Genomic DNA, 288358 nt, shown 5'->3' on the forward strand with positions numbered 1-288358 from the left:
ATCAGACAGAGTAGAGAGAATGAAACTGTTCCCGTTAGTGGAGGGATCGAGAAGCAGACGACACAGATTTAAAGTGATGGGAAAAATAAGCTACGCGTGGTTAGGATCTGGAATGCACCGCCTGTGAGTAGGTTGGAAGCAGATTCAATAGCGGCCTTCAAAAGAAAATTGGATAATTATCTGAAACAGGGGAGTGGGGTTATATGAGTTGGTCTTGCTGAGAGCTGGCACAGACATGACAGGCTGAATGGCCTCTTTCTGTGCTGGAACCATTCTATGAGACTAAGGTTTCAGTAACTGGCAACCAAAAGCTGCACAAGAGTTAAACACATAATCCAGGCTGACATTCCAATGCTGTACTGAGGGAGTGTTGCACAATTTGGTGGTGCTGTGTTTTGGATGAGATGTTAAACCACAAGCCCATCTGGCCTCTCAGTTGGATGTAAATGACCCCATGTCACTATTTCAAAGAAGAGTTCTCCCAGGTCCTGGTCAATACTCATCTCTCAATCTATTTAGCAAAAAAAGTCCCCAGAATTTCTGGTCATAAACGCATCGCTGTTTGTGGGACCTTGATATGTGTGAATAAGCTGCAGCATATCCCACATTACAACGGTAATTGCACTTCAAAAGTACTTCATGGGCTATAAAACACTTTGTGATGTCCTTTGGTCATCATAGGTGCTACATAAATGCAAGGTTGTTCTTTCTTTCTGCTTTAATTCTTATTTACTTTATCTCTCAGTCGGACTTACCTCCTTCAAATGACCAAAGCAAGTCAATGACTCACTGGGGTTATTTTAGCTCCGTTCAATGGGTGATATTGAATTAGTCTCTCATTATGCACCATGCCTGTTGTTCCTTTATATTGAAGACAATGAAAGGGCTAATTGGTCAGCAAATAGATTATCATTTGCCCAAAGTTGAAATTAATTTTTCATGCAAGGATTTATGGCACGGGCCAGCGATTTTCTACACTGGGGTCCAGTATATCAACAGGCTGGGATTTTATTTTTTTAAATTATTGATCTTATGGTTTTAGCTCACAGATTTGCAAACATATTGATTGGGTAACGAGACATTATTATCACACCAGGAAGTCTGCAGGCAGTTTAAACTCCAGGACTGGTCCATCATAACAAACTGGTTGATTGCATTTAGCGCAGTGCCAATTTTCTAATGCATTTGGAAAAGAAAATATGCAAAACTAAGTGAAAGGGAACAAGCTTGTAGCACCAGGACTCCTCAGCAATGAAACAAAGACATCTGCGTCACCAGTTCCCTCATCCCCCAACCACATTCTAAGCATGGAAAAGTAAAAAAAAAGTATTGCATTTATGTAGTGCCTTTCATAAACTCAAGATGCTCCAAAGTGCTTTATGGCCAACAAAGCACTTTTAAGTGTAGTCACTGTTATACTGCAAGAAATGTCAATTTGCTCATGGCAAGATCAAACAAACAGCAACGTGATAATGACCAGATAATCTGATTTTTGATGACGCTGAATGAGGGATAAATACTGAACAGAATACCAGGAATAATCCCCCTGCTTTTCATCAAACACCTTCAACTGAGAGGGCAGACAATGCTGTGTTTTTATGGTGATATAAAGGCACCAATCACTCATAAAGGATTGGGTAAACACATTGTGAGTTCATTTATTTAGACTAGGCACATGAGAACAGTCATACAAGCTTGAAGACATCAGCAGCAGAGCTGTGTGCCATGTGCCTTGCTCCAGGCCAAAGTGAAACTGAGACTGGATCGCATGACACACTTCCCTTCTAGGGATGGCATGCTGATATCCCTTAGCGGCATATCACAACATCCCCCTTTCTTTTTAAAGATACTCTCCCCCTCCCAAAGAAATATAACTATTTATAATACATGTTCACGTTTAGTTACCATAGGGTTGGTGAATCTATGAGTCTCTAAAGTGTAGAGGGAATCTGCTAGTGATTCCAGATCTTGTGATGGTAACCTTGTCTGGAAGTTTCTTTAATTGCTCTCAGTGATCTGTGGGATTGTCACTTTTGGACGCTGTTCCTGGTTGCATTTGTGATCTAGTCCTTGATGCAATAGGACTATATAGTGGTTGAGGAGCTAGACTGGATCTGATTTGTCTGTGGTTGCTCCTCATTGTTGGGCCTTTGTATGTAACGACTTCATAGAACCTTGGTTCTGAACAAATCCTTATCACCTCCGCTGCTTGTCATGTATCTTCTGTGGGATCCTAGATGTGAACTTGTTGTCCCAACTGTAAACTTGACAATTCAGTACCTGCATTTTTATCATGCATGTTGGTCATCTTCTCTTGAAGTTTTAAAAGTTGCTTTCTAGCTTCTGGAAGAGTAGAATTGGTAAGAGTAAATAGATTGGTTCACACTGGTCTGCCGAACATGAGCTTGACTGGTGATGGAATAGTTGCATTTAAAGGTGTTGCTCTCAGATGTAACAGTGCAATGTGTAGATATTGCTTGGTCTGTCTACATTTGAGAATTAGGAATTTCACCATGTAAATCATTCATTCAGCTGGGCTGTTAGACCTAGGGTAATGAGAAGAAGTACTGTGATTGATATTCCACTTCTCACACATATCCTGAAATGGCTTACCAATAAATTTCACACCGTTATCCGTAATGATCACTCTAGGCACACCAGATAAATTGAAAATAACACTTAGAGTGTTTACGACAGTTGTGCTTGATGAATTGTGCAATTGTCGAATAATGGGGTACTTGGTAAAGTTGACAATAACGATGAAGTCAGTGTCATGGACATTAAGGAGGTCGGAAGCCACATTGGACCAAGGATGGGTAGGATCTTCATGTGAGATCGGTGGTTCTTTGTGCTGACTTGGCATATGCTCTTGACATGCCTCTTACTTCTTGACGACGACTTCGATGTCATTGTTCATACCCGGCCAATAGACTGTCTCTCTTGGGAGTCTTATCATCCGATCTATGCCCATGTGTGAGTGATGAAGTTGTTGAAGAAAATCAGGTCACAAAGATTCCGGTATGATGAGCTGCCTGCCTTTAAAAATGACTGGGAGATGCTTAGCTCATCCTGATAAGGCCAAAATGGTCTCACGTGTCTGTGGACATGTTGAATTGAATCAGTCCACTCTTCAATGATGGTTTTTCACAGTTTCTGTAGTGTGGAATCTTTCGCCATTTCTTCTTGTAGCTGCCGGCATTTGCATTGCACAAAATGTACCAGATCAGTTTGGAGAACATTTTCAAATTCAATATCAGTGAAGTCAACTTGTAGATCCAAGGGTATATATTTTGTTTTCGCTGGGTTAGGCAATCTGCTAAGTGTATCCGATGTGACCATCACATACCTGGCTTGTACCTAATCTCACAGTCGTAACCTTGAATCTTTATCAAGAGACATTGCAATCTTGGCGGTGCATTGGTATGTTGCCAAATTATCTCCAGTGGCTTGTGATTGGTTTCCACCACAAATCTTTTGCCAGATAGATAGATATGAAAATGGACGATTCCAAACACTAAAGCTAATGTTTCCTGCTCGATCTAGGAGTAATTGGATAAATTTACGGACAGAAATTTTGAAGCAAATGCAACTGGTTTGCCTTTTTGTGGTATGAATGCTCCCAGACCTTTCTATGAGGCATCTATCTCCAGGGTAGCTGTCTCTCTAGGTTCATAAAATTGCAATGTGGACGTTTCCAACAATAATTGTTTCAGAGCCTCGAAGCGGTATTGGAGATCTTGGTGCTACAGGAAAGGCACATCCTTTCTCAACAATTCCCTTAGCGATGAAGATTTCTGAGCAAAATTGGGAATGCCAGGAGGCAGGGGATTAAAGAGACCTAGGCACCTTTGAAGATCGTCCTTATCTTGAGGAATTGGCATGGCTTTAACATCCTCAGTTTTACTTGGATTGGCACATAAACCATCACTGGAATAAACGGAACCAAAGAAATTGTTCTGCTTCACGTTGATGTCACATTTCAGACTACTGAACACCAATCCTTCATCATGTGTCACTTACATTAACAAGTGCAGATTACGGTCATGTTCCTGCTTTGCTCCTCTCGTATCAGCAATGTAATTGGTGATATTGATACATCCTGGCGCAATGCATGTAATGCAGCCCATGTGAGCTTGAAAGAGATCCTGGTTAACATATAGCCCGAAAGGAAGTCATTGAAAGCAGTATCGTCCGAACGTGGTGCGAAATGTAAAGACTCTTGGGATTTCTCCGCGAGATGTACTGACCCGTAGCCACACTTGGCACCAAGTGATTGGAGAAGCACTTTGCACCTGCAAATCTCAGATTAAACTTTTCTAATGTGGGTATTTTGTAAGGACAACGTTTTAAGGCTGTGTTTAAATGTTGTGGATTGGGGCAGAGGGTGAAATTTTCCGTGCCCGCTGGTGTCGGGCACGTTTGCTGGCGTGAGCGGATGATATGGCGAGAAGGCCGAAATTCGATTTCACCACGTCGTGAAACCAGTTTGCGATCGCCCGCTCAGCCCGTCGATGGTGGGCTGTGTTTCCTGCCGTTGGACATCGGGAACCTCATTGTAATACATCAGGTTATCATTATAGGGCCAGCCCGTCAGACTCATCCCCCTCTGCTGGATCGCCCGCCCACGATGGCGTGATTGCACAACAGCAAATAAAAGCCGCGCACTTGGTGGGCTGCACCTTGGGGAAACTCGGAGGTGAGTGCACAGTAACGTTGCAGAGCGCTTGCAAGGGACGCCTGTTGGACTTCAAAGTTGAGGCGCTTTGAAGAGGCGGGAAGGCTGCCCTATGGCTGAGGCGACTAGCGGGGAGAAGGCGGGGTGCAAAGGCTGCCCTGTGGTTGAGGTGACTTACTTTTGGGGGGGCATAGAGAATGCCCTGCGGTGGAGGTGACTTTGTTGGGGTGGGGGCAAAGGCTGCCCTGCGGCTGAAGGTAGCACACAAACACGTGCAGGTGGGGGGAGGCGGGGTGAGCGAGGGAAGTGGCCACGCACTAGGGACACCTTGTATGAAGTGACCATTCCTTGAAGCTGAGACAGTTCAGGTGCAGCCACATTGATATCATTGGAGTCAGGCCTCTAGCTTCTCTGCCCACTCATGCAACACAGAGGCATGAAAGTGCCAACGTGCTCCAGAGCTATTCAACCCCTGGGCGTAGACTGCAAACTAATGAACATTTTAGTGGAATGCAGAACAGTTGGACAACTGGGCATGTTGTACAATCTCCGTGCTAAAGCTGGCCATGGGGCAGTCACTGCTGGAGTTGCTCACAGCCTCTTGCAATGTCTTTATTCAGGTTTAGGCCAGTCTCCCCCATGGTTCAAGCTAATAGTGCAGCCTTGCAGCCTCCCCACCAACCCCCACACCCTCCCACCCACACCCTCCCCCCCCCCACCCCCACCACACAGGCAGCGCACTGTTTCACGCTGGGTGGGTCTTAATTGACCCGCGAGCGTGAAATCGTGGTCCGAACCCAATCGTGGGCGATGGTCGGCTTCCCGGCCGCTCCGGCCAAGCCCACCCGATGAGGGCAAAACTCTGCCCCCAGACACGATAGCTCTGTGTGCTGTTTAAACATCCTGCATTCAGATAGCAGGTCAGCTGCCTCCCCAGCTCAACCCGGGGAACTTTGTGGCCATTCTGACAATATCCCTTTGACCTTCCTCCTTGCTTTAATCAATTTATTTTTCAGCAGCTCCCGAAGCAACCCGTTATAATCGCATCCTGCTGTGGCCCAATTTTCGTGACGGCTTTGTTTTTTTTGGGTTCGACTCTCCCTCGCTTGCTCTCAATCTGGCCCACGCCCTGGGCACTCGCCTCTTCCGACTGAGCGAGCCCAGTGCTGGTCCTCTCGACGCATTGTCCCATTCACGGAACTGGCAGGCTATGCGCTGCAATCTCACCGGGAGGGATTCGCCTGCTTACCAGCTCTTTAGCTGAGCACTGTCTCACTGTGCCTTCCAAGCCTCTCTGCGCAGTCAGCACGCTGCTTTTGCAACACCCTCTGACACTCTGACTTCGTAGCGGCCTGGCCAAAACCTCAAGGGTCGTCTCAAGCCATGTAGCAGGATCTAAGGCTGTTCACCGTGTCGTACCTGTACTTAATCTTGCTGCCACTGCTGAGCACTATGTTGTATTTTTATAATGATACAAACGCATCGATCGCTCATAGGGGATTGGGTAAATACGTTGTGGGTTCACTTACTTAGATTAGGCAGATGAGAGCATTTGTACAAAGGTAGGAATCTGGAGGACAGCAGCAGAGCTGTGTGTGTGCCGTGTATTCTGCTCACAGGCCAAAGTGAAACTGAAACTGGATCACATGACACACTTCCCTTCCAGTCATGGCACGCTGTTATCGCTTAAAGGCATATTACCACAGACGAGGCCTCAGTTTAATGTCCCATTTGAAAGATGGCACCTCTGGCAGTGCAGCTCTGCCTCAGTTCTGCACTGGAGTGCCAGCCTTGATTTTGGTGCTGAAGTACAGGAGTTTGTCTTGAATCCACAACCTTCTGGCTCGGGAGTGGCAGACCGTTAAAACGATTAAGTCTCCGGTGAGACCAGAAATAAGAAGCACTTCTTTTTTTCAGGAACAAGCTGTGTGTGATAAGTATGGAGTCAATATGATATTTTTAGAAGGGATCTAAGCAAGTTTGTGAGAGACGAGCACATTCCCAGTTATAGGAGCGAGTCGCTAACTAGCTGCCATTGAAATGAACTATAGGCAACTGTGGTCTCTCCAAGTTTGCTTAATTAGGGAGTCAGGAAAACTTCAGTGTTCTCTCTAAACTGGCTCCTGTTTTATTTAATCTTTCACGGGGTGTGGGCGTCACTGGCTGGGCCAGCATTTATTCTCCATCCTTAGTTGCCCTTGAGAAGGTGATGGTGAGCTGCCTTCTTGAACTGCTACAGTCCATGTGGTGTGGGTAGACCCACAGTGCTGTTAGGCCTTTATTTTAGGCTTTGATTTTGCCTTTCCCAGGACTCAGCATTGCTAAAGGGTGGACAAATTAGCACTGTTGACATGTGCAGAAGGAGACCATTCAGCCTATCGAGTCTGTGTTGGCTCTTTTGAAGGACAACCCAGTTAGCCCCCCTGCCCCGCACTTTCCTTACACCCCTAATATTTTTGTTCCTTCAGATATTTTGAAGGCAACTTTTGAATTTGCACCTATCAGGGACAATCACTTGTCGCATAAAAAGCTTTCATAGGTCCATTAACCTTTTCTCCCATTTTTTCCAGTAGATTTGTGAACCTATGGAATAAAATTCAAGAAGAACAGTTGAGGTTGTACGGTTAAATGATGCGTAAAAGAGCTGAATGTTTGGGAATGGGATGGACCATTTTAGGGTTGGGCACGGACTACAGCGGCCAAGGGTGAATAGTAAAGATGTGACAATGGATCAATATTTTGCAGTTTTTGCTTGATTGCCTTAGGGAGTGAGAAGTATTTATTTGGAAGTTTCATTCAGTGCCCCTCAAAAATGTTTTTTTACCATGAAAGAAACAAGATGTTGTAATGACCAAGCTATGTGACAAAAGTCTTTTCTGAATGATGCTTGTGAAGGTTCCAAATGAAATGCGCCAGTTTAGTCCCAAGCTGTTTCCCAGAGGGTCTGAAGCCGCAGTACTCTCTGGAATTTGGTACACATTAATATTAATTAATGCTAATTAATCTCGGAGGCATTACAAGGGTGGCTCAGGTGGGCAATGGAAGTGCCCCATTATTACAACACAGAAGCTGAGTTATGGGGTGGAACTATCCCAGATTTGCACTAAGTGGGGTAACGGCGGGAAAAATGACATATTACTGACCGACCACCCGCAATGGCGGCTTTCCATGCCGCATCATCCCAATCCTGCTGCGTTAATTATGCATTCCCAGGAACGCTGTTTCGCTGGTAGGCGGGCGGGCTCTCATTCGCCTGCCATGCCATCACCTCGCCGCTCCATCACGCCGGGCGCCATATTTAAAGAGCAGCCGCGCGCACACCTCTCAGTGCTTCTGGACTCTCAGGACTGCTGCACGGAAGATATGGTAAGAAGACTGCAGCCCCCCCTGGTTTAATGACACGTCCTTCGAGCGCCTATTAAACGCCATGAAGGTCCTTCCTCCCAACCTCCCCCGACACCTTAGTTCTCCCCCTCCAAACTTCGCCCCACCCGACACATTCGTTGCCCCCCCTCCCAACCTCACCACCCCCGGCACCTTCGATTCCCCACTCCTAACCTCACTCCCATGACACCTCTTCCTCTCCCAGTCGATCCTAGACCTTCTTCTCCCACCCTCCCCCCCACCGGTCCATTTTCCTCTCCCAAACACAGCTGGACCTTCCTCTCCAGCCCCTTGACCATCATCCGTTGTAAGCAGACCCTCAACGGTCAGTTTCCACCCTCCGTGAGCTGCTTCGTAGCAGAGCCATGTCCGTGAGAATCCACCCAGCATGCTATGGACGTTCCTCCAGGGTCCCGTTGCTTTCGGGCTCCGGCATCTTCTGTTCCTCGATTGTCCGAGATGTGAGCAAGGCCCTGGCGGTAAGTCCCCGACTTCTGCACGTCACGGTTGTCCTGCACTGGCGTGTTTTCCCGCTGATGCGGGCGGATGGTCCAGCCTGGAGGGATGATTCTGGCGGGCTGGCCTTATAATGATATGCAGATTTATTACAATGAGGTTCCCAACGTCCGATGGCGGGAAGTGTTACCCGTCATTGATGAGCCGAGCGGATGATTGCAAACTGGTTTCGCAACGTCGTGAAACCGGTTTTTTGGCCTTCTTGCCATATTGCCAGCTCAGACCACCAAACACGCGGGAAAATTCTGCCCATTGTCTCGGGGTAAAATTCCTCCTGCTGTTAGTTTCAACGAGTAAAAAATGGTATTCCTTTATTTGTGCACACAATGAACGTTTTTGGTAAAATTAGCGATTGGAGTAGTTTCACCTCAATGTTTCGTTTTAACCCAGTGATCTGAGCTTATGGAGCAGATATACATTTCCAGCATTATTGGTTAGTTACCTTCTGCATGTGAACAAACGGTAGCATTCTGATCGACCAAAAACTTCAACAAAAATACAAAAATGACAACAGGAACAGCATCACAACGAGCAGATAAAAAAGCAGAAAACAGTGACAATTTGAAGTGCAATGCTGAAAATGCCAGAAATTTACAGCAGCACTCCAAACAACGAAAAGACAGAGAAATGTTTCGGGCTTGGACCCTCCCGGAGAAGGTCTACCCTCAAAACCTGGACCTGCCTTTTCTTTTCACAGGAGCCATTTTTTGGTTCCGTTGTAATATTGTATCATTACTTACCTTCCTCAATATCCAGAAAAACATCTTTCTGGAGACTCCTCTTCTTCACCATCCCTTTATAGCTCCACATAATCTCACATCGATAGTAAGCGCTATCGTTATTTACCAAATCACTGATCAGTAAGGACATGTTGGCCTGGAAGGTTGGATTCATCCTGACACGACTCACATACTGTTTGGCTGTTATGTTAAGTTGAGCACCATTAGTATAAACCACCGTTTCCCTTGACAGGTATTTATACCAGCTGATGTTGATGATCTGGAATAAATTTTCATTGAAGCCACTCAGTACACACGGGAGCAGGGCAGATCGTCCTTTCACACCTTTTGTCTCTGTGTTGCTATCTAACTTCATACGACAGGAACCTGTGTACAAAACAGATAAAAAAAATAACAGAATATCTTCAGTAAACCAAAACTATTGACTCTTTGCAATACCCAGCAATGTTTACTGCTTTTAAGACCAGCTCCTCTACCATATAACACTTGCAAAATGGCTTGCTGGAGATTAACAGGATAACTTTCAGATTCTGATTTTTATTGCCTGGGGTCTCACCTGATGATTGTGCATGTGAAGAAATAACACTAACCCCGTGCAGCAAAGCTCAGGATGCTCAGCACCATCAAGACAAAGCAGTTCACCCAGTCCATCCTTCATCTCCCAAACCCATGACCTCCAACGACCAGAGAGTCAAGGACAATAAATGCCTGAGAACACCACAATCTCCAAGTTTCTCAGCCAAGGCACACTCATGGACATGTATCGCAGTCCCTCCATTGTTGTTGGGTCAAAATCCTGAACTCCCTACTTGACAGCACTGGGGAAACACCCTCACCACATGGACTGCAGTAGTTCAAGAAGCTGGCCTGCCCTTATCTTCTCAAGGGCAACTAAAGATTGCAAATAAACGCCGGCCTCGCCAGTGATACTCATAACCCACAGCAAATGTATCCAGTCAGCGGGTGAGGTTTTTTAATGTAGGAAATGTGGCAGCCAATTTTCACACAGCAAGCTCCCATCAACAGCACTGTGATAATCTGTTTTAGTGATGTTGGTTAAAGGATGAATATTGGCCAGGGCACCAAGGAGAATTCCACTGCTCTCCTTCTTAAACAATGTCATGGAATCATTTTACCTCCACCTGAAAGGACAGACATTGGTTTAATATTGCAAGTTGGCAGCTCTGACTTCACACAACCTGGAACTATTGCATGAATAAGTCCGAAGCCTTTGTGGTATGAAGACTAGTTAAGTAGGTTATTTTCCCAAGGAGGCCTCATGGTGCCATCTGTTGTATTGAGGTTTACAAGATCCAGTGTCAAGGTCCAGTCACAATTAATTTTACCACTAGCATCTGGGTTGTTGTCGATTCACCCAGTGAGCACCCAACAGAAGAATTGGTTTCAACTAGTGTTTTGCCATGGCTTATAATACAATATGTGATACTGAATAATCAGTTTATTGTTTCTTTAACCCTTTCCAGTTTTCTGTAACTATTCTTTCTCTGTCAGCATTTCCAGAGTTCCCCATAGCCAATGTTGCACCATGCTTTGTGTGTTAGTCATGGTCCAGTTGATAGCACTTTCGTATCTGAGTCAGAAGTTTGTGTGTTCAAATGTCACTGCAGGAACTTAAGTACAAAAATCTAGGCTGATGTAGTGCTGTTGATCCAGGGCCTCATCTGTCCTCTCAAGTAGATGTAAAAGATCTCAAGCACTATTTTAAAGAAGAGCAGTGGGGTTATCCCTGGTGCCCTGACCAATCCTTGAATCAAAATCACAAAAAATAGATTATCTGGTCAGTATTACATTGCTTTTTGTGGGAGTTTGCTGTGTGCAAATTGGCTGCCGTATTTTCTACATTACAAAGGTAAGTACAATTTATAAGTCATTCATTGGTTGTAACGTACTTTGAGCTAACTGATGACCGTGAAAGGTGCTAGATAAATGCAAGCATTTGTTTTTATCTGAAGATCTATTCTGCAGAGTTACATCGCATAAGGGTTAATAATTACAGTACCTCAATTCAAGTAATCGTCTTGATCTGAAATGTTAACACTGTTTCTCTCACCACAGGTGCTGCCTAAACTACTGAGTGTTTCCAGCATTTCAGATTTCCAGTACCTGCAGTATCTTGTTTTGTTAAGTCATTTACTGGATTAAACATAACAGGCGGAATTTTCCGAGCCCATTGGCGACGGGTGTGATAGGTGGTGTGCGCGGAGAAAATGGCGGGACCCGCGCCACAACAGTGTGAAGGCAGGTCGCGACCTTCCACTCAGCCTGCCAACAGCGGGGCCGCATTTCCCACCATCGGTCGGCGGGGGGATAATTGTATACATCAACATGCAATGAAAAGGCCATCCCGCCAGGGTCTTGGAACCCCGCAGTGTCGTCCATTCACGCTGGTGGGAAAGCAACGCTGACGTGTTTCACAACAGCACACAGGCAACGTGCACTGGGCGGCCTTCACTGTGGGGGAACTGAGGAGCGAGCAGCAGCGTCCTCCACAGCTCGCCTGCTGTTTACAGGCCTCAGGGGTGCCGGGGGTGGGGGTGGGAGAACCTGATGCTTGGAGCCCCAGGCGACTGTTGAGGGGTGGGGGGATGTCCGGGGGCAAGTGCCGGCCAGCCTTGGTGGCGACTGCTGAGGGGGTGGGAGGGGGGTCAAGTGCTGCCCTGGCGCTGCTTCCCGTGCACAGGTGGGAGGCAGGGTAAGCGAGGGAAATGGCCACACATTAGGGACACCTGTATAAACTGACCAGGCCTCTGCACCTGAGACAGATCAGGCACAGCCACAGTGATATGATTGGGGTCAGGCTCCTAGCCTGCCCACCCATGCAAGCAACGTGGAGGCATCAAAGGGCCACCAAGCGCTCCATACCTTACCCCCCGCACCCCGCCACTCACCTGACACAGACTTCGAGTCCACCACCACTTTATTGGATTGTGGAGCAGTTGGACTGCACACATTGTACAATCTCCTCACCAATGCTGGCCATGTAGCATTCATTGTTGAAGGAGCTCACAGCCCTTTGCAATCTCAGCATCCCTGGTTTGGACCAGTGTCCCCCATGTCACAGGTTGACAGGGCAGCCATGCAGCGTACTCATCTCTGGCCATCCGAGGCGTGACCAGCACTGTCCAGGGAGCATTAAGGGGCAGTCACACAGGGCAAGGAATGGTGCTAAGTACAGCCATGATAACCACGTCTCTCTCTCTTGCATGCTGCAGGAGGACCATGTCAGGATCATGGATCCTGATGCCCTAGCTATGTGCCTGATGGCTACAGAGACTGTAGAAGACGCAGGAGAGAGTGACTGAGGCTCCTGGCCGTGCAAAGGCAGGAGCAGCAACCTCAGGAAGAAGGGGCAGAAGCTCCCGCACATGCTGCCCAGGAGCGACAGTGAGCCCTGGCTGGTCGGCGCCTAGTGACACCCAGGGTCTATAGATGCCACCTGCCATTCCTGCAGGTGACTGAGAACCAGTGTCGCCGACGGCTGCGCCTGTCTAGGGACCTGGTGGCTCACATCTGCCACTTACTGCAGGACTTGGCGCCAAGGGGTCATGGAGGGCATCCCCTGTCAGGGGCTATGAAAATGACTGCACCACTCAATTTCGATGCTAGTGGTTCCTTTCAGGGCTCCACAGGTGACCTCTGTGAGATTTCACAATCCGCCACCCACAAATACATCCATGAGGTCACGGATGCCATCTTCCCCATGGCAACAACTTTGTGCATTTCACCCAGGACCGGGACAGCCAGGATGCAAGGGCCATTGGATTCGCCCTGATCTCGGGATTCCCACAGGTGCAGGGTGCGATTGGTTGCACTCATGTGGTGCTCAGGTCTCCGTCGCTACACTCAGTGGACTTCATCAACCGCAAGGGCTTCCATTCACTGAATGTGCAGCTGGTATGTGACCACCAGAAACACATCCTGCAGGTGTGCACACGGTTTCCAGGGAGTGTGCATGATGCCTACATCCTGAGTCGCTCGCAGATCCCTGCAGTCTTGCAGGGTCCACAGGGGCTGCAGGGTTGGCTCCTTGTCCCTTTGTCCAGGCTATCCACAGAGGCTGTGGCTGATGACTCCCATGTGGTGGCCTCAGACTGCAGCAGAGCGACGCTATAATGAGGCTCAGGCAGCAGCTCGCAGATTTGTGGAGCAGACAATCGGGATGCTGAAGATGAGGTTCCGGTGCCTGGACCGGTCTGGTGGAGCCCTGCAACACAGTCCCCAGAAGGTGTCACGCATCGTCATTGTGTGTTGCGCCCTTTACAACCTGGCGCTGCAACGGGGTGAGGAGCTGGCTGAGGAGGAGATGGAAGAGCTGGAGGTCTCCTCCGATGAGGAGGATGCTGATGGGGATGAGGGTGAGGGGGTCCTCGGTGGTGACGATGACGGGGATGAGGGTCTCGCACTGGCTAGACGAGGCAGGCACACTCGGGAGGCCCTCATAGCTGCCATATTTGTGGAGGATGATGGTGACATGCAGTGAGGTGACCCCATAGATCCTCACATTGCAGTTATGAACGTTGGACTCCAGTCTGGCTTCTGGCAGCACCACTGCCCATTGTGAGAATGCTCCTGTCATGGAGATGCAGTGGAAGCCCTAATAGTCGCTCGATCGCAGGAGGATGATGACGACATGCAGTGAGGACTCTCCATAAATCTTCACATGGCCTCTGAGAATGTCTGACTCCTGTCTGGCCGAGGGCAGCTCGCTTGCACTCTGTGATCAGGGCCAGCTCAGAGATGCAGCCATGAAACTTTAGAAGCCTCTGATGCTGTGTCCGCCTTCAATGCCTCAGCCCTTCAGGAGCTGGTGCACAGCATCACTGGTCGCAGATGCTTGTGTGATGGGGGCCAGCCCCACCTTAAAGGTGCTGAGAGCACACAGAGAGTATAAGAGAACTCTGTGGTGCCTGCCCACTACATTCTGGCAGCAATGACCAGCACTGCCGAGGTGCAGGCATTAGTAATGTTTCCAGGGAGTGTGAGGCTGGACCATCACTTTGGTCTGAAGGCTGCACAGACACAGGGAAGAGGCTCTGGACTGAGACACCTGCCTTTTATCTTGTACAGACAAGAACACTGCTCATCAGAACAAGGAGCCATAGACAGGGAGACATTCTTGGAAGTTTATTGACAATAGTGAACATTATGTACAAGTGATTAACACCCGTGCCCAGGCTGTGCAACTAATTCTCCTTAACTGTCCAAGCCTTGCCGCTATGTCTTGGTGCTCCCCAGACATCCACAGCGGAGGTGGAGGCAGCCTTCTGACTGCTACGTCCTGTCTGTGATGGCTTTGGTGGGCATCCTCTGGTGGGCCAAGACTTGGAGGGCCCCGGCCTGCTTTCAGGGTCCTGCTGTGCGGCAGTGGCCCCCTCCTCGACCTGTGAAGCTGGATCTGTGGAGGTCACAGGAAGCGGGGATTTGGGTGGGCCGGTCACTCCCAGAGTCACCCGGGTGGATGGCCCTGGAGTGTGCACCTGCTGATCCTCCTCCCTATGGGTGCCCGAGGCCACTGGCTGACTCCGTGAGCAGAAGAGGTAGCTGGAGTGAGATCGAGCTGTCCAGCAGCCCTCTCACGTACACGCTGTTGGAGGCCAACTATGACATCAGCAATGGAGTTAAGTCCGTGCAGCAGTGCAGGATTACGTCCTGGATCAAGGTCCCCAAGGCGGCTGCCATCCTACCAGTGTTGCCCTCGGCATGTTGCAATGCCGGCGCTATCACCCCAGCCTGAAGGTGGACGGGCTCCTCCATCATGCCTTGCAATCTGAGGAGTGCAGTGGACACCCCTCCCTGATGTTCCCGAGCTTGCCTTTGCAGCTCCAGTAACTGTGATATGACCGAGTCCAGAGGCTCCTCATCTGACTCGGACTCAGCAACGTTCTGGCCTCCAGCAGTCCTCCGAGTGCTGGGGTCCTGGGAAGTCCCTGCTCCCGCCTGCTGTGGATCAGACAGTGAGATGTGCTCACCAGATTGTGATCCCGAGGCTACTCTAAAGCTAGGTCCCACCGAGGTGTGTGTCTCTGCGCTGGTGGAGGGTGAGAGTGAGCGCTGTGATGGGACTTAGGGAGGGTGCCTTCAGGTTCCTTTTCAGAGGTTTCTCCAGAGCTTGATTGGAGGCCCTGGGTCATGGATTGTCGGCTGTTTGGCAGATGTGCCTGAGAAAGCCGGGAGAGATAATTAGTGCATGGCAGTGGCCTGTGAAACAGGACATATCACTCACAGCATGGTTATCTGATGGATGTTGCACTGCTGGATCCTCGCTTGGTAGAGCAGCGCTGACCTCACTGTCAGCACAGGACCAGTCCTGGTCATCGCCGGCCAGCTGGATGGCTCTGTTTTCGAATTCAGTCAGAACTTTGCTTTCCGGCATCCCTCCACCTGTCTGTGACCTTCCCCTCCTGTTGTGAGCCGGTTTGTCCTGCATGGATAGAGATTGGGAGTGTACCAGGACTGCTGCCGGGCCAGATGATGATAAGTATGCCTGGCCTGTGTGGGTGGTGAGTGGTCCCATGTACGGGATGAGGACAATGACGGTGAGTGTGAGAGAGTGAATGGTGATGTCCCTTGAACTGGCAGTGAGTGAGGGCCCTGTGGATGCGTGATGGGTTTGAGAGTGTGTGAGTTGGGAGTGATGGAACGAGTGACTTACCCTGGTGGAATGGAGGAGATCATTCATCCATTTGTGGCACTGGGTGGCTGCCCTCCTCTGCAGGACGTTCGCGCTGACCACCACTGCCATGGCCTCCCAAGCCGGGTTGGTGACATTGCTACCCATCCTGTGGCCAGAGCAGGGGTAGAGCAAATCCCATCGGGCCTCCAAGGCATCCAGCAGTCACTCGAGGGACCCGTTGTTGAAGCGGGGGGGCTGCAATCTTTTTGCCTTTGCTGGCCATGTCTCCCGGGCAGCGGTGGTGAGCTGGTGGCGATGAGCGCTTTACCGGCGGCTGCCTTTTAAAGATGGAGGCGGGGTGACGGCGAGTGGGCTAATGAGAGCCTGCCCGCCATGGAAATGACGTGTTTCGCGGGAGTGAATATATAATGAGGCGGGCTCGGGAAGATACGGCGTGAAAACCCACCATTTTCATCGGCGGCTAGGACTCCATTTTATCCGCCCGCTACCGCACTTAGTGCCATTCTGGGAAAATTCAGCCCAATATTATGTTGTAGCAATGCACGGATGAAACATTAAGCTCAGACTAGAGCTTTCACAGTTAAAAAGGTAGAAAAAGTGAACTGTAAACAAGTTCAATCATGTTCAATGAGAAACATTCTTAATGGGTTAATTACATTTCTCAGTAACTTTTCCAGTCATTCTGAGAATGTCTTTTAAAAATAACTCAGTCTGTAGTTGAGCAAATTCTGCTTGACATCATCTTCTTGTGCTGCTGTGGTCTCGGTGATGAACAGAATGTGGAGCGTGATGCATGCAGCACAAACTTTCATATTACTGAGTTCCTCCTGCTCACTCAATTTCACATACTAATATAAACTAAAGAACTGCAACAGAAACCCAGTACTTTATTTTGTAAACTGATGGGATTTACACCTAACAAAATTCCACGGTAAATGTTCAATGGACAATGGAAGACTATTTGCCTTAGCACAATGATGACTGTCCCTCCAGATAGATAATTGACCAAGTAAAAGGCAATCTAGAAATAAAAATATACCCTGCAATTGGAGAATTCGTAGGATCAGAGAAGAAAATAGCTCAGAAAAAGGTTATACAGCTAATTGTGCCAACTGTGTGCAACAACAAATAGTTTTTAAATAGTGTCTCTAATGTAACAAAACATCTAAAGGTGCTTTACAAGAGTGTAATCAAACAAAAGTTAATATCACGCCACATAAGTAAAAATGAAAATAAGGACAAGTAACTAAAAGTTTGGTCATAATGTTTTAAAGAGGGCTTAAAAGAGGAAAGAGAAGTAGGCAGGCAGGGTGGTTTAGGGAGAGAATTTGAGAGCTCAGGGCCCAGACAGCTGGAGGCATAACCATCATTGTTGGAGTGATTAAAATCAGGATGCTTAAGGGGTCAGAAGTAGAGGAGTGCAGATTTGGAGGGTTGTAGTGCTGGAGGAGATTACCGAGATAGGGAGAGGTGAGGCCATGGAGGGATTTGAAAGAAGGATGAGAGTTTTAAAATTGAAGCATTGCTCATCCTGGAGCCAATTTGGTCAGTGAGCACAGGGGTGATGGGGGAGGATGAGAGTTCAGTTACAGGTGGCAGAATTTTGGATAGTAGAATGTGGGAGACCTGTCAGAAGTGCATTGGAATAATAAAGACATGGATGAGGTTTTCAGCAGTAGATGAGCTGAAGCGGGGGTGGAGTTGGACAATGTTATGGGGGTGGAAATAAGCGGTCTTAATGCTGGTGTGGATATGTGGTTAGAAGCTCCGCTCATGGTCAGACAGGACAGTCTTGTTCAGTCTCAGACATTTGCCAGGGAAAGGGATTGAATTGCTGGCAAGGGAAAGTAGTTTGTAGAGGAGACTGAAGACAAGATCTTCGGTCTTTCCAATATTTAGTTGGAGGAAATACTTGTTCATTCTGTTCTGGATGTTAGACAAGCAGTCTGACAATTTAGCGATAGTGGATATAGGTTGGGAGAGAGGCGGATGTCATCAGCATACATGTAGAAGGAGGATCATGTGGCATGTAGCTAGGATAAGGCACTGGAACAGGAACAGAAGACCTTGCAGTGATTCCTTTGCAATGAATAGATGAATAAAGATGGAACCAGGCAAGTGCCAGACTGGATAATGGTGGAGCTGTTGAAGGAAGATGGTGTGGTCAGCCATGTCAAAGGACAATGAGGGACAGTTTACCTTTGTCACAGTTATATAGAAGGTAATCTGTGACTTTGATAGCAGCCATTTCAGTACTGAGTCAGGGGCAGAAACCTTAGTGGAAGGTTCAAACATGGAAAGATGGGAACAGATTTGGGAGGTGACAACGCATTCAAGGACTTTGGGGAGGAAAGGAATGTTGGAAATGGGACAGCAGTTTGCAAGGATGGAAGGGTCAAGGACTGGGTTTTTGGGGTGAGGGGTGATGATGGCAGATTGAGAGGAGATGGGGACAGAACCTGGGGTGGGGGACGGGTGGACGGAGAGAACCATTTACAACGTCAGCTAACATGGGAGCCAGGAAGGAAAGTGAGTGGTCAGCAGTTTAGTGGGAATAGGATCGAGGAACTGGATTGGGTGTCGTGGATGATAAGCTCGGAGAGGGCGTGAGGGAAGGTGAGAGAGAAACCAGTCAAAGATTCAAGTTCAGTGGTAATGCAGTGGAGGACTTTCGAGGAAGATTGGTCCAGTGGGCTAGTAGAAGGGGAGGTAGTGGCACTGATTGGATGGTCCCAATTTTAGTGACAAAGAAGTCCAGGAATTCCTTGCACTTCTTGGAGGTGAGAATGGAGGAGACAGGAGAGAAGGATTTAAGAAAAGGTCTTGCAGTAGTGAACAGAAGCTGGGTGTTACCTTTGCAACCCAGGATGATCCTGGAATATTTAACTCTTTTGGCATATGAGAGGATCACCAGATGTTGCTTTATGCAGATCTGGCAGTAAATGGTTAAACCAACTGACCACCATATCTGTTCATACCTGCGTCCCATGGGCTTAAGGGAGTGGAGATGAAGGCAGTACTGCCAATAGCCAAGTTGGAGAGTAATAGTTTTAATGAGGACTAAGGCATCGATGGTGTAAGACCGAACTATTTAAACCATTTTCACAAAACCTTTTCAAATGCTCTTTTTCAATTATTTACTCATTTCCCTTAAAAAGCTATTATAGATTTTGCTTTTGGTAGGGCTTTCTGTTTGCTAACAATCCGCTGCATTAAAAAAAACCTTAGCTGTCCCGTGTTCTTTTGGTGATTGTCTTAAACGTGTGCATCCCAATTATTGACTCAACAGCCAATGGAAATAGATTTTCCCCTACTTACTTATTGGAAATTGTTCACAGGTTTTAGCTCCCTTATCAGATCTCCTCTGAACCTTCTATGCTTTAAATAAAGGGTCTGCATTTCCCAGACTACCCTCCAAACTAAAGCAAATCTGACAAGCCTCTGTGCTGCCACTACAGTAAATCATGTTTCTTCCCGTTCAGCTCAAACTTGAGTCACAGATTTCCAGGCAGAGGACTTTATTATTGCAGCTGCACGCCCGCCGATAATTGATAGGCCCATTAAGGCCATTAACCGGGTAATTATCCGGAATTTTACGCTGACCGGTCCAACCTTACGGCCGGCGGGCAGGCGAAAAGGCCAAGCGGCCTTTACGTTTTTTTGGGAAACCTCATCCACGAGCAGGGCGAGGTGTCCTGAAGCTATTACAAATTAAATTAAAAGTTTCATTGGAGCTTAAAAACATGCCCCATCTCATGTGACACAGTCACACTTGTTTCATTGAACTTTTCCTGCTTTTTATTAATTTTTTCATAAAGCGCTGCAATCTCCTGAGGCACGGAGCTGCCTCCTCTCCACCTCCCCTGCCGCCCGCACAGGTAGCGCTCAGCGCTGCCGCCCGCGATCCACGCAGGGCGGGCCTTAATTGGCCGGCCCGTGTGACATCACAGTGCGCAGCCGATCGTGGGCGGCAGTCGGCTCCGTGACCTCCCCCGCCCGATCCTGCTGAGCCCACCCGACAGCTGGAAAATCCTGGCCCGAGAAATGACCTCTCCATTGGAAACTATTCAACTTCTAATTGACAAAGCACATGCAAGTGCACTTTCTGCAGCCCTCGCCCGGTTCACTGTAAAAATGGACAGTCTACTGTAACTAGGTGCACGACGAGTCCCTCACTTTCACCAGAACCACCCAGATGAGGGACAAATGGATGCATCGCTACAAAGGGAAGGGAGAATCAAAGCACAAAATGTCTTCATCCACTCTTGCATATATCCTAGCAACTGACTGAAAATCATAACTGGGAGGACCTTTGTTTAAATGCTGCCTCTGCTGATCTGAAATCAGTGTCACATCACAAAGGGACCTATGGAGGGGTCAAGGAGGACTGGTGAAATGGTTGGGGAGATTTTTTTTTTTGTTTTATTAGTGTGTATTTTATTTTATTATATGTGTCTGTATTTTATAGATTGTTCCTCTGTGAAGGACAGGGTCAAAATGGTTAAAGCAAATTGGTGGAGCACAACTGCTTAATACATCCAAATTTCACTCTATATTATTTTAAAGAGGCAGTAACCCAGTTAGCAACTCCAAGAAAAGAAAACAGAAAGAGAAATTTGTTAGGCGTGCACTAAGCATTTGTAATGTATCATTGCCGACAGTGATTTCTACCCTGCCTGGCTTAAGGGGGAAGGAAAGTATCGGCAATCTTTTCCAGTTCAAAGCATTTCCACAAAGTCCCTGTAAAAAAAGTACCTGTAACACATTAAAAATGTGCATGCCACCTGTCGACAAAACCTAGCTTCAATCTGTCACGTTTTTGTCACCCTTTTTCCTAACTTTACACTTTATAAATTCCTATATTCACAGTTATAATGATATACAAATTTGTTACATCGTAATTATGGCCTCCTGCAGGTGGTAGCGCCGTAGCACATCAAGTTTGCCACCGCCCCACCCCCACTCCGCCAGCTCCATAATTGGCTATATAGTTTGTTCCAAACGAATCTACTTTTCTGCTTCTCAAACTGCAATAGCCTTTAACCGCAACTGATTAAAAAAAAACATTAAAATACTAAAAAAATGTTTTTTCTTTTCAAAGCATTATGTAAAAATAAATATGTAATGCATGATGTTAAATCAAGGACTAATTTATACCTGCCCACACTGGTCCAATGCTATCCAACCCCACTTTACATGATTATTTTGGACTGGATTTTCAATTTGAGAACCTGGTGTTAAGGATTGGCTGTTTGTTATTGAGAAATCCCAGTTCAGTTCAATGGAAGTGAAAATCAGGAGGTTTTCTGTAATGGGTGGCTGATCTGTAGCACTACGGTGAAAATTTACCATTGTGTTGCTCTTAATTCTCCAAGTACTATGCGGCGGGAGATTGGCTTTAATTATAAAACAAATTCCTCTTTTTGTTTTTGTTTTTGTTTAAAGGGTTGTTCCCTTAGATTGACATTTTCGTTTTGAGGCCAGGAACTCAACAATAGCTTTCAGCCCAGTCCAAATCTTTGGCTATCATTAATGTATTTTTCCTACCTTAAATGACATTTGTGCACCAGTTGGGTTTTTAACAACACCCCCATTGGGCACTGTCATGCATACAAAGTTTTTAGCTACAGATCTTGTTCTTTAACTGAATTAAAATTCTTAACCTCTCCTGGTGGTGATTTTTGAACTCACTTCCCTGGGATTGAGGCTGTGTCACAAGATTGCCAGACTAGCAACATAACCACCACACTATCAAGGCCGCAATCACTAGGGCACTTAAGCAATTTGCACAATTATACAAAGCCACTGCAGTTAGATTAGTTTTTATTAAATCTTACTTTGCTAATGTATCAAGAGTAAAACAATTAATCTAAAATACGTCATTTTTTTTTACATTCTGTAATCCTCCGTAAACCTAAAGCTATTGGACCATTGGTATTTACAGTGCAGAGGAATACCATTTAACCCATCATGTCTTCTCTTGTTCTTTGCAAAATAACTCAATAACTAATTCCACTGCCCCACTCTTTGATGTTCCAGATGAAAAAAAAGTCATCCCCAACATAGACATCTATCACCTTGAACCTTGACTCTTCAATCAAGTTTCTTTGTAAGAAGAGGGAGACGGACAAAGATAGAATTTTATGAAGTTTCACAAGATCTACTCACCAGGTCCAATGAGAATTAACAATGACGAGAACATCAAAAGGCCTGTTTCTTCCATGATGTTTTATTTAATAATCCTTGCAAAGTTCTCAAACTGGCAAGGTAAGTCGTTTTTGCTTTCTGTGCAAGTCCAGTGAAGGCTATTGACTGAGAAAAGCACTTTGACTAGCTCAGTGGTACGAAAAGCTGTCTTCAGTTACTGCAAAAGTAGGGTGGGTGGGGGTGTTTGGATGGGGGTGGTGGAGGAGCTGGGAGAGTTCTGCTGCTACAGGAAACAGATGTACATTCTGACAGCCTCCACACATTGTCTGAACTGCTTCGTCTGTGGCACACTGTGGTCCATACCACTCTACTGAATTATACCAGATTTCTAAAGTCCACAAGTGTTTCAAATATTTGTCGCTTATTTAAAAAAAACCAACTATTTTCTCCTTTACCCAATGCAAGTGACTAACCATGTTTTGATATGCAGTGGTAGAACACATCCCATGGAAACCTTATTAGTTGTTCCCTTCCCAAGCAGTATCAGAAAAATGCAGTAGGGTCAACACTAAGGAGGTACCTGGGCGGGGGGGGAAAAAAATAAGTTTCCTTGATGGAACTGTCAACTTTCTCCTTCCGTCCACACACATGAAATTGTGGAAAATGTATAGAAAACTACATCCAAAACCCATCCATTAACACATGTATTGGTTGCCTGTTGTTGGACACAGTACATAAACTAAGCTTCTATTTCCTGAAATATAGAAGATTAAGGAACAATTTGACTGATGTATTATGATTTTGAAAGGGATTATTAGGGTATAAAAAGGGAAATATTTTCCACAGGGGAATCTAGGACATGGAGTCATAACCTTAAAATCTGAGCTTAACCATTCAGAGGAGAAGTTAGGAAACACTTCTTCGCTTGAAGGGTTAAAGAAGTGCGGAACTCCCTCCTACAAAAGGCAATAGCGCAGTTAGTCATTTTAAATTTGAGACTGAAAGATTTTTGCTTGCCAATTTATTAAGGGATATGGAACCAAGAGATGTGAATGTAGTTAGGTCAACCATAGCTCATTGAAAGTTATAGGATTGGATTTTGTTGGGTTTGGTGGTGACCTCTGATAATGGGCCAGAAAGCAGGAGGAAACCCTACCTTGACCATTCGGAGAAACCCCAGCTAGATTCTAGGTCCATCAGAGGGCTGCCACCTCTTCAGTCCCAGCAGCGCCACCGAAAGCGGTGGCCACTGGTGGGGCTGCACCCAACTGCAAGACTCAACACTGGACGCCGGCCTCACAGCAAGTTACATGGGATTGGGGGTCACAGGCAGGCCCAGGTAGGGCTAGGGTGGGGAGGGGGTATTGTTGGTCAGGGAGGTGAGATATTGCTGTGGGAGTGGCCATTGCTGCTTAGGGGCTTCTCCCTAGGCTGCAGAATGCCCCACCCCTCAGCCCACAGGGGAGACCACCAAGGTTTATCAGGTGGTCTCCTCATGTGGCACCACCCACTACTGGCAAAATGCAAGGAGTGATGTGAGTTGCAGGATTGGTTTCTGGGCTGGGGGGCTGCCTTCCACCTCCTCTCCCCCAACTGGCAAAATGCCATGACGGTGTGGACACTCCACCCTGCAGCCTCCCTCCAGATTTTTTGGCATCCCTGCCTCCTATCTTGCTCACACAGGCCCCATAAAATTCAGCCCATAATGAGGATTATTTTGATTTTGCGCTGTAGTGTAAAGTGGGTGATAGTGAGTTGGAGATGGTTTTACATCTCTCCTGCTCTTTATTTCTATCCAAGCCTATGCACTTATATTAATGTTGTAAAATGTCCCATGACACTTCACAGGAGCTTTATCAAACAAAGCTGGACACCAAGCCAAATCTGGAGATATTAGGACAGGGTGACCAAAAGCTTGGTCAAAAAGATAGGTTTTAAGTATATTACTTAAAAAGGAGGAAAGAAAGGTAGAGAGGCAAAAAGTTTAGGGAAGGAATTCTAGAGCTTAGCGCTTTAGTGGCTGAAGGCAAACTACCAAGGGTGGAGTGATTACAATTGGGGATGCGCAAGAGAGCAAAATAGAGGAAAAAAGAGGCTTTAAATGCTTGAAATAAGAACAGAAAATGCTGGAAATACTCAGCATGCCTGTCAGCAACTGTGGAGAGAGAACCAGAATTAATGTTTCAGGTCAATGCAACGTTCACGGTATTTTGCTTTGACTTTGAATGCTTGTAGGGTTAGAGGAGGCTACAGAGAAACGGAGGAATGAGGCCATGGAAATAGAAACATCTAATCTATGAAACCCATTCATAGTCTTAAAGACCTCTAATAGGTCACTCCCTCCCCTTTTCTATGAAAAGGACCCCCAGACTGTTTAGCCTTTCCTGGCAGGTAAACCACTCAGTTCTGGTATCTGATTTTCTGTCCATTAAGTAAAAAAACTAAGCTAACAGCAACGCATGGCAACTATTCTACTGGTTTTCAAACCAGTAGCAAATCAACGGGCTTACTGACCTTCAAGACAAGCAATGTGCACTAAATGAAATTTTAAAGTTTGGAGATTTGGGAGTGAGCTTTTAGTCAATGACTGACTCTTTGTATCCCAGTCAACATAACATGTATTGACTTGCTTTGATATGTCGCAGCAAAAACTTGATTTGCAGGAAACTCTGGAGCACTGGGCAGGGGGGAATCACAATGATTGACAGCTGGGGACCAGGAGGAAATCCGCCATTTTGGTTTTTGTATACATTGTGCAGTGGTTTTAAAATTCAATTCCTTTGGCAGGCCAATTACTTGAAGACCAATGTGCCCACCATAAAAAGTGGGGAGTGTTTACAATGCAGCTAAGGTAGCTCATAGATAGTTAGAAGCTTTATATCTCATATCATAAGATATATTAGCTGGGCCTCATACACAGTCTGTAATTTTCTGGCCTGTATTGTGAGGCCATTGGTAATACATGGTTTACAAAATTTGCCCTATGAGGAAGTGCCCTAGAAACAAACTTGTCCACAACCATGTCCATGATGTATATAATTTTCTGGCAATTGGCAAATATACCAAAAGAAATGCCTTAAAACAAGTTGCACAATCAATACAGTCTTATTAGGAAGTCTTCCATTTGTTCACCATCTCAAGTGGTCCGAAAGTGCTTTGCAGTCCCCGTTGTAATGCTGCCTGATTTTGTAGCAGTCCTGTGAATGTTCTTCATGCTGAATCATTGTTAAACATTGGCAAAAAGTTATCTGTAAACATCCCTCAGTGATGTGGAAGAGCATGTTGCCAGTGGAGTGATTCCACATGTTTCCTCTGAGCTCAGGAAAAGGAAACAAGGATTTTTTTTTTTCATAGTCACTTCTCAGAAATAGACCAATGTAGATAGTTGTGGTTATTTTTGTTTTTGCACTAGCTTTGCACATTGGAATAAGGCATTGCAAATAGGCTATATTCAGGTCACCACGTGGGCTTTGTAATCATCATTTGAGAAGCAAAGTCCTAATGCTCTGTCTTTCAAAAAAAGAGGTATAAAAGACAAGAAAGACTTGGATTTATATAATGCCTTTCTCAGCCTCAGGTCATCCCGAGGCACTTTCCAACCAATGAACTACTTTTGAAGCGTAGTCACCATCGGAATATAGGAAATACGGCAGATAGTTTGTGCACAGGAAGCTCCCACAAATAGCAGTAATCAAGGGGAACTTGTGGCATAGCCAGGCAGATACAGTGTACATAAATTTGTACTTTTGATCTCTTGAGATGATAAATCATCTGTTGAAGAATGAGATTGTGCTGCAACAACTAATTTGCTACCCTTTAGGGCCTAGTCTGGAGCTGCTGCTACTCCATTCATTGATCCTCCAGTCCTGGCTGCAGCTGGTATTTGACCTTGCTGTAGGGTTGGCTTCTGCATAGTTAGATAAATCAGGGATTACCTACTGCAGCACCAAGTCTGACCCAGTCAAGTAGCTGCAATGTCAGATGGGCTGGCTGCAGCCAGCGCTGGTGGGAGAATGTCAAGGATCTAAAGTACACTTGTAAAACACAGGGGAGGGAGGAGTGGGGTGGGGCAGGTGGTCAGTTAGTTGGGACAATGGCTCTGTTAACTTGGGGGTGCTTTCTGAACTGAGAGTAAAATATTAAGAGAGCGGCATAGTGGAGAGAGCAACTAGGACATGGTGTCCTAAATTGCAGGTAAATGGGGTTGTTGGAGGACGGTGTATCCCTGTTAATTAAGGAATTGTTAAATGGGGAGAATGTGTCTGTGAGTCTGGGTAAGGGAATTTCAGGAAGAGAAAGTTTCAGTGAATGGGGGAGTTGGACAGGTAGAGTGTCTCTGAACTGAGAGACAGGATTAATGATTGAAGTCGTAGTTTCATACCAAGTGATAAAACTAAAGAGAATATGAGATGAATTTTCTTGTAAAAATAATGGTGAGGTTAACTCGACGCAAGGTTACTAAACTGGATAACAACTTCCGGAAGCTGCTCATGTCCAGTTAAACATGGAAATCAGGGGGCGCTGTCCAGTTGGCCAACTTTTCCAGAAGCTGCACTATACTGATATCTCGTTGGGAGACTTGACATTGAAATACGTCTAACAGTGTGAAGTTCCGGTACTTGCGTGATAGATGTACACTCCAAACTCACCAGGAAAAGTTAAGGCTTGTCCATTCCAGTGCAAGTAAGTACTTAACAGTGTGGTGAAATCCAGTCTGTTCTCTCGAGTCGACATGGAAAAGTCCCACAGCACTATTTGAAGAAGAACTGGGGAGTTCTCCTTGCCAATATTTATCTCTCAATGAACACCACTAAAGCAGATTATTTGATCATTAACACATTGCTGTTTGTCAGAGTTTGTTGTGTCCAAATTGGCTGCTGTGTTTTCTACATTACAACAGTGACTCCACTTCAAAGGTACTTCATTGGCTGTAAAGTGCTTTGGGACATTTTTGGGTCATAAAAAATGCTGCAAAAAACGCAAGTTAATTTTTGTTTTCTGTGTGTGACTCTACAACAACAACTTGCATTTACATAAGTCAATTAATGTTGCAAAATGTCCCAAGGTGCTTCACAGGAGCAATTATCAAACAAAATTTGATACTGAGCCACACAAGGTGACCCCCTACAGCCTACATTGTTGACAGTGGGCAAGATGGCCAGAAACGAAGAAAGATTTGCATTTATACCATGCCTTCCATGATCTTAGGACATCCCAAAGCACTTTACAGCCAACAAAGTACTTTGTAAATGGTTGTCACTGTTGTAATGTAGGAAATATGGCAGTCAATTTGTGCACAGCAAGCTCCCACAAACATCAATGTGATGATGGCCGGATGGCACAAATGCTGGATACAAGTGTTAATCTAGGGGTGTGGCTCTTACTTAAAGTCTTTCATTGAAGGATGGGACAGATCCTGGGTCCAAATCCCAGATGAGCCTTTCTGTGTTCTCACATGTAGTCCAAGCCACTGGTTGCATTCTCTAAATTTGAGCTTGAGTGGTGCAGTCAGTAGAGATCCAGCCTGTGGGTTAGAAGGCCCTGGGTTAAAGAACCACTCCAGCACTTATGTCTCATGGGAGAGTAATTTTTACGCAGATTGAATTTTATGGAGACCTTGTGGCTCAGTAGGTAGTAGCCCTGCCTCTGAGCCAGGAACTTTGGGTTCAGGATTTATTCATAGGGTGTCCAGATTTTCAAAAAGTGAAAACCAGGACTCCCTGAGGTAATGCTCCCTCACAGCACAACAAATTTCCCTTTCAGGCTCCTCAAGTGCAACACCTTCTTCATTTTTATCATTATTCTACTTGAAACAAGTAAAGTGGCCATAAATCGGTGCCTTTTCTTCTGTTCAAAGTTGATCCCCTGCCATGTGCAGAAGAAACCACGCTCTGTGGATGTAAGCTACTCAGACAAGCACCTCCTGCCTGCCTGCCACCCATTTTCTGCCCGCCTCACCCGGAAGTGCTTTCCATGCGTTATCCAGAAATGCAATGTCACGCTGTGAGGCAAAGTGACACACAAACTACACTGACTGTGGGCAAAGTGTCACACAAACTGCACTGACTGCGGGCAAAATGACACACAAACTGCACTGACTGCGGGCAAAGTGGCAAATCTAGGGTACATGCGCAAACCTAAATTCAATTTGAACTTGTTCCTTTGGTATAAAGGGTTAACAGATGGGTTGTGCTAATGTATGATGTAGGTGATGATGTACCACTGACATAAGTCAGTCACGTGTTAGACTCTCTTGAGAGTTTGGAATCATGCCTAAGACCTACATGTGTACTCTGTAACCTGGTTAGATGTACTAAGAAACAAGTGTTAAGTAGATACTAAAGTATGCCTGCATTCTGTGTAGGAACCAAGTCCCACGCCAAGAGTCCAAGGTAGAAGGACCCAATCTCACAACAGTTCTCTCCTGCGGCATAAATGCGAAAGCTGAAAACTGGGACATTTGAACCATTTTGAAGGGGAGATTGTCAGGAAACTGGGTAATGAAAATCTGGGACTGAACTGGCAAGACCAGGGCTCTAGGCGCTCAACTCATGGGCCAGAGAAGGAATGTTTGTGATGCAGCCCAAAAAGATTGATAGTCAGCCTGTTCCCCAAAGGGGGAAGAACGTGTCTTGACGGGCCGAATGGCCTCCTTCTGTGCCGTTAAGATTCTGTGATAACAAACATTCCTTTGCAATATTGCTAAGGAATTGTGGTGATTAAATTGTCCAGCAGTGTGGGTTCACAGTGAATTGACAACCAGTTTTTTTTTTTAAAAAAGGTTTTGAATTAGACAAATTTATTTCTCATTCATGTGAATTTTCTTTAATTATATTTGGGCTCCCAACAACGAACGGGAACTTCTTCTGCCTGACTTCTCCAAGTTGCCCCATAAAGTTATGCTGAGTGAGGGAGGGGGCGGGGCCAGGGGGACGCACGCACTCACGCAGTGACGCACGCCGTGACGCAGGGCTGCGTGGTTGCTGGGAGACCGGGAGGACGCGGGGAGCTGCGGTGGGGTGGGGGTGTGGAGCGAGTGAGCGGCTGGACAGCGGGGACCGAGACGGCGGATCCGGCGGCGGGGCTGCGTCAGACACCGGGGAAGACTCCCCACCTCCCTCCCTCCCTCTCTCCCTCTCCCACTCTCCCCCTCATCCTCACGCACTCCCTCCCTCCCTCTGCCTGACCCTCAGCAACCACCATGGCGGTAAGTGCATGGCTGGGTCGCCCGGATCCCTCGGCACAGGAGCAAACCTGCCCTTACCCCCTCCCCCACTCACTCTGCCTCTTAACACCACCCCCTTCCTCCAACCTACCTCCCTCCCTCCCTCCCCTGAAAGGGTTCACTCTTCCTCTGGCCGGGTTCCATCGATGCCACCCTCCCTCGAGCGCACCCAGCCCACCCAGGTGGCATCCTCGCCCTTGTTTTCAAACCTCATTAGGGCTGGGGTGGGATAGCACCTTTGCCTCTGAGTCAGAGCGCTGGCAGGTTCAGGTCCCACTCCAGGGTTTGAGGGCAAAAGCCTGGTGTGATGCTCCCACCCCCCCCCCCCCCCTTCCAGTGGAGTGCCACATTGCCAGGAGTGCTGTCTTTCGGTTGAGATGTTAAACCGAGTCTCAGCTGGATGCGAGAGCTCCCGCGGCACTATTATGAAGAAGATCGGGGAGTTATCCCTGGTGTCATGGCCAATATTTATTCCTCAAGCAATGTCATGAAAGCAGATTACCTTATCACTGCTAGATTGCTGGTCGTGGGAGCTTGCTGTGTGCAAGTGGGCTGCCTCGGCTCCTATATTACCTAACAAATTTGATTGAATTTTTTGAGGAGGTGACCAGGTGTGTAGATGAGGGTAGTGCAGTTGATGTAGTTTATATGGATTTCAGCAAAGCCTTTGACAAGGTCCCACATGGGAGACTTATAAAGAAGGCAAACGCACATGGGATAAAGGGTAATTTGATAAGGTGGATTCAAAATTAGCTTAGTTGTGGGAGGCAGAGGGTGATGACAGAAGGATGCTTTAGTGACTGGAAGCCAGTGTCCAGTGGTGTACCACAGGGATCTGTGCTCGGTCCCCTATTATTTGTCATTTATATAAACGACATAGATGACTATGTGGGGGGTAGGATTAGTAAGTTTGTGGATGACACAAAGATTGGCCGGTGGTTAACAGTGAGGTTGAGTGTCTTGGGCTACAGGAAGATATAGACGGGATGGTCAAATGGGCAGACAAGTGGCAGATGGAATTTAACCCTGAAAAGTGTGAGGTGATACACTTTGGAAGGAATAATTTGACAAGGAAGTATTCAATGAACGGCATGGCACTAGGAAGTTCTGAGGAACAAAGGACTTTGGCGTGTGTTTCCATAGATCTCTGAAGGTGGAGGGGCATGTTAGTGGGGTGGTGAAAAAGGCATATGGGACACTTGCCTTTATCAATCGAGGCATAGATTACAAAAGTAGGGAGGTCATGCTGGAGTTGTGTAGAACCTTGGTGAGGCCACAGCTGGAGTACTGTGTGCAGTTCTAGTTGCCATATTATAGGAAGGATGTGATTGCACTGGAGAGGGTGCAGAGGAGATTCACCAGGATGTTGCCTGGGATGAAACATTTAAGTTATGAAGAGAGGTTGGATAGACTTGGGTTGTTTTCGTTGGAGCAGAGAAGACTGAGGGGTGACCTGATCGAGGTGTACAAGATTATGAGGGTCATGGACAGGGTGGATAGGGAGCAGCTGTTCCCCTTAGTTGAAGGGTCAGTCACAAAGGGACATAAGTTCAAGGTGAGGGGCAGGAGGTTTAGGGGGGATGTGAGGAAAAACTTTTTTACCCAGAGGGTGGTGACGGTCTGGAATGCACTGCCTGGGAGGGTGGTGGAGGCGGGTTGTCTCACTTCCTTTAAAAAGTACTTGGATGAGCACTTGGCACGTCATAACGTTCAAGGCTATGGGCCAAGTGCTGGTAAATGGGATTAGGTAGGTAGGTCAGGTGTTTCTCATGTATTGGTGCAGACTCGGTGGGCCGAAGGGCCTCTTCTGCACTGTGTGATTCTGTAATTCTGTGATTACAACTACGATTACACTTCAAAACATACTTCATTGGCCGGAAACCGCTTTGGGAAAGCCCAAGGTTGTGGAAGGCGCTATATAAATTCAATCTTGCTTTACTTTGTTTTTTTTGAGTTGGGGTTGCCTAGAAACGTCACCTGGTGTGACCCTTTATGTTTTTCTCTGATTGGTGCCTCTCCATCATCATCCAGTCTATGGAGAAATGCACACAACTAGAGAACACAAACACAAAGTACACTTTCTCCATGTAGGACTACACTCCGCTGAACCAAAACTTTCGGCTCAGGTTGAGAAGAGCCAAAGTTTATAAATGGCCAAGTGTTGCACAGCAGTGCCGCTTACACTTATGTTTATTATCATTGCAGTTAAAACTGCATAGTGGACCAGCATCGAGCACTAGCACATCTTGACGATTGTCTGATTTGGCCAGCCTACCTAACAGTTGGGGCTCTGCCTTGTAATGTTATCTAGAGTCGAGTGATAGGAATGTGATCATTCTAATGCTCTGGTTATCTACCTGTCGAGGCCTCACCAATGATTCAGTGTTTGCTGTTCAATCATTAGTTGTGGTTCAGATTCATTCAATTTACCTTGTTCAGGTGTTGCATTACCATGTTGCTGTAGCGATTTCACTCAATTTTAATCTCCTGCTACCAGGAATTACAGCAAACTGGTAGTTTTCATACTTGGCTCCAGTATACTGATGGATAGATGACCCTAGCTCCCTGATGCCTTGTATTGACGAATGACATGGTTTTAGCAGGTCAAATCTCAACGATACCCATTTGTATATAAGAGACCCCTAAGCCAGGGCTTTCGTTGACTTGTTCATAAATTCTCTGCATGTATTAAGTGGCATGTGTCTCATTTCAAATATATATTTCTCACTTTTGTTTGGAGACTATGGGGTATTGATGATGGGTTTCTTTGGCGTATCGGTCAGCAGAATGACCACAAAAACATAACTTTTATGTTCTTTCTTACCCAATTTAGATGTTAGACCATAAGACATAGGAGCAGAAATTAGGCCATTCGGTCCATCGAGTCTGCTCTGCCATTCAATCATGGCTGATAAGTTTCTCAACCCCATTCTCCTGCCTTCTCCCCGTAACCTTTGATCCCTTACCAATCTATCTCGGTCTTAAATACACTCAATGACCTAGCCTCCACAGCCTTCTGCGGCAATGAATTCCATAGATTCATCACTCTCTGGCTAAAGAAGTTTCTCCTCATCTCTGTTCTAAAAGGTCTTCCCTTTACTCTGAGGCTGTGCCCTTGGGTCCTAGTCTCTCCTACTAATGGAAACATCTTCCCCACGTCCACTCTATCCAGGCCTTTCAGTATTCTGTAAGTTTCAATCAGATCCCCCCTCATCCTTCTAAACTCCATCGAGTATAGACCCAGAGTCCTCAAACATTCCTCATATGTTAAGCCTTTCATTCCTGGGATCATTCTCGTGAACCTCCTCTGGACCCTCTCCAGGGCCAGCACATCCTTCCTGAGATACGGGGCCCAAAATTGCTCACAATATTCTAAATGTGGTCTGACCAGAGCCTTATAAAGCCTCAGCAGCACACCCCTGCTTTTATATTCTAGTTCTCTCGAAATAAATGCCAAGAAAATTGGACCAGGAAAGGGGATACAAAATATACTTAAAAGGGAGAAGTTTCCTAAATACCTGCAAAGAGAAGTAAAACAAAGTTATCTACATACATTTTTCGAGTGCACCAAGCTAGTTGGCTTATTTGTAGCACTTTCTAACTGGAGATCATCTCCACTTACTTTTTTACAATGGAACTTTACACCCATCAGTTTATGAAGCAAGCTCCCAAGGAAGGCATTGAGGCAAATAATATTAGAGCATTCCAAGGGACAACTAGATGTGCTTCTGATGAGAAGAGATTAAAATGGAAGATTTTTTTTCTGGTTTTAGACATTCGTGTACCTGTGACTAATTTATCCGCCCCCCGCCCCTACTTCTCCATTTTCTTTTGCAGGATAAGTCAGAGAAAGTAATTTTGGAGGACCATGCCTTTGAGGCGCTGGAGCGGGACTTCCAAGAAGTCCTTGCTGAACTTACGGGAGACAAGGGACTGGAGAAATTTCGCATTGAGTATGAAAAGCTGCATCGGGCCCTCAAGAAATCCCACGAAAATGAGAAGCGCCTGATGGCAAAATGCAAGGACCTAAATGCTGAGATTGTTGCAAATTCAACAAAGGTGACAACTGCGCTGAAGCTCTCGCAAGATGATCAGTCAACTATAGATTCCTTAAAGCAGGTGAGGTTTGTGACAATTCTCTGGTGGAGTTGGGCTGTACTGATTTGCCTGTGAAATGCAGAGTGTGGTCTCTGCCATTTCTCAGTAAACCTATCTCGAAATTTCACAATTTAGAAGTAAGACAGGTGCACAAACAAACCAATACGCAAACTGTTTCAAAGATCAGTAAATCAGTAAATACTCAAAGCATTTCAAATTTAAAATACAAGTTTATCATCACTTATTCCTCCTGGTTCCACCTAGTGCACACTAAGGTCCAGTGTTTAACCATGCAACCAGCTATGCAGTAGGTGTACTCTTCAAAGTAACTTATGCTTTGCAGGTGGAGAGGGAGATATCTAGAAAGCTTAATTTAGTTTGCAGTGTTTTTACATGAATAAATAATGATGAGCTGGTGTCACTAATTAAAAAGGCAATTGTGATTAGTAAGGAAGAGCGTCATTTTGTCCTTTAGTTTATTCAAACGCTCTGTTTATTTTGCAGCATTACCTTTAGAGGCATTGTTATTAATATAAATGAGCCACTGCAAGTATCTCCAGAGGGGCTGGGATCCACTTGAACTGGATTTTTCTAGTAGATCTCCTGGTGAAGTATTGGTGGGGGCTCTGCATGTGCTGGGCTGTTATTCTCTCTCAGTTTGCCAGTATGTCCAACTTTGTGTTTTCTACATTGTTGGGCTGTGTGGAATCACTACTGACGTAAAGGTCCACAGCCAGAAACTTGAAGCCATCGAACAAAGCAGTCTTATTCATGTGTGGGTCACTTTCACTGTTGCTGCCGGTCACTTGAATCCATCCTGTGGGGCAAGCAGCTAGCATCTGGAACACCAGCAGCATTTCCTGACTCGAGTAGCAAAATATTTTAAATATTTCCAGTCAGTGTCCATGGTTCTCTGATCATCATATGAAAAAGGACTTAAAGGACCACCTGGTCCTTCAAGCTTGTCCCATCCAGATGGGGGTCACTGTTTTAAAATAAGGGGTTGCCCATTTAAAATGGAGATGTGGCGAAATTTTTTTCTCTGAGGGTCGTGAGTCTTTGGAACTCTCTTCCTGAAAAAAGCAGAGGAAGCAGACCCTTTGAATATTTTTGAGGCAGAGGTGGATAGATTCTTGGTAAGCAAGGAGGTGGTAGGTTATTGGGGTAGGCGGGATGCAGATTTGAGGTTACTATCAGATCAGCCATGATCTTATTAAATGGCGGAGCAGGCCTACTCCCGCTCCTTGTTCGTATGTATGTATGAACCAATATACATCATCTTCCCCAGTTACTTAATCTCCTGTAGAGGAAAAAATGCCAGATAAAAATCCTGAGGTTGATTTAGGGAAAAAAACACACTGGGCAATTTGTCTCTGACTCTCAAAGGCAATGAAATAAACTCAAGGAAACTGCAATAACTGATGCTATAACTAATGCTCCCCCTTATCTATCTTCTGTAATTCAATGTATCCTTTCCTTTCGGGAACTTGTTCAGCTATTTTTAAATTACTGCAGAAACCCACATACATAACACATGCTTTGGTGGCTTCCCGAAGTCAATGACTCTTGTGAAAAGCAAATTCTTCCTGATATCTAACATAACTATTTTGTATTTCATACTCATGTCCCTTAGTTTACCTATCCCCTCCTGTTCAGATAATCTACTGGAACAGAATCTATTTGCTTCATCACTTTAGCATCTTTAATCATATTTTGATGTTTTTCCAGTTAAATAAGCCCTGTTTGATTAAAATAGAAACAGAACTTGCTGGAAATACTCAGCAGGTTTGGCAGCATCTGTGGAGAGAGAAACAGAGTTAATGTTTCGAGTCGAATATGACTCTTCTTCAGAACTGAAGGAAGATGGAATTCTGATGGGTTTTATGCTGTCGAAAAAGTGGAGAGGGAGGAAGAATAAAAGGGAAGGTCTGGGATAGGGTGGAAGGCAGGAGAGTTTACGTGACAAAGATGTAATGGAACAAAAGGCAAAGGGAGTAATGAACAGTGTTGTCCAAAAGCAAAAACACGAAAAACAAGATTCAAACAGGCACAATGCAAAAAAAAAAAATCAAAAGGGGGGACAGAATTCATGGTCTGAAATTGTTGAATTTAATGTTGAGTCCAGAAGGCTATAAAGTGTTGATGAAGTGCTGCTCGTGTTGAGTTTCGCTAGAACACTGCAGCAGACCGAGGACAGAAATGTGAACGTGGGAGCAAGGTGGTGAATTAAAATGGCAAGCAACTGGAAGCTCAGGGTCATGCTTGTGGACTGAGCAGAGATGTTCTGCAAAGCAGTCACCCAATCTGCCTCTGGTCTGCTCAGTGTAGAGGAGGCCATATTGTGAGCAGCGAATACAGTAGACTAAATTGAAAGAAGTAAAAGTAAATTGCTACTTCACCTCACCTGGAAGGAGTGTTTGGGGTCTTGGATGATGAAGAAAGAGGAGGTAAAAGGGCAGGTGCTACACCACCTTTAATTGCATGCAAAGGAGCCTTGGGAAGGGGACGAGGTGTTGAGGATGATTGAGTAGGGGACCAGGGTGTTGCAGAAGGAATGGCAAATGGCCCCTATTTGATTGAGCCTATTCTAATAACTAGGAGTTCTAAGCCTGGGAATTATTCTATTTACCCTTCTCTCTGCATTCTCCAGAGCCCCAGTACCTCCTGCTGATTGTAAGGACCAAAACCGGACCTCGGACTCTAAATTGGAAAAACATCAAAATATGATTACAGATGCTAAAATGATGAAGCAAATAGATTCCGTTCCAGTAGATTATCTGAACAGGAGAGGATAGGTAAACTAAGGGACATGAGTATGAAATACAAAATAGTTACGTTAGATATCAGGAAGAATTTGCTTTTCACGAGAGTCACATCTATGAATATTTTTGTTTTATCAGCAAATGTAAAAATAGTTTCTTCAATCCCTTTTAGAAGCATAAGAAAAAGTTGAGGAGGAGAAATGAGGTCCATCAAGCTCATTTGTCTATTCCTTCAACTCATCCACATAACATCCAATTGCATTTTGAACTCCATTAGGTTATTTGAAATTTGCATTTCCCTTTGGATTTTTTTTTATCTCTGATCTGTTTTAAATTAAACTTTTATGAATTTACTTGTACGTTCTCTGCCTTATGCGGTTATATTCTGTGTTCACCTAAGTTATATTATTGAATATTTTATAGACCTCACTGAGGTCCCCATTTATCTTTCTCTTGAAACTAAACAGTTTAAGCATCTCTTTTCTTTGAAACTTACCTCCCTGCAACTTTGAATCATTCCTGTTGCTGTTTTGTTTAATCTCACCCATGCAGCTATGAAGGCTTTTGAAGTTTTGTAATCAAAACTGCACACAATACTCCAAAGGGCGGCCTGACTTCTGCTTTGCAAAGTCTCTGCATAACCTTTTTTCACGTATACTACATAGTTTTGGCTGATATTCTCTTTTCCTTTCAATTGTGTCTTCATGTTTTCGACATTGGAAAATAATGAGTCTTCTGTCATTGGATGGTCCTTTATCAATATGATAAGTCACAAAATGAAAATAAAGAACTAAGCCTCAAAATATGCACCATCTTTTCTTTCCTGTACCACAAGACTGTCACAGCAGGAGAGAGCAATGTAGAAGCTTCTTGTACAAATTGCAGGGCAGGTAAGCTGGCTGAGTTGAAGATGAGCAAACTGCAACTAGTCAGCTTTCTGACCTTGTCCTTAATACTGGTATTGATTTTGTCATAGCTGGGGACTAGAATTCCTCAGCCCAGTTATAGAACTTGGCAGCTACGTAGCTTGCTTCTTAGTTATCTTATGTTTGTGATTGGTGACTTTCACTGCAGTGCAATTTTTTTAATCTAACTGTGATCCTCCTGGAAATCTTAAAAGAGCCAAAAATGGAATCCCTACATCACTTAACTTGGAGATGTAGTGTCACAGACATATTTCAGAGAGAAATATTCATCATTGAACTTGAATATGTACTTGGTAAATGTACAAGTTTGTTGCTACATTCTGTCATTTCAGCAAAACTAGTAGCAGATAGCTGACAACTTTGTTCCAAATATCTCTGCTGTTGGAGCCTGTTATCATATTTGTGTGGGCTGCCATCTGTAGAATATTTTGTATTTCCCCTGTTGTTGTTCACAAGGTTGAGTCAGTTGGTGGAACCTTTCTTCTATTCAGCTTCAAGCCTTAGGCGCTGCTGGCAATGGTGGGATTTATTGCCCATCACGAGGTGCCCTGAATGCAACTGAGTGGCTTGCTAGGCCACATCAGAAGACAGTTAAGTGCCAACAATAGTTAGCAAGGCACTTGAGTCACATATAGGTCAGATTGAGTAAGGACAGCAGGTTTCCTTCCCTAATCAGTTGAGTTTTGATAACATTGTAAGCATGGTCATTTTAACTCGTACCAGCTTTTTAATTTCCAGATTTTGTAAAGTGAGTTCAAATTCTCAACCTGATTTAGAGAGATTTGAACCCTTTGAATTCCTAGTCCAGGCCTCTAATTTACAAGTCCAATGACTACACGTACACCTTGTCTTTCAGAGTTAGGTTCACTAGGCTGCCAAACTAGGATCACACATAAATGAGACATTCAGGGTTGAGAGAAAGGGTGTATTCGGTGATTTACGAGGAGGTGATAAGATTATTCATCACTTCCTTCAAGGCCTTTCCTCCATTTCTTTCTGGTTGTGGAATGCGATTTTCTGAAGGAATACGTTTACAATTTTGCTAAAAGTATCAAATGGAGGTAATTTTCAGAAACAATTTACATTATCTGTAATGACCAGAAGAATTCATATTCCATTGATCTCGAGGCCATATTGATACAGTCCAGCTAATTCTGTTTCACATGTTTTTATTAAAATAAAAAGGAGATTGAAAAAGCTTGGAAAATGGTCGATTCAGCTCTTGAACAAGAAAAACGAGGAAAGGAGACCATTCGCACTCTAAAGCAGGAAATTAGTAACCTAACTAGGTTGGTGGAGCAAGGTGCTGGACTTTCTTTGGGCCAGGAAAGCAGGTTGGTTGATTGAATTTAAAAAATTTTTTTAATGGTAATGTCTTTACTGGAATGTTATTGTATATGCCTGGTCACAAGCTGTTAGCATGGGGTGAGTGACAGCCTTGACTACTAACTAGAGAAATCGCATTTATCATACTGAGATAATTTTGATTTTGGACTATAGTGTAAACTGGGTGATAGTGAATTAGCTATCCGTTACACACTCTCCTGATTTTTACTTCCATTAACGTTGACAACAATAGAAGCCGGGAGAGGTGCATAACGGATGGCTGATCTGCTGTCGCCTGTTTTTCACTATCTGCCAAAGTCAGAATTAGCCCCACTTACTCTTGCTTGGGTGTAGTTGACCTAATCCAAGTAGCCATTTTGGATTGAACTTTCCAAAGCCAATAACAGTCTGCGTCTTGCAGGCAGTGGGTGACTTACCTGGAAAATTGCTGATGTGATACCTTCAATTATCCAGTCCTGTGATGTGTTGTCTCAGAGCCTGTTGGCTGACAATCTGATTATGGAGGGCACGTTCAGTTTAGAAGGTTTTTATGGTCTATCTATGTTAATCATTCCATAATATTCCTCTCAAGAAACATTAATGTCAAGGCTGGACTGCAAAGTATGATGGTTAGCTTCACTGAAAATGTCAATTTGTCACCGTTAAAATGTTTGTGTGTGTGTGTGTGTGTAGCTAAGCAGGTGAAAGAGGCCATAGATGCTGACTCATACAGTTCAAGCAGAGTTCGCAGATTATAATATATTTTATGCTCATGAAAGATAGAACTAATTATATACTATGTGTACTAATACATTGAAGTCTGTTTCATTAAATGCTTGCTTTATTATGAAATAATTTGATAAGGTTATACTCTGTTAAAACCTTAATAAGAAAAATGGAAAAGAGAAGGTGGAGGCTTTAGTGCGTGCTTGCTGAAAATAAAGGATAAGATGAATGTTGAAACTGTAGGTTTGCAGAAGTTGAGCTATTAACAGAAATGTGAATCTTAGAACCTTCGGAAAAAAACAGGGAGTACCTGAATATCCAAGCAGCCAGAATTCCTTTGCCACCTGATCTCTGGCATTGAGTGCATTAGGATACAGAGTGATAAGAGCTGGATGATTTTAACTCACTTTGAAGCCTGAACCTTGGAAATAATTCAATTTAAAACAGTTACTAATAACTGCAAGGCTTGTGTGCCAAAGTGAAGAAGCCTGAAGTCTGAAATTTCCAGTTTGAGACCTCAAAATTTAAGGTGCTTGAGAAAGGGAGAAAGGACACCAGTAAATCATTGTCAATGTTGAGAAATGAGAGTAAATGGCATTTTTTAAAAATGAGAACTAGGGAAGATAGAAAGAAATTTTTCAATCAGGAGAAAACTAAGGAAGACACAAATGCTTGTAACTGGAATGCCAAGGAAAGATGCACTGATTAGAAGTTTTGCTTTTCAGAGAACACTGACTTATTTATTTACAGCTATAATGCAAATCTCCCAATAGGGTAGGGAAGTGCTAATAAAAATGCATGTGCTTGAATAGCTGTCATCAGCTTTGCTTCTACATTGCCATCTTTGGAGACAGCCATTGAATTTAGATGCACTTAGATAAAATTATTTGATAAAATCTTAATAAAACACTGGTTAGGCCTCATCTGGAATATTCAGTTTTGGGCGCCATACTTTAGGAATGATGTCAAGGCCTTAGAGAGGATGCAGAAGAGACTGGACTAGAAGAGTACCAGGGATAAGGAACTTCAGTTATGTGGAGAGACATCTTTAGAGGGTTAGATGGAGATTTGATAGGGACAGGTGTTGATAGAGTAAATAAGGAGAAACTGTTTCCAGTGGCAGGAGGGCCAGTAACCAGAGGATGCAGATTGAAGGTGGACAACCTGAGGCAACATGAGGGGGTAAAGAAAGTGTGTAGCGAGTTGTTTTAATTTGGAATGCACTGCCAGGATACAGTGGTGCTAGCAGATTCATTAGTGACTTTCAATAGGGAGTTGGATGAATACTTGAAGGGAAGAATGTACAGGACTATGGGGAAAGAGCAGGGAAGTGGAACTGGTTGGATTGCCCTATCAAAGAGCCAGTACAGGCATGATGGGCTGAATGGCCTCCTTCTGTGCTATATGATTCTATGATTCTATGAAAAACTATGTTTGGATATCAGAGTTCCTTGATACTTTCAAGAGCTGGCTCAAAGCTATCTGAACTTACATGCATGAACTTACACCACTTAGGGACACAATTTGAGCAAGAACTCAGTTTAAAATAATTATGGGGAACTGTTACTTTTGTGCTGAGACAATTAAGCTTTCCCTAATCTTGAGCTATGCTGGAGGAACATGTCAGCTAAATAGCTCTAACTGCCTAGTGATGGCTGCTGTATGTTAATTGAACACTATATTTTGGAGAGCACAAAGGGATAAAACTGCAATAAGTTGGGCAAAGACAGAAGATACTCAATACATCTTTGCAACACCCTCCTATGGTTATTAAGGGAAGAAAGAATGGGATATTTGTGCCTGGGTATCTGGTCACCATATTTATAATTCTGTAGGCTACTGATGTTGTTCTATGCTATTACACATTCTTTACTTGGACTTGGACACTGAAAGAGGTTAGAGTCCTATTTTGTTGTTTTGGCGCAGTATTGACTATCGGATAAAATGACACTGACAGCGGTGAATTTACTTTCCTTTTGCTTTCGGATGGCAGCTGCCATTCACACCTCCTCTAGACATATCTTTTGTTTCTTTACTTCTCCTGTCTTTCACCCTTTCACAAACCTTGCCTTTGTTCTTTCTACACTTCCTCCTTTCACTTGCTTAAAATCTATTCCGTTTCTAACTTTTTCCAGTTCTGATGAAAGGTTGTTGATCTGAAGTATTAACTCTGTTTCTCTCTCCACAGATGCTGCCAGACTTGCTGAGTATTTCCAGCATTTTCTATTTTCACAGAATCACAGAATTGTTACAGAATTGCGCAGAAGGAGGCCATTTGGCCCATCGTGTCTGCACCGGCTCTCCGAATGAACAACTCATCTAGTGCCACTCCCCTGCCTCCTTCCCTTAACCCTGCACATTTTTCTTTTTCAGATAACAGTCTAATTCCCTTTTGAATGCTTCAATTGAGCCTGCCGCCACCACACTCTCAGGCAGTGCATTCCAGACCCTGATACAATCGCTGCGTGAAATAGTTTTCCTCATATCACTATTGCTTCTTTTGCTAATTACTTTAAATCTGTTCCCTCTCATTCTTGATCCTTTCACGAGTGGGAACAGTTGCTCTCTATCGACTCTGTCTAGACCCCTCGTGATTTTGAATACCTCTATCAAATCTACTCCCAGCCTTCTTTTCTCCAAGGAAAACAGTCCTAAATTCTCCAAGCTATCTTCATCCTTGGAACCATCCCCATGAATCTTTTCTGCACCCTCCCTAACGCCTTCACATCCTTCCTAAAGTGGATATAGTATTCCAGCTGAGGCCAAACTAGAGACTTATACAAGTTTAACATAACCTCCTTGCTCTTGTATTCTATGCCCCTATTAATAAAGTCCAGGATACTGTATGCTTTACTAATTGCTCTCTCAACCTGTCCTGCCATCTTTAATGATTTATGCACAGATACACCCAGGTCCATCTGCTCCTACACCCCCTTTAGAGTTGTACTCTTTATTTTATATTGTCCCTCTGTATTCTTCCTACAAAAATGAATCACTTCACATTTCTCTGCATTGAACTTCATCTGCTACCTGTCGTTCATTGCACCAGCTGGCCTATGATCGTTTGAAGTTCTACACTCTCCTCCTCACAGTTCACAATACTTCCAAGTTTTGTATCATCTGCAAATTTTGAAATTGTGCCCTGTTTACCAAAGTCTAGGTCATTAATATATATCAGGAAAAGCAAGGGTCCCAACACTGACCTCTGAGGAACTTCATTACAAACCTTCCTCTAGTCCAAAAAAACACCCATTAACCACTACCCTTTGTTTCATGTTGCTCAGCCAAATCCCTTCTATTCCATGTGCTATAACTTTGCTCGCAAGTCTGTTGTGTGACACTGTATCAAACGCCTTTTGTTGATGTACATCACATTAACAGCATTGCCCTCATTAATCCCTTCTGTTACCTCTTTAAAAAACTCCAGCAAGTTAGTTGAACATGATTTTTCCTTAATTAACCCGCATTTGTCCATGTGACTATTAATTTTGTCCCAAGTTATTGTTCCCAGAAGTTTCCCCACCGCCAAAGTTATACTGACTGCCCTGTAGCTGCTGGCCTTATCTTCACACCCTTTTTTGAACAAGGGTGTAAAATTTGCAATTCTCCAGTCCTCCAGGATCACCCCTGAGTCCAAGAAAGACTGAAAAATTATGGCTAGCGCCTCTGCAATTTCCACTCTCACATCCCTCAGTATCCTTGGGTGCATCTCATCTGGGCCCAGTGCCTTATGAACTTTAAGTACAGATAACCTATCCAATACCTCCTACTTTTCAATTTTAAACGCTTCTAGTGTCTGAATTACCTCCTCTTTTGCCATAGCCTTGTTATGATTTGGACCAGGCCCCTAAGTTTTTGGTAAGATCTGGTTAGGGACCAATATTGTTTTGTTTAAAATAGACAAAGTTTGTGATACTAAGTGAATAAAGCCACAAGACCCCACAGTCTTTGAACAAATAAAAATAAGCTCTATCGTGCAAGGTTAGAAAGATTAAACAATTTACAACACCTCTCTTGTACTTATACTTCAGCGTTGATGGTTAAAATGAGGTACATGTGAATTAACAGGCAAACTTTGGTCGAACACACCACACTGCACAATCAATGGCAGATACGACCAAGACAGAGTCCACAGATTTCTCAACAACCCATCCAGAAGTTAGTAAACACTGTGAATCAACCAATCTCATTGAAACTCTGTCTCTTTCATGAGGGATTCCATTCCTCACCTTGGAATGCTCTCCAAAGGTTGCTCCAACCCGGATGGTGTCAACGCCGTCCCACCTCACAGAGTTTCACTCCCCTCTTCTGAGAATCCGTTCCCCTGGATTCCCGAGTCTGCATTCAAGCACTAACTCACAAGCACAACTTCAGCTCTTTGGCTGTGATGAGCAGAATACTACTGCTCCAAAGGCTACTACAGAATACTACTACTACCTTCACCCCAACGGTCTGCAGCACGGAGTCACACCTGAGCCCGCTTTGATTGCCAGGGCTTCTCCTGAGCCCTCTAAACTTTAAAGTCCGTCAACTGCCGGTCTGTTTCTGCTTTCGCCTCTCGATCTGTTCCTCTTTCTTCCTAACTTAACTGGGATCTATCTCTGTCCCCTGTCTCTGTTCCCTGTCTGGGACTCGTCTTTTGGGACCTCTCCCACTCCACTTTTAAATTTGGACCTCTCCCTCTCCCCTTTCCCTGTACCCTGCCTGAAACTCTTGTCTGCAATGGCGCTCCCTGCACTAGTTTCACGACCCGGGTTTTCGCGCCATTTTCCCCAGTGCAGGCGCGCTGGGCCCATCCTCGGCCTGAAGAACTTAAAATGCTGAATTGCGCGTGCGCAGCCCTCTCCTGGTCCATGCATGTGTGGAAGCTCCGAGGTCTGTCGAGGCTTGGAGTTCCCGTCCTCTGCTCTCGACAAGAAGATAAGTTGGCTTTCGTAACAGCCTGGGTAGCATCTTCTTCCATGGTAAAGGCAGATGCAAAGTAGGCATTTAAAAATTCAGCTATGCCCTCTGCCCCCTGGGAAAATCCCCTATTTGGTCCCTAATCAGCCCTATTTCTCCTTTTTACTATTGATATGCCTATAGAAGACATTGGGATTCCTTTTTATGTTAGCTGCCAGTCTCTTTTCATGCTCCCTCTTTGCGTCTTCTATTTGTTTCTTCATCTCTGAACTTTCAATATTCAGCTTGGTTTTCAATTATATTTTTTAGCTGACACCTGTCATAAGCACACTTTTTCTCATTTATCTTAATTTCTATCTCCTTTGTCATCCAGGGATCTCTGGATTTTTTTGCCCTACGTTTCCCTTTCGAGGGAATGTACCTTGACTGTGTCCGAATTATCTCTTCTTTGAAGGTAGCCCATTGTTCAGCTACCGTTTTACCTGCCAACCTTTGGCTCCAATATATTTGGCCCAGATCCTGTTCTTACCCCATTGAAGTTGTCTTTCTCCAGTTTATTTTTTCACTCTGGGCTGTTCTTTGTCCTTTTCAATAGTCACCCTAAACTTTATGCCACAATGATGAATATTCCCTAAATGTTCTCCGACTGACACTTGATCTACTTGGCCCACCTCATTCCCAAGGACCAGATCCAGCAGTGCCTCCTTCCTCATTGGACTGGAACCATTCTGCTAAAAAAAAAATTTCTTGAACACACTTTAGGAACTCTTGCCCCATCTCTGCCCTTTACACTACTACCATCTCAGTCTATATTTGGATAATTAAATTCCCCATTATAAGTACTCTATAATTTTTGCACCGCTCCGTAATTTTCTTGCAAATTTGTTCCTCTACATCCTTCCCACTAGTTGGTGGCCTATAGACCACACCAGGCAATGCAATTACAACTTTTTTGCTCCTAATAGATTCTGTCCTTGATCGCTCAGGGACATCCTGTTTCTCCCGCATTGCAATATTCTCCTTAATCAATACCGCCTTCCTCCTTTTCTTCCTTTCCTATCTTTCCTGAACAACTTGTATCCAGGAATATTTAATGCCGAGTCCTGCCCTCCTTTGAGTCAGGACTCCATTATGGCTATAATATCATTTTTCCACATGGCAATCTGTGCCTGTAATTCAGCAATCTTACTTATCACACTCTGTGCATTCACTTATGTGCACAGTAACCCTGATTTAGATCTATTATTTTTTCTTTTACTCTGACTCTACCTATTAACTTACTGTTCCCTACTCTAGCGCTATCTCCCAGTATTCTGTGCACTTTGGTATTCTTCTCTGATATTATCTCCTGGTTCTCGCACCCCATGTTAGTTTCAGATTTCCAGCATTGGCAGTATTTTGCTTTTGTATGAACCTTACATTTGTTTCGCTTCAAAATGCAAACACCTTCTACTATCAAAGCCAGTTCCCAAGCTCCTGCCATTTTGTTCCTGAACCAGCTTTAGAAGTTAATTAGAATAGTTTGGTGGCAAGCTTTTCCCCCAGTCTCATCCATCTTCAAGCCTCATCACAATGTGGGAATATTCATTACACAGCTTTTTCACAGCGCTCCAGCTGGAACAGCTATGACATCTTCTCACACTGTGAGGGTTGAGGGGGGTCTGAGACTGGAGCAAATGCTGTCTTTTTCTTTCAAAAACATACTTTGTTCATAAAATTTGTCGAAGTACATTACAAAACATTTTAAATTGAATGTTACAAAAACTGCAATAGAATTCACCTTTTCTCCACACAGCATGTTCTACTCTGAGGTGCCAATTTCAGCACTCTTAATATTCGCAACATTCCATGTCAGGCCTACAGCCGAGGGGTTCTACACAGTTTCCAGCCCCTTGGTGTACTATGCCTGGAAGGCCTGAATGCTGACGCCCGACATTCTGATTCATTTCCAATTGACCAATTCAAGGAAACTAAGGCTGGAATTTTTCCCTCGTCGGGTGGGCTCGGCGGGAGCGGCTGGGGGTGGTTGGGAAGCCGACCGCTGCCCGCGATCGGCCCCCGCACCGCGATTTCAAGTGGGCGGGCCAATTAAGACCCGCCCTGGGTGGATCGTGAGCGGCGGTGCTCAGTGCTACCCGTGCGGGCAGGGGGGGAGGAGGGAGAGCCGGCCTGGCGCGCTGTTCGCACATGCGCGCGAAAGACTCTGTCACGTGAGATGGGACATGTTTTTAATTCCAAAATAAAGTTTTTTATCTAATGCATATTTGCTTTAGGAAACCTCATCCCGCTCGTGGATGAGGTTTCCTAAAAAATGTAAAGGCCGTTTGTGGCCTTTTCGCCTGCCCCGCCAACCGTAAGGTTGGACGGGTAGCGTAAGTTTGAATTTAATTAGCTTGTTAATGGGTTTAATAGGCCTTTTAATTATCGGCGGGCGTGCGCCGGCCGAACAAAATATCACGCGAGAGTACACAGTGACGTTGGGACGCATGCCCGACATCATCACGCGTCATTTTACGCTCAGGTGTGTTGGGCGCGTGCCCGCACGCCGACTGTAAAATTCTGCCCTAAGTGAAAGTTAGGAGATCAAGTTCGAGTCCCATCACTTCAGGATGCTTTGGCCCATGCTCCAATAAATGATTTCACCAGTCCCAGATTGAGCTTCCTCATTATTTTACCCAGTTACTGTTTGAAGAGGGTGGAGGGGAGGTTGAGAGGGTAATTAGACCTAAATGTTGTTGTCTTCTTCTTAGTCGTGCCATCTATGGGCTGAATTAACAAAATTGTGCTCACAGCAGGGAACCTTGCCTGCTGAGATCATATCAATAAGTGGCTCGCTGGTTCCCCATTAATTTCTGGTCATTCGACACTGTCAATGATTTTCAGTTATTGGTTGTCAAGTAGGAGTTTGAGGCTCTGTGTTGGGAGTGCACATTTGTAGAATTGTCTTTCTAGCAGCCTCTCTCTTTATTAATTTAGAATGAGTGAAGTCAGCTTTTGTATTGTAGTTTGGAAAATATTTAAGCTCTGACAAATCTGAAATATGTTCTTCTGCCCCCTGAGAAATGCAATGAAACACTTTGTGTTTTGTGTTGTACAGTGTTAATGATATGCTGAAAATCCAAGAGCAGCTGACCAAAGATAGAGATGAGCTACTCAAAGAGGTTGTCACCTTACGCAATAAAGTGACGGAGATGGCAGCCAATGAGCAAGAGTATGAACATCTTAAAGACGAAGCCGATCAAAACGTATCCCAGGTTGGTAAAAGTCTGCATTCCCCATTAGAGATAATGGCAGATGTGATGTTGCATATGTCTTTGGTTCTTTTGTCTCAGCCTGCCAGTAATGATATTTTGACAAATGAGATTCAGTTATTCCTTCATTTACCCTCTAGTGAGAGAAAACGCAGGAATGTTATTACGTGGTAGCATTTCATCTCTCATCATAGAGTCTCATCATCTTAAAAGTGCCCTTTACTTAATCCTGTGCAGCAGGACTGAATTTCTGCTAGGGTCTTATCAGATCCTGGCGGAGTTATGGTGGAAGACCAGTGGACCCCCCCCACAGAATTTCAACCTCCATTTGCCAGGTAATCACAGTAATACAGAAGATCATTGTATTGCGAATCACTTCATGTCCCTCCAAGGTGCAGTGTGCTGAAATATTCCAAGGGTAGCCCTTTATTCAAGGCATTGCTTGGGACAATGTTAATTGAAGATTGTATTTAATTGTATGCAGGTGCTGGACATTCACTGGGGATTCATTTATTCCTCTATAAATAGGAACAGACTGTGTGTCAGGGGGCTAAGACCCCACATTATATATTTTTATAAAGTGTATATACATATACATATATAGATTTCCTCATGGCTAATTTCTAAAATTTTAAAAACTGGAAATTTTTTTTGAAATGGCTGAAGTCTATCTGTGACCCTGAACAAAAGGGGCAATTTGGCAGTATTGAAGAAATTTGCACCTCGTTACCTCTGAAGAGACCCTAATGACCCCTGAGGACCGCAGAGACCAAATTCACAGGGAAATACATATACAAGAGGCCATCTACATTTCATGGCCAGCCAGAGCCAATTTGTCTGTTGGGACAAGGGAACCCGCAACCTCCCTTTAAGACTTATTGGTTGGAACATTAACCCAGGGACCCAGACAAAGGGATACACAAAGCCAAAGTGGAGAGGTGGGTGTCATGTGACATGAACCCCCCTAAAATTGGTTGGTGGAACCAGTGATATTGCCTTGTGGAGGTGAGGGGTTTGGAAATACACCTCTGCTTATATAGGGGGAAGCAAATCAAAACACGCCTTTCTGTTTACAGATGGGTGGCGAGAGGAAAAATCAACCCCCACCGTCCTGTCCGTAACACTGCGGTTGTTAGGTTAGGAGGTGCATTTTTGTAATACGTAGCTCTGCAAGTAAATGTTTGGCTCCGGTTCTATTCTTTACCATCTGGCTCTGGAATATGCTCGTTCAGAATGATTGCTGAAAGATAAAAGTTGGAAACTAATAAAATCATTTTCAGACAGAAAACAAAAATCCTAGAGCATTGTGGAAAATGGCAGAAAGCAAGTGTAAAGTGTTGGGGTGTGACTGATGTTCTCGGAGTCTGAACCATATGACCAGTAGAAGAATGAAATGGATGTGTGGACACTAGTGACCTTCCTATGAAGGTGGAAAACAAGGTATGGCCTTGGCATTGTTACTTCTGATAGGAAGTAAAATCTGAAGCCCTTCAGTTGGATGGTGATGAAGGTTCTGACCTATTACAGTTCTTGAATAAAATCTTCAAGAAAAATGATCTGTTAAGTACCTTTGAGGCATTGTCAGAATTTCATAGGTTTTGGAAAACAGATCATTATTCCATGGAAGAATATACCATGGACTTGTAACAAATTGTGTAAAAGATTGACGATATTCAACTTGGGGATTCCTAGATTGGTGCTAGCATTTAAATTACTGGCTTGTGTTGAGGTGTCTCATAAGCACAACCAGCTGGTTCTAACTGGTGTTTGGTTCTCGGAGCAAGAAACCCTGTTGGATCAGATGTCTGCTGCCTTAAAAATTCCTTGGGAAACAATCACTTCCTTCAGTCTTCATGGAACGTCTGAGAGATCCCACAGTAACACAAAGAATAGAATGCTCAATGGTTGTCAGATTTTGAAATAATTGAGATGCTGGAGTTAGGTGTCAGTACAATGGAAGGATTAGAGACAGGCAGAATGAGGATGAAAGCACTTTTATCAGATCTGGCTATTACCACAGAAGACAAAGTTAGAACAAAAATAGTGGGTGAATGAAGTTCATGAACCCCTAAGGAATGGTTAATATGCACTTCAGGTGTGATTTGAAGTATTATTATGTGATAAACAGACCAAAGCGAAGTGGAAGAGTCCTCAAAATGACATATAATAAAGAGAATTCTGAGGAAGGGGATGAAGATAATGATGAATCTGAACAAATTATACTGGCCACAAGGAGTTTTAGGCCTGTGATGAATGTGTTAGCCACAGCCTCTTTTAACTGTATGGTACTAGATACTGCTTGTGCTTCAGCAGAATATGGAACAAATTGGTTAAAATGTTATCTTCATTCAATTAGTAGTGCAAGGTTAAGGAATATAAAGTACTACTTGCTTTGGGTTTGACAAGGGCAACACATTAAGGTCACTAGAGAGAGTTGTGAACCCATGTAAAATAGCTGGAGTAATCCATTTTATAAGTACTGGTCTAGTCCTTATTGAGATACCTATGCCGTTGAGTAAACTATGAAAAAGTCTGAAATGAAACTCGATATGGAGCATGATAAGATAATTATTTTTGCAAAGTCAGATGATCTGGAGTTTACCCAGTCAGGATATTATTATATCCCCTTAACAAATCAGAGTGTAAGACAAGCCTTACTGGCATCAGGTGATATGAATCAGAGAGATAGAAAAAAATGTATTGTCTTAGAGTTACATAGACAGTTTTGTCACCCTACTAGTCAAAGATTAAAAATCCTGCTAAAAAATGCAGGTGTAAATTTGTCCACTTTGGCCGGAAGAATAGAAAAGCAGTATGCTATTTAAATGGAACATTGGCATTTATTACAAGGGGATGGAATATAAAAGTAAGGAAGTTTTACTGCAGCTGTACAGGGCCTTGGTGTGACCACATCTGGAATACTGTGTACAGGTTTGGTCTCCTTATTGGAAAAAGTTATAATTGTGTTCGAAGAAGTACAGAGAAGATTCACTTGATTCATTCCTGGGATGAGTGACTTATCTTATGAAGAAATGTTGAACAGGTTGGGCCTATACCATTGGAGTTTAGAGGAATGCGAGGTGATCTTATCGAAACATATGAAACCCTGAGGGGATTTGATAGGGTAGATACTGGGAGGATGTTTCCACCTGTGGGAGAGACTAGAACCAGGGGACACAGTTTAAGAATAAGAGGCCTACCGTTTAAGATGGAGATGAGGAGATTTTTTTCTCTCATACGGTTGTTAGTATGTGGAATTCTTCTGCCTAGAGAGCAGTGGAGGCTGGGCCATTGATTTATCCAATGCAGAGTTAGACAGATTTTTAATAGATAAGGAAGTCAAGGGTTATGGGGGGCAGACGGCAAAGTGGAGTTGAGACCACAACCAGTTCACTTGTAATCTTATTAAATTGTGGAGCAGGCTCAAAGGGCTGAATGGCCTACTCCTGCTGCTAAGTCCTATGTTTGTCCCTATGTATATTTGATGAAGAGAATAGAAGAGATTAGTTGGAAGTGTGAAGTCTGTAAAAAGTATTGAAAGATGGTACCATGTCCCATTGTAAGCTTCCATTGGTATATGACTTTAAGCTGTTGCATAGATCTTGTATGGGACAGAGAAAGAAATACTTTCATCCTACATTTTATAGACCTAGTGACCAGATTTAATCTATCTATAATAATTCACAGTACAGGTAAAGAATTATAGACAAACTCACAGAGAAGTGGATAGGGATTGGACTTGGGACACTGGTTTCTGACTGATAATGGAGGGGATTTTGCCAATGATGAATTCAGAGACGTGTGCGAAAATATGAACATCTCATGAATACTGCAGCTGAAAGTCCTTTCAGCAATATACTTCGTAAAAGGAATCATACGGTGATCGATGAACTGCTGCATAAAATTTTAGCTGATTAACCAGACTGCAAGTTGACAACTGCCCTGGCATGGGCAATTCATGCAAAGAATTCACTCCAGATGGTTGGAGGATGTAGTCCCTATCAATTCGTCTATGGGCGAAATCCCAAATTACCTTCTGTTTTGTGCGATAGTACTGCTGCTCTAGAAGGTACGACAATCAGTGCCATTTTTTTCTGCATATTTGAATGCTTTACATAATGGGAAACAAGCTTTTGTCTAAACTGAGGTTTTGGAGAAAATCCAAAGAGCACAGAGGCATCATATCAGACTTTCTGAGACAGAGCTTAATTCAAGAGATTTGGTATACTGTGTAAAAGTGGGCAATAAAATGAAAAGACCCTGACAAGGTAATGTTCTTTGATGGTAAGATAGCACTTATCAAACAAACTGATCAAACTGTTAAAGTTCGTTGCTTACAATTAATCAAATTTAATTACAAAATCTCAGACTCTGAGCAGCTCATTGAAGTAAAAAAGGTACCTTGTGCCTCACATGAACTCTAAGTCAGCTGCAACCTATACAAGATCAAATCTGCAACTCCCTTCTTTGAGAAGCACCCAAATAAATTATCAGAAGAACCTTCTAACTCCCATAGCCCATCTCTATGGCAACGTGGCATGCTTTGGGATGTTCCAAAACAAACGAAAACTAATCATGTTTCATCCTCATCACAGCACTTTGATCCTGTTTTAACGTTTTGAGTCCATATGACTCTTTTTCAGAGCTGAAGAGAGGTTGGAATGCGATGGGTTTTATACTGTTAACAGTGGGGTGATGGTGGAGTCGCTGGAGCAAAATAGAAGGTCAGGAAATGACAAGATGTCAAAGACATGACAAAGAGACAAAGCCAAAATGACAAAGGCATCTTTGTCATTTTATCTCTCCTAACCTCCAACCTATCCTTGACTTTCTGCTTTGCTCCACCTGCTCCACCTGCCCCTGTCTTGTCAACATCATAAAACCCATCACATTTCTACCTCTCTTCAGCTCTGAAGAAGAGTCATAAGGACTGGAAACATTAACTCTGTTTCTCGCTTGACAGATGCTGCCAGACCTGCTGAGTTTTTCCAGCATTTTCCACTTTATTTCAGATTTCCAGCATCCGCAGAATTTTGTTTTTACTTTGCTTCTGTGATGCACATGTATAATCTATATCTTTAATGGAATGCTTGTGCTGTCTTCTGACTTACTGGGTCCGTCAAGAAACCCCCATGTTTACAAACTGCCTCTAGCTTCTTTTCATCTGAACTCCATGAACAATTTAAATTGTTTGTTGAGATAAAGGTAGACCTTCTGAGCAGAATCTTCCAGTCCTGCCAACAGCGGGAAGCGTGGTGGGCAGAGGAACTTAATTTGGCGTGAGGCCAAAAATCAGTTTTCTGACGTCGAGATGAACTGTAGGAAATCTGTTCTCGGGGTTTTAAGGGGGGCGGTCAAGCTTCCCAATGAACAATGTTGGGAAGCTCTTTTGGATGCATTAGTGTGTCATACGTTCTCATTAAAAGGTCACCTCGTCGCAATTAAGTTCCACCGCCAAATTTAGTTCCCCGCCAATGAGAGATTAGAATGTTCACTTTTACAGCTGTATATAAGTGGCGTGCATCTGGCGAGATAGATGTCTTCCAAGGCCAGAATATTGTCCTTGCGGGGGCGGGGCCAAACACGCCGAAGTGTAAAATGATGTGAGGTGACGCCAGGCACACATCCCGACGTCATTTCGATCTTTCATTTGGCGGGTGTGCACCGGAGGTGGCTGTATGCCCGCCGAACTGTCAATGGCCTATTAAGGCCATTAGAAAAGTAATCAAGCTTATTTAACAATGCTGTCCGTCCAACCTTAAGGTTGGCGGGCAGGCGAAGAGCCCAAGCGGCCTTCGCGTTTTTCAGGAAACGTCATCCACGGGTGGGATGAGGTTTCCTGAAGGTTTTATAAAATAATTTAATAAATTTTACTACACTCACAAACACGTCCCAGCTCATGTGACACTGTCACATGAGGGGACATGTTTAAATAATTTTTTATTTATAACAAGATTTTTTTATCAACTTAATCTCCCTGAGGCAGCTCCATGCCTCAGGGAGATTGCTGCACTCTTTCTTGCGAAAGAGCGCAGGCCCCGACTCTCCCTTCTCCCCCCCGCCCGCACAGGTAGTGCTGAGTGCTACCAGCCATGCGTTACGCTGGGCAGGACTTAATTGGCCCGCCCACATAAAATTGCGGCGCACAGCCGTTCATGGGCGGCGATCGGCTCTGCTCCTGCCCCTGCCCAACCTGCTTGACATAGGTAAGATTCAGCCCCATGATTAACAGTGAGTTACTGCTGCATTGTCCTCTTTGGGGAGCGTCTATAAATACCAGCCTATGCTCGAGACCAGGTAGTGACAGTGCAAGTTACATGGAGAATGACAAAGAAAGTGGGGAAAGGTTACTAGGGAACAGTGGAGCAGTGGCTGGACAAAGGTGGAAGAGATAGTGCAGGATGTCCAGATGCCCTTTAAATATGGCACCAGGACTTTTGTGTTTATGAGGTAACGTCGCGGATGGTGACTTCCTGCCTGCCCCTGCTGTGGGAGTCAGTGAGTGCCTCACAGATGTGTATTTAATAAGCTGACCAGCGCAAGATCATGCATGGTCAGCCATCCCACTGTGCCCCCCACCCCCCCAAGCAGGAATCACTCTCACCTCTGCACCCGCCACCGAACTTAGCCTTCAGAATGGAAGATTCTGACTAGCTTAGAGATCCATTGTTTAAGTTCTCTCACTACCAACTTTGGCTCTGCAAGATAAACATAAGTTACCCTTTAAATGTAATCAACTCACGCTTGTTTGATTTGCATTCACTTTAGGGTTGTTTACTGTGTTCTTAATCAGGTTTCCCATTCATGTGACATTTAACAGTTCAATCTCTAACCTAAAAGTTATATTCCCAAAACTGACAGTTACACCTCTAAAACACATGAATTATGGAATCAGATATCCACAACAGATTGCATATGGTTAAAATTGAAAGAGGTTTTTTGACCATATTGACTACGATTGTAAAATAAAAATGGTCTTAAGTTGCAGAACTCTTCTAAGTAACTTGCAGTTGACCAAACAGCCAATTTATTCACTGGAGTAGAATAAATTTATTAAAAATAAACTAATGTGGATTCTGAAATTTTATATTATTGGAAAAATAATCATGAATTGGCATATTTCAATGGAAAGAAAAATTCTTTAGACTTTGAAAAGAGGCTACATATTGTTATGTACTAAAGTGCCTATAATTCTTGTGGCATTAATCATTATATTATTAGTATAGATTGAAATACTATGTGATTTTTAAATACAATTCTTTGGCTTTAATTGGGCAAGTTTTCCTCAGAGCTCTAACGCATGCTCCTTTTGATGCCCGTTATCCAATTCCAATACTTTGTAGCTTCAGCATGATATACAGATGCGAGAGAATGAGATCGCCCGAGAGATGCGACGGAAGGAGAAGCTGCAGAAAGAACTGACACGTTTAAAGGGAGAACTGGACGATAATCAAGCTGAGATTAAGTCACTGATGTTCCAACAGCAAAAGACCAAAGACGACCATCAGAAATTGGATCTGCAGCTCAAGGAACAAAAGGTAACCAGGGCACAATATCCCAGCAATACCGCAACCTTCGAACTAACTGATCAGAAATATGGAGGATATGAATTGGTGACATTCATTTTGACTATGCTTTTGGCATAGGTGCGCAGTGTCTTCCTGGGCAGAGAGCCAACACTAGCAGTGCAGAACAATAGGAAAATGCTCTGTTAGTGAAACCTCTGTAAAGGATTGCCTCACATCAGTAATTGTGGGCATTGTGCTTTAAACACAGCTGGTGCAAAAAAATTCCAAATAGATAAGTTTTTGGAATACAAAAATAACCCATATGGCCTGTTGTGCAACAGTGATTGAGGAGAGCTGTCCTTTCAGTGATTAAAACTTACACTCTCATGGGAGATTGGTGACCAATAATTCATACAGGTCCTTGATGACATGCAAATGGAGCTGTGCCTTCTCCAACTTTGCAATGATCCAAGAGGCCATCTAATACGTAGTTCTTTGGTTGCTTTATGGCACAGTTATTGCCTCTCCTCTTTTCTCCTCCCTCTCGTTTCCTTTCTCTCTCCTCTGACTCTCCTCTATTTTGACTCTCCTTTCATGCTCCTCTTTCTTCTTCCCTCTCTTTTTCTCTTCTCATTTCTCTTCTTTTTTATCTTCTTGTCTTACCTCTCCTCTCCACTCTAACTCTTTACCCACCTGATTCTCCTCTCCACCCCCTGACTCCTCTTTCTTCTCTTCTTTCTTCTCTACCTCTTCTGCTTTTTCTGCCTTTTCTCTCCCACCTTTTTCTTTCAGTCTATTCAGAGCCTTTGCAGCTGTGATGTTTGCCAATTTTCAGTACTCTGCTTCCTCTTTCCTTAACTTTTGAAAGAAAGATAATGAGGCAAATTTGTTCCAAAGTCAATAGGGCAAGTGTCAAGCTGATTCTTTGAATAAAAGACCTCTTCTTGTCCATGGACTTCCATCCAAAAAATGTAAAAAGAACATCTCATTTTAATTTTTTTTTTGTGAATGTTGAGCTCCGCCAGGTGAGATGATTTAATTTCTGTTTCAGACGCCAGGTACCAGCATTGAGCACTCCCAGGTTAGATACAGGAAAATGAATTTCAAAGTATAACACATTTTACTCAGCTCTGACAATATGCCTAAACTTAATCTTAGAAAGGTATTCTCCACTGCACTGCTATGGCATTTCCAATTTCTGCTGTAAGGCACAATTTCAGATAATGTTAGAGCACAGATTATAGAAGAAGGCCATCTGGCTATCAAATCTATGCCAGAGTTGGAATGAAATTGGCAATTTAGGGCCAATACGGGGAAGTTTTCCTGCACAGTAGGAGGAGAGGGCCAGACTCATTTCACATGGGGTCATCACAACTTAAAAACAGAAAATACTTTTGTCCCAATGGTCTTGGCTGGATTAGAGCCTAGGTCCAAAAAGCAAAAGACCATCAATCAGCCCAGTTCAACACCCAGTCCTCTTTGGAAACAATTTAAAAAAGACTTACATTTATTATAAAGCTTTTCACAACCACCACATCCCCAAGGGCTTTACAGCCAATTAAGTACTTTTGAAGTGTAATCACTGTTGTAATGTAGGAAATGAGGGAAAGGGGTTTAGCAGAAAAGATGGTGGTTGAACAATGGCAGATGTTTAAGAAAATAGTTCACGACTCACAACAAAGATATGTCCCAGTGAGGAAGAAAGATACTAGGAAGGTTATGGTTCCATGGTTAACCAAGGAAGTTAAGGATAGTATCAAATTGAAAGAAAAAAAATGTACAATTTGGCAAAGATTAGTGGTAAGCCAAAAGATTGGGAAAGTTTTAAAAACCAACAAAGGATGACCAAAAAAACAATAAAGAGAGAGAAGATAAACTTTGAGGGTAAGTTAGCAAGTAATATAAAAAACGGACACTAAGAGCTTCTTTAAATGTATAAAAAGGAAGAGAGAGGCCAAAGTGAACATAGGCTCCTTAAAGAGAAATGGCAGAGGAGTTGAATAAATACTTTGCATCAGTCTTCACAGTAGAAGACACTAATAGCATTCCAAAAATACTAAATAATCAAGGGGCACAAGGCATGGGGAGGGGGGGGGGAATAAATACAGTAACTATCACTAGAGAAAAAGTATTATGGAAACTGATGGGGCTAAAGACCACCCTGGACCTGATGGGTTGCATCCTAGGATATTAAGGGAAGTAGCTACAGAGATAGTGGATATACTGGTGGTAATCTTCCAAGAATCCTTAGATTCTGGAAAAGTCCCAGAGTATTGGAAAACTGCCAATGTAACACCCGCCCAAAAAAGGAGGGAGACAAAAAACAAGTAACTATGGGTCAGTTAGCTTAACTTCTGTCATTAGGAAAATGTTAGAGTTTATTATAAAGGATGTAATAGCAGAGCATTTAGAAATGCATAATATAATCAAGCAGAGTCAGCATGGCTTCATGAAGGGGAAATCATGCCTGACAAATTTATTAGAATTCTTTGAGGAGGTAACAAGCAGGATAGATAAAGGGGAACCAGCATATGTGATATATTTGGATTTCCAAAAGGCGTTCGATAAGGTACCGCACATAAGGCTGCTTAACAAGACAAGAGCCCATGGTGGTGGGAGCAGTATATTAGCATGAATAGAGGATTGGCTAATTAATAGAATACAGAGAGTTGGGATAAGGGGGGCATTTTCAGGGTGACAACCTGTAACAAATGGAGTGCCACAGGGATCAGTGCTGGGGCCACAATTATTTACAATATATATTAATGACTTGGATGAGGGAAGTGAATGTACTTTCGTCAAGTTTGCGGATGATACAAAAATAGGTGGGAATGCAAGTGGCGAGAATGACACAAAGAGTCTACAGAGGGTTATAGACAGGTTAAATGAGTGGGAAAAAGTTGGTAAATGGAATATAATGGGGGAAAATGTGAGGTTATGCACATTGGCAGGAAGAATAGAGGAGCTGAGTATTATTTAAATGGAGAAAGACTGCATAAAGCTGCGGCACAGAGGGATTTGGGGGTCCTTGTCCATGAATCCCTAAAAGCTAGCATACAAGTTCAGCAGGTAATAAAGAAGGCAAATAGAATGTTGGCCTTTATTTCAAAGGAAATGGAGTATAAAAATAGGGAAGCCTTACTAAAACTATACTAGGCACTGGTTAGACCACAACAAAAACAAAAATTGCTGGAAAAACTCAGCAGGTCTAAAGAAGAGTCATCTGGACTTGAAATGTTAACTCTGTCTTTCTCTCCACAGATGCTGTCAGACCTGCTGAGTTTTTCCAGCAATTTTTGCTTTCGTTTCAGATTTCCAGCATCCACAGTATTTTGCTTTTATCTTACTGGTTAGACCACACCTGGAATACTGTGAACAGCTTTGGTCCCCTTATCTAAGGAAAGATATACTGGCACTGGAGGCAGTCCAGAGAAGGTTCACTAGGTTGATTATGGGTATGGATTGATTTTCTTATGAGTAGAGGTTGAGTAGGTTGGGTCTGTACTCATTGGAGTTTAGAAGAATGAGAGGTGACCTTATTGAAACATATAAGACTCTTAGGGGGCTTGACAGGGTAGATGCTGAGAGGCTGTTTCCCCTTTGGGAGAGTCTAGGACCAGAGGGCATAATCTCAGAGTAAGGGGTCGCCCATTTAAGACAGTGATGAGGAGGAATTTCTTCTCTCAGAGGGTAGTCAATCTGTGGAATTCTTCACCGCAGAGGGCTGTAGAGGCTGGGTCATTAAGTATATTCAAGGCTGAGATAGACAGGTTTTTAATCAGTAAGGCAATCAAGGGTTATGGGAAAAGGCAGGAAAGTGGAGTTGAGGGTTATCAGATCATCCATGATCTCATTGAATGGCGGAGCAGGCTCGATGGGCCAAATGGTCTACTTCTGCTCCTACGCCTTATGGTCTATTGTATACAGAATGTAAATTCTGTGTGACTGAGATAATTCTTGTTTTAATTGATCGCTATTCTTTTCCCTTTTATAGATTTTGAATGAAAGAGCTTCGAAAGATTTGGAACTACTTCATCACAAAGTTATCAAGCTCCAGCAGGAGAATGAGCAACAAGCTATAATAACAGACCAACTGACCCATGAAAACCAACAGAAGATGATAGATCTTAAAGTAGGTGATATTTCTTCTCCCTTTACTTAATTAGATAAAGTAAAGCCTATCATACATCATAGAATCATACAGCACAGAGGAGACCATTGTCTCACCATACCTGTGCTGGCTGTCTGAAAGACTCATTACATCTCTGAAACATCATTCATTAAAAACACAATCTGTAACCTTACGGCCCAGCATATAGCTCACTCTACCATTACCATTAAGCCAGATGAAAAACCCTGATTCGATGAGGATTGTGGGAGAGCATGCCAGGAGCACTCTAGGCATATGCAAAAATGAGATGCTAATCTGGCGAAGCAATAACAGCACTATATGAATGCTAAACAGCAGAAGAAGCTTGTGATAGACAGAGTTAAACAACCTGACAATATGGATCAAAGCCCTGTACTCTTGTTGAATTCACTCGTGAATGGTAGTGGATGTAAATAACTAATGGGAGGAGTTCCCATTAGCATGCTGATCCTCAATGATGGCAGAACGCAGCATGTGAACGCAAAAGATAAGGCTGATCCATTAGCAACCATCTTCAGCCAAGTGCTGAGTGGATGATTCACCTCAGCCTCCTCCTGTGGTTCTTACTATCATAGATGCCAGTCTTTGACCAATATGATTCACTCCACATAACATCAAAAAACAAATGAGTGTATGGACACACTTAAGGCTATGGGACTGAAAACAACCTGGCTGTAGTGCTGAAGACCTGTACTCTAGAAGTAACCATGCCCCTAGGCAAGTTGTTCCAGTACAGCTACAACACTGGTATCTACTCGACAATGTGGAAAATTTACCAAGTATGTCCTGATTACAAAATTTTCACAATTGTAAGTTCTAAAATTTAATTCTATAAATGCGCGCTATTGCTAGATGAAAATGACCATAAAAGCTACTGGACTGTAGCAAAAATTCAACTGGTTCCCCAATGCCCTTCAAGGAAGGGACATTATCCTTAAATGTGACTTGAGCCCTACGCTGAGGGTCTAACTCTTAATGCCCTCAGAGCAGCTTGGGATGGGTAATTATTACTGACTTGTCATGCCCCAAGAATTAATTTATGAGAAAATAGAAACATATAAACAACAGTTGTGATTAAATGGCAGATTCCTCCACTTAAATATTGGGAAGGGCGAAGCCATTATCTTTGGCCCTCACCAAAAACTCTAATCTTGCCTCCAATTCCATCCCTATCCCTGACCACTATAGCCATCCCTTGTCAGCTCTGGCTTAGTGGACAGTCTGTCTTGCCTCTGAGTCAAAAGATTGTGGATTAAAGTCCCATTCCAGGAATGTGAGCACATAGCCTATGCATGTACTCCACTGCCTTTCTGAGGGAGCACTGCACTGTCAGAGGTGCTGTTTTTTGGACAAGATGTTAAATGAGGCCCTGTCTTCCCTCTTAGATGGATGTAAAAGAACCATGGCATAATATTTCAAAGAAGAGCAGGGGAGTTGTCCCATCTATGTCTTAGTGAATATTTATCCTTCAACCAAAATCATTAAAACAACTTATCTGGTCATTATCTCATTGCTGTTTGTGGGGGCTTGCTGTGTGCAAGAAGTTGCTGTGTTTACAGCAGTGACTACACTTCAAAAATAGCACTTAATTGGCTGTAAAGCGCTTTGGGAGGCTTGAAGTTGTGAAAAGTGCTGAAAATTTAAGTCTTTTCTTTATTATCTCAGGCTGAATCAGACTTTTCATACTTTCAGTATTCAATTCAAACCCAAGCTAAACTTCCAACCCTAAATACTGTCCATCACAAAGACCTTCTGCTGCCGCTTCCATAACCTCGCCTGGTTTAGCCCTGTTGCAGCCCACCTGCTGCTGAAACCCTCATCCATGACTTTGTCAAATCAATGGTCGACTGAATTGTCTCCCATTATGGGCAGAATTTTGTCCTTGGTGAGTGGGCGGGTGGGCCCCACCGGCTTGATGGGCGGGCGGGTCCCACTGGCTTTATGGCGGGCGGGCAGCCGAACTCTGCCGCCGAAACGGGGCCCGCCGCCATTTTGAGTGGGCGGGCCAATTAAGGCCCGCCCAGCGGGCTGCCCGACGGGAAGCGCTATGCGCTTCCTGTGCGGGGTGGGGGGGAGGGATTCCCCATCTGTCAAAAGTGCGCTGTTTCAGCATGCTCACGAAAGAGCGCACTGCTCCCTGAGACCAAGTGCTGTCTCAGGGAGATTACTGACAGGTAAGAAAAACTCCAAATATAGAAAAATATTAAAACTATTAACATGTCCCCCTCATGTGACAATGTCACACGAGATGGGACATGTTAATAAGAAATACATAAACTTTATGAAACTTTTAAAAAATGGACATGAAACCTCATCCCGCCAGTGGATGAGGTTTCATGTATAATCAGGAACCTGCTGGGGCTCCTGGCCTGCCCGCCAGCCTTAAGCTTGGATGGGCAGGGTCTTTAACAATCTTAATTGGCCTGTCAATGGTCTTAATTGGCCATTGACAGGTCGGCGGGCGGACAGCTGATTTCACTGTCCGCCTGCCTTCCTGAAAATTTAAAGGGACCGGGATGACATTGCGAGTTCTTCCCGACATCATCCCGCGTCATTTTCCCGTCAGCGAGCGGGCCCCGCCCCCAAATCGCCAACAGGAAAATCCTGGCCCATGTGTTCTGGCCTTTGGGAGATATGAATGGAAACGACTGAGTGGGAAATAGTTGCAAACTGCCTGTACAAGTAATTGCACTGCTGTCATTTGATCTAGACCAAAGAGGATGATGTGAATCTGTTGCGTCATGATGTTGTCAAGTTGACTAAGGTGAGGGAGGTGTTGCAGCGTAAGCTACATCAGACTGAGGATCAGAAACTGGAGCTTGACCACCAGCGGGAAACCTTGAAGAACCTCACTACATCGATGGAGAAAGGTAGGAGCTCTGCTTGCCAACCGTATTGTGTGATGCAAACTTGTATTAAAGCCTTCTTAACCTTTACAATAGTATTCACAGCACATAAATTCACTGCAGTTTGGTCTACACCGGGAGACTAAACGCAGATTCGGTGGCTGCTTTGTGGAACACCTTGTCATTCCACAAGCATGATCCCGAGCTTCCAGTGGCCTGCCGTTTAATTCTCCACTTTGCTCTCACGGTGACCTCTCTGTCCTTAGCCTACTGCAGTGGCCCAATGAAGCTCAATGCATGCTCGAGGAACAGCATCTCGTCTTTTGCTTAGGCACTTTGAAGCTTCCCAGATTCAACACCTAGTTTGACAATTTCAGACTGTAATCTCTGCCTCCAATTTTTTTTCCTTTTCTTTGCAAATTTCAGTCCTAATCTTGTTTTTCTGCTGTTTTTGCTTTCAGACAGCCTGTTCCTTATTCTGCTCTTCACAGCTCCTCTGGACGTATCTTTTGTTTTTTTTTTCATTTGTTCCATTACTACCCTTTGGCCCTTCAAAACCCTGTCATTTAATTTCTCCCATCTCCTGCCCTTTCACTAACCTTTCCTTTGGTTACTTTCCACCCTCCCCATTTCACCTGCTTAAAAGCCATTACAATTCTAACTTTCCCCAGTTCTGATGAAAGATAATTGACCTGAAACATTAACTCTGGTTTTTTTCTCTCCACAGATGCCGCCTGATGGCATTTCTGTTCTTGTTTCAGGTTTCCAGCACCACGAGCATATGGACATACGAGTTAAGAGCAGGAGTAGGCCATTTGGCCCCTCGAGCCTGCTCCACCATTCAATAAGATCTGTAGTATTTTTCTTTTGTTTTACACAATCGACCATTTGGCCCATCATGCCTTTGCTGCTGTTCCTGCTGCACACATGTGCCCTCTCCTCCCACCTTATTAACTGAGTTCATCTCACCCTATCAACATATCCTTTTATTTGTTTTCTTGCTCATGTAATATCTAGCTTGCCCTTAAAGCTAGCTAAACTATTTACCTCAATTACACCATGTGGTAGCAAGTTCCATTCTCTGGGTAAAAAGCTGCTTCTGGATTCCTTAATCGATTTACCAATAAGAAGTTTAGTAGTCAGGAGTCCTGAGCTTTACTAAAATATTTCTAGGCCTCTGTTGATGGAGCAACAAAGCAATATTTGTTGCATACAAATTACAGAACCATTTCAAAAGCGACACTGTCAGCTGATTAAGAGACTAGCTGGTGTTTCTTGTTATTGATTAATACAGTAGAAATTTTGTAAATTCTGATATTGGTAAGAGAAACAGGCCAAAAACCCATGCTTAAGAGCTCCAGGAAATGCAAGTCACTCATTCACAGTTTAATGTGCTAAGCCATCAAAAAATATGGTTATCTTATTTAAAGATTTCAGTATAGTTCAGCAGCAAGATCTGCTGAGAGGTGCATCTCTTCAATGCAAGTTGCTTTTTCCTACACTCTGGGGTAAATCACTCAAAATTATACTTCTTCAAATTCAGTCGGAAAGTGTTTTCACTCAGTAGATAAGATTTAAACCGTTCTATTATTCAAGACTTAGTATCAATAAACCTTTATGTTTCAATGATCCTGGATAAAAATATGTGTAGGACATGAACACTTTTATTTATAACCTCTTTGTACCATAGCATTATATCTCTAAATATCTATTTTTAAACATGATTTCTGTTTTTAATAATGATGCTGTGAGGCAAAAGGTTTACGATGAAGAGCAAGAACAAAAGTGGCGTTTATTAACCTGGATGACCCTTTAGATATTGACTCTACACCGTTGGGATTTGGATTCTTATTCTGGCTTAGCTGTTGGAATGAAAGGTTACTCTGTTTACTGACCATAAGAGTGCTAAATCAAGTTCCTGGTCGACATACCGTACAACCTTGCTTCTTATTTGGCACTTAATTGGCAGTCACTCAGTAAAGCCCACGAATGGTTGTGGTGGGAAATAGAACAGAAATGCCACACTGGAGCACAGAGGCACTTTTCTTACATTGCACCTGATGTACATTGATGGATTAGAGTGGAATGAGCTTTTTGCAACGTGTGACAGTGCTACGGCTGACCCGTATTCTTGATGCTGACACTGCATGCCTGAAATGCTAATTGTTGCATTTCTCCATGGACACCTCGTAATGCACACACAGAAAATAGTGGGGGAGAAAAAAAACTTCGTAAAAATTGAATGTGAGGGGATAATTTATATAGGAATGTAAAGCAACAATACCAAAACTTGATTTTATAAAGTGCCTTTTATCGTAGTAAATGTGAAATGACATTTGCAGCCTCAACAGCCCAAAAAATACTACACTATACACTACCTCTAACACCCCTCAACCATTTTTTTTGCCAAAAACTATCCTGCTGCTGCTTGAATTTGCCAATATGATCCATTTTCTCTGCCTTCCTACATATATTAGCTAGCCTTTGTGCGAAACTCTCTGCCCATCTATCTTCTTTCAGATTGCTGCATAAATAATCCTACAGTGCAAATAAGAATCAGATAATTAAAGAGTACTTGTTTATAAAGATTAGAAAATAGAGAAGGTAAGCTGTCACAATATTCATTTGGTTATGAAGGCAGGGTGTTTGCTCCCACTGACCTGCACCTAACATTCAGATTTCAGATCCTGGGGCAAACACACGCTGACAACATCTATAACAAAGTGATATTGCAGCGGTTTTTTTGTCTACCTTATTTTTACCACATTGGGTAATGTCTCAGATGTCCAATAGATAGACTGTGGGGTTAGGAAGAGGGACCTGAAGTTTGGAGGGTTGGTGAGGTGGGTGGAGGGGGTGGGGGGGTGGGGGGTGGGGGGGGTGGGGGGTGAGGTGCAGTGGCTCTGTCATCGGGATCTGGGGTCCCAGATGCCTGGGGGTTAAGGGTGCTGAGCTGGACCATGAAACTGGCTCATTTTGCAGAGCTGGAAAAGGACTCCCATTCCTTGCACTCCAACAAAATTTAAGAGGAACAAACCTGTTGAGTACAGTTCCACAAGGCTTCCATCTGATTGGATAGTTCCCACTTGTGTCCAAGAATGGTAATTGGTAATATGTATGCCCTAAGACTCCAACTGCCATTTTAAATTCGAACGTTACTGTGGCCAACAACGACATCATTGTTAATCATTCTTAGGCCACTGTTGCCCTGACTCCTGTTGGGCTTCACAGCTGAAATTTCACCGCCTCCCTTATCTGTGCAATCTACATTGAAAAAGCTTTTATCCTAATACAGTGGACTTAACCTCTGATTTCTTACCTTTCCATTCATCCACCAGAGTATTCTCAGATTTGACTAAATGTTACCTTATTACACAGCCCACTAACACTAATTTCTTTATATTGGCACAAACCACTCTCACCAACCAGGAAAGATGATGTTCAGTTTAGGTTATATATTTTGCTACGATTCCACAGCCAGGATATTGGTGTGCCTTGTGTACAAAAGTAAAAGTTGGGGGCTTGCATTATGAAGAACAATGGAAGTTCTGTTGTATACCAAAACAGTGATTTACAAAAATGCTCCATTGCTAACATAGAGATAGATTTTTTTGTTCTGCAGTGATAACATGCCTATGGGGTTAAATTTCCATGGGGGTTCTGATCATCATCATGTAAACCCTGGGTGTAGATATACATAGTGTGTCTATATGTGTAGTTGCAAATAGGATTGTGGGAATAACTGGATACAAAGCATGCTGTGGATATTTCCAGAGAACATGTGACTTTTTTTTCAGCCTGTCAATGATAATTGCCAAGTCTCTGTCCTGATTCCCAAATTCATCCTTCAACTGCTGATTTAAGATTCTGAGTCAGTCCAGTAGAACATATACAGTGAGAACAAATTTAACATCAGTGCTGGGAGCTAGAACTAGGTCACAAGGAAAGTTACTATTTAGTAATAACTGTGCTGGAGTTACAAATTAGAAATTTACCCCTGCATGAATGGACATGAAGGGGTAATAGACTTTTTAAAATGTCTACACATATATGTAAGGTTAGATGCAGCTGTCTCAAGCAGTGAATTTTGTATAAGATTGCAAAAAGCCTGGATTTTTCTTCCCTGAATCACATATTCATTTGTATATGTGGCGTATATAAGCACCGTCATTGCTCTTTTCAATGACAGAGGATGGTGTGATTCCTCCTTTATATTTCGAAAGTAACTAGAGTAAAGTCTTTGATTTTCTCCCCCACTTTTCTCTTCAGAACTGGAGTCTACTAAAAAGCAGGCTGAGATTGATAGGAAAGCTATTGACGAGCTGGTGAGAGAACGAGATATTTTGAATAAGGTAAGCATATTGATACGTAGCGTGGTTAAAGTCGCACAATATCTGGAATTAAAAAATAGTTTTTAAGTTTGTTTCAGCTGCAGATAAACAGCATTGGCTAAGTACATCAGTCCTTCTGTAGGTTTAATGAAGCACAAAAAATCTGAACTGCCTAAATACGTACAAGATAATAGATGGTTAGCAGCAGTTTTTTTTTAACAAGGCAGTTATTTAGCCAAATAATACCTTTGACCTACTTCATTCATTTTTAAATTTGTTTTTCCTGGGATGTGGGTGTTGCTGGCAAGGCCAGCATTTGTTTTCCATCCCTAATTTCCCTTGAGAAAATGGTGGGGACCCACCTTCTTGAATGAATGCTGTCCATCTGTTGCAGATACATCCACAGTGCTGCTGGGAAGAGAGTTATGGGTTTTTGATCCTGTGACAGTGAAGGAACAGTGACATAGTTCCAAGTTAGCCTGGCATGTGGCTTGGAGGGGAATCTGCAAGCGGTGGTGCTCCCATGCGTCTGCTGCCCTTTGTCCTTCTAGATGGTAGAGGTTGTGGGTTTGGAAGGTGCTGTTGAAGGGACCTTTGTGAGTTGCTGCAGTGCATCTTGTATATAGTACACACTGCTGCCACTGTGTTTCAGTGATGGAAGGAGTGAATGTTTAAGTTGGTGGATGGGGTGCCGTTCAAATGAGCTACTTTGTCCTCAAATGGTGTTGAGCTTCTTGAGTGTTTTTGGAGCTGCACTCATCCAGACAAGTGGGGAGTATTCCATCACTCTCATGACTTGTGCCTTGTAGATGGCGGATAGGCTTTGGAGAGTCAGGAGGTGAGCTATTCACTGTAAAATTCCCAGACTCTGAATAGCTCTTGTAGCCATTATATTTATGTGGCTAGTCTAGCTCAATTTCTGGTCAATGGTAACCCCCAGGATGTTGATAGTGGGGTATTCAGTGATGGTAATGCCATTGAACGTCAAGGAGAGATAATTCAATTCTGTCTTGTTGGAGATGGTCACTTCCTGGTACGAATATCACTTGCTGATTATCAGCCCAAGTCTGCATATTGGCATAGACTGCTCCAGTATCTGAGGAATTTCGAATAATGGTACTGAGCATTGTGCAATCATCAGTGAACATCCCCACTTCTGATCTTCAGGAAGGAAGGTCTTTGATGAAGCAGCTGAAGATGGTTGGGCCTAGGAAACTACCATGAGGAACTCCTGCAGCAATGTCCTGCGACTGAGATGATTGGCCTCCAACAACCACAAACATCTTCTTTGGTGCTAGGTATGTTGAGAGTGGAGAGTTTTCCCTCCGATTCCCATTGACTCTAGTTTTACTAGGGTTCCTTGTAGCCACACTCAGTCAAATGCTGTCTTGATGTCAAGGGCAGTCACTCTCACCTCACTTTTTGAGTTCAGCTGTTTTGTCCCCGCTTGGACCAAGGCTGCAAGTAGATCAGGAGCTGAGTGACCCTGGCGGAACCCAGATTGAGCATCAGTGAACAGGTTATTGCTGTGTAAGCACTGTTTGATAGCACTGTCAAGGACACCTTCCATCACTTTGCTGATGATCGAAGGGAGGCTGATGGGTCAGTAATTAGCCGAATTGAATTTGTCCTGCTTTTTGTTGACAGGACATACCTTGGCAATTTTCTACATTGTTGGCTAGATGCCAATGTTGTATTTGCACTGGAACAGCTTGGCTAGGGGCATGGCTAGCTCTGGAGAACAAGTCTTCAGTACTATTGCTGGAATGGTAACAGGACCCGTAGCTTTTGCAGTATCCAGTGCTTTCAGCTATTTCTTGATATCACCTGGAATTAATCGAGTTGGCTGAAGACTGGCATCTGCAATGCTGGTAGTCTCGGGTGGAAGCTGATCATTTAATTGGTACTCCTGTCCGCATATGGTTGCAACTGCTTCAGCCTTGTCTTTTTGCACTGATGTACTCGGCTTCCCCATCATTCAGGATCCTTCTATTTGTGGAGCCTCCTCCTCCTCCTCCACATCATTCATGACTTGATGTGGCAGGCCTCTAGTGCTTTGATCTGATCCGTTGGTTGTGGGATCGCTGAGCTCTGTTTATAGCATGCTGCTTCTGCTGTTTGGCATGCATGTAGCCCTGAGTTGTAGCTTCACAAGGTTGACACCTCATTTTTAGGTATGCCTAGTGCTGCTCCTTTAGGGAAGCAAATCTGCCATCCTAATCTGGTCTGGCCTACGTGTGACTTCAGATCCAGAGCAATGTGATTGGCTCTAAAATGGTCTTGTAAACCACTCAAGGGCAAATAGGCATGGGTAACAACTGTTGGCCTTGCCAGTGATACCCACATCCCAACAAAGAATAAAAAAAAGTTGACACACTTCACGTGTAGTTTTGCATTCAGGAGGGAATGTTAAAAATTGATGCACAGATGCTAAGATTTTCTGCAGAATGCACTGTTATGGGGGCGGGGAGTGGCTATAACTGCACAGGTCTTCTGCTTGGAGTGCAGATTCATGGAACCAACATTTGTGTCCTTGGATTCCTGGTAAAATGTCTTTTGGATCCTGGTCCCACCAGCTGGAGAGTGAGGTAGAAGTGTCTTCACAAAAATTCTGAAACACAGGCACACACACCCCCTAAGGGCAGGACTTAAATTTTGGGGTCGGGACCCCGATGTTGGAATCGTTTCCAGGCCCTGACCCTGGACGTCTCCATTTACGCCACATGTGGCCTTCCAAAATTCTGGCCCATGTCTCAGGGTCAGACACTTCAGACATGGCCTCCACACCTGTCACATTGTCATGGGGCCTTTATGGCCTTTCAGTTTTCTGAAAATTAAAAGTGGAGAGTTCAGTTATTTCTTCCCAATGGAACAGAGCTTTTTTTTAAAAGAGTTGTCATGCCTGGCTCTTCCCATTGCCTGTGGTTATAATCCAATTTCTCTGGAGGCAGTTTTAACCTAACTTGCCAGATGGGAAACTCACGGGACACTTATTGACTTCGGTGGAGAGTAAAATTGGGCAGAGTGTAAGACCAACATTGCACCCAATGCCATCAGTTTCCTAACTGGTGGGATGGGTTAAAATTTCCCCCATTGGGTAGGGGTGTAAAATTAGAGTTCCACCTGATCCCATGGGTTTGACACCCAGTGAGTTAGGTTAACGTTGCCACTTTGTTTCTAACCCTATGAAATGAGGTTTTATTTTAATTATTTCTGTGAAGAGTTGGAACAATTCCATGCCACATAGGAGGATAAATTTTGTTCAAAGTATGGAATCCTGATTCATTGGTTTGCTATCCAGGTGATGCTGTAAATGATTGGGAACTCTGGAATCAGTCCTGCACATAGTTTGTTAGCTCCAGTCTAGTCATATACTTGGCATTACTATTGGGAAGATGCATCTGATAAAGACAGTTTTCATTCTAAACGTGCCAAGGAATTTATAATGCTAAAGTTGATATACAGTGCGTGCAAATGTAAGATTTTCAACATGGTACTGGCCAATATCATTGTTCACGGAGAGTTGAAATTTAATGTTGTTTTAAATTGAAGAGTGGTTACTAGATAGAGAAAAGAGAGAATCTAACCATCTCCTCTTGACATTCAATGGCATTACCAATGCTGAATCCCCTATTATCAATATCCTGGGGGTTACTATTGACCAGAAACTGAACTGGACCAGCCATTTAAGTCCTGTGGGTATAAAGGAGGTCAGGGACTTGGAATTCTGCAGTGAGTAACTCACCTCCTGACTGCCCAAAACCTGTCACCCATCTACAAGGTGCAAATCAGAAGTGTGATGCAATACCCTCAGCTTGCCTGCATGAGTGCCATTGCATCAACACTTAAGAAGCTCGACACCACCCAGGACAAAGCAGCCCGCTTGATTGGCACCACATCCACCACCTCCAACATCCACTCCCTCCACCACTGATGCACAGTAGCAGCAGTGTGCACCATCTACAAGATGCACTGCAGCAATTCACCAGAGGCTCCTTTAACAGCACCTTCTAAACCTGTGACCTCTACCACCTAGAAGGACAAGGGCGGCAGATACATAGGAACATCACCAACTGCAAGTTCCCCTCCAAGCCACACACCATCCTGATTTGGAAGTATATTGGCACTCCTTCACTGTCGCTTGGTCAAAATCCTGGAACTCCCTCCCTAATAGCACTGTGGGTGTACCTACACCACATGGACTGCAGCGGTTCAAGAAGGCAGCTCACCACCACCTTCACAGGGACAATTAGGGATGGGCAATAAAAATGCTGGCCTGGCCAGCAACACGCACATCCCATTAAAGAATTAAAAAAATTCTATTATAAATTCCTATGCCCATGTTTTTAATGAAACCTGCCCATGTAAACTCATCATGCTGAAATTATACCTTACTGCCAATGGTGGCACTGCAACATCTTTCATGAGTAGGAGGATTTAACAACAGTATGACAAGTTCGTATAGATGCCTATAAATGTAGACAAAGGAAGTTACAGTGGAAGAAATTGACAAAATGCACACTGAAATATGATTGTTAACATAGAAAGATGATTGCTGTTTTATATAGATTTCTACTTTTGTCTTCTAGGACTAGATTCTTAGGGTTTTTATGTGATTTTGTTATGAGAATGGTTAAACATTGGGGATAAAATGTTTTAAGTTACGCAAACGGAACCTTCTGGAGACCTGTTATAGGTCACTAGCTAAAAAAAAGCTGCTTTGCGATTCTGTCCATTGGATGTAGTTTAGATGGATAAAGTCCTAGCAAAGATACGAGGCTCTAAATTTCAGAAAAGCTAAGATTCCCCTTGCATAGTTACACATCACTTTTACCAGATAGGCTTTTTGTTTGAGCTGTCACCCTGTCTCAACAGTTGGCTAAATGGCTCATCAAACTTTTCGATGACTGTGTAGCAAAATAACAATGGTTATGTTTTCCTTTTTCTTAGAATATACTGAAGGCAGCAAGTGCCACTGAGAAGCAAACGAACTTGGTCAAATTACACGAGCAATCTAAGAAGGTCCTAGAACAGGAAATTCAAAACTATAACAATGAGGCGCAGAAACAGCGGAAGATTATTTTCCACCTGGAAAAAGAGAGGGACCGATACATCAACGAAGCTAGTGACCTTACACAGAAGGTTAGTCCTTATCCTTGAATAAAATTAACACAACTAGGAGGCTATAGGAAATACCGTGCTTGCAAATGCTGGCCTTCAATCGAGAGAATCAATATCAATTTCTTTTTGATGAAAGACGATAAAAAAGAGGATTAATTAAACATTAACTTGGCGAAGGACAGAGTTGGAGGGAGAACTGAGTCATACTGCAAGCTAAGTTAATGATGGTTGATGAGTAATTAACTCAGGATGTGTAGTACTGCTTAGTAGGCTGGATCCCTTTTCTCTTGAAAAAAGGCCAAGGGGTGACCTAATAGAGGTCTTTAAAATTTTGAAAAGTTTTGAGAGAGTGGATGCAGAGAGAATGGGGAAGAGCATAACTAGAGGCCATCAATATAAGATAGTCAGCAAGAAATCCAATAGGGAATTCAGAAGAAGCTTCTTTACCTAAAGGGTGAGAATGTGGAACTCGCTATCACAGAGTGGTTGAAGCAAATAGTATAGATGCATTTATGGGGAAGCTAGACAAGCGAATGAGGAAGAAGGGAATAGAGGGTTATGATGGTAGATTTAAACAAGAAAAGATGGGGAGAGGCTGGAATGGAGCATAAACATCAGCATGGACTGGTTGGGCTGAATGGGCTGTTTCGGTGCCATATATCCTTTGTAATCCTACATAGTACCTCATTGGTGCTTGGGACTGAGCTCCTATGAATGACATAATTACAAAAATGCCACTTTAGGTGAAACTCATCGTTTTAGTGTGCTTCCAAAGGTTTGTTTTCCCACACTTGCAAATTCTGGCGTTAGCAGGTCAGGAGATAGTTTGGCTGCCGTTTTCATTGTGTTGCCAGTAAGAAAAGGGCCAATTTACGAGCAGGAGAGCAAAACCGATGAATGTGAATATGTGGTTTTGACAGCTGTGTACAAATACAATATTATTACAAAATAATCTGGCCAGTCTTATTTTAGTTCTGTGGGATTTTACTGCTCTTACCTTGCCAGGATCCGTAATTGCTTAAAACCAGGTATCCCAGTGACTTCAACAGCACTCACTTCCTAAAGGAACTGTGACCTGACTAATGATTTGCCTCTTGCATTTTGCAGCAGGGTTATCAATTTTACTTAAGCACGATCTGTTTAAACACTTTTTCCCCAATTTAACAATCTGATTTAAAAAAAAAACCTTTTTCTCCACTTCTCCGATGGCAGTGTGGGAGAAGGTGTGTGATTTCACAGCAGTTGCAGCCCTTACTGCCTCACCTAAGGCACCTAAATGATGATAATTTTGTTACTCATGAAGCTGTAAAGAGAGGGCTGACAGGCTGTTCAACCATGGGGAGTGTTGCAGTGAGCCAATTATATCCCCACACCTGTTCCAGCTGGATAATGATGGAAAGTAGAAAGCCTGACTTTCTTTCTATTATTTTCTAGCCTGGGGTCATTAAAATCAGTTGGAGCACTTTCATGGGAATATTGGTTGAAATTCAGTAATGATCTTTTTATTTTTAAAACTATTCGAGCATGTTATGTAGAGCATAATGAAATAGCCTAACCGCTTGGAGTCAGATTCCAAAATGGCAGCCCATCCAAGGCCGGGAAGATGGCCTGATTCTGTGATTGGTGAGCACTTGCTGAACAATCCTGAGTGCGTTAATAGCTACACTAACAACTAATTTAAATTAATCAGTCAAGCTCGTAAAGTGGCTCATTAACGCTTGCTAGAAGAGCAGGGACACATTCTCTGTAAACAAAAGAAATATGTTCAAGCCTTGTGCCTTTTTGAATTGCCCGGGAGCTTGGGGCACCTTTAGTTGCTTTCCCCATGGTAAGGCCTTGGCCAACCAGAGTCGACTTGCCAACCAATCGGAACTGCTTACCTCCTATAGTATAAATTGTAATTGTTTGAAATTTGGCATTCTTGTGCTTGTCCTGATGAGCTCAAGATGAAAAACTTCGGCAACATGTCTCCCTTTTCAGCAATATTCAACTTTGCTTTCTTAAAACATTTTTTTAATGTTAAAATGGAAAAAAAAGAGAAAAGCGTTCCCACTGGCTGTTTAGAGAGGATCTAAATATCAGATCATTAAAATCTTAATCACATAAATTGCAGTGTACCTTTTGCAGCAAAAATTTAAAAAAAGAGCATTTGGAGTGGAGGGAAGGATGTTAGCTCATCATTGTTCATTCTTATGGTTTAATTTGCTGAATAAGTACAGATACCAAATGCTTTAGAACTGCTCATTTAAATGAGGCTTTGAAATCTTTAGTCTCCTGTGACGATAACTGAACACTGACCTGAAGCATGGTATTAATTAACTTTCTCATTCAAAATGATCACAAGCATACTGCACAGGGAAGTGTTACACAGAATGTGGCAGAGGTTGGCTTCATGTGTTTTCTTAAGATAATGGACAACAAACTGAGTATTGCATCAGATTCATGTCAAATTACTCCCTGGTAGTATCTTTCAATTCACAAGTACACACTTCTCGTTCCTTGCTTCAGCTTTGCTTTCCTCTATTAGCCACAGGCTTTTAAAAGGCAACCTTGGCATTACCCTAAAGCTAATTCCTAATTTAACTTAGGCTTTCCCCCCTTTTCAAAACTGTCATGCTTGGGTGTCAATTCGGAGGTGGGGAGGGCGGATGTGTTGAGGTCAGGAAACCTGGGTGGAGGCCTCTGTGGGGAGATTGGAAGGGATCAGTTGTGTAGATGTTTGGAGGTCTCGGGTTGGGGGAGGGATGCTGCTAGCTTGGAAAGGTCAGGAGTGGGGGGAGGAATTGGAAGAGTCGTGGAGCAGATCGGAAGGGTCATGATGGAGGAGATTGGAAGAGTTGTGAAGTAGATTGGAAGGATCAGTAGGAGGTGGTTGGACAGGGAATGACGGAGAGCGGATCAGAGATGCCTTAGCGGAAGGGGATGAGAAGGGGCGTGGTGGAGGAGGTTGAAGGCTTCGGGGAATGGGGGGGGGATTTGGTGGTCTCAAGAGGGGATGGGGAGATTATTAAAGGCAGCGGAAGATTGAGATGTGTCTGATCACCGGGGGCCAGTGAAACAGGTAAGCTGGATCTAGCAGGTTAGTGGAAAGGCATTCACTTCCTGGATCTAGTAGAGACCTCGCCTCCCTTTAGCTGTCGGGTTTCCTGAGAACCAGAAAGCTCAGCCAACCAGAATTGAATTTAAAATGGTGGTTAAATATGAAGCACACAGCTCAATACAATATTTAAATGGCCAAGTCAAGGTTTGATTGCCTGTTCCTTGCCCTGCCTCTAGTGAAACTTGATGGGTTGGGGTTAGGATTCAGATTTTTAACATTTTTACATCCTATCTGACCCAAACACACTGGTTTTTGGGGGTTGGAATCCCCCTCACTTCCCCCTCAGTGCCTGAAAAAATGGGGCTTGGCCTTTGTGTAAAACAGGGCTGCTTCCCCAGTTGGATGCACCCTACAGAGAAGAACCACAAACAGTGAGCCCAGGTTGGCAAATGGCAGCCCCTTAGTGTCTGATTTTCCATTTGTTTAAATGAATGGCAGAAAGAATCTAAAACTAGAGGCCATAAAAACAAGATAGCTACTGTTAAATTGAATAGAGAAATAAGGAGAAATTTACTTTCTCAAGTGTGGTTAGAATAGAGCTTACTACTACAAAAAGAGGTTGGGGAAAATATCTTAGATGCTTTCAAAAGGAAACAAGATGAGTACATGAGAGAAAAGGGAACATAAAGATATGTTGAAAGGATGAGATGAGGTAGATGGAATGTTGAGCATAAACACCAGCACAAACTAGTTGGACTGAATAGCGCATTTTGAGCTGTGTATTCCATTCAATTTTATGTAAAAGCAGCAGCTGTGGGCACCTGATTTCGTGACATCTCTTTACTGCTCGCCAGAGTATTTGTTTGGGTAGTCAAGAGTTACAGAGGTATGGTTTCCAACGGGTGCTGTTGCATTCAAATACCCACCATGCTAAACTAAATTCCTGTGAGCGTTTTTTTGAAATGAAGGTATTAACCCACATGGATAAAAAATGAAGTTGAGGAATTTTGCCTTCAACGGTTGCTCAGAAATTTTCCTAACTGAAACCAGAAAAGAAAATTCCAATTTCTATTGCTGTCTTTTTTTTAATCCATGTAAATGCCTGATCTAACCCATTTCACAAGTAAGGGGTAGCCTTATATTTTAGCTGACCTGTTCTCGATTCAGTTGCTACATGGTGTCACTATGTGGGATGGACAGCTGCTTCATCCTCACATATGCTGATCCTCAGCTCAGCCAGCGCTTTCCCCAGCCCCTCCAAAACTGGAAGACCCGCGTACATCATTTTTCATTTCATCTCTTTCTCTTCTCCAGCAATTGCAGAAGCTTAGATTTTTTATTGTTGCATTCTAAATGGCTGCAGTGACTAAACTGTTAATAAATGGCATAATTAATATTTAACATACATGTTTCTCTATGTTAAAGCTGCTCTTAATTTATTTGAATTGTGAATTCATTGTATTATACTCTTCGCAAATGAGTATAAAACCAGCACAGAACAACACTAAGGAATATTAAAGTTAGCTAAAAGGAAGGAAAAAAAACAAATCAGACATGATTAACTTATCCAAAACCAGATTGAAATTGTGTAGTGTTCCTGTAAATTAAATCAATTTATATTGATAATTTTGTGCAGTGGAGTAGCTAAATGTGATCACAGGGGAAAGTTAGATATCGGTCTAACTCTGTAATTTCTCGGTTGGTAACTTTTGCTAATTTGATTGCTTTGCTGGAGGAGTGAAGTGCAATACAAAATGGAGGCGTGGTGCTCTCCTACAGGGCAGGATAGACATTCAGAAGCTTTGACACATCACATTGTTCGTGCACAGCATTTCAGATCTAGCTGCAGGGCCTGACAAACTTGAATAATTGCATAACTGAAATATGGAAGGAACCCAAATCGGAGAAAAATAATATTCTGGCATAAATATGTACATATTTACAAATTAGTGGAAAATACACTCAATGAGCAGTATTTAATGGAGGCGTTAGGATCTTGTCTGCCAGCTGGATAACTGGCGAGAGTCCTGTGTCCCCTCTTCTAAGCGCAGCCCACCACATTATATGGCATTCATGCACTTGACAGGCCAGTGGCGGGTCTTCCCCGGGCTCAAGAGGTGGAAGTTTCGCCTGCCAAGAGTTACTGGCCAATCAGAGGCCAACAGCCCTATTGAATGGCAGCACCAGCGGGGATGTGGCGGCTGCTGCTGGTATGAACCCATCCGAGGCCCAGTACCTTTGCTGGATCCCAGGCCACAAGTGAGTGATGATAGGAGGGTGGGTCATGGGGTGATGGAACGGGGTTGAAGGAGGGAGGGGAGTGGGCACCAAGGGCAGGGGGTGGTAGCTCTTAGTGAGCCCTCCTTCCCGATACTGAGTCCTCACCTGAGTGCCTCTGATTGAGGGACCACCCCCTGTAAGCCAACAAACAACACGGCAAGGGTTTGCTAGTTGTGCTCCTCGCATGGCGAGGCTCCTATCCGCCACTGTGTGAATACTTGAGGGCCTCAATTGGCAGTGGGTTGGGAAAGTTGTCCACTAGCCTTCCCTCCATGGACTTAATCAGATGGAGGCGGAAGGCGGCGGGGTTCCCACCTGCCATCTTCCTGCCTGATTAAATGCCCTGCAAGCTACCAAGCCTGTCCGGAGGGGGTGGGGAGGGGGGGTGGTCATTAAATTCCATCCAACACACGACTTACTTCTTAGTGTGATTTGGCTGTGGCTTTTTGATTTGTGTAGTGGAAATCGATTGACTGGACCACTTCTGTCAACAAACCAGCTGAGCAAGTGGTAAAGAGCAAAATGCTTTTAAAGCAAGTGGAAACAGAATATGAAGCACAGCAATTGCTTGATGTGTACATGCAAATCACACTGTTATAAAATTGTCCTTCTTGTCATGCAGTTGGGATTTAAGTAATGGCTTATCACCTGTAGAAATAATTGAGTTTAGCCTAACCAATATACTAAAAAAGACATTAAAACGCTTTGAGATCCATTAATTAACGTAAGGAGATTCAGTGGTTAACTCAGGATACCACATGGTCTTTCACCCCTTGAAACTGAAATTAAGCTTGGACCGTTGGGACGAAAACCTCCCCTTTCTTCAGCTATTGACTGTCGTAAGTGAAATGTGTTTGGTCAGTTCTAAGTGCCCAAAGTCCAAGATTTCCCTCATTTCAGCTCTAAGTGGCACTAGGTTATCAGCCACTTAGGTGCAATGATGATTGGTATCGGAATTGGAAATATCAGCCTGACCTGTTAAAAGGCATCCTTCAGAGTGGGGGACGTGACACGTTGTTTCCAAAGGAACCAAAGGAGCCTTACCCTGCAAATAACATAATCTGATGAGAGTGTTAAATGGCTGGGCTAAGTGTAAAAAGTGACAGAAAAGTTTGCTGAACTTCAGAGTTAGAAAAAAAATGTACATAACATGTTGTTTCAGCCACTCCATGTTCACAACATGTTTTCAAAACTCAAACCTGCGAGAAACATCTGGACTGCTTTTTTTTTTAAAGACTATGTCCTATATCTACCATTTTAATAAAATTACAGGTCTCTAAGTGTCAAGTAATGTTTCTTCTGCAGGTTCTTCAGTATATGGAAGACATTAAGGTGTATGAGATGCAGAATTTTGACTTCAAGAAGAAAATCTCTGAGGCTGACAGTAAGCTGAAACAGCAGCAGAACCTCTATGAGGCTGTGCGTTGTGACAGAAATCTTTACAGCAAGAACTTGATTGAAGCTCAGGTATGGACAGCCCTTCTTGCAATCCAAACTTTTAATACAGTTTTGTTGAATAAAAATTATTCTTGGGATGTGGGCGACCCTGGCAAGATCCCGTGCATTACCCACAAAAGTTGTCATGTGAAAGTGTGTGTTTGTTCATCTCCTCAAGCCATATTGCAGCCTTTGTAATAATGGCTCCCATAATGGGGTTAGGTAGAGAATTCCAGGATTTCGACCTAGCAATGATGAAGGAATGGCAATATGCTCGTGACTTGGAAAATAACTTATTGGTGATGGTGTTCCCAAAGCATTGCTGTTTTTGACCATCGTGGTGGTAGGAGTCATGGGACAGGAAGTGCTGTTTGAAGAAAGCTTAACAAGTTACTGAAGTGCATCCTCTAGCCAATAGAGCCACAGTGCACTGGAGGTGAACAGGGTCAGTATTGTTAGTATACAGTGACAGTACACAGTTGAGCCACAGTGCACTGGAGGTGAACAGGGTCAGTATTGTTAGTATACAGTGACAGTACACAGTTGAGCCACAGTGCACTGGAGGTGAACGGGGTCAGTATTGTTAGTATACAGTGACAGTACACAGTTGAGCCGCAGTGCACTGGAGGTGAATAGGGCCAGCATTGACCAGCAATAAGGGTGCTAGTCAGCAGACAGCTATGTTGTGGGTGATACCACACTTCATGATTTTGATGGCTGCACCTGTCCATGCGAATGCTGCACGAGTATCTCACCACATAGCTGACTTGGGCTAAGGTACAGGAAAGGTTTTGGAGTGTTCAGGAATGTGAGGCACTCATTGTGGAGTACCCAGCCCTATCCTTTCTGCCGGGCTGCTGGTCCACTTAAGCTTCTGGTCAGTGATGTTGATAATGGTGGACTTGGCACAGATCACAGAATGGTGATTGGGCCTTTGTTGTTGGACATAGACATTATCTGGCAATTACCTGGCATGAACCTTACCAAATTTGAAGTATAACCTTCGTGTAAATATACCCCCTCAATATGGTGTCACTTATCCCCAACTACACCACATGGCAGAAGAGACATGTAGCCCAGCTTAACACTGTGGTGAGATTCTGCAATCACAGGGAGAGTCACAGTCACAGGTCACATATAATCAGAGAACTGGGGCTACTATTTCTGACCCTGTTCTCTGCCCATGCTTGGGAAGAGCAGAATTGTAAAATTACTTCTACGCTGTCATTGTTTTGATTGTTTCTGCCTCAGTTTCTCAACCTTGTTCCCCTCTTTCCCACCTCCCCACCCCACAGTCTGGAAGCTGTCTATCCTTACAGGGTTAGATGGTTTTGGGGACTAAGAACTATCCCAGTGATAGTAAAGTGTTGTCAGTTTAAACTTTGTCTTGTACTAGGCTACAAACCCATTTCAGATTAGTCGATACTAAATGCAAGTTAGCTAAAAAAAAAACACTATTATAATTTATTGGCAAAGTATAGTTGTTGAGTAAAGAAAGACCGAGGGTGGAATCATCCCAGATGTGCACTAAGTGCGGTAGCAGGCTGGAAAAAAAGTAATTTTACCTGCTGGCTGAAACAGCGGGTTTTCGTGCCATTTTGTACCATTCCTGGCACATCCCGTCTCATTAATAATGCATTCCTGGGAAACACGCCGGGTCGCTGGTGGGTTAGCCTCTGATTTTCCCGCCCTGCTGTTAACTCAGGCCTTCAGTAACCGGGGCGCCACATTTAAAGGACGCCCCTGCACAGAGCTAGCAGTCTCTAAGGGATTGGAAGCTGCTGCAAAGTCATGGCTGCCAAAGGGAGGAAACATGCTGCCCTCCAAAATTTAGTGACACTTCCCTCGGGCGCCTACTTGACCCAATGAAGGCCTGCCACGAGGTCCTCTACCTTTGCTATGGGCAAAGACCAGCAAGCAAGGTGACAAATCCAGCATGGGAGGTGGTGGCAGTGGTGGTCAGTGCCAACACCCTGAAAACGAGGACAGCCAACCAGTGCTGAAAGAGGATGAATGATCTCCTCCGTTCTGCCAGGGTAAGTCACTCTTCTCATCACTCTCAACTCGCACACCCACAAACCCATCACACATCCACAGGGATCTCACTCACTACCAGTTCAAGTGAAACCACCATTCGCTTTCTCTCACACACCTTCATTTTCGTCATCCTGTCCATGGCACTACTCACCACCTATACATGGCAAGCATCCTTCTCATCTGGCCTGGTAGGCATCCTGCTTACACTCTCTCTACCTGTATTCATGCAGGACAAGCTGGCACACAACAAAAGGGAGAGGTAGCAGACTGGTGGAGGAATACCCGACATCAAGGTCCTCACAGACTTTGAGAATTAGTCATCCAGCTGTCCGGCGATGATCTGGACTGTTCCTGTGCTGATGGTGAGGTCGGCGGTGCTGAACGAAGTGAGGATCCAGCAGTGCAACATCCATCAGACAATCATGCTGTGAGTGAGTTCACCTATTCCGCACTCCCCTGCCATGCACTAATTATCTCTCCTTGCTTTCGAGGCACATCTGGGAAGCAGCCTAGAGGGTCTATGAGCCAGGTCCTCGACTCAAGCACCAAAGATACCTGGAAGAAGAATCTGATGACACTGCGCTCATCCACACCCACTACCAGTGCAGAGACGCACACCTCGGTGGGACCTAGGGCAGAATTTTACGCTGATCAGGTGGGTGTGTGCCCGACCCAATCCGGCGTGAAATCGCGTAAGATGGCGTCGGGTGAGCGCCCGGTGTCATCCTGCGCTTGCGTGCTATTTCAGTCGGCAGGCGCGCACGAAATTCGGAAGAATGCCCGCCCACAATTAAGAGGCCAATTAAGATCACAGCCCTCCTCTCTGTCAGCCACTGAAAAGGATGGAGGGGCGGATTCCTGAGCAGCAGCTCTCTGACGATAGCCACTGCTCCTGATGGGGGAGAACTGCGTCGCGAGGCGACCATGGTCCAGACTTTGATCAGGCCCTGGTAAAAGATGGGCAATGCCCGCTAGGAACCATGAAGGCCCCTCACGTCTATAAACAGGAGCTGCACGTCATAATTCAGACTGTGCACCTGGTGGAAGAAATACATCGCCAGGACACACCATCTCGGAGGGGGCTCAACGTAAAGGTATCGCTGCAGGACCTGAAGGCGGAAGGTCGCCACTTGGGTGTATAGGCATGCCAGTGCAAGAAGATGCAGTTGCACAGCCTTGGCATGGGTTGTTAATCACTTGTACATTCACTATTGTAAATAAACTCCCAAGAATGTCTCCTTGTTATGATGAGCAGTGTCAATCAGATGTGAATTCTTGGTGCCTGCACAAAACAAAGGCAGGTCTCTCAGTCCAGGGCCTCTTCTTTGTGCAGTGTGTAACATTCAGACCAAAGTGATGGTCCGGCTTCACACTCACTACATTACTAATGCCTGCACCTCGATGTTGCTTGTCATTGTTGCCAGAATGTCAAGGGCAGGCGTCACAGAGTTCCGTCATTCTCTCTATGTGCTCTCAGCACCTTTGAGATGGCGTTGGCCCCTCATCTCTTCAGCATCTGTGACCAGTGACAGTGTGCTCCGGAAAGGGTCAGGTACTGAAGGCTGACAAAGGATCAGGTGCATTTAATGATTCATGACTGCGTCTCCATGATATGACTCTGAATGCAAGCGAGCTGCCCTTAGCCAGACAGGATCCAGGCATGCACAGAGACAATGTGAAGATCTATGGCGTGACCTCACTACAAGTTGTCAGTATCCTCCTGGAATCTGGCGACTATTAGTGTCTCCGCTGCATTTCCATGACATGAGCTGGAGCACTGAGGGTATGTGTGCTGCCATCAGCCACACAGGAGTTAAACGTTCGCAGATGCAAGGTGACGATGTCAGGACTGTCCCTCCTGCATCTCATCATCAGCCTCCAGGAACCTGTAGCTATGAGGGCCTCCCGAGTGTGGCCGCCTCGTCTGGCCAGTGCGATGACCTCATCGCTGGCATCCATGTCTTCAAAGATCTCATCATCGTCATCCCCTTTGATGTCCTCCTCATCGGAGAAGACGCGCAGCTCTTCCATCTCCTCCTCATAACTTGGTGGAATTTAGCATTTAGTTTGAGAGTTAGAAACTTTGTTCGGAAACACCTGTGCTAAACTTTAGTAAGGGTAATTACAAAGGAATGAGGGCAGAGTTGGCTGGAGTGGACTGGGAAAGGAGTTTAGCAGAAAAGACGGTTGATGAACCATGGCAGACGTTTAAAAAAATAATTCATGACTCACAACAAAGATATACCCCAGTGCGGAAGAAGGATTGTAGGAAGGGTATAAACCAACCATGGTTAACCAAGGAAGTTAAGGATAGTATCAAACTGAAAGAAGAAACATGCAATGTGGCAAAGATTAGTGGTAAGCCATAGGATTGGGAAAGTTTCAAAAATCAACAGAAGATGACCAAAATAAAGAGGGAGAAAATAAACTTTGAGGGCAAACGAGCAAGTAATATAAAAATGGACAGTAAGAGCTTCTTTAAATATATAAAAAGAAAGAGAAAGACCAAAGTCAGTATAGGCCCCTGAGAGAATGAGGCTAGGGAAATAATAATGGGGAACCAGGAAATGGCAGGGGAGTTGAATAAATACTTTGCATCAGTCTTCACGGTAGAAGACACTAATAGCATTCCAAAAATACTAAATAATCATGGGGCAAAAGTGGGGGAGGAAATAAATACAATAACTATCACTAGAGAAAAAGTACTAGGGAAACTAATGGGGCTAAAGGCTGATAAATCCCCTGGACCTATTGGGTTGCATCCTAGGATATTAAAGGAAGTAGCTGCAGAGATAGTGGATGCACTGGTAGTAATCTTCCAAGAATCTTTAGATTCTGGAAAAGTCCCAGAGGATTGGAAAATTGCCAATGTAACACCCTTATTCAAAAATGGAGGGAGACAAAAAACAGGTAACTATAGGCCAGTTAGCTTAACATCTGTCATTGGGAAAATGTTAGAGTTTATTATAAAGGATGTAATAGCAGAGCATTTAGACATGCATAATATAATCAAGCAGAGTCAGCATGGCTTCATGAAGGGGAAATCATGCCTGACAAATTTATTAGAATTCTTTGAGGAAGTGACAAGCAGGATAGATAAAGGGGAACCAGTAGATGTAATATATTTGGATTTCCAAAAGGCTTTCGAAAAGATACCACACATAAGGCTATTTAATAAGATAATAGCCCAAGGTTTTGGGGGTAGTATATTAGCATAGGTAGAGGATTGGCTAACTAATAGAAGTGAGTTAGGATAAGGGGGACATTTTCAGGATGGCAACCTGTAACTAGTGGAGTGCCGCAGGGATCAGTGCTGGGGCCACAATTATTTACAATATAAATCAATGACTAGGATGAGGGAAATGAATGTACTATTGTCAAGTTTGCGGATGACACAGAAATAGGTGGGAAGGCAAGTGGTGAGGATGACAGAGGGATATAGACAGGTTAAGTGAGTGAGCAAAAACTTGGCAGATGGAATATAATGTGGGAAAATGTAAGGTTATGCACTTTGGCAGGAAGAATAGAGGAGCTGAATATTATTTAAACAGAGAAAGACTGCAGAAAGCTGCAGCACAGAGGGATTTGAGGGTCCTCGTGCGTGAATCACAAAAAGCTAGCATACAAATTCAGCAAGAAATAGGTAAGGCAAATGGAATGTTGGCCTTTATTTCAAAGGGAATGGAGTATAAAAATAGGGAAGTCTTGCTAAAACTATACAAAGCACAGGTTAGACCACACCCAGAATACTGTGAACAGTTTTGGTCCCCTTATCTAAGGGAAGATATACTGGCATTGGAGGCAGTCCAGAGAAGGTTCATTAGATTGATCCCGGGGATGGAGGGGTTTTCTTATGAGGAGAGGTTGAGCTAGTTGGGCCTGTATTCATTGGAGTTTAGAAGAATGAGAGGCGACCTTATTGAAACATATAAGATTCTTAGGGGGCTTGACAGGATAGATGCTGAGAGGTTGTTTCCCCTTGTGGGAGAGTCCAGGACCAGAGGGCATAATCTCAGAGTAAGGGGCCGCCCACTTAAAACAGAGATGAGGAGGAATTTCTTCTCTCAGAGGGTAGTCAATCTGTGGAATTCTTTACCGCAGAGGGCTGTAAAGGTTGGATCGTTTAGTATGTTCAAGGCTGAGATAGACAGATTTTTAATCAGTAAAGGAATCAAGGGTTATGGGGAAAAGACAGGAAAGTGGAGCTGAGGGTTATCAGATCATCCATGATCTCATTGAATGGCGGAGCAGATTCGGTGGGCCAAATGGCCTACTTCTGCTCCTATGTCTTAAGGGCTTATGGTTTTATGGTCTCAGCAGGGCCAGGTTGTGGAGCGTGCAGCAAGCGACGATGATGCACAACACCCTCTTGGCACTGCATTGCAGTGCTCTACCAGACCTTTTGAGGTACCGGGTCTTCATTTTCAATATGCCTGTTGTTTGCTCCACCAAAATCCGGGTTGCGGCTTGAGTCTTGTTATACCGTCATTCTGCTGCAGTCTGAGGCCATCCTCTGTGAGTAGCCCTTGTCCCTGAGGAGCCAACCCTGCAGCCTCTCTGAGCCCTGGGAGATGTCTGGGATCTGAAACCTGCTAAGGATATAGGAGTCATGTATGCTCCCTTGGAATCATGCACAGACCTGTAGGATGTGTTTTTGGTGTCGCACACCAGCTGAACATTCAGCATGTAGAAGCTGTTGCGGTTCATGTAGTTGACTGCTTGTTGCCACAGGGATCTAAGTGTCACGTGAGTGCAGTCAATGGCACCCTGCACCTGTGGAAAACCTGAGAACTGTGCAATCTCAGTGCTCTTGCTTCCTGGCTTTCTTGATCACAGGTGAAATGCACAAAGTTGTGTGCCTTCGCGAAGATGGCATTCGTGACGCTTTGAATGCACTTGTGCGTGGAAGATCGCAAGACTCCATACAGGTTACCTGTGGAGCCCTGGAAGGGGCCACTGACATAAAACTTGAGTGCCACGGTCACTTTCATGGCCACTGATAGTGGATGCCCTCCATGTCCCCATGGCACCAAATCCTGCAGCAGGTGGCATATGTGACCGACCAGCTCCCTTGACATGCGCAGTCTTCGGCGACACTGGTTCTCAGTCATCTGCAGGAATGACAGGCGCCACCTATAGATCCTGGGTCTAGCTAGGCGCCTAGGAGTGATGACTCTCTGTGGATCTTCAGCCGCGTGTGCAACAGGCCCTACCCTTCATCTTGAGGGAGGTACTCCTCCCTTTGCCAAGCCAGGTGCCTTCGCCGCTCTCTTTGTCTCTTCTCCGTAAGCTTAGTCACCAGGCTTATTAATTTACAGTCTGCATCTGATGGGGTGAAAAGTTTTGGAGCATTTGGGGGCACTTTCATGCTTTTGCATTGCATGAGTGGGCAGAAAAGCTTGTCAATGGAGCTGCAGCTGAACAGTCTCAGCTGCAGAAGAATGCTCACTATTGACAAGCTTTTCCAACTGCGTGACTGCTTCCCTCACCCCCTTCCTTTCCCCACATGCTCCCTCCCCGCCCTGTGCTTGTGTACTTCCTTCAGTCTGTGCTGCCTTGTCCCCACCCATACCCTCGCCCCACCGGCCCCCTGCCTGACCCGCACTGGAGCCCTTGCCCCAGCACTGCACTGAAAGCCAGCTGAGAAAAAGTGACTTGCCTGTGCCCCCCCACCCCCCTCGCGATGTCCTACTGATGATGCTTGCGAGTGCTGCGCAAGGTTGTGTGCACCCCCCCCCTCCGAGTTCCCATTGAAGTTCAGGTCACCAGGTGCATGCCTTTTAAAGGTAATCGTGAAGCACGCCATTCTGAAGTCACGTCGATTTGGGTGGTAAATGTGACGTGCAGGGATAATTCCCGTGAGCAGGGCTGATAATGAGATGCTAAAGCATTGAAATTAGTTTCCTGACGTGTGGCAGCGAGAAACGTGGCCCGCCATTGATGGGTGGAGTGGACGATTGCAAACTAGTTTCACAATGGCGCGAAACCGATCTTTAGGTTTCTTGCCTTATTGTCGTCCACCACCCCCCCCTCCCCCTCATCCACCCACCCACCATGATGCCCGATGCCAACAGGGCCAGCAAATTCTGGCCCTAGGCTAATTCTACAGAGCACAATACAATATCATGCTACATACAGCCATGGAAAATCATCAAAGGAATCATTCTCTCTTTCTAACAGAAAGGCAATAGAGTCTCTTAATTGGACAGAGGTCAAAGTTCTGGCTGAGCATAATCAAACAATTACATTTTCTTGTGCTTCTTTCTATGTTGGATTAAAGTCTCACTTTGTGTTCCTCAAGTAAGAAGCTCATGAATCACTTATTTACTGACGCCTTTCACCTGATCAACTTTCCGAATTTCAGCAACTGTGACAAGGTCCTGCTTTTACCCACATTTTTTGATATGGATTAGCACACGGTAGCTTACACTCATACCTACGATGGGATGATTCAGAACTTATCAGTCACTACTCTTAGGCATGCCAGCCAACCATTTTTAATGCATAATAACTACATGCGGATGCTTGACAATGAACAATAACATAGTTTAGCTGTTTCCACATAATGAATTGATCTTGGAAGGGGGCATAGGATGTAAAAAAAACTATATGTGGGAATTGGTGAGTCCATAGCTTACCCAAGAAAGTCAATTGTCACATGTAGAACTCGGGAACATCTTTAAAGCAGCAAATTTGTAAACTGAGTGACAGCATGGAGGGTGTATGAAGACACCTTCAGCAGAATTTTATGGCTGCTCCCTCCGGAGGGATTTTCCAGTCCTGCCGAAGGCCGTTGCAACAGGTCCATAAAATTCCGCCCCTGGTGTTAAATCTTTGCCAAGTTCCATGTCCTGTAGGAATGTTTTGTATGTGAGAAATTTGAGTTGCCCATCTGACTACCTCATTCTCAAGTCACCTTACTTGTGCAGGGTCAGGATGGACATTTTTTTTTTTTTCCATTTCTTTCCTGAAGTCACTGGGGTGGATTCTGACTTTGTGTGATAGTGAGTAGGCAGCCCCGTTTCACATCCCTCCTTGTTTTCACTTCCTTTGAAGCCAGCGATGAGATGTGAAATGGGACGCCTACTCGCTTTCGCTGTTTTACTCTGTTGCATAAATTCAAGGTCTACCTCACTGATTCATGCTGGGCTACAGCTGTGTCTGGTCCCTTGCTAAAGCGACCATCCGACGGTGATCCTCCAACAGGGGAAATCACGATTTTGTGCTCCTGAGCCCAGAGGCAGTGCAACCAATTGCAAGGCCCTACTGCTTTGATGCTGAAAGCAGTTAGCTCAGCGGAGGGATCAAAGGAGGGACCTTCCCAGTCAGCGTGGCTCAGATCCATGCTAGGCAGCTAATTTAATAACTGTTCTTGCTTTGGACACATCATGGATATATTTCCAGATTGCTAGAAGCTCAAATATTTCACCTCTAAAACGACACAACTTAGTCACTTAGCATCAGGTTGTGAAAAGGCCCACTGCCTAAATGTATAAATATATCACATAGATGATGCCATGATACCACATTTAAGCTTTGAGCATCTAGGGAAGAGCAGGAATTAGTGGAATCCTTTGGAAAGTGAAATGGTTCTGGATGTTGAAATGGGTAGGTTTGAGTGCCTGATGAACTTTGAATTGAAATAGTGAGCTGGTCAAAGATTTGAGATTTAAGAAATGCTAAGTGACTGTGAAAATGGAGTTTTCCAGTATTGGCCTGAATCCTAAGCTTTTGATTTTGTTGCTTGTAACATAATGGATTGCTATAAGGATTTACCTTGTAATTAAAACCAGTTATGCTTAGACAGAAGCAGTGGCTATGATAACTCTTGAGAAACCACCTACACCAGGTCGTTAACTGGCGCATAGTATGAGGAGATCCTGAGCGGACTTAGGGTGGTTGACTGGCAGTGCTGCAGCTGGCCAGCTGACTGTGTACCTGTGGGAGGTCTGGTACTGAGTGGGCTACGGGTGGAAAGCAAACAATCACAGGAAGCCGTCCTGGTCCAGGCTATCATCTGAGGTGGAAGATATTGGATGATACCGGGTGGGAAAGGGTACTATCTGAAAAACCAGTGATCCAGGCCAGAGGGGCCTGCTCTTTCCAACTGCATAAAATTAAAGCACAAACTCACCTGCAGGGTCAACCTTTGGCTGGACTCCTAGTTGATACAGGCAAAGCATATGGCCCACCCAGTATTCTCTTGAAATGGCAAACGGGCTCCTATGTATGTATTTGGGACACTGATTTGTATTCTAACTGGGTCTGCAGCTTGAATTGGATGGGTGCTTCTATCATTAGCAGTAGGTCTTGGGGAAGATGTTGGTAGCCACAGCGATGGCAGGAATAGGATAGTTAGTCATTCCTCACCATTTTCGGGGAGCTGCTCATTTCTGCCGGCAGCAGGGGAGGCTTCAAAATGTACCCCTACAATCAGTAGATTGATGCTTAATGGGAGAATTGTGGTTAGCCAAGGAATAAGCATGGTATTCCGTATGAGTGACTGAATCAATCAGGGTCTGCTACTCTCTAGTCAGTGACTCTTTGCTTGAAGATGCATTTTTTGCACATGGTTGGTGATGCCTCCTCTCCTGATGCTGTTGAAACTAACTGGCCAACTCACATAAAGAATGGCGCAAGGGACTGGATACCACCCATGGATCTCTATGGTGAGATCCTGGAAAATGTAGATCTTTTTCCGTATCTTAGGACTCTCCTCTTGGGAGGAGACATAGATGACGAAATTCATCATTGCCTCCAATGCACCAGCTCAGCCTTCGGTTGACTGAGGAAAAGAGAATTTGAGGACCAGGATCTCAAACCCAAGACTAAGGTCATGGTTTACCAGGCATCAGTGATCCCCGCGGCCCTACATGCTTCAGAGACTCGGACAGCCTACAGCAGGCACCTCAAAGGACTGGAGAAGTACCACCAGCGGTGGAAAAATCCCCCAAATCTGGTGGCAACAAAGGCAGTCCAACAGCAGCATACTCTCCCAAACCAACTTGCCCGGCATCAACGTGCTAATAACTCAAAAGACATCAAACCTCAGAAGCAACTGCTCTATTCAACAGAGAGTGCTGGTGAGAAGTGACTGAAGCATTCTGGGAGAAGTCACCGCAGACACCGCGACTCAGGAGGGAATCGAGGAGGACCCACTGTCAAAGAACGGAATAGCCCCAAACATTACATTGCTGTAGTGTTTCCATCCCTCCTTCCTCCTCAAATCTAAAAAAAAAGAGAGAGAGGAAGAGGCAGTGCCTTCAGGAGTGCACCAGACCTGCGAGGGACACTCTTCTGAAAGTGGATTTTAAAGAAAAAGCAGCTGATTGGTGAATAAATCCTGGGAGCAGACTTGGAGGGAGGAGCACCGGAGTGGTGAATATAAATCTAGCTTACCTCGGGGATTCGCAACCTTGTCTCTAGGGAGCAGACTCAGAGGGAGGAGCACCGGAGCAGTGAGTATAAATCTAGCTTACCTCGGGGATTGGCGGCCTTGTCTCCAGGGAGCAGACTTGAAGGGAGGAGCACCGGAGCGGTGACCTCGGGGCATAGAGTAACTGAAGTCAAAACTGAAAAAGTGACATCACAGGAAAGCTGTGACCTGATTGGTTAGTAGGAAATCTGCACCAAATTTGAAAAAAAAAACACTGCAAACACTAATTAATAAATGAATTAACTAAGTCGAGATGGCTGGGCAGGTGATGTGCTGTAGCTGTATGATGTGGAAGCTGGCAGATCCCATTGCGAGCCGCAGTGACCACATCTGCAGCAAGTGTTGGTTGCTGGAGGAACTCCGGCTCAGAATTGATGAGCTGGAGTCCGAGCTCCGGACACCGCGACACATCCGGGAGGGGGAGAGTTACCTGGGCGCTTTGTTTCAGGAGGCGGTCACACTCGGTAGATTAAGTAACTCAAATTCGGTCAGTGGTCAAGGTCAGCAGGGTGTGACTGCAAGTGAGGCAGGTAGAGGGATCCTGTGTTCAGGAACAGAGGAGCCTCAGCTCTTGACTTTGTCTAACAGGTACGAAGTACTTGCTCCCTGTGTGGATGAGGAACAGGGCTGTAGGGAGGATGAGCCAGCTGACCACGGCACCGTGGCACAGGAGGCCATTCAAGAGAGGGGAGCAAAAAGACAAGTGGTAGTTGTAGGGGATTCTATAATTAGGGGAATTGATAGCATCCTTTGTAAGCAGGATCGAGAGTCCTGCATGGTATGTTGCCTGCCCGGTGCCAGGGTGAGTGACATCTCTGACCGGCATGAAAGGATATTGGAGAGGGAGGGGGAGGATCCAGTTGTTGTGGTCCACGTCGGGACAAATAACATATGTTAGACTAGGAAAGAGAACCCGTTTGGGGATTATCAGGAACTAGGAACTAAATTAAAGAACAGGTCCTCAAGGGTTATAATCTCTGGATTACTACCCGAGCCACATGCAAATTGGCATAGGGACGCGAGAATAAGGGAAGTAAACACGTGGCTAAAGGAGTGGTGCGGGAAAGAGGGGTTCCATTTCGTGGGGCACTGGCATCAGTATTGGAACAGGAGGGATCTGTACCGTTGGGACTGTCTCCACCTGAACCGATCTGGGACTAATGTTCTAGCGAAAAGGGTAAATAGGGTGTCAACAGGACTTTAAACTAGAAAGTTGGGGGGAAGGGAAGGGTAAAACTCCAAGAAGTATGACTAATGGGAAACAAAGCAACGGGTTAGCGTGTGGGGGGGTGGATTCAACTTCATGGAAAATTATGAAAAAACTGAAAAGAAAGGAGAGCCCAGGAGAAGCTATTAAATTCTCCAGAACACAAAATAGGACAGAGTGTTTGGAAAGGGCTAGGAATCTAACTTCAAGCACATCAGATAAAGGGACGACAATGAGAAAGGGGATGGGAAATACAGGACTGAAGGTGTTGTATCTGTATGCACGCAGTATACGAAATAAGGTAAATGAGCTTGTGGCGCAGATTGAAATTGGCAGGTATGATGTGGTGGGCATCACGGAGACATGGCTGCAAGGGGATCAGGACTGGGAGCTAAATATCCAAGTTGAAAAGATAGGCAGGTTGACAGAGGGGGTGGGGTTGCTTTGTTAGTAAGAAATTAAATTAAATCGATAGTGAGAAACGACGTAAGGTCAGATGATGTAGAATCTGTGTGGGTAGAGTTGAGGAATCGCAAAGATAAAAGAACCATAATGGGAGTTATGTACAGGCCTCTGAACAGTAGTCAGGATGTGGGGCACAAGATACACCAGGAAATAGAAAAGGCATGTAAGAAAGGCAAGGTTACAGTGATCATGGGGGATTTCAATATGCAGGTAGACTGGGAAAATCAGGTTGGTAGTGGATCCCAAGAAAAGGAATTTCTGGAATGTCTACGAGATGGTTTTTTGGAGTAGCTTGTGGTGGAGCCCACTAGGGAACAGGCAATTCTAGATTCAGTGATGTGTAATGAGGCAGATTTGATAAGTGAGCTTAAGGTGAAGGAATCCTTAGGAGGAAGTGACCATAATATGATAGAATTTACCCTGCAATCTGAGAGGAAAAAGCTGGAATCAGATGTAATGGTATTACAGTTGAAGGCAACTACAGAGGCATGAGGGAGGAGCTGGCCAGAATTGACTGGGAGATGAGCCTATCATTAAAGACAGTTGAACAGCAATGGCAGGAGTTTCTGGGAGTAATTTGTGAGACACAGCAAAAATTCATCCCTCGGAAGAAGAAGCATACTAAAGGGAGGACGAGGCAACCATGGCTGACAAGGGAGGTCAGGGACAGCTTAAAAGCTAAAGAGAAAGCATACAATGCGGTGAAGAGCAGTGGGAAACCAGGGGATTGGGAAGCCTACAAAGACCAACAGAGGACAATTAAAAAAGAAATAAGGAGGGAGAAGATTAAATATGAGGGTAAACTAGCCAGTAATATAAAAGAAGTTTGCAAGAGTTTTTTTTAGATATATAAAGGGTAAGAGAGAGGCAAAAGTGGACATTGGGCCGCTGGAAAATGATGCTAGAGAAGTAGTAGTGGGGAACAAAGAAATGGCGGAGGAACTGAATAGGTACTTTGCGTCAGTCTTCACGGTGGAAGACATGAGTAACATCCCCAAAGTTCAAGAGAGTCGGGAGGCAGAGGTGAGTATGGTGGCCATTACCAAGGAGAAGGTGCTAGGAAAACTGAAAGGTCTGAAGGTGGATAAATCACCTGGACCAAATGGATTACACCCCAGAGTTCTGAAGGAGATAGCTGAAGAGATAGTGGAGGCGTTAGTGGTGATCTTTCAGGAATCATTGGAGTCAGGGAGGGTCCCAGAGGACTGGAAAATTGCTAATGTAACCCCCCTGTTTAAGAAGGGAGTGAGGCAAAAGAGGGGAAATTACAGGCCGATTAGCCTGACGTCGGTCGTTGTTAAGATTTTAGAGTCCATTATTAAGGATGAGATTTCAGAATACTTGAAAGTGCATGGTAAAATCGGGCAAAGTCAGCATGGTTTCATCAAGGGGAGGTCATGCCTGACAAATCTATTAGAATTCTTTGAGGAGGTAACGAGTAGGTTAGACAAAGGAGAGTCAATGGATGTTATGTACTTGGACTTCCAGAAGGCCTTTGACAAGGTGCCACACAGAAGGCTGCTCAGTAAGATAAGAGCCCATGGTGTTAGAGGCAAGGTACTAGCATGGATAGAAGATTGGCTGTCTGGCAGGAGGCAGAGAGTGAGGATAAGGGGGTCCTTCTCAGGATGGCAGCCGGCGACTAGTGGAGTTCCGCAGGGGTCAGTGTTGGGACCACAACTTTTTACTTTATACATTAATGATCTAGATGAAGGAACTGAGGGCATTCTGGCTACGTTTGCAGATGATACAAAGATAGGTGGAGGGACAGGTAGTATTGAGGGGGCGGGGAGTCTGCAGAAGGATTTGGACAGGTTAGGAGAATGGGCAAAGAAGTGGCAGATGGAATACAATGTGGGGAAGTGTGAGGTCATGCACTTTGGTAGGAAGAATAGAGGCATAGACTATTTTTTAAATGGGGAGAGAATTCAGAAATCTGGAGTGCAAAGGGACTTGGGAGTCCTAGTCCAGGATTCCAAGGTTAACTTGCAGGTTGAGTCGGTAGTTAGGAAGGCAAATGCAGTGTTGGCATTTATTTTGAGAGGACTAGAATATAAAAGCATGGATGTGCAGCTGAGGCTTTATAATGCTCTGGTCAGACCACATTTAGAATATTGTGAGCAATTTTGGGCCCCGTATCTCAGGAAGGATGTTCTGGCCCTGGAGAGGGTCCAGAGGAGGTTCACGAGAAGGATCCCAGGAATGAAAGGCTAAACATATGAGGAACATTTGAGGACTCTGGGTCTATACTCGATGGAGTTTAGAAGGATGAAGGGGGACCTGATTGAAACTTACAGAATACTGAAAAGCCTGGATAGAGTGGTCGTGGGGAAGATGTTTCCATTAGTTGGAGAGACTAGGACCCGAGGGCACAGCCTCAGAGTAAAGGATAGACCTTTTAGAACAGAGATGAGGAGAAACTTCTTTAGCCAGAGAGTGGTGAATCTATGGAATTCATTGCCACAGAAGGCTGTGGAGGCCAGGTCATTGAGTGTATTTAAGACGGAGATAGATAGGTTCTTGATTGGTAAGGGGATCAAAGGTTATGGGGAGAAGGCGGGAGAATGGGGTTGAGAAACTTATCAGCCATGATTGAATGGCAGAGCAGACTCGATGGGCCGAATGGCCTAATTTCTGCTCCTATATCTTATGGTCTTATGGTCTTATTCAGAAGTTGGTCGCAGCAGGAGACTCCAGGAGGACAGTAGGATGCTTTAGGGATGCCTTCAAAGCATCCCTGCAGAGGTCAAACATACTCATTGACTCATGGAAGACCTTTATTTGTGACTGACCAAAATGGAGAAGGGTCATTCGCGAAAGCACCGAACACATTGAGAGATTTCATTGAGAATGTGCAGAGGTGAAGCCGAGGTGTTGGAGGGAGTGCACAAACCACAAACAACCCATGTACTCAACCCTTAAAGCACCACCTGCCCCACATGTGGCAGAGTCTGCAGATCGCACTTTGAAATTATCAGCCATCTCAGAACCCATCAAACTGAAGTGGAAGCAAGTCATCCTCTATTCCAAGGGACTGCCTAAGAAGAAGTCTATGCAAGCAAGGCATTGCTAATGGATGGGAGGCAAGCTTTGGGAAAAAAATTAAAAGATCAGTCTCATGTATAAATGTTATTGAATGTAACTCTCTGCAGTATAAAAATATGCTTCTTTTTCAGTGTACCCATGTGGACTGTTTTTGTGGGTGATGTGTGGCTGTTTTGTCACTGAAAGTCAGTTCCTGCTGGCTGACATTTGAAATGTCTCCAAGTTGGATCGTAGCTGGTTATAAACACCTCGAGCAGCCTCTTCTACTTTTCCACACCATGGTGTTGTGACGTAATTGGGAGTTGCAGCTTTGTCACCGATTTGTTAAACTAAAAGGTTAGACTTGCGTCAGTGCACCATGCTCCTATTTTCAGGCTGTACTTAGCACAGCCGGTGGTTTCACTGTTAACGGTGGTGCCACATCCTTGGTGTCAGCAACAACCTTTTCAGCGCATTCAAACCTGCAGCCTATCGCACTACTGGGTTCACAAGTCAGGATTGTGATAATGAGATACCAAAAAAAAACATTTGTTGCCGGTGTACACCACATGTGTTCCAAACATCAACATTTGAAAACTGATGAGAAAAATAACATTTTAAAGATCATAAGTTATTTTTTCCCAGAAAGGAAAAAAAAAGGATGGATCAGTTACCAGTACTAATTTATTGCCCTGTGTGAATCTCACCTTGATGGATCGGGAAGTTTCCAGGTCCAATCATAAACGTCATGAGTTAGCTGACACCTACCAGAGTGACAATATAATTTTGCTCAGTACTCATTCTTCATTAGTGAGTCTGGAAGGGAAATGTCAGCAGGTGTTCTACCTGGGAAAGCATCTTGGCTAGGTTCAGTCTTGTCCTCACAAGGTGTCCATTTGTACATTTTTCAGCCAAGGGTCAACTAGAAAACACTCAGGAGCTGATTTTTCATCCTTACACGAGCCTAGGGTTGCTGAGGCCAATTATAACCTAATTCAGATCATGTAGTTAATCTTTTTAATTAGTCAATGTAGGTTGTAAGGAGCCAGACAAACATCTTTAGCATGCAGTTGATGATGGAGAATTATAAAATGAATTTCACAGCCATCAGGACTAATTTTATTCGTAAAATAACCTGCTTTCATTATAACGACATTTACTTTATTACAGAAAGGAATGCAATCTAATAATCAAGTTTGGATGTCAGAGTGCAGGTCACATTTTCAGCATTAAGATTCAAACACTGAAAAGGTATAAAGATTATTTCAATAATCTTACTCTCCAACCGGCTAATTGTATGCTGAAAGTGATGATGGACCCCTTACCTAATGTGTCCAACATTGCTAGAAAAAGGATTGCTGAAAGTCTGCTGCAAAGACACTGCTCACTTGAGGGGTGCTGATGATTTTTGGAAACTAGGACGGTGAACCCACTGTGGGTTCCGACTCATGCATGAGTTTATTGGCTTGGCAACGTTCATATCCTAGCTACACTGTAGTTGTTTTGTCTTCCACTATAGAGTCCTCCCTGATCACTCAGCATGCTTATTCAGTGAGAAACTGAACCATGCAGATTAACAAGGTCCCAGTTTCAATCCCTGACCTTTGCTAAACTGGGCAGGTACACTGCAATTGGCTTCATCACCCATAGGTTAGCAAAGGTGAAAATGAGCATTCTAGTTGCAATCCTTGCTGGAAATGTGTGCGCGTGGCTATTGGGTGAGAACAAGGTTGACCAGGCCTTTTATGCTTCCCCCACCAGCCTCCAGTATGGCTTATCAACCCACTGCCAATCGCTAGTAGTCTTGAACATAGATCATAGTTACATGGTTGAGGCAAGAGAGAGTGCGCATCACTAGTAGCTTCACAGTGCCCTATCATACAATCGACAGCTTATGGAAGGATGAAGAGAAATTAATGAGGGAAAATTGATGTATGCAATGATGGAACAAGAAGAAACTTTTCAACTATCTTTTATTGTTTAACAAACTGCTTAAGATTGCTTTTATTCATTTTTACAATTTCTATCTTTAAGGATGAGATAGCTGAAATGAAACGCAAGCTGAAGATCATGAACCACCACATTGACCAGCTGAAGGATGAGATCTGCTCAAAGGAGGCTGCACTAGTAAAGCAAAACTTGGAATATCAGCGCATGGAGAAGGAGAAAGATACACTAAAGGTATTGTTGTAGGAATTACTGAAATAATACTTCCTTAGCTCTCATTACCAAATTGAATTGTCAACAATTTTTTGCATCTTCATTAACTCAATTTTTTTTTAATGTGTTCATGGGGTGTGGGCATCGCTGGCTAGGCCAACATTTATTGTCCATGAGTGATTTGGAGATAGATGGCTTAATCATTACTTCCTCCTCCTCATGATATGCTGACTAAAATTGTAGCTTTTCTTTCTGTGAAGGAAAAGTACAAATAGTGGTCAAAGAACAGGATTTGACCTCTATGCCACTGCCCCACCATGCAGGTTGGGAGTCCTGCATCCTCATTGCAACTGCTCTGCCTCTCTCCCTTCAACAGGAAAACACTCCTCTCACAGGCTGCAACCATTGCTGATATTTTAATTGGTTATTATTGATTGACTGAGACAAAATATTTTTCTTTTCTGTTTATTTTCATTAAATTACATTGGGGGTTTGGATAGATTACTCTATGTTTTTGCTGTTTGATTGGTACCTGCAGGGAGTTGCTGAGCAGCATAAACTATAGTGTGCTGAATTAGTAACTTCACTGTGATCTGATTGGGTATTAAGGTCATTAATGGCTTGTGTGACTTGACTGGAACAATAATGAGATCCTCGGGGCCAGTAATGACCAACATTAATGTGAGTTTTGTTTTCAGCAGTCTCAGTGCCATTATTTCTAATCCTCTGAACTTTGCTTTGATATATTAGAAAGAGGGAGAAGGTGGCTAGTGGTATTGTCACTGGACTAGTGATCCAGGGGCCCAGGCTAATGCCCTGGGGACATGGGTTCAAATCCCACCACAGCAGCTGGTAGAATTTAAAATCATTAAAAAAAACCTATAATTGAAAGCTAGCCTCACTAATAGTGACCATGAAAATATTGTTGATTATCTTTAAAAAAAACCCATTTTGTTCACTAATGCCCTTTAGGGAAGGACATCTGCTGTCCTTATCTGGTCTGGCCAACATGTGTCTCCAGATCCACAGCAGTGTGATTGACCCTTAACTGTCACCTGAAATGGCCTGATAAGCCACTCAGTTCAAGGACAATTAGGGATGGGCAACAGATGTTGGCCCTGTCAGTGACACCCACATCCCATCAAAGAATAAAGAAAAAAGCAAAAGCTTCTTCAGCATTAAATCTGATGCTGCACATTTGTTTATTTGTTATCCATCCTTAGTTGCCCTTGAGAAGGTGGTGGTGGTGAGCCACCTTGTTGAACCGCTGCTGTCCATGTGGTGTCGGTACACCCACAGTTCTGTAACGAAGGTTTTTGGCCCAGTGGCAGTGAAGGAATGGTGATATAGTTTCAAGTCAGGATGGTGAGCGACTTGTAGGGGAACCTCCAGAGGGTGGTGTTCCATACGTCTGCTGCCCTTATTCTTTTAGGTAGTAGAGTTGCGAATTTGGAAGGTGCTGTGGAAGGCGGCTTGGCGAGTTACTACAGTGCATCTTGCAGATGGTACACGCTGTTGCCACTACGTGTTGGTGGTCGAGGAAGTGAATGTGTGTAGGTGCCAAGAAAGTGGGTTGCATTGTCCTTTTTTAATTCTTTCATGGGATGTGGGCGTTGCTGGCTGGGCCAGCATTCATTGCCCATCTCTAACTGCCCTTGAGAAGGTGGTGCTGAGCTGCCTTCTTGAACCGCTACAGTCCGTGGTGTAGGTACACCCACAGTGCTGTTATGGAGGAAGTTCCAGGATTTTGAGCCAGTGATAGCGAAGGAACGGGTGATATAATTTCAAGTCAGGAAGGTGTGTGACTTGCAGGTGGTGGTGTTCCCTTGCATCTGCTGCCCTTGTCCTTCGAGGTGGTAGAGGTTGCAGGTTTGGCAGGAACCTTGGTGAGCTGCTGCAGTGCATCTTGTAAATGGTAGACACTGCTACCATTGCTACGTTGACACTGCTATGTTGAAGGTAGTGGATAGGGTGCCAAATCAAGCAGGCTACTTTGTTCTGGATGGTGTCGAGCTTATCGAGTGTTCATTCAGGAAAATGGAGAGTATTCCATCACATTCCTGACTTGTGCCTTGTAGATGGCGAGTCAGAAAGTGAGTCACTGTCCGCTGAATTTCCAGCCTTTTACCTGCTCTTACAGTTGCATCTTCTCCTGAATGGTGTCAATCTTCTTGAGTGTTGTTGGAGCTTCCATGTGCCACCAGGCACATGGGGAGTATTCCATCACACTCCTAACTTGTGCCTTGTAGATGGTGGACAGACTCTGGGGAGTCAGGAGGTGAGTTATTTACCTCAGAATTCTAAGCCTTTTACCTACGCTTCTGGTCACAGTATTTGGCTGGTCCAATTAAATTTTTCGTCAGTGGTAACTCCAGATGTTAATGGTGGATGATTCAGTGATGGTAATGCTGCTGCACGGCAATGTTCATTCTTAAATGTGCGTTGCTGTCTTATGGTGAAGTCCTGCCTGTAGCTATTGATTCTGCATGGTGACAAAAGGCTGCTGTTAGGGTCTCCAAAAGCCGCATTCAACTATTTACACTAACTGGTCGATGTTCACTTTGAAGTTTATTTTGTTGCTGCCTTTGGCCTCAAACCAATTTAATGTCACTGGTATCACTGCACTTACTTTCTGAGAGTTCTCTTGATTGTGAGTAATGACATATATGCACTGCTGCTATCACTCTCCAGCATCAAATTTCAGCGATAAAGGATCATGGTGTTAGGAGAAGGTGTTGGCCAATGACGACTGAGATAAGAATGGATTGCTCCACTCCATTTTGTGAATCTTTGGAATTTTAAAAAATTTATTTTTGGAATGCGAGGGTCACTGGAAAAAAAACAACATTCATTGCCCATCCCTGGTTACAATTGAGAGTGTGCTGGTGAGCCAACAGAGCTGTGGATGCTCAGTCTTTGACGATACTGAGACAGAGATCGATAGATTTCTGGATACTAAGGGATGAATTTTAGCTACCGAGGCAGGTAACTGACTAACCGGGCTGCCCCTGTAAATTGTGCTCCGATATGAACAATCTTTGCTCCAGGATGAGTGGGGATGTGGGGGTGGGGGGCGGGGGGTGCAGGGGAAGAGAGGGGGTTTGGTGTTGTGGGTGGGCGCAGGCTAGAATCTGGCCCGACAACCGTGGAAGCAGAGAGTTGGCAGCCACAGGGGTGGGGAAGTGCTGAGGGAGCCTGGTTAGAAGGCCCGTCTTGGTTCTTTGGGACTTTGTCCCAGTTGTGTCAGAAGATTTTAGGCCTTCGACCCCTCAACCCTCCCACTCCCTCAACACCCCCCCCTCCCCCCCCCCCCACCCCACCACCACCATTACTCCTTATACCTTCCATGCCAACTCATGCCAACTCAATGCCAATTCATGCCCTCCATGGCCCCTAAAACAATCCATACCAACTCATGTCCCCAACCATTCCCCATGGCCCCTTATACAGTCCATGCCAACTCAATGCTAAATCACACCCTTCCATACCCATTCACCCAGTATGCATTATGTATATACCAATGAGCCATATAATTACAATGGCGTGTGGAACTGCTGAGAGAGAAAAAAAAGACCTTCTTTTGGAAACAAACTGCAGTGTCTACAACTCTATATTAGTGTCAATTAGGCAGACCATTAAATCATCAATAATAGAGGTTTCAAACACTTCACACCTCTTAATATTGTCCAAATAAACAGAAATTGACAAAAGAGATCACAGAAAGAACAACTTATTATAATCACTTAAAGATGTCAATCACCAAAGTCAACAATTCACTTCAGTTGTCAAGTAGAACCCCCTGCTGAAATGCTTTTATTGGTCTGGGCCCATAGCCACCTGAAGGCCTCTGGTCCAGGGACCACACTCTAAGAACCACTGCTGTAAACTAGTACTCACCCCTGGCCTTTCATATGACTGTGAATACAGCCACTGTCACATTGTTCTCCATAAAATACTGCACTTCAAAATAACTTGTCTATAAAAGGCACAATTTTGAGGTGTGATAAAGCTAAATATAAATGCAAGTCCTTCTTTCTCCGATTGCCTTTCTGTTATGGTCAGGCGCAGAGTTTGTTAAGATTGTCAACATGCCAATACATTTTGTGTGACGGTGAGCATGTATTCTAGCAACCTTCCCGCATGATGCAGTGTCCATTAAAACTAATCATTTCCACTATATGCAGCCCTTTCCTCAACTCCTTCTTCAGCAGAGAGCTGCCTACATTGGAACGAAGCACTGATACAGTCAGCTTTTCTTCGCAAATGTCAGACTTAATTTTCCAGCAGCTTGAATTCTTGCCACATAGTTGGCCACCCGTGTGTCCTGGTCCACTGCTGCACTCAGTCGCCATTTGACAAGATTTTTTTTACAGCAAGCCGCAAGATTTATTTTTCACACTTTTCTCCCTGTTTTTTGTGAGATAATTTATGTACGCATCCTGTACTGTGATTGCGTTTCCCAAACAGGCTATTGTCAGGTGGCAATCAATGGTACTGTTTGATTAGTATTTACCATGGCTGAGCCAGCAGTCAGAATCTTGTGGGTTCAAGCCCTACTACAGGCTTGACTGTAAAATCTAGATTAACACTGCAGTTCAGCACTGAGTGATTCATTATCAGGGCTGTGAGCTTTCGAAGAGGCATAAAACCAAGGCCATGTAAGCCCTCTGAGCTGGAGCTAATAGATTCTATGGCACTATTTTGAAAGAGGGCAGAGGGGTTATCCTCAATGTCCTGGCTAATATCTATCCCTTGTTAAAACTCTGTTAAAACGGATTGGTCACAAGCACATTGACGTTTGCGGGATCCTACTGTGCACAAATTGGCTGCCACTTTTGACCACATTACACCAGTGGCTAGACTTTAAAAGATACTTCACTGACTGTAAAGTGCCTTGGCGTGCCCCGATGTCATGAAAAGCGCTGTATAAATGCAAATCTTTCTTTTTGCTGCATGTTGTATTTTTTGGTATCGAGGAAAAGGAGTATGACTCAGTACTGTGTTCTCCAAAGCTATTGTCAGTGGCAATTATTCAGTATTTCATTGGTATTGGCATATGGCATAGCCCCATTAAATGCCCGAATCAAAGGCTAATAGTGCAAGAGACGCAGACAACAGTTATTTTCAATTACCAAGGAAAAATATCCAGTTGAAAGCAGTTTTGTGTGATCAAATAGGTTAGCATGTTTTTTATAACCAGATGCGGATCAGTTAAGATATACTTTCCTTTGTTGTTGATTTGAGCTGAGAATAGGTCACAGTTGGCGGTCTGGATCATTTATCTTCCTGGTTCTTTGTTAACCTATTTTCTGCTCAGATAAGCTTCAGTAACTCTCCAGTAGATGATGGTCCATTAGATTACCTAATGTTCATGGGTAAAAGGAGATGAATGGTAAGTTCTGTAGCCGATGAGGGAAATTTAAAATTTCATAGAGTAGATGATTCGATATATGGAAAAAAAAAAGCCCTAAGACGTCTCATAGGCAATGTTGGCACACTTGTTTTTTTTCCCTTCTGGGAGCTGCATTTGATTCCACTCAAAATGATGCTGGGCTCCTCTCTGCGGTTTGTAAGGGTCCTAGATGAAAGAAATCTAAGCAGCCTGACCCCATGCCTTGTGGGTGTGATCTAAAAAATTGACCATGATTCTGCACTAATTTCAATCCGCAATTAGTTTGAACTAGAGACCTTGGATGAAATTTACCTTCAGCACAGAGCCAGAAACCAGAAGTGAATAGTGAGGATGCAATGATAGTGATAGACTTCAAGAGGACATAGCGAGGCTGGCGGAAGGGGAGGACATGTGGCAGATGAAATTTAATGCAATGAAGTGTGTGTGGTGGTACAGTTTGGTAGAAAGGATGAGGAGAGGCAATAAAAATTCAAGAACACAATTCTAAAGAGCAGAAAGACCTGGCGCCATATGTGTACAAACTGTTGAAGAAAGTGGTTAGAAACACAATAGGAATCCTAGGCTTTATAATTAGGGGCACAGGGTACAAAAGCAAAGAAGTTATGGTGAATCTTTATGAAATGCTGGTTTGGCCTCAACTGGAGCATTGTATCCAATGCTGGGCATGCACTTTAGGAAGGATGTGAAGGCCTTAGAGAGAGTGCAGAGAAGATTCACGAGAATGGTTCCAGGGATTTTAATTATGTGAATAGATTGGGGAAGCCGGATTGTTCTTCTTAGAGAAGAGTTCAAAAATCATGAGGGGTCTAGACAGAACAGATAGAGAGAAACTGTTCCCATTGCCAGAAGGGGTGAGAACCAGAGGACATGGATTTAAGGTCATTGGCAAAACCAATGGCGTCATGAAGAAAAATCTCTTTTACACGGCGAGTGGTTAGGATCAGGAAACTGCCTGAGAGTGTGGTGGAGCTAGATACAATTGTGGATTGCAACATGGAATTGGATAAGCATCTGAATAGAAAAAAAATTACAGGTGTATGGGGTAGGGGCAGGTGAGTAGGACTAGCTGAGTGGATTTTGTGGAGAGCTGGCATGGGCACTGTGGACTAAGTGGCCTCCTTCTGTGCTGTAACCATTCTATGATTATTTTTGGCCAGAAACCGCTCCCCCCCCGCCTGCCCTCTGCCCCGACCCCTCAAAGATTATCTGTTCAATAATTTTAATTTTAGGATATATGTACGTCATGTATGAGAAACCTTAATGCTGATGCCGAGAGATCAAAATGGAAAATTGTTCTATTTCTAGGCATATCTGCCACTCTCATAAAAGACAGAAAATACTCTTTAAAGAAAATGAAACATAAGTAAATATATGACTGTGCAATTAATTCCTGCCTTCTTCGATAATAAATTCAGAGGGCAAACCAATTGATTAAAAAATAAATTGTAGTGTGGAAATTCAGTTCCTTGGAACCTGTAATACTTAGATTTCTGCTTGCACCGTTTGAGGAAGGGTTAGAATTCTGGCAGGAGCAGACTTGGTGGTGGTTCACCAGCTACTATTCTGTCATTGAGCAGAGTTGTACCCCAAGACGTTACTACACTCAGTTATAGCTATGTTATGGGCATATGTTACAAAGCTTCTATTCCAATGGAATCCGTGCAGGATCTATAAATTTTCAAACTATTGACCATTCTATACAATTTCAAAACGCTCTCCCTTTCTTTCCTAACCACAGATTGAACTGCAGAAGATGAAGCAACAGGCCCAGGACACCAGGATTTTCATTGAAAACCAAGAGACAGAGGAAAGAAAGCTGCTGAGGATTATTAATGAGGCTGACACAGAGAGGATTCGACAAAAGAAAGAGTTGGACCAGGTATGTCACATTGGATTGCGAGACAATTAATTCATTCCATTCTAAAACGATGGTGCAATTTGAGAGTCTCAGCAAAGGTAACTAAGTACAATATGAATGCAGGCATTTAAAATTATGTGCGGTGATTTCTGAATAGCAGTTGTCAGTCCCCTCTTACAGAATCAGCAGTTTTGTTTATGTTCTGTGTTTTAGCATTTATTTATACATAGTTCTAGGCTTTTTATAGAATTTGTTCTTGGGATGGGAGCATCACTGCCTAGGCCAGCACTTATTACCCATCCCTAATTTCCCTTGAGCAGGTGGTGATGAGCCGCCTACAACTGATGCTTGTTAAGCCATTTCGGCGGGCAGTTAAGAGTCAGCCACATTGTTGTGGGTCTGGAGTCCCATGTAAACCAAACAGGGTAAGGATGGCAAATTTCCTCCCCTAAAGAATACCAGTGAACCAGATGGGTTTTCATAACCACTTGGTAGTGTCATAGTCGGCATTACTAATATTAGTTTTTTAATTCCAGATTTGTTAATTAATTGAATTTAAATTTCTCCAGTTCCCATGGAGGCGGGGGGCGGGGGAGTTTGAATTCACATTTCTAGAGTATTGGTCTGGGCCCCTGGGCCACTAGTTCAGTAACATTATCACTATGTTACCATCCCCCTAAAACTGTTGTGTTTGAGTTCCTCTGCACGCTCAATCTCACTTGCTTCGGAAATCTGGTATGCCCTTCCCATGAGTTTTACTCTGTGCCCAAATGTCCAACACGTTTTCATAGCATGTGCGACTCTGCTGGATGCGCACATCATAACATATACCCTTGCATGTCAGTAGGCTATTGGGGGTTGGGGGGGAGCTTACAGTCAAACCAGATTTAGCCCTGACGTGAACTTTCATTAGGCGGGGGGGGTGACTGGATCAGTGGAATGGAATTGATGCTGAATGTTTCCTAGCTTTGTAGCATTAACATCCAGGGATGAATTTTCCCTTGACGTGATTTTACCACAAGCGGAAGGTTGGTCTTTCACCACAACTGGGCCAGAACTCTAGCCCATTTTCCTCAGTTATTGCTCATTAGTTATGCAGAATAAGCTCTTGCAGCACAGAGCTTGTTGGTCTGGAAAATGCAATAGTGCCCGGTAGGACCCCCCAAAGGCAATTTTTAAATTATTATTCATTTTTACAGGATGTGGGTTTTGCTGGCTGGGCCAGCATTTATTGCCCATCCCTAATTGCCCTTGAGAAAGAGGTGGTGAGCTGCCTTCTTGAACCGCTGCGGTCCTGTGGTGTAGGTGCACCCACAGCACAGTTAGGGAGGGAGTTCCAGGATTTTAACCCAATGACAGTGAAGAAACGGTAATATATTTCCAAGTCAGGATGGTGAGTGGCTTGGAGGGCAACTTCCAGGTGATGGTGTTCCCATGTATCTTTTACCCTTGACCTTCGAGATGGTAGTGGTTGTGGGTTTGGAAGGTGCTGCCTAAGGAGCATTGGTAAGTTTCTGCAGTGCATCTTGTAGATGATACACACTGCTGCCACTGTATATTGATGATGGAGGGAGTGAATGTTTGTGGAAGGGGTGCCAATCAAGTGTCCTGGATGGTGTTAAGCTTCTTGAGTGTTGTGGGAGCTGCACTCATCCAGACAAATGGGGAGTATTCCATCACACTCCTGACTTGTGCCTTGTAGATGGTGGACAGGCTTTGGGGATCCTGAGATCTGCTCTTGTAGCCACAGTATTTAAATGGCTAGTCCAGTTCAGTTTCTGGTTAATGGTAACCCTCAGGATGTTAATAGTGGGAGTTTCAGCAATGGTAATTCTATTCAATGTCAAGGGCAGGTGGTTAGATTCTCTCTTGTTGGAGATGATCATTGCCTGGCACTTGTGTGGCGCGAGTGTTACTTGCCACTTGTCAGCCCAAGCCTGGATATTGTTCAGGTCTTGCTGCATAGTCATAGAGTCATAAAGGTCTACAGCACAGAAAAAGGCCCTTCAGCCCATCGAGTCTGTGCTGATCAAACAAGTACCTAACTATTCTAATCCCATTTTCCAGCATTAGGCCGATAGCCTTGTATGCCATGGCATCTCAAGTGCACATCCAAATACTTCTTAAGTGTTATGAGGGTTTCTGCCTCTACCACCCTTTCAGGCAGTGAGTTCCAGATTCCCACCACCCTCTAGGTGAAAAAAATCTTCCTCACATCCCCTCTAAACCTCCTGCCCCTTACCTTAAACCTATGCCCCCTGATTATTGATCCCTCCACCAAGGGGAAAAGTTCCTCCCTGTCTACCCTATCTATGCCCCTCATAATTTTACACACCTCAATCACGTCCCCCCTCAATCTCCTCTGCTCCAGGGAAAATAACCCCAATCTATCCAATCTCTCCTCATAACTAAAACTCTCCAGCCCAGGCAACATCCTGGTAAATCTCCTCTGCACTCTCCCTAGTGCAATCACATCCTTCCTAAAATGCGGCTTCCAGAACTGCACGCAATACTCTAGCTGTGGCCTAACCAGCGTTTTATACAGTTCCAGCATAACCTCCCTGCTCTTATATTCTATGCCTCGGCTAAAAAAGGCAAGTATCCCATGTGCCTTCTTAACCACCTTATCTACCTGCCCCACTACCTTAAGAGACTGCTGGACATGCACGCCAAGGTCCCTCTGATCCTCGGTACTTCCCAGGGTCCTACTATTCATCATGTATTCCGGTGCCTTGTTTGTCCTGCCGAAGTGCATCACCTCACACTTATCCAGATTAAATTCCATTTGCCACTGATCAGCCCATCTATATCCTCCTGTAATCTAAGGCTATTCTCCTCACTATTTGCCACTCACCAATTTTCATGTCATTCGTGAACTTACTGATCAACCCTCCTACATTCAAGTCTAAATCGTTTATATATACCACAAACAGCAAGGGACCTAACACTGACCCCTGTGGAACCCCACTGGACACAGGCATCCAGTCACAAAAACACCCCTCGACCATCACCCTCTGCTTCCTGCCACTCAGCCAATTCTGGATCCAATTTGCCAAATTGCCTTGGATTCCAAGGGCTTTTACCTTTGTTATCAGTCTCCCATGCGGGACCTTATCAAAAGCCTTGCTGAAGTCCAAGCAGACTACGCCAAATGCATTGCCCTCATCTACACACCTGGTCACCTCTTCGAAAAATTCAGTCAAATTGGTCAGACATGACCTCCCCTTAACAAAACCATGCTGACTGTCCTTGATTAATCCCTGCCCCTCCAAGTGTAGATTAATTCTGTCCCTCAGAATTGCTTCCAATAGTTTCCCCACCACTGAGGTTAGACTGATTAGTCTGTAGTTCCTTGGTTTATCCCTTCCTCCCTTCTTGAATAACGGTACCAAATTGGCTGCCCTCCAGTTCTCTGGCACCTCTCCTGTGGCCAGAGAGGTATTGAAACTTATTGCTAGCACTCCTTCTATCTCCTCCCTTGCATCACTCAACAGCCTGGGGTGCATTTCATCCGGGCCTGGAGATTTATCAACTTTTAAGCCTGCCAGACCACTTAGAACCTCCTCCCTTTCTATGCTAATTTCTTTAGTTATATCACAGTCCTTCTGCCTGATTTCCATTCCTAAGTTGTCCCTCTCACTTGTGAACACTGACACAAAGTATTCATTTAGAACCCTACCTACGTCTTCTGGCTCCACACACAAATTACCACTATGGTCCTTAATGGGCCCTACTCTTTCCATAGTTATCCTCTTATTCTTAATGTACTTGTAAAATAACTTTGGATTTTCCTTTATTTTACCTGCCAATGTTTTTTCAATGTTTTGCTCTCCTAATTTCTTTTTTAAGTTCCCCCCTACACATCCTATACGCCTCAAGGGTTTCCGCTGTTTTGAGCCCTCGGTATCTGCCATTAGCCTCCCTTTTTCTCTTTATCTAATCCTATATATCCCCCAACATCCAGGGTTCCCTGGATTTGTTAGTCCCACCCTTTATCTTTACTGGAATATGTTGGCCCTCTACTCTCCCTATTTCCTTCTTGAATGAGTCCCACTGCTCTGACGCAGATTTACCTAAAAGTAGCTGCTCCCAGTCCACTCTGGCCAAATCATATCTGATCTTATAAAAATCAGCCTTCCCCCAATTTAGAACTCTGATTTCTGGCCCATCCTTGTCCTTTTCCATAACAACCTTGAATCTAATGGAGTTATGATCACTATCTGCAAAATGCTCCCCCACTGATACCTCTACCACTTGCCCGGCTTCATTTCCTAAAATTAAGTCCAGGACCTTCTACGTACTGGCTTAAAAAGCTCTCCTTGATGCATTTTAAGAATTTCGTTTCGTCTAAACCTATCACACGATGACTAACCCAGTTAATGTTGGGGAAGTTGAAATTCCCCACTATTACTACCCGATTATTTTTACATTTCTCTGAAATTTGCCTACATATCTGCTCTTCTATTTCTCTCTGACTGTTTGGGGGCCTATAGTACACTCCCAGCAATGTGATTGTTCCTTTCTCATTTTTCAGTTCTACCCATATGGCTTCATTTGAGGAGCTTTCTAAGATGTCATCCCTCCTTACTGCTGTAATTGACTCCTTGATCAATATTGCAATACCCCCTCCTCTTTTACCTCCTTCCGTGTCTCGGCTGAAGACCCTATATCCTGGAATATTGAGCCGCCAATCCTGCCTCTCTCTCAACCATGTCTCTGTGACAGCAATGATGTCATACTTCCATGTGTTAATTTGTGCCCTCAACTCATCTGCCTTATTCGTCAGACTCCTTGCATTAAAATAAATACCATCCAATCTTGCCAAACTCCCTTGTGCCTTAACTGGCCTATAATTTCTATGCCTTCCAGACTCACTTGCTCTCTCTTCTAATTTTAGCTGTGCATCTCCCCCTGATGAACCTCCTCTCAGGATCGCATCCCCCTGCCAAGTTAGTTTAAATCCTCCCCAACAGCACTAACAAACCTCCCCGCAAGGATGTTGGTCCCATTCTGATTCAGGTGCAACCCACCACCCCCAGAAATGATCCTAATGTCCCAGAAATCTAAAGCTCTTCCTCCTGCACCATCTCTCCAGCCACGCATTCATCTGGACTAACTTCCTATTTCTATACTCACTAGCACTGGAAGTAATCCAGAGATTACTACCTTTGAGGTCCTGTTTTTTAATCTGCTTCCTAGCTCCCTAAATTCTGCTTGCAGGACCTCATCCCTCTTTCTACCTATGTTGTTGGTACCAATATGTACCACGATCTCTGTCTGCTTGCCCTCCCCCTTTAGAATGCCCTGCAGCCATTCAGTGACATCCATCCCTGGCACCAGGGAGGCAACATACCATCCTGGAGTCACGTCTACGGCCGCAGAAACACCTGTCTGTTCCCCTTACTATCGAGTCTCCTACCACTATTGCTCTTCCTCGCTTTTTCCTCCCCCCCCGTGCAGCTGAGCTGCTCACAGTGCCATGAGCGTGGCTGCACTCCCCTGAGGAACCGTCACGCTCACCGTTTTCCAACGGTTCTCAAGCGAGATGCACCCTGGGGATTTCCTGACTACCTGCCTGACACCTTTCTTCTGACTGATGGTCACCCACTTCTTCTCCGTCTGCACTTCCGTAAGCTGCGAGGTGACCACGTTTCAAAACGTGCTATCCACGAAACTCTCAGCCTCGCGAATGCACCTCAGTGCCTCCAGCTGCTGCTCAAGCTCCGAAACTCAGACCTCAAGTAGCTGCAGCTGGTGGCACTTCCTGCACACATGGTCGGTCAGGGCACAAGGAACGTCTAGGACTTCCCACATGTTGCAGGTGGTACATAACACGGGACTGAGCTGCCCTGCCATGCCTCTAGTTGAAAAAAAAACCCCATATTTTAAGTTAAATACAGTAAAAAAACATTAAATTATTTATGTACTTTAAATAAAATCTAGAACTCTTACTTTTCCTTAGCTTAATCTATTTTAACTGGAGAAAAACTGGAGAAAAACACTTACCCACTACTCACCGCTCAGCTCTCTCCTTTGTGCTAACGTCACTTTTTGAAGCTTCCCCGTACTCGCGCTGGTTCTGATCTCTCCGCCACTCTCTCGCACTGTCTTGTGATGTCACTCTTGTTATTTTCAACAAGAACTGACTGCAGAACAATCTTCCCAGACTGCTTCACCATGATGCTGAGTGCAGGACACTCTTCTCAGCAAAATTCTGCCGTGATGGGATTTGAACCCCAGTCCCCAGAGCATTATCCTGGGTCACTGGATTACAAGCCCAGTGTGCCACCACCTTTCCCCTATTTGCAGTTGGACATGGACTGCTTCAATATTTGAGAAGTCGCGAATGGTGCTGAACATTGTGCAATCGTCAGTGAACATCCCCACTTCTGACCTTATGATGGAAGGAAGGTCATTGATGAAGCAGCTGAAGATAGTTGAGCCTAGGACACTACCCTGTGGAACTCCTGCAATTAAGGAAATGAGTGCCCTAAAGACTTCCTAAAATGTTTAAATGAAGGCCACAATTATTATTTAAGCGTAAGATGGCTACTGGGCCTTCTCCCACCAAGCAACTTGATAGTGGGTTTCATTGTTAGCCCAGGGTTTACTGGCACCACTCCTGAATTTCCTCTTGATTCTGACTTCTTGGACATTTCCCACACCGTTTGCCTCACCATTGCCCACCATTCCTTCATCTGGTCAGCAGCACACCCTGGAAATAACACACTCAACCTTGTTGCCTCTCCTCACCTGCGTCTTCTCCTTTAAGACCACCCCCTCCCTTAAAACCCAGATTTTTGATCAAGGTTTTGGTCGCCCCCTCCTTCTTTGCTGGTGTGTACATCTTTGCCTGGTTATGCTTCTTTGAGGGGCCTTGGGACAGTTTTCAACTGCTAAAGGTGCTACAGAAATGCAATTTGCTACTGTTTTGTATAACCACAGCTTCAGTGGGAAGCGGTTATGTTACACACTGATGCTGCAGTCATACTGCAAATGCAGCCTAAATTGCTTGTGGTGTTCAAGTATGGCAAGTACATTGCGGAAAAGCAGTTTTTTTTTCTTTTTGTTTGCTAAAGTAACAGCTTATGGTTATTTGAAATCAATTTTGTCCAATATTCTCCAAGCTGAGTCATAATTGATAGGTTCATAATTATCCCCATCATATCCCTATTAGCAAACATTAAGGACCATTAAGCTTATTATGCGTCTTTAATTGCAGGGAAGCCTTCCTTGTTTTTTTTAAAGCTTAAAGCTTATGTAGCTCCGAAGATTGATTCCTGGTCACCCTGTTCACTGATGGAACCAGACTTCAGTGTGCTTTCATGTTGTTTCTACAATTAACTTTTTTTTTAACATCCTCGCCAGATTATCAGTGAAAGAGACATTCTAGGCACTCAGCTCGTGCGTCGCAACGATGAACTGGCACTGCTGTATGAGAAGATCAAGATTCAGCATTCCATGTTAAGTAAAGGCGAAATACAGTACAGGCAGCGGGTGGAGGACATTCGGCTCCTCCGAATGGAGATCAAAAAACTAAGGCGGGAGAAACACCTCCTAAGCAAGAGTGTTTCTAACCTGGAGGAGCTCAGGTAAAACACTAGGAAATCTGATTGTGAAGGAATTGTGAAGGAAAAAAAAAAAATCATTACTGGGTCTTGGAGGCACTGGCATGGCTGTCATTTATTGCCTAGCCCTAAGGCCAGCAGAGAGTAGTTATAAGACTCACGTATGGGCCAGGCCAGGTATGGCTGGGAGGGAATGTGTCCTTTCCTAAAGGGCAGCAGTGACCCAGTTGGGCTTTTGCAACAGTCTGTCAGCTTTTATGTGATTTCACTGGATATCAGCTTTTTTCCAGTTTTATTGGAAAACTGTGTTTAAATTCTCACACTTCCATGGTGAGGTTTGAACTCGTATTCCCTGGCTTATAAATCCAAACCCCCGGGTATTTTGTCCAGTAACATGATCACAACCATACGATCATATCCATAGAAGATGTTCTCTTAATTTAAAAAAAGAAACAAAGCTCTTCTTCTCCTCCTGCTGGTCTGTTGTTTCTCAAGCATTTGGACTTCTACCACCAACTCACCCAAGTAACCATGCTGCAATGCCTGAGCTTATGCAGTGGATGCCAGCGAGTAGAGAGCATCTTGCTGGAGTCCGATCCTGTTCCCAATGAATGGCGACACATTCAACTTTCCAGCAGGGGTTTTAGATATAAATTAGGTTTGGGAATGCTAACTGAGTTCTTTGCTTTCCTCTCTTTAGGCCAGGGATGTTGAGGTCATTTGTAGCCCCAGCTTTACTACCCTTTCTGTTGAGATCAGGCATCAGCACAGCTCATGGATTGAACCTGAAACCTTCCTGTTCTGTATAATTTAGTAGCACACAGTTTACATAAAGCTAATGGCAGAGGGCTGTTGATCTATTGATTATGGGGCATAACTTCCACAGGGGGTTTCCAAAATCCCAACATAACTCATCATATTTTGAAATATGTTTCCATCATTGTTTCTGTAAAGGCATTCAATGCTCTAGCAACCCTCTGTATAATACAAATCCTCTCAGCTCTTCCATTCCTTCTTTTGGTCATGATCTTAATTTTATACTTTTTAGTTTCTGGTGCAGTGACCAATGGAAATAGCTTTTCCTTGATTTACTTTATCAAAACCTGTCATAATTTTTGAATAACTCTATTAGACTTTGGTCTAATGAAAAGAACCACAGTTTCTTTAGCAAGTCCCCTCACCCTTTTCTCCTCTTAGTGAACCGCTTCTGTACCTGCCCTAGGGTACACCCTACACCCTTAAAATATCTAAAAATCTGGCTGTGTTTAAACTGTACTGCCATGGAAGGAACTCGAACCGGACATTACTTTGTTTCTATTGGTGATCACATGGTTTCAGGGCGGCTGGAGAGTGTATATACTGTGATACACAGGATGGGACAGGCTGGATGGACCAGAGGGTTTTTAATCCTTTCATTATTGTTTGTATGCTGTTATGATGTGGCTCTGTGGTTTGAACTGTGAAGGGCTCTACTCTGTGTTGGTAAACCAAGATTTTTCAGGCTGAAGGTGGGACTGTCAGCATTTTCAAAACATTACAAACAACTCTTAAGTTATAAAGTGAGGCACTAGAGACTCCTTTTAAACCAGAATTCACTACCAAATCCCTTGTGACATAAGTTCAGGTGATTAAATTTGCCATCCACAAGGAGGTTTCCGCACTGCTGGGAAGCGGAAGCCTTTACAGTGACACGAAATTGGCAGCATTACTGCTCCCTTAAAGATCTCCTTCTGCACCAGAGCTCTACCTTAACAAGAAACTTCACTGGAATATGGTCACTGAACTCAATGATTTGAATCAAATGAAATGTATAAAAGCACGACAAGCAAAATTAGAATAAATTGGGCTGAATTTTTCCAAGCTGTTTAGTATTCTTTAGGGGACCTGAACAGTTTGTGATAAAATGGAATATCTAAATAGCTCATAGAAATCTCAACTGATGTACTGTCAGCATAAATATTGAACATCATAAGCAAGTCTTTTTTTTCCCCCTTCCCCACTCCCCCCCCCCCCGCTAATTTATGAACTCAGCTTGCAACTGCAGTCTGTTATGTGAAGTCTTGTTTCTCACCACAAAATTGGTTTTAACTGTTTTCGATAACGTTTTAATGCAAGTAGACACTGCTGTCATATTCAATAAATCAATTATTACTTAGTGGTGGGACGTCATTAGGACAGAAAGTAAATTCATCCTGAACGTGTTGCAGATGTAAAAAGAAAGTGGTAACTGATGGCAGGACAACTTTGCAAATTTACTAGACCCGTTCGAATGACCTCATCAGCCTTATGTTATGTGTGAGCACATTTCGGTTAATCAGCTCAAATATTGCCATGTTTGATGCCTGATGGTTCTGAACAATTTCTAAAGGTTTTCAAACGGTTGAAGAATTAAGTTTCACAGCAACAATTTTAATGCTTGTTAACCCCTTCAGCCTTTCTTCCTCTCTCCCTACACGTTTTGACTGGCAGACCAGATGGTGGTATTCTATATTATCTCAATTTTCACCTTTCTTATTTCCAATTGTTTATGGTTCTATGAATGAAGAGCCTCTGTGGCTATTATCCTGCACCCTCGGTTTATTTCAGTTTTCACCCAAAAATTACTTTAAAAGTCATTCCTTACACATTTATGTCAAAGTGCTGTAAATCCATTGCATAATTTGTACCTAGTTTTTATGATAGCAACTTTTACATTGTCATTTACTGTCTGTATTTAAATATAAAAGAAATAGAGGCATTCATTTTGTTTCGCCTACTTCGTGGTTGTCACGATTTAGTCATATTGTTGTCACTTTGTGAAATAATGCCAGCAATAATTGCCTGTTAAACTTTAGTTTTCCTTGTATTTCAATCACAGTACCACTGCTGGTGCACTAGCAGCATTCTAACCTGTTTCTGTCTGCCATATCCTTTACATTTTGCCATTTTATGAATTTTAAATCTTCCACCTCTTTCGTGGCACAATGAGAAAAAGGAAAGTTGCAGGAAATTGGAGACGGAACAAGAATAGTTTCTTTTTGTTATCAGATGGTTATTTTTTAAATCTCAAAGCACAAGTTCCTCACTCTTTGCATGAGTGACTGACCGGCTTTCCATTTTAAATCTCCATCTTACTGACGCTCTGACTTCTTTATCCTTGGCTTTCTACTGTTGCAGTCAGACTCAGTGGAAGCGCAGGGACACCACCTCATCTTTCTACTAGACACTTTGTCTTAACGTTGCCTCTAACAACTTCAGACAACCACAGCTCCCATTTTCTCTCTGCTAACAGCTACTGATAATCTAGGATAGTGTATGAGAAGTTTTGAGGATGGAAAAAGTTGTGGGTTGGTGCTTGGGATGTGGATCTACTTTTTAAATTTGTTTATGAAATGCAGGCCTCACTGGGAAGGCAGACATTTAGTGCCCATCCCTATTTGCCTTTGGGAAGGTGGTGCTGATCCACCTTCTTGAACAGCTGCAGTCCATGTGTGAAAGTACTCTCACAATGTCATTAGGGAGCGAGTTCCAGGACTTTGACTCAGTAATGATGAAGGAGCAGTGATATACTTCTAAGTCAGGATGGTGTATAACTTGGAGGGGAACTTGAAGGTGCTGGTGTTCCCATGCACCTGCCACCCTTGTCCTTCTAGGTGGTAAATGTCGCGGGTTTGGAAGGCACAGTTGGAGAAGTCTTGGTGAATTGCTGCAGTGCATTTTGTAGATGGTATACACTGCAGCCACAGTGCATCATTAGTGGAAGGAGTGAATATTTAAGATGGTGGATCTTAATGTGCCAATCAAGCAGGCTGTTTTGTCCTGGATGGTGTCAAACATCTTGAATGTTGTTGGAGCTTCAATTATCCAGGCAGGTGGAGAGTATTCCATCACACTCCTGACTTGTGGATGGTGGACATGCTTTGGAGAATCAGGAAGTGAGCTACCTGCCACAGAATTCCTAGCCTCTGATGTGCTCTAGTAGCCTCAGTATTTGTATGGCTGATTCAGTTAGTGGTGACCCCCAGGATGTTAATAATGGGGGATTCAATATTGGTAACGTCATTAGATGTCAAGGGGAAGTGGTTAGACTTTTTTTTATTGAGATAGTCATTACCTGGACTTGTGTAACATGAATGTTACTTGCAGCTTATCAACCCAAGCCTGAATGTTGTCAACATCTTTCTGAATTGCATGCATGGATTGCTTCAATATCTAAGGAGTTACAAATGGAACTGAAAACTGTACAATCGTCAGCAAACTTCCTCACTTTTGATCGTGATGGAGGATAGGTTATTGATGAAGCAGCTGAAGATGGTTGAACCTAGGACGTTTTCCTGAGATGTGCTGGGGTTGAGATGATTGTCTTTGTGCTTCCTTCGTGCTAGGTGTGACTCCAACCAGTGGAGAGTTTTCCCCTGATTCCCATTGACTTCAATTTTGCGAGGGCTCCTTGGTGGCACACTCTCACAGATGCCGCTTTGATGTCAAAGACAGTCACATTCATCTCATCTCTGGAATTCGGCTCCTTTGGATCAAGCCTGTAATGTGGCCCTGAGGCAAGAGAGATCCTGGCAGAACCCAAACTGAGCATTGATCAACAGGTTATTGCTGAGTAAGTGCAGCTTGATTGTACTGTTGATGATACTGATAGGATTGAGTGGACTGATTTGGAGGGTATTTGGGCAGATTGGATTTATCATTTTTGTAACAGGACGTACTCGAGCAATTTTCCATATGAAGGAAAAATGCCAATGTTGGAACTGCTCTGGAACAGCTTAGCCAGAGGCATGGCTAGTCCTGGAGTACAAGGGTGGAATCGTCCCAGATTTGCACTAAGTGTGGGGGTGGGTGGGTAAAATGACGTTTTACCCACCGGCTGCAATGGTGGGTTTTCACGCTGCACCGTCCCAAATCCGCCACATTACTTACGCATTCCCGGGAAACACGCCGTTTCCATGGCAGGCGGGCTCTCATTCGCCCGCCATACCATCACCTCGCCGCTTCATCACGCCAGCTGCCATATTTAAAGTACAGCCGGTCTCATTGCTTCCAGCCCAGGACTGCAGCAAAGAAGACATGGCTCCCAAAGGCAAGAAGCCTGCAGCCCTCGGGCGCCTTTTAGATACCGTGGAGGCCCGCAGTGATGTCATTACCCCTGCTCTGGCCACAGGAGGGGCAGCCACATTACTACTCCGGCTTGGTAGGCGATGGCAGTGGTGATCAGTGCCAATGCTGTACAGAAGAGGCTGGCCATCCAATGCAGATAGAGAATGAATGATCCCATCCGTGCAGCCAGGGTATAGCAACCATTTCATCACTCTAAACTCTCAAACGCAAGCCCATCACACATTCGCTGGCATTTCACTCACTGCCAACTCAAGGGACATCACCACCCATTCTCACACACATACCCTCACATGTCCATCTCCTCTGGAGACTGCCTCCTCAGCCCTCACCATCTTGAGGCCACCTGCACAGATCAACATCTGCCCCCTCGCACAGTCTGGATTACTCTCCTTTCCCAGTACAGCCCTCGCCCGACAGCCTCTCCCTTGCCTGAGGCCACTTCTTCCCCTTCACCAAGCAAAGCCTTAGCCTTGCAGCTGTTGAAAAGCCACCCACATATGGCTGATCTGGTAGGTAGAGACCTGCCATGAGCCCCCCTAAAAGTGATGTGGTGCTGTCTGTGAAGCCTGGCACTGATGACTGCGAGTGCTGACCGAAGCAAGGTAGGCAAACAAACCTTGAAGTCCCAAGCGAAGTGCAGCCCGCCAGCTTATGTTCTGTTGTGAAACACGTCGGCGCGCTTTCCCGCTGACGTGAGCGGATGATCCAGTGGTGGGGGATGAGTCCGTCAAGCTGGCCTTATAATGATATGCTGATGTATTACAATGAGGTTCCCGATGTCCAATGGCGGGGAACGCAGCTGAGCGGACGATCGCAAACTGGTTTCACGCCATCGTGAAACTGATCGGGCCATATTGGCCGCTCACGCTACTGAACACGCCCAACACTGCTGGGCACGGAAAGTCCCAGCCCTAGTCTTCAGCACTATAGCCAGCATTATGTTGGGGCCAATTGCTTTTACTGTATCCGGTGTACTCAACCGTTTCTTGATATGATGTGGCATGAATTGAATTGGCTGAATGCTGTGATGGGAACCTGAGGAAGAGGCCGGGATGGATTGTTGACTCGGCATTTCTGGCTGAAGATGGTTGCGAATGCTTCAGTCTATCTTTTCCATTTTTGTTGGGCTTTTCTACACTCCTCTTTGACATAGAGCTGGCATGATGCTCTACATGCCTGTATCTTTCACCACAGTATTGAGACACGAGAACATGTTCCGCTTTGCCAATTTTTCGATACTTTCCTCCCCCTTTTGCTATTTTGCTTTAAGCATTCTATGGTTTATTTGGGGCTCGCATTTATCTGTGACTTGTCCAATGGGTTGGAATTGCGAATAAAATAATGGCAAGACTAACAGCGCTCACCTATCTGAAAATTGGGCAGCATCTTCCATAGTCCACACGGAAATCAGGAAATTCCTGTCTGAGAAGTTCTGCTCCTCCAAATGCTACATGAAAACAATATCTCGTGGGGAGACTCGCCATTAAAACATGTTGAACAACATGAAGTTGCTGTACCTACCTGATAGATACATGGTCATGAGAAAAAGTAAGAGTTTGTTCATTCCAGTGCAAGTAATCTTTTAATGGTATGAAGACATAATTTCTGTTCAGCAATCACTCTGGCTCTGAAAATTAACATTTATAATTGTGGAATTTCATTCCTTCTGATTTTAATTAACGTTGAAGATTTAAATAAAACTTTTTTTCTACTTTTTCTTTCTTTCTCTTTTATTTCTCTCATAGTCTTATCTTTCTTTCTGTCTCTTTACTTTCTGTCCCTGAGTTGAAATTAAATTCAATATTCCGTCACTTCCTGGTTCAGACACTCTGGCTAGTTAGCTGACAGAAACTTCCAAGACAAAAGCCCAAAGAAAGTCAATGGGCAAGTGCAGGTGTAACAAACTCCTGGTGCAGTTCATTCACTGCTGACCGCAAGATCCAGCCGAATGATTTTCTCTTTTCTCATTAGGTGTTTTATTCTCACATTATCATATCTGTTCTTCTAGTCACTTTACAGATCATTCATTTTTGTTTCTTGTGCCATATTTACTCCATCCCCTTTTCCTTTGCTTTGTTCTTTCTCATAACCTGTTCCTCCAGTTCTGATAAAGGGTTATAGACCTGAACTTTAACCTACCCTTTTATCTGTTTGCAAAGCTGCTGTCTGACCTGCTGAGTGTCCCAGTGTTTTCAGTTCTCATTTTAGAGTTTCAGTATCAGCTGTATTTTGCTTTTTCTATTTGGGAGACTCTATGGAAGAGCCCAAAAGGAACCAAGAGAAACAAAAAATGGAGCTAGAACTCTTTGGCTTGTGGCAGCCAAAATGTAAAGCCAAATGGATCCAGGGATATTTCAGGTGATGACAGAGCATTGATGAGTGCGGCTCCAGCAGCACCCAAGAAGCTCGACACCATCCGGGAGAAAGCAGTCTGCTTGATCATCACCTCATCCAACAACTGAAACTTTCACTCCCCCCCCCATCACCAGCACAGTGGCAGCAGTGTGCACCGTCTACAGGATGCACTGCAGCAGCTTACCAAGGCTCCTTCGACAGCACCTTCCAAACCTGCAACCTCTACCATCTAGGACAAGGGAAACAGAAGAATGGGAACACTGGCGACTGTAAATTCCCCTCCAAGCCACACATCATCCTGACTTGGAACAATATTGTCTTTCCTCCACTGTTGTGGGATCGAAATCCTGGAACTCCCTTCCCAGCAACAGTGTAGATGTACCTGCACCAGATGGACTGAAGCAGTTCAGGAAGGTGGCTCACCACCACCTTCTCAAAGGCAATTAGGGATGGGCAACAAATGCTGGCCTTGCTAGTGACATCCACACCTCATGAAAGAATGAAAAAAGAGATTAAGAGAAACATGTACCGGTTGTGAATAGATGACAAAGAAGAGATGAAAGGGAATACTCTGCAGTAAAAATCTGCGGTCCTGTGGTGGGATGAGGTTCACTTCTAGAGAAGATTAAGTCAACTTGGAGAATTCACACAACAAATGGTAGGATATTGAGAAGAATAGAGAAACATGGTGTGCATGTCCACAGATCCCTGAGGGTAGCAGGACAGGTAGATAAGGCAGCTAAGACGACAAATGGGATACTTTCCTTTATTAGCTGAAGCATGGAATATAAGAGTAGGGAGGTTATGCTAGAACTGTATAAAACAGTATTAGGCCACAGGCAGAGTCCTCCGCAATTCTGGTCACCACATTACAGAAAGGATGTGATGGCACTAGAGAGGGTACAGAGGAGATTTAGAAAGATGTTGCTAGGACTGGAGAATTTTAGCTATGGACAAAGATTGGATAAACTGGGGTTGTTTCCTTTGGAACAGTGGATGCTGAAGGGAGATTTAATTGAAATGCATAGAATTATGAGGTGTCCAGAGAGAGAGAGAGGATAGGAAGGACTTATATCCCTTGGCAGAGAGGTCAATAACCAGGGGCATAGATTTAAAGTGATTAGTAGAAGGATGAGAGGGGAGTTGAGAAGAAATTGTTTCACCCAGAAGCTGGTGGGGTTTGGAACACACTGTTTGAAAGGGTGGTAGGGGCAGAAACTCATACAAATTAAATACGAATCCTCACTTCATTTAAAACGTACTAGGATGTGTACTTGTACTGTTATAAACTACAAGATTATGGACCAAGAACTGGAAAGTGGGATTAGGTTGGATAGCTCTTTTTCAGATGGTACATCCACAATGGGCTGAATTTCCTCCTTCTGTGCTGTAAATGTCTGTGATTCTGTAATTCATTCACAAACTTGTGTCCAGAATCAGAGACAGTTGTGGAGGTAGGAAGACATTTTTTTATTCTTTCATGGGATGTGGGCTTTGCTGGCAAGGCCAGCATTTGTTGCCCATCCCTAATTGCCCTTGAACTGATTGGCTTGCTAAGTCATTTCAGAGGGTGTTAAGAGTCAACCACATTGCTGCGGGTCTAGAGTCACATGTAGGCCAGACCAGGTAAGGATGGCAGATGTCCCTTGCTATAGGGCATTAGTGAACCAGATGGGTTTTTACAATAATTAATAGCAGTTATCATGATCACTATTACTGAGACTAGCTTTATATTCCAGATTTATTAATTGAATTCAAATTCCATTAGCTGTCAAAGTGGGAGTTGAACCCAAGCCCCAAGCGCATTAGTCTGGGCCTCTGGATTACTAGCCCTGTGATATTAGCATTATGCCACCATCTCTCCCCAAAGATTATTAGCAGGTATGCTGCTGGAGGTCATCCAGTGGAATCAAGGAGCAAGGAGAAGTGGAAAGGTGACTAAACAGCAGAGTTTGATCCTGGGGTCCAGCACAGGTGCTTAGTGGCCACAGGTGTTGGAAGTGTGTACAAGCAGAACTGGCAAAGCAACAACAGAACAGTCAGAGTGAAACCTGATAATCTGAAGTAATACATCTAGGGAGCAGGGGGAGGGTGAATGTGTATTCACAGGACCAGTGCAGATGAGGTAGCTAGTCCGGGAAGCAGCTGTTGAGAGGCAAAGAGCATACGAGATCCAGAACAGTAGTAAGGGCTATGGGAACCAATCCAACAAAGGACATTGGATGAATTGTGAAGGATAAATGGCCAAGGCAAATCAGAGATCATTCAGCAGCATAGGAGCAGAATCCGGACCAGAATGGGAACCATGAGGAGCAACTCAGAGATAGTACAGTGTAGAGTGGAAACTTCCCCATGGATGAACAAAACAACAAGCCCATTGAAGCAAGCCAAATACTGACATGAAGCAGTCCGTGGAGAATAAGGCCTCAGTCGAAAGCGGTGACAAAGGTGAACATAAACAGAGGAACAGCACTTAACCCCTTGAGACAGTCCAATGACATGATGCCTGATCTGTGACCCATCTCCAATTATCTGCCTTTGCACATATTCATTAGTACCTTTCGTTAACATGTATCTATCAATCTCGGATTTCAAATTAACAATTGATCTAGCATCAGTTGTCACTTGCAGAAGAGAGTTCCAAACTTCCATCCCTCTTTGCATGTCGAAGCATTTCCTAATTTCATTCCTGAAAGGCCTGGCTCTAACTTTTAGGATATGTTCCCTAGCCCTAGACTCCTCAACCAGTGAAAATAGTTTCTCCCTCTCTGTCATATCAGTTTCTGTTAACATCTTGAAATTTTGATCAAATCACCCCGTAACTTTGTAAATTACAGGGAATACAGTCCTAGTTTGTGTAATTGCTTCTCAGAATTAACCGTCTATGTAGTGCACATATCATTCTGTTAATTATACACTGCAGTCCCTCTGAGGCCATTATATCCTTCCTAACGTGTGGTGCCTGGAATTGTACAATACCCCAGCTGGGGATGAACTACTATTTTATGCCGGTTCATCATAACTTCCTGGCTTTTGTACTCTATGCCTCTAATTACAAAGCAGGATTCCATTTGCTTTATTAACTGCTTTGCTAACCTACCCTGCCACCTTCAAAGATTTGTGCAAAAGCACCCCCAGGTCTCTCTGTTCTTGCAACACCTTTAACATTACACCATTATTATGTGTTGTCTCACCTTATTCTTCCTACCAAAATGTATCAGCTCATATTTTATTGCGCTGATTTTCATCCACAGTTTGTATTTCCATTCCATTAAACTGTCCATGTCCTCTTAAGTCTATCACTATCTCCCTCAGTTTATTGCACTTCCAAGTTATGTACCATCTGCAGATTTCAAAGTTGTATCCTGTACTCCCAAGTCTGAGTTATTAATGTCTTCGAAAAAGATCAGTGGTCCTAGTACTGAACCATAGGGAACTCTACTGTATACCTTCCTCCATTCTGAAAAACAGCCGTTCACCTCAACTCTGTTTCCTATCCCTTAGCCAATTTTGTATACATACCACTCCCATTTTATCCCATGTGCTTCAATTTTGCTAACAAGCCTAATATGTGGTACTTTCAAATGCTTTTTGAAAGTCCATACACACATTATCTGGGCCACCGTCATCTGCCCTCTCTGTTGCCTTATCAAAAAAACTCAATCCAAGATCCTTATTTCTTAGGGCAGAATTTTACATTCGGCGTGCGAGCACATGCCCGACACGCCGGAACGTAAAATGACGCGCGATGACGCCAGGCGTGCGTTCCGACATCACCACGCACTGTCATGATATTTCACTAGGTGGGTGTGCTATGAGGATGGAGGCACACCCGCCATTAATTCACGGGCCAGTTAAGGCCCTTGAGGCACCAATTGTCTGTGATTTTACACAGCCCGTGCGATTTTCACAGTGTTGCACGGGTAGGCAGGCGGGTAGGCCACATTTTCAAAAACCTCAGCCACGGGTGGGATAAGATGGGTGAGTGGGCTCACTCATGTGAGTTGTTTGTATTTTAGCTCATAACTTGCTGCTGCTTGCTTGTATGAACAGGACATCTTCATTTCGCTTCAGAGCTGCTTTGACAGAAATAAGAGGCTTCAGTTCAGGACTCTGGAGGAGTCATTCCGCTTGGGACCTTCCGGGTATCAGACAGCCTTCCATTACCCTGGGAATGGGGATTGTGGTCTCTGCTGGAGGCACCTACTCTGAGGAGGAAGAGAGGGCCAGAAGGGGGAGGAGGCCAGGTGTCCCTTCTCAGCCTCCAGGAGAGCAACCTGTGGGAGGACAGGTGCATGCACAAGGGGGGGGCAGGGCCAACAGGAAGTCCAAGGTGGCAGGTGCCGCAGAAGATGCCAGGGTTTACAGGCGGTGATGCATCTACCTCAATATGCCTGGGGTGCAATGCCGAAGGGAGAGTGTGACCTCCATCTGTCAGATGATCGGCCCTGAGATCAGCTCCAACAGTGTGGGTGGACACCCCATGCCAGTGGCGTCGAAGGTCACAGTGGCCCTCAACTTCTATGCCTCCGGCTTTTCCAGGGGTTGGTGGGTGATCTTTGTGGAGTCTCCCAATCAGCTGTCCACAGTTGCGTCAAGCTGGTGACAGACGCTCTGTTCAGGCGTGCATTGATTTTCATTCACTACCGCATGGACGAGGCCAGCCAGGCAGAGCGAGCCAGAGACTTTGCAGCGATTGCTGGGTTCCCCCCGCGTCTAGGGTGCAATAGACCGCACACATGTGGCCATCAAGGCGCCAGTGGGTGAGCCCGGTGCCTTCGTCAACAGGAAGGGCTTCCACTCCATGAACGTGCAGATAGTGTGTGATCACAGGATGCAGATTCTGCAATTCTGTGCAAGATACCCACGCAGCTCTCATGACACTTACATCCTGAGCCACTGCCAGGTGCCAAGGTTCTTCAGTGCTCCAGCCTGGCTAAATGGATGGCTGCTGGGCAACAAGGGCTATCCCCTCAAAATGTGGCTCATGCCACCTCTCCGCCATCCAAGAACAGAAGCTGAGCAGCGGTACAATAGGAGCCACACCTCCACAAGGGCGGTGGTAGAGAGAACCATCGGTCTTCTCAATATGCGCTTCTGATGCCTGGACTGTTCAGGGGGCGTACTGTAATACCGCCCCCCGATAGTGTGCCACTGATAGTGGTTGCATGCTGCGCTCTCCATAATCTGGTGCTGGAAAGTGGGGGACGTAGTGGAGGAAGAAGATGTTGATGCAGCTGCTCTGGCAGCAGACTTTGAGTCCAGTATTGAGTCTGAGGACGAGCACGGTCAGGAAAACACTGAGGGGATAGACGCTGACCTAGGCAACCTCCAGGGAGACAGGGACACCCGGGAGGCTTTGATCCAATGCTCCTTCAGCTCGCCTACCAAAGAAGAACCACCACCAAATGCCAGGGCTGCAGGCTCCATACTCGATACCTGACAGGAACATTTGCTTGGTGAATAACATGCACTATGTGCCATTTCAATAAAGTTCAATGACGAACAAGTCATTCATAACATCATGGGTTACCCTGCACCTGCAGAACTAATGAAGCCCGCAGAGGCTTGTTGAACATAAAGACATTTAATGGTGCGGTGCCTGGCATACATAAAACAAATTAAATGGAAAGGTGTTCTCCATCACACCTACTGATAAAGAACTTAAAAGTGGGGAAAAAAAATATCACCAGTGATACGCCCGTGTTGTGTTTAAGGTAGTTTAAGTTTTCACTTGTGGGTGCTATGTCTAGGTGCTCCCTCCTCGCTGGCACAGGCATTGGAGACAGCCTGCTCACTCTGCTGTCTTGTTGGCCTTGATGACCTTGGCGGGCATCCTCTGGTCCGTGGAGCCTGTGCTGGCCCTGCCTGGGAGGGAGTAGCCAGTGCCATGGCTGGCATCTCCCCAGTCACTGCAGCCTCATCAGGTGTCACGGTTACTGGCAGAGAGGCGGAGTAACTGCTGCCGATATCCGGAGCACCCTGAGAAGAGCCTGCAGGGGACAACAAGCAGCTCATGCGCCAACGTCAGGTTGCTTTGTACCTCCCTGCTCACCATTGATGGATGGGCACCTAGCTGGGATACTGGGCACCCAATCCATCTCCCACGCTGACAGTGCCCACCTGAGGTCAGTGCCGGTGTGAGGGCTTGCAGGTCCGAGCGCATCCCCGGGAACCCCTGATTCAGCTCCTGGAGGAGCCTCTCCATGAGAGTTGCGACTCTCTCCATGGAGGAAGCAGTGCGCTCAGCCATGAGGGTCATTGCATTGCTCATGCTCTGCATGGACTCCTCCATTACGGAGACCATGGCACGCATTTCCGCCCCCGCCCACTCCCGCCAAGCCTGCCCGACGAATGTAAAATCCTGGCCTTAATTTAAATACCTGAATCAAAGGAAATTTGTACAGAATCTAATGGTAACAAGAGTTTATTTTCACTAGGAACTTTTCAAGAAGATGTACTACATTAACAATTGGGATCTCCAGCACTTTGTTGTCCTCCAGCGTGGATTTTAAACCCTTATCCTATCAAATAAACAGGCACCAAGCACAATTGGCAGAACAAATGTGACAGCAAGCGCTTGTTGAATTAAAACTACACATTCAGTAATTGGTACAAATCTTGGATGCTATTGCAAATCCGTTTTTAGCATTCCGTTTCTACAGCAGGAGCTTAGCGTGATGCATCTGCACCTCCATCTGCATGTTTCAAATAAAACAACCTAGGAATTCCAAAACTTTTAATAATAACATTGAGGATTTGTTCGGAATATATTGCATGTTAAAAGTCATAAAATGCAGAAAGAGAATTAAGTTGAAATTTTGGAAAAATTGGCATTAAACCGCTGAATGGCAACAGTGGTAGTTACTGACTATTTGAGAACATGATTTCTATTAATCCCTCACAAATAAAGACATTTTGTCAAATGTCAACATTTAATAATAAATATTATTTTAATATTAAATGTAGCAAGCATTCTTAGATTTTTGTAGAACCACTCTCAGGACAAAATGTCGCAAGGCTTGTTACAGAAGGAGAACTGGAGACCAAGTAGAAAGCAGAGGAGAAATTAACTTAACACGTCTTTTTTATTCATTTATCCATAGTTTTATCCCCTTTTTTATCCCATTTTCTATCCTTTTTTCCCCACCACTGCTCCTTCCCCCACCCCATCCCCTACAAGGCCATCTGTCACTTGTTCCACGTTGTCATTTTACACAATGCTATCCTTGTTCTGCTATAATCACATTCTGCTTTCTTACCTTTATGCGACTATTAGCACCTTTTTTTAGCACTAATCACTACCATTAACAATCCCTTTGTCCTTTAGTTCATGACATCCTTGTCAATCCCTCCTTTATCCCCATCTATCGATGGCCTTCTATCCAGCTCCATCTGCCCCACCCCCCTTAAGCAGTATAAATTGCATCATATTCCCACTTCTCTTCAGCTCTGAAGGAGGGCCCTCTCTATAATGTACTTTGGCTGTGGCTCAGTTAGTAGCATATTCACCCGGGAGTCAGGAGATTATGGTTTCAAGTCCCACACCAGAGACTTGAGCATACAATCTAGGTTGACACTCCAATGAAGTACTGCAGGTGGTCTGAATTGTCAGAGATGCTGTCTTTCTGATGAGATGTTAAAGAGAGACCAGCTTTCTCTCCTCACAGGAGGATGGAAGATATCCCATGATGCTATTTCAAAGAAGTGCAGGGGAGTTGTCCCTGTTATTCTGGCCAATATTTAACCCTCAATCAACACTACCAAACAGATTATCTGGTCATTATCACATTGATGTTTGTGGGAGATTAGTGTCTGCAAATTGGCTGCCCTGTTTCCTATATTACAGCAGTAACTACAGTTCAAAAGATTTCATTGACTGTAAAGCAATTTGTTATTTCCTGGGGTTGTGAAAGTCACTAAATAATTGCAAGTCTTCATTTTCTATGACAGTGCAACACTGGCCTCAGTATTGTATGGAAGTATCATTCTAGATTATGTGCTTAAGGGCTTGAACTCATGTCCCGTTGACTCAAAAGAGAGTGGGGACCAAGCTAAGATCTAGTGAGAACGTAGCAGAGTGTGCAAGTGGTATGAGTGTAAGTTGAGCAAATGTAACACCTCTATTCAAGAAAGGGTGGAGACAGAAAGCAGGAAAATATAGGCCTGTTAGCCGAACATCTGTCATAGCGAAAATGCTGGAATCCATTATTAAGGAGGTAATAGCAGGGCATTTAGAAAATCATAATGCAATCAGGCAGAGTCAGCATAGTTTAATGAAAGGGAAATCATGTTAGACTAATTTGCTAGAGTTCTTTGAGGAAGTAACAAGAGAAGTGACCATGAATCAATTGTCGTAAAAACCCATCTGGTTCACTAATGCCCTTTAAGGAAGGAAATCTGCTGCTCTTACCTGGTCTGCCCTACATGTGACTCCAGACCCCACATCAATGTGGTTGATTCTTAATTGCTCCCTGAAATGGCCCAGCAAGCAATTAGGGATGGGCAACAAATGCTGGCCTTGCCAGTGACACCCACATCCCATGAAAGAATAAATAAAAAAAAGGAGTTCGGAGAAGGTTCACTGAACTGATTCCTGGAATGAAGGGATTATCTTATAGAAAAGGTTGGCAGGTTAGGCCTATATCTATTGGAAGTTAGAAGAATGAGAGGTGATCTTAGCGAAACATTTAAAATCCTGAGGGGACTTGAGAGGATGCTTGCCTTTGTAGGAGATTCTAGAACTAGGGGATACAGTTTAAAAATAAGCGGTATCCCATTTAAGACTGAGTTGAGATTTTTTTTCCCTCCCAGGGGCTTGCTAGTCTGTGAAATTCTCTTCCCCAGAGAGCAGTGAAGGCATGGTCATTCAGTATATTCAAAATAGATTTTTGATCGACAAGGGAGTCAAGGGTAATTGTGGGGGTGGGGGATGGGGGGCAGACAGGAAAGTGGAGTTGAGGCCACAGTCAGATCAGCCATGATCTTATCAAATGGGGGAAGCAGCTCAAGGGGCCAAATGGCCCACTCCTGCTCCTAATTCTTACATTCTTGTGTTCAGGTGCTACCCACTGTAGCTGTTTTTTTTCAGAGTTACATTATAAGAAAATGCTTGTTTTTTTTTAAAAACAAACCATCAAATAGCTCATATTGATGCTTTGAACAACTACATTTGTTAATTTCTTTACTATAGAAACTCATCTGATAAATTTGAAGTTTTCTGTGCCTTCTTCGTTGACTCATTAGAATGGTATGAAGTGGAGATGAGGTGATTTCCCTCTGAAGATATCAAAAGTTACATTACCCTCTCAGCACAAAACGATTCTGCTCTCATTCAGATATGAGGGCCAATAAACTTAGCTTTGTCAGCACTGCCCACATCCCAAAACAAATGTTCTTTAACCAAGGAGAATGCCTGGAATCATAGAATGGTTACAGCACAGATGAGGCCATTCATTGTGTCTGGGCTGGCCCTCTGGTGGAGCAATTCAGCTAATCCCAGACCCACCAACCCCCTTTCTCCAGAGGCCTGCAATACTTTTCTCTTCAGGTGCTTATCCAATTCCCTTTTGAAAGTCACAATTGAACCTGACTCTACCAGTCACGCGTGCAGTGCAGTCCAAATCCTAATCACTCGCTGCGTAAAAATGCTTTTCCTCATGTCCCCATTGGTTCTTTTGATAGTCACTTTAAACCTGTGTCCTCTGGTTCTTGACCCGTCCGTCACTGGGAGCATTTTCACTCCACTCTGTCCAGAGCCCTCATGATTCTGAAGAACACCTTTTCTTCAAGGAGAACAGCATCGCTTCTCCAACCTATCCCTTATCTCTGGATTTAAAAAAAAATGTCAAAGAAAGTGATTGTCAGCAATATGCTACCCTGGTATGGATTGTCTGGACAATATGTAGCAAGTATAAAAGAATATTTTCTGCCCTTGCATAACTTACATGGAGATTAAGCCCTTATGTAAATTATATTGAAATATTCATTGTCCTTGTATAGCAATTCATTGACTTTAACCAGGTTACATGAAGAAATTCACCATGTTTGCAAAGATTATATGGAGAATAGAAGTTATATATGTTGTGAATAGCTGTTTTATCGACGCATTTGGTGGTCTGCTATTAAGGTGCTTTTGAACTGCAGTGGGGTCTTGGTCTGGATGTCAAGAAAGCAACCTACATAGCTATTATATTTCATAAAGAGATAGTTTCCATCTGGGCTTTCTCCCAAAGTGTAAATATTCTAAGTGTACACAGTGTGCAAGTAACTTTTAACATGTTGGCCACTGCACATATGCTGAGTAATTCTGTGATCAGGCCCTGGGCTCAGATATCTATGTCACATCTGTGCAGTACAACGGCACCATGCAGACAAGCTAAATCCTACTCGGTATATTTATTGAACAGTCCCTGGAGCTCCAAGAATTGGTGGCAGGTCAGGACACCAAACAAAACCAAAGGGCTGAATTTTCCAAGCCCATGCAGAAGGTTTTAGAGGCTGGTTGTTGGGAAGGAAAATGTGAGCGACTTGTATCAGACTGGCTGGCCATGTCTGGCTGGCTGGCCGTGTCTGGCCGGCTGGCCGTGTCTGGCCGGCTGGCCGTGTCAGACTGGCTGGCTGTATCTGGCTGGCTGCGTCAGACTGGCTGGCCGTGTCAGACTGGCTGGCCGTGTCTGGCTGGCTGGCCGTGTCAGACTGGCTGGCTGGCTGCGTCAGGCTGGCTGGCTGCGTCAGGCTGGCTGGCTGCGTCAGGCTGGCTGGCTGCGTCTGGATGGCTGGCCGTGTCTGGCTGGCTGGCCGTGTCTGGCTGACTGTGTCTGGATGGCTAGCTGAGATATGCTCCCACCTCTGTTCACTTTTCCTGGAAGTGACATCTCAGCAGCAACAACTACCCATCTGGCAGTGGTGTGTAATCAATTAGGGTGCTTAATGGGGCAATTAATCCCTGTTATGGAATTGTATTGTAATTTACCCAACAGCGCACGGGCCCCCTAAGGAGGCCAGAAATTGAGCAGGGACAGCTTCAAAGTGGGAGGTCCAAGCCGTGAACCAAGTGAGGCCTTTTATTAAGTTGCCGGCATTAAATTGCAGTCCCCAAGCTGAAGGCATACCATTGCAGCCAATTCATGGAGGCTGATGGCTCCGCTAATTTCTGTGCCCACACTGTGAAGAAGGTGGCCAGCGGCCCTACCCATAGGTCACACGGACTGGATCTCCCAACATTGGAATCCAGTTGTTGTTGTTACTGAATGGGGCTCCCAGAGGCAACTTCTTCATTGGCCGTCTTGGGGAAGATTGCACCTGATCTCTTGCCACTTTCAAGTTCCCGGCCCAGAACTGAGGCCACCATTGGGATCCCGATTCACCTGGAAAATTTAGCTCCAAGGCTCTGCTACAGCCAGATTTGCGTAGACATGTACCTTTCCTACAATTACCGACAGAATAGGACCTACATGTAAGGAGTTGGTGGCACTACCAAAGCAATAAGATACTTTTCTTTGAGGTGCACAGATGGAATTCAAGGTAAAATTTGTAACAGCGAGGCAAAAAGTGTGATGTGCTTTATATTTGTGCAGGCGTGAGATTTACCATGTACAGAAGGAACTCCTGAAGGAACGGACACGGTGTAGGGCCCTTGAAGAGGAGTTGGAAAACCCATTGAATGTTCACAGGTGGCGAAAGCTTGAGGTGATTTTAATTTTACTTCTTGCATTTTTGTATTCATTAGTATTTTGGACACTTGCTAGTTAACAGCAAAAAAACCCTTTTCTCTGTGCCTGCTTACATCTGAAACATGTTCCATTTAATTCAGCCTCAAGGTCCATACAATATTAGATTAATTTTATATTGTGTAGATAATCCTCAAGAGTAAACTATAAATTTTCCCATGATACAATCTGTTTCCACCATGAGAGTGCATTGGAATGTGATTTATAGGAATAAACTATTAAAAATTCAACAAAATTTACCAGTACTGGCATGAGTCTGGTAAGTTCCTCATATCTCAATGTTTCTTCTTGACACTAATAATGACTGTAATGAGTATATCACATGCAAAATACTTTTCCAGTAATATTTCTGTCACTGAAAATGAGCATTAGATAATATAGAAATGCCTTGCAACTATTTCCTGCCTTTTAAGCAAGAGTAGTGATTGTGAAGACACGGAACATCAATTTTGTTGGTGATTATTGCTCTGCTATCATGTGACAGAAGGGGGTAGTTTATAATGCATCTGGAGCTGCTGTTCTAAGTGTTAGATTAATGCACATTGTTGGGCCAAGTGGAGGGAACTCTACTCTGCAGCTGAATGGGATATGTAGACCTCAAAGCGCTGTGAGAATATTGGAGATGAAGTGACCTTTGCTGAAGGACCCTTCATGCGAGATCCTTTAAACTTAATTCTGTGTACAACTTAACACCTAGCAACCCTGAGCAGCCATGATCTGACACTGTACTGGTGCCTTGGGAGAAATTGTGATGCCATTATGACACCTATAGCACCTATTCTAAGAGGGAGCCTTTTCCAACCATCCAAACACCAGTGGAAATGGGCAGCATATGCACAATGGGCGAAGATTCATTGAGACTGCTGTCTGCCTATTTTTAAGCTGCTTTATGCCCAGTCTGTGACTTTTTCTGGAGCATTGTGGAGACTAAAATTAGCCTCGCTGTGTCAAATGTAAGAGGGATATAAATGCAAGGAGCCTTCGGGCAGTCTGTAACACTTCCCTTTTGAATTTTGGAGCTGGGCCTTTGCTATGTACTGCATATAATTTGGAATGTCACTACTTACAATAATTTAAATATTTGAAGGAACAGAACAACTTAAGGTGAAATAATAGCTAAGGCTTTCTGCTGCTGTAAGAGTTTAACAGGGATTTCTATGTTTTTTGTAAAACCAAAGGTCAGCAGAACTCTCCAGAAGGACCTTGAGGATCATAAGGGATTAACTGGTTATGAGACCGAAGTGGGGATGAGGATAAACAGATAAGGGTAAAGACAAACAGTGTTGGGACCAGAGGCATCTGCTTATCATGTGACTATGTACTGACAAGATTAATTTGAATAATTCAATATGTGCGTGACTAGCTGTGTATAAAATAAGATGGTTTTCCTGTAATCAGCAAAGTTCTGTTTTAGCTAGTCTGAGGCAGACTCTCCCTGCATGCACTTGAATAAAACAATCATTAACCTGTACCTGAGTCTCCCGTGGGCGATTCTGAGAAGGCACCACAGCATCTGGCCTAGTCGGCAGGAGACTCGTCTCGAACCATTGGAGCGGAGCTGCAAAACGGGTGAGTATAGCTTATTCACCACCCACAGTTAGTGTAGTAAACCAACCCGAGGATGGTCCGGTCGAGTATCAAAGAAGCTAAAGGAGAACTCAGTACAGAAAGTGCTGAGAAAAGGGAGGCTGCTAGCAAAGGGCCAAATCCATGCTGGTGGTATTTGCACAGAGGCTGATAGGTAGCCAAATCTGCTGGATTTGGGAAGGGCTGGAAAGGGCCAAATCCACAGATACTGCCAGCGTGGATTTGGCCCTTTGCTAAGCAGCCCCCCCCCCCCCCCCCCAACTTATCAGTGTTTCCTGTACTGAGTTCTCCTTTAGATTCTTTGATGCTCGACCAGACTGTCCTCGGGTGGGCTTACTGGGTGGTAAATAAACTATACTCACCCGTTTTGCAGCGCCGCTCCAATCGTTCGAGGCGCGTATCCTGCCAACTGTGTCAGGTGTTGTGGTGCCTTCTAAGAATCGACCACAGGAGATTCAGATACAGGTTAACGATCATTTTATTCAGGCGAACGCAGAGTGAGTCCGCCTTAGACTAGCTAAAACAGAACTCTCCGGATTACAGAAAAACCATGTTTTTTTACACACAGCTAGTCATGTACACATTGCACTATCCAAATTCTAATCTTGTCAGTATATAGTCACATGATAAGCAGACGTCTCCAGTCCCAGGCACCACAACATCTGGCCCCTGCACAGATACCACCAAAATGAATGGGAGATATGGTATTACCACATGGCAGCAAGATTCTGGTATGGGAATAACCGGTCAGGCCCTATTCAGTGTTCTTACACCCACAGGTGCCGGTAAGAATGGGGAAGGTAGAACTGGTTGAAATATGTAAGAGAGGAACAGTTAATGTTCAAGCTGTGTAAAAGACAACTTGACGTATTATCTGAGCCAGCGCTCCTGTGCTATCTCACTATTGCCCGATCACCTCACCCTAGTCCGGAATAAGGCCCAGTGAGTGTATAGGACATATTATACACTCCAGCAACAAACTCGAGCCTTACTGATTTTTCAATAGATCTGGGATGGATGGAAGCAGAAAGCTACTTGGGGATATGCCCTGTCTTACTGCTGTTTTCCGGTACTGTCAGACCCCAGTTTGCCTGCCTGTCTGTTGTTGTGGATCTATATGAACTGGATATTCATGGGGTTAACACTGGATCTGCAGTGTTAGACCCTGCTGTTTGTGGAGTTCCAACAGTGGACACTGTTAGGTTCCAGTACTTAGACATTATTGGAAGAAACTTCAGGATAAATCGTGACCTGGGACCTCTGCAAGTGCTTTCAGAGTCATGTACATATGCTCCAACAAGAAAAGGCAACACTTGCCTTTTCCAGAGGCTGCATCAGCACGCTTCTGTCCCCAGGTCAATCTGCCTCCTCTATGTCATTCTCCACAAAATAGGGAAACTGGTCGGGGCTGCCGGACTTTTTGAGGGCAGATAAAAGCTCCATCAAGTCTAAGATGGGTCACAATTAAGAGGTGGATTATGGGAAGCCGAAAGGCCAATAAGTAGGATAGAAAATATGGTATTTAAGGTTTCCAAGTTCATGGAGTGGATTCTTTTGTCTGAACAACCTAGGATAGAATATAGAGGGGAAAATTGGTGAGGAAGAATTGCATGCCCTTAAAGGCGACACTTGATTTTGATTCCATTTAAATTAATGGAAAGAAAATCATGCATGGCTCATAGTTAGGGGGTAATGGCAGGGAGAGGAATTGACATCGCTCACAGTAATTTCCAGGCTATAATGAAGATGTCTTTGAATAACCTTTAAACACACAGCAATAATTGAGACGGATAACCCTTAATAGTGCTTTTATGATAATTTTTTAAACTTATTTGTTACAGGCGAGTGATCCAAGCAGATATGAGCTGATTCTGAAGGTTCAGACATTACAGAAGCGTCTGATCTCAAAGACTGAGGAGGTGGTGGAGAAAGAGCTGCTTTTACAGGTGCACGCTAATGAAGTGGATAAAAGTCCATTTTAAAAGAGCTGAAAGAATTTGTTTGTTGCATGTTGAAACCAGTGAGAATTGAAAGCTTGATGTGGCCCATCAGCGGTTCAACTTTTCATGTATTCAACATAATCAGTGCAAGAGCATGGAATATGTCAAACATAATACAGCCAGCCTTAATGGAACACAGCTAGATCACAAATGCCTGGATTAACCTTGCCACTCCTTCAAGTGGATAAATATCATTCTCTAGTGAAAAAAACAGCATTAATAGAGCTGACACAATTATTAAATTCCTGTCCTCTCACCTCTGGGACATGGGGTTGAATCCAGCCTGGACTGATGAAAACCTCTTCACTCTGGAAAAGTCCTGGGGGAAATGACGAGACCAATGGTCAATGGGCCACGCTAAAAAATCTAATCCTCATTTGTCACTAAGTTAACAATCTCAGTTTGAGAAGCCACAAACTGGTGCAGTGGAAACTAAAGGCTAGATTTTCTTGCTGGAGGAGGGAAATGGTTGGGGGGCGGCTTCGATTCTGGGTCACAGCCCATCCCCGAAATGAAACAGAGAGCGGCAGCTATTTTGACTGAGTTGGGGGTGGGGGGTTTGGGGGGTTGGTGGGGGGGGGCGTTAATTGCCTAAGGGATTGGTCTGCCGCACAATGAACTGACCAGGGCTTTGGGAACGGAGGCGAAGTCAGTCAAAAAGTGGGCTACATTGTGACTCGCTTTGACAGCCATTGTTGTGGCTGCCATTTTCACATTAATGTGTTTGAACAAGAGTCAGCAAGGTTAAATCTTTCCACATTTAAGAGGGCAGTGGGAGACCTGGAACCCAGGACAGGGTAGTGTGTGGTGATGTGTCCTTTAAAATCAGTGAATTTTTATATAATGGGCTAGGACCCCTCTGCTCACTCACCTTTAGTGCCACTTCGAATTGCACCTTCTCACGTAAGCTTGGAACCGACCAGCTGTCCTCACCTCCGTTAACCTGGTCTGATTCCTGACATCTGCTAAAGTCTTCATAAACCTACAACAATGTTAAGTACCCATTAACAGGAGTTGGCCTGTTTGGAAGCACGCTCTGTTCTCTGCTCTCCGGGAAATGTCGAAAAGTGGAAATGGAGGCGGGAGTCCCGGTCGCTCTCGTCGGCATCCATTTTTCCTATCGCCCTACCTCAGTTCCTGCCTCATCGGGGCTGGGAAAATCTGGCCTAGGGCTTGGGGTTAGGCATGTTATTGACTGAAGTAGAATGTGTTGTCCTTTGCCTCTTAATCATGATATACTTGAGTTGAGCGCACTTTATGCTGATAGTGCATTCCCAAAATAGAATGTGTTCTATTTCTTAATGCTAACATTGCTCAACTTGACAAGTGCAAAAAAAAATCTAAAAGAGAAGGAAAGGCTTGTCCAGGAATCCGAAAATAAGAAAATAATCATTCATAAAAGTACAAGCTCCCCATAGCTTATATGATCAGGTCACCGGTACAATATTGTTGATTGCAGAAACCTCATATTCTCTATATTGTAATGAGATTCTAGCTGTTTAATCAAACTGTGGTGCTAGTTCTGCTTCTCTCCCCTGGAACTACACATCAGCTTTCCAGACAAAGTATACTGAAATTTAGTGAGCCAGGTCATTAACATGATCAGGTTGTAACCCTGATACTTGGCAGTCCCTATTTCCCTCTCCAAAGCTCCAGAAAATGAGCTTTCTTCAGGTGCTATGGAGGCGGGTATCTGGGCCTACATGTTTCTAATATAACAAAAACAGAAAATGTTGGAAATGCACAGCAAGCCTAATTAATGGCCCCAGCTAAAATGTTAAATTTTCTCTTTTCAAATTAGGAATTTATCTATTGCAGTTTTGCAACATTTTCTGTCCTTATTTTTCAGATTTCCAAGGCCTGATTTTAACATAACCAGCCTGTGGGCAAGCTCTGGGTTCAGGCTGGAACCTGTATTACACCTTGCCCGATTTTACCCTCCATTCATTTCAGTGGAAAGTAAAATCAGGCAAGGTGTAAGGTAGGTATCTGACCCCAAGCCGTTCTGTTTTCTGGGGGACAGAATGCGTTAATATTGAGGCTCCAGTGTTCCTTTTGGGCTATAGAATTTAAGTGAGGGAAGTATTAAGTGAGGGAAGCCGAACCTTTATTAGATCTGTCACAGAATTGCTTTGTGTTATTATTCAGAGCAAGACTTCCTCTCACCTTAAGGAGAACGAACAATTGGTTTAATTTTTGTGTTGGACCAATTAATTTCTGCCAAACTCTTGTATTCGGGAACTTGTCCTATTCTTTCATGAAGTGACCCATTTACAGCAGGTGGCAGTAGATAACCAATATTAACCTGCATTCTACCAGTGGAATAGGAGGAATGATTAAAAATACATTTTCTTGTGATCAATTCAGACTGGAAATTGCTGATAAACATTAATTTCTCTGCAACCAGAAGATAAAGTTTAGAAAAAGAGAAGTGTTTAAGGTAAAACAAGTTTGTCAAAGTAATCTGTTCCTGTCAGGCCACTTCACTTCACCAGGGTTTTGTTCCAAGGAGAGCATATTCGTAGTGACAAATTATTTACGACAGCATAAAACAAGAAATTTGCTTTAGAAATTAAGGGAGAAACAAGAGAAAAATCACCAGTCAAGGACTATATGAGTAGCAATGGAAAGTCACTTAAAGTCAACTGTGGATTAAATTATTGAATCCAGTCTTAGGTAAACTAGTCATGTTTGGATTGCTGACCTAATGGCTGATCCTTTTCAAATAAGACATAATTATGTTTGATTCTCACATAGCAAAATAAATTGTAGCTTTACTTTGTTCAGCATATTGCACCATTTTGATATTGGATTTGTTCTTTAGGAGAAAGAGAAGCTCTATGTGGAGCTGAAACACATCTTGGCACGACAGCCTGGACCAGAAGCTGCTGAACAGCTAATGCTGTATCAGAGGACGCTTCGAGATAAGACTAAGCAACTGAAGGTGAGCACGGATGTCGGACATTTTACTTTTCCTAACACTCCTGTGGAGATACAAACCACTGAGTCAATTTTTCTTTTAATTCAGTGGTGCCTTGTTTTACATAATTTTTATCAGCTGGGAATTACTTTCCTATACTCCCCGCAGTCCCTGCTTCATTTGCAGCTCAGAAAACAATGTATTTCAAGATTCTGTCACAGGGAATATTTATACTTGTAGCACCATGACTCACTGACATGATGTGAATGTGACTAAATTAGTAATTTGGTTTAATGCTGTGGCCAGGCAGCCTTATTGCAAAGTGACAAGGGATTTTGATTTAATGTTTCACAGGTCAGATAAGAATGGTTAAAAGAAAATGTGGAATTAAAGCGTGGAGCAGCCCCATTGCTGGTGCCTAACAATAAAGCCATATTTTTTAAATTTACATGTATTTGTTTAGTATTGACAGTGCCAATGTGTGAGGGAGCTTCATTCTAGTCATCCTCCACACAATATTGCAGCAGGCCACCATCAACACCAATTGCTGAACAAATTTGTGTAAGGGACACCATTCCTTTAAGAGCTTTTGGAAACCTGACATTGGGGCACAGTGCCCATGTTGTATTTCAGGTATAAAAGGGAAACGTGAACATGTTATGTTCACATGTATGAACATGTACGTGAGCAATGAGAAAGACCCTAGAAGGTAGGCAATCACTTTTTAAAATCTTAGTAATAAATTTACTAAAGCAGCAGTGGATCTCACATGCCCACTGATGATAAATATTTTAAAAAAATGAATCCATAAATATGTTCTCCTTGCCCAATAGTTAGATACAAAAAATATGTCCAAACAATATATGCACTGCAGTTAAATAAACAGACCTGTACAGGCTGTAGGTACATAAATAAATAAATGTGTGTGGCTTGCACATCTCAGCTACATAAATAAATCTGTGCCACATCTGTCTCTACTGCTCATTATATAATAATTAGGAATACACTGAGAATAAATATCAGCTTCTGTGCTAGCATGATCCCCATCCTCAGGGGGCTCTTTCAGAAGTCCTGGCATCACCTCAAACATACGTTCCTGTTATCACAAGGGAGCCAGGATGTTTTCCTTGATGTATTTGGCTGTAGCCAAATGGGTGATGGTGAAGACCTTACTTGGGCCCTTGGTTCTAGAGCCCTTGGTTTTGACAGGACTTGGTTTTGACTGGGTGCTCAGTGCTGCTCCCCCACTCTGCCTACAATGTACGGTCATGAGTGGGCAGGAGCAGGGAGAGCCCAAGAAACACTGAAGTGCTTAAGGAGGATTAAGGTTGAGGAGTTCAAAAGAGCCGCTGCTACACCACATCCAACATAGCACAAGCTTTTTCTCTCCTTCTACCTTTACTTTCTCTTTCCCCTTTTTTTCTGCCATTCTGCCTTTTCTCTTTATTTAAGTTTTTTTTGTCTTTTCCCTTTTTCCTTCCCCCTTTACTCTTGGCCACTTTGATTTTATTTTTGCCTCCCTTTTGTTCTTTCTTCGTGCTGCTTGCATTTCCTCTTTCTGCTTCAAGCTGTCAACTTATTTTCCAGCAGGTGGAAGGGAATGCAGTTTTGACAGTGCGCAGAGAGGTAGGCAGTGCATATGGGGAGGAGAAAATGAACTTTAGCAAGTCCTCATCCTGTGCGTTCACTGCTGATTACGGGACAGTGTGGGACTCCCGGTGTGTTGATTCTGCAGTTTTTGTTTAAAAACTGGTTGCTGAGTTGAACATATTTTCATACGAAATGTGATATCCCACTTGAAAAATGCTCTGGATATGGAGACCCCCTACAGAGTCCAGGAGGTTTGGCAACTCTGCCACAGGAAGCAGAATGTTGAGAATTTAAACACCATTGCCCATTCCATGCCAATGTAATTGACAAAGGAAAACTTGTATTCAGAGGGGAAAAATTCCAGCAGTGGTTTCCAACAATTTCATTCCCAAAGTGATCTGGTAGTTCCAGCACTGGTAGGCTATATAGATTTAGGAATAGACGCAGTGAAAGTTTTGGAGGTGGTTGCGGTGGGTGGTGATGGGGGGGAATTGAAAAGAAGAACTGATTAAGTAATTACCTAAAATGGCTATTGCTGCAGCTGAACTATGAACAACTTTGGCAACTTTATTGCCTACAATACACACACAGGGTCCAGTGTAGGCTAACCTGCTAGTGAAAACCACCCTCACTTCTTGTTCATTGGCCAGCTATGCATTCATCTGTCAAAGCTCTACTTCTCTCCGTTGGTGTGCTGCTGCTGCCCAAAAACTCGACTTCCCTATTGTCTGCCTGGTTGTTCACAGTCGTGGCCAGGAAATTAATTTCCTATCCTGGGAGCTATCCAGACCTTCCAGGAGAGTTGACAGCTTAGCATGTTACCACTAGTGACGAACTGCTTCCTGGCTAATCAGATGAGCACATAACCAATTCTCAAGCTGCTCTACCCCAACTGCTGTGAAACTGGTCACTGCAATGGTTTAGCTTGTGGTGGTACTGTTTAACTTTGTTCCTTCTACCCTCATCTCCACTGATGAAGGTTCGCATTCATGCTGTAATGCATTTTCACTCCTGCCAAACCCATCAGTGCCTCGGCCTTGTGACATTCTTTATGTCTGTACCTAAACAGCGAGTGCCAGCCAGTTGTCTGACTGCAGGGTTGAATTGCACACTGAAGGATGAGCATGACCTTATTTGATGTCCACACACTCTCTGCACAGCTTCTGGTGAGGGCCAACCTCTGTCCTAACACATCGGTCAAAAGTAGCAAGTTGATCCCTGTGCCAACTATATTGGCTAATTGAACACCAATGTTGATGAAACATGTGATCTTCCTACCATCCATCTGTCTGGGTGGCACATTGTACATTGACTTTACTCGACTGAGCTACTAAGGAAGATTTCACAATAATTTATAGCAACTCAAAATACTTTTTTTTTATTCATTCACGGGATGTGAAAGTGACTGGTAAGGACAGCATATATTTCCTAATTGCCCTTCAGAAGGTGATGGGGAGCTGCCATTTTGTTGGCAACTGAGTGGTTTGTTCGACCATTTCAGAGGACAGCTAAGAGTTAACCCCAAAGCTGTGGGTCTGGAGTTACATATAGATCAGCCTGAGTAAGGAGAGCAGATTTCTTTCGCTAAAGGACCTCAGTGAACCAGATGGCTTTTTATGACAATCCAGTTGTTTCAGTGTCTCCATTACTCGTACTCACTTTTATCCAGGAATAACTTAGTTAATTGAATTTAAATTCCTCGGGCAGGATTTTTCGCGAAGCGGGCGGGCAAAAACCCGACCCGCTCGGGCGTAAAATGACACGCGACGACGTCGGGCAAGCGTGCCCATGTCATTGTGCACTCGTGCGATATTTCGGGCGGGTGCGGGAGTTTCCCGCCGACAATTAACAGGCCTGCTAAGACCATTAAAGTCACAATTGAATGCAATTTTTCGCTGCCCGTCCAACCTTACGGTTGGCGGGCAGGCAAATGGTGGCCTTTTGATTTTTTTTTATGAAACCTCATCCTCAGGCGGGATGAAGTTTCCGACAGGAATTAAAGATAAAATAAAAATGTTGGAATATCAATTTCTGACATGTCCCTGCTCGTGTGACAGAGTCAAGTCACACGAGCGGGCATATTTTTTTAACATTTGTAAAATCTTCATTTGCGTTTTTAAAAATCTTCAGCTCCCCGAGGCAGCTCTGTGCCTCCGGGAGCTCTCAGTGCCCGCACCTACGTGCATGCGCAGACCCCTGTGCTCGTCCTCCCCTCACCCTCCCTACCCCGGCGACGCACAGCGTTGCAGCGCACCTTTCATGCCGGCTGCCCGCTAATTGTCCAGCCAGCGTGAAATCGTTGTTGGGGCCCAATCTCGGGTGCCGGTCGGCTTCTTGACCGCTCCCGGGCCCACCCACCGCCTCCGCGTGGTAGGAAGGTAAAAATCCTTCCCCTCAGGTGGGGTTTGCTATCATGCCTCCAGATCGTTAGGTTTCAGGATAACGGGTCCAGTAACATAACCGCTGTGCTGCCATACCCCATTCTTCAGGTGATGTTTTGTGCTCAGTTTGGTACATAGACCTAGGCCAAGATTTCCCGGTCGGCGAGCCGGTGGGGGGGGGGGGGGGCGGGGCCTACTCGCCGATGCGGGAAGATGTCGGACGGAACTCCCGATGCCACCCCGCCCCATTTCAATTCTCAGGTAGAATCAGATGTGCACTTGCCGACCTGCCATTGGCCAGTTGAGGCTATTGATAAAGTCATTAAAGTAATTATTGGACCTGCCTGTCCAACCCTAAGGTTGGCGGGTGGTCCGGGAGCCCTGGCGGGCATAAGAAAAAGCATGAAGCCTCATCCACGGGCAGGAGAACGTATCATGTAGGTTTTAAAAAATGTAATAAAAGTGTATTTGAAGGTGATGGACATGTCCCAACTCATGTGACAGTGTCACGTGAGGGGACATGTCAGGGAATTTTTTTTTTCTTCTATTTTTCAGATTTTTTCTTGTGGAACCGATATCCCCGGGGCAGCACTTAGCCTCAGGGAGATGAGTGCGTTCTTTCGGGCACATGGGCGAAAGATGCACGCTTGGCTCAGGGAATACGCCCCCCCCCACCACCGCCCGCACAGGGAGTGCATAGCGCTACCTGGCAGACATCACGCTGGCGGGCCTTAATTGACCCGCCCACATAAAATGGCGGCGCCGATCAGAGGCACGCCTTCACGCTCCCGGTCCTAAACGTCTCCCCTGACGGTGGGGGGGGGGGGGGTGGGGGTGGGGGCACACACACAATTCTGCCCCTAAGTATTTAAAATCCAGTCTTACAGTGTAGAAAGCGAATGATGCATGAGCATTATTTTCATTGTTCGACCAGGGTGAAGACGTTAGTACATACAGATTGAAGGATGAGTCTGTCAGGAAGTAAAATGGTGAGAGAGGCGGTAACCTCTGTCATTGTGAGCCTGATCGTTTGGCCCACTGTCACAACATTATTCTTTCTACTCTACTTGTCCTGATTTATCGGTAAAATAATGAAAATGCTGCTTACTGTGTTGTTGACCTTTCATTCCACCCTGTCCCACGGCCAACTTTTAGACATCTGTTTTGACTGAGAATTGTGCTGCTGTTAATTGGAGGTCAAGTTGCCAGGCGTCCCTAATGTTAATTAAATTATTTTATCTGTTACTTTTCCTCTGTGTGCCTAGGATCTCCTAATTATTGCAACAAAGCATAGTTTTTAGAAAAAGAATTGGGAGAGGTTTGTGCGTAGGCATTATGAGAATGACAAAGCAGCTTCGCGTGACCTTCAATCTATACAGGACATCTTTCCAAGCATGATAAAAGGCCGCGATCACGTCAGATAACCTGTAAGGATCAAGAGAAGCAGCTCATTCTCTCTCCGGCGACAATGATGGAGGATTACTATGTGATAGCAATCTGAAATCATTGACATAAAAAACACAAGCGGAGGCTCTTATTGAAAAAGAGATTCATTCTACTACTTCACAAGATACATTTCTTTCCCATCTCGTAACCTTTACCTGAACAAAATTGAGTTTTTAATATTATAAGGTAGGGTTTGAGGATCCTCGGAACATTCTTGGAATACACTTTTAATTGAGTTAATTCTTACCTTTACTATAGAAATTCTGCTGCTGTCATTAAACTGTTAAATGTAACATTTGAAGTCTATTTAATTTGTAGCATTGATTTAAATGCTGAAGTTTCCACCATTCATATTTGTTGCTGCTAGGGCTGATCCATGACCCTCAAGAGACATTAACCTGCACTCGACGTTTGAAACATACTGGATGCGTGAAATAAGTGAATAATCAAAGATAGAGTTTTATCATCAGGGATGAAACAAAGCCAAAGATGCTGGAGATGCCAAAACAAACAGGACTGAATCTTCTGGTTGGCATGCCCTGGGGGGCGGGCCCTGCTCGCCGACACGTAAAATGACGTGCGGTGTGCGCGTCCCGACGTCACCGCGCGTCATTCCGATCTTCAGTTCGGCGGGCACGCACCGGAGTCGGCTGCCCGTGCGCCAAACTGTCAAAGGCCTATTAAGGCCATTTAAAAAACTAATTGAAACAATTAACAGGGCTGTCTGTCCAACCTTAAGATGGGCGGCGGGGGACAGGCGAAGAGCCCAGGCGGCCTTCGCATCGATCATGAAACCTCATCCACGGGCGGGATGAGGTTTCATGAAGGATTTATAAATCCAATGCATTTTTAAATTAAAATTCATTGACATGTCCCAGCTCATGTGACACTGAGACATGAGGGGACGTGTCTTAAAATTTTTTTTTTCTCTTTATTTTAATTTTTCATAATGAAATTAAACTCCCTGAGGCAGCCCCGTGATTCAGGGAGATTTCTGCGCTCTTTCGTGCACATGATCCCTGACTCTCCCTCCTCCCCCCGGCTTGCATAGGGAGCGGGGTGCGCGTCATGCTGGGTGGGTCTTAATTGCTGGATCGCTGCCCACGTAAAATGACAGCGCGCAGCCGATTGTGGGCAGCGATCGGCTGCGCTTCCGCTTGCGCCGAGAAAGTTCTCCCCTAAAGTACACAGGAGATTGTCTGCCACCTGAAAGAGAAAAGACAAGTTAACATTTTGGATGTGACCCTGCACTGGTACTTGCATCCTGCTGCTTTTCCTTCTGTTATAGAACTGTGACTCACCCTTATTGCTTTGGATTTAGGATTTTTTGAACATTGGCGTACAAATGATTATAACACATTCAAGAGCAAAAAGGATTAACTGCTATTTTAATAGAGGTGCTGAGCTATTTAAAATAAATGTTTATATTCTGTTAAAACCTCAGACTTAAGAGGCATAGGGACAGGAGTGGGCCATTCAGCCCCTCGAGGTTTTTCCACCATTCAATTAGATCATAGCTGATCTGTACATCAATGAATTAACCATGCTTACAGTAATCTCTGAAGAGCATTAGTCACAACATTTGTCTTTCCAGTGAATTTTCACAGGCTGGAGTGAGATGATCTTTTCTGTATAATACAGTACTTCACATTTCTTCAAAATCTAGTCAGTGCCGGTCACTCCTACCATCCAGTTCCTTTGATGCTGTCATCGACACTTGTGCTTTAAATAAATTTATTTAAAAACAAGTGACGGGGAAAGAAAACAGATTTTAGAAGGCTATCTCAGGCTGCAGATTGGAACTGAAGGAAGCATTACTGATCAGTAATGTTGGCAAGTCCTCTTGCAGGCTAAAAATTGCTTCATAGGGAATACAATGTACATGTTTCACCCACAGCAGATAGCTGTATGAGTCAGTCTGGATCGAAATATCATGCTCAAAGCTGTCTAATAATACGTAAGCATCTTGTAGTCACTGCACCGCCAACAGGAGGCATGGGTAGTGATTGGCACATCATTCTATGACTATCTTAAGTGTGGCATTTTGGTTTAGACAGATTTATTGGCAGCTTCCACTGAAGACATAAAATGAGCATATTGTTTACCAGTCAATCAGAGATGAAGCTAAACCTATAGAGAACTTGTCAGACTTATCGACACTACTGTTGGGCCTTATTTAGTTAAATTTTGACATCCAGCCTGGATTCGTTCTATAATGTTGATCAACAGAATCATTTTTCTGTCTATTTTCAGTTTTAACAAGATGGTGTTCACGCACGTGGAGGCTCTGACACCTTGTGTGACAACCAGCACCTGTTAAAGCAGAAATCATTGATGTGCAGTGTTTGTTTTTATACAGTATTCTCCACCAGGGGAGTGATGTATACTTTATTTCTGCCTCATTGGACCTGTAGGTGATGCTATTGAAATCCTAGTTTTCTAGAAATGAGTGCATATGTGCACATTGCGTAATCTGTCATTGGGATTCATCCAGCTGACTGTCTCATATTTGTTACATAAAGCATTGTACTCAAAGCTCCGGTGTGGGTTTTGCAGTGATACAGTAGCCAATTGCTGCCTGTTTAGCAGTTGTTTCTCTATAAATCTTTCACAGCATCCTCTGCTCATTGACCTCTCCTATCCTCAAACACCTGTATTGCATTTACAATAATTCAGGGAAGAATTACATTTTCCCCAAGCTTTAAGTCTGTGGAGCACAAAAACTACTTACACTCAGGGGAATGGCATTTTTTTTCCCATAGTACAAGGATCAAAATGTATTTGAACAAATTTCTGATTCCCCCTTCAGGCATTTAGCAACCCGGAATTGGCGCTCTCCAAGAATTTAATTAGAGGAAAAAAAACAGTACCTTTCTCTCCTTCCCATCTGAAATGGAAACATGCATCTTGGATACTCAATCCGCCAAGTCATTCTCTGCAGGATTGAGGAAATACTGTTGTGATACCTCTTCCTGTTAAGTCAAAGTAATGAAGCTACATTCATATGCGGCTCAGGAAGAACAAAAACATCTGATTCTTGGGCACCTTTTTCAGAAAATAAACTAGTTCCAAGTTTGAGAGCATGGGATTCTTCTGGGTAATTTAGAATGATGGAGTGCACAAAAACTAAACAGGAATTATAACCTTAAACTACTGCTTTTCTTTGAGCATGGAGGTAGAGGTAGTTGCACTTTGAAGATTCAGGTCTCAATACTTAACAGTCTGCAGAGACCCATCTGTTGATTTACAGGGATATTTTTATGGTAAGAGCAAACTATTTAAGCCCAGATTTGATGGTAGAAAATTATTAGCTGTCACCTGTACTATAACATCTCATAGCCAACTCCTAAACTATTTAATTCAAGTTGATACTGACAGTGATACATCTTTGCTGTTGTGATGTTTTAGCCACTTGCAACCTCTGAGTGTTGAAGCACTTAACATATTCCGCAATGTTTTCACCTTCTCATTGTCATGGGCTATTTACTGAATAATATGATATCTCACATTGAGTAGTCAGATGCAAGTACTTTGTCACAATGCTTTATTTTCAGATAGACTTGACAAAACCTTCTATTGCAATTGATAACAGCTTTAAGAAATGGAACAGCAAGTTAATTACTTGCTAATGTCATGATCTGTTGTTCATTTTTGTTTTGAAAGGCCTTGACTTCAGAGTTGAACATGTTTGAATCACAGAGTCAGGAGTACAAGTATGAGATTGAACGTCTAGCCCAGGAACTGCAGAATGTGAAAAAGAAGTACCACTGTCAGAAACGCAAGGAACAGCTGGCTAAGTACGAAATGTTAATCATTGCAAATGTGAACCAGTTGCCAAGGTTGCACTTCTTCAGAAAGAGCTATTAACTCTTAAAGAAGATAGTGGTCCTTTTACACCACATTTCAAGGTTAAGGAGTCTGAGTTTATCTATAAATATTATAAGATCTTTTATTCTTGACCCATCGTAATTCACACTGCTGAGCTAGAATCGCATTTGTGGCTGTCTAATATGTGGCTTCATTTTATTGACTTTTCATTCTTTCTGATGGTTTACCTTTGTTGAGTGACAGGAGAGAGCAAAGCCTGTTACTGTCCAATCTCATTATTTTATTCTTTCTGCAGATGGGGAACAGAGGGAATTAGGGTGGCCAGCTGTAATTATGTATACAGTGACAAAGTCTACCAGCGTAAATAGTAAAAGAGAGGTCATTGCTGGTTATGGGCCACATTGTTGAATTCCCCTCCTGTCTTTTCTTAGAGCTAATCATTTGCACCAATGATGCCCTCACCATTTGTTGTGACCATACAAACTGTTCCCTCTTAAAAACAAATGTCTGTATTTTTATAAGTTGTTTGCTCTTTGTTTTTCCATGGGGATAGTTGGAGCAATGCCTTGTGCCCAGCAATTGATAATGTTCCTAACTGATAAGCCATATCTGTGTCACATGTTGATTCCCCCCCCGGCTTGCCTTGCACACTAAAAGGAAAGGAAAGAAAAAAGTCTTGCATCCATATAATGCCTTCACAACACCAGGCCATCCCAATGCACTTCATAGCTATTGAAATTCAGTTTGTGGCAGTAGCTTCTGCACAAGGTACTGAACTATGTCACCTCCTGAAGGCATTGTGTATTAGTGTCGAAGGGTCTTGGTGCTAAGCAAGGACTTAGAAAATATGGCTTTATTTGTGTTTACTGGCTGGGTAATTGAACACAGGCCTGGCAACTGAGCCCAATTCTTTCATCCACGCAGGATAGTGAAAAGCAGGAACCTTGGTTGATTATTTTCCCTCTTGCCTCAGCCAAGGGCCTTTCAGCTGGGTTAAGTGCCCCCACTTCTAAAAACACTTTCCAGAATTAACAACATTACACATTTGTACCCAAGAAAGAAAGAATTAGCCTTTACATAGCTAGTACCTTTCACAACCCCTAGGCATTGCAAAGCACTTTACAGCTAATGAAATATTTTAAAAATGTAATCACTGTTGTAATGTAGGAAACAAGGCAGCCAATTTTCACACAGCAAGTTCCCACAAACAGGAACGTGCTAATGACCAGAACTGTTTTTTTAATGGTGTTGATTGAGGGATAAACATTGGTCAGGACATTGGGAAGAACTCCCCAGCTCTTCTTCAAATGGTGCGTTGGAACAATCATCAGAGGGCAGATTGTGCCTCGGTTTAACATCTGATCTGAAAGACAGCACCTCCAGCAATGTGGTGTTCCCATAGTACTGCACTGGAGTGTCAGCCTGGATTTTGTGCTCAAGTTTCTGAAGTAGGGCTTGAATCTCCAACCTTCTGACTTAGTATACTACAAACTGAGCCACATCTGACAATCTAAGGTAAACTCTCACCCCTTCTTTCAATTCCCTAGATAGCTACTAAACATCACTGGGTAGAATTGGGTCAAAAAATCAAATCATTATGGGCCAGATCTTCTGAAGCGTGGCAATCACAATTGGATTGTCACTCCACTCCTTACCTGAGTCAAGAGGTGCACATTTTGTGTCCAAGCTTCCGACTTGGGCCTCCTCAGAAATGTGCAGTGCAGCAAGTTCCCAAGGCCTTCAATCTAGTGCAGCAGAATCAGTGAAAAGGAAGCCACGGCCCCTTTCTACAGCACTAGTGGGGGTTGGGGGGGGTTGGCGGGGGGAATGGATGGTTTGTGGGTGGTCATTCTGGGGTTAGAATAGGGCGGTCGGGGATGTCAGGAGGATTGTCACGGCAGTGGGGATAATCGGGGGGGGGGTCTGGCCGAGAGGGTAGTCAAGACAGTGGGGAGTAGTCGCGGGGTAGTCGGGGGTGGGGAGTTGTTTGGGGGTAGTTAGGAAGGTTAGTTGGGGGTGGAGGTTGGTAGTCAGGGGTCCAGTGGGGGCGTGGGGGGTGGTTGTAGAGTGTACTCAGGGTCCAGTGAGGGGGTCAGGAAGGAGTCAGTACTCTAGTTACCCAGGAGTTGGAAGTTGTTTTAATCATTCTATCTTTTCCTGGGTAACTAACCTGCTAAGGCAGTCGGAACCATCTGAAGTCTCTGATATGGATATTGGGTGGGGAGGGATTGGGTACCTTTAGGGAGAAGGGTGAGGGGTTGGGGCTATGGGTTTAGCAGTGCAGGTGGAAGGAGTGGGGGAGGGTATTATCTTTGGCGGGATGCTCCGAATGTGCATTGGCATACCCCGAAGATAGTAGCCCCCTTCCTTCCTGCCCTTTTGAAAACGTTTTGAAAGAACGGGCTGTCCATTCCTGCCAGCCTGCCCACGCCAACCGTGTTATAGCCTGGGCAGTGTAATGTTGGAGTCAATTGACTTGTAAACAAGCTTAATTGATTCTTAATTATTTATTTGCATATGGTGTCCGGGGTCGGTTTTCTATGTTTGCTCATGGGATGTGGGCTGGCTAGGCCAGCATTTATTGCCCTTCCCTAATTATCCCTCGTTCAGAGGGTATTAAGAGTCAGCCACATTGCTGTGAGTCTGAAGACACATGTAGGCCAGACCAGGTAAAGATGGCAGATTACCTTCCCTAAAGGACATGAGTGCACCAGATGGGTTTTTACAACAGTCGATGATAGTTTCATGGTCATCATTAGACTTTCAATTCCAGGTTTTTATTGAATTCAAATTCCATCATCTGCTGTGGTGGGATTCCAACCCAGATCCCCAGAGTATTACCCTGAGTCTCTGGACAATACCGCTATGCCACCTGTATCTTACCCTCCCCCCCACCCCCGTATTTTATGTGCTCCCCTGGCTGTAAACACACTCGGGGAGGGTTGTAAAATGCAGCCCCATATTCCTCACAGGGTGTTAAAGTTACCGTTCCTTCGGTAATGGCCTGAAATGATAGCAAAGGGGTAAAGTGCAGTAACAGCACCCGCTGCTGATACTAATGCTATTCAAAGTGTTCCACCATTTCTAATTACTGAGTTAAACAAGTTAAGAGGAAAATAAATATTTCCACTGTGTGGAATATTAGCAGCCTATTACGACCTTGTTAACACTATTTCATGAGAAAATGGTGGATATTTCCACTGGGTTGAAGTAATAATTAGGTAAACATTAGTTTGTGCACTTAGCTGAGGGTAATTAGATGATGTAGTGGCAATGGTACCAATATCAGCAGATGTGATTCACGGTCATTTAGAAAATGGGTCAAGTGCCTGTTTAACTGTCCTGGAAATGGCAACAGATAGCTGCTTAGCAGCACTGACTTCACTGAAGAATACTTCATCAATGGCTTTTCCTCTATTGTAAAGTCAGAAATAGTTTGCTGATGATTGCACAGTGTTCAGCTCCTTTCACAACACATGAGATAATGAAGTGGTCTGTGCCTGCATGCAGCAAGACATCATTGGGCTTGGGCTGATAAGTAGCAAGTGACCATCTCCAACAAGAGACAATTTCTCCTTGATGTTGAATGGCATTATCATTGCCAAATCCTCCACCATCGGCATCCTGATGACCAGAAACTTAACTGGACCAGCTATTTAAATATTGTTGCTACAAGAGCAGATCAGAGGCTGGGTATTCTCTACTGAGTGACTCATCTCCTGTCTCATCAAAACCTTTGGATCATCTACAAGGCTGGAGCAAAATGGAATACTCTCCATTTGCCAGGATGGGTGCAGCGCCAACAACACTGAAAAAGATCAACACATCATCAAAGCAGTCCACTTGATTGGCACCCCATCCACCACTTAAACATTCAATTCCTTCCCTGCAGCAGCAATGTGTACCATCTACAAGATGCACTGCAGCAACCCACCAAGGCTTTTCGACAACACCTCCTAAACCTGAACCTCTACCAAGGTCAGAATAAGTTCAGCAGGTGCATGGGAACATCACCACCTGCAAGGTCCCCTGCAAGTCACACACCATCCTGTTTTGGAAATCTATTGCCGATCCTTGATTATCCCTGGGCCAAAATCCTGGAACTCCCTCTCTAACAACACTGTGGGAGTACACCACACGGGTGCAATGTTTCAAGAAGGCATATCACTACCACATTCTCAAGAGGGCTTTATGGATGGGCAACAAATGCTGGCCTGGTCAGTGACATCCACATCCCATCAATGAATAAAAATAGAAATGCCCACACGTGATACACATTGCCTCAGAAACCAGATCTGCTGCAAGGGATGAATCTATTTTCATTTGATGGAGATGCTGAGCCTGATGAGGTTTAGGGGCTGCTGTGACTAATCTGTACCAGCTTCTGAATGAAAAACTACAGGAACAATTAACCAAGAGTAAAATGATTCTTGTGGCTGTTAAGACTAGCACCACTTTCAACATCTAAGCCACAAGAAGCTTTTAAGGGACACACATAAGTCATTCTGTGCATTGCTGCATATTATGACACAGCCGATGGTAAAGGCTGAGTTGTTCAAATACCAGCGGGAAACTTGAAACAACTGTCATAACCCATTTTGCAATTTGTATGTTTCAAAATGCAGGCTTTGAATTCATCGAGTCTCAAGAGGTTTTTATAAAACTAAATTAAATATTTATTAATACAAGAAAGAGTGCAAGCACATATATATGTCTACAAAATTACTACTGTAATAACTACAAAAATCCCCTAATTAATCTGACTCTCAGTTACACCTCCGTTAAGACAATAATAAAACACAGATTTAAATGGACACCTGGCAAAGCACACCCTGGACATTCAAAATGAGTTTCTTTCAGCTCTGGGTCCTTGCAGACAGTGGCATGAGGCTTACTTGGAGGCTTAAAATCTTAGAATCTCTCTACCTTTGATCAACAGCCTACTCTTCCTTTATACATAGTTTCCTCTTTGAATGCAAATTCTCATTGTATCACTAGGTTTTTTGAACTTTACCTCTTCTAACAAAACCCTTTCATAGCACCAATTTTATTAGTAAGCTTTGGAAAAAGTAAACGCATTCCTCTGGCTAGGGGGTAATATTTCACCCATTCTTTCGAATGGTTTATTTAAAAATGCAAATTGCCCCCTTTACACTTCACCTTGTAATTTACCTAATTAACATTTCAAACCTACTTCTCTTCTATACATCAAAGCCTCTCGACCAGCTGGCTTTAACCTAATTAAGACACACACACACACACACACACATAGCCACAGGTACCACTAGAACTCTATTTTAAAATAATTCCAATAACATCATCGACATTCTTATATCTTCTTGACACTGCATTAAGGATGGCACTGATGCACTGTCTTGCCAAATACACAAGTTCAGCAATGACCATAGTCTCAAGTTAAACAACAGCATTAGTTATTTAAAATAGTTGGTTCTCCCAGGACAACAAACTCAAGTAGCAATATAGCCAACAGTCCTATGGACATTGGAGCAAGAAGGGTACCTCCCTAAGTGTAAAGAAAATCTATTCCTGGCAGTCTGCATTGTGCTTAAATTCTAAAGCAGTTCATGATCCCTGAGCTTTTTGTGGGAGAAGGAAGGATGTCTACTTCTGATATGGACAATGCTGTGCTACCATGGCTGATGCTACATTTGCACAACATTCACAGTATGGCAGTGAATAAATATTTGATGATCATGTGTGAACAAGGGTATTCTTTTAATCTACATTTGAGTGTGTGTACTGCCGAGACAGGTAAAACAATGACTGTTTGCTGCATGTAGCCTAACAATCATTGGGCAAAGGCATTGCAGTGGACTTGAGTGAGGAGCAGCAAGTCAAAAATACTGATAAGATCAGTGGCTAATTCACATGGGACAAAGACATGTCAAGACCTAATGATAAATAAGCTCTGTATATGTCTTGGGATGGCCATAATAGCTGCACCAGGCTTCTCCCCAAAAACTTTACCTTGTGTGATACCAGGTACATAGGCCGTAGCTCCAATGACTGTCAGATCATATCAAACAACACGTTCCTTTGGCTGTTCATAATTGGCAGAGTACTGACTGTACTCAACCGGCTGTGCTTAAAAAACCCAGAACATAATGTCTAATGTTAGAAATTATTCTGTAATTGCACAGCACTTGATGAATGACCCTGAATATGCTAAGAATTACACTAACAACCAATTTAGGATTATAAGTCAGCCTCGCAATATGGCTCACTTAATACTTGCTAGAAGTTACATACATTCATATCCTGGGGCCTGGCCAATGCAGGAATAAGGAATGTTTCCATGCATTGTGCTTGTTTGTATTAAACAAAAGTGTAGGGGATAGTAGTTTACTGGTGCATTCTCCATGGTAATACCTTGACCAAACAGAGTGGACTTGCCAACTAATCAGCACCCTTGTCTGATGAAGTATAAATTGTTCCCTTTGAAATTTGGCATTCTTGCATCTGTCCTGATGAGTGCAAGATGAAAAGCTTCAACAGCATGTCTCTTTCTTCAGTAATACTCAAGTTCTGTCATTGTCGGCGGTCCTTCAGAATCGAGGATGACGTCCGTCAGGCTTGGTGAGACTTCAGATGACTGAGGAGCCCAATTCTGGATCCACATGTTCTTCCGCAGTGGGGGCATGTTGCTGTGCAGGGGAGTGGAAATCGCAGCCCCAGGTTGGCTTCTTTCTCCTTCCTCTGCCGCCGTCATTCCGCCTCACTGTCGAGTCGCTGAGCCTCGAAGTGGCTTGTGCCTTGATGGACCAGGTGGCGACCGAGCGATTGGCAGCATTCTCCCCCCCACCCCCCCGTCAGTGGTATTAATGCCTCTGTGCTCTAGGACAATCTTGTGCGCATCCTTGTATCCTTATACCTTTTCCTTTGGCTACTCTTTGAGTGTTGACCAACGGAGAGCTGTGAGGAGAGAACCTGCCGAGGGAGGCGGCTTTTGGACATCCAGACACAATGGCCCGTCCTTTGGAGTTGGTTCTGCAGAGACAGGGCTTACTCAAGATCTGTGCTACCAAGCAACTATACCATTTATAAACAGATGCCCTTTTCACAATATCTTAAAATGTAGGAGTTTCTTTGGATGCATCATGTGAACCTACTTAGTTTCCTGGTGTGCATTCCAGTCTTGAAATGTGTCTTTTGGGATATCCTATCTATAGCATACATGAGCCTAAAATGATTGTTGTGAAACCTGGTGTATCGTTGTCAGTACTAGAGTTGTAGCCCGGATTTGAATATTTACTCCAAGGAATCTTTTTGATGTAAAGTGATTTATTTTGAAGCAACCAAGCAAAAAAAATGTTTACAGTCTTCAAATCTTGGCAGAGGATGGGATGATTACCCACAACAGCCGTGTTTTAGCATTTTACTTGAGGCTTTTTTCACACGTGGACCATAACTAGAAAATTACTCATCTGTTAAACATTCTAACCATACTGTTCTGACATCAGAGAGAATCCTTTATTAGCTAATTCATGGATATCAACTATGCCAAGTTCCCAGCAACAGAGTTTCTCTGGCCCACCATTTTGTATTTGGCAAAAAGAGTTGCTTCCCCTTTAAATTCTAAAGTAGAAGCCTGCAAACCTTATTTTTGTCACAGTGCCTTCTGTGTTACTTGAGTTTTCAGACATAGATCAGTATTAGATCACAAAATGGGTGGAATCTTGTGGTGACTTTGGTGGTGAGGGATGTTTAATCAGGCAGGAGCCTCCACCCCAATTATGTCCATAGCAGGAAGGCCAGTGGGCCTTTCTGCCCTGCTGCCAATTGAGGCCCTTCGGCCTCATCCCACTGCCACCGGGATGAACCCAGTGGTGGATCAGGGGCTCCCCATGTGAGGAGCATGATAAGCAAAGACTGGTGTGTGTGCCTGTAGCTCCTGGGGGATGGGGGGGTGGGGGGAGGAGGGAGGGGGTTGGAGAGGGGGATGGGGGGTGGGGTGGAGGGGGAGTGCAGGGGGGCAGGGGGGGAAGGAGGGGTGCAGGGGGGATGGGGGGGTGCAGGGGGGTGAGGGGGTGCAGAAGGGGTGCAGGGGGGTGGGGGGTTCCCTCATTCAAAGGCACTCAGTGTCGTGGTCTCTCGTGGTCTGCTGCCACCACAGATGTTGAGGGCCTTAATGTAGACCTCAAGGAATCTGTCTCTATGCCATCTGTCTCCAAGTATTATATTGATACCGAGGGTTCTGATCGGACACAATTACGTAGGCCTGAATTTTTAGCTCGGCGGGCGGGTGCGATCGGTGGGCCTGGGATCGGCCGGGAAACATACTGTCGAGGTGCAGGAGCAGAGGGATCTGGGTGTATTTGTACATAGATCATTGAAGATGGCAGAGCATGTTGACAGAGCAGTTAATAAAACATGTAGTATCTTAGGCTTTATTGATAGGGGCATTGAGTACAAGAGTAAAAAGATCATGTTGAACTTGTATAAAACACTAGTTAGGCCTCATCTATTGTACTGTGTCCAGTTCTTGGCGCCATACTTGACGAAAGATGTGAAGGCATTGGAGAGAGTACAGAGGAGATCCACAGGAATGATTTCCGGGATGAGGAATTGGAGAGGTTGGGACTGTTTTCCTTGGAGAAAAGAAGGCTGAGAGGAGATCTAATAGAGATATTCAAGATCCTGAGGGGTATGGACAGGGTAAATAGTGAGAAACCATTCTGACTGACGAGAAAATCAAGAACTAGAGGGCACAGATTCAAAATAATTGGCAAAATGATTAAATGTGAGGTGAAGAAAAATGTTTTCACCCAGAGGGTGGTTGGAGCCTGGAATGAACTTCCTGAAAAGGTGGTGGAGGCGGGTTCGATCGAGGTATTCCAAAGGGAATTGGATTGCTACCTGAAAGGAGAGAATGTGCAAGGTTATGGGGATAAAGGCAGGGGAGTGGGACTAGGTTAAATGTTCTTTCAGAGAGCCAGTGCAGACTCAATGGGTCAAATGGCCTCCTTCTGCACTGTAAAGGCCAAATGGCCTCCTTCTGCACTTTGATGCTGTGATACACAAGATGCGGTGGACCATTCCGAAAAGACACGACACGGGGCTCTTGCCTGTTCTCCAGTTGGCAGCTGAGACCCCCATCACCTCCTCAAAGTCCAGTCTAACATGTTTATGTCTAACTACGGCAGCATTTTGTGTTCAAGTGATGGCCCACTAGCATCATGATGTCTAAACCCTGAATTAAATATGAATGTCTTCATGGCTGCAGCATTGTATTTGGTCGTACAAAGATGAGCAGTTTCATTGTGTCTTTAAATGTCATCTTGTTCGTAACTGCACCTGACTCTCTAACTGTCCATAACAGTGCTGTAATCAGTGCTTGGCTCTGTGACAAAAATGTTATGTATGTCATGGTAGGCAAGTGTTTGGATGTCACCATATTGTTGGGCCCAAAATTTATCAAAAACAAGCGCAGAATTACTTCCAAATGTGTTGTGACTTCATTTCAAGATGTTTACATTCTTGCCAGAGTGATATTTGACACCCGTTATATACTTATATTTTAAATATTTCCTCCTTCCCTCCCTACTTCTGTTCCTTCTGTTGATGTACCTTTTGTCTCCCCACAGTTTGGCCGATGGTCTCCCACAGTTTGTGGTATTCTGTAATTTACAAATTTAGGGGGATGTAATCCAGAGAGTGAAAAGACAGTCTGTATTTTGCAGCGCTGCCTTTTTAAGATCTAGTTGCGTGGATGGGTGCAGATAAAATTTAAAAACAAAAAACTACTGCGGATGCTGGAAATCCAAAACAAAAACAGAATTACCTGGAAAAACTCAGCAGGTCTGGCAGCATCGGTGGAGAAGAAAAGAATCGACGTTTCGGGTCCACACGACCCTTCAACAGAACTGAAGTATAGTTAGGAGAGGGGTGAAATATAAGCTGGTTTAAGGTGGGGGGGCGGGGGGAGAGAAGTTGAGGGTGGGGTGGTTGTAGGGACAAGCAAGCAGTGATAGGCAAACACCAGGAGAGAAATGGAAAGCAATGAAGGTGCACAAGGCAGAAGAGACCCGAAATGTCGACTCTGTTCTTCTCCACCGATGCTGCCAGACCTGCTGAGTTTTTCCAGGTAATTCTGTTTTTGTTGCAGATAAAATTTATCTGTCCAAGCAAGGGAAAATTGACTGACAGGAATGTCTGCAAGTCCTTGGATTTGGAACTCATAACCTATAGATTCAAAGGCAAGCATTGTAGCTTTGGCATTTGTAAGCTTTTCTTTATCATCAATATAAAAATAAAGTACTTGCATTTACATAGCACCTTTCATGCCCTCAGGATGTCTCAAATTATTTTTGAAGCGTAATCGCTGTTGTTCTTTAGGCAAATACAACAGTAAGGCACCATAGAGAGAAATGAGATGAATGATTGGTTAACCTATTTTTAGTGATGTTGACTGAAGGATTCTGTGCTCTTCAAATAGTGCTACGGACTTATTTACATCCAACTGAGAGGACAGACGAAATTTCAGTTTAACATTAACTGAAAGACTGCACCTCCAACAATGCATACTCCCTCGGTACTGCACTGAACTCTGCTGAAGTCCTGAAGTGAAGCTTGAATCCACAACCTCTGATTCAGTTGCCACTGCTAAGCCAAAGCTGAAACTTGGTTTTATTTTTATTACTACTTCAATTTGCTGTGGGGAAAATATTTATGCTCACCAAAATGATGTGCGTGATGTGAAAGAAACCACTTTCCATTTCTTTGTGCTAATGGTCAAACTGTATTCCATAGGGTAGGGACCCCACTGCCTTTTTGCCTCTGCCCTGATTAAGTCAAGGGCTGGAAGGCTCACGGATAGCCAACCCACCATGCCGCCAATTAAGACTCTTAAGTAGGTATTTGACACCCGCTTAAGGGCCTCATCCTATCACCACTGGAATTCACCAGTGGGTGTGGGACTCGCTATATGGGAAGCTCAAAAAGTAAACACTGTCAGTGTTGCTTGTGGGTTTCAGCTGGGTCCCTTGTTCAAAGTCACTCAATGGGAAGGGAGACCCACTGAGAGCTACCTCCCTGCCCTTGCTGCTGACCCCCTCCGGCCATCGCTCACCTGTGGCCTGGGTGGCTGATTGGCCGGCAGCTCTTGAGAGGTTGGGTTTCTGCCACCGGGGTTTGATCCTGAGGAAAACCCACCTCTGCCCACTGAAGAGCATAATTCTCACTTAACTCGGCAGGCCCTTCCTGCAAGTATACGACATGGGGCACTCGCCTGCGCTCCTCCTGGCTGGTGAGACCCCTGTCACCTCTATTAAATACTCCTCATCATAATTCTGTCTGTCTGTCTGTCATCAGATTTCTGTATCAGTTGACTTGCTAGCTTCTTTGAATTCTAGTATATTAGCAAAACCGATTTTCTGCAATGATAATACTGTTTCGTGTTCCTATCTGACATTGTCCTTTGGAAGGTGGGACTGGAGTTCCCAGAAGTATGTCAATGTTTATGGGAAATCTCTGGGGCACTATCAGTGCCTGCAAGGGGCATTGGGAAGTGGTTTCTCTATAGTTCTCTATATGGTTTCTCTATATAAAAAAAAACCCAGCCATATGGCGGGTGCACAATTAACCCATGCTTGTTAATTGCAATGCAGACAACACTCCAATTTGCTGTGCTGCCTGCATATTTCAATTATTTTGGTGATCATCCGGACCAATATTGCCCGTGGCTCACACCATTTAAAGCTAGCTTGCACTGCTTAAAAACGAGGTACATTATTACTGGCAGAGATCCTGGTCGTCATGCAAGAAATGAATTTGATGTGGGAAACGCCAACGTATCCACAGAATGGGCCAAGCAGATGCTGTGATGGTCAATGACAGTGGGAAGGTCAAGTTGGATAAATGTGAAATTGTGTTTGCAGTTGCTAGTATAGCACTCAGATGAGTTCTTCATGGACAACCAGGAAGAATGGGTTTCCTCAGCTGCTTGCCATGTAGCTGGTGGCAAGAGCTGACCACTCACAATGGCGTGATTGTGCAGCATGCAACAGACCATCGTGAACCTTGACCCCAACCTCTCTCAAACACTGAGTGTGCCTGCAGAGCAATCCAGGCAGTGAATGCATTGTTTCAGCATGCTGGACCTCTGCTCTGATGCATTTCTTGTGGTATTATGACTTTCACTGCTGCACACTTGTGCTTGGGTCATGAGCCATGTCATCAGCGGATGTCCTACCTTTTGATTTCCAGTGGTGGCTACACAGTGGACTGCTGCAGAATCAAGGCATCATGACTGCTGCTAGGATACTGTGTGTTGACCTGCATGATTTATTGCCTGTGGTCACACACCAGCTGGGCGTTGAGGGAGTAGAATCCCTTTTGGTTCTGGTATAGGGTAGAGTTGTCATGCGGCACTCGCAAAGCAAAATACTTGCAGCAAATGGCACCTTGCACCTTGGGGAAGCTTGCAATCCTAGCAAAGCCACATGCTCTCTCTGCATGGCAATAGAAAATGAAGTGTAGTTACCGCTTTGATTAGACAGCCTCAGTGAGCTCCCTTCTGCACCTAAGGATAGCAAATGGCAAAATGTTGTAAATATCTCCAGCTCCAGACTGGAAAGAGCCAAATGCATAAAAGTTTATCGCTACTGGCATTGAGGTCTATACCCTGCTCTGAGGTTGCAGTTGTGGTTGCAGCTGGTGGCAGATTTCAGGGCGGGTTGGGGAGTGGTCTTGCTATAAATGAATGTTCAGCTGTGCGAGATTAAGAGAGAACATTAGCTGGAACATTGACCTGAAAAATGGCATGGCTGGGGTCAAGTCGACTTTGCATGCTGATTGACATCATGGGCAGCATTTTCCCCCTGTTTGGGGGGGGATGTGTGGGAGTGAGCGCGGGTAGGCGGGCGGGTTCCCGATCGGCACCCCCAGTCAGGGCCACGCCGCCATTTTACGCGGGTGGGCCAATTAAGGCCTGCCCAGCGTGACGTCCGCTTGGAAGCGCTGTGCATTCCCTGTGTGGGCGGGGGATTCCCTGACCTGGGAGTGCACTCTTTCACACATGCACACGAAAGAGCACACAGATCTCTCTGAGGCAAAGAGCCGCCTCAGGGAGATCGCTGGAAGTTGTAAAAATTTTTTTGAAGGTAGAAAAAATGTTCCTGACATGTCCCCTCATGTGACACTGTCACATGAGCTGGGACATGTCAATTTCTTTTATTTAAACATTTCATAAAAAATTTAAATACCCTCATGAAACCTCATCCCGCCCGTGGGTGAGGTTTCATGTTTTTTCGAAAGCCCGCCAGGGTTCCCGGCCTGGCCGCCAACCTTAAGGTTGGACGCGCAGGTCCATTAATCATGTTAATTGCTTTTTTAATGGCCTTAATAGGCCTTTGACAGTTTGGCAGGCGTGTAGCCGATTCGGTTGCGCGCCTGCTGAACTGAAAATCTAAATGACGCAGGATGACATTGGGACGCACGCCTGACCTCACCTCGCGTCATTTTACATGTCGGCGAGCAGGCCCTACCCCCATATTGCCGACCGGAAGATGCAGTCCATGATCTACTTGCCCAGCTTACTTCCAGCGGACATTCACTGTGCACAGTAATGCCCTGATTGGTATGGCCGCTATGATTTGTTATGATATTCCCCATAAATATACACAGCAGACACCAGACACCATTTTGGAGCACTAAGGACACTTGTCATGCCTAAAAATCAAGGGCTAACAATGTCAATCCCTTGCCCGCAGTGTTATAATGCAGAATCTCAGATTACACAGCCATAGCTTGCAAAGGCACAGCTTATTACTGAGAAATGGTTCCTTTATATGTTTGTGAGAATGACAGAAAAGCTCAAAGGCTCAAACCATAACATTGGAATGAAGCTGAGGGGACTTTTATAGATGCTTCTTTCTTTGTGATAATTCAGTTGTTTTACACCTAAGTACTGTGCACTGCCCCATCTGCACTGGTAGTTTCTCCTCCTTTGTGAAGTTTAATTTGTTCCTTCATCTGGGGACATGGTCTGAACATGAATTTTCACAAAAATCTGCTGCAAGCATTTGAATTTAGGCAATTAACATCAATTCATGTGGGTTTTTTTTAATGTTTGTTGAGCTTCTTGACCTAAAATATCAACAATAGAATTACAGAAGAAATCTATGAGCAGAAAAACCCATGCGATTTGATTAACAGATTTGATTGCACAAGCCTACTCAGAAACAAATAATTTGCATTTATATAATGCATTTTGGAATATCCAGGAGGATAGTACAGTGATTTATTTTTGAGGTCATTGTCAGTAAACTTTTTTTTTACATTTCTTTGTTGCTTCATCTCTCCATTTCTATGTGCATGGTTCTTGTGATGCTGTACTTGCTGTGCACCTTCACTGATCTATAGTTCAAAGCTGATACCTGCTCTATGATTACAAAAGTGATGTTCAATTGAAATGGAGCTTTGTTAATGATTTCAATGGTAAATTATAGTTAACGAGACACAGTATGAGAAGGTGATACAGGCCTATTCCCCCTTTATTATTGTTTGTTTTGAACACTGTTGCACATGCTCTTCAGATATCCATTTTTTCCGAATTGTAGAGCGCATACCAAATACACATAGTGATCAGATGGCAAGACAAGCTTCCTAATACTGACATTCTCTTCCTGACTGACATGTCTAGCATCCACACCCTGCTGAAGAGAGTTCAGATAAGATGGGCAGGACATGTTGCCAGAATGCCTGATGAGCAGTTGCCAAAAAAGCTCTTCTACGGCGAGCTAATTGAAAGGAAAAGTTCAAGTGAAGACCAGAAAAAAGTGCTTCATGGACATCTTGAAGGTGGTACTGAAGAGTTTCAGCATCACCCCTGAGGCATGGGAGAACCTGGCACAGCATCACTGTATAGGCTGCAGTCACATCAGCAAAGGCACTGCCTCCCATGAACAGAGCTGCACTGGTCAACAGGAAACATGAGCTTCACAAGTCCAGAGCCGCAAGCAGCTCTTCCGCACCAAAAGTACACGTGCATCCAACATGCAACATCTTTTTCTGCAGAAATTGAATTAATTAGCCATCTTTAAATACATCACACCTGAAACTTAATGAATTCTGAAAAAAGACATGTTGAGTTTTTTGTCTTGCACTCATCAGGATGCTTTGTAAGAATACCAACATAAGGGGAAAGCAACAAATTACACTGAATGAGAAGAGATTGGTTGACAAGTGATTTGTAGAAGTGTTGCCATGCAGAATCCACCAATTGATGGTGACTGACAGTTAACTGTCAAGCATTGTTTGAAATTTAAACCGGGCAGCTTGACCCTGATTGGTCAAGGCATTGCTGTGAGGAATGAGTCAGTGAATGGTTGTCACTTACTTTGTTTGACTGAAACAGGCGCAATGTGTGTACATTTTCTTTCTGTGTGCAAAGAACAGGGCCCTGTGTATTAATATATGTAACTTCCAGTGCACACAAATGTGCCACACTGCGAGTCTGACTGACAATTATAAATTGGTTGTCAGTGTAATTCTTAGCACACTAAGGACTATTTAGCAAATGTTGTCAAATCGCAGAATTGCATCTAATATTGGACACTGTGTTTGGAGTTTTGCAAGCACAGGCTGGTTGGCTGTGAACAGCGGCTGGGACATGCTGGGACATGTTTGATACAATCAAACAATGCTTGGCAGTTAACCGTCAGTCACCATCAATTGGTGCATTTTCCATGGCAACACCTCTGCCAATCCAAGTCCACTTGCCAACCAATCAGCACTCTCTTCTCTTACAGTATAAATTGTTGTTTTCCCCTTATGTTGGTATTCTTGCAAGTGTCCTGATGAGTGCAAGACAAAAAGCTTCGACATGTTTCTTTTTTCAGCAATACTCAAGTGTGCTGTACTATCAAATAACTATCGATGAATTCTATTTGATTTCATGGTCATCTTTGACTATGAAGGATGAAAACACACACACACACACACATTGATCCACATTTTGAACATTTGTACCTGCAGAAACTGAAAAATAATGCTAAAGCTGCCACTTGACATGGCTTGAGCCATGTCCTGAGGCTTTCTTTTAATGCTAATCTCTGAGGTGTGGGAAAAAAGCACATTTTGTTTCCAGTCAAATCAAATTACTGAAGATAACTTTGTGTCCAATGTGGGTCACATGGGGCAATAGGCCTTTGGTGAGAGGCCAAAGTCATTTCATGGACAGGTGCCATTTCGTTGCCGGTGCTAACCACACTCCCTAAGGGCATCCCATCAACAGAACAGGTGGGAAATCCAACGTGACAACCACTACTTAGAGATAACCTGAAGCCCATTGAAAGGGAAGTGCAGTTTTTGATGGTGGTTAAAAGAGAGGCTATCATGACATTATCCAGGGCCTTCAAATTCTGTGCTGCATGCCAAGCATTTGCCCATAGAACAAGGAAGCAGCAGGGAGGAGGTCCTCTTCCCTTCCAATGGGCAATGGTTACCAAGAAAAATAAGTCAGCAATCTCATGTTCTCCTCAAGCCTACTTTATCCTCATCATTATCAATTCTTCTCTCCTCCACTTGCCCATGCCTTTTCCCCCATCATAATAAGATACTTTACTACGCCCCCTTTTGCTCAACACACACCTGCAACTGCCCTAGCAATAACTTCCTTACATTACGCGCACTATGTTGAGCTGCCTCTGCCGCCTCCAAACCCACCAAAGATCCTCTGCCAATTTCTTTGAAAGAGAGGCTACTAAACAACGGACAGGAAAGTACAAGACCAGGAGAAGGTCCCACCTTTGTCAACAAGGTGGTGAATGTCAACGCTGTTAGAGAGAGGATACGCAAAATTGAGATGGCCAGGCTGGAGGACGTGCACAGCAAGGTGTTTGGGAGTCTTCTCTCCCACTCCTCTTTCTACTTAACTCACTCATTCACACTTAACCTGACAACCTGATATTGCATTGTGCTGCCACATATCTGCTATTGTTACCTTTCCCACTCTGTGCTACCCTTGTCCGTCTCCCCTTTCAGACTCTCATACCTACTGATGAAGCAGTGTCACTTGTTCTCACCCTTCCAGACACCAGACACAGAATCAACACCCTGTGTGGGACAGATGGTGAGTTATAGGGGTCTGCAGTGGGTGATTCACTGAGCAAATCTGAACAGCGGTGGGTGCAGACGGAATGCACAGCAATGAAATGGCGCACCAGATAGCGCGTTTGTAACTCTGCCACTGTGGACAGTACTGCAAACTTTGGAGGACCACTCTTTCATTTTGTGGACCAACAATTGCTCATTGCCTTGGATTGCCTGTCAGGGGGCTTTTGCAAGATGTCTGAGAGTTTAAAGTGCAACACAGGTCATCCAATATCCCAAAGAAACAGATTGAAAGACAAACTGATTCAGGGTCTCACCTGAAATATCAATCTGCCTTTCTCTTTACCTTTCTACAGGAGGAGGCCATTTAGCCCTTGCAGCCTGCTGCACCATTCAAATAGATCATGTTTGATCTGTACCTTAACTCCATCTACCCCATTTGGTTCCGTAACCTTCACACCTGATCAAGCTGTTATACATTTGCAATATATTTTGTTTTTAATCTCTAGGATGATTAACCCTCTAATGATTCTTCATTTTGAGCTTTAAAAAACAAAAAGCGAAAGAAGTCAAGTAAAGACCAACCTAAATGAACGGTTTTGTGAATCCCTGCATTTCCCCTAATTGTTGTTTATGATAGACATGCCAATTTACAGGAAATCATCTTTTAAATGATATCCGGGAGAAAATATATGGATATCTTGAAAGTGTTAAACTTAGGAATGCGTAGACTGTAAAGTGGATAGCTTTGTGTAATCATTGCTCCAACATTCAGCTCCATTATGCCGGGAATCCAACGTTTTAAATTAATATCAGTAGACAGTACTGATCTTTAAAGGAGATAAATTGATCTGAACATTTGGCCTGGTTGGGTACGCTATGTATGCCAGTATTTCCATGTTTATATTTATTTATTTAAAACATCAGCTCTGATATCATTCCGTTCTGTCTCACGGAGAAGATGACTGCAGGCACATTAAGGATATCGGATGGATTTGAATGTACAATTCCCTTCTTACCAGCATGTAATTGAAAACCAGTCTTTTATCTAGCCTGCCCACAGATCACTTCTGCGTGTTCTGTTAAGCCCTTGAGAACGGCATTTCTTTTATCATATCCCCGTGCAAACGGGGAAAAGGAACCCTGAAAATTCCTGTTGGATTTGTGGCTGTAGGCGTAATGCTTTCGGAGATTAAAAACAACAGATGCTACCGGAGGAAAATATTGGGTGAAACCTGCCATAAAGATTCTGTAGAGATATCAGCTTTATTAAAGACAGGTAGCTTTAATGCTGATGGGATTTTAAGAACAGTTTAAGAAAAAGCCAGCAATAGCTTGAATATTATTGAGTTATTCTCCACGGCGATCACAAGAGAGCCCATGGCAGATAGGATGGTTCTTCCAACTTTAAAATGCTAACAACTGAATTACCAGAGAAATCACATGTGCAAGTCAACTTTATATTTATTCTGTTTCCAACACAAACATCGAAATGTAATATAATTTCCTGAATATTTGAATGTTGTGAAACATGTCCTTGTGCCCAAGTCAATTAACAGCAGCCAGTCTCAATTCTCATTCTGAACATGCAGTTCTAAAAAAAAGTCATATGGACTAAAAATGTTTAAAGCTATGCAATAAGGCAGTGCTGGTGTAATGGTGTTTGGGCTATCATTCCTCATGTGCTTTGCATGCCAATAGTGCAATAAAATGACCTTACAAGATATCACAAGACCAGCTAATATACATTTCATCATGATACAGAGTGTGTGACATGTGGCACACAAGGGTTGAGGTGCACCTCCGGAACAGGAGCTCTTAAAGGGCTATGGGTGTATTTCATTTAGTAGCACCGCATTATGTTGCTCTTTTGTATCTCAGCAATGCTATGACTGAAGTAAAAACTTTACAGCCAACTATCGAGTTTTGCTGACTTTGAAATAATGGTGGGACTATGAATTGGTGTAAAACTCATGGACATATAACAACCGTCATGAGAACAGGCCTTTCAGTGTGTGATTATTTTTCTGTTGTAACAGTCCAGCCACACATTGTTAGAATGAAAAAAAATTGCTATTAGGGATGGGCAATAAATTCTGGCCTTGCAGTGATGCCCACATCCCATGAATGCATTTTAAAAATTCTGTTCATGGAGAGGCCAGCATGAGAGACAGGGGTCAGTATGGCTCCATGTGTGCCATCAGTAAAGCCCTGCACTTCATGAAATACAGTCAGTTAGTAAAAATACAAGGCTCCATCATGTTGCAGTTTTCTTTCCATAGAGAAATAGATAAATTGAATGGCAGAGGCAAACAAATGGATCCACTGACGCTTCAAAGTGGGGACATGACTTGAGACTGACTCTGTGCTGAAAATGTGGCAAAATACCTTTGGCCAAGGGTGAATATCAGGTTTTGAGAATTGCTGCGACTACACTGCTTTCCGTGTTCAGCTCAACTTGATTGCATGTGTCAACACTTTAAGAAATCGCTCTGAAGAGGTCACTTGTAACTGCTGGACAAAATGCTAAGAGCTACATGAAGATTTGCCGTATGTGTCTGATAAATTCAAGGCAGAATTCCAAACTTGGAGAAAGAGACTCACTGGACGGCAGTGGATACTTAGGTTAATATACAGATGCAGAGAATATTTACCCGAATTGTGTGTGTGTGTGTGTGTGTGTGTGTGTAAGCCGGTTTCTACTAAAATGTTGGCTATGTTGATGCCGCTGTAGCCTCATCTGTGGCTAGTTAACAATTTCTAATGGGCAATAATAGCTAAGATTGAGTAATTGAGTTACACAACCCAGATACGATCCCTCGCTTGTGCTGAATTAGCTGAGCTCAGACAGAAGTGGTGAGTCTGCAACTATTACCTTTGGGATAGAAAAATCCACTCAGACTCCTACAACGGATCGCAATGCAGGAATCTCTGCTGAAAATGTACATGTTGATGGTGGGTCAGGATAGCATTGGGATTTGGGTCTGATTCTCCCCTCTGTTTGATGCCCACCATCAAGTTGCTGACTGGCACTTAGTGTTTCGGCTATTCTTTATGAAGAGTGACAGACACGAAGAGCACTTTACCCAAGGAAACGGAGGGGAGAAAAGTGACCATTGTTGCTATATGACTTTTGACACAAAGTGGAGGGTATATTGGGACTGGTAAGTGAGATGGTAATGTTCCCACTGATGCTAACACTTTTTATTTCTGAGATAGGGAGAGGTGTAGTGCATGATCAGAATATTAGACAAACTGCCTACACAATCAATTAAGAATGCATGCAGTCATTCCATAACAGGCATATTTTAATCTTTCCGTTTCCAACACATGACATTCTCTCAGTACCCACATACCTTAAATAACCATTTTGGTCACCAATTTTACTTTATAATGGAATCTACTTAGGTGAACTGGGAAATAGTGAAATCCTTTTCTGAACTGGAAAAAAAATGACAATGAGTTTGCATGCTGTGTAACAAGTGGGCCTACCATTCCTGTTATGAAATAAGGGCAACGTGCTTACAATCGAATCCTGAAAACCAATCTTGGGATTTTAGCCCCTAAACAACTAAAAAAAAAAGCGCACGCTAAATTATTTTCTTAATTATTCTTTTAAAAGTGTTTATTCCAATTCAGTTAAAGGAAACTAGCAAGTTTTAGGATTTCTGGTGAGGCTCCGGACCTGAGGAACTGAGGGCGATGCACTTTTTTCATTGTAAGGAGACCTTAAATCGATTTTGAGAACATTGCGATTTCAAACCAGAGGCGATTGATTTGCTGAAACTCAACTTGAAATTGCTGTAGCCTCCATTTTTAAAAATAAACTCGTCAGCTATGTCTTGCAGCAACAAAACTTTAGTTTGAAAAAATCAGATTTGATTATGAATGAGTTCCATTGTATGGTAAAATAAACAACAAATTCTGCTAATGCAGACAGTAAGTTTAGTTTCTTTTGATTCACATTTTATTTATTCTATGTGCTCTCAGACTTGGCAAAGGCTGACAAATACTTAGGTCCAGATTTTTGTTCCCTGGTCAGGTTCGGGGAGTCGGGAGATTTCCCGGCTCGGCGAACCTGACCTTTAAACATATCCCCCCACCGCAGCTTGGATTTTCGGTTGGGGGGGAAGCGGGCTGAAACAGCAGTTGGGGCGAGCGACACCAAGGTCAATGCGCAGGCTGCCAGGTGTGGAGGCAGGCTGCCAGGTGTGGAGGCAGGCTGCCAGGTGTGGAGCAGGCTGGTCGCAAGGCCTGCCTCTGTACTGAGGAAAATCAAAGTGAATTCCTGAAAGCAGTGGCATGCGTTGTTTTGTTCTCAGGAGAAGTGAAGGAACCTTCAAGATCCTGTAAAGTATAGGGAATCCTTGGGTGGAATTAAATATAGAATTTTGAGACTTCCAGGCTTAAAGAATAAGTGTTTAAGTAAATAAAAAGTTATAATAAAACCACAAACATTCCTCTAGCCCTCACCCCCCACACTCTTTATGCTCCATCCATGCCAACCCATGCCCCTGCACCATATCCTTATGCCAACTTAGTGCACTCCTATCTATCCCCATTGCCCCCATACCCCTATGCCAACTTAATGCCCCTCTACCCACCCCAATTGCCCTCATACCCCAAATAAGTGCCAACTCATGCCAACCCATGCCACCCAACCACCACTCTTTGCCTTTACACTCTCAATGCCAACTCACCTAGTATTCTTGGACAGTTCCTTGGCAGCTTTGACACTTCCTGGATAGCTCTGACAGCTAGACAGCACCTTAACATTTCCTTGACAGCTAGATATTTCCTTGACAGCTGGACAATTACTTAACAGTTCCTTGACAGCTGGACAGCTCTTTGACAGCTTGACAGTTCCAGTGATCGTGTGGATAAAAAGTGCATTATCATGTTCACTTTTAACAATCCCAAAGATGCCTTACCTCTCCCAAAGGGGCACCCTGGCTATTCAAACAATCCATCAAGGTCAGACCACCTCTTACCTGTTCTAATCTGCACACTCCGGATTCCACACTCCTGTTCTTCCAAAATCCCACTTCAGTGGAGGCAGCTGGTGATTTAAATGGCCGGCTGCCTCCACGAACTGCGCATGCGCAAACCCCGGCCTCAGTCCAGTCCTGACCCCGCGAAGATGGGAAATAGCGGGTTCGGTTGAGGCCAAACCAGTGTTTTATACAGGTTTGATATAACTTCCTTGCTCTTGTACTCTATGCCCCTATTGATAGAGCCCAGGATGCTGTGTGCTTTATTAACCACGCTCTCAACCTGCCCTGCCACCTTCAATGATTTATGCACATATTCACCCAGATCCCTCTGCTCCTACACCCCCTTTACAATTGTACCCTTTATTTTATATTGTCTCTCTGCGTTCTTCCTATTTTAAGAATATGTAATTTTATGGTTCATATGTTTTAGGAATATAGTTTTGAGTTTGGGAATTGAATTTTTAAATGTAAGATAAATGGAAAAAACCTGAGTTTAAGAAACACCCCTAAGATAATTGCAGTTCAAAGGCTGGTCCACATTTCCTTAAATGGCCCTATTAGAGGTTTACATTATTCATGTAATTTCCCAAGACCAAAGAAGGGTTTGCAAGCAACTGATAAACAAGGGAAGGTCTTAAAGTGTCCATATACTTTGTAGATCAAAGGGAGGTCTGGAGAGTTGGAGATAATTGGTTCAAATTTCTGTCTGTAACATCCCATTTATGCCAAGTTGCAACGAAAAGAGGTAATGCAGGGAGACACCCTTTTGTTCTGTTTTTTTTCTTCTGCGATTTCTCACAGAAAGGCAGTTGAAGTCAATCTGGAAGCAGCCTTGGTATAAGCAGAGAGATAGAATCTGGCAGGATCTATAGACCAGTAGCAGAGGGCTATCAGAAATCAAGGTTATGGAGTCACTAAACAAGAGTGCAGTGAGGCCTATGCTTGAGCTGGGGAGTCCACAATGGTGAGGTGCTTAAGGAGATTTGGAGGTTCGCCTAGCCGAATGCTAGTGGAAGGACCCCAAAAATTCTTATACCTTGGGGAATAGTGGGAACGCTGAGGAAAATCAAAGTGAATTCCTGAAAGCAGAGGCACACCTTGTTTTGTTCCCAGGAGAAGTGAAGGAACCCTCAAGATCCTGTAAGGTATAGGGAATTCTTGGGTGGAATTAAATATAGAATGGGAAGTGTCTTTTTGAGACTTCCAGGCTTAAAGAATAAGTGTTTATGAAATATGGGGCCAGCACTTCCAATCTCCGGTGGTAGGGGGGTAGGGGTTGGGAGGGTGTCATATCCCGGAGGTATCCCAGAAGATGAGTTGGGGAACCCCGCCGCCCATCAACTGGAAGGCCCCACACATGCGTGGCAATTATCTGGGAAATTGAAACTTCCGATGGGCAATTACCCTGCACTGGGAACCATTACAAATTTAGTTTAAATCAGAGACTTTGAATGGTCCTGACTCTCTTAGCAGAATAGTTTCCCAGGGAAAGTTAGAAGGATTAAAACCACTTTAAATTCCTGGGTTATTATTGCACTGAATCCCCACTGGATCCCCCTGACTACCCTACCCACTCCCAACTGCCTCCCGCCCCTGACTACCCCAGACTACCCCTTGCTCCAACTACCCTCTTAAGCTCCCAACTAGCCCCAGTCCACCTCCCCACCCTCTGACTATCTCCCACCCCCCCCGACTTCCCTCCCAACCCCCAACTACCCCCGACTACCCTCCCCTCCCCAACTAACCCCCCAAAACCCCCCCACTACCCTCCCAACCCCCGACTAGCCTCCTTACCTCCGACAACCTCCCAGCACCCTGACTACCCCTGAGGACTCCACCAACCCCTGACTACCCTCCTGACCCACCCCCGCCTGCTCCCCAACTACCCTCCCCACCCCTGACTACCCCCTGCCCCTGACAAGCCCCCAACTACCCCCCATCCCTGAGTACCTTCCTGACCCCCCCAACTAACCCCCACCCCCGACAACTCTCCTGACCCCTCAATGACCCAGGACATCCTCTCAACTACCCTACCTCCTCTCCCACTACCCAACTAAGCCCCAACTACCCTCCCCAACTATCCTCCCAACCCCGCTTCTCATAATCGCTCTTTGCTTCTCTTATTTGCTTTTTCAATTGTCATCTGAACCTTTATTCAGCCCGGTTCTCATATGTATTATCTACCTGACATTTGTCAAAAGCATGCTTTTTCTGCTTCATCTTAATTCCTGTCTGTTTCGGAGCTCTGGATTTGTTTGCCCTATTTTTCCCCTTCATGGGAATATTCCTGGAATCAAAAATTACCGGGCAAAACTAACTGAACAATGGGCTGCCTTTAATGAAGAGATAGTTTGATTCAAAATTATCAGGGCTGGATCCATTCATACTCCATTGATGTTAGCTTTCCCTCAATTAATTATTCTTACGCTGGATTTCTCCTTGTCTTGTCCATAGAAAACCTAAATTTTACAATACAATGATCACTGTTCCCTAAATGTTCCCCTGATGACACTTGATCCAATTAGCTTACCCCGTTACCAAGAACTAGGTTCACAATGCCTCCTTTCTAGTTGGGCTGGAAACATCTGGTTGTAGAAAACTCTCTTGAGCACACTTCTGGGAACTTTTGCCCTTCTCTGAACTTTACACTGCTACTTTCCCAATCTATATTTGGATAATTAAAGTCCCCTGTTATAACTGCTGCAAAACTCTGTGATTCCTTGCAAATTTGTTCCTCTACATCTTTCCCACTAATTGGTGGCCTAAGTAACCTAAAGACTAACCAAGCAATGTAATTGTACCTTTTTTGTTCCTTAGCTCTAGCCAAGTAATCCTGTCCTTGAGAGCACCTCCCCCCGCCCCCCCACCCCCCACACCCCACCTTGGGAAAATCCTCACCCTCCAGCTCTGCAATGTTCACTTTAATCAATACTGCCACTCCTCCTTTTCTATCTTTTCTGAACACCTTGTATCCAGGAATATTTAATACCCACACCTGCCCTTCTTTGAGTCAGGTCTCTGTTATTGCCACACCATCATATTTCCACGTGGTTATCTGCATCTGCAACTCAGGAATCTTACTTACCACACTGCACACATCCACATGCAGGCACTGAAATCCCAGTTTAGACTTTATACTTTTCCTCTTATGCTGAACCCAGCTAATGCTGTACAATTTCCTACTCTGGTACTATCTTAACTTTCCCAGTATTCTTTGCACTGTGGTATTCCCTATCTAGTATTATCTTATTAAAGGGAGGCATTGGCGTAGTGGTATTGTCACTGGACTAGTAATCCAGAGACTTGGCTCTGGGGACCTCCACCCCCTGCCCAGAATGTCACCTCATCTCTGGAGTTCAGTTCTTTTGTCCATGTTTGAACCAAAGCTGTAATGAGGTCAGGAGCTGAGTGACCCTGGCAGAACCTAAACTGAGTGTCAGTGAGCAGGTTATTGCTAAACACGTGCCGCTTGATAGCACTGTTGATGACCCCTTCCATCATTTTACTGATGATCGAGGGTGTACTGATGAGGCGGTAATTGGCCAGGTTGGATTTGTCCTGCTTTTTGTGTACAGGACATAGCTGAGCAATTTTCCACATTGCTGGGTAGATGCCAGTGTTGTAGCTTTACTGGAACATCTTGTCAAGGAACGTGGCAAGTTCTGGAGCATAAGACCTCAGTACTGTTGCCAGAATATTGTCAGGGTCCATAGCCCTGACAATACCTTCATCAATCCTCTCCAGTACTTTATCAAAGAAGTCAATCATGTTAGTCAAACACAAAATAAAAACAAAAACTGCTGGAAAAACTCAACAGACCTGGCAGCATCTGTGAAGAAAGAAACAGAGTTAATGTTTCAAGTCAAATATGATTCTTCTTCAGAACTGACATGATCTGTCTTTAACAAATCCCAACTGACTTTCATTTATAAGCTCATAATTTCCCAAGTGTCAATTAATTTTGTTTCGGATTATTGCCCGTAAAAGTTTCCCCACAACAATGCTAGGTTGACTAACCTGGAATTGCTGGGTATATCCCTCTTCGCCTTTTTGAACAGGGGTTGTAACATTTACAATCCTCAAGTGCTCTGGCACCAGCAGCACATCTAAGGGAGATTGGAAGATTAGTAAGGGTGGGAGCTGCAGAGGCTCCAGGCCACAGTCTTTTCTTTTGTTCATGGGATGTGAGTGTTGCTGGCAAGGCCAGCATTTATTGGCCATCTTTTTTTTGCTTTGCATCCCTAGAAACTTGGTAAAACTTGACTTCACATCAGATTGCAGATGTATACTATCCCATGTGAAGCCCAAGACTGCTTAATGGGCATGGTCTCCTTCTTTGGTGGCTGTCAGTAAATATTTAATAATACTCCCGTAAAGTACATTTCCAAAAATGTACTGCAATCATAAAATTTGTAAAGGTACATTCCATAACAGTTCAAATTTAAAATTACACAAATTTCATAACAGATCAGTTTCTTTCAATACGGTACGTGGCACTCTGAGGTGCCTCAGCATGCTTACAAAGATAGGTTATATTTACAATGTTCATTTCATGTCAAAAATAGATCTTGAGGGTCTTAACATGGTTTCCAGCCCCTCGATCACGGAAGGACCTTAGCCTTAGTGGCCTTTCCGCATTGAGCCTTTTTGGAGGCTGCCCCAAAGTTTAGTGTATCCCTTAGCACTTGAAATGTGCTGGACTGCAGCGCTCGGTCATCGACAGCTCTTTGCACTAGAAGACTAGCAAGTTTCAGGCAGACCAAAAAGGATCTCTCACTGAGTTGATGTTCCAGCAGCAGTTGCTTAGGATATTTTATTATGGTAAAGGTGTTTTTAAATGCAAATTGCTGCTATTGTAGCCTCACACCTGGCACAAGACTACCTGATGGAACCACTCATTAGCAGGCCTTAGTGTCCAATAAGTGACTTTGCATCAACAACTTACTTTTGTATAACACCTTTAATGTAGTAAAATGTCCCAGTGTGCTTCGCAGTAGCATTATCAAACAAAATTTTCATCAATAGCGTGAGGAGATACTAGGACAAACCTTGGTCAAAAGGCAGGTTTCAAGTCTTACAGGAGGAGAGAGAGAGAGAGGTGGAGAGGTTTAGGGAGAGAGCTTAGGGCATAGGCAGCTGAAGGCATGGCTGCCAGAGGTGGAGTAATTAAAATCGGGGAAGTGTAAGAGGCCAGAATTGGAGGGGCGCAGAACTCTTAAAAGGTTGTAGGGTTGGAGACAGTTTCAGAGATGGGGGAGGGGGGGTGGGCAAGAGGACATTTCAGAGATATGAAGGGTGCAAAGCCATGGAGGGATTCGAAAATGAGGATGAGACTTCTAAAATCGAGGCATTGTTGGATCAGGAGCCAATGTATGTCAGCGAGCATGGAGGTGACAAGTGACCAGCAAATGGAACCTTGTGCTAGTGTACAGAATTTATTACTGTGACAAAATTTAGATTCCTTGAGCGTAATCACGTTGTAGTTGCTTCTACTATGTATAAATTTGCTAATCTAAAAATGATTGTCATAAAACTGTAATGCTAAGTAATGAAAATTTGAATAGATAATAGATAATATTTGGAAATGTTGTGCTTCGCTTCAAGAAGAAAGAGCTTGCTGCATTTATGGTAAAGACGGGTAGGGAAATAGGAAGCTTTTATGCCTTTTTGTTGTAATTTCTTTGGGCCCATCGAAGTAAGATATATTAATGGTGTAAAATAGAATGCCAAGATATCCAAATTCAAACTCAAGGTTCTCTCTCATACAGATTAAAGCTATTCTCCAGCAAAGTGCTTTAGTCACCATCTCAAAGGCCACCCATTTTAGTGCCAAATTAAGTTTGCACTGTGAGCCCTCCTCCCCCATTGTATTGAATTGGGATTGCTCAGCTGCAATTCAGGTATGACTCTTGTTGTCAGAGGAGTTAATCTCATCCATTTTCCCAGTTCTCACATTTTCTGGCGGGTTCATTTTTTGAAGTTTCTTTTTATTACCATTTTTTTTGTCTCTCTTCTCCTGAAGTGTTGATTTTTCACTGAGATATAGCTCCTCATGCACTGGATGCCCTCTTGCATCAGCCTAATTAGTCCATTGTTGGAGTGTAAGTCTCAACAATGCAGTTAACAGTAGGCTTCTTCACCTCTGGAGCCATTACAGCTGATCTCAATCATGCCCTCATTCAACATTCCCCAGCAGTGTTGGTGGACAGCAATCAGGAAGTCTCCTTCCTGCCTAACCTGTAACACTCTTACCGCTACCCTGGCCATGATTAACTAACTCAATATGGACTGGGGAAAGAGCATTAGTCCTTTATGTTCTGAGCCATTGGTGGAACTTTATGACCAATATTTATTATGAAAGAGCATTGTACACTGAAACATTTGTTTTTGTATTGTATCCTTAATGATGTATTTCTACATCGTAAATGCTGTTTCCTTGCCACCAACTCCATCCCCCTCCCTGGCAACTCCATGAGGCAGAACCATGTTTTCACAACCGTGGTGTTGTAATTGACCTCGTACCACATATCTATGCCAATAAGACTGCCTATTTTCACCTATGTAACATTGTCCACTCTGCACCATCTCAGTGCATGCCTTTGTTTCCACTAATCTTGATTATTCCCCTTTGACCAATCTTTGACCAAGCTAACATTTTTCAATGTGGCTCTGTGTCAAATATTGCTTGGTAACACTTGTAAAGTGCCTTGAGATTTATTCTTACTCTAAAGGTGCTATATAAATACAAGTTGTTGTTGGTGCAAATCTCATGTGCAAATCTCATAAAGCTGGTCTGCTCTTTGGTGTGTAACACTATGCTGGGCTGCTTAGAAATATTAGGAACAGGTATTGCACTATTCAGGAGGTTATTGTGGCATGTTTATTACTGTTGAGATCAAGCTCAATTCTTTGTTGACAAAGCAGAGGAAGAGGTTGGGAGAGAAGATTACATTAAAGAAGAAATGCATTCAACTAAGCTGGCACAAAATCCCAAGTTTTACAAAGGGAAATACCTGTTTCCCACTCTTTTCAATTTTCCTCTGTTCTTGTGCTTTATGGTTTGAAAGCTGCTGGTCAGAAGCAGCCTGGGAGAAGATGTTCTGTGTAGAATCATTAAGCTGTGATTTTTAGCCCCTCTCATTTATGCTCACTGTTTCTCTTGTGCCATGACTTTGATTTAGGGCATTTGGGTGATGAAGTGGGAAGACTAAGTGGGTATTGATCCCAAAGAGAAGGAGGAACAACCATAAGCACATTTCTTCAAGTAGTCCTTACATAATCCTGGTGTCCAGCTACAGAGTTTTTATTAGCTGATGCATGGGAACCAGGTATTGCATATCTGTCGTTCAGACATTATATTCCAAAGAGAGATAGAAGTGTGATAAGAAAGTACATTAGTGTAAATTGAAGTATTATTGAACTTTGACAGATGCAGCATTAAATAAAGTCTCAAATCAAAATAAAAATCCTCTAATTAATGGGGGCGGTTTTGCAGGCTCCCTTGTGCTTCAACAATTTTGTGGTGGAGGCAGGTTCAGTCGAGATTTTCAAAAGGGAATTGGATTGCTACCTGAAAAGAGAGAATGTGCAATGTGACGGGGATAAGGCAGGGGAGTGGGACAAGGTGGAATGCTCTTTCAGAGAGCCTGTGCAGACTCGATGGGCTGAATGGCCTCCTTCTGCACTGTAAAGATACTGTGATACTGTGATACTTGACAGGCAAAGCACGCCCATATGCTCTGCCTGTCCAGGCCGAGCTGTGCAGAGCAACTAACATTGTCCAGTCATACCCCTAGCACAGACGTACTCTTGACGGTGGAAGAGGGATGCAGTAACAGGCCTGAGAAGCCCCCCTGACTGTTTTCTTGTCACTTGTCAGAAGGTCTTCTGACTGCTTTGGTAAACAGTCCAAAACATTAACATTGCCAAAGTGCAGTTGAAAAGCAATGATCCACTACCTTCCAGACCACTTTGCCTTTCTGCCAGGGTTTTATAAACCCTCCCATACCCCCCTCAATTTGTTGGGGCGACATCTTTGCGCAAAGCTAACTCCTAGCATTTTTAGGCAGCCCATACATCTGGACATCTTTGACTTAAAATGGCAGGATATTGGGGTTAGAATGTGGAAACACCTTCCCCGCCTCATCAGCACTGTCATATTAGACCTGTGATGGCCCCTGGGGAGGAATCCCAGAGCAATGTAAAGAGAATGTGTAATGGGAACACAGCTCCCTTTCTCTTCACCTTTGTTCTTAGGGAATAGCCATTCCTTATAGGTCGGGGAAAGATGGCTTGATTAGCATTTTAATATCCCAACTTCAAATGTGAATCATCTGGAACTATGGAATTTGATTATTTACCAATTTTGGAGCATCTACCTTATATTTGATGATTGAGTTTTCAAACAGAAGGAATTTCTTGGTGCCGCATTGAATTGCTTGTTTCGTTGAATGTGTCAGTAATATAGTGGACCCTATCCTTTCATGTTTAAAAATTGCTTTTGAGAACAGTCCAGAGAGACAGAGATGGCGCATTTGGAGGTGGGAGCCATTTAATTGGGTGGCAGGGTTCGGGGTGGGACCTCCAGCACCTGCCCACCTCCGCCCTGGGGCAGGATGGCTCGTGGACTGCCTTCCCACACGGCACTAACTGAGATCCAATTAATGTCCACTCAAGGGCCTCATCCCACCACCACTGGTACTCAAAAAGCAGTGTGGCGGGGGAGTCACCACTCAGGAAGCTCAAAAAGCAAGCCCTGTCACATTTGCTTTTGGGCATTCAGGGGTGGTCCCTCGTTCAAAAACACTTAATGCCTGTTGAGTGACCTTGGCATCGGCAAGGCGGAGGGGGGGAAGATACTGAAAGCTGTGCCCCAGCCCTTACCTCTGACCCCCTACCCTTGCCTCTCCTGTGACCCCCATCCCTTAACCCCCATCCTGCCCTCATTCACCTTTGTCCTGGGCTCCCATGTTAATCTTGAGCCTCGAGTGGGTGCGTTGCCAGCTGCTGGGATCGCTCCCTGTGGCGCTGACAGCCATGGAGAGCTGCCAGCCCCTGATTGGCTGGTGGCTCTTGGTGGCAGGATTTCTGCTCCTTATTCCAAAGAGTGGCCCAACACTGACCACCTAAGTGCCTGATGGCACTTAATACTGGCAGGCCTACGAAAGTGACGTGGGGCTCTCTAGCTGACGAGCGAGACCCTGCCGCAAACATTAAATTCCGCCCGTAGAATGGTTACAGCACAGAAGGGGGTCGTTTGGCCCGTCATGTCCATGCTGGACTCTTAAAATTAGCATTAGGACATTTAGGTGGGAAAACAAGAAACGTTGTTTCACACAAAGGGTGATAAAATTCTGAGATTCCCTCTTCCAAAAGGCAGTGGCTGGTGGAACAGTTGGAGCTTTCAACGCTGAGAAGAATACATTTTTGTTAGGTAAGGGATATAGAGCTAAAATGGATAAATGAAATTGAGGTACAGATCAGCCATGATCTAACTGAATGATGGTCGATTGGCCTCCTCCTGTTCCTAACTCCCTGTGCGTGAGGAAAAGCTAGTATGAAATCTCCCAGTTTGCAGTCACAATCCACAGTCTCTGGTTTAAGTGGCAGCACTTTGCTTTCTCAGGCTAAAATCAAAAGTGTCACTACTTTTCAAATTCTGCTTGCATAATACTGCAACCAGGTCAGCAAGTATAATTTCAGGAAAGTTGCTATATTGAGGAAGAGGCAGCAACTTGTTCCGAGGTAGACATACTCATCGTACACCTTGACAGAAGATACTCAGACTTGTTGAGGACTGTGAGTACATAGCCTGGCATTTGCTATTAGCTTATTGCTTCTAGTGTTTTCCTTGGTCTCTGCCCCGGAACCTAGTCAGGAATAATTGCAGCACAGGATATTATATTAATGTTTGCGGGTAGTTTAATACACCAAAGGCATTCTTTTCAAAGAATATTTAAAAATCCTTGAAACCTGGCTGAAATTAAAGTTACAGTAAATACAAATCAATTGTGCTTTACTTTGCCTCCCAATGTAGTCACTTGTATATGAATAAATACCTTACGCTGGCAATCACTGCAGGAATGACATTCAATATGCCATAAATTATTTCTAACTTTTTAAAAATAGATAATGCTTCCCCTTAGCCATCACCGAGCATTATACTGCATAATAAAATGGTAGATATGATAATGTTATCATATTTTCTAACACATTCTGTCGTCTTGCATTATAATATCGTAAGCATTAAAATGGAGACCGAGCAAAGCCATTGTATTAGTAATAGTATTTTCTGAATAAATGGGAAATTAGCACCACCCTTCTCCTCAGCAATGCTGGAAATATGTTTTCAAATGGAAAGCTGGCTGACTGTCAGCTGATAACTACTGGCATGATTGATAGCTTTGCCTTGTTCACTGCAAAGAAAGAAATAACTTGCATTTATATAGTGCCTTTCACATCCTCAGAATGTCCCAAAATGCTTTACAGACAATGAAGTATTTCTGAAGTGTAACTTTTGTTGTAGTGCAGGAAATGTGGCAACCAATTTGCACACAGCAAGGTGGCAATGTGATGATGACCAGACTATTTAGGCATTGGTTGAGGGATAAATGTCGACCAGGACACTCCCTTGCTCTTCTTCAAAACAGTGCCACAGGATTTTTTGCCTCTACCTGTGAGGGTAGACAGGGCCTCAGTTTAACATCGCATCTGAAAGACAGCACCTCCAGCAGTGCAGCACTGCCTCCATCTTTAGGCTCATGTCTCTGCTGTGGAACTTGAACCCACAAACTTCCGATTCGAGGTGAGAATGCTACCACTGAGCCATAGCTGCCCTTAGTAGATTCAATGTTAGTAGTTGCATCTTTATCCAATTTATAGGTGGTTTTATTACAGTCTAATAGGTTTCATGGCTGGACATTTATTGCCAAAATAGGTTTGCTATAAACCGTTTTGAGAATTTCATCATTGAACACTGCAAAGCTGTAATAGTTTCAGGTTGCGAGGGAGAGAATGCGGAGAACTGAATGAGCATTGCCAGGCCAATGTGCTTACCATGTTCAGAGAAAATGAATGTAAGAAGCTTGATGCTATGATACTAAAATGCTTGTGGCGTAGCTGTTTTGTTGAATGCGGGCATTAAGGCAGAAGCCAAGTTCAGCTGTCACTGTCTGTCAGACAATGTGTTTGAAAGGATAGTTGACTGATTAACCAAGCTGGCCAAATTATTTTAAAGGGGCATTGTTTTCTGTATGTGAATCTATTGACGTCTTGGCCTAGACATTAATGAAACAGACAAGGGTTGGTAACCATGATCAACTGGCCAATGGAACATGGTTGTTAACATCAAGTGAGCCTTTGTTGTGAAGACAATTCAACCTGTCACTGAAGTGAAAGTCCTAGTGTATGTGAAACCCAGTGATGCAAAAATGCACACAAAAAAGATTCAAAAGAGTGCTACCAGGATAGAAAGAAATCTCCAGCCAAGCACCAGAAAGCATGTCTTGCAGTCTAATAACCCTCCCCTTGATAACTTTCAAATGCGCTCTATCCTGATAACTCCTTTCTCTTGGCACAAGTGTAGCATAAACTTTTGTTCCATATACAAAGTCACTCAAATTTTTTGAGGGCATGGGGGGGGGGATTGATTAAAAATTAGTTGGTATAAGAATGGGTTACAGCCAGAGCCAATTGCTAGGTATCAGTTTTTCCTCCTGCCTTCGTGAAGCACATTGGGCTGTTTTGTATGCTAAAGATGCCGTATAAATGCAAGTTGTCTGTTGTTGCACAACATTAAACTCAGTTAAGAGCACCAAATGTTTGAGAGTTTGTGCTAAAATACCAGTGCGCAAGCCTAGAATTATTTTTTTTTAATGACCGATTGCATACTTCACTATTGCGATACTTAATTCTTTACTCATTGAACAACATTCCTCCCTTCAAACTGTTCTTCCTGTCATTTGTTTTAATTAGGTATTTTGGCCTGATAATCCTCATTGTTGCTCTTTTGGAATACATGCGATGGAACAGGTATCACTTACCTCCACTCCTGACCCTGTCAAAGGACTTGGGGTCACTGTGGAGTCAAGTAATTTGCATGGGATTAGCAATATGGCTGCAGCCTGTGGATGGACCCCTTTAAAGGAGGGCTGACCCGAGCAGGCACGTGAAAAATTTCATCATATGCAGAAAAATTGGAAAATATATGGCATATGATTTCCTTACTATCAGTCAAGTTTTCTTAATTGCCTTCATTCTATAAAATTCACCTAGTATTCAAAGAATGCTGAGGATGTGGATAAGCTATCTTCTTCTGCACATCATTTCTCCCTTTTTTTGAACTCGGAGGTTCTATTCCTGTCATTTCCATTTAATTAGTTGGAAATCACAATCTTCAGTGTGAACTAGAATAATTTTTATGTACAATGGATGAAAAGAGTTCAGGTAACTGACAAAACTTCAGATATTTATACCACTGAAATGTACAACAAGGAAACAATCCATTCAGCCCAATAGGATCATGTTGGTGTTTATGCTGCGCACAAGTCTCCTCCCACCATGCTTCATCTAACCCCATCAACGTTCCCTCCTATTCCTTTCTTTTTCATGTGTTTATCTAGCTTCCCCTTAAATGCATCTATGCTATTCACCTCAACTATCCCCTGAGCTATTCAGTGAATATTGTTGCAGACAAATCAAACTGAAGCTAAAATGTCTTTGTAAAATTTATTCTGTAAATTAGGTGAAGGAACATAGATCATAGTGTAGGACAACATAAAAGTTGAAAAGAGTAGGAAAACTGACAAAGCTTCTTGAGTGAAGAAGTAATGGTTAGGGAGGTAAGGCATAGCACGTTTTTCAAATCCTACCAAAGAATGAATTGGAGTAGGAGTTTACATAACCTCAGGGATATATTGTGAATGGTTCCAAAAAATATATTCCTATTAGTGCATTAGGTGTGCTAATATATTTAAGGAACTTGTTGATAAGTGCTATTGCAGCATTATTATAATGCAGAATAGTTGTGGAGGCCAGACTCGTTCTCCTAGCCAAATGGTTTCAAGATAATTAAATTCTGTTTCCTGGCATAATAGCCGTGGACTCATACGACCTATAGTTTTGTTGCCCAAATGAAAAACTTCCTGTTATGCTCTCCTATGAATCACAAGACAGTATTATTCTACTGTGACAGCATTAAAAAGACCTTTGCGTTCTTCATTTAACGTAATTTCAGCAGAACGATTAACTACCATTAGCAGTGTTTTCATTTTATTGTTTATGTTTTTAACTTTGTAATAATAAATTTAACTTCCTATTTTATGAGGTGTTATGATCCCCTCGGGGGAATCATCAACCAGAATAACAAAATTTACTGAATGAACCCCCCACAAATGAAGGAATTACCAACAAGATTTCATTTTTTGTAACTTTAAATTTAACTTTACTTTAACACAATGTAAATTAAACATGAATTGACAGGCTAATGATACTTTAAATAAAAAAGGGTAATTTTCACTTTAATTAGGCAATACAACAATGACACATCTTACAAAACCATAAGCACCCACTTCACTACCCACACAAATGCGGCACTATTTAGCCACACAGTTCCACAATATGCTGTTCTTTATTCATGCAGGGGAGTTCAGGAGTCCCACCTGACAACAGCTTTCACTGTACGATTATCATCAGCAAGGCACACTTCTATGAACCTATCTTCCTCGGGTCATGATGGTCCTGATGGCGTAGCTTTGCAGAGTTCCTTTTCAACTGACCAACCGATAGAAACATAGAAAATAGGAGCAGGAGTAGGTCATTCGGCCTTTTGAGCCTTCTCCGCCATTCAATATGACCAGGGCTGATCCTCTATCTCAATGGCATAGTCTCGTGCTCGCCCCATACCCCTTGATGCCTTTACAGTCCAGAAATCTATCTATTTCCTTCTTAAATATATTCAGTGACTTGGCCTCCACAGCCTCTTGTGGTAGAGAATTCCACAGGTTCACCATCCTCTGAGTGAAGGAATATCTCCTCATCTCATCCCTAAATGGCCTACCTTGTATCCTGAGACTGTGATCCCTTGTTATAAGCACCCTAGCCAGAGGAAACATCATCCCTGAATTCAGTTTATTCAGCCCTGTCAGAACTTTATACGGTTTAATAACACCCTGGTTCATAGTTTGGCCACTTCTGGGAAAACAGTTAGCGGTGTCTCTGAGCTATTCACACAGCTTTCCAGGTTTTAGACCTTTTTCAGCCAGCTCATGCAATACTTCAAGAGCTCCTGTCTCCTTTACTGACAGACAGAAAAACTGACTGCTTGCTGGAATGATTTTCTTCTTCTCCTCACAAGAATTCTCTGTGTTCCTCTTTCTGTCCCTGTCTGCTTTCTCTTTGTGTCGGCATCTATGCGCTGATCGCCCTCACCCTACAGATCCTCTGCTTGTAGCTCTCCTTTACGTCTGCAGCTTTCCTCTGTGTCCACCAGCCAGTTTCTTTCTTAACTTCCTTCCATTTGGTACAGCTTCCAGGTCAAAGGTTGCCAGGTCACAGGACCATTATTCCTTATTGTCCAAGGAATTTACAATTAATTGCTCTACAATTGACGCAAACTCTTAAAATTGCTTTTCAAACATTCTTAAAAACAATTACAGGTTCCACAGATCCTATAAAGAAATTACAAATTTTCCTTACTGTACTGCTTCCGGGTCAATGGCCATCACAACAGTAATAGCTTTTTGACTAAATTTTAGATTTATTATTGCTCTTAATTAACCGCAGGAAACATAGAATTTTACATAGGAGCACTGAATAGTCATTACTGTAAAGTGTTAGAACAGTGAGAAAATTTTCATTAAATTGGAATTTGCATAGTACAGTACTTTATACAGTTGGGCTCCACTGTACCATTCCTGAACTTGTTGGACATCTTTGATTAAATAATAAAGTAGTTTTTGGCTGTAATCCACTCTGAATAATTCAGTGTTCTGCAAATAGGTCATGTCTCTACAAGCCTAACTTGGAATTTCTTGCTGTCTATGTTATTCCTTTTTGTAGCTGCCTCCCGTTTAAATTTGCAGCGATCCAAATCCCAATTTTGATTCACCGGCGAGCTGCCTGGGAACAAGCAGCCTGTGTTTGTAGCCCGTCCGACGTCAATGAATCAAAGTCCGAGGTCCATTCTCACCTGTGTTTCGGGCTTAACCTGTTTCCTCTGTCTAATTTCTCTAGCACACCATAGATCCACAGGGGCTAGATTTTACAAATTAGAGGTCCTCGTGTAGAGTTTTATACATTGGGAATTTAGGCATGGAGATCACTGTGTGACACACAACCTTCCTTCCATGCGTTCTCATTAAACGGCGCCAAATTCCCAATGCACTCTGCCATCGTTCAGAAGTTATGTACCTGGGGTGCAACTCTGTCGCGCTTCAGCATCGATATGCTTCTTCAGAAGGAAAGAAAATTAGGGGAAAAATCCAAAATCTTTTTTTCTTAAGTTTGGTTTGTTTTAAACTGTTACGCCCCAAAGAAAAATTACTAATTCTGTTGTTGTAAACACTTTGAAGGGCGTGTTGTTTTGGCTGTTTGGAGTAGGATTAATTGAACATGCTATTTAGACCTATTGTTACTGAGTTATAACCAAGTTTTGTTAAGTAATGCTCTTGGATTATGACGTTGTTAAAATGCTTGATCTTGTTGAACCCCTACACTTTTTTTGTATAGACATCTTATCTACCCAAGATTAGATTAATAGGCTGGCTTGGAAGCTATCCATAATGTTCAGTCTTTCACAAAAGACCAAAAAAGATGTGTTTCACTTACCTTTCCTTCACTCTCAAGTATACGGTTAAAATATAATGAAACTTGATCATTTTTACATTATAGATATCTATATAAAAAAACCTCCTTGTATCTGTTATGTGTGAAGTACTCTGTATTATCTTGTAAAAGTGATGAGCCTCTCATCAACATCTCCAGGTCAGGTCAAGAATACATTTCATAAACAAAAAACTAGTTAGCATTGATCCTCACAATATATCGAACTAATCTAATATTTCCTAAGCGATCTAATGAGGACTCACACTGGTTAGAAGTAACAGCTCATTCCCAGCTGGTGCAGTTTGGTTTGTGTGCACTCTTGTACACATGCCAGAAACTGAGTTAGTCATACTCATCATTGCAAAGAAGATGAAATTTGCCAGCAGAACAAGCTGTGACAGGAACAAATGAATTGAGCTCTCTCTTTTGTTTCCTCTATGTTGAGTCCAAAAGTGGTATTAAACCAATTCAAGTCCAATAGAAATACGGACTGACTTTTTGCCTACTTCTGTCATTTACCAGTTTTGTATCAGATTCCCAGCAGTTCCTTTTCTCTCTAATGGAAAGCTCTCATACATTACATATGTATCTGTAGCAGCAACAACTATTTCAAGACATGTATAGTACATATTTTATATGTTTAAGACATTGCGTATCTGTTGTAATATGGATTCTTTAGATGTTTCAATGAGAAGATCTTGAGACTTGTATATTTAAACATGAACCCTTTATTGTTAACCTTTAACTATTTACAGATTCCAGGCTACTGTATTGCATGGTGCTGTTACCTGCATGCAGGCTAGTTCCAGAGGGACAGAATTTTCCTTGCCCATTGGCGATGGGCGTGTCTGGCGGCGTGAGCGGACAATATGGTGAGAAGGCCAAAATTCGGTTTCACAATGACATGAAACCAGTTTGTAATCGTCCGCTCTGCCCATCAATGGTGGGCCATGTTTCCCGCCATCGGACATCGGGAACTTCATTGTAATACATCTGCATATCATTATAAGCCCAGATCGCCAGAATCATCCTCCCACTCTGGATCATACGAGCAAATGTTTCGCAAATGTACATAAGCGATATGCACCTGGCGAGCTGCACTTCACTCAGGACTTTGAGATTTGCCTACCTTGCTTCAGTCAGCACTCGTGGTCACCAGCACCAAACTTCATAGACAGCATCACATCGCTTGTAGGGGCGCTCACGGGCAGGTCTCTACTTCCCAGATAAGGTGGGGGTGGCTTTTCAACGGCTGAAGGTCTAGGGCTTGCTTGGGGGAAGGGGGAGAAATGGCCTCAGGCAAGGGAAGAGGTTGCAGGGCAAGGGCTGTACTGGGGAAGGGGGTTATCTTGGGGTGTGTTTGGGGGCACAAGTTGACCTATAAAAGTGGCCTCAAATTGGTGAGAGCTGAGGAGGCAGTTTCCAGAGGAGATGAAGCTAGATGGAGACATGAGGTTGGATATGAGAGTGTGTGTGGTGATGCCCCTTGAGCGGGCAGTGAGTGAGATTCCAGTGAATGTATGATGGACGTGAGTGTGTGAGTTTAGAGTGATGAGATGTTTGCCTTACCCTTGCGGCCCAGATGAGATAATCATCCTCTTTCTGCATTGGATGGCCAACCTCTTCTGTCCAGCATTGGCACTGATCGCCACTGCCACCACCTACCAAGCTGGAGTGGTAAGATTGCTGCCCCTCCTGCGGCCAGAGTTGGGGTGGAGGACATCACGACGGGCTTCCCTGGTCCCTGGTGTCCAGAAGGCGTCCCAGGGACACGTCACTGAATCAGGGGGCTGCAGTCTTCTTGCCTTTTGGAGCCATGTCTCCTGAGCAGCAGTCTTGGGCTGGAAGCACTGAGAGGTGAGCGTGCGGCTGCACTTTAAATATGGCGCTCGGGGTGAGGAAATGGCAAGGTAACGGTGTGGCGGGTGAATTGGAGGGCTCCCGCCAATGGAACGGCGTGTTTCCCAGGAATCCATGATTAATGAGGAAAGATTGGGATGATACAGCGTTAAAAGCTGCCATTGCAGCTGGTGGGTAAACATTTTTTTCGCGCGCGCTACCCCACTTAGTGCAAATCTGGAACAGTTCTGCCCAGAGTGTTCTTTCTAGACTGTTCTCTCTAAGTCTATTACCATGTGACTGTATACATCATACCATGGGCAGTGCTATTCTCCAGTCCCACATTAACCCTTGCTTTAATCCTGCAATGAATAACTCACCTCCTGACTCCCCAAAGCCTGTTCACCATCTACAAGGCACAAGTCAGGAGTGTGATGGAATACTCTCCACTTGCCTGGATGAGTGCAGCTCCCACAACACTCAAGAAGCTCGACACCGTCCAGGACAAATCAATCCGCTTGATTGGCATCACATTCATATTCACTCCCTCTACCACCGATGTCCAATAGCAGCAGCAGTGTGTACCATCTACAAAATGCACTGCAGGAATTCATCAAAGCTCCTTAGGCAGCACCTTCAAAACCCATGACCCCTACCATCTAGAAGTTCAAGGGCAGCAGATAGATGGGAACACCACCACCTAGAAGTTCCCCTCCAAGTCAGTCACCATCCTGACTTGGAAATATATCGCCATTCCTTCACTGTCGCTGGGTCAAAATCCTGGAACTCCCTCCCTAACAGCGCTGTGGGGTACCTACGCCACATAGACTGCAGCGATTCAAGAAGGCAGCTCACCACCACTTTCTCAAGGGCAACTAGGGATGGGCAATAAATGCTGGCCCAGCCAGCGAAGCCCACATCCCGTGAATGAATAAAAAAGGAAGGCACATACAACATCACACAACAGTATCCAACCAGAAAAATATGACAATTCTCATATGGCTTTCCCCCACCATCATCTGTTGATGTTCCACTTTAAGGAACTCTAAGCTCCTTCGTCTACCTCCTCAAAACTTAAAAAAGGTCAAATTGTAGTGTTGATATTTCTGGTCCTCACTCATCCTCCTCACCTCTTCCCTGCTCTTTTTGCAAAGATGCTACTGAACCTTATCCCTGGAAATTCATTCCATATTTGCACCAGCCTGTGGTGGGGGAAAGATTTTTCCATCCTCTTAAAAATATGCCCCCAATTTATTGAAAATGCTGAGAACATCACTGATGTTTCATAAACAATCAACTTGAACCGATAGGTTTACCAGGTTTGAAAAAACTGAAACATTGAAATTATGATCAACCTTGGCCTGGGTTTTTGCCCACGGATCAGGTGTGCAGAGTTGAGACATTTCCCGGCTCCATGAATGCAATCCGGGAAAAAGAGGACCGGTGGTGGGATTTTCGTTCCAGCGGGGGTGGGGCTGCTCGATTAGAAGGTCAGGCCCGCCACCCTCTGAACAAAAGCGGAGACAGGCTAGGCGGAAAGCCTGCCTCGGTGCCCTGGTATTTTGTTGAAGTTATTTTAAAAAAAGAAATAAAACAAAAAACAGGCTTCCAGAACCCACCCCTCACTCCCCCACACACTCCCCGCGCCTCTTCCATGCCAACCTATGCCATCTCATGCCTCCCACCCAACCCTCAGGTCCCTCATACATCCTATGCCCCTCTACCCACCCCCATGGCCGCTCATAACCTCCATGTCACCCTATGCCCCTCTACCAACCCACAATGGCCCCTCACATGCTCTGTGCCCCTCTACCCCTTGGCCCCTCATACCCCCATGACAACCCATGCCCCTCACTTACCCCATAGCCCTTTGTAGTCCCTATATCAACTTAGTGCCAAATCAGGCCAACCCATGCACCATCCTTTGCCCTTATTGCCTCCATGCTAGTCACCTAGTATCCACTATGGGAAAGCCTTAGAAGCCATGCTGACATAAAATAAAGTTGTGTCTATTGATGAGATTACTACTGTATTTAAAAAAAACTGACTGATTTAAAATACATTAAATACATCAAGATTCCTTCAACTAATCTCTTATGAAAGCAAACATTTCTATTTTATAATGACTTGGAGCAGCCAATAAAAATGTTCACTTAACAGGCACCCCACTGTGATAATGTTAGGTTGTAAAATCAGTCATGCAGCATTAATCCTATAATGATAACCCTCAGGCTTATGTCAACAGGTAGAGTGAAATAGCAAACATTGTTTTTTTTAAACTCCACATTTTTTAAAATTTAGAGCCCAGCAGAGTTAAATCCCATGACAGCTTCAACAGATTTGACTTCTTGATAATGAGATCATATACTTTTTTACACACAATCATGCCTAATTTTAACAATCTCAAAGGGTACCGGACCTCTTCCAAAAGGCACCTTACCTCTCCCAAGGGACACCTGACCTCTCCCAAAGGTGTTCTGGGACCATAGCCCAAGGGGTACCTTGTCTCTCCAACAGGGTACCCTGGCTAACCAAATGAACCCACAAGGTTCAGACCTGCTCCTAGACTGGTCTAATCTGCCACTTTGGATTTCAGGCACTTAGCTGTACAAAATGGGATGGGCAACTGCCTCCATGAACCAGGAATGTGCGATTTAGAATGTACCTCTATCTCCCCACCCCCCGCAAAAATGGCAGAGGCCAGGTTTGGCAGTTTGGACTTCTGGATTCGGGCCTCTGCTGGCATTTTCGGGCAGAGAGCCTCTTAACCTGTGGGAAAATTCCGGCCTTAATGTCCCTTAAATAGCAGGAAATGCGAATATAAAAGCCCCCTTACCTGGACCTCAGCTAAAAATTTAATGTTGTTTGATATCACAGCCTAAATTTAGGATCGCATGGATCAATAATTCAGGCCTGGGGCAGTGCCACCGAAACCACAGCAAGTCGTGTGTTGGGCACAGCTGAGAGCTAAAACTCTGTGACCTTCGCTAATAATGCCAAAGCAGCCCGTTGTGGCACAGCACATTGCACAAGAGGTACTGTGAGCATGTAAGGATCACAAAGGCATAATTCCTAGTGTCAGCAGCTCACAAAGCATGACAGCTTTACATGCCAAATCTCATTATCAGCAGCATGGAATCTTAACAGTGTGCCTTAATCCCAACCTCAGAATAGCAGCTCCCACTTCACCAATGTGACATTTCATGCCAGCCATCCTTTTGGCCTCTCCGTCCGTATGATCTTTAGCATTACGGCCGTAGTGCTGGATCCTAAAAAGAGAAAGACTTGCATTTACATTGGTACCTTTCACAACCCCAGGATGTCCCATTGCACCTTCCGGCCAATGGAGTCTGTTTGAAGTGTAGTCACTGTTGTAACGTAAGACACTTGGCAGCCAAATTGTGCACAGCAAGGTGCCGCAAACAGCAATAACCTCGATTAAGGTTCGCTCATATCCACTGTGTTAGTGCATCATGACTCTATTTCACATCAGATAGTTATTCTCTTTGCTTAACCTCAGCCAGCTCCTCTATTTTGGCTTTTACAGCCTTCAGACCCAACATTGGTCAGCTTTGGAGAGCTCTTAACAACCGCCTGCTCCCATTCCAAAATTTGTTTTGAATGGCAGCAGTTGGTAATGATTTTGTTTTCCCCGTCGACACTCCCTCTAGATCTATATTTTGTTTCTTTGTATTCCATTACCATCTCATTTTTCCTTGCACCGCCATCTTTTCATCATTTACTCTCTACTGCTTTCCACCCTATCATAGACTTTCCCTTTTGTTCTTTCCTCCCTTCACCTTTTTCCCTGCTCTGGGACTTGATTAAAGCATGTTACACCTCTAATGTTTGCCAGTTCTGTTGAAATGGCATTGACCAGAAATGTTGGACTAGATTTTTTTTGTTGGAGGCTGGATTTGGGAGTTGGGTCCGATTCCTGGTCACAAACGAGCCCCGGATGCCAAGGCGTGATTTTCGCTTAGTCGGGGTCTTAATGATCCCAGAAGCCAGTCTGCCACTCAATTAGTGGCCAGGAGGGCGAGTTTGGAGGTGGGACACCAAGGAAGTAGGTCATGTTCTCGCCCCAGGCGGCAGGCATTGCTGTGGCTGTCACCTGTGCATGACGTTAAAAAAAATATAGAGGATCTTCATGGGTGGAATTATACTGCCCCTCCTGCCGGCGGGATTTTCTGGTCCCGCCGAAGTCAGTGGACCTTTGAATGGCTCACTGCATTTTCCAGCCCTGCCCGTGCTGCAACAGGGCCGCAAATTTCCATCTCCTGTTCAATGTGGCCTGGGCAAATGGAGCGTTGGGACCCAGGATATGGTAGGGAAAGGTTGGTTACTAAAATGTTATTGCTACTCAGTACTTTTTTGTCCAACTTTCACTATTTTCCATTATATAAATCTGTTACAGCGCTGCTGCCCCCATTCCTGCCATTTTACAGCTGGTCAGCTTCGGAGAGCTCCTAACGACCATCTGCTCCCATGAAATTCTTGGGAGGTCAGAGGGCGAGCTCTTAACAAGCTCCTTAATGACCTCAGGCCGCCCAATTTGGGACAGGAAAATTCCAGTCATTATCTCTGTTATTTTCTCTACAGTTCCTGCCAGGCCTTTTAAAAAACATTTTCAATGGGATGTGGGCATCGTTGGCTACGTTAGCATTTATTGCCCATCCCTAATTGCCCTTGAGAAGTTGATGGTGAGTTGCCGTCTTGAACTGTTGCAGTCCATGTGGCATAGGTACACCCACAGTGGTGTAAGGAAGTTCCAGGATTTTGACCCAGCCACAGTGAAGGAACAGTGATATAGTTCCAAGTCGTGTAGTTTGTTCTAGGGGAACTTGCAGGTGGCGTTGTTCCCATGCTTCTGCTGCCCTTGTCCTTCTAGGTGGTAGAGTTTGTGGGATTAGAAATTGCTGTCGAAGGAGCCTTGGTGGGTTGCTGCAGTGCATCTTGTAGATGGTACAAAGTTACACTTGATTCCTGTCTAACAGTAGGCTTGCAACATAAAAATAGAAAATGCTGGAAATACTCAGCAGACCAGGCAATGTGTTTAGAGGGAGAAAAACAGAGTCAACATTGCAAATTGATGAACTTTCATCAGAACTGACTTTGTATAAGTAGGCTTGCAACATATGGGAGAGTGCATCCTAAATTACTAGGATCAAGGCCTGGGAAATGGGCAGGAATATGACTGAATGCTTCTCTGCCCACACACACTTCCAACCAACTCCAGTCAGCTGATGGTTTTCAGCTATTGCAGACTAGTTGTTGTAAAATTAATAGAAAAACGTTCAGTTGGCAGGCCTGATAATATCATTTGAGCAGTTATTGGCTGGCTATTCTTAACATCTAAAGGTTGTAATCTGATTATGGTTAATGAATTAATGAGTAGCACTAATTAGAACTAATTGATGTATGGAATTCAATTAGTTGAAAAATAGACTTTCCTGTATAAGAATAAGCCCATCAGAGCTACTTATAGAAAAGTTGAAGGATGCCATTATGAATATTGTTAAGAAACAATTTAAAACAATTGTACCTACATTACGTTAGTTTGAAGATTGCCGTTCACAGGTAGACCTAGTTTAACCAAATGTTATGCTATTAAGAATAATATGTTAATTATGATCATTAGACCTGATTGGCACTTGCAAATTAGCTTAACTAGATAATAGATATTCAGCATAAATCAAAAATTATATCCCCTTCCATATATTACTCAGAGTCCTTTTTATTTAATCATATACTGTAAAATGTTTCTTTATTGGACCTCAGTAAGCACAACAAGTTCCCATTATATCACTTGGTTTTAATGAACACTCTTTAAAGACGGTTGTTAGTCATCTCATTTTGGTATGCAAAATTCACTTGTGTGTGATATTGAAAAGAACGGGGAACAAAACTGATAATGAGTTTGTAATTGAGCAAGCAAGATTCAGGTCGAGTCAGTGATATTAGATTTTGAATATCGCTGAAGAGAGAGACATGTTGCCAAAGCTTTTCATCTTGCACTCATCAGGACAAATGCGAGAATGCCAAATCTTAGGCAATGCCTTGACCAGTCAGAGCCGACTTGCCAACCAATCAGCACTCTTTTCTCCTGTAGCAAAAATTGTGATCATTTGAAACTTGGCATTCTTGTGTTTGTTGTGATGAATGCAAGGTGTTGGAAGTAGAAGATCAGCTGTGATCTCATTGAATGGCGGAGCGGACTCGAAGGGCTGAATGCCTGCTCCTGCTCCTATTTCTTATGTTCTTAAAGGTTTCAGCAACATGTCTTTCTTTTCAGCAACATTGGATTTATGTGTCTGCAATTAATAATGGAGAAGAAATGAATGAGAACATTCCTATATCGCTCATTCCACTTGGATGAGCCAAGCAGAACTTTTTAAAACATTGTCCAAGATAGACTGTCCTACAGGTCTTACTCTATTGCAAGATTTCTTTAACCATCTTGTACACACCTCCGGAACTTCCTCCCTCAGGAAATCCTGACATCCTCTTCCCTGCCTTCAAATGCCTCACGATTCTCCTCTTTGACTGTTTTCTCTCCATCGTTCTTCTGTTATTTTCCCCACTGCCGCCACTCTTTATGAACTTGTTATCCATCAACCTGTAAAGCTTCCTGTAATTTCCTTTGCACGTAATGAGTGCTGAGTTAAGCTAAATTGTTGATGTGTGCTTGTATAGAATTAACAACTTGGAAGTATTGAATCATAGCAAGTAATCCAATTTCATAGTTTTTTGGTCACTCTTCACCACCAAATGTACTTTCAGATTCAATCCCTACATTGTAAGTTAGCCTGACAGCACTAATTCATTGTTTCCTGCACCTTCTGTGAGGAATTCTACATATAACAAATGAAGATAAGAGTTGCAGACAACAGAATATTAAGATGTTCTTGTAACAGCCACAGGACAAGACTAAAGCACAGGAACAGTACGCCTACTCATGCTATCTTCGACACCCATGAGCAGGAACTGAGGCAATGCAGTTGTCCTTATTAGAAGTAATAGTTTGGTTACGCAAACAGAATAGATGTTTTCAGATAAGTTAGTTTGGAAACATCAGCAAAATCATAATACAAAATCAAAATACTGCGGATACTGGAAATCTGAAATAAAAACAGAAAATGCTGGAAATACTCAGGCAGCTTCTGTGGAGAGATAAAGAGTGTTCGTTTTTCAGATCGATGACCTTTCATCAGAGTTCTGGTTCATTGACCTGAAACGCTGGCCTGGATTTTCACCCTTGAGCCTGGTAGTGGGAATCGGGAGAATTCCCAGCTCGGCCCACCTAGCTCAGGAGAAAGTGCCCACAAAGGTGGGTCCTTCATTGCCAGGGGCGGGTGCGGGCTTGTGTCGGGCCAGCTGACCCAGGAAGGAGTTTGGAGGCAGCCACAGGGGCTGCTGAGTGTGGAGGCGGGATATTTAAAAGGCCTGCCTTGGTGCAGTGGGACTTTGTCCCAGTTAAACGGCCCTCCAGCCCTCACTCCTCACAATCCCTCATCCTCCAAACACTCCCCATGCTAAATCCATGATACCTCATGCTCCCCACCACCCCCCTACCCCCCTTGACCCTCATGCTCCCATAGCAATCTCTGCCCTTCCATTCACCCCGATCAGAGGATTGACAGCAGAGATCAGAGCCTTCAGTCAAACAATGTTTTCACTGGGGCACAGCTGTTTCAGCAAGAGTAATAGTTATGTGGGCTCTCAGCCAAACATACATAATGGCGAATAAGAACAGAAAACACTGGTAAAACTCAGCATGTCTGGCAGAATTTGTGGAGAGAGAAACAGAGTTAACTTTTCGAGTCCGTATGACTCTTCTTCAGAGCTAAAGAGAAGTAGAAATGTGAGGAGATAGATTTTGTACTGTTTAGGAGGGGGTTAAGCAGGTGGAGCAAGATAGAAGGTCAGGGATCGGTGACAGCTAAGGAGAGATTGAGAAAGATGTCATGGACACAAGACAAAGGGAGTGTTAACGGTAGTGGTAAAGGGTAAAGAAGGTGCTGATAGTGGCATAAAGGTAAGATAGCAGAATGTGTTAATAGCAGAAAAATGGTCGGTCTCTGTGAAAGCACAATATAGAAACAAGTGACGGATGGCCCTGTGGGGGGAGGGGAGGTTGGGGAAAAGGGATAAAAAAATAAACAAATAAATAAAAGCATAAAACAAAAAAAAAAATTGTATTAAAAAGGGGGTCACGATGGAGGAGAGAGTTTATGGTCTGAAGCTGTTGAACTCGATGAGCAGAATTTTGCCCTTGATGGGCGGGCGGGCCCGACCGACTGGGCGACGGGCGGGCAGTCGATCGCTGCCGCCGAAACGGGCCCCGCCGCCATTTTACGTGGGCGGGCCAATTAAGACCCGCCCAGCGGGACGCCCGACGGGAAGCGCTATGCGTTTCCTGTGTGAGCCGGGGCGATTCCCCGACTGCGAGGGTGCATTCTTTCATTATTTTAATGAATAAAACATTCATTAACACGTCCCCCTCATGCAAAAATGTCACACGAGATGGGACAGGTTAATGAAATAAACGGAAACTTTATTAAACTTTTTTAACTCCCATATCAAACCTCATCCCGCCACTGGATGAGGTTTGTTAAAAAATCACCTACCTGCCTGCCGGTGGGCCCGTGCGCCGAGCCGAAGTTCGCACGGGCCCCTCAAAATCCTGGTCAATTGGTGAGTTAATGGCCTTAACAAGGCCTTTAATTAATGAGGAGTGTGCGTCACGCTGCAGAGCTCACCCGCCAACCGAAACATCGCGATGCCGCGCACTGATGCCGGGACGCTCGCGTGACGTCAGCGCGTGACATTTTAAGCGCTGACATACGGACTCTGCCACCCACACGTCAGCCAGAAGATTCAGCCCAATGTTAAGTCCGGAAGGCTGTACAGTGCCTCATCGGAAGATGAGGTGCTGTTCCTCCAGTTGTGTTAGGCTTCACTGGAACATTGCAGCTGGCCAAGGACGGACATGTGGGCAAGAGAGCAAGATGGTGAGTTGAAATGGCAAGCGACTGGAAGTTCTGGGTCATGCTTGTGGACTGAGTGAAAGTGTTCCGCAAAGTGGTCACCAAGTCTGAGTTTAGTCTCCCCAATGTAGAGGAGACCACATTGGAAGCAGAGAATACAGTAGGCCAAATTGAAGGAGGTGCAGGTGAAGGGAGTGTTTGGGGCCTTGGACGGTAAGAAGGGAGGCGGTAAAGGGGCAGGTGTTGCACCTTCTGTGATTGCAGGGGAAGGTACTGTGGGAAAGGAATGAGAAGTTGGGGGTGATGGAGGAGTGGACGAGGGTGTCACGCAGGCAATGGTCCCTGCAGACTGCTGCACCAAGATGTGCTTGGTGGTGGCATCATGCTGGAGTTGGCAGAAATGGCGGAGAATGATCCTTTGAATGCGGAGGCTGGTGGGGTGAAAAGTGAGAACAAGGGGCGGCCATATCATGGTAAGGGTAGGACGTACCTATCTCCGCAATTGAGCAGGCCTTGTTGGGAGTTCTGGATGCAGGCTTTTGACAGGAACCAGACTGCACCCTTTAAAGGCATTGCCAAAAATCAGGCACCCCGGGAATGAGATCAGGAATCCCAGAATGGGGACCTGCCTGCCATTCTTAAGGGGCTCCCAAGTCATCACCTCTCAGTGAAAATCTAGGTGATTAACTCTGTTTCTCTACATAGATGCTGCCTGACCTGCTGAGTATTGACAAAATTTTCTGTTTATATTACAGCAAAATTGTGATTAGCAGAGCACACCAATTATCCTTCCATTCCATTCACATTCTATTATTATTTATAGTGTTTGTGGATTATGGTTGATAGATGATCTTCTATATTACATAGTGAAACAAATGAAGGTGGTTTCTTTATTAATGTCTTTTCCATTGCTGGTAAGATCGCCTGTCTGCGTAGTATCATACATCAGGACGAGGCAATAGCACTCTGTGCGTTCTCTACTTTTACAGCTTTTAAGCTTTCTTCAATCAGTTTTTTTAAAGTGGTCATTGGAACATAGGAGCAGGAGTAGGCCCTTTAGCCTGTTCTGCCATTTAACTAGATCATGGCTGTTTTTCTATCTCAACAGTAACTTGCTGCTATCCCCGTATCCCTTAATGTTATTATCTAGAAAGCTACCGACTTCTGCTTTGAACATGCTGAACAACTGAGCCTCCACAGCCCTCTGGGGTAGAGAATGCTACCACCCACTGAAGAAATTCCTCCTCATCTCGATCCTAAATGGCCTACCTCTTATTCTGAGACTGCCCCCTGGGTTTAGACCCTCCCCAGCTAGGGGAAACACCCTTACTGCGTTTACCCTGTTGAGCCCTGTAAGAATTTTGTACACTTCATTGAGATCACCTCTCATTCTTCTAAACTCTAGAGAATACAGGCCCAGTCTCCTCAATCTTTCCTCATAGGACAATCATTTTCATTTTTTATGTCCCTGTTTTTTTATAGTAATAAATCAAAGCTGTAGTCCAGCAGAGTACAGTATGGGTATAAAACTCCTTTCTGCAATATAAAAACACATATGAATGTTAAGCAGTGATCTCAGCTTAGCCAGTGGAGCAATTTTAACCCAGAATTTTGCCCTTGTTGGGCAGGCTCGGCGGGGGCAGTCGGGAAGCCGACCGCCGCCTGTGATTGGGGGCCAGACTGTGATTTCACGCTGTCGGGACAATTAAGGCCTGCCCAGCGTGAAACGCGTGCTGCAGCGCCCAGCTCTCCCTGTGCGGAGTGGGGGGAGGTGGGGGGCAGGGGATGAGGGTGAGCGGGGTGAGGGGGCAACTTTGTGCCTGTGCTGGAAAAGCTCCCTGAGGCACAGAGCTGCTTCAGGGAGATGAAGAGTTCTGAAAAACAAAAATAAAGAATTTTTAAATGTTAAAAAAAACATGTCCCCGCTCATGTGACCCTGTCACGTGAGCAGGGACATGTTATGAATGAGACGTAAGATTTTTAATTTTATTTTTATTTGCTGCTGGAAACCTCATCCCGCCCAGTGGATGAGGTTTCCTAAAAAGTGCAAAGGCTGCTTGTCCTTCTCGCCTGCCCGCCGCCGACCGTAAGGTTGGCCGGGCAGCGAAAAATTTAAGTTAATTAATCACCTAATGGCCTTAATAGACCTTCTAATTGTCGGCGAACACGCTGCCGATTCCCGCATGTACCTGTCAACCGATCACGCGACTGCGTGTTGATGTTGGGATGCTCGCCCGACGTCATCGCGCCTCATTTCATGCTCGAGCGGGTCAGACACGTGCCCGCCCGCTGAGGTGAAAATTCTGCCCTATGTGTATTGTTGAGTTCACTTCTCATTTTCTGCTCCCTCCATCCCATATAAAGTACATTACAGTTGAGCAGCTTAGCACAACACAATGGACATTTTCCATTTTTGGTGCCTAAGGTGACATTTTACACCTTGATTCTTCCCAACTTTGATCTGAGTGGAAAACTGGCTAGGATGCAATCCTGTTGACTCCTTGTCAATCAGTCACTTTCTCCCAAAGTGCTGATAGATGTTGAAACTCCAGTTCGAGAATGGGGAGCCGTGTTCAAATAGCATGGTAATGTCAGTGTGAAGCCATTTGTCATCATTTTCATCATTCCTGTCGTATCCATCCTAGACACAAGCAATGGCAGCAATTGATATTCAGTTGTTGCTAAATTGACTAGGAGGGTTTTAAAATTATAAACAACCCCATTAAGGAGTGCAATGGATCACAAGGTGATCAATACCCTACTGCAACCTCATGATGTGTTACATTTTCGAACTATGTGACCCCGCTGTTTCGCTGTCCCAGAAGCAGAGAGCCCCCTCCTTGCTGCTGCAGCTGGGGCCATCGGCCACTGGGTTATCCCACTGGGCTTCCACCAAGACGGTGTTAATTAGTTAGTCCTGGAAAATTTGTTAGAGACAGCAGAAGAGGAGTTGGGAGGTGCAATTCCCTCTGTGCTGACGTTGTCAAATTGAAGAATGTAACCTCTACTTTCAGTGTCAAGCCAGATAAGGCGCAGGTAGGTGCACTGTATACTGCCTCTACCGTGACACAATAGTGTGCCTTAGCCCTGTTCAGAAGAGCACCTTTTATAAAAACAGAGAATGCTGGAAGTACTCAGCAGGTTAAGCAATATCTGTGAAGAGAGAAACAGAGTTCACATTTCAGTTTGTTGACCTTTCTTCTGAACTGGCAAAGGCGAGAGATGTACTAGGTTTTAAGCAAGTAATAAGGATGGAAGGCATGAGTGGTTAAATGAGAAAAAGGATGATAATATGAGGGAAAATGAGTGGCAATGACACAAATGAAGGACGAAAAGAGTAATAAAGCCGTCTATGGAACCTGGAGTAGTGTTGTGGCAAGCATTTAACGGCGTAGTTTATATATGATTATGATGAAGAAGCTGTCAGTTTAATACTACCAGATTTTAAGTGTAAATGGTGTGGGCGGGGTCACTGTTTCAGGGGTCTACATGACACATCCTGGAGGCCTAATGCAGCCCACCAGCTACCACTGCATGGCTGTCAAAGCCCAAGGCTAGTTAGTTGCTGGTGGGATGAGGTTTCCAAAAACAAATAGAGATAAAATAAATGTTTTAAAATTGATTTAAAAACAAGTCCTTGTTCATGTGACAGGGTCACACAAGGGGACATGTTTCATTATATTTTTAAAAAATTATATTTTTTCATATCTCTCCGTCTCCTTGAGGCAGCTCTGCACCTCAGGGAGATAATGAAATCAGCACGTGTGAAGATCGTGCTTACTTGGCTTGCCTTCCACCCTCCCCAACCACTGCCTGCACAGGCAGCGCTGCCGCTCGTGTCTCATGCAGGGCGGGTCTTAATTGGCCCGCCAGCGTGAAATTGCGGTCCGGTGCTGACCGCGGGCGGCGGTCGGCTTCCTGACTGCCCCCACCGACCCCGTCCGACATGGGTGAAACTCTGCCCTTCATCTCCCTCAGGCAGCTCTGTGCCTCAGGGAGATTTTCAAGCGTGCACTCGCGCGACATAGAAGCATAGAACACTACAGCACAGGAAACAGGCCATTCGGCCCTTCTAGTCTGTGCCGAAATATTATTCCGCTAATCCTATTGACCTGCACCCAGTCCATAACCCTTCAGGGTATGCGAAGATCGCGCTCACCCCCCCCCCCCCCCCTCGCAATTCCCTGCCCGCCTGCACGGGCAGCGCTGAACAACGCTGCCGCTCGTGTTTCACGCTGGGTGGGCTTTATTCAGCCCGCCCGTGTGCAATTGCCCTCCGGCCTCAATCACAGGTGTGGCGGCCGATTTCCCAACCGCTCCCGCCGAGCCTCACCCGACAAGGGTGAAATTCTGTCCTTGGAAAGAATGCTTCCTCATTGGTGGATATAGGCTGCTCTCCCTCATTCGTCTACCAATCAGAGCAACCTTGCCTAAACTTGAGCGTTTTAGCTTCATCCCGTGTGAAGAGAAACTGTTGGGGTCAAGTCTGCCACTGTTTTTACACATCATGCCATTAAAGCCAATGGAGAGTGAAACTGGGTGGTCTCTAAAGCATGTCAGTTAGATTAATATTACCCCAAATAAGTGGGGAAGATCAGATAATCCTAAAACTCCAGTGAGGACCAGACAGTGCATCAGATTGATTTGTAATGCATAAGGTTTGATTTTTAAGTTTGATCACTGAGTTTTACTGTATAAGGGGGTTGATTTTTAATGTGCCTGAGTTCGATTTCTGGTGTATGAGCATCTGTTTCTTTTCGTCTACGAGCTCCTGCTTTATGTAAATGTTAATAGGGAGCAATGCACATATTGTCACTAATACACAAAGATCCTGTGACATTTGAAAGGATATAAAAGGTTTCTGTAATCAAAATGGAAATGTTTATTGCAGAAGAAAATGATCATTGCGTAGCATTTTGCAGCACATTATGTTGGATGTATCATCGCTAATGCTTCTGCCTGACCTAAAAGTGATTTAAACGCGCGTCCAGTCCACTCAGTCGTTATGGGATAGCATTGCTCTCTACTTCCAACAGGGTTGGAGACCTCTGTTCTATCAACAATCAGACTATCAACAATCAACTATCAAATGGTGATACATGTTGTAAAAGTTGACCCTGATTGTACCTCTGTAATGGTGTTTTTGAAATGGTTTGGAATGTGGTTGAAGATATTTTATGAATAAAGTATATTTTTGCAAAAAAAAACAATCAGCATCTGAAGTTGCAATGGTCATATCGCACAGGCCTTTGAATTCCTGAGACTAGAGAGAATTCCTATGATTCGTGAAGCATTTAGAGCACCTTGGGTACTGCAGCATTCTGTAGTATGAAATAATGAAGTTACAGCTGCCAAGCCACCACTACGTTGCGATATGAGGAAGCCTGTGTTTCCCAGAAGAAGGGAAAGTGGGCAGGGTAATCACTCTGGCTTGCTGTCACATGCTTTACTTAGCTGACTGACAGCGACCTGTTCGCAGGTTTTCTGACAAGCCTCGCAGCTGGGAACTGGTGACGGAAAGGGGAGAACAAAAGGCAAATGACAAATGTATGTGTGAAAGGAAGGGGGGAAATAACAGTCTAATTGTCATAAGGGCAGTATTTACATCTTGATGTGTGTCATCCTCTGTGAAATCTGATTAGACTGAAGCAGGGCTCAGTATACTCGAATGCGTCAAAATTAGATGCTTTATCATGCCGCTTTGAATATTTGAATTCACACCATGCAGATTTACTTCTGAAAATGACCTGTTTGCATGCATCATCTCATTTGTTGCTATTTTTATCAGCTTTGTATTGACTAATGTCAGAATAACTTGAATCAATGTGTTGTCAGATTGAAGCGTAAGATTTGGTATTTTGTTGAATTATTTTTGCAAAACAATTGAGGCTGGAGTTGGTAGCTCTCAGTTCACAGCGGGAAAGACTAGACGAAGGTTTCCAAAGTAAACTTCTTCTGTGAATTGGAACAGTGTCAAATTACATCTTGCGACTTGCTGACTTTGTTGCATAATTAGCAAACAATCGAGCCACTGCCAGCATTTCGAAAAAAATTGACACATGATTTGGGTAAAATTAATGTGTAAATTATGCAATGGTAAAAATGGCCTCACCTTTCAGCCATGCGAATAAAGCCTATTGTAAGAATTAATGAAGCGGGGGAGAGGCTCACTGTGACACCTGTCCTGCCAACATATGCCAAAAAGATTAGATATCATACTCTATCATTTCTCCAGAAAAAAGGCAGGAAACAATGTGTGTTTGCCTGAAATCACAATAAAATAAAGGAGAAAAAGAAACTGTATACAATAAACATGAGGTGCTGAAAGGCAGAAGTTCATTTTGTTTCACTGTTTCTGGAAAGGAGCAATGGTAGCCGTTCTTAAAAAAAGTTCTGGGTGCATAAGCACACAGATCAGAAAATAGGCTGTACAATGTTAACAAAATCCAAGTCAGTTGGTGGAGTCAAAACCAGGGTACAGAACTTTTTATTTACCAAGAGAGTTTATTGACTTGTTCAGTCCCACAACCTCTCTCCCAACACCCAGTGTCCCAGCTTTCCCTTATTTATATGTGATCAAAGTGCTGAATTAAACAATGTCCTTCCCCTGTGTATATTAACAATATAATTAACATACTATTAACATACAAAGTTTCTCCATGATTCACGCAGCTTCTGATGTTGTACGAGAGTGACAGAGTTGATCAAGCTTCACTTGCTGCAAACATCCACTGGTCAATTTGGTGGAAAGGAGCATATTTTTGGGATGATTAATGCACAAACTTGCATGCAAAATAGATTTTTTTGCCTGTCGAATTAAAACATGATCCCTCATTGCCAGCATTTTGTTTTAAGGAAAGAAAGACTTGTATTTACATAGCACTTTTCACAGCCACTGGATGTCTCAAAGCACTTTATAGTCAAAGAAGTACTTTTTTGAGGTGTAGCCGCTGTTGTTGTGCAAGAAACATGACAGCCAATTTGCACACAGCAAGTTTCCTCAAACAACCATGTGATAAAGACCAGATAATCTGTGTTTGTGATGTTGATTGAGGAATAACTATTGGCCAGGACACGCCCCCCAACCTCACAATCTACTGAGATCTCAGCACCCTGCCAATTCTGGTCTCCTGAGCCTCCCCATTTTTAGTTGCTTTACCTGTGGCAGCTGTGCCTTTAGTTGCCAAGGCCCTAAGCTCTGTAATTCCTTTCATAAATCTCTCCACCTCTTTACCTTTCTTTCTCCTTTTTAAACCACTCCCTAAAACCTACCGCTTTGACTGAGCTTTTGGTCATCTTACCTCAAATCACCTTTTGTGGCTTGTCATCAAATTTTGTTTGATTATGCTCCTGTAAAGTGCCTTGGGAGATTTTATTACGTGCAAGGTGCAATATGACTGCAAGTTCTTCTTCTTGTAACATGCTCTGACGTCTACGCCAGTGCCATTCTATACTGACCACAGATATTTGTGAGACAATGGCCTGATTGATCTGCCTTCTATTTTTGCATCACCTCCTCAATGAATGCTTGTCTAGAATTAGACCTTTCTGTGGAAATGTAGGCCAGTGTGGGTTACCCATTCCCCTGCCATAATACTGGCCATTTACGTCCTTTCCTTAGTCTCTGCTGGCCTCTCAACAGCATTCCAGTGGGAGAGCGGGAGTATCCCTGTGGAACCTCGGGGTCTATATTTGCAAAAACCCATAGTTAACTAGACTATGGCATAGTCATCACAGTAGGGTTTCTTTTTATTGTTGTTTCCGTGGAGATTGTAGTTTAACTTTTATTTTTGAATCAATGCTACAATAAATTAGAGATTGTACATTTCACCTTTTCTATCAGTCAAGCAGTGCCATGTATTTTTCTATTTTAAATATGCAATCATTATTTTACATGCATTTATGCATAACTGCAATGGCCTAGAAGAGTAGAATACTGCATATGTATATGTACATAACAAAGCTCCATCAACAGCATTACCTCAACACTATTATTAACTGATGTGGCAATTTTATATAAAATTCCCACATTAACAGTTTTACACCAATGTTATTAACTAATGGTGCATGTATTATGGCAATCCTCTAAATTAAAGCACCACCTCAAAGGCAGAATTATACTTCTTCACGAGTTTAACAACATGATGCACAGTAGTTATTTCACCTAATATATTAATTTAAAAGTTGTGTTGGACACTAATCTTAGATAAAATTACTCAATCCCTTTCTCCAATAGTAATAACTCATGAGAAATGGCATCACTGTTGAATGAAAATGTGCATTTTGGCATTGTGAGACTGGATTTTAAACTTTTATCTATTCAGTTGATGGATGTCTGAAGCAAGGAACATTTTAATGTTTGTTCTCTGAGTGCTGTGTTGGACCCAAGCACTATCTTACGTCACATCAACAATTTCCAGTTCCCTGGCCCCAACCGCTTCCTCTTCACCATGGATGTCCAATCCCTCTACACCTCCATCCCCCACCAGGATGGTCTGAGGGCCCTTAGCTTCTTCCTTGAACAGAGGCCCGAACAATCCCCATCCACCACTACTCTCCTCCGTCTGGCTGAACTTGTTCTCACACTGAACAATTTCTCCTTTAACTCCTCTCACCTCCTCCAAATAAAAGGTGTGGCTATGGGTACCCGCATGGGCCCCAGCTATGCCTGTCTCTTTATGGGGTATGTGGAACATTCCTTGTTCCAGTCCTACTCCGGCCCCCTCCCACAACTTTTTATCCGGTACATCGATGATTACTTCGGTGCTGCTTCATGCTCTCGTCGGGACCTGGAAAAATTTATTAATTTTGCTTCCAATCTCCACCCCTCCATCATTTTCACATGGTCCATCTCTGACACTTCTCTTCCCTTCCTTGACCTCTCTGTCTCAATTTCTGATGATAGACTGTCCACCAACATCCATTACAAGCCTACCGACTCCCACAGCTACCTTGACTACAGCTCCTCACACCCCGCTTCCTGTAAGGACTCCATCCCATTCTCTCAGTTCCTTCGCCTCCGTCACATCTGTTCTGATGACGCTACCTTCAAAAACAGCTCCTCTGACATGTCCTCCTTCTTCCTTAACCGAGGTTTTCCACGCACGGTCGTTGACAGGGCCCTCAACCGTGTCCGGCCCATATCCCGCGCATCCTCCCTCATGCCTTCTCCTCCTTCCCAGAAACATGATAGGGTCCCCCTTGTCCTCACTTATCACCCCACCAGCCTCCGCATTCAAAGGATCATCCTCCGCCATTTCCGCCAACTCCAGCATGATGCCACCACCAAACACATCTTCCCTTCACCCCCCCTGACGGCATTCCGTAGGGATCGTTCCCTCCGGGACACCCTGGTCCACTCCTCCATCACCCCCTACTCCTCAACCCCCACCTATGGCACCTCCCCATGCCCACGCAGAAGATGCAACACCTGCCCCTTCACTTCCTCTCTCCTCACCGTCCAAGGGCCCAAACACTCCTTTCAAGTGAAGCAGCATTTCACTTGCATTTCCCCTAACTTAGTCTACTGCATTCGTTGCTCCCAATGCGGTCTCCTCTACATTGGAGAGACCAAACGCAAACTGGGCGACCGCTTTGCAGAACACCTGCGGTCTGTCCGCAAGAAAGACCCAAACCTCCCTGTCGCTTGCCATTTTAACACTCCACCCTGTTCTGTTGCCCACATGTCTGTCCTTGGCTTGCTGCATTGTTCCAGTAAAGTCCAACGCAAACTGGAGGAACAGCACCTCATCTTCCGACTAGGCACTTTACAGCCTTCCGGGCTGAATATTGAATTCAACAACTTTAGATCTTAAACTCCCCCTCCCCCCATCCCCACCCCGTTTCTCCCCCCTCCCTTTTTTTTCAATAATTTATATAGATTCTTCTTTTCCCACCTATTTCCATTATTTTTAAATCTAAAACTAAAACACCCAACCCCCACTAGAGCTGTACCTTGAGTGTCCTGTCTTCCATTCTTAATTAGCACTTTTCTTAGACAAATATCATCACCTTCAACACCTCTTTGATCCTTTTGTCTGTGACATCTTTTGATTATCTGCTCCTATCACTGCTTGCTTATCTCCACAATCACCACACCCTCAACTTCTCTCTCCCCCCGCTCCCCCACCTTAAACCAGCTTATATTTCACCTTTCTCCTAACTATGCTTCAGTTCTGCCGAAGGGTCGTGAAGACTCGAAACGTTAACTGATTTCTTCTCCACCGATGCTGCCAGACCTGCTGAGTTTTACCAGGTAATTTTGTTTTTGTTTTGGATTTCCAGCATCCGCAGTAGCTTTTAGCTTTTTGTTTTTATCTCTGTGTTTAATTGACTGCCACCTCTCTTCTAGAAATTCACTATCTGTACCTGTTAGAATTGGGCTGGGATAAAGTGCTACCAGCACAGTTAGAAATCAGGGCCGCAAAATTCATCTCTCTAGTGCTGGTGGAGGTCTGATGCCCATTTTGCTGGGGTGCACAGCACCTCCAACTGCTTCTGGTATGGCCTCTTCAAAATAGCTTCAATGTGGGTGTCCTTAGCATGCACTAGAAGCTTGTGAAATAGCATTATCCTAATATCACACAGCTTGACCAGCCAGTGCAATACCAGGGGGATACCCAATTTGGCCTACACTGCTCCTGGCAACGAATTAGTGCATCACTCTGAAAATAACAGATAGAGATGCAGGATGGGTCCTGTACTAGCCTTTCTTAAAGGGCCAGGCACCCAAATTGCAGTTGAAGTAATTTTTAAGAACTTCTGCTATTGCAACATGCCTGGAAGCACTCTGGATGTTTTTGGAGGTGTGTGCCGAGTTCCTGGATTCGTCAGAATCACAGAATTGTTACAGTGCAGAAGGAGGCCATTCAGCCCATCCTGTCTGCACCGGCTCTCTGAGCATTTTAACTTAGTGCCAATCTCCTGCCTTTTCCCCGTAACCCTGCACATTGTTTTTATTTAAATAATCATCTAATGCCCTCTTGAATGCCTCAATCGAACCTGTTTCCACCACACTTCCAGACAGCGCATTCCAAACCCTAACTACTCATTGTGTGAAAAAAATTTTTCTCAGCATTTGCTTTTTTTGCAAAACACTTCAAAACTGTGCCCTCTGGTTCTCGATCCATTTATGAGCAGGAATAGTTTCTCCCAATCTACTCTGTCCAGATCCCTCATGATTTTGAAAACTTCTATCAAGTCTCCTCTTAGCCTTCACCTCTCCAAGGAAAACAGTCCCAACTTCTCCAGTCTTTCCTCATCCTGGAACCATTCTCGTAAATCTCTTCTGCACTCTCCCCAGTGTGTTCACATCCTTCCTATAGGGTAGCGCCCAGAACTGTACACAATACTCCAGCTGAGGTCTAACCAATGTCTATATAAGTTCATCAAAACCTCCCTACTCTTATACTCTATGCCCCTATTAATGAAGCCTAGAATACTGTATGCTTTAGAAACAGCTCTCTCTACCTGTCCTGCCACCTTTAAAGACTTCTGTACATATACACATAGGTCTCTCTGCTCCAGCACACCCTTTAGAATAGTATCCTTTATTTTATACTGTCTCTCCATGTTCTTTGCACCAAAGTGTATCACCTCACACTTCTCCACATTGAACTTCATCTGCCGCCTATCTGCCCACTCCACCAATGTGTCAATGTCCTTTTGAAGTTCTGCACTGTCCTCCTCACAGTTTACAGTTCTCCCATGTTTTGTGTTGTCCGCAAACTTCGAAATTGCCCCCTGCACACCAAGATCTACATCTTAGAGATTGTTGCTGCTTGCTGACAGGGAGGGCAGCAGGTTATGTTACCTGTTCACAAAAAAGCCGCAACAGGTATAGGGGATGCAATGGGAGTACCTCCATCTCTGCAACATTATCGGAGTGTTGCAGCAGAGACCGTAGAAAGGGGAATCTCTGCACCATGTTCTCTTCCAACTTGGAGTCAGAGCTCCTCCACGCTCCTTGATAGCGACAGGAGGCTGTCTGCCAGGTCAGCCAATGCACCCAGCATCTTGTACTGTATCCCGCACTCTCCTTGAAGTCCTGAACTGAGTCCTCTGCAGCAGAAATTACCTTCAATAATCTCGCCCTCTTGAGGAATTGCCAAACAAGCCATCCTTTACGCCTAGCCGGCTGCTGCCCATCATGCCCACATGGTTCATCGCATGTTGATCCCAACTCTGTACCATCCAAATGTTGATTCTAATAATTATATGTTGAGGAAAGAATGAGTCTGAAGCCAGAATGTACTTAAAACAGTTTATTTCCAAGCCTGGAAGACTCTTCCAATTCCCACCAAAATCCAGTGTGAACATCTTTTTATATTCTTGTAATGAAGCCCAAAAACTTTCTCCATTGGGGACAGCTGCTCTTAATTACTAACTTAAAGCATGTACTCTATTGCAGCACAATTCCAACAATAACACCAAAGGTACATGCAATGCCAGTATCTTGCCCTGATGGCTGCAAGTGTCATATCAAGTGATGGGGCTTCTTTATTAGTGCTGTGCAGTTTCTCTTTCTCTTCCTCCTTGGTCTGCTGTGGCTGGGCAGGCGATTGGTCTTGGGTGTCTGAAGGCAAAAAAATCAGAAGGGGAAGGCTGGGGTGAGGGAGGGCTGGGGGAGATGGGTTGGGAAGCAAGAGGCACATAATCACACCATTTGCAGCTTGTGCATCATGCCAGATAGCAGATAAAAGCAAAATACTGTGGATGCTGGAAATCTGAAACAAAAACAGAAAATGCTGGAAAAACTCAGCAGGTCTGACAGCATCTGTGGAGAAACAAAACAGAGCTAACATTTCGAGTCCTTATGACTCTTCTTCAGACCTGCTGAGTTTTTCCAACATTTTCTGTTTTTGTTTTTGTTATGCCAGATAGCAGGATGTGAGTGAGCTGGGAGTTGCAAAGGAACTTAAGGCAGGAACATACTGCCACCCTCAATGTTCACAGTGATGCTGGAGGCCACATGCTCTGCTGCTGACCTATGATGCTCAGAGCCACCTCTTCCATAGGATTCAGGAGATGCAGACATCCTTTTAGTTCTTCTGTGCTCTGGTCCAAGGTGTGTCACCTTGTCCTGCAAGAGACAGAGCAGAGTATCAGTGATTGTATAGTGCTGTGACGTTCCTGCCATGGATGAATATGTGCAGGCAGCGAGAGGTGGACATGAGGCTTACAGCATTGGTAGGTGTGTGAAGTTGCAATGTCTATGATTTATCACTTTAATGACCTCTCCCATTCCCACTCTGACTCACTGTCTTTGATACATAGAAACATAGGCCAGAATTTTCCCGTTGGTGATTTGGGGGCGGGGCCCGCTCACCGACAGGAAAATGATGTGGGATGACGTTGGGAGGAACCCCCGACATCATCCCAGTCCCTTTAAATTTGCAGGAAAGCGGGCGGACAGTGAAATCAGCTGTCCGCCCACCGACCTGTCAATAGCCAATTAAGGCCATTGACAGGCTAATTAAAGTAATTAAAGGACCTGCCCGTCCAACCTTAAGGCTGGTGGGCAGGCCAGGAGCCCTAGCGGGCTCCTGATAATACATAAAACCTCATCCACTGGCGGGATGAGGTTTCATGTTCCTTTTTAAAACCTTTAATAAATGTAATGTTATATTTATTAACATGTCCCATCTCGTGTGACATTGTCACATGAGGGGGATATGTTAATAATATTTTTATTTTTCTATTTTTAAAGATTTTTAGACTGTCACTAATCTCCCTGAGACAGCACTTAGTCTCAGGGAGCAGCGTGCGCATGCGTGATACAGCGCACTTTGACAGCTGGGGAATCCCTCCCCCCCCAGCATAGGGAGCACATAGCGCTTCCCGTCGGGCAGGTCGCTGGCCGGGCCTTAATTGGCCCGCCCACTCAAAATGGCGGCGGGGGTCGGCTGTCCGCCTGCCGCCGAGCCAGTGGGGCCCGCCCACCCATCAAGGGCAAAATTCTGCCGTAGAAACCAGGAGCAGGAGTAGGCCATTCGGCCCTTTGAGCCTGCTCCGCCATTCATTATGATCATAGATGATCATCCAACTCAATAGCCTGCTCCCGCTTTCTCCCCATATCCTTTGATCCCTTTCGCCCCAAGAGCTATATCTAACTCCTTCTTGAAAGTACACAATGTTTTGCTCTCAGCTACTTTCTGTGGTAACGAATTCCACAGGCTCACCACTCTCTGGGTGAAGAAATTTCTCCTCATCTCAGTCCTAAATGATCTACTCCATATCCTCAGACTGTGACCCCTGGTTCTGCACTCCCCCACCATTGGGAACATCCTTCCTGCATCTACCCTGTCTAGTCCTGTTAGAATTTTATAGGTTTCTATGAGATCCCCCCCCACTTATTCTTCTGAACTCCAGCAAATATAATCCTAACTGACTCAGTCTCTCCTCATATCTCAGTCCTGCCATCCCAGCAATCAGTTTGGTAAACCTTCGCTGCACTCCCTCTATAGCAAGTACATCCTTCCTCAAATAAGGAGACCAAAACTGCACACAATATTCCAGGTGTGGTCTCACCAAGGCCCTGTACAATTGCAGCAAGACATCCCTGCTCCTGTACTCGAATCCTCTGCCTTTGAAGGCCAACATACCAGTTGCCTTCTTTACCGCCTGCTGCACCTGCATGCTTGCCTTCTGCGACTGGTTTATGAGGACACCCAGATCTCGTTGCACATTCCCCTCTCTCAATTTATAGCCATTCAGATAATAATCTGCCTTCCTGCTTTTGCTACCAAAATGGATAACCTCACTTTTATCCACATTATACTGCATCTGCCATGCATTTGCCCACTCACTCAGATTGTCCAAATCACACTGAAGCATCTCTGCATCCTCCTCACAGCTCACCCTCCCACCCAGCTTTGTGTCATCTGCAAATTTGGAGATATTACATTTAATTCCCTCATCTAAATCATTAATATATATTGTGAATAACTGGGGTCCCAGCACCGATCCCTGTGGTACCCCACTAGTCACTGCCTGCCATTCGGAAAAAGACATGTTTATTCCTACTCTTTGTTTCCTGTCTGCCAACCAGTTTTCTATGCATCTCAATACACTACCCCCAATCCCATGCGCTTTAATTTTACACGCCAATCTCTTATGTGGGACTTTGTCCTCATTTGGCCTCAAATGCTGTTCCAAAATCAACATATGTTTCAGGAACAACTTTTTCCTGGGCACCCTGCAGACCTGTGGTCTGAACATTGACTTTCACTTCTAGTTATCACCCTCACTTTCTTGGGAATGGCGGGTGATAGGGATGTAAGGCAGCCCTGATGTCTTCTGGGGGAGATGAAGTAGCTTACTATGTTGGTGGATCGAGCCTTTGTTGAAATCTAATTCTGGTGAGGAGAAGTCTTCCTTTTTTTCGTTTATTCATGGGGTGTGGACATCACTGGCTAGGCCAGCATTTATTGCCCATCGCTAATTGCGCTTGAGAAGGTAGTGGTGAGCTTCCTTCTTGAACCGTTGTAGTCCATGTGGTGTAGGTACACCCACAGTGCTGTTAAGGACAGAGTTCTAGGATTTTGACCCAGCAACAGTGAAGGAACAGTGATATATTTCCAAGTGACTTGGAGGGGAACATCTAGGTGGTGGTATTCCCATGCATCTGCTGCCCTTGTCCTTCTATATGATAGTGGTCGTGGGTTTGGAAGATGATGTCTAAGGAGCCTTGGTGAGTTCCTGCAGTGCATCTTATACACACTGCTGCTACTGTACGTCGGTGGTGGAGGGAGTGAATGTTTGTGGATGGGGTACCAATCAAGCGGGCTGCTTTGTCCTGGATGGTGTCGAGCTTCTTGAGTGTTGTTTGAGCTGCACTTCTCCGGACAGGTGGAGAGTATTCCATCACACTCCTGACTTGTGCCTTGTAGACGGTGGACAGGCTATGGGGAGTCAGGATGTGAATTACTCGCCACAGGATTCCTAGCCTCTGACCTGCTCTTGTAGCCACAGTATTTATATAGCTAGTCCAGTTCAGTTTCTGGTCAATGGTAACCCCCAGGATGTTGATAGTGGATGTTGACAGTGATGGTAACGCCATTGAATGTCAAGGGGCGATGGTTAAACTCTCTCTTGTTGGAGGTGGTCATTGCCTGGTACCTGTGTGGTGCGAATGTTACTTGCTACTTATCAGCCCAAGCCTAATAATGTCCAGGTCTTGCTGCATTTGGACATGGACTGCTTCACTATCTGAGCAGTGGCAAATGGTGCTGAACATTGTGCAATCATCAGCAAACATGCCCACTTCTGACTTTATGATGGAAGGAAAGCCATAGATGAAGCAGTTGAAGATGGTTGGGCCTAGGACACTACTCTGAGGAACTCCTGCAGTGATGCCCTGGAACTGAGATGATTGACCTCCAACAACCTCAATCAGCTTCCTCCATGTTAGGTATGATTCCAACCAGTGGAGAGTTTTTCCCCTGATTCCCATTGACTCCAGTTTTGCTAGTGCTCCTTGATGTCACATTCGTTCAAATGCTGCCTTGATGTCAAAGGCAGTCACTCTCACCTCACCTCTGGGTTTCAGCTCTTTTGTCCATGTTTGAACCAAGGCTGTAATGATGTCAGAAGCTGAGTGATCCTGGCGGAACCCAAACTGAGCATCAGTGAGCAGATTATTTTGAAGCAATTGCCGCTTGTTAGCACTGTTAGTGACCCCTTCCATCACTTTACTGATGATTGAGAGTAGACTGATGGGGCGGTAATTGGCCGGGTTGGATTGGTCCTGCTTTTTGTGTACAGGACATACCTGGACCATTTTCCACTTAGCCAGGTAGATGCCAGTGTTGTAGCTGCACTGGAACAGCTTGGCTAGGGGTGCGGCAAATTCTGGAGCACACGTCTTCAGTACTATCAACGGAATGTGGTCAGCACCCATAGCCTTTGCAGTATCCAGTGCCTTCAGCCGTTTCTTGATAATTGGATGAAGACTGGCATCTGTGATGCTGGGGACCTCTGGAGGAGGTTGAGATGGATCATCCACTTGACGCTTCTGGCTGAAGTTTGCCGAAAATGCTTCAGCCTTATTTTTTGCACTAATGTGCTGGGCTCCTCCATCATTGAGGATGGGGATATTTGTGGAGCCTCCTCCTCCAGTGAGTTTTTAATTATCCACCACTATTCACGATTGATATGGCAGGGCTGCTGAGCTTAGATCTGCTCTGTTGCTTATGGGATCGCTTAGCTCTGTCTATCACATGCTGTTTATGCTGTTTGGCATGCAAGAAGTTGTAGCTTCACCAGATTGACACCTCATTTTTAGGTATGTATGGTGCTGCTCCTGACATGCCCTCCTGCACTCTTCATTGAATCAGGGTTGATCTTCCTGGCTTGATGGTAATGGTAGAGTGGGGGATATGCTGGGCCATAAGTTCACAAATTGTGGTTGAGTACAATTCTACTGCTGCTGATGGCCCACAGTGGCTCATGGATACCCAGCCTTGAGTAGCTAGATCTGTTCGAAATTTATCACATTTAGCATGGTGGTGGTGCCATAGAACATGATGGAGGGTATCCTCAATGTGAAGGCGGGACTTGGTCTCCACAAGAACTGTGTGGTGGGAACATATGATCATATGAAATAGGAGCAGAAGTAGGTCATTCAGTCCCTTGTGCCTGCTCTGCCATTCAATAAGATCATGGATGATCTGTTTGTGTTTTGAATTCCACAGTCCCATCTACCTCCGATAACTTTTGATTCCATTGCCTAACAAGAATCTATCTACCTTTGCCTTAAACATATTCAATGACCCTGCCCCCACTGCCTTCGGAGGCAGAGAGTTCCAAAGTCACACAACCCTATGAGAGAAAAAAATTCCCCTCATCTCTGTTCTAATAGGGAAACCCCTAATTTTAAAACAGTGCCCCCTAGTTCTGGACTCACCCATAAGAGGAAACATCCTTTCCACACCCACCTAGTCAATAGCGTTCAGGATCTTATACACTTCAGTCGTCACCCCTCGCTCTTCTAAACTCCAGTGGAAACAATCCCAGTCTGTCTAACCTTTCCTCATAAGACAACCCACTCATTCCAGGTATCAATCTAGTAAACCTCCTTTTTTTTTTCATTCACGGGACGTGGGCTTCGCTGGCTGGGTCAGCATTTATTGCGCATCCCCAGTTGCCCTTGAAAAGGTGGTGGTGAGCTGCCTTCTTGAACTGCTGCAGTCCATGTGGTAAAAGACAGCGCAGGAGTGTTGGCCTGGATTTTGTGCTCAAGACTCTGTAGTGGGGCTTGAACCCACCCCACAGCCTTTTGACTCAAAGACAAGTGTGCTGCCTGCTGAGCCATAGGTGTGCAGGTAGCCCTCTGAACCACCTCCAACATATACACCCTTCCTTAAATAAGGAGACCAAAATTGCACGCAATATTCGAGATGTTGTCTCGCCAATGCCCTGTATAACTGAAGCATAACATCCTTACTTTTATGTTCAATCCCTCTCCTAATAAAGATAACATTCTATAAGCCTTCTTAATTGGTTGCTGTACTTGCACACTAACCTTTTTTGACTCAAGCACTAGAACACCGAGGGCAGAATTTTACATCCCGCGTGCCCCACTTGATCGGGAGTAAAATAGTGCACAATGACATTGGGCGTCATTGCGCAGTTGCAATATTTTGGTGGGCAGGCGCGTGTGAGAGTCGGCACTGTGCCCACCGACAATTAAGAGGCTAATTAAGGCCAATAAACCTGCAATTGATTTTGTATTTTTCACTGCCCATCCAACCTTACAGTTGGTGGGCGGGCAAATAGGCCAGGCGGCCTTTGCATTTTTTTTAGAAAACTTCATCCACAGGCGAGATGAGGTTTCCAACAGTCATTTAAAAAAAAAATTTTAAACATAGTTTTTAATATGTCCCTGTTCATGTGACTGAGTCACATGTGGTGACGTGTTTCCCTTAATTTTAAAATCTTCATTTTTCATTGTAAAATTCGTCAGCTCCCTGGGGCAGCTCTGTGCCTTTAGGGAGTTTTCAGTGCGCGCTCCTCCCGCACATGCGCAGACTTTAGCGCTCACGCTCCCCCCCCCCCCCCCCCCACCCCGGCAGCTCTGAGGTTCTCAGTGCGCGTTTCACGCCGTCTCAGCCATTAATCGGCCGGCCAGCGTGAAATCGTGGTCGGGGCCCGATCGCGGGCAGCGGGTCCGTTTCACAGCCGCTCCCGGGCCTGCCCACCACGCCCGTCCGGTGAAGTGAAAATCCAGCCCCTAGATCCTGTTGCACCTTGGAATTCTGCAGCCGTTTTCCACTGAAGTAAATCTCTTTTTTAATTCTTCCTGCCAAAGTTAACAACTTCACATTTTCACGCATTGTACTCCGTCTGCCAGATTTTTGCCCACTCACTCAACCGATCTATATCCGTCTGCAACCTCCTCATGTCCTCTTTACAACATATTTTCCTACCTATCTTTGTGTCATCTGCAAGTTTAACTGCCGTGCCTTCACTCCCCTCATTTAAGTCATTGATATAAATTGTAAAAAGTTGAGGCCCCAGTGCAGACCCCTCGTCACATCCTGCCAATCAGAAAGAGACCCATTTATGCATGGTCTCTGTTTTCTGCCAGCCAGCCAATCCCCTTTCCATGCTAATACCTTACTCCCTACACCATGAGTTTTTATTTTCCACAATAACCTTATCCAATGTAAATACTGTCAATGGACAGATGCATCTGCAGCAGGCAAGTGGGTAAGGGTGAGGTCAAGTATGTTTTTCCCTCTTGTTGGTTCCCTCACCACCTACCTCAGGCCCAGCCCAGCAGCTATGCCCTTTAGGACTCAGCCAGCCCAGTCAGTAGTGATGTCGTTGAGCTACCCTTGGTGATGGACATTGAAGCCCCCCACCATGAGTCCATTTTATGCCCTTGCCATCCTCAGTGCTTCCTTCAAGTGGTGTTCAACATGGAGGAGTACTGATGAATCAGCTGAGAGGGGGTGGTATGTGGTAATCAGCAGGAGATTTCTTTGACCATGTTTGACCTGATGCCCTGAGACATCTTGGGGTCTGGAGTCGATGTTGAGGACCCCCAGGGCAACTCCCTCCCGAACCTTCACCAGTCTCCAGCTGTGGCTGGTAGAACCTCCCATGGAATTTCAGGCATAAAAACAATTCTATTAACAGCTGGAAGTTACACTGACACTAAATTAGGCACCGTAGGGGTGAAATATGTCTCCACCAGTCACAGGAAACTGGTTCAAGGTGAATTAGCAAATCCACCTTACAATGTGCCGATTTTCTTATCTGTTGAAGTCAGCGGAAACAGGTCTCCGATTCGTTATGAACCTTCTTTGCACAACTTCCTAGCCCTGTTTCCCGCCCTCCTGTATCGTTTTTCCATAGCGTATGCTAGAATCTTGCCATTTTTCTGCTCTTATCTTGTCGCAGCTCTTGTTATATTGGCCACACGATTCACGCAGTTGAGCTTAAAAGGAGAAAAATGCAAATACTGGGAAACTGCATTACAAACAAAAAAAGTGCTGACAATGCACAGCAGCTTTGCAAGCAGCTGTTAAAAAAAAGTTAACATTTCAGATGTAGAGCCTTTGGCGAATGAAGGGTTTCACAACCGAAAAGTTAACTGATTTGCCTCTGCAGATTTTGACAGGATCTGCTGTGTATTTCCAGCACTTTTCTTTTTATTACAGGCAACTGATGTGTGACTACAGCCTCACTAAAGAAGTGACCTATGGTGATGTTATTACCGCAGGTTTGTCAAGTGATAAATTACAGTTGATTATCAGGGAATGGCATACATTATGCCGTCTGCTCCTGACGGTTCAAGTTCATTATTTGTGCTAAGGATTTGAACAGTCGTGTAATTTGAATTAAGCAACATTAAGGACACAGGTGGAATTTTAATGCTTAAAAAGTAATTAGAAAATCATTTGAATTAAGCAGCGTTAATTTTTATTATTTGTTTTCAGGGTATGGTGATGCTGGCAAGGCTGTGCTGAAAAGGAGGTGGTGGGCATGATTGATTTTACCACTGAGTGGCTTGCTCAGCCATCTCAGTGGACATTCAGAAACAACCACTTAGCGTGGGACGGGAGTCACGAGTAGGGGGTTCCATGGTTCTTGTCCTCCAAGGACATCGGTGAACCAGTTGCATTTTTTATACAACAACTTGGCAGCTTTTATGGTCACTTTCCCCTACAACCACTCCCCCCCCACCACCTCCTCCCAATAGCCCACTCTTTACCAGCAAGAAGAAATAACCAGATTTATTGAATTCAATTCCACAAATTGCCGTATACCTGCAATGGCGGCATGCCGGCAGAACCACCGGAGAAATGGTTAAAAAGGGAAAATTTACTGCAGGTCTCCAGGGTTTCCACTGATGTTATGCCAAAGGTAATAGCAGGAGATTGGAAAATACCTACTTGAATTCTTCCCCATCCCAGTCCAGTACCAAAAGCACCGAATCCTTCATGTCTGCTGTGTCTGAAGGCAACCCATTGTCTATTGATGCTCCATCCCGAGCCAGTTTCTTGGAATTTTTTGCCAGTGGTGGTTTGTCATTGCCTTCCGCTCTCAAGGGCAGAGCGAGGAGGCAAATCCCAAGTCTACCTCAGCCAGAACGAGAATCAAACCCATGCTATTGGTGTTATTCTGAACCACACACTAACCATCTAGCCAACTGAGCTATCTGGCCCCCTAAACACTGCATTACTGTACTCATGATTAAGAGGAGTAGCCTATATATTATAGAAAAATACCATATTGACTTTGAAATAGCTTGTATACTAAGAAATTCATTGCCATTGTAATGATAAGTTGGGTACGGTAGCAACTGAGTGAAATGGTGTATAAGGACAAACCTGTAAGTGTAAAACGTTGAGACAGTTGATGGATATTATTAGTTTAGAGATTATAAACCACCAAGGTGCCAGATATATAGTGAATAAACCCCTTTCATTGAAAGGTCCTTTCTAACCATCATTTTCCAATCCTCACTGGATGCAGTTGTGGTGCCAGAGGATTGGAGGTCTGTTAACATTGTACCTTTATTTAAGAAGGGAGCGAGCAATAGACCAAATAATTACAGGCCAGTCTATCAGTATAACCTCAGTAGTGGGCAAATTATTGGAATCAATTCTCAGGGACAGGATCAACTTTCACTTAGAAAGGCACAGATTAATCAAGGACAGTCAACATGGATTTGTTAAGGGATGGTTGTGTCTGACTAACTTGATTGAGTTTTTTGAGAAAGTAACAAGGAGGATTGATAAGGGTAGTGTAGTTGATGTGGTCTACATTGATTTTAGCAAGGCTACATGCCAGACTGGTTAAAAAAATAAAAAGCCCATGGGATCCAAGGTAATGTAGCAAGCTGGATAGAAAATTGTGTCAGCATCAGGAAATAAAGAGTAATTGTTGATGGATGTTTTTGTGACTGGAAGTACTAGGATCCTGCTTTTAGTGGTATATATTAATGATTTGAAAGTAAATGTGGAGGAATGATCAAGAACTTTGCAGATTACACAAAAATTGGCCGTTGGTTGATAGTGAGGAGGATAGCTGTAGACTGCAGGTAGTTATCACTGGACTGGTCAGATGGGTAGAAAAGTGGCAAATGGAATTCAACCCAGAGAAGTGGGAAGTGATGCATTTGGGGAGATCAACAAGGCAAAAGAATACTCAATAAATGGGAGGATGCTGAGAGGTGTAAAGGAAGTGAATGCCCGCAGATCCCTGAAGATAACAGGACATGTTGATAAGGTGGCTAAGAAGGCACATGGAACCCCTTCCTTAAGCCGGCATGGGAATTGAACACGCGCTGTTGGCGTCACTCTGCACCACAAACCAGCTGTCCAGCCAACTGCATCTTCACAAGCTCATAGCTCAAGCAAAATGGACGCACATACATATATGTAACAGCAGGTTGGTGTGTTAGGAGCTGGATTACATGGTACACAGTTCCACTTTACTGTATGATTGTAAGACAGTAATGAATATAGCTCGCCCTCCCCACAGACAGACTCCAGATTAAAGTAGAATCATAGAAAGCTTAGGGCACAGAAGGAGGCCACTTGGCTCATTGTGTCTGTGCGGCCGTGAAAACAAGCCACCCAACCTAATGCCAACGCCGTGGGTTCAATTCCCATATCGGCTGAGGTCATCCGTGAAGACCCTGCTTCAGTGTCTGAAGAATCTCGAATTGTACTGAACATTGTACAATCATTGTGCATGACCTTATGATGGAAGAAAGCTCATTGATGAAGTAGCTGAAGATGGTTGGGCCTAGGACACTACCCTGAGGAGCTCCTGCAGCAATGCCTGGAGTTGAGATGGTTGACCTCCAACAACCATAACCATCCTCCTTTGTGCTAGATATGTTTACAGCCAGGCAAGAGTTTTCCCCTCGATTCCCATTAACTTCAATTTTACTAGGATTCCTTAAACACTTTGTCAAATGCTGCCTTGATATCAAGGACAGTCACTACCAACTCATCTCTGCAATTTAGCTCTTTTTCTCATGTTTGGAACAAGTCTGAAATGAGGTCTGGAGCTGAGTGGCCCTGGCAGAATAGGAAATGAACATCAGTGAGCAGGTTATTGCTGAATAAGTGCTGCTTGATAGCACTTATTGACAGCTTCTATTACTTTGCTGATGATTGAAAGTAGACTGATGGGGCACTATTGGCCGGGTTGGATTTGTCCTGCTTTTTGTGGACAAGACATACCTGGGCAATTTTCCACATTCCTGGGTTGATGCCAGTGTTTTAGATTTACTGGAACAGCTTGGCTAGGGGCGCAGCTAGTTCTGGAGCACTACTTTTCAGTATTACAACTGGGATGTTGTCAGGGTGCATAGCTTTGCTGTATCCAGTGCCTTCAGCCATTTCCTGATATTACATGGAGTGAATTGGATCGACTGAAGATTGGCATCTGTGATGCTGGGGACCTCAAGAGGTGGTTGAAATCCTGTATCATCCTGTCAACACTTCTAGCTGAAGGTGGTTTCAAATGCTTCAGCCTTGTCTTTTGTACTGGTGTGCTGGGCTTCCCCATCATTGAGGATGGGGATGTATGTGGAGCCTCCTGCTCCTGCTAGTAGTTTGATTATCCATCACCATTCATGATTGGATGTGGATGCAAGCTTTGATCTGATCCGTTGGTTGTGGGATTGCTTAGCTCTGTCTGTACTTGCTGCTCCTGCTATTTGATAATGTTGCAGCTTCACCAGGCTGACACCTCATTTCCCAGTATGCCTGGTGCTGCTACTGGCATGTCCTCCTGCACTCTTCATTAAACCCAGATTGATCCCCTGGCTTGATGGTAATGGTAGAATGGGGGATATGCCGGGCCATGAGGTTGCAGATTGTGGTTGTATGCAATTCTGCTTCTGCTGCTGATGGCTCAAAGTACCTTATGGTAGTCCAGTGCTGAGTTGTTAGATCTGTTCTGAATTTATCCCATTTTCTCAGTTATAGTGCCACACAACACAGTGGAGGGGATTCTCAGTGTGAAGATGGGACTTTGTTTCCACAAGGATTGTGCAATGTCACTCCTACCAATACAACCTTGGTTAGATGCATCTGCGACAGGTAGTTGGTAAAGATGAGGTCAAATGGGTTTTTTCCTCTTGTTGGCATCATTATCAAGGTCCATTTGTGCCCACAAAGGCATAATCAATGATCCAACTGCATGATTGTGTTGTCAATATGTATCAATGGTGTAACAAATTTATTCTAACCTAAATTGCAATTTATTTACCTTTGTTTTGTTGGATTTACATTGTGTTCTTTAATGTTCATCTTCTTAATGGGAAACGGAGCACCTTACTGCTGCAATAGACCCCACCACCATTCCCATCCCACTGCTGCTGACCTCTTAGCACTTAGCTGCCTGCAGGGTCCAATCAAGGGGGTCCCTGTTGTCATGATAATTGGTGATTGTGGTTGTGGACTCCAGTATTAGATACTACACAGTGCCCTGTAATATTTATGGGGTCATCTGACCTGGGGTTGAAGGTCAGATAGCACATGTTGGAGCCTGTTTTGGTAGAGTTCAGTCACTGCAGACATGTGTTCATGTTAGGAAAATGTGTTATCAATAAAGTTAGCTCAGCTACAGTGTCGACGGCCTGTGTGCCTCATTAAAAAAGGAAACATGAAACAAGACATGGTGTCAGAAGTAAACTAAATGCAACAATGGAGTTTCTGAAACCACTGACAGAGCTCAGTTTGGAGGGCAATCTCACTGAAAACTGGAGGAGGTTCCAGCAGCGATTCGGGCTGTACCTCACAGCAACGGGCAGTGATAAAAAGACCCTCAAGTACTGTCTTCCATCTTTCTTCACGTAGCAGGGGAAGAAGCCCTAGAAGTCTATAACACATTCACGTTTGAAAGTGATGAGAAACAAAATGACTTGAAAAAAATAATGGAAAAGTTTGAAGCCTACTGCAGCCCTAAGAAAAACATCAGATATGAAAGATACCTATTTTCTTATGTGCACCCAAGGCAGTGACAACGTTAGTCAGTATGTAACTGAGCTGAGAAAACGAGCTAAATTGTGTGAATTTGGAGAGCTTGATAATCACTCATCCAAGATAGAATAATTTGCGGGATCGCAAATGACTCTCTGCGAGAACGGCTTTTGAGAGAAGTTGATCTCACGGTGGAGAAAGCAATAAATATCTGCAGAGTGGCAGTAACAACAAAATGCCAGATTAAACAGATGACAGAAGATGATAAGCTGCACACAGTCAAGCAGTTAGATGCAGTTGAACAGAAACAGCCCTGGGAAAGAACAAATAGACAGCCTGAAGGTAAAAAGAACAAAACTGCTATTAAAACATTAAAATGCAGCTGATGCAGAACAGAGCATTTACCATGTAGTTGTCCACCTTACGAAAAGCAGTGTAAGAACTGTGATAAACTAAATCACTTCGCTAAGATCTGTAAATTGAAGAAAGTGTGCATGATTGCAGATGATGACACAGACACTGAAACTGAACTTTTCATTGGTGCAGTATCAACAAATTCCAAAGAAGGCTGATTTAAAAGTTGCCAACATGATGGTGAATTTCAAGCTTGACACAGGTAAACAAGCAAATGTCATTCCCATAAGAAATGCAAAGAAAAAAAGCTAACTAAAACAAAAATAAATCTGTCTACTTACACAGGTGAAAAAATTGCAGTAGAAAGCAAGTGCACACTTAAAATGAACTGCAAAAAACAGCCTCAAGCACTTCCATTCATAGTGGTGAAAACTGATACAAAACCCATACTTGGAATCAAAAGCTTGTGAAAATCTGAAGCTAATCAAGAGAATAATGACTGTCACCACTGATGATACCCTGAGTGAGTATAAAGGTGTGTTCCAGGGGATTGGCTGACTAAAAGGCGAACACGCCATCAAGATTGACGAAACTGTGACACCCAAAATACACCCACCCAGGAAAATACCAGTAATGCTGAGAGAGCGACTGAAAGCAGAATTGGACTGAATGGAGAAACTTCACATCATCAAGAAAATTGAAGAACCAACAAAGTAGGTTAGTCCAATTGTAATTGTAGAAAAATCAGATGGGAATCTGAGAGTCTGTCTGGATTCTAGCGACCTAAACCAGGCAGCACAAAGAGAGCATCACCAGCTGCCCGCAGTAGAAGAGATCAAGTGTAAGCTAGCAGATGCTAAATACTATTCAGTCCTGGATGCGAGTTCAGGCTTCTGGCAGGTCAAGCTGGATGAATGCAGCTCCTATCTCTGTACCTTCAACACACCATATGGGCGATACAGGTTTTTACATTTACCTTCTGGAATTAATTCAGCTCTGGAGGTGTTCTACAGAACAGTGAAGCAGCTATTTGAAGGGTTAGAGAGCTTGGAAACCTATATCGATGATGTGCTGGCCTGGGGAGCCTCCCAAGAAGAACACGAACACAGACTGAGAAAGAGCTAGAGAAAGAAACCTCAAGTTGAAGAAGGAAAAGAGCAAATTAGGTTTTCATGAAATCAAGTACTTGGGACATGTGCTAACAAGTGAGGGACTGAAGCCAAACCAGAGTAAAATCGAAGCAGTCATGAACATGCTATCCCCAGAATGTAAGAAAGACTTGGAGAGGTTTTTGGGAATGGTCACCTATCTTGGAAATTCATTCCGAATATGTCAGACCTGACAGCACCTCGCAGAGAGCTTCTACAAAATGATGTGGAAGGGCAGTGGGAATAAAGTCAACAGGAAGCTTTGACCAGTCTGAAGAGAACACTGACCCAGGCACCAGTGTGTTAAAGTATTACAATGTCAACTGATCAAGTTCTCAGTGGACACTTCAAAGACTGGCCTGGGAGCTGTCCTCTTGCAAAATGAGGTACTGTGATATATGCTTCAAGGGCAATGATTGAAACACAGCAGCAGTATACCCAAATAGAGAAAGAAACACTAGCAATTGTATTTGGCCTCGAACGTTTCCACCAGTTTGTCTATGGCAAAGACATGGAAATCATAAGCCTTTGGAAGCTATACTTAAAAAGCCCCTGAACTGTGCACGACCAAGAATCCAAAGATTACTAATGCATCTGCAGAGGTACCAGGTCAGAGTTAAGTACAAACCAGACAAGGAAATGTACATCGCAGACACTCTGTCACATGTATACCTACCCATCATGGAGGAAGAGGATAAAGAAACAGAAGCACAGGTTCACATGCTGACAAAGAACTTACCTGTGGCTGTAACCAAACTAGATGAGATCAGGGAAGTGACCAAAAACGACGCCAACCTGAGAAAACTGCAGCAGATTGTGCAAACTGGCTGGACCACACATCGGAGCGGAGCCCCTTCTGCTGTACAAGAGGACTGGAACCTTCATGAGGAACTTCATGTTTCAGAAGGAATACTTTTAAAGGGAGAAAAGATCATAATTCCTGCAACACTGAGAAAAGAAATGCTGCAGCACATACATGAAAGTCACCTCGGCATAGAAACATGCAGGAGAACAGCTCGAGATGTAATGTATTGGCCTGGAATGGGAGCACAAATTGGTGAAATGGTGAATGCATGTGCAATGCGCCAAAAGTAGAGTAAATCGCAACAAAAAGATCCACTTCAACCACACAGTGTTCCAGAGAGGCCCTGGCAGAAAACTGGAGTGGACTTGTTCACATTTGACAACAGTGAGTACCTCCTAGCAGTAGATTATTACTCAAAGTTTTTTGAGTCTGTGCTGCTGAGAAAGGATAGTAAGAGCGTCACCTTAATAAATCATTTAAATTCAATGTTTGCTCGCCAGGGCACACCTGAAGTGCTCATCTCAGATAACAGTCCACAACCCTCAGGCACTCAGTTTTGCAAGTTTGCAAAAGACTGGGAGCCTGGGCACACTACATCAAGTCCCAAATACTCACAATCCAATAGAATGGTGGGACGTACCATGCAGACCTTATAACACTTGTTAAAGAAGGCAAAGGCGGACGGAAGAGACCCCTACCTGGCTCTGCTGGGTTTCAGGAATACTCCATTAGAGAGCATTGGATCATCTCCAGCACAGCTCCTGATGGGGAGAAGACTAAGAATTAAGCTTCCAACTGCACCCCAACTGTTATTTCCACAGCCAGCGAGCTACAGCTTGCAGGACCTGCTCAAACTGGGACAACAGAAACAGTGCTTTGAACGAGGTGCCCGACCTCTGCCTGACCTGAACACGGGAGAGTCAGTGAGGATTCAGCATGAAGGGATTTGGAATCCTGCTGTTGTCACAGGAATCCTGCTGCCGGCCTGGTATCACATCTGACCCTGATGAAAGGCATGGTAATGGGGCCCGGCCTCCGTATATCCGAACTCCCCTGATGCACCTCCACCACAATTCCCCCGACCCCTGCATCCCATCGCTTTAAAATAAGGTTATTGATGGCTAAAGTTTCCCTTAAGCTTAGAGTTAATGCTGCGACAGACAAATGGAACCTAACAATTCTTATGTCAAAGGACACTGGATCACACCAGCCTAAAAACCTAGACTAATTTCAAAAACAAGTGTTTTTTTCCCCCCCATGCTTTGTTCTTCCTTCCTCCTTTATTTGAAACACGGGTTCAGCGTCTCAAAAGCGGCAACCTCTGGACCGAGTCCGTGCCGGATTTCGGATCCTTTCGGCTTTCAGAGAAAAATATTCGGAACCTTAATGTGAATTAATAGGAGACACACAAAATCAAGTGAATACATTTATTTTTATTGAAGTTATGAAAAAAGCTACATACTAGTGAAGGAATAACGTTCGGAAAAAAATGAAAGATGGTAAGTAAGGCTGACTTGCAGGCTGTGCTAGCTTGAAAGTACGGCGGCGCGCTGAACTGAATCGGGTGGGGTCAAGGGCTGCTCGGATCACTCAGAGTGTTGGGAAAGACCGGCGATAACTAGCCCAGCCCATCACCGCGCCGATGCAGCACTTAGCCAAATCGTCCCAGTAAGTTATTTTACTCATTACATAACAATTAAAATGGATGCATGACAGCTTACAAAAATTCCAACTTTCAAACAACTCCGGTTTTCGGATTTGAGCACCTGTACCGGCGACAAATTGAAACAAAAAAATCACATCGAAACAAGGAGCTCTTTATGAATCAGTAAATATAAAAAGGAACAGTTTTTTTTTGGTTTCCTTTATTAATTTCCCATATCCTCCCTACACTGCTGTGACTGCTGAAGGTTCCAGGATTTCATGCCTGTTTACATTATGTTAACTGATCTCAGCTGAAGCTAAGGGATGCTAAAATTGACTTCAGCGCAGGTTCCTGGTCCTGATCGCTATCCAATGATTTCTGCTTGAAAGCTGTGTGGACTTGAGTTGATGAGAGGACTGGGCCTAATTATGATGGTTTCCATGGTCAACTAGATGGCGCATACCAAGGTCTCAATATTCCCCGCTGTCGCTCGTGTGGAACACTTGGTTCCCCCGATCAGCATAAAGAAAGAAAGACTTTGATTTATTCAGTCCCTTTCGTGACTTCAGGATGTCACAATGTTCTATACAGCCAATGATGTACCTTTGAAGTGTAGTCACTGCTGTAATGCAGGGAACGTGGCAGCCAAGTTGCGCACAGCAGGCTCCCACAAGCAACAATGAAATTTGTTAATCGCTTTTTAGTGATGTTGATTGAGAGATAAAGGAGGGTGAGGGCAGGACTGCACCTTGCTTGCAACCAAGTGATGCAAATGATCCAGCCCGCTAAAATTTGGTGGACTGTTGGGCTCGCCACACTTTGGGCATTGCTGTACCGAGAAGCATGCGGGCAATAAGTGAGAGGAATATCGACACCTAGCATCAGACCTGAGCTGTGGTCACCTGGAAGAGGGTCTAGTGTGCTCAGCTGGAACAGGTTTGTGTGCAAAAATGGAGAAGCCAGGAGCTCCATCTTGCACCAGTATCTTGCAATCGAATCAAAGAAATGTATGTGGCACTGAGGCATTTGTATGCTAATGGTACAGCAAAACTTATTAAACACATATGAGCTGTGCAAAGCAATTTTACACTTTGCAGGCATCAGAGGCAGTGTATTGGATCATTTCCCATACATAATTTTTATGCAATAAAGCATGATCTTTGCAGAAATGTCACAGAAGTTTCACTGAATTCACCAGCAAAGCCATAACTAAAAAGCAATTACTTAATAAATACACTTGGTTTCCCATATCAGGCTCTCATATTTTAAAACTAATTAGCAGTAATTTTCATTTAATTTTCAGCTAAACATGCTGGGCTAAAGCAGTAACCATGAGAGCACAGCACAGTATATTTTGTTGGATTACACACTAATAAAGTGCTATATGATTGCACATCACAGTTGCATGCGATAGTCAACTCAGAAACACAGACACGCAGGAGCTTCCAACTTGTACAACTCACGTCAACTTTTCTCGGTCTGTTTGATGAATTAAATATTCTCCTGCAGTTAAAAGTGTGCAAACAAAATTGTTCATTAGAAAATTCTTACTAATGTCTGAATCCCTGCTAAATGAGTCAAGCGCTAATTCATTGAGCCATTTTAGCACATTAGTTTAATTGAGCCAAGTATGATCAGATCTGAAACAAAAACAGAAAATGCTGGAAATACTCAGCAGGTCTAGCCGCATTTGTGGAGAGAGAAACAGAGTTAACGTTTTGAGTCCGTATGACCCTTCTTCAGAGCTCTCTCCACAGATGCTGCTAGACCTGCTGAGTATTTTCCAGCATTTTCTGTTTTTATTCCAGATTTCCAGCATCAGCAGTATTTTGCTTTTATTGCTATGGTCAGATTTGAATAGTTGCTAAAGTATTCTATTGGTGAATAAACAACATTTAAATAGTAACATAAAAGGAAATGTTCCAATTTAGGAATACTTCAGAATTACAGCCCTGACTTGGAGATGGTTAAGTGCTGAATATTGTCCTTGCGATATTAATACAATACCAGAAAAAAAATAAGAAAATAGTAAAGAACAGATTGAATGCTAGTTTATACTTCTGTTGCTTTCATGCATCCCCGCGATGCCATACATGAGCCTCGGACTTGTACAGTGGGTGGATACTTTGACGTGCTTTCAAGTAATTGTTAACCCCTCTCTCCGACTGACAGCTATGAAAAGATGCATGAGCGGGGATGGGTGATTCTGTGCCCAATTTGCCCTGTCTACCTTTGAGCAAGTGCCTGACCTTTGATGCCCAGCGTGACTCACTAGCATGGCTCAGATCAGTAACTAAGAGAAAGTGTGAAGGACCTGGGTGTTTCGAGATGCTATGCCACCGTGCTGCCTATTCCGCTAACTTTGTAAATGCAGTGCATCTTTTTATGAAACCTGATTTAGCTCGCCTTTTTGAAACAACCTGATTATAGTGGGTGGTCCGCTGAACCATACTTTTTCATGTTTTTGGGTCACATAGCAGTTTGACTTCAAATTCACAATACTGGACTGAATCCCTCAAGGTATTGTTCGGGAACAATATATATAGGGGAGGATCTTCCAGTCCGCGAGCGAGGGTGGGGCCCGCTCGCCGATGCATAAAATGACACGGGATGACGTTGGGTGGAACTCCCGACATCACCCCGTGTCATTTCCATTTTCAGGTCGGCGGGGGTGCAGCTGAATCAGCCTATTGAGGCCATTTAAAAAGTAATTTACATCATTAATGGACCTGCCCGTCCAACCTTAAGGTTGGCGGGTGGGCCGGGAGGCCTGGCGGGTTTAAGAGAAAGCATGAAACCTCATCCACAGGCGGGATGAGGTTTCATGAGGGTTTTAAAAAATTTAATAAAGGTTTCAGTAAAAGTGACGGACATGTCCCAACTCATGTGACAGTGCCACATGAAGGGACATGTCAGGGAAATTTTGCTATCGCTTCTTTAACATTTTTAAATTTGGAGCCGATCTCCTTGAGGCGGCACTTAGCCTCAGGGAGATCTGTGCACTGCACGGAAGAACGCACTCCCAGCTGAGGGAAACCCCCCGCCCGCACAGGGAGCGCATAGCACTTCCTGGCGGACGTCACGCTACAGCCCGCCCACGTAAAATGGCAGCGTGCCCTCAATCGGGGGCACTAATCGGAGACGCGCCTGCCCTTGCCCGCTCCTGCAAAATTTTATCACATAGAAATAAAAGATGACTTCACCAAATTCCACTTTACATCAGATTTTGAATGGATCCAACTTCCCTGATGACTAATAGACAGAGGCATTGCCAAGTGGAGCAATTATCCATAAGGATCAAAAGGTCAGGCAGATTTAATTATGTTCTGTTCTGAGGTCGCTCATCTCAGTTGGCAACAGCTAGAGCATATAAATTAGCATCTAGCCTAGCTTAGGAAAATCTCCTGCTGAAAAGTGTTCAAGTGACTATCAGATGAGAAAAGGATTGCGTTTGGTAGTGATGTCCTCAATGGTCCAATAGGCTCATGTCTTTCATAGCCCTGACACGCACCTAAGAGATGATCACATGGACACACTAATGGAGGTCAGCTGGCACCCATGCCACTTGCCCTTAACAGGAGGGAGCAACTTTAGAAATGAAGGGGAGAGGATCAGGGAAGGGACAGTTTTCAGAAAGTGATAATAGGAGGAGACAGCAGTGAAGGTACCAGTGGCAAACAATAAGTGGTACTGGTCTGCAATGCAGAATACATTTTGTGGAGCTAGTTGTAGCAGGATGGGAAACTCCACCAGTTGGGATGAGGGGGTGGAAGGGTTATAGCGAAAGAATTTTATACAGTGAGTGCTTAGTAACTGGAATTGTCACGATACATTGTGCTGTGTTTCTGCTGTGCAAAATTTAAACCCTCACTTATTCCTATTTATTTGTTGTTAGGAATTTAGCTCCCTGTTTCTGCTTTTTTTTGGTTGTGGCCATGTGATGCTTTGGGGATTTGTTGGATCCTGGTCATCAGTTTGTTGGGACTTATGGATCTGGGCTGCCTGCTTGTCGTGGGATGGCCAAGTTGGTACAATAGACAGAGTTGATCAGCAGACCCCTTCTTAGGTGGAACACATTCTGTTTATTCACAAAGGTACTCAGCAGCTACACTTGTGTGCTTTCAACTCAATCCCATCTCCATACTGCTGACTACAGAGGTAGCCTGTGCTACTCCTCTATTGGTTATATAAGATCATGTGATCTTCCTTTATAACATTCTTCTTAAAGGTACACTACACATTACATAAAACCATAAAACTGCACTCCCCCCTCCACCCTTTACTCAGAAACACATTTTACACTTACAATTACAATTTTCTCAAAATAACAAATTATTTACACAGATAAGCAATTTGCAAGTTCAGTCTTTCTGGGATTTCCTTATGTGTGTAGAATGTCTCAGCTCTACAACTTCAGATGCTTTATCAGGAACCTCCTTTTCTGGAGTTGTCTGAACATCAGGTTCCTCAGCAGGCACCTGCAAATCTGTTTCTTCAATTCTTGCAGGTACATTTGACACACCTGTTCTAGTTCTCTCAACAGGAAACGTTGACCCGGAACACTGGTGGAACCAATTCTTGGTGATTTGTTTCTCTCTTCCTTAGATGATCCACACTCTCCATATGACTCGCTCTTCCACCTTCACATGGTAAGATCGAGGTCCAGTCGCTGCACTTATTTCACTTGGTAACCACTTTGGTCCTTCTCCAAAGTTCTTCACGTATACTGTTTCTCCCATGGTAAACTTCCTGTCATGACTATGCCAGTCGTGTCTAGTTTTCTGACTTCCCTGACTCCTTTCATCTTCCCCCCTAAATTGGGCATTATTAAACTCAATCTTGTACTGAGACGGCATGTTATCAGTAATTCCGCAGGTGTGACACCCGTTTTTGTGTGAATGGTAGTACTATAATGGAAGAGAAAGCGTGCTAGCTTGGTTGCTATGGAATCTCCAGTTAACATTTTCATGCCTGACTTGAACATTTGAACCGCTCTTTCGGCCAGCCCATTCGAGGAAGGGTGGCACGGTGAAGTTTGTACATGAGTGATACTGTTGAGGCTGATAAACCATTGAAAATCATCGCTTGTAAATGCTGTGCAGTTAACAGGTACGACTACTTCTGGTAGTCCATTAATAGCAAAAATTTGACATAGCTTCTCAATTATGGCAGAAGATGTTGGTGACTTCACCTCATATATGTCTATCCATTTTGAGTGAGCATCAACATTGTTCCCATGAAAGGTCCCACATAGTCAAAGTGTAACCGCATCCATGGCCTTCCTGGCCATTCCCAAGGGTGTTGAAGGTAACTTTTGCAATTGCTGACACTGCTCACAATTCTTCACTAAACTCTCTATTTCTCCATCCATCCCTGGCTACCATAGGTAGCTGCGTGCTATGGTCTTCATTTGGGAAATTCCTGGATGTGCACTTTGCAGTTCAATTAACAATGGCTTGCTTCCCTTTGGAGGAACAATCACTTGTGCTCCCCACAATAAGATACCATCCTGGCTGGTTATTTCATGTCTTCTGTTAAAATACGGCTTCATTTCATCAGATACATGCTCTTGTGGCCAACCATGAGGCACTTGTTCTTGTACTTTGGATAAGACTGGGTCTCGACTTGTCCAGTCTATGATCTGTCTAGCACATACCAGTGATGAATCCAAGAAATTTAACAGTAAAACTAGTTCTTGAGGAACTGGGACATCCTCATCTTTTTCTTGTAAGGGCAAACGACTAAGTGCAGCAGCATTTGCAATTTGATTTCCAGGCCTATGGACGAAAGTGGACTCGTATGCTGCCAGGATCAGGGCCCATCGTTGTAATCTTGCTGAGGCTATGGGTGGTATAGCCTTTTCCTCGCTGAACGATTGATTTTTTTAAACTGCCAATCTTTATAAAGTTGCTTGTTTCCACCTCTGTTGCAATTATTCCTTGTTTTCGCTGCCAAGTCATTTATTTTTATTTTTCTGCTAACGGTGGCTGTTTTCTGCTTCTTGGCAGAATCTTGCATTTATGTGCTCTTTTTGGCTGGGGCTTCCCGTCTAACGTGGAGGATGGCATCATTTTGCACTCTCTGTATGGCTATTGAATCCCATATTGTGCTTTCCATGGCCAGTGTTATCTCTAGTGCCTTCTTAAAATCCAAATTTGTTTCAGACAGTAATCTCTTCTGAACCGTGTCTTCATTCACAACACACACTAAGCAATCTCTGATAATGTCACTTAAAGACATACCAAACTCACAATGTTCTGTTAACTGTTTCAAACTTGCCACATAACAAGCAACTGCCCCCCCAACCCCGGGCTCTATTTCTTGAGTTAAATTTAAACTGTTGCACCATTACCGAGGGCTTTGGCTGGTAATGATCCTTCACAAGGTCCACCAGTTCATCAGCCTGGGGCCGGGGTGCTGTCAACCTTCGAATCAAGTCGTAGGCTTTATTCTCACATGTAGTTAAGAGGATCGCTCGCCTCTTCTCTTCCCCCGTAATGCCATTCGCTTGGAAAAAGAACGCGAGGTGTTTAATAGAATGAGACCAATCATCCGTGGCTGGATCTAAAGGATCAATTCTTCCGAATTGCGGCATTCTGTGAGGGGATTGCTTCAACGATTAGGACGGAAATTCTGCTTTCAATTACCGTGCAAGGTACAGCCCAATTTCGTTTCTCTTGATTTCTTCTGTTAACTTGTTTTATTCTCGAAGCCAGTGTTGTGTCTTTGCTTTATCCTCGCTTTTTTCTTGCTTTTTCATCATCGCCAGCTTGTTGGAACCTAGTCACCATTTTGCTGGGACTTATGGATCTGGGTTGCACACTTGTTGTGGGATGGCCGAGTTGGTATGAGAGGCAGAGTTGATCAGCAGACACTTCTTAGGTGGAACACACTCTGTTTATTTACAAATGTACTCAGCAGCTACGCTTGTGTGCTTTCAACTCAAACCCTATTTCCATACTACTGACCGCAGAGATAGCCTGTGCTACTCCTCTGTTGCCTACATAAGATCACGTGATCATCCTTTATAACATCCTTTTTAAAGGTATTCTGCACATTACATAAAACCATAATTGCCCCAGGATTCAACAGATTTCTTGCTGTAATCCCAGTGGGACTGTCATGGAAATGGTGTAAAACAGGCATTCACACTCTTCCTCCAAGACTTCTGCAAGGAAACCTGTAGAAACCCTGTGGAATTTCATGGTCTTTGTGCTTTATCTAGAAGGATAGTACTGGTCCATTTCAAACAATGGTGTGCCACCCTGTGGGCTGTAGTTGTCTCTTTGCTGAAACTCGCTTTCTGCCCAAGAGTACTTCTCCAAACTTCAGCCCAACCACAAAATTCACTTATAAGGTTAAGCAGGTTCATCAAGGCTGTCATTGGAAATGAGAGGTAACCCATCTTCCATTCGAGATAATGGATGGAGCTTTTGAGTCTCTTAGTCTATTCCTGTTTTTAAGATCCATGATCCAAAGAGACTTTGGTGTCCATGTACATTATCATGATCATTAAAATGTCACAAACATGTACAGAAAATAATCAAAAAAAGACTAATTGAATATTGGCCTTTGTATCTAGAGACTACAATACAAGGGGTTAGAAGTCATGCTTTAGCTATACAAAGCCTGTTTAAACCATACTGTACTGTGAACAGTTCTGGGCATCACACCTAGGATGAGTTATTGGCCTTGGAGGGAGCGCAGCGTAGATTTGCCACCACTATACCTGATTCCAAGGGTTAAATTATGAGAAGAGATTATACAAAGTAGGGTTTTAATCCCTGAAGGTTAAGGTGTGATTTGATTGCAGTTTTCAAGCTATTAGGTAGATAGAGGGAAACTATTTCTGCTGGCTGGGGAGTCTAGGATGAGGGGCGTAATCTAAAAAGATCTTTCAGGAGTGAAATTAGGGAACGCTCCTACATAAGAAGGTAGTAGAAGTTTGGCATTCTCTTCCACAAATGACAATTAAAGCTAGATAAATTGTTAATTTTAAAACTGTGATTTATTTTGTTAACCAAAATTATTAAGGGATACGGGGCAATGGCAGGTATATGGAGTTAGGTTGTAGATCAGCCCATGGTCTCACTGAATGTGGAACGGGCTGGTAGGGCTAAATGGCCAATTCCTGTTCTGAAGTTCCTGTATCTTCCTAAGAATGCTTAGGGTGGAACTCGGTTTATTGAAGGCACGACAGAGATGGTACTCGAAGAATTTGGCCTAAGCTTTCTGTTCCAGCATTTCCCTGATGGATCTGAGTGGACGAGGATTGGAGATAAGATGGAGGGTGCACTCTGGTGCATCACTGCCTTCCCCCCTCACCCACCCTCCCATTTCTGGGTAGGCTGCCCAGCAATCTGAAATGTGCCCACTTGCCTGTGATCGCGGTGTGAAAGTCACTGTATAATAATAATGGAGGCTCTGTAGACAGTATGGTTTCCAAATATTAACTGTATTTTGGCTGCAGGAGTGGCCATTTTAGGCAAGTGTTTGTGGTAACTGCATAATATTAATTAGTTCCTTTTTCCATTTCCCCTCCCTTTTCGCTGCACCTTTTCCCGTTTGTATCCTATTCGTGTAGGAATTATTCGACCCTTTCGGGAATGCTGTCATTTTTGATTGAAACGGTATTTAAATTCACACCCTTCACCTTCCACTATTTGCGTGTGTGCCAGGATCGCCGACGTTCCTGGTACATGAGTGTTTCCAACCGTTAGTGCCGGTGTTTGTGATTATAAAGAATTGACCACCCTTGATCCCTTGGAGGTGCTGGGGATTCAAAGATCGCAGCTCTCGAGGGTAGTTTGGGAACAATTCATGGGGTCACTTGGGACATTTCCATATACCCCAACCTTCTCCTGGCAGTGAGCAAAGACATTCTTTTCATGGACATGCATGGAGCAAAGACACCCAACTCAAGGGGAGGCAATCTTTATAAGGTCAATGGAACAACGTTTGCAAATCATGGACAAGTGTCACATAATCCAACCTTCAAGAATATCCTCAGCCACAACTGCTTACATTTATATGGTGCCTTTAATGTAAGTGTCCCAAGACGCTCCACAAGAACATGGTAAAACAAAGTATGATACCAAACCACCTAAGGGAATATTAGGTCAGATGACCAAATGCTTGATTTGAGCGTTAGATTTTAAGGAGTGCCTTAAAGGAGGAAAGTGAGCTAGAGAAATGGAAAGGTGCATGGTGGGAATTCCAGAGTTTAGGGGCCTTGGGCAACTGAAGGCACGGCCACCAATCGTGAAGAGATTAAAATTGGAGATGCTTTAGAGGCCAGGAATGGAGGAATGCCGATCTTTCAGGGAGCAGTGGGGCTGGAGGAGATTGCAGATATAGGAAAGGGTGTGGCCATGGAGGGATTTGAAAACAAGGATGGGAAGTTGATGACAACCTGAGGCCCCAGTGCATTTTTATATACTGTGTATTCCTTGTTTTTTTAAAATTTGCACATATTAAAGAAACACGACAGAAACCTTCAAAAGGTTAAACTATTAAATAAACTGATGATTCTAAACATATCAGATTTATTGAAATGGCTCAAAAGTGCTGAAATGTGCTGTAATACATAGTGTGATGAATAAGCCTGAATTTCCATTTGAAGATAAAATCTAATATTTCGTACTAGTTAAATGATCAATATCTCAAACTTGCTTAAGCTATAGCGCAATTTAAAAAAAAAATCAATAAGAAGTGACTATTGTTTAATTTGTTTGGAGGAAAAAGACATGATGGCTGGTGAATTCACACATCGCCGTCCTTTAAAGTTGAGCAGCCTCTTTGTGTTTTATTGCATTATAACTCACTTAATGCCATTATGAATGAATATACTGGGGACAGCTTTATCTAAATCAAAAAATTTTCACTCCAATCAGCTCAGATAGCTTTGCTATTTTTAACGTAAGGAAGTGGGTAAGAATGGCAGAGAAGTGGAATGAAGAATGGCGAATGTGTGGCTTGATGATGTTGGACTAAAATGAAATAAGACCCTGAGCACAAAGTGAGGGGAAAGGCAATCCAGCAAGGCAGCCTTATGCTGAACTGAGCAGCACCACTTTCTATTGGGCAGCACTCACTTGGCAGGAGGCCTGGACTGCCAGTCTGTGGGGCTGGATTTTAACTGCTTCACCTGGGAAATACAACATCTTCACTGAAGGCATCTCTAAGTGGGGGTGTTTTTCCAACCATTTCCCGGAGTGCAAATTCTTAAAGGCGTGTTTCCATGGCTTGTATATGAGCCACTATAGGGGTTCTTTCTGTGTCATCTTAATTCAGGGATTCTTTCTTTCATTTTTCTATTTTAATGATAGGTGAAAAAAGAAAGTAAAGGGAGCTTAAAAATCAAAATTTGGGTACCATAGACTTTCCTCTCGGGATTCTTTTCCTCCCTCAGGAGACAAGGCGGAGCTCCACAGGAACGCAAAGAGGCAGTCGCTTCTGCATCCCAGTCAGTCTACTCCCTGAAGCATTCTCACCCCAAGGGAACCAAGCCTTTAGAGAGGCTGCTGGACTTACTTGGGAATACGCGAGGAGATCTGTTTGCACTTTCCCTGGTGCAGCCCTTGCAGATTCTCACATTGTCTGCTCCCATATTTGTGATGTGAGATACGCTTATGCATTTCTGCGCCAGACTGCAAAATCAACCCTCATGTAATTGGCGTCTTTTGTATATGTACCGAATTATATGGAATTTCCAACATAGAAGCAGGGTCATTCAGGCCAACAGGTCAACGGTGATGTTTACTCTCCGCATGAGCCTCTTCCCACTCTCCTTCATCTAACCCTATCAGCTTATCCTCCCTTGCCTTACTCCCTCGAGTGCTTATTTAACTTCCTCTTAAATGCTTCTATGCTACCTCAACCATTCCATGTGCAAGCATGTCCAGTTTTCTGCCACTCTTTTAAAGAGATGTAAATATTTGGAATTTTGGTTGTACTATCTTTTGGGGGAATTGTAATCCTCGTCCAAATGAAGAACTGACCATTTTCCATTTCAGGGCCCCCAGAGCCAGTATCAACAAATCCCGGGTCAGGGTTTGTATATATTTATAATAAATGATTACGGGGGGCCAGATGCAGGATATGCCTAGACATGGGAATACAGTAAAATCCCATCGTTCGCGGGGGTTACATTTCCTGCAATATCTCGCAAACGGCGAAATCGCAAACGGGGAACATGTTTTCAAATAGGATTCAATTAGTTCGGCTCCAACCATGCGAGGGCAGTACCGGACTCCCCGGCAAAAATGTGGTGCAGCACCTGCAAAGGACAGATGGGGGAGCCTCTGAGCAATACATCAGTGAAGTGTTAAAATTGACTAGAGCCCTTATTGTAGCTCCGGATCCAGCAATTCTGACGTTTTCGGGTAAACCTCTTTGTTCGGGCTGCGCTTCGGCTGAAGCCATTTCAGTCTCTGCTCCGTCGTGGCTACCATCTCCCCAGGAAAAGGAGAGAGAGAGAGAAGAAACCGCGGATAAACTAGAATTTGTCACGCAATGGGCGATGCGGTCTACAAAGTAAAACGCGCGGTTAAGTGAATTCGCGAACAGGGGAGTTGCAAACGGCGGGACTTTACTGTATAAGAAATGGGAGCAGTAGACCATTCAGCCCTTCAAGGCTACTCAGTAAGACCATGGTCGATCTTCCACCTCAGCTACACCTGCATTATCCCCATTGATTCCCTGGGTATCCAAATATCTGTTGATCTCTGGCTTTGAAATACGCCCAACGACTGAATGTCCACAGCTTTTCATGTTAGAGATTTCCAAAGGTGCAGAATCCTTTGAGTGAAGCAATTTCTCCTCATCTGAGACCACAGAGAGTTTCGGAAAGAATTACCGCACCGGTAAAAAAAACACAATTGTAGTATTTTTGAAATAAATTGGTTTTCTTTTGTTTTCCCTTCAGTGAGAAACAAAAAGCCTTGGAGCGGGAGGAACAGCCTTTAATCCATCCTCAGAGGAGAAACTACCCCCAGTTCACAGGAGGGGGTTTCAATCTTAAACCGCAAACAAAGGTCTCAGCTTAAATATCCACGAAACTCCATTCTCCATCTGCTGTTGATTCTTTTACATCAAGCAAGATTTTTTTTCACTTATTATTATAGAAAGTGTTCAACTCAGCCAAGAATAACAGTGAGGGACAATATGATTTTCATGTAGCCTAATTTTATTTTGGCATTTCAAATGCCCCAGTTCAGCCAAGATAATGAACTTTGTTGAAAAGTGTTTTATGGCATATTGATTTTTTTTCCTTTGATTTCATTATATTGAATATGAAAATACCTGTGTTGCACTTTAATGCATTCTCATGTCAGATATACACAGACATGTAGTCGAATAAAAACTATCTGATTTACACTTAAATGCTTTGTCACTAAACTTATTAAGTGAATCACTGAAATAACAGCCCTGCACAAATTTGGAAGAAATAAGATGGAAGCCAAAGAAGTTAGGACATAAAAGCGAGGCTGGTTTTCCATTTCGGGGAACAAGCCAGCAGTCTACAGAGATTTCTTGAGCCCTTGTTTAATCTCAACAGACATTCAAGACGGGTTTTTGTCACTGACTGACTCCACCCAATCCCTGTTTCCAATCCTTTTACCCAATCAGTTTTGAAAACTTGGTCCTGGTGCCTAAAACAAGGCAAGTAGCATCATCTAACACAATGATTTATATCGACTGTGAACAAGAAAATGACACCCAGAGACGGAATCTTTCAGATGAGACCCAATGCTGTTTGATAAATGATACGTCTGCCCTTTCATGCTGTTTTTTTTTTCGAGATTGGGAGAGGGAGAGCTTTCTTCTCTTCTTGCCTCCATTCCTCTTCCCATTGTCCTTCATCTTTTTGGCGGGGGGGGGGTGCCGGGGATTGGGAGAGGTTCTGCAGATGCGCAGTTTCCCCTGAGGTGTCCTTGTCCAACACATCCCGAACCGATCACACTTTACCTACAAGGGTCACCGGATAGTGATGATCGTACAGGACTCCCAGCACCCCCAGCCATGGGGCAGGATTTCCAGCAACCCCCCCGCCCCCACAACCCCCCTCCCCCAGCCAAGGGCAATTTGGTTTAATTGCTGCCAAGATCAGCCAGCTCACTCAGACTGGTAATAGAGAAGTCGTTTTACAAATCTAGCACTGGGAGTGTTAGCCACCTGTAGCTGTGGTTATCCATCTGTGACACTTCATACATTCCAATAAAATGTTAAACCTTCTGCAGGAAAAAAACACTTCACCAGCCTTTGACGATCTTAGTTCAAAAAAAAACATTATGTGCTGCAAAATTTATCTGCACTCAGGAGCGATGGAAATGATGTTTAAATGGCTTGCATGAAGCTAGTCTCGCACCTGAATAAATCAGTAACATTACTGCAAATGAATTCAAGCAGAAAACTCACATAAAATAAATAATTCCACCCAAAGCTCCTCTCTGCTCTGTAGGATTTTGGGTCTATACTCGATGGAGTTTAGAAGGATGAGGGGGGGATCTGATTGACACTTACAGAATACTAAAAGGCCTGGATAGAGTGGATGTGGGGAAGATGTTTCCATTAGGACCTGAGGGCAGAGCCTCAGAGTAAAGGGAAGACCTTTTAGAACAGAGATGAGGAGAAACTTATTTAGCCAGAGAGTGGTGAATCTATGGAATTCATTGCCGCAGAAGGCTGTGGAGGCCAGGTCATTGAGTGTATTTAAGACCGAGAGAGATAGGTTCTTGATTGGTAAGGGGATCAAAGGTTACAGGGAGAAGGCGGGAGAATGGGGTTGAGAAACTTATCAGCCGTGATTGAATGGCGGAGCAGACTCAATGGGCCGAATGGCCTAATTTCTGCTCCTATGTCTTATGGTCTTAAAGGTACAAAATTGTCTTGTTGAAAGAAGCTTGAAGAATTCTCTTCCTAACAGCACCATGGGTGTACTTACAACACACGGATAGCACAGGTTCAAGAAGGTGGCACTTCTCAAGGGGGATTAGGGATAGGCAATAAATGCTGGCCTTGTCAATGATGCCCATGTCTGATGAATGAATAAAAAAGAACCAAAATTCTTTGCAAGATCAAGACCCAGCTTAGATTCTGGCCCTTAGTTGACTGCAGCAAATGTTATGGTAGGATTCTAGTGGGAGAGCCATGGTTTTCCAGATTCTTTTGTTTTTTTTTGGGAGGTATTTGTGAACCTCCTTGTTATTGACACATACCCATTTGATGCTGAAGAGCACTTGTGCTGACAGGTGAGGCATTCAAACCTTTCAATTGTGTTATTCCTCCCTGTCAATCTGAATCTGACCTGTACCATTCTGTACACATCAAATTACTGGTATTTTCGTCCCAGTACATGTTCACTTCAGCCTGAAATACTCCACTTCCATCTCCTCCGACCAGCCGTCCCAGTGCGTCTCTGAACATGATGCTAGGTGCCCAGAAGTGTAAAATGTGACAAAGTTCTTTGAAACGCTCTCTTTGTACAATTGACAGAAAATGTGAATTTTGGACAGGAATTGATCGTGAACTGATCTAGTTGAAAATATGAAGCTATAACAAAATGAAGACTACCATCGGAACAAGAAAGTGATTAAAAGGAGATGTGCCTGAAAAGCAGGGCGTTGTAATCCATAACATTTTGTGCAGGGCTGGGGGGGACGGAGCGGGGGGTGCATTTAGCATGTGTACAAAGCTCATCAAGGCCCCAAGTTTGAAGCAAATTAAGGACCTCCTCGTGATGTTGCTGAAGGATTGGGAATTGGTATTGTGCCCATTTTTCTGCACAGGCTTTGGTCCCACTGCTGAATTCATGGGGGGTCTTTTTATTGGTGCCATGGGCAGATGCCTAGAGCAGGCATAAGGCCCCATGAATATGTAAAGTAGGAGCCTAACTTGGATAACGGTGAGTGACTTGGAAGTTCCCCTCCAAGTGACTCACCACCCTCACCTGGAAATATATCACCGTTCCTTCACTGACGCTGGGTCAAAATCCTGGAACTCCCTTTCTAACAGCACTGTGGGTGTACCTACACCACATGGACTGCAGCGGTTGAAGAAGGCAGCTCACCAACACCTTCTCAAGGGCAATTAGGGATGCCCACATCCCATGAATGAATTAAAAAAAAAACATCTCTTGAAGGGAAATCAATGAGCAGGGTAACTGTTGTGCCTTCCAATGTCCGTAGTTGCCAATTCCAATTCAGATAATTAGGTGCAACAAATCTAAGTGCTGACATGGCCCCATCATAGATGCGACCAGTTTAACTTTTGAGGTGTTAAAAACAGGAAGCCTCCTGTGGGCCAGCTGCATTGCTCTTGTTTTTGGACAGCGTAAGTTGAATGTGACACTCAGTGGGTTCACTTTCTTGCGCTTGAACTTTGACCTAGGTTGGGTTTTTCTGCCAACCAGGTTGTGGTAAATATCACGGCGGATGTGTGCGATACATGCCTCATTCTAGGCAATTTGTCTGCCACCGGTTGAAGCCTTTGAGTGTATCATCAAACTCACGAAGAGGAGGCCAGCAGCCAGAACATACCTGCAGATCCCTTGCCACCAAGTTACTTCACAAAATACAAGCAAAGTGTTCTTTACCTGAAGTTTCCATTGTGAATGATGGCAAGTACAAAAGATGAATGACGATGCATTCCAGGAGAACTATAGCTTAGTAATATCACAATATTTCATGTTGAAGGCACAATTTTTACCGCAAAATTATGTGTGCTGTTATGTTTGAGATTGTCGTTCTCAGGGATATAATTTCCTGAAAAATATGAGCATATTAATAAATGACTGCATTAAACATGAGCCACATAACTCATTTTAACTAGAGATTTTGATATTGTATAGGGTATTGGCTTGACAAGTCTGGGACAAAGTTTGACAAAGAGAATAATCTTTAACAGTTGCTTGGGAATCATGGTTTATTATAAACACTTTAGCCCAAGAAAGTACAATTCCCTTTCAAGATCAGCAGCTAGGCAATTCAATTTCACATTTAAAATGATTTTTGAAAATGTCCCCGAGGAGTTTGAGGAGCAGCAGTGCCAAATGTAACCCACTGCAATCAGCCCTTCTGGAAATACCTGATGGTCATTGCTGGTGAAGCAGGCAGTTCAACATTGATCCCTTTGCTCAGGTAAGACCCCAATATTGTGTAGGGCATTAGTAGAGGTGCAATCAGTGCTGGCAACTCAGGCCCAAAGTGCTGGTTAGGACTGAGGACCCAATTTCCATCAGTCTTTGAGTTCGGCCACACACTTACATAGCAAGCACTAAGTCGGCACGAAATCTACCCCATGTTTTCCTAGTAGTCCTTAGACAGAGCACCCTTTCCAATGGACAGTAAAGAAGAGGGTCACATGACGATTGAAATAATATACTACCAGATAGCACATTTCTTATAGTAGAGCCACCCTTCATCACTCAGTTCTTCATTACTTGCCTTGCTTTTCCTTGGCTTCTATTCTGCAAATTGTTTAAAGGTGGTCTTTATATCCAAAGTATTGAACTGTGTATATATTGTTCACACTTGCAGAGTAGCTAGCAGACCTTAAGTAGCTGTGGGTGACAGATAACATGACAGCCAGCCCATGTTGTGGTACCAGTGCCATGCATGCTGAACACCAAGAGAACCATAAAATAATTATTTCAGTAAGTTGACCTTGACTAAGGCCATCTGGTTTGGGGGCATCAGGAGCACATTATCTACCCTAATACAAAGAGCAGAATTGCAGTGAGTCTGGATGAGCGAGCTGTTAAAAATCCTGGACTTGTTTTAACCTGGCAGTTTTAGTCGTCCTGTAATCTTCCTTTGATGGCACTGTCCTCCCCTTTTGCTTTCATCTCCAGATTTGCTCACTATCTCGCACTCGCATATCCAAATCCTGGCAAGTCACCCTGACCCTCACTAGTGATGTTGATGTGAGCAGGTAAGCCATCGACAGAGATGCCAGGCTGGAAACTTATCCCTAAAAACACCAGCAACACATCTGGAAATGTTTTAAAGATGCATTGCAAGGATACGTTTTCATAAAAGGACAGATTAGATTAATCAAATATTAGTGCACAAACAACTTGTGTTCATATGAAATGGTTTTGTCCTTTGTTTTAATGAGGTCGCTATCACTTAAATAAACAACTTTACGCCTTTTGTTAAGGTGACAAAAGAAAAGAAAATTTATGCAAGTGTGATAAGCATTCATGTGCTAATATTCAGAGGGTCTAAGTTCTGAAAAGTCTCACTGACACAGCTGATAGTTGTGGCTCAATAGATCTGAGTCAGAAGGTTGTGAGTTCAAGTCTCACTATGGCGAAAAAATTCACCCTTTGTGTTGGAGTTTCAGTCAGACCCCAAACGTATTTCAAGCAAAACCTAATGCAGTTGTACACCTTTTGCAATAGAATTGCACTTTGTCCATACAGACAATAATTCCATGCTTTAGTTGGGTAACTCTCTAGGAGGACACCAAGGGGTTTGTTTATAAGGAAAGATAAAACATTGTGAAAGATGCATTGTGAAGGTTGCAGGCATTCTGGAAATCTCCAATCCCCCCCCCAAAAGGAGATGGATGCTGGGGGACATTTGGAGCTTTCAAAACTGAGGCTTATTTTTGTAAGGTAAGGTTATCACGGGAAGTGAGGTGGATAAATGAGGTACAGATCAGTCATGACCTAATTATGTCCAATTCTGGGCACCATACTTTAGGAAGGATGTGAAGTCAACGAAGAGAGTGGGTGTAGCAAAGGTTAAAAGAATGGTTCCTGGGATGAGAAACTTCAGATATGTGGAAGGAATGGAGAAGCCCTGCTTGCTCTCCTTAGAAAAGAGAAGGTTGAGATGAGATTTGATAGATGCTTTCGAAATCATGTGGGGTCTGGACAGAGTAGCTAGGAAGAAACTGTTCCCATTGACAGAAGACCTGAAAACCAGAGGTCACCAATTTAAGGTGGTTGGCAAAAGAACCAGGGTGACATGAGAGAAACTTGAGAAGACCTATGGTCCTCTCTACCACTGCCCTTGTGGAGGCATGACTCCTATTGTACTGTTGCTCTGCCTCTGTTCTTGGGTGGCAGAGAGGCGTCATGAGCCACCTTTTCAAGGGATAGCCCTTGTCGTCCAGCAGCCATCCATCCAGTCAGGCTGGGGCACTAAAGAGCCTCGGCACCTGGGAATGTCTCAGGATGTAAGCATCATGGGAGCTGCCAGGGTACCTTGCACAGACTTGTAGAATCTGCATCCTGTGATCACACACTATCTGCACGTTCATGGAGTGGAAGCCCTTCCTGTTGACGAAGGCACCGGGCTCACCCGCTGGTGCCTTGATGGCCACATGTGTGCAGTCGATGGCACCCTGGACGTGGGGGCACCCAGCAATCACTGCAAAACCTCTGGCTCACTCAGCCTGGCTGGCCTCATCCATAGGGTGAAGAATAAAGGTCATTACCCGTCTGAACAGAGTGTCAGTGGCCAGCTTGATGCAACTGTGGACAGCTGATTGGGAGACTCCACACAGACCCCCCACTGACCCCTGGAAAGAACTGGAGGCATTGAAGTTGAGGGTCACTGTGACCTTCAAAGCCACTGGCATGGGGTGTCCACCCACACAGTCGGAGCTGATCTCAGGCCCAATCCTCTGACAGATGGAGGTGACGGTCGCCCTGGAGAGGCGGGGCCTCCTTCAGCATTGCACCCCAGACATATTGTGGTAGCTGCATCGCCGCCTGTAAACCCTGGCAGCAGGATAGCGGTAACTTCTGTGGTCCCTGCTGCCTTGGACTTCCTGCTGGCCCTGCGCCCCTTGTACCTGCACCTCTCCTCCACAGGTCCCTCCCCTGGAAGCTGCATTGGGACATGTGGCCTCCTCTCCCTTCTGCCCCTCTCTCCCTACTTAGAGGAGGTGCCACCAGTGGAGACCACAATCCCCATTACCAGGGTAACGGAAGGCTGTCTGATACCTGGAAGGGTCCACACGGTCTGAATCCTCCAGGGCCTGGCAGACAGCAATGAGGCCTGGAAATGAAGCCTGGAAATGCAAACAATGAAGCCCCGAACAAAGTTGAAGCTGCCAAGTACCAGTAAGCAACCAGCAGCAAACTCCTCGCTACTCACACTGGCACTGCTGCTGACCCTTTTCATCCCGCCCTTGGATGCGGCTTAGCAAATTATCGGCTGCCCGCCTGCCCGTTTTGCCCGTGTGACATGCGCAAAAATCGCACTGGAAGGGTAAAATCCAGCTTAATTGCCTTTTTAATCACCTTAACTGGCCTCGTAATTGATGGTGGGCGCAGCTTCGACCCCCTGCGCTCGCCCGCCGATTGAAATACCGCGCGAGTGCCCGATGACGTCGGGACACTCGCCAGACGTCATCACGCGCTATTTTACGCTCGAGCGGGTCGGGCGCCCGCCCGCCCGGCTCAGAGAAAAATCCCGCCCATGATCCTAATTGAATGTGGGAACAGGTTCATGGGGCTGAATGGCCTACTGAATAACTGACCTTGCATTGCGTGTTTTGTAGATGAAGGATAGGCCGTCCTTTCGGTGCTTCTACCGATGAGAGAATTGGAGAACTGAGACATTTTTTTTCCACAACAACCACGCATTTGTCAATTGTACATTTTTACCGAAATATTCTGAAAGAAAGTAGAAAAGGGAAAAAAAAAAATCAAGAGCGACAGAACATGGGCTCATACATCTAAAATCCTAAATACAATCTACAACCAACATTAGCGGGTGGCATAAAAAGGTTGTGTCATGATCCTGATAGTGCCACCAAGTGGAAAAATGAAATTGAACGGTCTGGTTGCTGAGTTTGAAAGGGAATTCTACTTCCTTGAGCCAAATTGTTCCCATAATAAACCACGATCCCCCAGCAACTATTGCAGATTGATCAAAATTTTTATCAAGCTATTTTATCAAACTATTTATCAAACTTCGTAACAGACTTGTCAAGCTAATACCCTATACAATATCAAAATCTCTAGTTTAAAATGAGTTATATGGCTCATGCTGATATACTGCAGTCATTTATTAATATGCTCATATTCTTCAGGAAATTATATCCCTGAGAACTGCAATCTCAAACATAATGGCACACATAATTTTGCGGTAAAAATTGTCTTCAGCATGAAATATTGTGATGCGGCTAAGCTATAGTTCTGGTCTGCGTCATCATTTTTTTTTTGTACTTGCCATCACTCACAACGGGAACAAAAAAATATTTTGCTTGTATTTTGCGAAGTAACTGGTGGCGAGGGTTTCTGGGTGCCGGGCCCCTTCTTTGTGAGCTTGATAATACGCTCAAAGGTTTCAGCCAGTGACAGATACATTGACCTAGAACGGGGCATGTACCACACACATCGGCCGTGCGGTACAATAATTACCACTGTCTGGTTGGCAGGAAAACCCAACCTAGATCAAAGTTCAAGTGCGAGAAAGTGAGGCCACCGAGCGTCACATTCAACTTATGTTGTCCAGGAGCAACCAAGCTACCAACACAGCATGTCTACAGGAGGCTTCCTGCTCTCACACTTCAAACGTTAAACTGGTCACAACTATGATGGAGCCATGTCAGTGTTCAGATTTGTTGCACCTAATTACCCGAAAGAAAGGCAGGGGGAGGTAGAGAGAGAAGCAAGGGTCAGCAAGTGTCTCCTAAGGTCGCTCTTGGTCAAGTCATTGCCTGCAGCTGTCTCTCCAATGCGTGACGGAGAGTCCAGACCAGCACATGGATGCCCAGTGTTTAGTGCGCATGTTGGTTCGCCATGCCCATACCCGCAGCTTCAGCCACTCGACTGCATCCTGAACTCTCATCTCAAGCGCAAGCATTTTCCTAACCGGCACTTCAAGGCTTCGCGGTTTGCTTGTACCATGAGGGTGACTTTTCAATGTCAACTGAAACATAATGCAAGGGACTAGGAGCGCACCCCTCCCTCACCCCTCCATCGGTGTTCAATGGCCACCTTTCCCATCAGGATCCTCAGGCTTACCCAGTCACAGAATGGTTCTGAAGCACCATGGCAGCCATTGGAGTGTGAAGTGTGCGCTCGAGGGGTTAAGAGTAGAGGAGAAATCGTTGACTCTGTGAGGAATTAGTGCTGCTTGTGTGGTCACAATTGCTTGACTAGGCTGACTCCAAGCATGTCAACTGAGCTCAAACTAAATGCTCTCAGCTGTGGTGGACTGCTCAGCTTTGATAAACAGCACTGCTGTTTTCTTCCCCCCTCCCCGGCCGCCCCCAACATGTGTTTGTGCTGAAACCTCAGTCAGTGCTGCCCTGACACCCCCAGCACAGTCACCCTTTCCCCGAGGTTGCCTTCTCCCCCTTCCCCTTATACTGTCGCCCTTGCCCTGGCACCACAAGCCAGCCACAAAGAAGCTGCTGCAGAGACTTGCCTGTGCCACCCCCCTCCCCCCGAATCCTCAGAGCTGCCCGGATCATCACAAGCACTGCGCAAAGTTGTGTGCCCTCGTCTCCGAGTTCCCCCTAAGAGGTTAAGGTCCCCGTGGGGGATGATACCGGTGTGTGGTCACAGTAATTAGATGCAAATTTATTAAAATTAAGTTCCTGGCATTCAGCGGCAGGAAATGCGGTCCATCATTGACGGGGTGGGGGAGTGGGCAATCGCGTCCTGGGTTTACGGTGTCGGGAAACACGCCTAGGGCCTTCTCGTGAGATTCTCCGATCTAGCCGCTGAACACTGTCGGGCGTGGAAAATCCCCGCCACTGTCGTAATATAGGAACCAGCTTCCAGTCTGCATGCAGCAAGGTCCCACAAACAGCAGCGTGGAAATGAGCAGATAATTTATTTTGTTTTTGTGATATTGATTGAGGAAGAAATATTGGCCAGGACTAACCTAGGCTTGTATTTGAAACAGCACCAATCTTTTCTATCCACCCGAGATGGCAGAGAGAGCCTCAGTTTAATGTCTCATCCGGAAGACAACACCTTCTACAGTGCAGCACTTGAGTGTCAGCCTTGACTGTTGTACTCAAGTCTTGGGGCAGAATTTTGCCCTTGGCGGGCAGGCTCGGTGGGGGTGGGCGGGGGCAGTTGGGAAGCCGACCACCGCCTGTGAATGGCACTGGACCATGGTTTCATGCTGTCGGGCCAATTAAAGCCCCCGTCCAGCGTGAAACGTAAGCCGCAGCACGGCTTGTGCGGGCGGGTGGGGGTGGGGGCAAGTGGGCTGAGCACGAACTTCTCGCATGGGCGCGAGTGAGCACTTCATAATCTCCCTGAGGCACGGAGCTGACCCAGGGAGATGAAGACTTGTTAAAAAAAGAAAACGAAGAAAATAAAAATGTAATGAAACATGTCCCTTCGTGTGACTCCGTTACACGAGCAGGGACATGCTATTAATTTCATTGCAAAACTTTTTATTTTTATTTGCTTTTGGAAACCTCATCCCGCCCGTGGATGAGGTTTCCAAAAAAATGCAAAGGCCGCTTGGCCTTTTCGCCTGCCTGTCAACCGTAAGGTTGGCCAGGCAGCGGAAAATTGAGGTTAGTTGATGATTTAATGGACTTAACAGGACTTTTAACGGTCGATGGGTGTGCTGCCGACTCTGGCGCGTGCCCACTGACCGAACTATCGCACGACTGCGCATTGACGTCGGCACGCCCAGCTGACCTCAACGTGCATCATTTCACGTTCGGGCGGGTCAGGCGAAAATTTCTGCCCTTGGAGTGGGACTTGAACTCACAACCATCTGAGTCAGAATCAAGAGCGCCACCCACTCTGCCACAGCCGACAGGTAGCAATGGACAGGTGAGGAAGGAGGAAAGTGAGCTAGCGAAACGGAGGAGTTTAGGGAGGGAATTCCAAAGCTTAGGGCCTAGTCAGCTGCAGACACGTCCGACAACAGGGCAATAAGAACCGGTCAATAGAAGTGTCCTCACCTCTTTTTCTCTCTGAAAACTCTGCAATGCTTCTTGCATGTTTAAAGGTGAATCTAACACAGAGGTTTGAGATCAAATCATATCTAGTGATCAAGCGTGTTTTTATTTGCTTGTGTGAATTTTATTTTGACTTATTTGAGTAGCAGGGAACTAGCAACATCTGGAAACTGTGGAGAATTGATGTTTATGCAACCCCCCACCAGCCCCGCTTCCAGCCCCTTCCAACAATACGCACATCTCTACGTATCTGGCTAGGAGTTTGCCTATTAGAGCATCTGAGATATCAACATAAATGGTGTGACTGCCGTCAACAGTATTGAGCTCCACACTGAGCTTTGTCTGAGACGGAGGGGATAGAATTTATATCCAACATTACCTGAGTAGTAGGCAGATCATGCTTCCTGTCTGTCCACAGAGATAAAATAAGATTGGCTCCCTGGAAGACCAATAAATGTTAAGGCCTCCCTGTGAGTTAAGAAATCGCATTCGAATAACTGGCACAAATTGTGCCTGATCAGGTTGTCCGTTTAGAGTGAAGAACAGCTCGCATTGTTTAATCCATTTGAGGAGCAAGTTCCTCAAATCAAAACATGAGATCAACCTGTATTGCATTCCAGCCCTGCCTCTGAATTCACCGTGATCTCACTTTAATAGGTTTAACCTTTTCTAGCCTAGAATCTCCTCAGGAGAGAACTGTCTTGCAGATTAGACTGTAAGCCATTCCCTGCAGCATTGATGGTGCATTTTCATTGTACCTGCACCACCAGTGCAAAGCAGGTTCACTCCCCTTGCTGCAATAATAAGTTGGCTGCAGCCGAACTCCAGAGCCAGGGCCCAACTTGACACCAATGGTGAGTGAAAAGGAGTCAGAGGGCAGAATTTTGCCTTTGGAGTCAGAACCGCAATGTCGGGGTCAAATGGGGGGTCCTGACCCAACGCTGTGTGGGAAACAGTTGCCCGGCAGTGATTTTCCCTGAGTTGTCCATTTAGTGGCCAGAGGGTGGGCTTGCCAACCAATTAAGGACAAGCGGGTGGGCTCTTGAAGCCAGAGGGACGATAGGGGGCCCTTCAGCATGGAAGGTGCTGCAGCCTGCCGTTGTAGGTAGGAGAGAGAGAGGGCACCCCCATCTTGATACACCCGCTCAGCAAACTTGACCACTTTCAAATTGAAAATGGCCACTGCAGCCAGGTCACCATTGTGGAGGAAAAGCAATTCCCTTTATTCGAAAATGGTCAGCCACAAAATGTTGTTTGTCTAAACATTGCATTCTTCCTCGCCTGGGGCCTTGTTGCTCAATGTGCACCTTCTTCCCCGTGAGTCAATTCTCCTGACCACATAAGTCAAGACGAGTTACTTTAACCTTGGACAGACCCTGGGTGAGTTCAGACTTACAGCACTGTGTTTGGCTTTATTCCCATCAGAAGGACATTGATGCATGAGAAGGGATTCAGGGTTGATCTCAGGGTTCACAGTAATGAAAAGGGACACGCAGAACTGAGCTGTGTTTTCATTTGGAGAAAAGAAGATTGATAAAGGGACATGATCCAGGTCATTAAAATGCTGTGGAAAATGAATAATATTAATACAAGCTCATTATTTAATGTGGAATGTGAGCATTGAATGCATGAGCCCAAAATTAAGAGTTTCTGATTAGAAAGAGCCGGATAAAGTAATTAATGTGTGGAATATTGATTAGTACAGCAATGGAAAGTAGATAGAACAGAACAGCCAGAATTACTGAGGAGACAAAGGGTTTGGATTATGAGAAGTGAATATAAAAAATGTACACATTGCCACTGGAAAAGGGAAGGTTTACAGATGATACAGTAGGTGCTTTTAGGATTCTAAAGGAATTGGATAATGCAAATAGAATACGTAGCATCTCCAGCACACAAATGGGCCTCCTGGACTGTCCAACCTCTGACCTACCTCTCCGGGCTCTCTGATGTCTTGGACCTCAGGCTGTCAATCTCTCTGGGCCCCATCCGCCCCTGCTGATGACCCACCCTACACCCACAATCTCTCCCTCCTTCCCTTCCTCCTCTGCATGGCTTGGTGCCACTGGCCTACACATCCCACAGCTGGCTGTGGCTGAGAAAGAGTCACATTAAATTCAGCAGAAACTGAGGGGAGCACCGTCTTGACCAATCCCTTTCCACCACTAGTCCACCCCCCCTCCCAACCCACTTCCAGTTACAGTGAGTGAGTAAGTGGTCAGTCTATGTTGCAGACACTGGAAGAAGATAGTATTGATTCATTCAAATGCAAATTAGATAGATTTCTTTCAGAAAGTAACCTTTTGGGACACAGTATATGAATAATTTGAGATGTGACATATGGTAAGTGTAGCAAATTTTGGAAGGAAAGGTGACTTTGAACCTTGGGTTCCCAGAGCTCTTCACCACTGGGATTTTCCTTGCCTCATGTCTGGATGTGTTGTCAACTAATTGAGAGATTGATTGCTACGATTAATCAACAATTATTATTGTGATGCGACTACCAGGATAGTGGAAGGTGAACTAGATTAATCCTAGTCATTTTTCATCTATCAATTCCAATGCTGTGCCAATTGATGACTGGGACACAGAATCTTAATGCACGGTGGTCACATTTTCATATGATGCCTAACTGAGAGATGGGGTAAAACTACTCTGAGGAGGCAGCTTGGAATCTACAAAGTGAGTGAGGTGAAGTATGTAAGTGGCCGGAACTGGCAGATGGAATTTAGCAAAGGGAAGTGTAATGGATTACACATGGGAAGACAATATCGGCTTTGAACTTACCTCATGAATAACCAAGAGTGCAGTTGAAAGAGAGACTCATTTAGTTAGCACCTTATTGTGCCTCTTGGAAATATCCCAAACAGCTTCACAGTTGATGAAATACTTTGAAGTGCAAAGTGTTGTCAAGTCCCTAAATGTGGCAGCCATTTTGCACAGAGTGGGTGATCTCCCACAAAAAAAACAGGTAAAGACTGAGCTACGACCTTGTATAAAATATATGAGATCGTAAGCGGTAAACCTGGAACGTTGTTCCAAATTAAAACCATATGGCAGCTTCAAATTAGAAAATGTATGTTCTGAGACTGATGCCAGGAAGAGTGGTCTAGGTTCGCAGGGGCAGCAACTGTTCAATCCTTAGTTTAAACATTTGAATGATCACTTTGAATAGTTGCCCACCCTGGCTGCTTATGGAGGAACCCGATTAAATACGGCAGGTGGTGCACTTCAGCACACAGCCCATTCCTTCTGTTTCTCCGACTCTGGCATCTTGTTCATCCCTCCCCGCACCCACCCCATCCTGGGAGGCTGTGCCTTCATCCAGGTAGCACCCATGCTCTGCCATTCCCTCCCGGAACTCTTCAACCTGTCCATTTCTGTGTCCCCTGTTAAGACACTCCTTTAGAAACATCTCTTTCACTGAATCTTTGGTCACCTCCTAATACCACTTTCTTTGGCTTGCCCTTTTCTCTGTGAAGATCCATGTGGCTTTTTTGTTTAATGTTCAAGGCTTTATACGAATGGCAGTGGTTGTTTTGTTCCTCGGGAGCCAATGGGATACAGACTTTCTACCAGGACAGGAATTTAATTGGAATCTTGTCACCCCTGAACTGGGATTTAAACACTGGGATAAGAGAGATGAGCTAAGAGTTGTTTTCTCATGCAGCCACAATATGTACTTGTTCAACGCTGTTAAGATAGGGGAAACTTCCCAAGCCGCTGTTTAAAACTGGGTGGGGACTTGAGCAGTCGTAGGGTTGGGGGGAGATGGCTAACAGTTTGGTCAAAGAGGTGGGTTTCAAGGGGATAGACTTGGCACGGAAACAGAAAATAGATGGTTGCGACTCAAACTGTTTTATTGTCGGTGCTGAGGTTGAGGGAGCAATTCCACCTGTACACTCCGAAAATACTTAGCTCTCCTCTGACTAGTGTCATGGGATTTTTCAACACCTGCTTAAACAAGCAGCTTAACATTTCACCTGGAAAGTGGCACTTTCAACGACACAGCTTGCCATCAGTTCCTAAGGATATAAATCAATGGAACTGAAAGTTGGGCTGTTAACCCATTATCACCAGTGGTGGATTTAGAGGTAGTGAGGCCCTGTGTGCAGCAGCTTCATTTTTGGGCCCTCCCCCTCCCCACCACCCCAGGGACCCAGCCAAGGAAAAGAACCCTCTCTCTAATCTCCCCCCGTTTTCCGTTCTTTGCAAATGTTACAGTGCATTTACCCGGGACTTGGAGAGGCGGTGGGACCTGCGAGGAAGCAACGAGGAGTGAGAGAATATAAATCAGGACTGAGGCTTGAGGCCTGCGTCACTGACCTGGGAGTTGGAGAGGTGACGGGACCAGTCAGCTGCTCGGGACCAGCCCGCGCTGAGTTCGAAAGGAGAGTGAGAAAAAAAATAAACGGTGACATCACAGGAAAACCGTAAGTTCATTGGTTGGTAAGACACTGCTGTTGGGGACTGTCTTTAAATTGCTGTAAATTGGAAAAGTGCATTATTTTAAAAAAAAATATTAGCTATACTTGGATTTAAGTGAGAAACATCAGGAATAAGGGAAAGTCGGGGCCAGTATAATAAAATAATATAGATAAAGCAAAGTAAAATAACATTAAGACATGGCAGGGTAGCTCGGTCAAGTGGAATGTTCTTCCTGTTATTTGTGGGAAGTCCTGGATGCTACCTGTGTCCTAGATGACCACATGTGCAGCTGAAGAACCTCACTGGTTCCTCAGAGGAGTGCAGTCAGAGACAAGTTTGTGGCACCATGAGTGGCTTGGCTGTACAGCAGGGGTGGAAGAAGAAAGGAAGAGCAATAGTAATAGGGGAAGCTTTAGTTGGGGAACAGACAGGTGTTTCTGCGGCTGTCGACGTGACTCCAGGATGGTAAGTTGCCTCCCTGGTTCCAGGGTTAAGGATGTCACTAAGCGGCTGCAGGACCTTCTTCTGGGGGAGGGTGATCAGCCAGAGGTCGTGGCCCACATTGGCACCAATGACTTAGATAGGAAGGGGGATGTGGCCCTGCGATCAGAATTTTGGGAGATAGGACGAAAATTAGCAAGCAGGACCTCAAATGTAAAAATCTCCGGATTACTCCCAGTGCCATGTGTTAAGTGAGTATAGAAATAGGAGGATAAGGCAGATGAATGTGTGGCTGGAAAGATGGTGCAGGAGGGAGGGCTTTAGATTCCTGGGACTGGCTCTGGGGGAGATGGCACCTGTACAAGCCGGACTGGTTGCACCTGAACAGAGCTGGGACTGAGTTCCTTGCGGAGTATTTTGCTAATGCTGTTGGGAGGGCTTCAAACTAACTCGGCAGAGGTGTGGGAAACAGGAGAGAATATTAGAGGGGAATACCAGGGTGCACAAAATACTGGGCAGGACAGGTAGCACTTATATAGAGGGTAGTAATTAATAGGTGGAGTCAGAGTAAGGGAGGAAGTCATGAAGTCTAAATCAGGGCTACTGTGCAGCTATGTGAATGCACGGAGTATACTAAATAAGATTTGGGAGTTACAGGCCGCAGATTGTCATGTGTAAACACGATGTTGTGACGATAATAGAGACCTGGCTCGAGGGAGGCCAGGACTGGGTGCTAAACATTCCTGGGCACAAAGTGTTCAGAAAAGATAGGAAAGGAACAAAAGGAGGAGGGTGGTGGTATTGGTTAAGGAGAGCATTGCAGTGCTGGAGAAAGAGGATGTCCCAGAGGGTTCAAGGACAGAATCAATTTGGCTAGAGCTAAGGAACAAAAAGGGTGCAGTTATATTGCTCGATGTAATCTATAGACCGCCAAATAGTGGAAAGGATGTAGAGGAACAAATCTGCAGGGAAATTACAGAGAGATGCAAACATTATAGAGTAGTTATAATGGAAGACTTTAATTATCTGATAGACTGGGACAGTGGTAGTGTAAAGTGTGGAAAGGGGCAAGAGTTCCTAGATTGTGTTCAGGAGATTTTCTACAGCAGTATGTGTCCAGTCCAACAAGAAAGGAGGCATGGTTGGATTTGGTTCTTGGAAATGAGGTGGGCCAAGTAGATCAAGCGCCAGTGGGGGAACATTTAGGAGACAGTGATCATTGTATCATAAGGTCTAGGATGACGGTAGAAAAGGACAATGTGCAATCCAGAGTAAGAATAATTAACTGGGGGAGAGTCCACTTCAATGGGGCAGGAACGGAGCTGGGCCAGATAGACTGAAACCAAAGGTTGGCAGGCAAAACTGTAGCTGAACAATGGGCTACCTTCAAAGAAAAAATGGTTTGGGCACAGCCAAGGTATATTCCATTGAAAGGGAAAGGTAGGGCAAACAAATCCAGAGCTCCTTGATGAAAAATGAGATAAAAATTAAGATAAAGAAGAAAAAGTGTGCTTATGACAGATGTCAAGTAGAAAATATAACTGAGAACCAAGAGGAATACAGAAGGTTCAGAGGGGAGGTGAAAAAGCAAATAAGGGAAGAAAACAGGGGTTATGAGAATAGACTGGTGGCCAACATAAAGGGAAATCCCAAAGCCTTCTATCGGCACACAAATAGTAAGAAGGTGGTAAAAGGAGGAATAAGGACGATTAAGGATGAAAAAGGGGATTTACACATGGCAGGGGGCATGACTGATGTGTTAAATGAATACTTTGCATCTGTCTTTACCAAGGAAGCAAGATACTACCCAGGCCACGGTAACAGAGGAGGAAACTCTATCACTAGAAGGGTTCAAAATTGATAACGAGGAAGTGTTGGATAAACTGTCATTACTTAAAGTTGACAAGGCACCGGGACTGGATGAGATGCATCCAAGGATATTGAAGAAAGTAAGGGAGGAAATTGTAGGGGCACTGGCCATAATTATTCAGTCTTCCCCAGACTCAGGGGAGGTGCCAAAGGACTGGAGAATTGCAAACATTACACCCTTGTTCAAAAAAGGTTGTAAGGATAAGCCCAGCAATTACAGACCAGTCTGTTTAATGTCAGTGTGGGGAAGCTTCTTGAAACAATTATATGGGACAGATTTAATAGTCATATGGAAAAATATGGGTTGATTAGAAAGAGCCAGCACATATTTCTAAAGGGGAAATCGTGTTTAACTAAAATAAAAGCAAAATACTGCAGATGCTGGAAATCTAGAACAAAAACAAAAATACCTGGAATAACTCAGCAGGTCTGACAGCATCTGCGGAGAGGGATACAGTTGACGTTTCGAGTCTGTTTGACCCTTCATCAGAACTAAGGAAAAATAGAAATGAGGTGAAATATAAGCTGTTTGAGGGGGGTGGGACAGGTAGAGTTGGATAGAGGGCCAGTGATAGGTGGAGGCAAAGAAGAGATTGCCAAAGATGTCATAGACAAAAGGACAAAGGGGTGTTGACTGTGGTGATATTATCTAAGGAATGTGCTAATGGGGACATTAAGGGTAGCAAGCAAGACAAGCTAGTGGCAGATGGCCCTAGTGGGGGTGGGGTGGGGGGAAGGGATCGAAATGGGCTAAAAGGTGGAGATGAAACAATAGACCGAAATAAATTTAAAAATAGGTGGGAAAAGAAAAATATATTTGTAAAAAAATTATAAATTATTGGAAAAGGGGGGATCGGAAAGGGGGTGGGGATGGAGGAGCGAGTTCATGATCTAAAGTTGTTGAACACAATATTCAGTCCGGAAGGCTGTAAAGTACCTAGTCGGAAGATGAGGTGCTGTTCCTCCAGTTTGCGTTGAGCTTCACTGGAACATTGTAGTTTAAATAACATCATATTTAACTAACTTGTTGCAGTTTTTTGACAAGGTAACAGAAAAGGTTGATGAGGGTAATGCTCTTGATGTGATGTACATGGACTTTCAAAAGGCATTCGATACGGTGTCACACAACAGACTTGTGAGAAAAGTTATAGCTCATGGGAAAGGGACAGGAGCAACGTGGATACAAAATTGGCTGAATAATGAGAAACAGAGGGTAATGGTCAATAGATATTTTTTGGGCCAGAGGAAGGTTTGTAGTGGAGTTCCCCAGGGGTCGGCATTGGGAACCTTACTTTTCCTGATATATATTAATGATCTAGATCTTGATGTGCACGGGACACTTTCAAAATTTGCAGATGATACAAAACTTGGAAGCATTGTAAACTGTGAGGAAGGCAGTGTAGAACTTCAAAAGGACATAGACAAGTTGGTGGAGTGGGCAGATAGGTGGCAGATGAAGTTCAATGTGAAGAAGTGTGAGGTGATGCATTTTAGTAGGAAGAACATGGAGAGACAATATAAAATAAGGTATATAATTCTTAAGTGGGTGCAGGAGCAGAGGGACCTGGGTATATATGTGCAGAGATCATTGAAGGTGGCAGGACAGATGGAGAGAGCAGTTAATAAAGCATATAGTATCCTGGGCTTTATTAATAGGGGCATAGAGTACAAGAGCGGGACGGTTATGCTGAATTTATATAAAACACTAGTCAGACGTCAGCTGGAGTAGTGTGTACAGTTCTAGGCACCACACTATAGGAAGAATGTGAGCGCATTGGAGAGAGTGCAGAAGAGGTTTACAGGAATGGTTCCAGGAATGAGAAACTTCAGTTATGAAAATAGATTGAAGAGTTTGGGACTGTTCTCCTTGGAGAGGAGAAAGCTAAGGGGAGATTTAATAGAGGTGCTCAAAACAATGAGGGGCTGGATAGAGCAAATAGGGAGAAACTGTTCCTGCTCATAAAACGATCAAGAACGAGAAGGCACAGATTTAAAGTGATTTGCAAAATAAGCAAATGTGACGTGAGAAAAAACTTTTTCACACAACGAATGGTTCGAGTCTGGAATGCACAGACTGGAAGTGTGGTGGAGGCAAGTTCAATCAAAGCATTCAAGAGGGCATTGAATGATCATTTAAATAGAAACAATGTGCAAGATTACAGGGAAAAAGGCAGGAGAATGGCACTAAGTCATGATGCCCAGTCTGAGAGCTGGTGCAGACACGATGGGCTGACTGGCCTCCTTCTGTGCCATAGCATTCTGTGATTCTGTGATTTGTCTGGATGACTCAGCATTACATTTAGTAAGTAAATATAATATCGCAGCGATATTTTAACATATTGCATGTTGGGGAAAAAATATTCAATCTGTTTTGCTTGTGTAAAGTAGGACTGTCTTTTAAGATACAGAGAGAAAAGATACAACCTTTACTACGCAGTAATACATTTATTGCGGATTTTCTACACCCTGGTAAATTGTCCCCTGCACACCAAGATCTAGATCATTAATATATATCAGGAAAAGCAAGGATCCCAATACTGACCCCTGGGGAACTCCACTACAAATACAAATACAGGAAAGTCATAATTCAACAAAATAAGTCCATGATGTGTGATTATTAAAAGTGTCTTTTAAAATGTAGATGAATGGTGTGTGTAGAACCCCCTTGGGGGGTTGGTTTGGGTATTTACAATAGTTGCCCAGAAGTTAGAAGTGGTTTTAACTCTTCTAACTTGTCCTGGGTAACGAACAGTCAGAACCACCCGAAGTTGGAAATTTAAGTTGCATTTTCGGATGGCTCCCAGTGCAGAGCAATTGTCCAGAGGAAGTTTGCAGTCCTGGGAAATTACCATGCAAACCTTACCTTGGAACTGCCAAAGGGAATTCCCCAGTGCCCCCTTGGGGTACCATTCCAATCCGACACTGGGGAGCTCGGAAGTTACGACCCATTAGTATCCAAATGCTCTTGTGAAATTCAGTGCTCCACTGTTTAATGGAGGAGTGCATCCAAATATTTTAAACCAGTGACTGATTCCATTCAAAAAAACAGAGGAGGGAATTCCAGAAGAACGTACTAACGTGTCACGGTGTTAGCTCAGAGTGAAGGCCATCTGGAAAGTTTTCAAATGCTTACTGCCAATATTTTGGCCTGGCTCTCGCTGGGATGGCTAATCAGAAAATCACACGCAAGCTGCCCCAACTAGCAAAATCATGGTCGCACCACCGACAGTTTCCCAACATTCCCAATGGGCAAGACAACTCAATAGAGCCAAGTTGGGAAAAATGGGCCTTTGCAGTTGTGCACAAGGTGTACTGACTGGAGTGCATGGCGTTAAAATTTAGACCTCCTGCCTCCCTCGCTGTGTCAACTGGATTAGTGCTAATTGGAGATTAGTTTTGTGAAGACATGTGCCCACTGGGACCAGGATTCATCTTGAAAGCACAAGAAAAATCATTTCTTGTTCTAAGTACACGGAGTTCCAGTTCATTTGGCAGGCAAAGAGTTCAGACTGCCAACATGCCTGAAATCATTTCACTTAGGACAAAAATCACAGAGAAGAGGACTGCATCTCCTACTGGGTTTGGTTTTCAGTGCAGGCACACTTGAATTCCACACAATGGTTGTGGGGGGGGAGCGGGGGAGGTTTAACCTAGAAAAGCCGACACGTTTGGGTCGGGGAGGGTTAGGGTTAGGGTTAGGGATTAACACTGTGAACAATGTGTTTCCCCACACAAACCCACACTCTATTTAGCTGAGACTGGAATCTGGCCAGCAGGCAATCCCACTCCAAGGAGGCCAGGAAGGAGGGGAGGCGTGGTGAAGTGGTATTTTCCATGGATGAGTAATCCAGAGACCCATGGTAATATTCTGGGGACCTGGGTTCAAATCCCACAGCAGATGGTGAAATTTGAATTCAACAAAAGACCTGGAATTCAAAAACAGCCTGATGAAACCATTGTTGATTATCATAAAAACCCATCTGGTTAACTAATGCTCTTTAGGGAAGGAAATCTGCTATCCATCCTTACCTGGTCTGGCCTACATGTGACTCCAGACCCACAGCAATGTGGCTAACTCTTAAATGGCCTAGCAAGCCACTCAGTTCTCAAAGGCAATTAATACTGCCCCAACCAGCAACACACACATCCCATGAACAAATTTTTAAAAAATGCCCTTTAGGGAAGGAAATCTGCTGTCCTTACTAGGTCTGGTCTATGTGTGACTCCAGACCCAATGTGGTTAACTCTTAACTGTCCTCTGTGATTGCCTAGCAAGCTATTCAGTTGTATCAAGCCGCTAAAAAACCAACAAGGATTGGAAACAGATGGACCACCCCGCATCGACCTAGGCACCGGAAATGACAGCAGCAAACTCAGCCCTGTCAACCTTGAAAAGTCCCCCTTACTAACATCTGGGGGCTAGTGCCAAAATTGGGAGAGTCTGTCCCACTGACTAGTCAAGCAACAGCCTGACGTAGTCAACCTCACGGAATCATACCTTATAGATAATGTCCCAGACACCACCATCACCATCCCTGGGTATGTCCTGTCCCACCAGCAGGACAGTCCCAGCAGAGGTGGTGGCACAGTGTTATACAGTCAGGAGGGAGTTGCCCTGGAAGTCCTCAACATCGACTGCGGACCCCATGAAGTCTCATGGCACTAGGTCAAACAAACCTGGACAAGGAAACCTCCTGCTGATTATCACGTACCGTCCCTTCTCAGTTGATGAATCAGTGCTCTACCATGTTGAACACCACTTGGAGAAAGCACTGACCATGTCAAGGGTGCAGAATGTACTCTGGCTGGGGTCTTCAATGTCCGTCACCAAAATGGTTCGGTAGCACCACTACTGACCAAGCTGGCCAAGTCCTAAATGACATAGCTGCTAGACTAGGTCTACGGCAGGTGGTGGGGGAACCAACTAGAGGGAAAAACATACTTGATCTCATCCTCACCAACCTGCCTACCGCAGATGCATCTGTCAGTGACAGTATCAATAGGAGTGACCACCATCGTTGTTGAGTCGAATTCCCGTCTTCAGATTGAGGATACCCTCCATCGTGTTGTTTGGCACTACCACCATGCTAAATGGGATGGATTTTGAACAGATCTAGCAACTCAAGACTGGGCATCCATGAGGTGCTGGGCCATCAGCAGCAGCAGAATTGTATACAACCTTAATCTGTAATCTCATGGCCTGGCATATCCCCCACTCTACCATTACCACCAAGCCAGGGGATCAACCCTGGTTCAATGAAGAGTGCAGGAGGGCATGCCAGGAGCAGCACCAGGCATACCTAAAAATGAGGTGTCAACCTGGTGAAGCTATAACACAGGATTACTTGAATGCCAAATAGCATAAACAGCAAATGATAGACAGAGCTAAGCAATTCCACAACCAACGGATCAGATCTAAGCTCTGCAGTCCTGCCACATCCAATCATGAATGGTGGTGGACAATTAAAACTCACTGGAGGGGGAGGCTCCACAAATATCCCCATCCTCAATGATGGGGGAGCTCAGCACAGCAGTGCAAAAGATAAAGCTGAAGTATTTGCAACAATTTTCAGCCAGAAGTGCTGAGAGGATGATCCATCTCGGCCTCCTCCAGAGGTCCCCAGCATCACAGACGCCAGGGTTCAGTCAATTCGATTCACTCCATGTGATATCAAGAAATGGCTGAAGGCACTGGGTACTGCAAGGACTATGGGCCCTGACAATATTCTGGCAATAGTACTGAAGTCTTGTGCTCCAGAACTTGCTGTGCCCCTAGCCAAGCTGTTCCGGTACATCTACAACACTGGCATCTACCCGGCTATGTGGAAAATTGCCCAGGTATGTCTTGTACACAAAAAGCAGGACAAATCCATCCCGGCCAATTACCGCCCCATCAGTATACTTTCGATTATCAGTAAAGTAATGGAAGGGGTCATCAGCAGTGCTATCAAGCGGCCCTTGCTTAGCAATAACCTGCTCACTGATGCCCAGTTTGGGTTCAGCTAGAGCCACTGAGTTCCTGACTTTATTACAGCCTTGGTTCAAATATGGACAAAAGAGCTGAACTCCCGAGGTGAGAGTGACTGCCTTTGACATCAAGGCCACATTTGACCAAGTGTGGCATCAAGGAGCCCGAGCAAAAGTGGAGTCAATGGGAAGCAAGGAGGAAACTCTCTGCTGGTTGGAGTCATACTTAGCACAAAGGAAGATGGTTGTGGTTGTTGGAGGTCAATCATCTCAGCTCCAGGACATCACTGCAGGCGTTCCTTAGGATAGTGTTCTGGACCCAACCATCTTCAGCTCCTTCATCAATGACCTTCCTTCCATCATAAGGCCAAAAATGGGATGTTCACTGCTGTTTGCACACTGTTCAGCACCATTTGCAACTCCTCAGATACTGAAGCAGTCCATGTCCAAATGCAGCAAGACCTGGACAATATCCTGACAAGTGACACTCCTGACACTGACAAGTGGCAAGTAACATTCGCGCCACACAAGTGCCAGGCAATGACCATGTCCAACAAGATAGAATCTAACCATCGTCCCTTGACATTCAATAACATTACTATCACTGAATCCTCCCACTATCAACATCCTGGGGGTTACCATTAACAGGAAACTGAACTGGACTAGCCATATAAAAACTGATGCTAAAAGAACAGGTCAGAGGCTAGGAATCCTGTGGCAAGTAACTCAGCTCCTGACTCCCCAAAGCCTGTCCTCTATCTACAAGGCACAAGTCAGGAGTGTGATGGAATACTCCCCACTTGCCTGGATAAGTGCTGCTCCACCAACACTCATGAAGCTTGACACCATCCAGGACAAAGCAGTGCTTGATTGGCACCCCATCCACAAACACTCACTACTGATACACAATAGCAGCAGTGTGTACCATCTACAAGATGCACTGCAGGATTTCACCAAGGCTCCTTAGACAGCAGTTCCCAAATGCACAACCACTACCATCTAGAAGGAAAAGGGCAGCAGATAGATGGGAACAACACCACCTGGTGTTCCCCTCCAAGCCACACACCATCCTGACTTGGAAATACATCACTGTTAATTCACTGTTGGTGGGTCAAAATCCTGGAACTTCCTCCCTAACAGCACTGTGGGTGCACCTACGCCACATGGACTGCAACATAAGAACATAAGAACCTAAGAAATAGGAGCAGGAGTAGGCCATTTGGCCCCTCAAGTCTGCCCCACCGTTCAATAAGATCATGGCTGCTCTGCCCCAGGCTTCAACTCCTCTTTCGTGTCAGCTCCTCATAGCCCTTAACTCCCTGATATTTCAAAGATCTATCTACCTCCTCTTTAAATACTTTCAGTGATCTAGCCTCCATAACTCTCTGGGGTGGAGAATTCCAGACATTCACTACCCTCTGAGAGAAGAAATTCCTTAGCATCTCAGTTTTAAATGAATGTTCCCTTATTCTGTAACTATGTCCGCTAATTCGAGATTCCCCCACTAGGGAAACATCTTCTCAGCATCTACCCTGTCAAGCCCCCTCAGAATCTTGTATGTTTCAATAAGATCGCCTCTCATTCTTCTAAACTCTACTGAATAAAGGTCTAACCTGTTTAACTGTTTTTGATAAGTCAACCCCTCCATCCCAGGAATCAGCCTAGTGAATCTCTTTTGAACTGCCTCCAATGCCAGTATATCCTTTCTTAAATATGGGTAGCAAAACTGTACACAGTACTCTAGGTGCGGCCTCACCAACAACCTGTGCAGTTGTAACAAGACTTCCCTATTTTTAAACTCCAGCCCCCTAGCAACACAGGCCAAAATTCCATTTGCCTTCTTAATTACTTGCTGCACCTGCATGTTAACTTTTTGTGTTTCATGCACAAGAACACCCAGATCCCTCTGTGCTGCACTTTTTTGGAGTCTCTTTCCATTTAAATAATAGTCTGCCTTTTGATTTTTCCTACCAAAGTGCATGTGACCTCACACTTTCCTACATTAAACTCCATCTGCCAAGTGTTTGCCCACTCACTCAACCTATCTATATGGGGTTATATAGCAGCGGTTCAAGAAGGCAGCTCACCACCACCTTCTCAAGGGCAATAAATCCTGGCCTAGCCGGCTACACCCACAACCCAAGGACAATTTGAAAAAAGGGGGCTTTAAATATGATATGAGGCTGCAAGCCTTCTGTTTTTCAACTTTCAACTCCGGTCGGCCTTGTGGTAAATTGGAGCGCTCTGTACCTTTAAGAGAATGTAGTTAGTTGACCATGTGACTTATTGACCAATCGCTACACAGCGCGGGCTTCTGGGGGTAACTGTAAGTCGAGAGCTGGAGGTGATTGAAGAAGCACACATGATGTTCGTCCTCTGTTCTTAGTTTCAATAAACTACCATGTTTGTTCAGTTAATCGGTCTCTCTACCTGTGTTGTTTCAAGCGCCAACTCATGTGTTAATATCAAGGGCCCAGCGCGCGTTCGCTGGACAAAGCGAACCTGATAACCAACAACATAAAAGGCCCCATTTCTCAAGCATCAGGAGACCCGGCATTGAGGTGAGGATTGGTGGATTCAGGAGGTGATTTTCTTCACACCTTCCTCCTGGGTCTGGGTGCCTGCCCGAGGAGTCTCCACAATCGGGGTTCTCCCCAACCAATCTTCCCCCCCAAGGTCACTGCGATACCACCATAAGCCCCCATTTCCAGCCCACCAGGAGGCCTCTGACCCCTCATTACTACAGGGCTTCCGATCCTCCCTCTAAGCACTGGCAGCTGACTTCTCTCCCTTGCCTCCAACCGACCTCTCTCTCCACACCTCCCCCCACCCCCCGCCACCCCAATCCCCCAACCCCCCCAACCACCTACTCTCCTCCAAGTGAATAAGGTTTTGCCGATGTTTCCATCAGGGTAAATATATTGCAACATGGGCTCAGCTGAACTTAGTTTAACCTCTATTCCTTCTTCACATTGTATTAATGTCATGAATTGCTGTGAATAGTCTTTTTTTTGAGAACTGGGATAAGGCAGATAGTGTGTGGTTGTCACCAATGAGAGGGAGCTGGAGTCTGCTCCCTGTTGCTAAGGTGCGGCTGCTGAGGGGGAAAATTAAAGAGAGGAAAAAGTTACGTGCGGGAGGGGAAAGAAAATATAATTCACTGAATTCAATGCAGACTCGAAATTGGGACAAGGGCCACCCTACCCTGGGTATAGCTGAGTTATTGAACAGTGTGCCTTACTGGACAATCAGGGGAGACCTAGAACAGGGACAAAGCTGAAGAAAACCATCATCCCAGGTTTTAGGGTTTTAAAGTATTTAATTTCCTGACCCCCCCGATTGGATGTTCCTCCCATTTCCCTTCCTTCACCAGCTCTTTAAAAATCTTTACTTGAAGAACACTCGTCAACCACACGCTTCCCACCTGAGGTCACAGTGGAGCCATGAAAACCTCAGGCTGCACGGTCAGTTGCATGTCGGGACCAGGCCTGCTTACTCCAATCGGTGGGGGAACCCGGAAGTGGGATGCTAACGCCACGGCTGAGTTAAAAAGCCGTCACGAAACCCTCTCCTCGAGCACTCAGGATTCTAAGCTGTGGCTGGCTTCCCCCAGCACGAGCGGGTTCACAAGTTCAAAACACTGCTTGGGATAAATCTTGGGCCTAGTCTTCTTCAATCGGAGAACTTTCACACCCATCTGAGCAGAGGAGGCTTCGTTTCAGCGTCTCATCTAAAAGACAGAGCCTGCGACCATGCAGCACACCCTCGGTACGGCACTGAATGTGTCGGCCTAGATTTTGTGCTCTGAGTCTGCCCTGGGTCTTAAACTAACTTGCATCCCGAAAGCTGATGGAACAGCAGAGAAACCGCCTACCTTAATGAATTGAACTGGGATGTGCGTAAAAAACTCTGCACCTGAGTGAATGGAAGCCAGGAGATTGATGGAGATGCTACAAAGGCCTCTTCCATAACCACTGTATCCCGATTGGCATTTTGGGATGTGACTGGGAGCATTGCTAGCATCAGGGAGAATTGGCTGGTAGGGTTACACATGCTGATCGTTTGCCTGTAATGTTCTATCTTCTCCATATTTGAAATCATTCTGGCAGGTTGAATGGGTGGGTTCTGAAGAAATCTTCCTTTCCCCCAGATTCATTTGTAATGGAATTCTGCAAAGGGAGCACGGGGATAATTTTTGATTCCATTCAACATTGGACGAAGTATTTGAGATGGCCGCTGGCAAGAGGGCGGACTAGACATCATGGTTGTGCCTCATCGCCATTCCGTCCACCAGTAAATCGTGCATTTGCAGCATCTTGCCAGTCAGAAGGTAACTGAAAATCAGGGGGCCGCATCGTGGAACGTAGTGGCAAGGGTCACAATGGCGATCAATTTAAGTTGGGGTGGGGAGGACCCATTGACAATCATTAGAAGCATTCAGAAGCTTGGAATGGCCTCTTTAAGGACCACTGCAAAGTACCAAAAGAGTGGAGTGTGCACAGCACATGCTCTGCCCATTGGTACCTCAAAATTACACCAGGGGTCCAGTTGATGTAATAGGACTGTAATATGTCTGGGCAAATGATGCTCCTGTTTGTTAGCAGCAGGCACTTGCACCCCCTCCCCCTCCTCTCCACCCGCGGCCCCCCCCCCCCGTTTCAAGGCTCCCACCAAGACGGTGGTGACCTCAAAGTCATTGGGGTGGAATGGTGGTATGCCATTGCACGCCACTGCCCCCTACAGTCTGACAGCAAAACTGAAAATCCTTGCACATAATTCTGCTGCTATGCTGTTCCTTACAGTGCCAAATATGGGCAGGTGCTGCAAAGAATAATCAGACCATCAGTCAAAAGAAAGGAGAACAAAATGACAGTGATAGAGGGCTTGGAATAAGCACACGCACAGGCTTGCCCATGTGAAAATCTCTCTCCGGATTGATGTCTCCGCAGAAATGCTCATTTACAGAATGCACACAACCTTCCAGTTAGTGTTTATCTAAAAGTGAAGCGTTTGTGCACATTTTCCTGTAACTGCATCGGTTTATCTCACCCTTTGACTGGGAACGACAAAAGAGAGGAGATGCCCTTGGTGTTCAGTTTGTCTCAGACATACAGAAGCCCATTGCCCATGTTTAAGAGCCTCCAACCCAAGTGACTGAGAAATCCACACGAATAGAATTTCTCTTTGGCCAGTACAGAGGGTCATCCTGTTCCCATGGTGACAAAACCCATTTATGTCAGTCCAGATTAAGCTGGCAACGGTCAAGGACTGGAGATCCCCAAGTGTGAGCAAGTGTTATGTTGGAGTTGAACCAAATAAAACCATGTACCTTACCAGCACAGAACAATACTTAGCCTCCCTCTGCTTACCCATATAGGACTGTCCTACCCATTAGGACATCCTTGTGCAGCATTAATTGTGCAGAATTGAATGAGAAGATTCCTATTCCTGCTGCAGGGTTCACTCCTCCAGATATCATCAATAAGCTAGTCTAGCTGTTCATGAACAATGCCCTGGATGACTGCAGACCTGCCTGCTCTGTCCATATATTGAATTACTGAGTCTATCCAGAGCCTGGACTTAGTTCCAATCTTCCATTGTCGAATTGTGGTACCTCAGAGATGTTTTGATTCTGAAGAGACCCTGATTAATACCCCTTCTCCTGAAGATAATTACTTATTTTCCATTAGACAACTGATAAGCATGGGCTTGATGGACTGACAACATCTGTTTGACTACAACATCATATTCCATTGCTCAGTGGAAATGGAGGGCTTGAGAAGCAGCTGCTGGCCTCAGTGTAATCTAATGATGGTAGACACCACATTTCCATATTCTCATGCCTGAGGTAATGCCTTCCTGCCCTGTAACCTTAGTTTCTTGAAACTTTTCATCACATGTCTATACTAAATTTTACCATTATAAATTCTTATGCCCACATTTATAAAATAAGTTACTGATTTGAACTCATCACTTTGTAATTGTACAAACTTCCCACTAGATGGCATTTCCCTGCAAATTCCTCAAAACGCTTTCTTAAAAATTTTCATCTGAACATTTTTTGTTTGTCACTGGTTTTTCTGAAATAACCAATCTCCAAAATGAATGTCCAGAGAAAACAAGGCATTTAAAATTGTGGTCAGTTCACAATAACATGATTAAATTTATCTATTGAATTGTCTTTTGCGGCTTTTGATGCTTTGATTTAAATTTATATTTTGAACCCAAAGCTCTCATAAAAGTCTGGGCTTGGAGTTGGTGCAGTGTGTGATGGTAAAGTCACTGGAGTAGTAATCCAGAGGTCCAGGCTAATGCTTTGTGGGACATGGGTTCAAATCCCAACACTGCAGGTGTGATTCAGGTTCAATTAATCTGGAATCTAAAGTTAGTCTCAGTCATGGTGACCATAACAACTACCATTGCCTGTTGTAAAAACCCATCTGGTTCACTGATGCCCATTTGAGAGGGAAATCTGCTGTCCTTACCTGGTCTGGCTTACATGTGACTCCTTACCCACAGCAATGGCCTGAATATTGCTGTCGGTGTGTGGGACGTGTAGGACGCCCAACGTGTGAGATGATATTGGGCGTGCGTCCCAACGTCGTCGCCTGTCGTTCCAACATTGTGTTTGGCGGGCGCGTGCTGGAGGCAGCTGCTCGCTTGCCAAACTTTCAAAGGCCCGTTAAGGCCATTAGGAACATCATGAACACCGCTGCCCATCCAACCTTAAGTGGGGGGGGGGGGCAGGCGAAGAGCCCAAGCGGCCTTCGCGTTTTCCAGGAAACCTCATCCACGGGCGGGATGAGCTTTCCTGAAGGTTTTATAAAATCAATACATCAATTTTGTGAGCTTGACAAACATGTCCCAGCTCATGTGGCACTGTTACATGAGGGGACATGTTTAAATCATTTTTTACTTGAATTTTAAAAAAACTTTTATTGCCCATTCAATCTCCCTGAGGCAGCTCCGTGTCTCAGGGAGATTGCTGCGTGCGCGCGCGAAAGAGCGCAGGCCTCGACTCTCCCTCCTCCCCCTGAGCGCTATGGAACGCGCATTACCCTGGGCCCGCATTGCCTGCCCGCTCTCGCCCAGCCTGCCCGACATAAGTAAGATTCAGCCCAACGTGTTTGACTTTTAGGGACGGGCAGCAAACGTTGGCCTTGCCAGCGACGCCCACATCCCTTTAAAAACGAAGAAAAAAGAGTGATCGAATTTGTATCCACCACCCCATCAGGCAGTGCATTTCAAATCTGCACCTCTCATTCCATAAAATAAGTTTTTCCCTCATGTAGCCTCTCATTCTTTTGCTGAGTTCCCAAAACCTGCACCCCTGACTGTCAACTGTTCATCTGTTAAGCAATGAAAGGGCTTCCTTCAGAGCACTTCTCCGGGAAGCAGGTTTTTGGGATGCGTTTGCAGGCCCATAGTTTTGGGAGTTAGCAAACACCTATGGATTTTTCACCTGTTTTCATTACAAATGCGCAACGGGAAAAGGGTCGATACTCAATTCTCAGACATGGTTCAGTTCCAACTGGGTAAGAAGTCTTGAGCACTGAAGTTACAAATGATCTTCTGTTCCCTTTAGACAGATCCCAAAATCAATGGAATTTCAATGAAAGCATTATTTCACATTACCTGCTGCAGTCCAGTACGCGAGACATGCTAACTAGAATACTTAGGAATTGAACATTTTGGGGGTGTCGGGGAGGGGAGCAAAATCTTTCAGAGTAAATTCCATTTATGTATTGATAGATTCTCTAATCTCTCAGTTTAAATCTGTTATTGTTCCTCTTTCATCATAGAATCACTGAATCTCACAGCACAGATGGAGGCCATTCGGCCCATCATGTCTGTGCGGGCTCTTTGAAAGAACAGCTGTGTTTAGTCTCACAGCCCAACTGTTTGTCTGTAACCTGCTAAATTGCTCATCCTCAAATACCTGCCCAACTAACTTTTAAATTTATTGATGGAATCAGCTCCCAGCTCCTTTTCAGGATGAGTATTCCTGACCCCAATAATTCTCTGAGCGAAAAAAATTTCTTCTCATTGCTTCTCTCGATCTTTTGCCAGAGATTTCAAATCTATGAACTCCAATTATTGACCCACTTGAAAGGTGGAATGGCCTTTCCCTATCTACTCAATCAAAGCCTCTCATGTTGTGAACCTTCATTCATTCACCCCCTTAACCTATGTTCCAAGAAAAACAGTCCTCATGATTCACTTCTTCATGAAACTGAGAAGCAATCAATAGAGACCAGCCCACGTTGTGTTTGAAAGTAACAATCTTGGATGTATACAGGATCAGGCGGGTTTTTGAGAGCAGGGAATTAGGACTTTCATTTGAAAGAGTAACGTGCATTCTTGGCAACTCACAAGTAATTATGAGGCGGAAAATATATTTCAACAAACTCGACACACACTCAGAGCATATGTCGTAAAACCGTGCAATCCTGGTGCATAATATTCCATTGATTAAATTGAGAATTCTCAGTGACCTTCTGATGGAAAGATCATCACTAATGAAGATGGATGGGCCAATGAGGAAGTTCAGCAAAAATAAGACCGTGCATTTCAGAACACACCCACCTCAATTTGCACTAATGCGGGTGAGTTGGCCAGTCCAATATTTATTGCCCGACTATGGCTACTCACCCATGAGATGACAGTGGTGAGTCACCTTCTTAAATGGCTTCAGTCCGTGTGGGGAAAGTACTCCCACAGTGCTGTTAGAGAAGGAATTCCAGGATTTTGACCCAGCAGAAGTGAAGGAACGGTGATGTAGAATGGTGTGTGACTTCAAAGGGAGCGTGATGGGCTTCCCATAAGCCTGCTGCCCTTGGTGACAGAGGTCGCAGGCTTGGAAGGTGGTGTCGATGGAGGCTTATGAGTTGCTGCAGTGCATCTTGTAGATGGTACACACTGTGTGTCGGCGGTGGAGGGAGTGAATGTTTAAGGTGGGTGGATGGGGTGCCAATCAAATCAATTGCTTGGCCCTGGATGATGTCGAGCTTCTTGGGTTTTGTTAGATGCGCACTCATCCAGGCGAGTGGAGAGTATGTCATCACGCTCCTGACTTGTTCCTCCTAGCTGGTGGACAGGCTTTAGGGAGTCAAGGGCTTACCAGAGAATATCTGTTCTTGCAACCATAGTATTTACATAGCTGGTTCAGTTAGATTTCTGGACAATAGTAACCCCAATATGTTGATTGGGTATTCAGCAATGGTAATGCCATTGAATGGATAGATAATCAATTTATTGAAAAATCATCAAGGCACCAAGTTCCGAATTGTGATGACGATACAAATAAAACAAGTAATCATAACTCATGACATAATTATACACAAAAATAAAAAGTATAAAATAAAGAAAGGAATGCACAACTATGATCATTTCAGCATACAGGGATATGCATCGGGTCTCTCTTGTTTGGTCATTTCCTGGCACTTGTGAGGCGCAAATGTTAGTTGCCTTGTATCAGCCCATGACTGAATGTTGTCCAGGTCTTGCTGCATTCTGAAGCAGACTGCTTCGTTATCTGAGAAGTTGTAAGTTATGCAGTCATCAGCGAACATCCCCGCTTCTGACCTTAGGGGTGGGATTTTATGGGCCCATCGTGGTGGATGCGAGGCCGTAAAATGCCACGAGCCATTCAAAACTCCATTGGATTCGGCGGGACCGTAAAATCCTGCCCTATGAAGGAAGGGAAGGACTTGATGAAGCAGCTGAAGATGTTGGAGTTGGGATACTACCCTGAGGAAGTCCTGCAGTGATATCTTGGGACTGAGATGACTGACCAACCGCAACCATCTTCCAACTTTTCCCCGATTCCCATTGACTTCCAATTTTATCAGGGCTCCTTGGTGCAAGATTCGGTCAAATGCTGCCTTGATGTCAAGGGCAGACACTCTTACCTCACTTCTGAAGTTCAGCTCTTTAGTTCATGTTTGGACCAAGACTGTAATGAGGTCAGGAACCGAGCGTCCCTGACGGAACCCAAACTGTGCATCAGTGAGCAGGTCATTGCTGAGTGAGTGTTGTTTGATAGCACTGTTGATGACCACTTCCATCACTTTGCTGATGACTGAGAGCAGACTGGTGGGGTGGTAATTGGCTGGATTGGATATGTCCTGCTTTTTGTGGGCAGGACATTGAAGGGCAATTTTCCACATTGTCAGGCAGATACAAATATTTTCACTCTGCTGAAACAGCTTGGCTCAATGTGCAGCACAAGTCTTCATTACTGCGCTCTGTCTGCTGCAAGCTGCTTCCACTGTTTAGCATGCATGTAGTTGTGTGTTCTAGCTTCACCAGGCTGACACCTCATTCTTAGGTATGCCTGGTGTTATTCCTCACATGCCCTCCTGCACTCCTCATTGAGCTAGGTTTGAACCCCTGACTTGATGGTAAGGGTAGAGTAAAGGACATCAGGCCACGAGATTACAGATTGTGGTTGAACACAATTCTGCTGCGGCTGATGGCCCACAGCGTTTCACAGTTGCCCAGCTTTGAGCTGTTAAACCTATTTTGAGCCTATCCCATTTAACGTGGTAGTGGTGCCACACAACTTGACAGAGGGTGGCTTCAGTGTAAAGACAGGACTCTGTCTCCAAAAGGACTGTGCAGCGGTTTTGCCTACCAAGTCCATCATGGGCAGACCAATTTCTTTATATGTTAAGCCCTGTGAACCCAGGATGAATTTCACCCATTGAGGAAGAGTGAAAAAGGTTAGGAAATTAGAGCTGAAAACAGAGAATGCTGGAAATACTCAGCAGGTCTGGGCAACATCTGTGGCGAGAGAAACAGAGTTAACGTTTCAGATCGATGACCTTTCGACCGTTCCATTTCCAGAATTTTCTGTTTTTATTTCAGATTTCCAGCATCTGCAGCTTTCGTATTAGAAAATCAGAGGTTGTTTAGAGGACATTTTATTTTAAACAGCAAAACTTTACTGATGACACAGTAAAATACTTATAGCTTTCTATTAACACTATGCTCATGGCAATCCACATTTTGCCATTTCTTAGCACCATGATGTTTGCTCCCTGCAGGCACGGGTATCACATTTCACAGCCATTTTGCCTGAAGTTCGCTGAATTTCCACCTCCATTTGTCCAAACTCATTCAGTCCTGCCACCCCAATCAGATATGCAGCACTTAGTTGATTGTGTATGGGACTCCCATGGCCCTCAAAGACACAGTTATTAAAAAACGGCGCTGCGGCTTTAACCAGCAAACAAGCACCTTGAATTTCAGGTCCATGACAGCTCACTGCCCTCCAGCTTCTTGGATTTCACAAGCCAGATTGCTCTCGCACACACAGTCCTGAACCTTGTCAGGTTTTTTGTGATGCATGCGGCTCATTTCACATGAGATCTTTGCCTTTTAATTTAAAACGATTTCTGTACTGCTGGCACAGATACCACCAGGACAAAGATCTTACAGAGCGGCCTAAATAGCTGAGGCACAAGAAGGAGAAAATCTTTTTTTAAATTAAAAGATTCATGATAGAGATCTTACGTGAAATGAGTTGCCTGCATGAGTTCCCTGAGACACCAAATACCGAAGGGAAAAAAATTACAGATTAAACTTCACTTCCACATACAAAACATCTCCAACTGAGAGATAGCGGCCAATGCTGATAGCTACAAAAGTGCACTCAGTGATTTTTTTTTTTTCTCTCTATCTTGCCACTTTTAACCCCATCACATCCGAACCCCTGAAGAACTGATCGTGGATGGGGAAATCCCATCCCCTCATCGTAACTCCGCCGCGGACGTGGTGTGTAACCCTCACAGGGGCAAACATTTCCTGCTGTACCCATGGAAGTGTAATGCGTGGTGGAGCAGGAACAGCCCCCAGGAATCTTCCCAGCCCTAACAGTGTTTGTTGCACTTAGCCATGCGGTTTTGCTGACTATTAAACATGGTAAATATTGGGAAATAAATATCTTCAGTGTTCTACTCCAGAAAGCTACTTGATGGATGACAGAACTGGAGCCAATCTTAACTCAGTCTAACATTTATTTACAGAGTGAAATGTTACAAGCATACGCCGCCTAGCTCTCAACTACTCCACAGTTTCTGTAAGTTTCTCTTTATTACCATGCTCAAGTGAAACATGAATTAATCCTCTCTACCTGCATATAATTAAATGCAACTGATATACAATTAACATTGAGGTAGCACGTTTAAGGGGGACAAACAACCATGCTGCCTATACGAAGCAATTTTGGAAACATTTTCTCTTTTCACACCAACAATGTCATTTATTCAGTACAGGCTTAAAATTTTGAAGGTCCGAGAGAGAAGGGATGTGCTGTAACGTTGCTGGGGGTGGGGTTGGGCTGCGGAGCGGGGGGAGGGCAAGTGCGTTTCAGATCAGCTATGACCTCATTGAATGGCAGGACAGGCTCGAGGAGCTAAATGGCCTGTCCCTATAGCAGGGGGATGGAGGGGTGATACAACTTTAGGTAGAACCCCCGAACCACCTGATATTCAGCCCATTTGTTATCACTCACCTGGCCGATGTGGGGTTGGGAATATTTTTCATATCCTACTCTTCACCCAATGGCCCATAGGAGTTAGAGGAATTTCCAGGAGTATTCATGTGCTATCCTGGGAATTACATCCAGAACTACTTCTTTAAGGCCCAGTGGATCCCAACCCTGTTGAAGGCAGGAATGTTGTAAGCCTTCTTAATGACCCAAGGGTGATTAACCAAAGAAAGCAATTACCTTCTGAATGCTACCCCATTGTCCTTGCCACACAACAGCAAGACAGCCCAACATTAAAATAATTAAAAAAAAATTCTTTCACAGGTTGTGGGTGTCACTGGCTAGGCCAGCGTTTATTGCCTATCCATAATTTCCCTTGAGAAGGTGGTAGTGAGCCACCTTCTTGAACAGTTGCAGTCCATGTGGTGTAGGTACACCCACAGTGCTGTTAGGGAGGGAGTTCCAGGATTTTGACCCAGCGACAGTGAAGGGACGGTGATATATTTCCAAATCAGGATGGTGAGTGGCTTGGAGGGGAACTTGCAGGTGGTGGTGTTCCCATGCATCTGTTGCCCTTGTCCTTCTAGGTGGTAGAGGTCATGGGTTTGGAATGTGTTGCCAAAGCAGCCTCAGTAAGTTGCTGCAGTGCATCTTGTAGATGATACTCACTGTTGCCACTGTGCATTGGCGGTGGAGGGAGTGAATGTTGAAGGTTGATCGATGGGGTGTCAATCAAAAGGCTGCTTTGTCCTGGATGGCGTCAAGCTTCTTGAGTGTTGTTGGAGCTGCACTCATCCAGGCAAGTGGAGAGTATTCCATCACACTCCTGTCTTGTGCCTTGTAGAGGGTGGACGGACTTTGGGGAGTCAGGAGGTGAGTTACTCAACACAGAATTCCCAACCTCTGACTTGCTGTTGTAGCCACATATTTATATAGTTCGTCCAGTTCAGTTTTAGGTCAGTGGTAACCCCAGGGTGTTGATAGTGGGGGATATCGTTTGTAAAGCCATTGAATGTCAAGGGAGATGGTAGATTGTCTCTTGTTGGAGATGGTCATTGCCAGGAACTTGTGTGGCGCGAATGTTACTTGACATTTTTCAGCCCAAGCCTGAATGTTGTTCAGATCTTGCTGTATATAGACATGGACTGCTTCAATACCTGGTGAGTCAAATAGTGCTGGATATTGCACAATCGTCAGTGGACATTCCCACTTTTGACCTTATGATGGAGGGAAGGTCATTGATCAACTAGCTGCGGATGATTGTGCCTAGGACACTGTTTCATATTTAAAGACAACAGTGCTTCTTAGTATCTTCTCAGTGAAAGGTCTTTATTGAACTGATCTCAAGATGGCAGCTTACAGAGATTGCCTCATGGCAGAGCTCATCTGACTACATCAAGCCAGGTAAGACATGTAGTATTGTGGGATTTCAAAATTTAAACATCCCCCTTTCCCTACCAAACAGAAGAAAATTTGCATGCACAATCATGTGTAATTGAGAGACCCAAGTTACCCATTATACACCCAGTGTTCTTATGCATTAACAACTGTTTAGTTGTGACTAGTCACTCTCTGCACCTGCATTGCGTACATAGTTGTTAAATAGTGCAGGTCTCTTAATGGTAAGCGTGCATGTTGTCATTGTCTGTTCGCCTGAATGATGTTCCCTCTTCAGGGAGTGTCATTCCCATGGCACTTGTTGCCGTGGTAACTGTTGTGGTTCAATTGCTGTTCTTGGGGACACACGGACACCTGGGATTGATGGTAGTTCTGTACTCAGTACAACTGGTAAGGTCCCTTTTTTCTGACCGGCCGATTGTTGTGAAGGAACAGCTTTGCTAGTTGTGTGTATATATGTCTGTGGTTGCAATGGTATATTTGCTCATTCACTTCCACCGCGTACAATCAAGGTGACAATTTCTCTATAAATGTCCCAAGTTTCCATGTGGACTGACTCCTGTTGAGAGCGTTAAAGGTTTGTACCCTGACTGGCTCTCCAAAGCTCAGCTCTGGCAATGGTTTGGCAGCCTTGTCAAGCTGAAATTTCACTTTCTGCCATTCCCAACTTGATTTTGTTTTACTCATGCCTGTTACTACATCTGGTTTCAGTAGCTTTTTTTGCTAGTGGAAGAGTAGTTTGGGTGCAGTGTGACATTAAGTCTTTGGACTGGACTCATTTCCATGGCTTCAGCCGGTGTGTTTCTCCCCTCGAGGATTGCCTTGTCTACATCTGTGCTAGACTCACTCGATTTTGTGATGATTCCTTTGGTGATTTTCACTGTCGCCTCAGCTTTTCCATTTGACTGGGGATAGTGCGGAGATGATATATAGTGTTGAATTTCCCAATCTTTTATGAAGCAGCTGAATTCTTCACTCGTGAACCGAGGGCCATTGTCACTCATCACAAAATCCGGAATTCCGTAACCACTGAAGTGTGATTTCAGGTATTCTACTATCTCATCGCTCGTCATTGAGGTCAGCTGGTCTACCTCCAGTAGTCAGAATAGTATCTACAGTGACAAGATAATCAGTTCCTGCTATAGTGAAGAGGTCTACTCCCAGCTTCATCCATGGTCTGTCTGGGATGTCATCGGCTCTCTAGCTGGTTTAGCTTGGTACTCGTTGCAAGCACGGCACTGGCCTATGTGGTCCTTAATTTCATTGCTCATGTTTGGCCAGTAGAACACTTCTCTTGCCTTCCTCAGATTCAATTCAATTCCTGGATGGCATCTCTCCTCTCATCTCCTTAGGGATGATGACTCTATTTCATTTGTACAAGATGCCATCTTGGGCTGTCAATTCATCTTGGTATGCCCAGTGTGCCCTTGTGACATCAGGTGTGTCCTTGATGCTCTTAGGACATCCTTTCATCACTGCTCCTTGTAGCGCTTGGAGACTTGCATCATGTTGGGTAGTTCGCTTGATTTGAGCAAGGTGCTTGTCTGTCAGATTCAACATCTCTTGCTGGGTTGATGACTTCTAGATCATGTCGACCTGCTGCTTCACATTGAATCTCTGTTAGCACGTTCAGGGTTGCCAGCCCAAACTTTAGGCTTGCTTCAGCTGAGATGAGTGGCTGCTCTGTCCCATTCATAACCTGGAACTCTAGATCTTCGTTCCTGACATTGCATTGGGCTCTCAGGCTAAGTTGTCCTCTCGGTATGAGTGTCGTGCCATCCTACAGCCTCAACCTTACTTTTGAGGGCTTTATTTTTGGATTACCATATTGAACTACTTCTCTCAGGTCTGTAAAGGTCGTGACGTTGCTGCAGTCATCATTTTAACAGTCACAAACCATTTCTCACCTATAGACTTGACGTGGAAGTGAACAACCAAATATACCAGTGCAACCACAGGCATATATACACAACTAGCAAAGCTGTTCCTTCACAACATGAAGCTGTACCGTCACAGCAATTGGCTGGTCAGGAAGAAGAGATCTTACCAGTTGTACTGAGTACAGAACTACCATCAATCCCAGACATCCATGTATCCCCAAGAATGGCAATTGAACCACAACAGTTACCACGGCAACAAGTGCCATGGGAACGACACTCCCCACAGAGGGAACATCATTCAGACGAACAGCCAATGACAATGCACACGCGGACCATTAAGACACCTGCACAATTTATCAACTATGTATGCAATGCAGATGCAGAGAGTGACTAGTGGAACAAACAGTTGTTAATGCAAGAGAACCTGTTGTATGGTGTCTCGTGCTCCATCAGATCTTTCGACTGATATTTCTCTCGTGGCCGTCTGTATAGGCTTGTTTTGCTTCTTTCTAACCAAACATGATTTGACTTTTTGCAGTTAAAACACTGCTTTCCCCATGCTGGGCAATCCTTCTTTTCCCTTGTATGATGTCCTCTGGAGTATTTGCATCCTGCCCTTTGTCTGCGATTGCTCTGCTCTTTTGCCCTGGAATGTCTCTCAGCTTAATGTATCTCTTGGTCTGCTCTGCCACACATGTGCTCCAACTGCTAATTTTACAACTTGCGCATTTCTATGTACATCCATCGCCTTCTTAAGAGTAAGATTCTCCTCTTTCAGCAGACTTGTTCTCACTGAGGGATTTTGTATGCCTAAGACTAATCTATCTTTAATCAGATCAGCTTTTAGCTGTCCGAATTCACATGATTCTGCAAGGTGTGTTACTGCAGTCACACACGGATCTATGGGTTCTGTTTCACCTTGAGCTCTAGTGTTGAATACATAGCGCTCATAAGTGACATTCACTCGGGGTTTTAAGCATTCATCCAAGGCTTTCAAAATCCCTGTTGTCTATTCTCTTTGCTCGTCGGTTAGATTTAGGGTGGCATACAATTTGTACTAGTCCCTCCCCAGCAGTGTTAGAAGTGCGGCTACTCAAATCGATTGCAGCTTGTTAATTAAATCTGTCGCTAGCTCATAGTCTTGGCATTGCAAGTGGAAAAACTGCCAATTCTTCCACATATTGCCTTTCATTTTGATAGGAACTGGGAGGGAGAGGTTTACAGCAGCCATGCTAACTCACTCAGCATCCACATTGCAGCCTTCAGTTTGTTTGCTTTTTCTTGTCCTCTTTCAGCAGCTTTTAACAGAGTTGAACATTTCTGTGTGCCTGTCTGAGCTGCGTCTTCGCTGCAGCTTTTCCAGGATTTTTAAAACTCTGTTTTATCTCCACTTCCTGACACTATGTTTCGCATTTAGACAGCAGTGCTCCAACAGTGTCTTCTCAGTGAGGGGTCTTTATTGAACTGACCTCAAGATGGCAGCTTACAGAGATTGCCTCATGGCAGAGGTCACCTGACTATGGCAAGCCAGATAGGACATGTAGTAGTGTTGCAGTTCAAAACCCAAACAGACACTACCCTGAAGAATGCTCGCAGTGATGACCCGAGACTGAAATGATTGACATTCAACAGCCACAACCACTTTGCTTTGTGCTAGGTATGATTCCAGCCAGTAGAGAATTTTCTCCCTGGTCCCCATTGACTCCAGTTTTGCTAGGGCTCCTTGATGCCACATTCACTTAAATGCTGCCTTGATCTCTTGAGCTCAGCTGTTTTGTCTATGTTTGGACCAAGATTGTAATGAGGTCAGTATCTGGGTGGCCCTGGTGGAACGCAAACTGAGTGTCAGTGAACAGGTTATTGCTGAGTAAGTGTTACTTGATGGCACCGCCAACGACACCTTCCATCACTTTTTCGATGATCGAGAGTAGAATCATTGGCCAGGTTGGATTTGTCCTGCTTTTTGTGTACTGGACCTTGCCGGGTAGGTGCCAGGACAAATCTAGGCAAATATTTGGAAAAGAAGTGAACAATCGCCAACGTTCTACGCTTTGTCACTCTGGGATGCTCCATTGAGCTTGCACTACTGGAGGTGCCATCTTTCAGATGAGACATTAAATGGAGGCCCCCCCCGTCTGTTAGCTTCGGTGGATGTAAAAGATCCCATGGCACTATTTTGAAGAAGATCTGGGGAGTTATCTGCAGTGTCCTGATGAATATTTATCCTTCAATCAACTTTATAAAAAGCAAATTATTGGGTCATTATCACATTGTTGTTTGTGGGAGCTTGCTATGCACAAATTTGCTGCAGATTTTCCTACATTACATCAGTGACTACACTTCAGGAAGTACTTCATTAGCTGTAAAGTGCTTTGAGACGTTTGGTGGCTATGAAAAGCGCTATATGAATGCAAGTCTTTCTTTTTTTTAATAATGAAATGATATAAAAGTGTTTTTAAAGCTTGTAATACAAAGCAAAATGAAAGCACATTTAACCTCGGAGACCTTTGGGGCAACAGCAGATTTCTTCTTCATCAGCTCCCAATATTCAGCCATAGGTGAGAAAGTGACCAGGCTGCTCTGCTGAAGCACCTGCCAGTCTGTTACATAAAGAATCACCATGCTGCCTGTCCAAAGGTTTCCTGCAGCCAGACCTTCATAGCTGGATCCAAGGAAGCTAACGGCCCAGATCTTGCTGGAATGGACCATCTCGTGGAGTACGTCGTTACTAAGATCTTTATTGGGACCTGTCAGTTCAAGGTTTTTTGCTCTGTAAGTTGCTGGAAGTGTGAGAAAATCACAGCTTGGTGCAGGCATTGGGGCATCTGGGATCGTAGTGCATGGTGGGACCAACAGGGCATCTCCCTAACCAATGAGATTAAATGTTTGCGAAAGAATGGAGAAGGAGGGAGAGTTAGAGTCAAATTAGGTACATAGAGAAAGAGTGAAAGAAAGATTGGAGTAAGCGAGATAGAAGAAAGACAGAAAAGGTAACGTAAGAGAAAAAAAATTAATTCCTTTTTAAAAATCTTGATCAACAATCCAGGAAATGCAGGAATGAGATTGAATGGTTTAAATTGCACCCTTTCTGGGCCAGGGAAGTTGATTGGCATTGTGTTAACAATTATCAAGTTAAAAACCCTGTCAAAACCCTGTCCTAGCTTTTTACTGTGAGCAATTAATGCATAAAGTTAACAAGCTATCAGAAATAATGGGAAGACTGAGGGCAAGACGCTGTTTGTGTGAAGCAAAAGGGGAAGCGATCTAAATAGACCAGCAAATTCTGGAGATTGGCAACTGATGCTGTATCGCTTACTCCCTCAACCTTTTGGCAGATTTGCTCATTAATAACATCATGATTCTTAAACACACCATTATTTTTGCAGTATGATCCACCTCATTGTTTGTTGCTCTGGTCATGTTACAACTGTTTCTATCCTTCATCTGGAGGACTCGTTTCAAGGTGACGTGTAGAGAACTAACTTTAAGAGCCAAAATGCCTGACAAAACTCACGAGGGGAGAAATGCATTTTGCACAGCACCCACTTGCCCTGGTTCACGCAAAGGCTTCCCAGGGGCAGGCAGCGCCAAGGGCCTCATAGGTTATGGAGGGAGGCCTGCATATAATTTCTTCCACTGTCTAGAGCCAAAGCAGAAGGATGACCACTTCTGTGATAGCTGAGGGCAACCCCAAGAAGGAGGAAAGACCTTTAATAAAAAGAGAGGAGAAAATTAATTGAAAAGAAAGAGTTAAGGCGAAATTTAAAAAAAGACATTGCACCTCTCTGCCATAATAATTTGCTTACCAACAGATTAATTTACAAAGCAAACTGTTGAATGAAGGAGCCCTTTTAGAATTTAAAATTAGGTCCCTAATTGAGAAATAACAAGCAATTACATAAATATTTTTGATTTAAGTATAGCAGGAATCCTTGGGAATGAATGACTCACAGACTGAGATCAATGTTCCAAAATAGAACAGATTCAATGGGAACTATACTATAGCTTCTAACTTACACATGGCAACAATTACATAACATAAAGAGAGAAAAGTGGGTATTTTGAAGCTATTAAGAGGTATTGATCTATTGCAGAGGATAAATCTGAGGTTAGAAACAGTGCGAATGAAGCTGAACTGGTTTACAACGGATACCTGAACCATGAAATTGTATTAAACTGAGATGCTATCAGCTTGTATCGTTGGATCCTGTTGTCTTATTCAAGACAATTGTGATAAATGACTGGTTAGACCTCAGTTAGATGAGAGCCTTCTAGAGAATCTGGGATTATTCTCCTTAGAGCAGCGATGATAAAGAGGAACACAAAAAGAAATAGGAGCAGGAGTAGACCATGCAGCCTGTTGATTCTGCTCCGCCATTCAACATGATCATGGCTGATTCACAAAGATTCACCATTCTTTGAGTGAAGTAATTTCTCCTCATCTCAGCCCTAAATGATCGGCCCCTTATCCTGAGACTGTGCCCCCATGTTTGAGATTCCCCGACCAGCGGAAACAATCTCTCAGCGTCCACTCTATCAAACCTCTTCAGAATTCTACAGGCTTCAATGAGATTGTCTCTCATTCTTCTAAATCCAGAGAATATAAGCCCAATTTGCTCAGCCTCTCATCATAGGACAACCCCCTCATCCAGGGACCAGTTTAGTGAACCTTCGCTGTACCACCTCCAATGCAAGTATATCCTTTCTTAAATGTGGAGACCAAAACTGTGCACAGTATTCCAAATGTGGTTTTACCAAAACCCTGTACAATTGTAGCAAGACTTCTTTAATCTTGTATGCCAATCCCCTTTCAATAAAGGTCAACATGCCATTTGCCTTCTATCTAATCTAAGGAGATTTAATAGAGGGGTTCAAAATCATGAAGGATTTTGAGACGGTAGATCAAGAAATCGTTTCCACAGATAGGACAGTCAGTAACCAGAGGACACAGATTTAATTGGCACAAGAGAAACCTTAAGAGATTTAGGAGATTAAGGAGCATCATTTTACTCAATAATTTATGAGCTGGCATGCACTGCCTGAAGGGGTTGTGGAAACAGATTGATTAGTAAAAAAAAACGTTCTGTTGAAGGGTCATGCGGACTCGAAACGTTAACTGTGTTCCTCTCCGCAGATGCTGCCAGACTTGCTGAGTTTTTCCAGGTATTTTTGTTTTTGTTTTGAGATTGATTAGTAACTTTCAAGAGGGAGCTGGGGGAAGCAGGGGAGTGAAACTAATTGTTAACTGTTTCAGAGGGTTAACAAAGCCATGGTAGGCCAAATGTTATATGATTCCAAGAGTGGAAGCTCTCCTGACCAAAACCTCCATCTTCGATCAACACAAGAAAAAATAATTAACTGGTGCTCGTCTCATGACATAATGATAAAAAGTGGCACTCGTGTTTGCCAACATATCAATAGTCTCTGCACTTTCAAATAATTGATTGTATACAAAGTACTTTGAGACAGTCCTGAGGGACATGATCAGGTGCTATATAAACATGTTTTTTTTTCCCCAAGAGCATTTCCTAATGTAGTACATTACTTTGAAGTATGTAAGGGTCATCAGTCAGCGCCCTGACAAGCAAGGAATTGCAGGAAGGATCTAAGCTTGCTTGCTTCTCTTTGATGCCAATGAATTGCGTATTGCACGCACTGCCCGGTTCCATTTTTATCTATCGGACTGTGGCCTGAGAATCATCTGCAAAGGCTTCTTTTCCCACTCCTGCACCATTACCTCTGGAGTCCCCCAAGGATCTATCCTCAGTCCCCTTCATTTCTGATCTGCCCCTTGGTGACGTCACCTGAAAACACATCAGGTTCCACACGTAGACTGACGATACTCAGTTCTAGCTCACCACCACCTCTCTTAACCCGTCCTCTGTCTTGGATTTGCCCCACTGCCTGCCCAACGTCTAGTAGTTGAGAAGCAGAAGTTTCCTCTGACCTAAAAATGGAGAACACTGAGGGCATTGACTTTGGTTTCCATCACAACATCTGTTCCCTGATCACCAATTCCCCTACTCCCACTGGTAACTGTCTGAAGCTGAGCCAGACTGTACACACGCTTGGTGTTTAGTTTGATCCCAAGATAGGCTTCCAATCCCATATCCATTCCATCACTAAGATCACCTATTTCCATCTTTGCAACATCGCTCAGCTCATCTGCTGCTGAAGACCTCATCCATGCTTATGTCACTTCTAGATTTGACTATTTCAATGCTATCTTGGTCAGCCTCCCACCATATACTTGTGCTCATCTAAAACTCTGTTACCCATATCTTAACTGACACTAAGCCCCATTCGCTCATCACCCATGAACTCACTGACCTACGTTGGTCCACAATCCAGCAAAACTACAATTTCAAAATTCTCATCCTTGTTTTTGAATCTCTTCATGGCCTTTCACTCCCACCCCACCACATTCCCTTTCTATGTCTGTAACTTCCCCCAGTCCCACAGACTTTCAAGGTCCCTGCTCTGCTACAATTCCAAGATCTCGCATATCCCCGATTTTAACCATGACACCATTGGCGACTGTGCCTTCGGCTGCATTGGCCTAACCTCTTTAAATCTCTATGCCTCTTTTACCTCTCTCTCCTTCTATAAGATGCTGCTTAAAACCTACCTCTTTAGATCAAGCCTCATGCCACCGATCCTCATATCTCCTTCTGTGACTCGGCATCAAATTTTAATTTTAATTTTGAAACGCCTTGAGACGTTTTGTTACATAAAGGCACTATAGAAATGCAGGTCGTCGATAATGTTGTTATACCTTGGCCTACCCAATCCCTACTATAAATATGTGGATCAATGTTTGTGGGACATCCAGGAATGGCTACATTTGAAGCTGGAAATCTGCCATATTAGGCCCCTAATTCTATGTATCTAATCCATTGGATTCACCTTCCACAGTCTCACCCAAACCAGATGGACCAACATCTTAGGAAGAACAGGAACAAATTAACTCTCCACGATGCGTCACATCATCCACGCCAACCCCCCCATGGCCCCCCCACCCATTCTACTGGAAACCCAAGCCCCTCTTATACATCCATCGTGTGACTTACTCAGATGTTGCCTGACTCCTGCTCACCGCGTTTCCATTGGTCCAAAATTGATATCTGTTCCAATCTGGAGTAGGACTACCCAAGTCTAATCACGTCTCTGTATGCCCTCTGTGGGTAGTTATGGTGGCTGTATAACTTTCATATACCTGCAATCCTTGATTACTTCACAACTGTTGAATTGTTTCTCATCTATCGATGGGAATTACCAATGGCCATTTGGGGCAAATAAAACCCAAAATGTAACCCATTGAGTTGGCACAAAATAAGTTGCCCTTTGACAGCAAGCATTGGGCTAATGTATAAATAACAAGAGTTGCATGACATTAGAATATATGATTACCAACCACAGCAGCTGAATTGTAACTTAACTATTTGACATTTCTTCTTTTCATTCCCAGATATTCAGTCACTATCTACTGAGCACATATTCCTATTGTTGCCTTAAATGCTTCTGGCGAGGTAGTGAAAGGTGACAAGGCCTTGTGATCTAAAGGTTGAGATCACAGATTAAGGCAGCCTCCTCTCCTCATTGTTCAACACGCCACAGGAGAATCATTATTATTGCTCGTCACAGTTCCTGCTGCTGCCCTCACATTCCATTACCTTTAACATCTCACGACAGTGAAGGCACCAACTGTCTTCATTCAGGTTCCAATGATTAGCTTTTCGCCAATTTTGAAACAACTTGAATGTTATTTCTTGCTAAATAAAAAGAGGGTGGTGGGGGGCGTGAAGATGGAAGTGTGCCTTTTGGAAATCTGAAGCAAAAGCTTCATTCGTTCAGCGCCTGTTAACATTTCAGAGAAATACCCACGTGTCTTCTGCTGATGGACCCCCTGAGTTGCCAACTCTGGTTGGACATATTCCTGGACGTGTCATCACATGACAGCCTGCCTCCAACCAATCTGTCCCTGCACTCCTGCCATTGGCCGATGACACATCCACCTTTAGAGAGTCAGAGAGGTCTACAGCACAGAACAAGGCCCTTCTGCCCATCGAGTCTGCGCCGGTCAAACAAGTACCTAACTATTCTAATCCCATTTTCCAGCATCCACCATAGCCCTGCATGCCATGGCTTTCTGTGAAGCCTTTCCTGTGTCCCTACTGAGTAACACATTATGCCCTGTGTGTTAGTTTATATAAAAATATACTGAAACAATGCAGGTTTGTGGGGAGCTGTCTCATCCCTACTTAGGGCATAAAAGCTTGTGAAAATGGAAAACAATGTCAAGTTTTGACACTGAGGTTTTTTTTAGTTCATTCATGGGATGTGGTCATTGCTGGCTAGGCCAGCATTTATTGCCCATCCCTAATTGACCTTGTTCAGCAGGCATTTTTTTTAAGAGCCAACCACATTGCCATGGGTCTGGAGTCACATGTAGGCCAAACCAGGTAAGGGCAGCAGATTCCATAAAGGACATTGGTGAACCAGATGAGTTTTTACAACAATTGACAATGGTTTCACGGTCATCATTTAAACTTTTAATTCCAAATTTTTATTCAATTTTATTGAATTCAAATTCCATCATCTGCCATGCTAGGATTCAACCCAGGTCCCCAGAGCATTACCCTGGGTCTCTGGATTACTAGTCCAGTGACAATACCACTACGCATTACCTCCCATGTGCTGTGGAATGCTAGTAACTCCAAAATAGTTCACACATTTTTAATGACTAGCAATAAACTCACATGCCAATCTATTAATTCAGCCAAAGCAGATGATCTGGTCATTATCACACTGCTGTTTGTGGGAGCTTGCTGTGCACAAATTGGCTGCCCCTTTTTCTATGTTTCCAACTTCAAAAGTACCTCATTGGCTGCAAAGCACTTTGGGGCAGGCTGATGTCATGAAAGGTGTGTCAGGAATATAAATTCTCCAATATTTCTGTTGCACATTGTCTTGGACAGGGGAGAGATGGTGCAAGGTCTCCCCCTTTTTCCATCTCTCAACCGACTGGAGACAGATGGGTGTTAAGTGTTTAACCCCTTGAGTGCTGAATCTCTCAAGAATGGACAAAAGGCAGGTTTTCTTGTAAATTTTAAAAAAGGATAAATGATTATTACTCAACACTCAAATATATATGCAACGGCATCCACTCACACACATACGTACACACATACACACACACATGCAAGAAAAGATGATTACAAATGAGGTAGCATGCACTTAGGTCATAAGAGTCCAAAATTTTACTCTCATCCTTGATTCACTAAAGATGCAGTCATGGAATGCTGCAGGCCTGTGATTTCCTTTTGGCTCATTGAAGAAATAGAGGTGAGGTTTTGGATTCACAGTGGCCTCCTGTTTGCAGTAGCAGGTTTCTGTGGCTTTACTCCAGTTGAGGTGCAGTCTCAGCGGGGAGGGAGACAGTGGTGTAGTGATAATATCAACAGACTAATAACCCAGAGGCTCAGGCTAATGCTCTAGGGATATGGGTTTGAATCCCACCATAGCATCTGGTGGAATTTAAATTCAATTAATGAGTCTGGAATTAAAAAGCTAGTCTTGATAATAGTGACCATGAAACAATTGTTATAAAAACCCACCTGGTTCACTAAAGCCCTTTAGGGAAGGAAATCTTCCATCCTTACTTGGTCTGGCCTGGCCTACATGTGACTCCAGGCCCACTGCAATGAGGCTGCCTTTTCACTACCCGCTGAAATGGCCTAGCAAGCCACTCAGTTGTACCAAACAGCTATAAAGCCTACAAAAAGGAATGAAACCGGACAGATCACCTGGTATTGACATAAACACTGGTAATAACACAGCTGCAGAGTCTTCCTTTCTAACATCTGGGGGTTTGTGCCAAAACTAGGAGAGCTGTTACACAGACTAGCCAAGCAATAGCTTGACATAGTCATATTCACAGAATGCCACAGTATTTGTTTGCCGCTGTCCACACAAACAGCCACTGATGACTTGAGCACTGACACACATTAGAGTTTGAGTTTCACTCATTTGCATCACCTTGCGATAGCATGGGTTTCTGCTTACACCTTTCCTGAGGGATTCCGCTCTGAAGCCAAGGAGCCTGTAAATCAGTTTTGCACGAGCATCTGCAGTTATTTGGACAATCGTTGCCATTTGTCTAAAAGCAAAATACTGGGGATGCTGGAGATCTGTATTAAAAACAGGAAGTGCTGGTTCTAGCAACACCTGTGGGGAGAGAAGCAGAGTTAAGGGTTCAAGTCTAATATGACTCTTCTCCGGAGCTCAATCATCCCCAGGAAAGGTTTGTTGCATTTTAATGTCTTCTCAATGAAATGTCCTGAAGGTCATTTGCATTTTGACCTCCTGTCCAGACAAGCAGACGAGCTTGCAGCTTTGTATAGTTCCATGTATTTTGACAGAAATTAAAAGAGGTCACTTGACCTCTCAACTCCATTTTATTTCAAAACAGAGTTGTCCATTCTTCATGTTTTAATAGTAAAGTGTCCGTTTTCCATAAATTTATGAGTATAAATGCATGAGCATGAGAACATGCAAAGACAAGATAAACGATACGGTAAAAGCAAAATACCACGGATGCTGGAAATCTGAAACAAAGACAAAAATTGCTGGAAAAACTCAGCAGGTCTGACAGCATCTGTGGAGAGGAACACAGAGTTAACGTTTCGAGTCCGTATGACTCTTAAGGTTATTGCCTAATGTAATGCCAGAACTTGAGCACATAACTTGGACTTGCCCTCCAGTGCACTTCATTGGCAGAGATGCCTCGTGCTGAACCAAAGTACTATTTCTTTGATCAGGTGGATGCTTAAGTCCTCTGGCACAATTCAGGAAGGTGAGAAAAGAGTCCTTTCAAGGTCCTAGCCAAAATTCCTCCCTCACCTGAGCTTTGGCAGAGCCTGACTGATCTGTTTTTCAGAAAGTATAAATAAAGGGGTTTCTAGGTGCTGTTGGTCTGCACAGTTTGTGCAACCAGAAGTTTGGCGAGTGAAGGAATTTTAAGGGTTAAGTCTAGTTTTCTTTATTTAGCCATTAACTAAAAATAATTGTTTCAGGTAAGAGGTAAGTTAAGATTATTCCAGTCTCAAGCAATGATATAGAAGCTCTCTGGAAACAGCTGTAGTTAGTTAACCAGGTAGCCAGCTTAAACTGGTTTCTGAGCTTTAGCAGAGCTTGATTCATTTGTTTTTCAGGATGCGTAAATACTTACAAATACTTGTCTGCAGCATGTGGTAGCTCCTGGATACCACTGCAAACCATGGCAACCACACCTGCCTGTGGCTTGAAGAGCTTTGACTCAGAGTTAATGAGCTGGAGGTTGAGCTGCAGACATTGCAATGCATCAGGGAGGGGGAAAGTTACCTCAACACTTTGTTCCTCAAGGCAGTCTCACCCCTTAGGTTAGCATCATCTGATTTTCGTCAGTGGTAAGGGACAGGAGGGTGTGACTGAGAGAGAGGCAGGTAAGGGGATTGAGAAGGTGGGAGTGGAGGAGCCTGAGCCCTTGCAATTGAGCAACAAGTTCAAGGTTCTCACAGGTTGTATGTTCAAGAGCGAGGGCTACAATATGGATGAGCAGGCTGACCATAGCAACATTTTAAAAATTCTTTCATGGAACATAGATGTCTCTGGCCAGGCTAGCATTTATATTGCCCATCCCTAGTTGCTGTTGAGAAGGTGGTGGTGAGCTGTCATCTTGCACCGCTGCAGTCCACGTGGTGTAGATACACCCACAGTGCTGTTAGGAAGGGAGTTCCAGGATTTTGACCCAGCGACAAGAATTGTGATGTTGTGATATTGGTGATATTGCTCTGAGTCAGGATGGTATGTGGCTTGGGGGAGAACTTGCAGGGGGTGGTGGACCTGTGTATCTGCTACCTTTGTCCTTCTAGGTGGTAGATGTCATGGATTTGGAAGGTGCTGTCAAAGGAGCCTTCATGAGTTGTTGCAGTGCATCTTGAAATGGTACACACTGTTTCACTGTGTGTTGATGGTGGAGGAATTGGACGTTGAAGGTGTTGGATGGTGTGCCAATCAAGTGGGCTGCTTTGTCCTGGATGGTGTTGAGCTTCTTGAGTGTTGTGGGAGTTACACTCATCCAGGCAAGTGGAGTGTATTCCATCACACTCCTGACTTGTGCCTTGTAGATGGTGGACATGTTTTAGGGAGTCAGGAAGTGAGTTATTCAATACAGAATTCCCAGTCTCTGACCTGCTATTGTAGCCTCAGTATTTATATGGTTGGTTTAGTGCAGTTTCTGGTCAATGGTAACCCCCAGGATGTTGAAAGTGGGGGATTCAGTGATGGTAATGTCATTGAATGTCAAGGGGAGATGATTGGATCCTCTCTTGTTGGAGATGATTACTGCCTGACACTCGTGTGGTGCGAATGTTACTTGTTATGTTATTTGAATGTTATCATGGTACAGGAGGCCATTCAAATGGTGGGTGTGAAAAGGAGTGTAGTGGCCGTAGGGGACAGTAGAGTCAGGTGATAGGCATTGTTCTCTACAGCTGAGAGTGAGAATCCAGGAGGCTGTGTTATCTGCCCAGTGCTAGGGTTCGGGACATCTGTTCAGGGCTGGAGAGGAACATGCTGTGGGAGGGGGAGGATCCAGTTGTCATGGTCCATGTAGGTACCAATGACATAGGTAAGACTAGGAAAGAGTTTCTGAATTGAGAGT

At 44.2% G+C, this 288358-nt stretch overlaps 1 protein-coding gene across 1 annotated transcript; it reads left to right on the forward strand.

Annotated features, from left to right (window-relative positions):
• Nucleotides 1-29272: 29272 nt before the first annotated feature.
• Nucleotides 29273-236664, forward strand: cfap58 (cilia and flagella associated protein 58). Its single transcript, XM_078565296.1, has 18 exons — nucleotides 29273-29324; nucleotides 33180-33461; nucleotides 38314-38462; nucleotides 47180-47336; nucleotides 54677-54871; nucleotides 58836-58973; nucleotides 61702-61861; nucleotides 66107-66189; nucleotides 71119-71310; nucleotides 77915-78076; nucleotides 96250-96396; nucleotides 103527-103667; nucleotides 111015-111238; nucleotides 130255-130366; nucleotides 133836-133940; nucleotides 136819-136938; nucleotides 145995-146128; nucleotides 236207-236664. Exons 1-18 carry the CDS (start codon nucleotides 29319-29321, stop codon nucleotides 236325-236327), a joined length of 2628 nt encoding a protein of 875 aa, XP_078421422.1. The 5' UTR covers nucleotides 29273-29318; the 3' UTR covers nucleotides 236328-236664.
• The last annotated feature ends 51694 nt before the right edge of the window (nucleotides 236665-288358 follow it).

Source organism: Cetorhinus maximus, chromosome 20 (genome assembly GCF_964194155.1).
Source record: "Cetorhinus maximus chromosome 20, sCetMax3.hap1.1, whole genome shotgun sequence".
NCBI lineage: Eukaryota > Metazoa > Chordata > Chondrichthyes > Lamniformes > Cetorhinidae > Cetorhinus > Cetorhinus maximus.

Bases quoted from the DNA above. Each gene is read 5' to 3' on its own strand.
- cfap58 (XM_078565296.1), top strand. The intron at 54,872-58,835 runs GTAACCAGGGCA...TCCCTTTTATAG, and splicing joins TGCAGCTCAAGGAACAAAAG to ATTTTGAATGAAAGAGCTTC. The intron at 133,941-136,818 runs GTGCACGCTAAT...TTTGTTCTTTAG, and splicing joins AGAAAGAGCTGCTTTTACAG to GAGAAAGAGAAGCTCTATGT.